At 41.5% G+C, this 288,358-nt stretch overlaps 6 protein-coding genes across 7 annotated transcripts; 4 read left to right on the top strand and 2 right to left on the bottom strand.

The window, feature by feature from the left end:
• Nucleotides 1-3,717: 3,717 nt before the first annotated feature.
• LOC134220071 (uncharacterized) lies at nt 3,718-4,604 on the bottom strand. Its single transcript, XM_062699026.1, has 2 exons — nt 4,252-4,604; nt 3,718-4,184 (listed from the first exon to the last, which is right to left on the bottom strand). The coding sequence occupies exons 1-2, from the start codon at nt 4,538-4,540 to the stop codon at nt 3,850-3,852; spliced, it is 624 nt and encodes a 207-aa protein (XP_062555010.1). The 5' UTR covers nt 4,541-4,604; the 3' UTR covers nt 3,718-3,849.
• Nucleotides 4,605-32,522: 27,918 nt separating this feature from the next.
• On the bottom strand, nt 32,523-33,679 carry LOC134222506 (uncharacterized). Its single transcript, XM_062701655.1, has 4 exons — nt 33,523-33,679; nt 33,152-33,477; nt 32,616-33,004; nt 32,523-32,553 (listed from the first exon to the last, which is right to left on the bottom strand). Exons 1-4 carry the CDS (start codon nt 33,677-33,679, stop codon nt 32,523-32,525), a joined length of 903 nt encoding a protein of 300 aa, XP_062557639.1.
• A 13,175-nt stretch (nt 33,680-46,854) lies between these two features.
• Nucleotides 46,855-283,725, top strand: LOC134224665 (somatostatin receptor type 2-like). 2 transcript variants are annotated; one of them, XM_062704152.1, is made up of 4 exons: nt 46,855-47,920; nt 151,472-151,535; nt 219,443-219,806; nt 281,717-283,725. In XM_062704152.1, exon 4 carries the CDS (start codon nt 282,059-282,061, stop codon nt 283,442-283,444), a length of 1,386 nt encoding a protein of 461 aa, XP_062560136.1. In that variant the 5' UTR covers nt 46,855-47,920; nt 151,472-151,535; nt 219,443-219,806; nt 281,717-282,058; the 3' UTR covers nt 283,445-283,725. The 2 variants fall into 2 exon arrangements, with proteins under 2 accessions (XP_062560136.1, XP_062560137.1); XM_062704153.1 differs by lacking the exon at nt 219,443-219,806.
• On the top strand, nt 248,567-249,526 carry LOC134222505 (uncharacterized). Its single transcript, XM_062701653.1, has one exon. The coding sequence runs from the start codon at nt 248,567-248,569 to the stop codon at nt 249,524-249,526; it is 960 nt and encodes a 319-aa protein (XP_062557637.1).
• On the top strand, nt 250,463-251,401 carry LOC134222504 (uncharacterized). Its single transcript, XM_062701652.1, has one exon. It carries the CDS (start codon nt 250,463-250,465, stop codon nt 251,399-251,401), a length of 939 nt encoding a protein of 312 aa, XP_062557636.1.
• LOC134222503 (uncharacterized) lies at nt 253,102-257,537 on the top strand. Its single transcript, XM_062701651.1, has 3 exons — nt 253,102-253,607; nt 257,254-257,393; nt 257,467-257,537. Exons 1-3 carry the CDS (start codon nt 253,102-253,104, stop codon nt 257,535-257,537), a joined length of 717 nt encoding a protein of 238 aa, XP_062557635.1.
• Nucleotides 283,726-288,358: the final 4,633 nt, after the last annotated feature.

Raw genomic sequence — 288,358 nt, 5'->3', positions numbered from 1 at the left:
CCTCCAGGAATTCCTCCAGGAATTCCTCCGGAAGTTCCTCCGGAAGTTCCTCCAAGAATTCCTCCGGAAGTTCCTCTGGAAGTTCCTCCAGGAATTCCTCCGGAAGTTCCTCCAGAAATTCCTCCGGAAGTTCCTCCAGGGGTTCCTCCGGAAGTTCCTCCAGGAATTCCTTCGGAAGTTCCTCCAGGAATTCCTTCGGAAGTTCCTCCAGGAATTCCTTCGGAAGTTCCTCCAGGAATTCCTCCGGAAGTTCCTCCAGGAATTCCTTCGGAAGTTCCTCCAGGAATTCCTTCGGAAGTTCCTCCAGGAATTCCTTCGGAAGTTCCTCCAGGAATTCCTTCGGAAGTTCCTCCAGGAATTCCTTCGGAAGTTTCTCCAGGAATTCCTTCGGAAGTTCCTCCAGGAATTCCTTCGGAAGTTCCTCCAGGAATTCCTTCGGAAGTTCCTCCAGGAATTCCTTCGGAAGTTCCTCCAGGAATTCCTTCGAAAGCTCCTCCAGGAATTCCTTCGGAAGTTCCTCCAGGAATTCCTTCGGAAGTTCCTCCAGGAATTCCTTCGGAAGTTCCTCCAGGAATTCCTTCGGAAGTTCCTCCAGGACTTCCTTCGAAAGTTCCTCCAGGAATTCCTTCGGAAGTTCCTCCAGGAATTCCTTCGGAAGTTCCTCCAGGAATTCCTTCGGAAGTTCCTCCAGGAATTCCTTCGGAAGTTCCTCCAGGAATTCCTTCGGAAGTTCCTCCAGGAATTCCTTCGGAAGTTCCTCCAGGAATTCCTTCGGAAGTTCCTCCAGGAATTCCTTCTGAAGTTCCTCCAGGAATTCCTTAGGAAGTTCCTCCAGGAATTCCTTCGGAAGTTCCTCTAGGAATTTCTTCGGAAGTTCCTCCAGGAATTCCTTCGGAAGTTCCTCCAGGAATTCCTTCGGAAGTTCCTCCAGGAATTCCTTCGGAAGTTCCTCCAGGTATTCCTTCGGAAGCTCCTCCAGGAGTTCCTTCGGAAGTTCCTCCAGGAATTCCTTAGGAAGTTCCTCCAGGAATTCCTTAGGAAGTTCCTCCAGGAATTCCTTCGGAAGTTCCTCCAGGAATTCCTTCGGAAGTTCCTCCAGGAATTCCTTCGGAAGTTCCTCCAGGAATTCCTTCGGAAGTTCCTCCAGGAATTCCTTCGGAAGTTCCTCCAGAAATTCCTTCGGAAGTTCCTCCAGGAATTCCTTCGGAAGTTCCTCCAGGAATTCCTTCGGAAGTTCCTTCAGGAATTCCTTCTGAAGTTCCTCCAGGAATTTCTTCGGAAGTTCCTCCAGGAATTTCTTCGGAAGTTCCTCCAGGAATTTCTTCGGAAGTTCCTCCAGGAATTCCTTCGGAAGTTCCTCTAGGAATTCCTTCGGAAGTTCCTCCAGCAATTCCTTCTGAAGTTCCTCCAGGAATTTCTTCGGAAGTTCCTCCAGGAATTTCTTAGGAAGTTCCTCCAGGAATTCCTTCGGAAGTTCCTCTAGGAATTCCTTCGGAAGTTCCTCTAGGAATTCCTTCGGAAGTTCCTCCAGGAAATCCTTCGGAAGTTCCTCCAGGAATTCCTTCGGAAGTTCCTCCAGGAATTCCTTCGGAAGTTCCTCCAGGAATTCCTTCGGAAGTTCCTCCAGGAATTCCTTCGGAAGTTCCTCCAGGAATTCCTTCGGAAGTTCCTCCAGGAATTCCTTCGGAAGTTCCTCCAGGAATTCCTTCGGAAGTTCCTCCAGGAATTCCTTCGGAAGTTCCTCCAGGAATTCCTTCGGAAGTTCCTCCAGGAATTCCTTCGGAAGTTCCTCCAGGAATTCCTTCGGAAGTTCCTCCAGGAATTCCTTCGGAAGTTCCTCCAGGAATTCCTTCGGAAGTTCCTCCAGGAATTCCTTCGGAAGTTCCTCCAGGAATTCTTTCGGAAGTTCCTCCAGGAATTCCTTCGGAAGTTCCTCCAGGAATTCCTCCGGAAGTTCCTCCAGGAATTCCTCCAGAAGTTCCTCCAGGAATTCCTCCGGAAGTTCCTCCAGGAACAGAGCCATAGCTGGTCCCGATCGATTGTATCATATGCGGCTTTGAAGTCGATAAATAGATGATGTGTGGGAACATTGTATTCGCGGCATTTATGCAGTACTTGGCAAATGGCGAACACCTGGTCCGAGGTGGAGCGTTCACCCATAAAACCCGCCTGGTACTGCCCCACGAACTTCCTTGCAATTGGTGCTAGTCGATGGCATTAAATTTGGGAGAGTACCTTGTAGCAATGTGATTGCGCGGTAGTTGCTACAATCCAGCTTATCGCCCTTTTTGTAGATGGGACACACGACACCTTATATCCACTCATGCGGCAAAACTTCCTCCTCCCAAATCTTGCCCAGTCAACATAAACTCGTATATGATGCCACATAAGATGCTAAAGTGGAGGCGATATATGTACAAGTTGTATGGGGAAGTGCGTATATCGCCTCCACTTTAGCATCTTATATGACATCATATACGATCTTGTGTTGTCTGGGTGGTAATGATCCAGTGCATCGCTCTAGCCAGTGCCTCACCACCGTGTTTAAATAGCTCTCCTGGACCCCAGGGGCTTTGTTGTTCTTCAGCCAGCCAATCTCCTCCTGGAATTCCTGGAGTTCTTGTTGCGATTGATTTGTAAGTTTTGAGTATACCATACTACCGCAACTATTGAAACACCCATAGGAACTTTTCTTCTTCTTCTTCTTATTGGCATTACATCCCCACATTGGGACAGAGCCGCCTCGCAGCTTAGTACTTAGCACTTCCACAGTTATTAACTGCAAGGTTTCTAAGCCAGGTTACCATTTTTGCATTCGTATATCATGAGGCTAGCACGATGATACTTTTATGCCCAAGGAAGTCGAGACAATTTCCAATCCGAACATTGCCTAGACCGGCACCGGGAATCGAACCCAGCCACCCTCAGCATGGTTTTGCTTTGTAGCCGCGCGTCTTACCGCACGGCTAAGGAGGGCCCATAGGAACTTTTACCTTACCCAAATGCTGATCGCTAATTGATGGACAGTACAGATCAAATGGAGGAGAATCTGAGTAACCGATGGCACTAGGTTTCATGCTTGAAGCATTTCTCCAAAGAAATGGGGAAAATTCATCTCCATCATGTACATCTCTGGGTTTTAGTATAATCAAGCACTTATTCTTAACCGATTTACTCGCAACGTCAGATCGCAACAACTCTAGTAAAGTTTTGGTTTTATAGAAGTAATGTAGAGCAAATAATGGTTTGCATGACCATTATAAAACTATAAATGTTACTTGGGAATTTGAATTCGACGGGGAGTTCTGTCCCATTGTTTCCTTTTAGAAATGGGCTAGATCGGACTACGGACTTGAAAGTTATGGCCAAAATTCTCTTTTTTTATAATGCACGAGAAATGCACAATTACTGTAAAATTCTTGACCTTGACCTTGAGCAGAATCACATGTATTGGACCGACGAAAGTACGGAAAGTTGTTCTTTTAAATCACATTCATAAGGGAAGGGTTAAATTAGAATGTTACTACTAGACAGTTTGGAAACCTGTGCCCTATATGCTTACATTTTAATTGTGAATGGTGTGCATTTTTTTGTGAGTTAAAACTAGTTCAATTATGGTTTAATTGCCTATATTACGCGACTTGGTAATTAAATAAAATGATTGAAAAAAGGAATGGTAATTAAATAAAATGTTTGAAAGATTCTATTCGAAACACATCAAGTTTCCAGAGTTTTAACTGCTATATAGTTCCCACAAACGAATAAAATATCTCAGAACCTTTGAATCCAACAACGAACATTTACTTACTTATCATTGAGTATTATGTCATGGAAGATACATAGTATTGTTTACAACATGTTAAGATTATTGAACCTAACATCGAAATTATACACTGGGCAATCGAAAAAGTAGATCATTTTGGACAGCCAGTTGGAGAACCCAATATATTTGTAGCTTATCTCAGCGTCCGGGTCGCAAAACTCCAAAAATGGTTCCGTGTCGCCGTCTCTGGTCAAGCGAACTGATCCATCTTGAACAAATTCCACCTGCAGTACGAACGGCTCCATCTCAGGAAGTATGTCAGGAGTTCTTATTTTTTTAAGCACGTGATTGGTATGTACCAACTTGTTGAATCTCGTCTGCCGTCTTATTTCGGTGAAATGGTTAGCTCCAGCTCCGACAACTGAAAATGTTAGGCACATTTAACATAGAACCATAGAACTATAGAACGAATAGATGAAAATACATACCAATCTCATGTACAATATTTTTGTTGTAGGGCATCGGAAACTTGGAGAAACGAATGATAGCATCGCTTTTACCGAAGATGCCTATCCGGAAGAAAGTTGAGTTCACCCCAGCTCCAGCATTCTCAAAGTTCTCCATTGGAATGTAGTTAACGGGGTGATTGTAATTGTTCACTGCATTAGTCTGTTTGCATCCATAGATGCAATGAAATTTGTTAGGATAATCATTTCCATACACAAATGATCCAAACAGTGAAACTGCAGCAAAAACTATAGCAAAGATTGTTCTCATGTTGAAGCTTGATGTGACCGCGGCTGTTTTCAAATCGCAACTAAATAACTTGTCTCACGACTTACTGCGCGATGCTACCGTAGAGCAAGTTCAAGGTGATGTTGAAGCAATGATAACAGTAACTCAATGAACGTTTGACAAAAACATGGGATAACGTGCGGCAGCTAAAGACCTTGCAGTGATTACATTTTTTCAATTCCATTGAATAGTAGTTCGACCTGATTTAGGTGCGGACAACATAATTTGTCTTGTAAGCTTGTAACACACGCTGCAGAAATAAGTTCTGATGCTGATTCAGTACGACGCAAGATAATTATAAGTATCAATTTTATGTCTACCAAAATGTATGCACAAATCCCAAATAAATCAATTGGTAAGCAAATTTGGCAGAGTTTTAGGGCGTTAAATTTTTGGAATGTAAATTGCGTAAGATCGTAATCGTGTATAAAACATATGCGAAGTAAAAAATCAGGAAAAGCGATAAGGAAATAACACAAATAACACATATGTTTCCTCTTGGTTTAATTATAATACATCCGTTCAACAAACATATTGTAAGAAACTTTATTTTCGGAAGTTACATGCCGGATTATACCGATGAGAGACGATAGTGATCCCACGTCTATAGTATTTTTTTAATTGTTAGTTTTTCCTATATAGTTTTGATTTTTATTGGGGAATTGGAACGTAGCATGAGGCCTGATCCCGACGCAGCGTCTTTTTAATGCCACGTGCATGTGCTAACAATTTCCTGATAACATGTCTCAGTAAATTCGCCTGGATGAGTAGTTTTATTTTTTTCGGGTTTTCTAGATCTCTTTTAATGCATGGCAATTAGGTGTATTATGATAGTTTTTTTTCCTAATAATTGATTAATCGATTTATCTTTTGTCATTATGTAAACAAATGGATTTATTATTAATGAAATATTGAACAATTACATCCAATTAATCTCATTTTCATCGCAATCGCTGGACTGGACCTCCTGGTAGGCTGTAAAAAATAAATTCGGGTCAACTAGTTTTATATGAGGTCGTTCTGGTTTCATATGCCTTTAAGACTTTTTCAATCGTATTCGATTATTATATATAATACACTTATTACGTAAGCATTTTTTTCGCGGTTTTTCGACCTATGTAGTATTTCTTTCATACAAACCATTTTTTATTTATATGGTGCGTAAGAAAACGACAGACCCCCCTTCCCCCATAAATGCTTACGTAATACGTTCACGGGTCCATAACGTGACTTATGAATTAGCCTATGCATAACTTGAAAAATAGTTGGTTAATAATTGAAATTCTCACTTACTTCTTCCATTTTCACTTTCACACTCGTTGTACGCTTGCATCAGGCATCGGTTGGAGAAGATCCTAATGTGATCGCCATCGCTGGAGCAAACGGGATCCATTATGTGGGGGCACGGCATCGGACAGTTTCCTTCGGCACTGGAAAGCTGCAGCACAATAGCAAGCATCATACAGGATGCAAGTAAAACTGAATGACCGTTCATGTTCACTGACGTTGGTTGGGAACTAAACGGTTAGAAACGTGTGGTTGTTTATATATCTTGAAAGCAATGCGTTTAGGTTAGTTGCAGCCCGAAAAGATATCAAAACCGGTTACAATTTAAATGGTTTCATTCACAAAGGTTAATTGCAAACTAGGTTGCATGTTTGAATTGCATAATGCATAATTTATTTAGATTGCGGTGACAACATGAGCTGCAATTATCGGTTGGGGTAACAAATCATTGAAGCAACGGCTCGTTGGAAATTGAGTTGCAGTCAATTATAGAATAAGTCTTAATTTTTTTGTACAGCTGAATCTGGTTTGAAATGAAGTACACCCGATTATTTATTACCTGGGCTTTTAGTTCAAAATTAAAAAAAAAAAACGTTTAAAAAGTTTTATGATATTTTGACAAATCATGCAAAACGAAGCAACTTTGCAAAAAAAATGAATGGGATTTTTTTACACAGCTGTGTAAAACACCCTGTAATCGGGCGTATACAAGTTAGATATAACAAAATCTATATGATGATTTTGTTTGTCTTAAGACAGCTACAGTTTAATAGCAAGCTACAACCACAGTTATATATGTGCATGAAAATCGAGTTAATTGCAACATTGCACATGTTTCATTTCCCATCTCACTGAACATATATTCATCTCATTGCAAAACAGAGGAATACAGCACCAATCTTGTCGCTAGTTTTTTTTGCTAACATGCGTGCTCACTGCTGAAAAAAAAACACAAAAATAAATAAATCAAATATCATTCAATTGCTACGATTTTGATGGGATGGAAATGGGAGCTATAAGATGAAATGCCGAACCGTTCCCCTATATGTTATTCATCATTTTCCACTTTTTGCACTATTAAGTTGTGTTTGGCACGGCAAATGCTGGGTAAATTGGTACTTCGTGTACCTGAAGGAATAAAATAGACCCCATCTCGCGGTCCTTAGCCTCTTACCAATAGCAACTCCTATCCCTGCCTCATCGTGGTGCTGGCCGCGATACGTGCAACCTTAGGGAAGATCGGGTAATCAACCCCGGTGGGAGCTATGGTCGTATGCTGACAGGGAAGGGGGGGTTTGCTCCTCTCCGGATGTGTAAACCTTACTGAGCGTCTGTCCTCCATGTCAGGATCGGCTCACAACAGCGTCTGTTCTCCATGTTAGGGGCGGCTGATCATCGTCCGAGTGCCAGCGAGGGACTCTAAGTGAAACTGTGCACCATGGTCCACCGGGAATAATGAGGAATGGTCCTCCGAAAATTTAGGGGTTTGGTGTCAGGCCTTGCAAGCCAGCCTTTAAAAACCCATAAGCATCGAACAATCAACAAGAGATTACGGACCGGAACCATCGGCGAAGACCACTGCGACGAAAAGGGACTAGCGATTGGAAATTTGGTTCACATACTCGCCGATGTGCTCAAGGACCGTGGATTTGTCAGGATTTTGCAGGAGGTTTGTTGGAAGGGATCAATGATGCGAACGTTTAGAGGTAATCATACCATCTATCAGAGCTGCGGCAACACACACGAGCTGGGAACAACTTTCATAGTGATGGGCAATATACAGAGGCGCGTGATTGGGTGGTGGCCGATCAATGAAAGAATGTGCAGGTTGAGGATCAAGGCACGGCAAATGCTGGGTAAAGCGTACCATTGGTACTTCGCATACCTGAAGGAATAAAATAGACCCCATCTCGCGGTCCTTAGCCTCTTACCCAGCAACTCCTATCCCTACCTCCCCGCGGTGCTCTCCGGGATACGAGCAACCTTAGGGAAGATCGGGTAACCAACCCCGGTGGGAACTATGGTCATATGCTGACAGGGAAGGGGGGGTTTGCTCCTCTCCGGAGGTGCAAATCTTATTGAGCGTCTGTTCTCCATGTCAGGATCGGCTCACAACAGCGTCTGTTCTCCATGTTAGGGGCGGCTGATCATCGTCCGATTGCCAGCGAGGGACTCTAAGTGAAACTGTGCACCATGGTCCACCGGAAATAAGGAGGAATGGTCCTCCGGAAATTTAGGGGGTTTGGTGTCAGGCCTTGCAAGCCAGCCTTTAAAAAATCATAAGCAACGATCAATCAACAAGAGAGTACGGACCGGAACCATCGGCGAAGACCACTGCGACGAAAAGAGACTAGCGATTGGAAACTCGGTTCGTGGAACTGCAAATCTATCAACTTCATCGGGAGCACACGCATACTCGCCGATGTGCTCAAGGACCGTGGATTCGGCATCGTAGCGCTGCAGGAGGTTTGTTGGAAGGGATCAATGGTGTGAACGTTTAGAGGTCTACCAGAGCTGCGGCAACACACACGAGCTGGGAACAGCTTTCATAGTGATGGGCGATATCAATCAGGCGCGTTATCGGGTGGTGGCCGATCAATGAAAGAATGTGCAGGTTGAGGATCAAAGGCCGGTTCTTCAACTTCAGCATAATCAACGTCCATAGCCCACACTCCGGAAGCACTGATAAGGACGCATTCTACGCGCAGCTGGAACGTGAGTACGACAGCTGCCCAAGCCACGACGTCAAAATCATCATAGGAGATTTGAACGCTCAGGATGGCCAAGAGGAGGAATTTAGACCGACTATTGTAAAGTTCAGCGCTCACCGGCTGACGAACGAAAACGGCCTACGACTAATTGATTTCGCAGTCTCCAAGAATATGGCCATTCGCAGCACCTACTTCCAACACAGCCTCCCGTATCGGTACACCTGGAGTTCACCACTGCAGACTGATTCACAAATCGACCACGTTCTGATTGATGGACGGCACTTCTCCGACATTATCGACGTCAGGACATATCGTGGCGCTAACATCGACTCTGACCACTATCTGATGGTGATGGTTAAACAGCGCCCAAAACTATCCGTCATCAACAATGTTCGGTACCGACGACCGCCGCGGTACGACCTAGAACGACTAAAGCAACCTGATGTCGCCACTGCATACGCGCAGCATCTCGAGGCAGCGTTGCCGGAAGAGGGTGAGCTCGATGGGGCCCCTCTTGAGGACTGCTGGAATACAGTCCAAGCAGCCATTAACGACGCAGCGGAGAACAACGTCGGGTATATGGGTCGAAGTCGACGGAACGATTGGTTCGGCGAAGAGTGCAGACAGATTCTGGAGGAGAAGGACGCAGCGCGGGCGGTCGCGCTGCAGCAAGGTACCCGGCAGAACGTGGAACGTTATAGACGGCAGCGGAGACAGCAGACCCGCCCTTTTCAGGAGAAGAAACGCCGCCTGGAAGAAGCGGAGTGCGAGGAGATGGAACAACTGTGCCGTTCTCAAGAAACACGCAAGTTCAGGAACAAGTTCAGTATCAGAAACTCAACGCATCCGCAAAGGCTACGTGCCGCGAGTCGAAATGTGCCGGGATAAGGATGGGAGCATCTTGACGGACGAACGTGTGGTGATCGAAAGGTGGAAGCAGCACTACGAGGAAAATTTGAATGGCGCTGAGAGAACAGGCAGTGAAAGTCAAGGCAGCGGAAGAGTTGACTACGTCAGTTCAGCGGACGATGGAAGCCAACCAGTTCCTTGAGGGAAGTTAAGGATGCCATCCAACAGCTAAAGACCATGAAGCCGGGTGTAACAGCCGGGGTACGGTTTTCAACAGATCCAGCCAATTTATTTGTTTCGCGGATGACATGGACATTGTCGGCCGAACATTTGCAAAGGTGGCACAACTGTACACCCGCACGAAACGTGAAGCAACAAAAGTTGGACTGGTGGTGAATGCGTCAAAGACAAAGTACATGCTTGTGGGCCGAACCGAGCGCGACAGGCCCGCCTGGGAAGCAGTGTTACGATAGACGGGGATACCTTCGAGGTGGTCGAGAAATTCGTCTACCTCGGATCCTTGCTAACGGCTGATAACAATGTTAGTCGTAAAATACGAAGGCGCATGATCTGTGGAAGTCGGGCCTGCTACGGGCTCCAGAAGAAATTGCGGTCAAAAAAGATTCGCCACCGCACCAAATGTGTCATGTACAAGACGTTAATAAGACCGGTTGTCCTCTACGGGTATGAAACATGGACAATGGTCGAGGAGGACTTGCAAGCACTCGGAGTATTCGGGTGCTTAGGACCATCTTTGGCGGTGTGCAAGAAGATGGTATGGCGGCGAAGAATGAACCACGATCTCGCCCAACTCTACGATGAACCCAGTATCCAAAAGGTAGCAAAAGCCGGAAGGGTACGATGGGCAGGACAAATTGCAAGAATGCCGGACAAAAAAGATGGTGTTCGCTTCCGATCCGGCAGGTACGAGACGGCGTGGAGCGCAGCGAGCGAGATGGGCAGACCAAGTGCAAAACGACTTGGCGAGCGTGGGGTGTATTCAAGGATGGAGAGATCCGGACTCGAACCGTGCATTGTGGCGTCAATTTGTTGACTCAGTGTTATCTGTTTTAGATGTAGACTAAATAAATGAAAATGAATGACAGCCTGACCATTAGCCCATTCGCCGTTTCAGGTCGGTGCCACCCGGCCTTACTAAGAGAATGGAATGTCCAGATTACCAACCCTCGCTTCACAATATTTCAATATTCAAAAACATGCATCCAGTATACCATAATCAGGATCCTACTTTAATCAACCCTGATGTGCCGATGGCACTCCCTGGACTTGTGCTTTGTACTTTGCACACGATCGCTTTGATAGAGTCTGCTTACGGACACTTGTGGTTTTTGGGAGGGATTTAGCAGAGCCCACTGCTAAGCCCCACCACGTCCTAGGCAATTATCTCTAACTCGCAGACGCTTGGGGAGAGGTCGTTTAGTATAAGTGTGCATTACTCCATTTGATGCTGGGTACTTTGCGTGGACGCGGCGTGCATGCTGCTAAAAAAACCGCCTCGTGTACATTGTCCCCAAGCCTTGTGCTTAAAATAGTGATTGATGAATTGTGCACTTGTAGTGCGCGTTGCTACGGTCGAAAGAAGCGCGATATTACGCAGAAGCCACCGAGCGAGCGTTGTGTAGGATTTTATTTTCTCGGAGCGAAACAATAAATTAGGATATATGCGAAGTTGGTTCGAATCGTTCGAAATGCGCAAACGAATAAATACTGCTTCGATAAGCAGCAAATTGATTATCGTATGTTGGTTCAGGATGTTTACGGAGCGTGGGCGAATCAATTCTACATCGATAAGCAGAAAGCTAATTACTTTGATAAGCAAAATACTAGAAGTGTTCGACTATTCGTGTTATCGTTTGTTTCGTCAGTTCGACCGGATGTGAGTAGAAAGTTTTTATTTCGCGCTAATATTTTCCCATCTCATAGAGAGCATTGCAGAGGAAATACGTGATCTTTCGAAACATCTACACTGAGAATGGTGGGTAACTAACCCAAGCCTTATTCACATGGACCTCTATACAATTTCGGAAGTTCTAGTCAGTCACCGAGTAGCAGCTATAAATTGAACAGTCATAATGCTCATGCTTAGGATCCGGGCCTAAAGATCTACAAGCAAGAATGCTAGAAATAAAAAAAAACAAATTCTTCCGTTCGTTAGGCCATACCAAAGCCGTGTAAAGTTTTGATTGTATTTTAAAGGTTTTGATACAAAAATGTCTTTAGTTAATTGTGGAAAAGAGGTGAATTTTACCAAAGGGTTGTTGTAGCTTATGGTGCTTTACTCAAAACATGGTTCTCAGCAGAACCCTTCCAACGCGTCCCTCTGGAGAAGCAGTTTGCACATTTGCAATCAGTTCATTCGGATCACAACAATACGTATAGCCACGCGCAAAATTGGCATACTCATCTTGCGCCCATCCCGTTTCACCGCAAATATCTACGCATATGAAATCCAACGGATGGATGGCCGTTTCGAATGGATTATTTGACGTGACGAATGCTATTCCAGCATCCAAGTTAGGTGACTTTATGATCTTCCAGATCCAACGAGGTGCCTGGATGCCGCCATCCTCCAGCGTTATTGGAATTTGTCTTCCATCTTCATGGGGTAGTGTGAGTATTCCCTCTGTTCCTTGTATTATAACCAGGTCCTCTTGTAGAGCTACAGCCGTGTCACGGGTAACTCGTTCCACGCGAACCCAGTTTCCATTATTGACAACCTGTTTGTTAACGAGCTATGAAGTTTAGTATATCAAGTAATATTGCTTGTGCCTACCTGCCATTTTGGAACAGCATTAGTGAAGAAATAGGTCGTAAATTGCCAGCTTCTGTAGATTCCATCTGCATCAGGACTCATATGCCCTCTAGCCATGAACGAATTTGTGAACACAAATCTAGATGCTTGTTCAGCCGAGCCCAACAGCTCTGTCAGTCGTTGCAATTGCGAGGCTTGTGTGTATGATGTAGAAGGCCGTACATGTGATGGCATTCCTGCAACTTTCCACGCCGGACGAGAAGATTCAACCATAGATCCAGCAACTGCTGTACCTGGAAGAATATGTCTAGTCCACAGTACCGAAGCACTTTGCATATCCATGCATGTGTGAATATACGGTATGAAGCCGTAAACTTGAGAGTTGAATCCCAAATACAGCAACGTACCGCGAACACCACAGGGTTGACCAGTATTGATAGTATCCCCTGTGATTTGATTGCGGCACTGTAGTTCTTGCGCCGTGGTAACAATCCCATCGACGTTGAAAGTTGTGCTATCCACACATGTTTTGTGACTCGTAGCCAACCCCGTTGAGACCAATACGTTATTGGTTCCGGAACATAGGAGTGCTGTTACTTCCTTGGTTGAGTTCCAAATCAAGGCTGGACCAGTCGGTGCCCAAAGCTCTGCTTGTCCATTCACAACTTTAAGGAACACTGGATCCCGGATAGGAATGTCCGTTCGAAGAGTAACAGTGCAGATGTCTGAGGTGCAAAGATCAACCACAGCCAAAAGCGCTGGGATGAGGAAGATTAGTGCTTTCATCGTAGCAGTATGTCGTTCACTAAATTTTATTTTCAATTTTCAATAGATTTTAAATTGTATGACTTATATGTCCAATCTTATCGTAACCAAGTCAGACAGTATGTGATAAGATTAACTCATTAGGAATTGGCTAGTTCGGATATATTTACCTCCATGGATTCTAAAGTCGAGTTAATTGCTACATGGTTGAAACGTGATTTGCTGGGATGCCAAATTGAAATAAAAATGCTTGATAATTAAATGCTTCTTTTATAATCAATTTCTCGGAGCTTCGATTTGCTGATTGTACATTGTTTTATTCTAAGCAAGAAATAAATCTTTACTAAAGGTAAATAACTATTTCTAAGGGTTATGAAAAGCATTAAAGTATTTTCCCACCCCGATTTGCACATGACTAGTTCAGTGAAGACGGATTCTCCATATCCCGACTGTTTCATTAGATACTAAAAGGAAATTCAAATACACATACATACGCATTCTGCATTTCTATCAAATAACAACTCTTCAGAAAGCTTACACAGTTTATCGCCTTCCAGCGCATAGCTCCATAGAATGTGTATACAGATTGTTTAACTTCCTATGAACTCCAAGATTAGAAATTCATCCATTTACAATTGGGCCACCTTCAAAGTCGAGACGTCATAATCTCTAACAACGTTCAACACTACCCACTCTGTCGTAGTTGGTCAAAGTTTGTGTGATTCGTCAGTTCTATCGTTGCTTCTATTTCCTCTGCGGCAATGTTTGCAAAATTGTGCAAAGTAAATTAAATCTACTTTTTTATCATGAGCTACCCGTGTTCATTCATGTTGCCCCTTGCTGTTTGACTGATACACACAACAACAGAAAAGTGTGCAGTGCCAAGAATGAAAGAGCATCCTTCTACTATCAGGTTAGCGAGCCATTCGAGAGAAACTTCAACTCAACGAGAATCGGGTAGGCACATCCTGTGCTGCAGGCGGCAAGCAAGCAAGCAAGACTTTTCGCACTTGAAAGTGCCAACCACTGCACTGGTTGGCTTATCGTGGAGGCGGTGGACTTAAGCTTTTTCCTTCGCTATCGTGTCAGAAATTTGTACCGGAAAGGAGGATGGTAGAACATTGCCAGCTCGGTTGGAATCAGTGGAATGAGTAACTACAGCATTAGGTCACATGGTAAATGAACATGATAGGGAACTTTCCCTGACACGATCATTTCATCACAGCGTCCCTTAAGCGACTTTTAGACAACCGTTACATTTTGTTAATACTTTAACCCTTATGTGAGTGACGATTTTTCCCACCGTAAACGGGTGACGGGGTACCCGGGTACCCAACCGCCTTACAATGGGCATTTATGTGTCTGTGGGTGTTTGTATGTGTGTATGTTGGTGTATATCGCTGTGTCTATGTATGCGCTTGTGTGTGAGCGTGGTTTCAGAGAACTGTGTGAATTCAGAGGCCACCGGGTAGTCCCCTGGAAGATCCGGAACATCCTTAAAAATGGCCAATTCGTAAATTCCATCGTACAGCGACGGGATTTTTTTTAGAATTATTTTTTGCTGAACCCTGAGTATGGAATTGATGCTTCGACCTGCATACGGACCATTGTGTCCACTGAGTGGTCCCCTGGAAGATCCGGAACATCCGTAAAAATGGTCAATTCCTAAATTCCATCGTACAGCGACGGCATTTTTTTACAACCATTTTTTGCTGAACCCTGAGTAGGGAATTGATGCTTTTACCCACTTCCGGCCTTTGTGTCCACTTGGTGGTCCCCTGGAAGATCCGGAACATCCGTAAAAATGGTCAATTCGTAAATTCCATCGTACAGAGACGGGATTATTTTTAGAATTATTTTTTGCTGAACCCTGAGTATGGAATTGATGCTTCGACCTGCATACGGACCATTGTGTCCACTGAGTGGTCCCCTGGAAGATCTGGAACATCCGTAAAAATGGTCAATTCCTAAATTCCATCGAACAGCGACGGGATTTTTTTAGAACCATTTTTTGCCGAACTCTGAGTAGGGAATTGATGCTTTGACCCACTTCCGGCCTTTGTGTCCACTGAGTGGTCCCCTGGAAGATCCGGAACATCCGTAAAAATGGTCAATTCCTAAATTCCATCGTAGAGCGACGGGATTTTTTTTAGAATAATTTTTTTCTGAACCCTGAGTATGGAATTGATACTTCGAAGTTCATACGGACCATTGTGTCCACTGGGTGGTCCCCTGGAAGATCCGGAACATCCGTAAAAATGGTCAATTCGTAAATTCCATCGCACAGCGACGGAATTTTTTTAGAACCATTTTCTGACAAACCCTGAGCATGGAATCGATGCTTTGACCCACATACGGACCATTGTGTCCACTGGGTGGTCCCCTGGAAGATCCGGAACATTCGTAAAAATGATCAATCCGTAAATTCCATCGCAAAGCGACGGGATTTTTTAGAACCATTATGTGCCAAACCCTGAGCATGGAATCGATGCTTTGATCCACATACGGACCATTCTGTCCACTGGATGGTCTTCTGGAAGATCCGGAACATCCGTAAAAATGGTCAATTCGAATATTCCATCGTAAAGCGACGAGATATTTTAAGAACCATTTTCTGACGAGCCCTGAGCATGGAAACGATGCTATAACTCACATACGGACCGTTGTGTTCACTGGTTGGTTCCCTGGAAGATCCGGAACCGTGAAAATGGTCAATTTGAATATTCCATCGTTAGGCAAGGGGATTTTGTAGAACCATTGTCGGCGAAACCTTGAGCATGGAATCGATGCTTTGACCCACATACGGACCATTGTGTCCACAGGGTGGTCCCCTGGGAGACCCGGAACATCCGTGAAAATGGTCAATTCGAATATTCCGTAATCGTAATCGACGGGATTTTTTAAGAACCATTTTCTGCCGAACCCTGAGCATGGAAACGATGCTATGACCTACATACGGACCATTGTGTCCACTGGGTGGTCCGTTGGATGATCCGGAACATTCGTAAAAATGATCATTTCAAATATTCCACTTCGGAAGCGGTAGGATTTTTTTAATAACCATTATGTGCCGAACCCGAAGTATGGAATTGATGCTTTGACCAACATGGTTCTGCAAAAATTTGTTTGATAAAAATGACCATTTTTACGGGAATTCCGGATTTTTGAGACCTCCCAAAGGGCACAACGGTCCGTTTTTGGGTCAAAGAATTAATTCCATGCTCAGGGTTTGGTAACAAATGGTTTAAAACGATGATGAAATTTACTAATTGACCATTATTACGAATTTTCCGGATCTTCCAGAGGAACACACAGTGAACACAATGGTCCGCATGTGGCTCAAAGCATCAATTCCATACTCAGGTTTCGGCAGAAAATGGTTCAAAAAAAAAAAAAAAAATCGCGTCGCTTTACGATAGAATTTACGAATTGAGCATTTTTACGAATGTTCCGGATCTTCCAGGGGACCCCTTAGTGGACACAATGGTCCGTATGTAGGTCGAAGCATCAATTCCATACTCAGGGTTCAGCTAAAAATAATTCTAAAAAAAATCCCGTCGCTGTATGATGGAATTTACGAATTGAGCATTTTTACGGATGTTCCGGATCTTCCAGGGGACCACCCAGTGGACACAATGGTCCTTATGTAGGTCGAAGCATCAATTCCATACTCAGGGTTCATCAGGGTTGGGTTGGAAAATGACCACGATAAGCCACGGGGGGGGGGGGGGGGTGTTGCTCTCGAACCACGTGGTCTTTTTTGGAAAAAAATGGGAAATATTTTTCAAAAATTCGCCGCGCCGCACCACCGCCGCAGATCGTTTTTGGCATCACGCCGCCGACACTTTTGCATTAGCGGACTGCAGCTACAATTTTGAAAAATGTTCATGTTTTTACAATAATCCAAGAAAAAAAAATTCAAAAGAATTTCTTGTGGATATTCAGGAAAAATCCAGCAAAGAAATTTCCTGTAAAAACTTTGACATTACTTCATATAATCCTGATAAAGTGCTGGCATTCCGAATGATTTTTGAACAATTCTCTCTGGAAAATTTTGTTTGGAAATTTTGCTACAAATTGTTTATGAAAAAAAACATCTCCAGCGTAAATTCCGAAAAAAAATTTCAACAATAATAAATTAGCACTTGTAAAAGCAAAAATTGCAATTGTGTAATAAGAATTTTCCATAAAGAAATCAAAATGTTCCACGCGAACGGGTTGACCGATTTGCAAGATTTTCCCCTAATCGATTCGTTTTGGGATCCGCAAGGTTTGTATATGCAAAAAGTTGGTGAATTTAACGGGAAAATGTTAAAAGTCATTAAAATACAATTTTGGGTCAGCTGTTGAAGAAAACAAAACAAACGCACTGAAATTGATCTAGAGTGCGGTGCTGCAAATAGTTCATTGTGACATTTGCAACACCTGGGCAATGCTGGGTTTCTTTCACATCAATAAAGAGCAATAAAAAATAAGAAAATAAGAAAGAAAAGCAATCGAATTGATAAAATTTTCCATGAACTTCAAACGCGAAGGGGTAATCTATGGAAAAATGCTTAATTTTATTGCTTTTTTATATTCTTTAATGGAAAATTTCCTTTTTTTCAATGCTCTTTATTGATTTTTTTGTGGAAAGGTTTCAATTTTTCGTTAAAAAAATATTTATTTTGATGAAAATTTTGTAATTATTTATTTCTAATATTGATTTATTTATGGAATGTTTGTATTTTTTCCGTGGAACATTTTGATTTCTTTATGGAAAATTCTTCTTTTATGTTTGCAATTTTTGGTTTTAAAAGTGTTAATTTATTTTTGTTTTGAGGAAAATTCCTAATTGTTTATGGAAATTTTGCATTATTTGTACAAAATTTAATATTTTTTTATTGCTAATACCATGATATCTTTATTGGAAATTTCCTAATTGTTATGGAAAATTAAAAAAAAAATTTAGGCTGATTTTTCATTTCAGTCGATATTCTATCTTAGAACATCGACTAATGGAAGGTCTATTGTAGCTTGTGAAAGTAATAAATGAAATCGCATCGGCTCAATGGACCTGCTTGGATGCTTAGCTATGCACGGATACATCGTTCAGGACTTGGTTGATCGGGTCGGTTCAAAACTCCGTAATATCATGTCTTAGGACATTTTGTTTCTTGACATGATTTTTAATACTTTCAAGCGCTTTCTAGGATATGTACTTCAGAGCAGTTTGGCCTATGACACCCGAAAAAAAGTACGACTTTTTAGTTCTTTTCATACTAGTTTTGGCAAGATCGAGTGGAAAACCCTAAATATGTACGTTAAATCCATGTAAAAAAATCGTCCTGAGAGGGTTAAATACCAAAATATAACAATAAATTCTAGAATACCAAAAGGAACCCAAAGATATTAAAGACTGTAGATTTAAAATGAAAACTTGCATTTTAAGCCAGAACTGTATAATTCAGGCAAAGGAATATTAAGGACATTGTGTTACGGTTCTGATTAGAATCATAGAATCTTGGCATAATGAAGAGAGTTTAGAGATTCTGAATGAAACTTGTATGCCCTTAGAAATACCTTCAGTTCAGTTCAGATGCTTCGCTGAGGTTAATATATCTTAATAATTTCCAGTACCTCCATAGCTACGGAATGTCCCTAGTACTCTTAGGAATCTATAGGGATATTCAGTGATGAACTTTATAATTATTTTTAAAAAATCACCAATAAAGAAATAAAAAAAAAATCTAGGGATATTTTGGAATATTTCTAAACCATTACAAATTTTTCTCGAAATTTTTATATCATATTTGCGAGTCCACATTTTTTTGTATCCTCCTGGTGTGCGAGTTATAGATATACTAATACCTGATACACATTACAACTTGATAACATAATCAAAATGTTCGAATTCATGAAAACTTATAATTTCCATACTGGGTTTAGTTTGATTTTGAATCAGTTAAAATTGTCCATCTTTAAAATTGATCGGATTAACCATATGTTTTCGTTATATAAGGGTTTTCAAAAAAAAATTGCACTTGAAAAAAACCACGTGGTCAAAGGGGGGGGAGGGGGGGTCTGCCAAATGACCACGATAAACCACATGGGGGGAGGGGGGGTTGAAAATCCTAAAAAATATGACCACGTGGTTTCTGGATGGCCCCTACGATGGAATTTACGAATTGACCATTTTTACGGATGTTCCGGATCTTCCAGGGGACCACCCAGTGAACACAATGGTCCGTATGTAGGTCGAAGCATCAATTCCATACTCAGGGTTCAGTAAAAAATAATTCTAAAAAAGTCCCGTCGCTGTACGATGGAATTTACGGATTGACAATTTTTACGGATGTTCCCGATTTTCCAAGGGACCACTCAGTGGACACAATGGTCCGTATGTAGGTCGAAGCATCAATTCCATACTCACGGTTGGGCAAAAAATAATTATAAAAAAATCCCATTGCTGTACGATGGAATTTACGAATTGACCATTTTTACGGATGTTCCGGATCTTCCAGGGGACCACCCAGTGGACACAAAGGCCGGAAGTGGGTCATAGCATCAATTCCCTACTCAGGGTTCGGCAGAAAATGGTTCTAAAAAAATCCCGTCGCTTTACGATGGAATTTACGAATTGACCATTTTTACGGATGTTCCGGATCTTCCAGGGGACCATCCAGTGGACACAATGGTCCGTATGTAGGTCGAAGCATCAATTCCATACTCAGGGTTCAGCAAAAAAATAATTCTAAAAAATCCCGTCGCTGTACGATGGAATTTACGGATTGACAATTTTCACGGATGTTCCGGATCTTCCAGGGGACCACCCAGTGGACACAATGGTCCGTATGTAGGTCGAAGCATCAATTCCATACTCAGGGTTCAGCAAAAAATAATTCTGAAAAAAATCCCGTTGCTGTACGATGGAATTTACGAATTTTACGGATGTTCCGGATCTTCCAGGAGACACACAGGCCGGAAGTGGGTCAAAGCATCAATTCCCTACTCAGGGTTTAGCAGAAAATGGTTCTAAAAAATCCCGTCGCTTTACGATGGAAATAGCGAATTGAACATTTATACGGATGTTTCGGATCTTCCAGGTGGCCACCCAGTGGCCTCTAAAACACACACACCTCCAAAAATACATACATGCACGTGACCACCCTTTGTCCCAGTGACATACGCAAAGATTCATGTAATCAAACACTCATATAAATATACAGGCCCTCTGTTATATGATTGGGTACCCGGGTACCCCGTCACCCGTTTAAGGGGTATAAATAGTTTTTGACCCCTAATAAGCGCTCTAATCGCAACCTGGACCTCAAACTTTGCCCATCGCTTCGTCTCAACATTCTACGAGATGTCAGAAAGTTTCATAGTATTTGAACTTATCTACAACAAGTTATTTAACTTTCAATATCAGAATGGGTACCCGGGTACCCCGTCACTCACATAAGGGTTAACTGTATTTTTGTTTTGAAGGACAACATATCTTACCGGAAAGGAGGATAAGGACTGTATCGAAAAAAAGTTATCCACATTATTTTCTTCGAATAAAATTGGATGAATTTTTAAAAATTATTCATGGTTGTCGAACAAAGTATGTTAATTCTGTTTGTTTAGTTTTATAGAAAAATATAATATTGAACAAATATTGCGCTATTCCAACATTTATCCAAACCTTTTTCTCCTTTTCGGCATAAAATTGTTTCGTTTTACAAAATTGATTATTTTCTGGTCCAAATTCTGGTCACTTGATTTTGATTTTCTTCATTTCTCCGACGAGCTACCGAACGTGTAGTAGGGGAACGGTTCGGCACTTCATTTCACAGCTCCCATTTCCATCCCATTAAAAACAAAGCAATGAAAGGGAATTCGTTTTTTATTTTTGTGAATATATGTTCAGTGAGATGGAAAATGGAACAGTTCCCTTATTCCCCAAGCTTGGTGACCATGAGTTTTTATATTTACAGAGTGAATATCGACACGCTTGGTCAAATTATCCATCTCGACGCCCTTCGTACGGAGCTTTTCTTTTGTAAACGAAATTGTTGATAAAATAAAAATGTACTGCGTAAAATTCAACAAATTTTCGTTGTTTTTTTTTTTAAATTTTGAAAAATGTTCAGAGGGGTAGTTTATGTACAAATTCAATGATTTGGCCGGGGAAGGGTCGTTTGGCCGAAACCCATTCGGTCGAAAGCCATTTGGCCGAATGCCACTAGGAAGAAAGTTGTTTGGCCGAATATACCATTTGACCGAATAGACCATTAGGCCGAAAGTCATTTGGCCGAAAGAGTCGTTTGGCCGAAAGGGTCATTCGGCCGAAAGGGTCATGTGATAGCAGGAAACTGACACACAAACATGCTATGGATGGGCCTGTTTGTCTGCTGAATGGAAATCAGAGGAAGCCGTGCAAGTAATTCAGCTCAACCTCAATCATTGCACTATGGTCTAGGATACAGATTTACGCGGAAAGATGGATTTTACGCCGAAACTATTGTCCGAACTGTTGTTCTACAAAATTGTTCAAAATAGTAAGGCCATCATTTTTGTTCTACCAAAAGATAGGGTGGCCCATCATATAAAAAAAAAGAAAATATTTTTTTCTTTTCTCGGAATATTGACATGTTATGTTCTACAAAGTTGTAGCGTAGCTTATTCCAATCAATTTTGCTGAAAACACTTTTTCTGTAGCTCTTAAGTTGGCTGATTTAGAGCAATTTTACTTAATTGGATTAGGGTGTACCTCAAAAAAAAAACAGTCTTTTTGATCTCCTTTTTTTGGTTTAGATTTCTCGAAAAAGTCGTCTTCAGGTGACTCTTTCTTTTAGTCGTCTTCAGGTTTACTCTTTTGCAGCTTTTGATGATTTTTGAAATATGCTCAATATCTTCTTCCGATCAAAAATTATAGTTGTTTTTCTGTCAAAATTACATTTTCTTCATAAGTTGATATCTCCGGTTAGGGCACATCAAAAAATACGTTTACACGACATTTGAAAGAGAAATTCATATTCCTTATTATGTCAAAGAATTGGAGAAATGTTATTTTTTATCTCAAGTTTTACCAATTTTACTAAAATCATGTTTTTTCCAAATAAATTGATATAACTTGACAATTGAAGAAGATATAGACAATACTCTTATAGCAAAACACGCGTTTTGAAAAGCCCCAAAAGTCTTCAGAAGGTGACATTCGTGAGAAATGAAAAATCAAAAATCTACAGCTTCAACACAACACTTGAAGTTTTATCATTATCATCGTATTGCAAGATTAATGAGAAACGATGCATTTTCGGACTAAAGCATACTTTTAAGAAACAAAATTTGTTCTACAAAATTGTTCTGGATACTTGGGCCCTTATTATAGAGTTACCGAAAAATGGGGTGGGCCATTTTATAAAAATGTGGAATTTTATTTTTTTTATTTTGCGGAATATTGAAATAAAATGTTCTACAAAGTTGTAGCGCAGCTTTTTCCAATTAACTTTGCTATATAAACTTTTTTTTAGCTCTTAAGCTCACTTGTTTAGAGTAATTTTACTTACCAGGATTAGGATGTCCCTCAAAAAACAATATTTATGGTCTGCTCATTTATTTTTTTATTTTTCGCGGATGTCACATTCTAAAGACTTTTGGAGCTTTAAAAAACGCGTGTTTTGCTATAAGAATATTGTCTGTATATTCTTTCGTTGTCGAGTTGTATCAATTTGTTTGAAAAAACATTATTTCATTAAAATTGGTGAAATTTTATTTTTTGACATAATAAAGAATATGAATTTTTCTTTCATTTGCGTTGTATATATATTATTTATATTATTTTGGTTCAGCCCTAACCGGAGATATCAACTTATGAAAAAATATAATTTTGACAGAAAAACGATTATACTTTTTGATCGGAAAAATATATTGAGCATATTTACCCATCAAAAGTTGCAATTTTTTAAGCTCTTAAAGTCACCTGAAGACAACTTTTTCGAGAAATCTAAAACAAAAAAAGTAGATCAAAAGGACTTTTTTTTTGGGTACACCCTAATCCAATTAAGTAAAGTTGCTCTAAATCAGCCAATTTAAGAGCTACAGAAAAAGTTTTTTCAGCAAAATTGATTGGAATAAGCTGCGCTACAACTTTGTAGAACATAACTTGTCAATATTCCGAGAAATATAAATAATATTTTCTATTTTTTTTATATGATGGGCCACCCAATTTTTTGTAAACCATAATGATGGTCTTACTATTTCGATTTCGTAGAACAACAGTTTTTTTTCTAAAAAATATAGTTTGGCGTAAAATTCATCTTTCCGCGTAAATCTGTATCCTGGACCATAATGCATTGTGCGGCCGCCAGGGTTTGAATCCAAAGGAGAATGAGAAAATCTCTCACTTATCATGTCTGTATACACACTCAATAGGTAGCATACCGTGAGAGACGTTTTTAGCTGTCACGATAATGAACTGATTCGGGGGGCTACAACCCATGATAAATTTCTCGCTTAACTTTTCAAAAGGACCTAAGTAACATTTTTTTCGAGAATTAATTTGAATAGCGCAATCAACAGAACAACATGAAAGGTTTCGATTGCAGTACTCATATTAATTCATGAAAAAAATGTTACTTAGGACCTTTTGAAAAGTTAAGCGAGATTTCTTTTAAAAAGCCCCAATTGCGGGGGCACCGGTTCTGATGATGCATTCAACTTGTTTTACACAACTGGGCGAAAAAAATATGGTCCCCAACATAAAATGAGCGAGAACAACGCGTTTTATCAAACCCCATCGGTGGGGGCCGCCTATCTGAATCAGTTTTTTTTCAACTTGTATACAAGTCCGATAGTTTTGTTTTCCAAGGGCCTTATACGCCTGTCACTGGCGGACAAAGCTCGTGTACTCTGCATCGAAGCTTAGAACCGGTGTTAGGGCGCAATCGTTAATGCGAACATTTTTATATTCGGTTAGTTACTGCAAATAAATTCTTTTTCGAGTCCCTGTAATCAAGCAGGTATCTCAAGCATACCACATCGTTATAATGCTGCATTTAATTTTAATTTTGCTAAAATATCGAAAACAAAAGTGTGCATAAAAATTGCCTCGCCATAACAAAAAGGTGGTAGAGAATTAACACTGTTGTTTACAGTTTAGAATCAAATCCAGATGTCGCACATGTTGGGGTAGGGATTCAGTGCTCCGCCTTCTCCCCCTGTTTTTTTCATGGCTTGTTATGATTCGAGAGGTTTTTGCCTCTCTTTTATCGTTGTTCGTTATCTATTGAGAGCGATTTCTGCAATCCCTATCGGCCGCCCTATAGTTACTGTGGCAGTCGGTAGCAGAAGCGAGCACGGACGTCACTACATCCTGTCGGAACCGCACCGCATCACCGCGGTTAACGGGAACTGGGTAGCAGGTGGATCAAAATCGGCGACGATTTGTATGACGGGATGATTCCCGATCCAGGAAGTGGTGACTGGGGAGTACAAGGGCGGAGGTGCAATTATAGCGAAGATAAATGGAGTGTACTACTGCATTTGCTATGCCCCACCAAGGTTAGGCCAATTCACTTAGACAGTCGATCGGCTGACATCAGACCTGATGAGTCGCAGTAGTCATTGCAGGAGACTTTTCAGGATGAGCAGCATGATAAAGAAATTCAAGCTAGAGAGCTACTGCTACAAGCCGAGCGTAGAAGTTCGCCCGTTTCGACACTGGGACGTTCAATAAAGCTATGGGTGTGTAGGAAAGCACGGAAGTCTAAGCGGTGACGAACTGATGCTGAGGAAGGTGCGACCGCGGGATTGCAGGAAACCGGCATACTGGCGGAGTGAGCAAATTGCAGCCCTTCGAAGCAACTAGAAGAAGATTGCAAAAGGGTCGTTCGGCGGAAGTGAGGGAGGAGCGCATTGAGTTAATCAAAGCGGCGCGGCGTGGCTGACCCAAAACAAGACCATCAAGGAGAGCAAGGCAGCCTCCCATGGGTTCTAGTTCCAGAGCGCTAACTCTAACCCATGGGGAGAAGGCTATCGGGTGGTGATGGCTAAAACAAAAGTAGCACTGGCTCCTCTCCAGCGATGTCCAACGAGGCTGAAGACGATGATTGAAGTATTATTTCCGCATCTGGGCCCAACTCATTGGCCGCCAGTAGCAAGCGTAGGAGCAACTGACGAAGAGGTGGCGAGGGTAACGGAAGAAGAACTATTGACGGTGGTAAATCCCTCTGACCCAAGCATCTGGTTCGGACGGGATCCCGAACATGACGCATGACATGTTCAGATCAGCCATTCAGAAGTACCTGGACAAGCAGACATTCCCGGATATACCGAAGAGACAGCGGTTGATTATGTTATCGAAACCTGGCCAGTCACCATGGAATCACTTAGCGTACAGACCAATCTGTTTAATATATACTGTAGGAAAGCTACTGAACAGGCTATCGCCGTACGTGAAGGAGGCGGGAGTGTGTATTATCGAGCAAGTAATTCGGGTTTCGGAAAGGATGCTCCAATTCGTGGTTGGCCCTGCAAAAGTTGTTGAATGCAAGTGGCGCGGTATCCGTTACTGTGCAGTGATAACACTCGACTTGCGGAATGCGTTCAACAGGGCTTGCTGGGCGTAGATCGCGAACTCGTTGCTTCGTCTGGAAGTACAGACCCCATTTTTACGGTATTATTTTTATGTAATATTTTTTTACTCGGGTTTTGGGATCCAGCCAGATTTTTTTTACGTGGATAACTATGAGATTTACCCGGATTAAAGTAATTTCAAAACATAAAGCCATCGTTGTGATTTATCTTTTTGCCATCACTAAGCGATTGTTTTTTGAAAATGAAAAATTTGTGTTGCCAGAATCGAATGGTTTTGTTGCCAAAATCGAATGTGCCAAAACTCAAGTCAAGCTAGTGGGATTCGTGGATGACAAAACGATCTCCGTATATGGAGAGTCCATCGAGTAGGTCAAATTGACCGCAGACCATTCGATCAGTCTCGTCGAGCAATTATTGCGCAGCAAGAAGCTACAGCTGGCGCTTCATAAACGGCAAAACATACTTTTGCATATAAACAATAAAGAATGATCCATTAAAAATGAAAAACGATCTGATTGTTTCGAAAATCGTTATCACAATTCCACAGAATAGTTCGGGAACCCTCATAAAGAATAATTCTAAGATCCATTACAAAAGATATTTTAGTTACTAGATAAAGATTGTCACTGTCGTCGCTGTCCGGAACATCTTTTGCTGGCGAGGATAGGGGAGCTAAATGTCAAAGAAGGAAAATCCATACGATTTGACAGGTATGTACCACACATGTTTCGGACAGCAGAACAAAGGGAACCGAAGCGACAATCTTTATCTAGTAACTAAAATATCTTTTTCCATTACTATGCTCCATTACCAAAATTATGGATCATATGAACAATGGGGAACTTCATTTTAGAGATAGTGGCGTTTCTAGTGGTCGGATATGCAAGTTTTTCACAGCTTTACATAAATAGTAAACCATTCTTTTCGGACTATAATTTCACAGTTTGTTACTAACGTGGTTTCAAAATATTCACCATGCAGGAAGAGAAGCGATACATAATTCTGCACAGTCCTCCAAAATCCATCTTCGTCGAAAGCCGGATTTTACCCTTCATTCAGTCTCATTATGGCCCATTTATGTTTTGGATAGATTTAACCAGCTGCCATTGTAGCACGGAACTACAATAGTGGAGTCCAGTGAATCCATAAAATTATTCTCAGTTCCATACAATAGAGTTATTTTGGGTTATTATTTTGCAGAAACTGAAGATAAAGGGAGCAATCACTACTGACATTGGACGTATGAAGAATTGGTGAAATCAACTAGCCAAAATAATGGCTCGAGAAGGTGTGCGCCGACTGACAAGCGGCATCAACAGGAAACTGCGAGAATTTCTTCGAAATAACGATGCATGATTCGTTTCAGTCATTCAGATGAAATAAAATAATATAACTCTTGTTCCATTCTTAGAAAGTTTTTTTTTATCTCTTTATTAAAGAGACTTTTAGCCCAAGGCTGGCTCGTCTCGTTTGTTCTTAGAAAGTTTTTCAATCAAACTAAAAGTTTAGACCCAGAATAATCCAACTAGCGGTAATGGTGCCTTTCACGTGTATTTTTTTTGCTAAAACGTGACCGTACAAAGCAGTATGGTTTAAGTTAAAATTTATTTCGAAATTCCGCGGAATTCCGTTAAATTTCGTTAAAAGCTAGTTTTTTCTAGCGAAATTTTTGTAATTTTACGAAGCGAAACAAAATCAAGAAACCAGATTTTGCCAGGCATTATTGATTATTGATTAGAAGGCAAAAATAGTGAAACGTTTGAATAACACTTTCAATTGAGAATCCATAAAAACTTTTTTGAAAGCCTATTCAGACTACAACCTTTATCATTTGATAAGATTATTTCGATATTAAAGCTCACACATCTTATTATGCATAGTTGATTATGCCAAGTTCTAAAGCTCGTAATCTGAACGGACTGTAAGCATCATTATTACTTCCATCACATTTTAGTAAACCAAAAATGTTTATACGCCTAGATAAGAAATTGGGGCAAACTATACCGACACTATTTAAAATTTTATTTGATTCTTCTCTATCATCATTCAATAACTTTCCCTTGAAACTACAGATGCTCATTATTGATGAAATTTATTCGTTTGACAATAGCTCGAGCTACAGACAAATTAGCTCAAAACCCTTTTCGCGGTTGCGTATGGTATGACGCTATAGTGTACAAACTACATCGCTAAAGTTGTTTAGCTATCTGTCGGCATTGATATTCTGGGTCTTAATCAGCAGAGCGAGTTCCAATGCGCACTACTGCATCGCAGGTGTCCTCCAAGACAGTAATATCGTGACCCTGCTGTTTATCCTGTTCACCTCTGACTTGCAGAACCTCCAGAAGGCTACAATGGGAGAGTGATAAGAGCATCAGATCTATATCAACACAGCTCAAAATCCCCCAAGCTTGTACCGGCTATAGCGATCAGGAATGCATAACAAAATTATAACTCAATTCTATCAATTGTTGTTATTTAAAACAACGTGTATTATAATTAGATAATTCGATAAAAATGTGTCTTCGGCCAGTTTTATATCATATCAAACTTATAACAACATTAGTTATGAATATTTTCACAAAATAATTGCCTACATTTTTTGTAGACATAGGAAAAAATCGGAGGTTATCACCTTTAGTATAACTTGAACCCGTTCGATATTAATACTGGAACAAAGTTAATTGCCTACTGTCGAGTAGCGGACTGTATCGGGGTAGGTACGAAGTGGAATACGGAGATCCTTCTTAATTAAAACACTTAGCTTAATTTTAACACTAGATTTACTGCTCCATTTTTTTAACAAAGATTTGGTAACATTAATAACGATTATAAATTGCTCCCTATCGCGACGGACGCTGTGTACAAACTGATCACACACAAAGCTTTTCAAAGCGCTAAAAATTCTCCTTCCTGCAAAGCTCCCTCATCCGTGCTGCCAAACAAATCGAAGTAAGCGGGTCATACATAGCTGAACCAACAACAGTCAAAAGTGAAAAATTCTTCGAGCTGTCAGGACGCAGCCCGAAAGTGGCCGAGAGTTTAGCAGAGCTTCAATTTTGCATAGCAATGTCGAAAATTCCATCATGATTAGGGAAGCGGTGTTACATGTTTTCTTCCATATGGTCTTCATGCTCTTCACACCAGCTTCCCACAGCCCACCCATATGAGGTGAACTGGGTGGAATCATTTTCCAATTAATTTCACGTGGTTGACAAAATTTCAAATAATTTCCTTTCCGTTGCTTGCTTCCCATTGTCCGAAAACACCTCTTCTGGAATGCCGCGACGAGACACAAATCGATGAAGTGCAGCGAGGAATGCATTCGAAGTCAATTTCTCGACAGCCTCTAGATGGATTTCCTTTGGCCGATGACATACTGACGCGTCTGCGTGCGCGAACGCGTCCAAGCACTCGTGAAGCAGAATAGCAGCAAGAGGAATTCTTTTGTCTTAGACGCGTTTGCGCACGCACACGCGTCAGTATGTCATCGGCCTTTGTCACCATACAGATAAACACGCAAACATATCCCTTAACAGGTGCAGCCTTCCTATGTGTTTGCTTGATTAGAAAGGGACCGGCAAAATCTAATCCCACCTTCTGGAATGCCGGGGCTCGATCGCAACGGCTTGATGGAAGATCTCCCATAAATTGCCCAGCCACCTTCGGATGGACCTTGAAACATCGGACACAGCCACGTGTAATTTTACGCACCGCAGAGCGACCATGCACAATCCAAAATTGTCTGCGCAAAGTAGCTAATAAGGCAGACGGGCCAATGTGCAAATTTTCACGATGGATGCACCTGATGAGGCTGTCTACTACGGAACTTCGATTTGGCAAAATCCACTGATGCTTGGTCGTATACGGTAGATTTGAGTGGCGTAGACGACCACCCACTCGTAAAACCCCATCGTCGAGATACGGATTCAATGATTTAAGTTTCTTGGGGAACTCACCTGCTTCCAGATTAGAAACTTCCGCTGGAAACTCATGGCTTTGCACCACACGTACAATTACCTTCAAGGCATTCTGCATCTCGCTTATAGTTGGGAACGATGAAATGATACGCTTCTGCTTATTCTTCTCCTTACAGTTCCGACAGAAACGCAGCACAAAAGAAACTACTCGCTGAAGCTTACGGAAACTTTCAAACTTTTCGAACACAGGTAACCATTCCAGTTCCACCATCGTGCCCAAGACGACAGCGGTCTTTAATTCAGGAATATCTTCATCCAGCAATGGTTCTGGGATATCAGCTGGATTGTCTGTAGTGTTTACATAACACCACTCAAAGTCAGAACCGTTAGAGGTAATCTCACACACTCTGTTTCTTACAAACACTTCTAATTGTTCTGGTTTCTTCTTTAGCCACGCAAGGACTATTTGGTTGTCCGACCATAGTATAACACGCCGGAAGGAGATCTTCAACGTGACCATCACCTTTTTCACCAGACGATATAGCAGTAACGCCGCTAAAAGTTCTTTACGCGGAATAGTCAACACCGATTTTGGCACTATCTTCGACTTTGCAGTCAAAAGCTTCACCTCATATGGCTCCCCAGGAACAATCGATCTTATGTAGACACAAGCTCCGTACGCCTCCAAAGACGCATCACCAAATCCATGAAGTTCGAAAGCGATTGCACCTTGTGCCACTACTTGACGAGGAATTTGGATATTCTTCACATCACTCAAGCACTTTAGGAAGTAATTCCAACACTTTTTTAATTCTTCACTTAATTCTTCATCCCAATCAATCTGCTCACTCCATATGTTCTTCATTAGCATCTTTCCAACGAGAATCACCGGAGCAGCCAGTCCCAACGGATCGAACATGCTTGCAACCAACGACAGCACTTGACGCTTCGTCGGTTTATCTATGCCAGGAGACGGCTTTGCAACGAAGATCAATTTATCATCGGCCGGGTTCCACAGCAGCCCAAGCGTTTTGATGACGTCATTCACACCCATCCCTTCAATGCTGACCAACTCTTCACGATCTGATAGTGGTATCGTGCTCAAAAGCTGTTTACAGTTTGATGCCCACTTGTGTAAATGAAAACCACCTGCCTTCAAGAGCTGGATCAATTGCAACTGAGCCTCACGAGCTTCTTCCAAGTCATCAAAGCCAAAAAGTGCGTTATCCACGTAAAAGCAACGTTTTACGATCTTTGCTGCAAGTGGATATTTGTCTTCATCATCAAGTGCCAACTGTAGCATCACTCTGGTTGCAAGGAATGGTGCCGAAGCTGTACCATACGTAACAGTTTTTAACTCCAACACTCTAAGCGGGTCCGATGGATTCAGGCGAAAGAATATTCTTTGCAGACGCCTATGTTCCTTCTCCAGAATCACCTGACGATACATTTTTGCTACGTCCGTAGTCAACACGTAGCGAGGAAATCGAAAACGAAGTGCAATCTCGTCCAAGTTACACTGGTTCAAAGACCCTATCATCATGATGTCATTTAATGATAAGCCCTTCACTTTAGCGGATGCATCGAATACCACTCGGCATTTAGTGGTGGTATTCGACGGACGTAAGATGGCATGATGTGGCAGGTACCATTTAATACCTTCGGGATCATCGCCTTCTTTGACCTCTTCACAGTGCCCGAGCCGCTCGTAGTCTTCCATAAACTCGGCATACTGTCGCTTCAACTCAGGATCTTGTTCGAGTCTTCTCTCCAGAATGAAAAATCTTTTAAGAGCCATCGAACGGGAATCACTTAACTCAGCAACATCATTTTTCAAAGGCAATTGAACGATAAATCGCCCGGTTTCATCTCGACGATGAGTTTCTTGAAAATGTCGTTCACAGTTTTCAGCTTCTGATGGCGGCGCTGCACTCAATATTTCCTCAACTTCCCAGAATTTTTGAACGCAGCGATTCAGTTCGTCAAGTGTGAGTGAATGCGAATAAACTACGGGACCATACATCGCGTCATTGCAAACACCACCGACGACCCAACCAAGCCGAGTCTCTCGAAGTCATGGAAGATTATCCGCTAGTTGAACTTCACCAGGCAATAGAAGCTTCAAGAATAATTGGTTGCCTAGTAACAAGTCTACCTTTCCAGATTGGTAGAACAATGGATCGGCAAGTTGGACTCCGGGTGGAATTTCCCAATCTATGATGTCCACCGTTGACGATGGTAAATCAGCTGTAACCTTGTCAGTCACCAAGCACTTCACGTTGGCACTAAAACCGGAATACCTCGATCGGATATGAACTATACTGCTGCTTGACATTTGACTCTTGGTGTCATTAATCCCTGCTACGACGATGTTGGACGGATACTTCTTCATTCCCAAAACTTGGACCATACGATTAGAAATAAGATTGACTTGGGAGGCGCTATCTAATAAAATTCGACACGGGTTTTTTTTTTTTTGGTTTTTATCAATAATGTCCACTACAGCTGTTAGAAGAAGCACTTGATGGCAGGGAACATTCTCGCTGCGACAGCTGGCAGATGTGGCTTTTTTGGGCGGATTCAACTGCTGATCTTCCTTCTTTGGGATCGGTTGGTTTGCTGGATTCGATTGTGGTTCTTCAATCACTATTGATTTCGACTTGTCCTCGGTGTGTAGCAGACTATGGTGGCGGCGCATGCAGCGATTGTAAGTTTTATCCGACGAGCAGTTGCTACCTCGATGTCCTCGCTTCAGACAATTGAAGCACACATTGCATTCCCTGACATTTGCAAGACGTTGTTGAACGGCTAATCCCTTAAACTCCGTACAAGTAAAGTTTAGGTGCCCTTTCCCACAGAAATCACACTTTGACTCCGATTCCTTCGTTACAGCTGCCAAAGACTTTTGGCTTGTCCTAGTTCCAGAGTTGATTGGTCTCGGTTGTGAGAACCCCTGTTTCATGGATGGACCATCACATCTTTCCATGGTGAAGCACTCCTCTTTGAGATACTTCATCATTTCTCGCTTAACTTTTCAAAAGGACCTAAGTAACATTTTTTTCATGAATTATTTTAAAAAGCGCAATAAATAGCTTTCATGTTGTTCTGTTGATTACGCTATTCAAACTAATTCATGAAAAAAATGTTACTTAGGTCCTTTTGAAAAGTTAAGCGAGATTTGATTATACCCGGGTAGGTCACCGTGTTTGACCGTGTGTTCCCAACGACGTCGGATATCCTTATCCAAGGCGGATGCCAACACATGGACCAAAATGAGCTCCGATACTCCTAGAAATTCTTGTTGTAAAAACTTCAAACTCTCGACGTGTTTCGAGCATTCGTCCAGCAACTTTCTCAGCTCATCGTAGGTTCCCCGGGACATCCTTTTGAGATTCAATAAGCCATGGATGTGTTTATCGATGGCATGACGTTTGTTCTCATACCTTTCCTCAAGTATCTCCCAAGCATGATTGTAATTTCCTTCACTGATGGTCTTTGCGTCAATTATACCAGCAGCACTGCCTGTCAAAGCCTTATCCAGGTGGTACAGCTTGACAGCAGGAGGATCAGGAGTATTCTAGACCAACATTTGAAAAGGGCGTAACAGCCAAAATTTATTCCTTCTGAAGCTTTGTCTACATATATAGCAATATATGTAGACGAGGAATCAGAAGGAATAAATTTTGGCTGTTACGCCCTTTTCAAATGTTGATCTAGACATTACTTTAAACTTTGGCCAGCTTTCGTAGCGGCCATCAAAGGTAGGAATTGGAATTTTCAGAGGCTGGTGAACCAATATGGGAGCATGAGGTTGAGATGGGGCAAAGGTAGCTCTAGACGCGAATGCAGTAGCAGAGCACTTGGCCAACTGCTCTTCCAGCTTAATGGAGATCTCATCTTGTAGTTCATCGAACTGAACATAATGCTGATCGTGCTCTTCCCTGTCGTCGACATGGACTAACGCAAGGATTTTTTCATGAAGGTCGTTGTGCGCTGCTTCTACCTTTTTTATGTAGTGTCGCACCTCAGCCTCATCTAACTGAAGTTGTTCTTCGTTTTCAAGGAATAGTTTGTTGAAAAGTCTAGTTAGCTTACCTTTTGCCAAACCGCGACGATGGACGAGAACGTTTGTCTGCTCAGCCTGCGCCATCATTTCCTGCAAGTTGGTTTGCTTCTTATTCTTCTTAACGTTGGGTGTCTGTTGGCCTTGTGCCGCTACCACTTGAGGGGTTTTTTCCTTCTTCTTAGTCATGACCAGAGATTCACCGGAACATTTCGAGCCTTTTGCCCGAACCAAACATGGAAAACAGCCAAGTCTATAATCACGATGCTTGGGCGGAAGGTGCTCTCGTGGTCTCACTTCATTTCACTATTCTTCACCAATTATCAAGATGGCGTCTTCCACGCTCATCTAGCACTTGAACGCAATGGCGTCTTGTTCCCACTTCACTTTCGCCAAGATGGCGTCATTACCACGTTTCTTCACTTTTATGAGATTTTCAACAAATTATGGCAGGATTCTCACTTTTCCGGCCGAATCTTCTTGAACTTTCACTTTTTCGACCGAATCAATTCTTCCGAAATTCAACTTCAAAGAGCAGGGATTAATGACACCAAAAGTCAAATGTCAAGCAGCAGTATAGTTCATATCCGATCGAAGTATTCCGGTTTTAGTGCCAACGTGAAGTGCTCAACATCTATCGAACATCCGGTTCGGTAGGACCATTTTATGTCGAGTAGCGGACTGTATCGGGGTAGGTACGAAGTGGAATACGGAGATCCTTCCTAATTAAAACACTTAGCTTAATTTTAACACTAGATTTACTGCTCCATTTTTTAACAAAGATTTGGTAACATTATTAACGATTATAAATTGCTCCCGATCGCGACGGACGCTAAATGCTAACTGATCGCACACAAAGCTTTTTCTCCCAGCTTCATGCGCGCTGAAAATTCTCCTTTCTGCAAAGCTCCCACATCCGTGCTGCCAAACAAATCGAAGTAAGCGGGTCATACATAGCTCAAACAACAACAGTCAAAAGTGAAAAATTCTTCGAGCTGTCAGGACGCAGCCCGAACAGCCTACATTATGGATGGAAATCCGGCGTGGTAGCGTACCAGATTTCCATCCGTGATGTAGGCAATTACCTCGAAAGTAGATTTTTGTACAGAAAAATTATATCAACGTTTGTTATAATGTTGATATGAAGGTATCAACCTCTGTTTTAATTATGTTACGGCTAGAGGTCTTTTTGATATAATTTTTGTTACTTTAACAACTAACCAGCAAAATTTATAACACATTTTGTTACAATTTTTTTCTGAAATAAATAACTCCCCTTGTTATAATTTTGTTATGCATTCTTGATCGGATATATGGATTGTAAAACCACCCTCAACGCACAACAGTGGAGTGGGCCAATGAGCCGATTATTTTGGCTTTACCCTAGACAGCCAGCTTATTCTCAGGAAACAGATTGATAAAATAGTAACTAAGGGCAATGTCCTGTTAAATCTGCTGTACTCGCTGGATACGTTGTCGTTCGTATGCCGGTAGTGCGTCAAGCGAAGATATTATCCAGTGGAGAACCCGGAAGCCGCAGGCTTCGATGTAGGTAGGTCGCGCACACGATACCTTTTTGCAGATAAAGACGACCTGAGGGCGCTGATCGTTCAGGGCGATAGCGATTGGCTCGGGATTGAGTCTAGTATAGAAGGATACTTTATTCGGCGTTGGTTCATCAAGAAAAAGCTGTAGCCCATCGAGTATCCACAATTAGGACATTCCCCCACGTAACTTTGCGAAAACCTACCACGTAAACTTCAAAAGGTACAAAATAAGTTCTTGCGGATGATCATTTATACCCTTCCTAGGACACGAACATTTGAAGCTCATCGCATAGGATAAAGGATGATAAAAACAAGTCACTTTTTCAAATTATGGAAGCTCTGCACTCCATCTCTTTGTTAAATGAAGCTTCGTAATTTATCGATCTTCCATTTAAAAAGCTCGTAACCCGGTCAGCCTATAATATATCAAATCGAAATATTTTGGATGTTTTGAATTTAATAAAGTATGTGTTGTATGTAATAGGAAATTATTATGACTCTAAATCGGTCGCAGTGTTTATCAAAGTTGTACTGAACCCGCATTCCTTTCCAAGTATTTTATTCTAACATACTCTGCTGATTGAAAACAAGACTTCTTGCTCCAAGCGAATGTTCTACGTGGTTCTACATTGTACGAGTGATATACCAGGATTCAAGAGTCTTCAACTCCAGTGTATTAAATTTTCCAACGATGCACTGCCTGACACACACAGTAAGAGAGCCAGCGACTTGGTGAGTGAATGGAAGCTGAAGCTGAAGGAACACAAAAAATGCCATTCGCAAAAAAAAGTAGTCTGCTTTTGTGTGTCAAAACAGGAAAGCCAAATGAAAATTAATGGGAAAAATATGTAATTGAATTTCTAAAGCCAAGTTTGACGGCAACAATAAGGAGTGCGGCATTCGAATGAGAGGAAGTAGTTTAGCGTTGCGGAATACGAAGTGGATGAGGAGTATTGCTTCCGTTTGAAGTTTTGTCTCTTAGATAAGCTTCAAGTCAGATAGACTTGTTATGTGAAATCATTTTGAAATTAGGCAATGGAAATGCGGAAGCAGTGGAAATAAAGCTGGATGTGACGCTCCTTCATGATGCAATTGCATCAATTGCATTCAGAATATCAAAATAGGAATTGAATGTTATTGTACTGGATGTTGTTAGGTTTAAAATTAAAAATTTGAGTGTAAATATTTGTATCTTCGTCTTTTGTTTAGAGATTTTACCAAAAGATAAACAAATTAAGTGCAGATGTATGGAAAGCATTGCTATGCAGCTACACTGAATAACGAACTGTTACAGAATTCAGATGCACATATTTGTCTATGTGTCTATGCACATAAAGCTATGATACAAAATGTTACCAGCATGCTCTCCGGTGCGTAGCAATTTATATCATTGTGATATTAATCCATATGACAAAATTGAGCTTGACAATGGAAACTAACGAACCATATGTTTCTGAACATTTCTTTCACACAGCACACATTTGTTTGGGTATGCTCTGCAGAGTGCTTTTAACGAATACCCAAAAAAACGATAAAATTTACCAAGTGACAAATATTGCTTCGTTTCCTTTGACCTTCCCTCCACACATATCTTTCTCCGTTGGCCATAGTCGATTAATACCACAGATTGCAAAGAAACATCATGAGAGATATCAAATAGTCGTAATCTTTTTCATGGTCTTTTTCCTTGCTCAACTGGTAAAGGGGGCAAGCAAATAGTGAAACATTGATAGGACTAACCGGATAGAAAACAGCAAACTCGGATTGCTGGTGGTAAAATGCTGCAAATTTATAGCTTTCATTATTTCTCCTGAGATAGAACTCAACTTAACTGGCCTGGCCTGATGGTACCATAGGGTTCCAGGCGCTTGGTGGGCCTTCATTCGGAAAGAGCTTGCGTTGGCGTTGAAGACGGATCATCAACTTTTCAGGTGTGGTGGTATTAAACGGAAAAGGATGCGGAAGTCGTAAGAAACATTGGAGTACCGTTCAACTTCGAAATGGCGGCAATGATTCACCTTGGAAAATGGGCACCTTTTGTACGTTCCAGTGAACGAGTTTGTCCGACAGGACGTAAATGAAAGGACGATTAAATCTTTCTGAAGTGGGTTGCATAATAATGGGAAATTGTCTAGAAATAATTAATCAAAGCGGGAATTGCAATGAGTGTACTCAATAAGAAGGTTTATTGTTTGGTTTTAAAGAAATCACATTGAGAGGATTATTTTCAGCATTTCGAAATCTTCAACGAATTTCGCATTTTTTCGTATCCCGTATTGTTTTAGAATTACATTTGGCCTAAACAAATTTACCATATGAAATCTTATAAACATCCTTGAATTTCAAGGGCTATCTCAATTTTGGACCAATTCAATTTTGGACCTCTCTTGTCGTGAGATGAGTCGATTTTGACAATTCTTACGTGAAATGATCGGGCAATTCAAATAGGAGCATTCAACTGTTCTTATTTCTTGGAATAATTTCCCAATATGTTGTATGAAGATGCAACGGAGTAAATCTGGTCATATTGTCAGGCTCAGCTAAACAATGAAGCTGACAATACGACTTTCCTAACCTCGAATCCCGAGTTGACCCGTGTCGATGGGATGCAAGACCTGTGGGTCAAATAATTCGGTTGCTCGTTAACGGAGCCTATGGATTATATGGACCATACTTATACATATGAAAAAAAACAGTTTTTGAAGGCTGATACCCCCTGAAACATAAGTTTCTTGCTTTAAGAAACTACTGCAAAAAATTCAGCCACATCCGTTAAACCTAAGTGAGTCCTCAATGAACAAGAAGTTGATATAAGTAAAAATGACTAAATATATGGGAAAATACCTATAAATGACGCTGCAGTGATTTAATGCAGAATGTGTTCAAAAAGCTGCCCGACAAAATCTAGAGCGTGAAATCCACTATTATGTTTTAATGCGACACCCGAGCAAAAAAAAAAATTTTTTTCTACATTTTTTTTGTTCGGGTTTTTGACAATGTTTTAGAAAATTGTGTTCTGAGAAATTTTGATAAAGATAATGTATGTTTTCTTCCTAATTTTAAAGGTTGAATCGTTGTTTTACGATACTGCTGTCCAAAACTCATATAAAAATCAATTTTCAGTATTTTTAAAATAAATATACAACATATCAATACGTTTTATATCACAAAATCAAAAATGGCACTAATATACGATCGTTTTCAGATAATATGGTCTTTCTGATTGAAATTTCAGTCAAATAGAACGGTTTTATTGAAAAAATAGGCTAATTTCTTGATTTCAGTCTGATGTAGGCTTCCTCCATTTTCTCAAAGTTACGTGCCATAATATCTATGTCGTCGGCGAAGCCAAATAGCTGTACGGACTTATTGAAAATTGTACCACTCGTGTCAATCCCTGATCTTCGTATTACCCCTTCCAAAGCGATGCTGAATAGTAGACACGAAAGACCATAACCTTGCCGTAACCCTCTGCGCGTTTCGAAGGGACTCGAGAATGCCCCTGAAACTCGAACTACGTACATCACCCGATCCATCGTCGCTTTGATCAACCGTGTCAGTTTATTCGGAAATCCGTGTTCGTGCATTAGCTGCCATAGCTGGTCCCGATCGATTGTATCATATGCGGCTTTGAAATCGATGAATAGATGATGTGTGGGCACGTTGTATTCGCGGCATTTCTGCAGTACTTGGCGAATGGCGAACACCTGGTCCGTGGTGGAGCGTTTGTCCATAAAACCCGCCTGGTGCTGCCCCACGAACTCCCTTGCAGTTGGTGCTATTATTATTATTTAATCAGACTAAGGCCGAAGTGGCCTGTGCGGTATATAAGAGTCTTCTCCATTCGGCTCGGTCCATGGCTACACGTCGCCAACCACGCAGTCTACGGAGGGTCCGCAAGTCATCTTCCACCTGATCGATCCACCTTGCCCGCTGCGCACCTCGCCTTCTTGTGCCCGTCGGATCGTTGTCGAGAACCATTTTCACCGGGTTACTGTCCGACATTCTGGCTACGTGCACGGCCCATCGCAGTCGTCCGATTTTCGCGGTGTGAACGATGGATGGTTCTCCCAACAGCTGATGCAATTCGTGGTTCATTCGCCTCCTCCACGTACCGTCCGCCATCTGCACCCCACCATAGATGGTACGCAGCACTTTCCTTTCGAAAACTCCAAGTGCGCGTTGGTCCTCCACGAGCATCGTCCAGGTCTCGTATCCGTAGAGGACTACCGGTCTAAGCGTTTTGTAGAATGTCAGTTTGGTACGGCGGCGAACTCTATTCGATCGGAGCGTCTTACGGAGTCCAAAGTACGTACGATTTCCAGCCACTATGCGTCTCCGAATTTCTCTGCTGGTGTCATTTTCGGCAGTCACCAGTGAGCCCAAGTACACAAATTCTTCTACCACCTCGATTTCGTCACCACCGATGCAAACTCGCGGTGGGTGGCTCACATTGTCTTCTCTTGAACCTCTTCCTATCATGTACTTCGTCTTCGACGTGTTGATGACTAGTCCGATCCGCTTAGCTTCCCTCTTCAGTCTGATGTAGGCTTCCTCCATCTTCTCAAAGTTACGTGCCATAATATCTATGTCGTCGGCGAAACCAAATAGCTGGACGGACTTGTTGAAAATTGTACCACTCGTGTTAATCCCTGCTCTTCGTATTACCCCTTCCAAAGCGATGTTGAATAGCAAACACGAAAGACCATCACCTTGCCGTAACCCTCTGCGGGTTTCGAAGGGACTCGAGAATGCCCCTGAAACTCGAACTACGCACATCACCCGATCCATCGTCGCTTTGATCAACCGTGTCAGTTTATCCGGAAAACCGAGTTCGTGCATTAGCTGCCATAGCTGGTCCCGATTGATTGTATCATATGCTGCTTTGAAGTCGATGCATAGATGATGTGTGGGCACGTTGTATTCGCGGCATTTCTGCAGTACTTGGCGAATGGCGAACACCTGGTCTGTGGTGCAGCGATCGCCCATAAAACCAACCAGGTACTGCCCCAGAAACTCCCTTGCAATTGGTGCTAGTCGACGGCATAAAATTTGGGAGAGTACGTTGTAGGCGGCGTTCAGCAATGTGATTGCGCGGTAGTTGCTACAATCCAGCTTATCGCCCTTTTTGTAGATGGGACACAAGACACCTTCCATTCACACCTGCGGCTAAACTTCCTCCTCCCAAATCTTGGTAATGACCCAGTGCAGCGCTCTAGCCAGTGCCTCACCACCGTGTTTAAATAGCTCTCCTGGTATTTGGTCAACCCCAGGGGATTTGTTATTTTTCAGCCGGCCAATCTTCTCCTGGATTTCCTGGAGATCCGGAGCCGGTAGAATTATGTCCTGCGCGCGTTCTCCCAGGTCCATCACCATACCGCCATCTTCGTCTGCCACATCGCCATTCAGGTGTTCTTCGTAGTGCTGCCGCCACCTTTGGATCACCTCACGCTCGTTCGTAAGAAGGTTCCCGTTTATGTCCCTACACATATCAGGCTGTGGCACGTGGCCCTTACGTGAACGGTTCAACTTCTCACAGAACTTTCGTGTGTTATTAGCGCGGTACAGTTGCTCCGTCTCTTCACGGTCTCGATCTTCCTACTGGCGCTTTTTCCTCCGGAAAATCGAGTTTTGTCTGTTCCGCGCCCGTTAATATCGTGCCTCGTTCGCCCTCGTGCGGTGTTGCATCAATCTCGCCCATGCTGCATTCTTCTCCTCAACTAGCTGCTCACATTCACCGTCATACCAGTCGTTTCTCTAATCCGAGGGCACCGTGCCTAGTGTGGTGCTTCCAATGACGGATTGAATACCTCTCCAGCCATCTTCAAGAGACGCTGCGCATAGCTGCTCTTCTGTTTGGAGTGCCACTTCCAGCTGCTGCGCGTATTCTTGGGCTAGTCTACCGTCTTGTAGCCGCTCAATGTTAAGCCGCGGCGTCCGACTCCGAAGTGTCTTGTACACCGTCGAGAGTTTTGAGCGTAGGCATACTGCAACGAGGTAGTGGTCGGATTCAATATTCGCACTGCGGTAAGTGCGGACGTTCGTGATGTCGGAGAAGAATTTAACCGTCGATTAGAACGTGGTCGATTTGGTTTTCCGTTTCTTGGTTAGGTGATCTCCATGTGCCTTGTGGATATTTTTGCGGGGAAAGAAGGTGCTTCGAATCACCATTCCGCGGGAGGCTGCGAGCTAATGCTCGAAAACGGATTTCCGGATAAACTGATACGGTTGATCAAGGCGACGATGGATCGGGTGATGTGCGTAATTCGAGTTTCAGGGGCATTCTCGAGTCCCTTCGAAACGCGTAGAGGGTTACGGCAAGGTGATGGTCTTTCGTGTCTGCTATTCAACATCGCTTTGAAGGGAGTAATACGAAGGGCAGGGATTGACACGAGTGGTACGATTTTCACGAAGTCCGTCCAGTTATTTGGTTTCGCCGACGACATTGATATCATGGCACGTAACTTTGGGAGGATGGAGGAAGCCTATATCAGACTGAAAAGCGAAGTTAAACGGATTGGATTAGTCATCGACACGTCGAAGACGAAGTACATGATAGGAAGAGGCTCAAGAGAGGTCAATGTAAGCCACCCACCACGAGTTTCTATCGGTGGTGACGAAATCGAGGTGGTTGAAGAATTCGTGTACTTGGGCTCACTGGTGACCGCCGATAACGATACCATCATGGCAGGAAATCGTACGTACTTTGGACTCCGTAAAACGCTTCGATCGAATAGAGTTCGCCGCCGTACCAAACTGACTATCTACAAAACGCTTATTAGACCGGTAGTTCTCTACGGGCACGAGACCTGGACGATGCTCGTGGAGGACCAACGCGCACTGGGAGTTTTCGAAAGGAAAGTGCTGCGTACCATCTATGGTGGGGTGCAGATGGCGGACGGTTCGTGGAGGAGGCGAATGAACCACGAGTTGCATCAACTGTTGGGAGAACCATCCATCGTTCACACCGCGAAAATCGAAAGACTGCGGTGGGCTGGACACGTAGCCAGAATGTCGGACAGTAATTCGGTGAAAATGGTTCTCGGCCTTAGTCTGAATAAATAAGTAAATAAATTCTGAATTCTCACTCCTCACTTCTCATTTCTCAAATCTCGCTTATTACTTCTTAGTTTCACTTTTCAATTCTCCTTCTCACTACTCAACTCTAACTTCTCACATCTTAGTTGTCTTTTCTCACTTCTCATTTTTCACTTTTCTATTTTTACTTCTCACTTTTCACTTCTCATTTTTCGATTCTCGCTTCTCATTTCTCACTTTAACTCTAAGTTTCCACTTCTTACTTTTAACTCCTCACTTCTCTTTTCTCACTTCGGCAAAACGGCATTCGGTCAAATGATCCGTTCAGCCAAATTTCACCGATTTTGCAATGTACTCCTGCATAATAGTGCTATGAACCGCAGAGTCCTTCTTTAACTCGTATAGCATTTCTCCGGTTTGTGTGCGCCTGGTCCGTGCCACGTTTTCATCCAAGTCCCTTACATTCGGCTCCTTTAGAGCCTTCTTGAAGACCACTCCATTCGTTGTAGCGTCGTTGGTGGCCTGAATATGGTTTCCTCCTTCGGCGTCTGCTGACGAGGAGCCTTTTCTTTCCTGTTTCCATCCATTTTGCTAGCCTCTTTTCGCTTCAGCTGTCGCTTTCTCTTCTCATTTTGACCTACCATGTACCATCGTACCATCCTTATCCCTGTAAATTGGCGTCCATCAGCTCGACGGCGACAGCGTCCTCATGCGTCTGCATCTTGAGTCCGTCTGGCTTTCTGTCGCCCAGCAGTGTTCTTGCCTTTTTATCTTTAGATGTCCGCAGAACCTCAGCGGATTTCTTTCCTCTGCTTCTTAGAGTACAACACAGATGGGTTGATACTTCCCTGTTCCTGCTGAGCTAAGACAGCAGGAGTCTCTTCTCATCGATATTGCTCTTAAAGTCCACGAAAAAGTTGAACTCCTGCACCGATCTTTAAGCTGCAACGATTTTCGACTTCTGTTGGCAGCTAGTTGAACCCGCTCTGCCCTGGGAGCTGTCGATGTATCTGCTACTGCTGCTGTTGTTCTTGCTGCGCCAGCTGTAACACACACAGCTGTATTTTTGATCTACTTTTTTTGTTTTAGATTTCTCGAAAAAGTCGTCTTCAGGTGACTTTTAGAGCTTAAAAAAATGCAACTTTTGATGGGTAAATATGCTCAATATCTTCTACCGATCAAAAGTTATAATCGTTTTTCTGTCAAAATTACATTTTTTTCATAAGTTGATATCTCCGGTTAGGGCAGACCAAAACAATATGTTTCCACGGCATTTGTCATATTCCTTATTATGTCAAAAAATTGGAGATATGTTATTTTTTTATCTCAAGTTTTACCAATTTTACTAAAATCATGTTTTTAAAATAAAAATGATATAACTCGGCAATGGAAGAAGATACAGACGATATTCTTATAGCAAAACACGCGTTTTGGAAAGCCCCAAAAGTCTTCAGAAGGTGACATTTGTGAGAAATGAAAAATAAAAAATCTACAGCTTTAACACTTTTTATAAGTTTTATCATTATCATCGTATTGCAAGATTTACGAGAAAAGATGCATTTTCGGCCTAAAGCATACTTTTAAGAAAAAAAATTTGTTCTACAAAGTTGTTCTGGATACTCGGGCCCTTATTATAGAGTTACCGAAAAATAGGGTGGGCCATTTTATAAAAATGTGAAATTTTTATTTTTTTTTATTTTGCGGAATATTGACATAAAATGTTCTACAAAGTTGTAGCGCAGCTTTTCCAATCAACTTTGCTATATAAACTTTTTATGTAGCTCTTAAGCTCACTTGTTTAGAGTAATTTTACTTACCAGAATTAGGGTGTCCCTCAAAAAACAATATTTATGATCTGCTCATTTCATTTTTTATTTTTCACGGATGTCACTTTCTGAAGACTTTTGGGGCTTTCCAAAACGCGTGTTTTGCTATAAGAATATCGTCTGCATCTTCTTCCGTAGTCGAGTTATATCAATTTATTTGAAAAAACATGATTTTAATAAAATTAGTAAAACTTGAGATAAAAATATTACATATCTCAAATTTTTTGACATAATGAAGAATATGAATTTCTCTTTCAAATACCGCGTGAATATATTTTTTTGGTCTGCCCTAACCGGAGATATTAACTTATGAAAAAAATATGATTTTGACAGAAAAACGATTATAACTTTTGATCGGTAAAAGATATTGAGCATATTCACCCATCAAAAGTTGCATTTTTTTGAGCTCTAAAAGTCACCTGAAGACGACTTTTTCGAGAAATCTAAAATAAAAAAAGTAGATTAAAAATACTGTTTTTTGAGGTACACCCTAATCCAATTAGGTAAAATTGCTCTAAATCAGCCAACTTAAGAGCTACAGAAAAAGTTTTTATAGCAAAATTGATTGGAATAAGCTACGCTAGAACTTTGTTGAACATAACATGTTAATATTCCAAAAAAAATTAAAAATATTTACTAATTTTTTTTCATATGCTGGGCCACCCTATTTTTTGGTTGCACTATAATGATGGCCTTACTATTTCCAACAATTTTGTAGAACAACAGTTTTTTTCTAGAAAATATAGTTTTGGCGTAAAATTCATCTTTCCGCGTAAATCTGTATCCTGGACCATAGTGCAGTGTCCATTGTCAAACCTCCGTCACGTCCTCTAGGTATTCCTCCATTCCGCTTAAACTGGCTGGGATCCAGTAAACTGGTACCAGGGCCCGGTCATCTCCCGAAGGAAACACCGATCTCAAAACTCAAAATCATAAAACTTATGGATGATTCAAATCAAGCGCTAGTTGAAGAAACCCCGTGCACTCATCTATCTCAGAAAACCATGCATGATTTGAATCATTACGGAATATCTTGTGTCCATCTTTTGCGATGCTTCATTTTGAAATTGCAAACGAGTTTTCTCGTGTGTAAGAGCTTGATGATTGAAATTTGAGAATGATTTTTTCAACACTGTCCCGAACATTAGGGGAAGGGGGGGGGTTGGGGGCAATATGCCCTAGCTAAGCAAACACTCCTATCACCTATATTCATGGATATTTTTACATTATGCATCAGTTAAACAAGATAGCTAGTTGATGCCATTCAAAAAATGTCAAAAATCTGAATCCTATTGATAATATTCACATTTCCAAAAAGTGGTGATATTTTGTTGCCGGAAAACTCATGAGGCAAAACGCCTTTCAGCTGGCGGCTCCTAGGGAACAAAGTACCACGCGTTGGTGAATCAGCATTCTAGTATGGATAGTCCGTGGAGACGCAAGTACTTTGTAGGTTATTGCCACTAGGGCGTTTTGCCTCGCCAAAAATGTTAGATGTTTCTTCAAAATGTGGAAATTTTCGGTTTTCCGACCTTCCATGCTCTATTTTGAAACTTTCTTCGCCTATCCTACATAATTTTAGATCTAGTTTTGTTACGGACATATTAATGACGGTAAATATGAGGGAAACCACAAAAGGCGTTTTGCATCGGGGAGGGATGGGGCGTTTTGGGGCCTCTTTCCCCACATAGCTCATACTCCAAATACTGATGTTTCGACAACCATAACTTTGGTTTTTAGTATGGAGCTGTGGCGTAGCCAGAAAATTGGGGGGGGGGGTGTATGCCCAAAACCACCCCCGTGGCTACGCCACTGGGAGGGTTAAGATTGCTAAAGCTTTTTGTGGTTTCCTTCATATTTACCGTCATTAAGGTGTCCGTTATAAAACTAGATCTAAAATTATGTAGGTTAGGTGAAAAAAGTTTCAAAATAGTGTATGGGAAGGTCGGAAAAAACGAAAATATCCACATTTTGAAGAAACATCTAACATTTTGGCGAGGCAAAACGCCCTAGAGGCACTAACCTACAATGTACATCCGGCTCCACGCACTATCCATACCAGAATGCTGATTCGCCGACGCGTGGTGCTTTGTTCCTTAGGAGCTGCCAGCTAAAAGGCGTTTTGCCTCATGAGTTTTCCGGCAACAGAATATTACCACTTTTTTGAAATGTGAATATTATCAATATGATTGAGATTTTTGACAATTTTTGAATGGCATCAAACAGCTATCTTGTTTAACTGATGCATGATGTAAAAATACTCATGAATAGCGTTACAAATAAGACAATAAAGCAGTGTTTGCTTAGCTAGGGCATATTGCCCCCCCCCCTTCCCTTACACACATGTGGTATACAATCGTAGCCCAACCGTAGCAACGGTAGCCTATACCAATGACTGCAAAAGTGTTTCACTCCCAGCAAAAAAATATACATGTTGCTAGACTAGAAATGATAAATCCTCTCATCCAAATCATATTCATATTATTTACAACAGCTCGGGTATCATAATTTACGCTCCGTCGGCGTCGCCACGGTGATAGTAAGACGCCGCGCCGGTCGTCTGTTCAATTTGTGGAGAACGGGAAACGATGGGACGACGGTACATCTACGCTACAGTAGCAGCAGTAGCGCTTGTCCGGGTCACTCATTTTCCGTAAACATTCAACCATTCGAATTGGAAACGCGCGGTAACTTACTACCGGCATCCATCGAACACATGGATAACGTGGCACTGAACTCAGTCGGATGTAGCAGCTGTTGGTGTGAGGGTAACTCAAATGTTGGCATTCCATGAATGAACACAAACGGCCGAGGACGAGCGAATCGTCTGAGTCCTACTCGTGCTCGGTTCGGTGAGTGTCAACTCCCACTATCCTCCATTGCCAGCTGCCAGCTGGTGGAGCAGCAAGGTGCTTGTTCTGTTTTCTGTGCCGTTTTGACCATTGCACGACGGGTGGCGACGAATCGACACGGCACTAGCATCGGTGCGCGCCAGCGAGCCAGCTCTAGCATTGTTGTTTACCATCCCGTAACATATTTCATGAACCGACAGTTATGATGTTGCCGTTCGCGAAGCCGGTTCATAAACTCAAGTTCAGGGCGTAAAATCTCATTAACGTTCCGTACTCGTTCGGTGATTGGTGTGCTTCCGTCGTTGCTGGCTAAATCTGGATCCGTTTCGGATTAGGGTCGGGAGACTTACTGGAACTAATTTTGTGAGGTAATCTGTTCAAGTTTCTTGTTTCTTGTAAAAAGAAAAAGATTGGGCCTTAAACGAAAACGTGAAATTTTCTGAAAGTGATTCCTGAATAATTCCTAGAATAATTTTGGAGAAGGAAGGAGAGTACAGATAATACTTATTTCACCGTAGTCATCTCATACTGCTCGGTGTCAGAGTAAAGTGACGTGTGAATATTTGCATTTTGTCTTAGAAATGATTAAAAAAGTGTGACGGTGCAGAAATTGAAAGAAAATTGCGTTCATGAGCTGTGGATGCGTTTTAGTCAGCGATGGGGCAAAAATGAAAACTTAAAGTAGACGGATCGTTCTCGGTGTCCATCCGCTTTTGGTTTCGGTTGTGTCAACGTTGGTGGAAGGGAAATATCACGAAAACGATATAACTGCAACATCGTGAGCTGAATTTCGAAACTTGAGAAGTGTTAGTTTACCGGGAAAAAATGTTATCAGATTTTCGATGTAAGCAAACAGGAAACGAAGTGGTGGAAAAATAACGAAAGCAAATTCAATCAAAGAGTCTTTCCGAGCTAGATGGATAGTGTGGTAGAAAAAAGAAAAATAAGTGATTACACATTCTGTGGGGGTGAGCATATGGAACGAAACCTGTTAGAAGATAGCAGCTCATTAGATGTCTGAGTGATCGGATTATTCTCAGTTTCCAAAGTTAATCAGGGTCTCCGCCTAGATTAGGTCGATTGAATCATTCTATCGTGCTGTTGCCAAAGAGAACAAGAAGGAGCGGAAGCGAGACAATTGTTGAACACGGAAGCTGCACAATAAAGGTAAATGTGGTTGCATAAAAAATCTTGTAAATAATCTTGGGGAAATAATATCATAGAGAAAATATTTTCGCTATTCTTTTTCGATAAAGCCTGATTGGAAATTTAATATTAATATGGGAAAACAGACATGCAGATTGTTCAAGGTAGTGTGAGATCACTCATCATCGATCGATGATTCTCTTTATTATTTTTCTACGAAATACTGTAATAAGCACCTACAAAATATTAGGCACTCCTACTACAGTTGAATCTCATACAACACGTATCGATTTTTCGGCTAACTTATTACCAACAATATTATCGAAGAGTCAAATGTATCTTATCCGTGTAATTATATTGTGAATTTTATTTTTTCTCTCTATGTTATTAGGATGTTTTTTTTTAATTTCAAGATTAAGTTCAACACTAATTGTGAAACGTATAAAAAACCGATGGTAAAGGTTTTGAGTAATGACGAAAACAGATTCATAATTTAAAGCCTATTTACCAAAATAAAATTACGGTAGTTTTGACTTGACACTGAGAGTGCTGAGCTATAGAAGGCTATAGAAAGTGGACTGCAATTCTTGTTTTTCACTTCAACAAACTCCTAATGGGATGTGACTTCTTTTGAAACAAAAAAATCCGAGGCCTAAACAGCTTAGTAATAATTGAACTCCTCATATTTCGAGTAACTAGTTTAGTCTGATATTGTATTACATAACATTTGAATAATTCATAAGAAACCATTTCACCCATAAAATTACTAGTTGTTAGAACCAGAGAGATTTACTCGACTCTTAATCGACTCAGGAATAAAGAAATACATAGATTTATTTGGATAAAAATGTCAATTTGAAGAATCAACAATAAAATTTCTTAAAAAATCACGAATTTATATTTGTAAAACAATATATTTGTTATTCTCCACTGTATTCCCCTCTCGAAGAACATTAGAAATATTTGCTTTAAATATTTGCAACGGGCTTGTTGATCGCTCTAATCCGCACATTGGTATAACAATGAAGATAGCAATTTCCTCCACACACTTTGGACGTTCGTCAGTGAGTCAATGTATTAAAATAGTGATATCATCGATGTACCTCAGAAAGCGTTCCTAATTGAAACAGTTTCTTCTGATGAAGGAAGTAAAAAGGGCAATATAATAAATATTATTCGTTAGATAAGACTTGATTGTTCTCTCAAGCTGATAATACTTAACCCAGTGTCAAAACGCATTGGGAGCTGATAGAGTGCTTTTTCAACCAAAAACAGCCTTCTGCATGTATAAACTAGCTTGTTCAGCATGAATTGTTTGGTGGGTGGCGTATATGACATATTGTGTAAGTTTTATAGAAAACAAGTTTCCTCCAAAACTTCGAACAGAAAATTAAAATTTACAATTTTCTGCAATTAAATTTTACAAATACAGTGCTACAAGTTTGTTAGGCCGCACTCAAAATTTTCTTTGTGGCTTCAACAATAAATCAATTTTTTTTGGTAACTTTTGTTGATTTAGGATACAACTTATTGATTCTCTACTATTCATTGTCCAAGATATTAAAAATCATCAAATTTAGTTTATGTAATCAAATAAAAACAAAAAATAGGCTGCACATTCGTTTAGCCGCACCATTGAAATTTCGAAATAAAATATTATTGTGAAATACATTTTGAAGTTATTCCAAAGCTAGTACTTCGTATGGCCTCCTCTATTTCGGATAATATCGAAAATCTGATTTGGTATTGAATCGGATAGCTTCCGTAGTACAGGACCCTTTAACAGCTGTGTTTAGGCTGGACACACTGTTGTATTGCCGTCCATTTGCATACGCTTGCCCAACTAAGGTGCCTCAGAGATTCTCGATATGATCGTAGTCAGGACTGCATACCGGCCATTCAAGCAGTGGAATGTTTCTTTCGCCAAACCATGCCTTAAAGTACTTGGAAACATGATGGATCGACGAGTTGTCCTGTTAGAAAATGATGTCTTCTGATGACTCGTCCTTCATGTGTCCTACCAAAACATCCTTCAGCAGATCCAAATACATTCCGGAGTTCATCCTTGTAGATTTAAAACATATTGGAAGCTTGCCGTGGTACAATCAAACTTCTACCCCCAAAAATTTGTTTAGATCTGACGAACCCCTTTTGGCTTAGATCATGCTAATAGCAGCTATAACATTTCGGTTCATCCGAATTAATTTTTGTTCACCTTTGAAAAACGAAATTTCGTTACTTAGCTTTCCATTTCATGTATTTTCTCGCAAATTGGAGACGGTTCTCCTTATGGGACTTCGTCGAATTCGGCTTCCATTTTGTGTTCGCCAATTCGTCCAAAATGCGAGTGGTATGTCTGGGCGCTACTGGAACATCCAACTTTTTCTTGATTTGTGAGTAAGACAATCATTTTTTGGTTACTTCGCGTCTTATCGGCCCTTTAAGTCGCAGAGACACATTTTTTTCAACAAGTTTCAGTTTTCAACAAGTTAGTCCTTGCACAGGGTTATGAATTGCCGTTCCTTTTACTTGAAACGGGCTCAATTGGCCATTTCTGTAAGATATTCACAGATCGTTTATCAAATCAACTATTAACAATGCGCTACCTTCCAAAAAGAAAAAACGCGAAACAAAGTTTTAAAAAATTCCAAAAAATATATCGAATATCGAAGAAAATTATTTTTTTTATACTGCGGCTCGTCTGTCTAGGGTGTAAATGACGTTTGTTTGTTTATTTCCTAAAATACCGCAAAAGTATGTGTGTGAGTGATATGAATGTCCGTTCCATAAAATCGTATTCGTTGTACTAATGATACGTCAACAAATCGCCCACTTCTAAACCACCTTCAATTAATTTGTTGTAAACTATTAAATTTTTTAGATGCGGCTGAACGAATGTCTAGCATTGCACATTGGGCCACGCCAGAAGATTAGGAGCGGGCAGCAGGGACTATGTCCAAGGGCTTGACGACCCCTCCCCAGGCCATCTGCGAGTTGTGGGGCTTGCCTAGGATGTGGTGGGGTTTGACAGTGGGCCCTGTTAAACCTCTATAAAAAGCTGCATGTATCCGCAAGTAGGCCCCACCAAAGCGACCGTGTGCCGCTCAAAGCGCACAAGCCCAAGTCCTGGTGTTAGGTGGGACGCTAAACAGCCCTGACACGACGGCCCTCCGACGAGACAGGAGGTTTGCGCTGGCCCAATAAGCCGCCTAGAAAACCAATCATTACGAACAATATAAGAGATAATGCGACTCGATATAATCGGCAAAGACCTAGGCGACGAATACAGGATCACGATTGGAAGCTTGGAACATGGAATTGCAAGTCGCTAGGTTTCGCAGGTTGCGACAGGATAATCTACGATGAATTACATCCCCGCAACTTCGACGTCGTGGCGCTGCAGGAGATTTGCTGGACAGGACAGAAAGTGTGGAAAAGCGGGCATCGAGCGGCTACCTTCTACCAAAGCTGTGGCACCACCAACGAGCTGGGAACCGGCTTCATAGTGCTGGGTAAGATGCGCCAACGCGTGATTGGGTGGCAGCCAATCAACGCAAGGATATGCAAGCTAGGGCTTCCATTTTTCCCGGGAATCAACTTCCCGGGAAACGGGAAATGAAATAATAATTTCCCGGGATTTCCCGGGATCCCGGAAAATAAAAAAACTGTCGAAACTGATTCAAAATCGTAGTTTAAATTTTGTCGTAAAATATGACTTTGAAAATATACATTCGACATCAGGGATGCTTGCTATTTTGTCCTCAAATGATGAAAGAGTTGTTGAAAGCCTAAGAAAGTTTTTGTCCAGTTCGAAAAGCGTTAACTCCTTCTACAAAACGTTCGCCAAGTATTAGCATCTGCTCTGGCTCGAGAGCAAGATCTGCAGTGTCTTGATGAGCTCCGCTATGTGCTACTTTTCCATATATTTTTTAAAAACTTTTCTAGGTTGTATACGCATTTTTTCAGTTTTTGGACAACGACGGCTTTGAGAGATTCTCTTCTATTATCGCCAAAATATTCCTAACTTATTATAATACTTAATTAGTATAATACTCGACTTGTGTATAGAATCTTCAGGTCAACTTTGAAGGATGAACCATTTTTATTCATGTACGTCCACTTGAACACATTTTGTATTTAAAGCAGATGATATAGATATATTTGAAATGAGAATTCTTCCATTCGAAATAAAAAAGAGCTTTCAGGCGAGTGCTTGATTGTCGTACTTTAATGATCCTGACTAAAACATTTTTTTCAGTCAAAGTATGCTTGAAATGCCGAACAGCACCTAAAAATGAAATGGAATGTTTCAGAAATATCTCAAAATACAAACGAGTCTTCGGAATACCAGTCTGTTCGGGAATTGAATCCAAAAGGACTGAAGGTCATAAAAAAACCTTTGACAATAATAGGATTAACCTGCCAAAGCAGTCACTGCTATTGCCTGAATATCTGCGAACATTGGAAGCTCTGCTGTTTCACCACAGACACTCAATTTTTAATTCGACTTCACAACGCTTACCGACGTTTAAACCTACTGAATAAACGAATGATAGATACAAACTGGTTCTTTGTCTCGTCTCTCATCAACACGTATTGGAATGCACCGTATGATTCTGTAGCATTTTCAGTAATAACTTAAATTCTTAAACTTCAAAAGTGAAATAAATAGTAAGATGATGCTTGTAAAAAAATGAAATTGATACCCCAAAATCCGTTATCATCAAATTTAAAAAAAAGACAATTATTACAAAATATTTTATTATGTTCATTTCCCGGGAAATTCGGGAAACTGATACATAAATCCCGGGAATCGGGAATCCCGGGAAATATGATTTCCCGGGAAATCGTTTCCGGGAATGGAAGCCCTAATGCAAGCTGAGGATTAAAGGCCGTTTCTTCAACTATAGCATCATCAACGTGCACTGCCCACACGAAGGGAGACCCGACGACGAGAAAGAAGCGTTCTACGAACAGCTGGAGCAGACATACGATGGATGCCCACTGCGGGACGTCAAAATCGTCATCGGTGACATGAACGTACAGGTAGGAAGGGAGGAAATGTATAGATCGGTCATCGGACCGGATAGTCTGCACACCGTATCGAATGACAACGGCCAACGATGCATAAACTTCGCAGCCTCCCGCGGAATGGTAGTCCGAAGCACGTTCTTTCCCCGCAAAAATATCCACAAGGCCACATGGAGATCACCTAACCAAGAAACGGAAAACCAAATCGACCACGTTCTAATCGACGGTAAATTCTTCTCCGACATCACGAACGTCCGCACTTACCGCAGTGCGAATATTGAATCCGACCACTACCTCGTTGCAGTATGCCTGCGCTCAAAACTCTCGACGGTGTACAACACGCGTCGAAGTCGGACGCCGCGGCTTAACATTGGGCGGCTACAAGATGGTAGACTAGCCCAAGAATACGCGCAGCAGCTGGAAGTGGCACTTCCAACGGAAGAGCAGCTAGGCGCAGCGTCTCTTGAAGATGGCTGGAGAGATATTCGATCCGCCATTGGTAGCACCGCAACCGCTGCACTTGGCACGGTGCCCCCGGATCAGAGAAACGACTGGTATGACGGCGAATGTGAGCAGTTTGTGGAAGAGAAGAATGCAGCATGGGCGAGATTGCTGCAACACCGCACGAGGGCGAACGAGGCACGATATAAACAGGCGCGGAACAGACAAAACTCGATTTTCCGGAGGAATAAGCGCCAGCAGGAAGATCGAGACCGTGAAGAAACGGATCAACTGTACCGCGTTAATAACACACGAAAGTTCTATGAGAAGTTAAACCGTTCACGTAAGGGCCACGTGCCACAGCCTAATATGTGTAAGGACATAAACGGGAACCTTCTTACGAACGAGCGTGAGGTGATCCAAAGGTGGCGGCAGCACTACGAAGAACACCTGAATGGCGATGTGGCAGACGAAGATGGCGGTATGGTGATGGACCTGGGAGAACGCGCGCAGGACATAACTTTACCGGCTCCGGATCTCCAGGAAATCCAGGAGGAGATTGGCCGGCTGAAGAACAACAAAGCCCTGGGGTTGACCAACTACCAGGAGAGCTATTTAAACACGGTGGTGAGGCACTGGCTAGAGCGCTGCACTGGGTCATTACCAAGATTTGGGAGGAGGAAGTTTTGCCGCAGGAGTGGATGGAAGGTGTCGTGTGTCCCATCTACAAAAAGGGCGATAAGCTGGATTGTAGCAACTACCGCGCAATCACATTGCTGAACGCCGCCTACAAGGTACTCTCCCAAATTTTATGCCGTCGACTAGCACCAACTGCAAGGGAGTTCGTGGGGCAGTACCAGGCGGGTTTTATGGGCGAACGCTCCACCACGGACCAGGTGTTCGCCATTCGCCAAGTACTGCAGAAATGCCGCGAATTCAACGTGCCCACACATCATCTATTCATCGACTTCAAAGCAGCATATGATACAATCGATCGGGACCAGCTATGGCAGCTAATGCACGAACACGGTTTTCCGGATAAACTGACACGGTTGATCAAAGCGACGATGGATCGGGTGATGTGCGTAGTTCGAGTTTCAGGGCATTCTCGAGTCCCTTCGAAACCCGCAGAGGGTTACGGCAAGGTGATGGTCTTTCGTGTTTGCTATTCAACATCGCTTTGGAAGGGTAATACGAAGAGCAGGGATTAACACGAGTGGTACAATTTTCAATAAGTCCGTCCAGCTATTTGGTTTCGCCGACGACATAGATATTATGGCACGTAACTTTGAGAAGATGGAGGAAGCCTACATCAGACTGAAGAGGGAAGCTAAGCGGATCGGACTAGTCATCAACACGTCGAAGACGAAGTACATGATAGGAAGAGGTTCAAGAGAAGACAATGTGAGCCACCCACCGCGAGTTTGCATCGGTGGTGACGAAATCGAGGTGGTAGAAGAATTTGTGTACTTGGGCTCACTGGTGACTGCCGAAATGACACCAGCAGAGAAATTCGGAGACGCATAGTGGCTGGAAATCGTACGTACTTTGGACTCCGCAAGACGCTCCGATCGAATAGAGTTCGCCGCCGTACCAAACTGACAATCTACAAAACGCTAATTAGACCGGTAGTCCTCTACGGACACGAGACCTGGACGATGCTCGTGGAGGACCAACGCGCACTTGGAGTTTTCGAAAGGAAAGTGCTGCGTACCATCTATGGTGGGGTGCAGATGGCGGACGGTACGTGGAGGAGGCGAATGAACCACGAATTGCATCAGCTGTTGGGAGAACCATCCATCGTTCACACCGCGAAAATCGGACGACTGCGATGGGCCGGGCACGTAGCCAGAATGTCGGACAGTAACCCGGTGAAAATGGTTCTCGACAACGATCCGACGGGCACAAGAAGGCGAGGTGCGCAGCGGGCAAGGTGGATCGATCAGGTGGAAGATGACTTGCGGACCCTCCGTAGACTGCGTGGTTGGCGACGTGTAGCCATGGACCGAGCCGAATGGAGAAGACTCTTATATACCGCACAGGCCACTTCGGCCTTAGTCTGATTAAATAAATAAAGAAGATTAGGAGGAAAAAAATATTTTCACCATGATGATAATATTTTAGGAACAAAGTGTCTTCAGCAATGTCAAAGCTTATTATTTAAGCTTTATTTTGAAGTTTGTTGCAATAGGGTGGCCCCACTACACTTTGAGATAAAATTTTTAACTTCTATATTTCTAATTTCAGCATTGTACGATGTTCTAGAAAGTTGTTCCTTATTCAAATTTGAGTCACTTTGCTGAAGAAACCATTATTGTACGTCGTTTGTATCATTTGTTATGATAATTTTAAATAATTATGTGATTTTAAATGCCAGTATTTTTGAATGGGGGAAAAAGGGGGATCCATTTTTTCCTGGGTCAGACAAAGGAAGGGCTAAGGATTGCTTTGAGGGAATTCGAGGTTTTTCCATCATTTAAAAAAATGGATTTTTGTACTTGGTGCAACAAACTTCAAAATAAAGCTTAAATAATAAGCTTTGACTTTGCTGAAGACACTTTGATCCTAAAATATTATCATCATGGTGAATTTTTTTTTCTCTCCTAATTTCACGACGTGGCCCACTGTGCATTGTATACTATGAGTGATGTGCCAAGTGGTAGTAGTAGAAATATGAAAAGTTTCTTTGCAAATTTTAAATTATTTGGAAAAAAGTGCACATGTACCACTATTACTGGGAGCAAAATGAAACAGAAACCCAAAACCGTTGTCAGTAAAAGGGGTACATTTGCATTTATAAAATCAATCTAAACGGAAGTGAACAATCTTGAAATTCAAAACTGTGTAAAAATCTGTGCACAAATACCCATTTTGCTGAGTTTCAATTTTATTTAGATTAACTAATTTACTGACAATGAAATGACCGTTGCGATATACACCAGAAATTGAAATGTGCTTCAGTTTTACCTTTTTCGTACACTAAGTATACGAAAAAGCCAATAGATTACTCCAAACCCAAACTTTTGATAGAAAGCTCGAAGACCTATAGTGATGTATACCGATAGACTAAGATCGACGAATGAGGTGATGTCTGTATGTGTGTATGTCAATGGCTTAGGGGGGGGGGGGCATAACACTCCCCCAGAGACAAATTTTTTAGAAGAAATTATTTTCTTCAAAAAAAAAATGTTCACAAACCCCCCCCAGACCAATTTTGGAACGGACTTATCACCGAATGAACTAATCATGTCTGCCGCTTGTACGATAGGTCCGCACTTTCGAAGTTTTGTTGGCCAGGATAGGGGCTAGATCAGCAACCCCATCGTAAGAACTTATCCTTGAATTCTTCAGAATCCATTGCACGTGCCTGACTTCTGACACAGCTGCCATTGCCTACAATCCATATGAAAACATCCATAGTATTTTTCTGATTGATTGTGTTATTTATAATTAACAATACAATAATAAGATCATTTTTTATGTATAAACAAATCGGAAAGCGTCCGAAGTAAGTAGGTACATAGAGGAATAAACTTTTCTGCGGAAAGGTTCGACTACCGATGCAGTTGCATTTGGAAAATTGTCGTTTTCCAAAGAAAGTCAATTTTGTCATTTATACTTAATTGAAAACATGAAAACAAATAGTATTTTACCGGCTTATTATAGCTAATAGGTACGTAGTTGAAGAAGGAATACATAAATGCAAATTATACGAAGTACAATCTTAATCCTGGACAGAGAACTCTAAATCCTGAAGCTAAAGCTTTTTATTTTAACCAAATTCCAGACTCCACTATCAAGGCATTCGTGGCAGAAAATCTAATGTTAGTTTTTTTTCGAAATCTCGATTGAAAATCTTTACCCTGAAAAAAGAAAATAAATCTTTCAAGCTTAGAAAGACACGTCTTGATTAGACAGGGCCTCCTCGTCTGCATGTGTTTTAGGGTGGCTCAAAAAACACTTTTTCAAATTTTTGATTGGCCTCTTATTCGGTTCTATTTGATGCCCTGATGCTCTGGACAAAATTTCAGCCAAAACGGTCAACCATCCCCATTGGAAAACAAATTTTAAAAACGATTTTTTTCAATTGTTGCTGCAATGCATTCAAATAACCATATAGAAGCGCATAGAAAATTCACCAGGTGAATGCAGCGAAATTTATCGTTTTTATATATTACAGCCATTTACATTGAACTATTCGTCTTATTCGGGTTCAGCAAGTAAAGGACAGTGCCCTCACATTCCGTATCCACTATAACGATATCGTGTCCAGAGCTAATCGTCAACTTGGCTTTATGTTCAAGATCGCTGATGAGTTCAGGGATCCGATGTGCCTCAGGTAACTCTATTGCTCCCTTGTGAGATCTTCATTATGCTGTTGTGTGGTGACCGAATAGAAACCGTTCAAAAATTTGAGCGCTATGCACTACGCTTCACTGGCTGGCGTGACCAATGGAATTTGCCACCGTACCAGGAGCGCTGTCGTCTTCTAGGAATCGAACCATTTGATGTGGGAAGAACCGAACGGAAAATTACTCACATGTGAAATCGATTGTCCCGCATTGCTGGACAGCAATTCAAATATACGCGCCAGGAAGACCGATTCGTCACCGTAACTTTCTTTTTTGGTGTCGAGGAGCAGCAATTATGCTTTGAAATAGCCCGTCCGTACTAACAATTGAATCAATATTTTTCATATTTACCGCTGGGCGTTATCAATTAAGTTTAGATAATTATCAGTTGGATGATAAATGAATAAGTAATAAAGACGAATAAAGAATAAAGAATGTATTATCAATCGCTGCATATATAAGGCATTGAATTGAGATTGTGTAAAGTATTATCTTTAATCCGGAATTCTTTGCTAAGGATTAATGAAAAGTAGAGATACCGTCAAATGGGATTACTAATGAAGCAGTAAAAAAAACTAATATCCTAATGGGGACGCGTAGTATATGTTATGCATCTAACTTCTCCGAAATAGCGATTGGATTGATTCGGAGGAACGAAGAACATGCTTGTTGCAAATTACCCCACATGTGGGGTAACTCGCAACAGATGCTCAGACTTCAAGTTTACTACTAAAAACTTCAAATATTTCCAGCAATTATTTTAGAACAAAATCGTGTGGCAAATAAGGGACCACGTCACTCATAAATAAGCAACCCATGCTCTTTTTATCGTTTTTAAATCAATTTTTCTAATAATATACTTACAGGATAATGTTTCAAAAACACTTTCTCTCCCATGGAATGGTAATACCATTGTAATTTTAATACTCTCAGTAAAGACATTTTTGATAGGGACGGATACCGGTGACATTTTTGTAGTTTCGCAGCACCCTTATTTAACATATTTGCAAAATAAGTTTAAAAAGGAGTTTCCTAACATTGTAACTAATTAACATTCCGATCGCCGGAAAGTAGACAATCTCGAGTAGTCAGGAGAGTTTATTACATTTTTTGAAGTTTTGTTGTTTAAGTCCTACAACTTCAATGCGCTGTTTTGTTCATTAATACTTATTTCTTTCCACATTTCAATGTCTGTCGTTAAACCCTTCCGCATGTCTTCGTCTCGTCTCGTGTCTCCCAAAAAATGTTTGTTTGTCCTGTTACAGATGTGAAACATCGCGAGGAATGTCAACTTTGTGAACATCAGCATCGTAGTTACTTAAGTATCCTTAAATCTTTTCCTTTCCTACTGTATTATTGTATTCCCTAACCGCGACTAAACCGCGAGTCTTTCGGTTCCTCAAAACTTACAATGTAGGGGAACTGTTCCGATCTCCATCTCACTGTACATATATCCATCTCATCGCTTAACAAAGAAATACGGCACCAAATTCGTCGCTTCTTTTTGTCAACATGCGTGCTCACTGCTGAAAAGAATTACAAAAATAATAAACAAACCAAATTCCTTTCCATTGCTTTGTTTTTGATGGGATGGAAATAGGAGCTATGAGATGAAGTGTCGAACCGTTCCCCTATAAGAATCGAGAAATGTATTGTTATACTTGATTTCGGCTCCGTAACGCTACACGGCAAATGAGCCTTTCAAATAAACGAAAGATTAAAAAAAACTTATTCTTTCGAAATTTGGAAGTCTTGAGTTCTGAGTACTACCCGTCTGAAAATGGCGAGCCACGGTCAGCCTTAGTTTTCATACTAAAATTAACTCAGAACTTTTAAAGCATGTGTCTTGAAAACGATACGTAATTATAATATATTGTGAGCGTAAAACCGTCGTAATCACATACTAAAGTTTGATAGCCGTGAAGTCCAAATTTAAGAAAATAACGGACAGCCTTGAAAAATGCATCTGAATGGGATCAGGTTAATGTGTTGCAAATTACCCCATTTGACGGTTGTAAATTAGTTCTTTTTGGTTCTTTTTTAAAGTTGAGATTATGCCTTTTCAATATATTTTCTTTATACAAATATCATTCTGGTATTCTATCTTTCGTAATTGAAAGTTTGCTTTTAGAGTAGGGGAACGGTTCGGCACTTCATCCCATAGCTCCTATTTCCATCCCATCAAAAACAAAGCAATGGAAAGGAATTTGGTTTGTTTCTTATTTTTTGATTTTTCTCACCAGTGAGCACGCGTGTTAGCAAAAAGAAGCGACGTGATTGGTACTGTATTTCTTTGTTTTGCGATAAGATGAATATATGTTCAGTGGGATGATAAACGGAACAGTTCCCCTATATTGATTTTTTTCCGGTGATCATAATCGAAACAAGTGGTCATAATCGAAGTAGGCAGTGTTGGCGAGCATTCTCATATCTCAATCTTCAAGCCATCACGCGCGAGCCAACTCGTTTGTGATTTTGAAGGAAAACATGATGCTTGAGTTTTTCGTGCTAAATCGTATCATCGTTTCACTCATTTTCCGAAACATCATTTCTTCCCAAAAAGCATTTAAATTATTTGAGGCACAATTTTACACACGCAAGAATATTCATTGCTCAACGCGATGAATTTTTGGACAATGGAGAATATAAAAATCCTACTCTTGAATCAGTTTTTAGGAGATTGGTTGGGTGCGTATCAATTCATGATTGATTTGAATCGTTAAAGAGATTTGAAGTTGCCAACACTGGAAATAGGTCATGATGCGAGGTGGAAGCTAAAGTTTGTTTCATCTGTCAATTTTCTGGTGCTTGTAGAACGATCAGTTCAACTGATTCCAACGATTTTATGATGTGCTTTGGCAGTCCCGATTTAGACGTCAAACGTCGTAGGAAACAGCAGCTGGTTCGGGAGGTTCCAGTGCAGATACTGATCCACAGAATCTTAAACTTAAGCCGCCGAATCAAATAGAAGCTCGAACTGAAAGTGCACCTCTGGAGGTACACCTCCAAAAGAACTACATACGCGAAAAAAAACGAGTAGAATTTCTAAATCACAATCGGTGCATACTTTTATAAGTTCGTGGCTTTTCCAGAGTTCCATTAACGCCGCCGATCAATCGCAAAGTCTTACGGAAATCTGCTTTTTGATGGCAGATGATGAAGCTGTGAAACGGCTGTTAGATGTTAAAGGCAAGGCTTAAATAAACCTCAGTCATGTTCCGTTCTGTAGTTCGAATTTGTTTGATTACGTCAGTCCTTACTTTGTACCATTAAATGTGCAAAAACGAAACATAAAAAAACGAACCGTAACTAACACCTGAGTAATTCTCGCTGAAACCGGGCCACTATTTGCACGAGGTTCTTAAAAATGTCTAAATTTGTATTCTTTCGAAAGCTTTCGGCGAGTATATTAAGGATCTGAGTTAAATTCATCAGAAATATGAACCCCTCTTTAGTTATACACGAAATCATTTTAATGGACCCCTCGATTTTTGTCAATTTTTGACTCACTAAAACAGTCATAACTCCAACATTTCTCAACTGATCTCAGAGATCAGCATATCGTCGGAAAGAGGAAGTGTGTATCCTCAATTTGCAATAATAATAATAAAGGGGGCATATTTAAGTTGGACGCCATCTTGGATTTCTTTTGAAAAACCATTTTTCCGCCAAGTTTGCAATCACCGATTTTGAATATTAATACATCGATGGAAAGCTTAGCTTATATTGTGCATTGTGTCCGAAAATCTCAAGTGTATGTTCTTTCTATCAAAAGTTATGTACTGTTTACCAATATAAAAATTCTTGAATTATTTAATACAATAACTTGAATACGGCTCCGTTATGCTCAAAAATTTTGAGCCTGTGATATTCTACAGATTATCTATAATTGAAGGCAACTCATTCTCGGAATCATATTCAACCACCACTTCGTTTATTTCTCTTCGTCTGCACACTAAACTAAACTCCCCCAACTTTCTAGTTATCTCAACCAGGATGCCACATCCTCCCCATGTACAAAATAGAAACGAAATCAACTAATAGTCTTCTAAATATTACACATTTCCAAAATTATTAATATTATTCAGAAAACGCTGCGGTCGCTTGATAATCCTGGTTGCTCGACGTTTGGAAATCAATTCGTCGCCCTGACTCTGGCTTCCAACCGTTTTCTCGCAGACCACTCCTCCTTCATTCATTTCACAGTCCTCGTTAGGCTGCCTTGATGAGTCGTTTGGTTGTTGTTTCTCTACCGCCTCTGTGAAGACAAAGGTTATTTGAAAATGAAATAAGTGGTTTCTAAACATTGAGATTGAGATAATAGTCATTATCTTATACTTTACCCTTAACATTAACATCAACTACTTCCATTGCTGGGGTTCTTTCGATGAACTTCTTCAAATGCTTGACGTTCCGATCGAATATTTTGAGCGTTGCCATATCCTTAAGAGTAGCCCGCCCTTCTCCAGTCAGTTTTACCACTTCATGCAGTGTATTTCTATATACTGGCTCCGCCTTATCACGCTTCTGGTGAGCTACAAGCACCGCATCTCCTACACTGATCTGTAGATCACCAGCGCCTCGCCGAATGTTTTCTCGAATATTGCGGGTAAACTTAGCTGTTTGGTCTCGTTCGCGTAGATCGTCATCAGCGATTTGCTGTTGGTCAGTTCTAATATCTGGTAGCAATGCTCTGATTGGTCTTCCAAACATTAGCTCGGCCGGCGGTATTTTAATGACGTGATGGGGCCACGAGTTATAAGCCGCCACGTAGTCCGCCAGTGCCTCCTTCCAATTACCTTTCCGCAGATTTGCAATAGCTTTATACTTTGCATGCTTCTTCCGACAAGGCCGTTCTCTGTAGGATTCAATGGTGTAGTATGTATCAGTTTCACACCCCAAACGTCTTTTAACCACTCTTTCAGGTCTGCACTGTTGAAAGGCGGTCCGTTGTCGGACTTCAAGGTTTTCGGAACGTAATAAGTATTGAAAACTCTCCTCAGAACTCTCTTAACAGCATCAGTATCGGTTTTTTCCATTGGAATAGCTACGAGAAACCGGGAATAGTTATCGGTCAGCACTATCGCTTTCCAATTGTGGGAATCTGAAGCTGATGCGAAGTCCATGGATACATACTCCCAAGGATTCATTGGAAGTTCAGTCATCTTAATTGGAAGTGGCTTACATGACTTGATAACTAGTTGGCATTCTGGGCAACTCGTAACGAACTCCTCGATCATACGATCCATACCCAACCACCACAATCCTTGCCTTAGAAAATGCTTCATCGTAGACATTCCTGGATGACTACGGTGCGCCAATGAAAGAGCGCGACTACGCAGTTCCGTTGGCAAAACTATCTTCTCTCGTTTCATGAGCAATCCATCTTGAATGTACAGATCTTGTTGGAAAGGTTGGTATTTGGAGATGCTATCGGGCCATTTCTTCGTTTCGTTCATCCATTTGGCGACTTCCTGTAACTCACCATCTTTAGCAAATTCCTCTCTCACTTGAGCATTTGTCAAAGCCAGCAACTGACCGTTTATCTCCTTCGCGTCAGCTGTTACAGCGCATAATTCATACAGCTCTTCATCCTTGCCGAATGGATGCTCCTCCCTTTTGCCACCAATCCTTGACGCTGCGTCGGCAATGTTGTCCTTACCCATCACATGTTCAAACTCGTATTGATAGTGATCCATTTTCAGCAGCCATCCTTCAACTCTTGATAGTATCCGTTTTCCAATATCCTTGTTCTGATTTCTTTTAGTCATAAATAGAAGGGCCTCGCTATCCGAGCGTAATACAAACTTTCGTCCCAGTAAATAATACGAGAACCTTTCCATGGCCCATACTATTGCCAACGCTTCTCGATGTAGTTGTGGATTTCGCTTCTCTGCACTTGTTAAGCTTTTGGATGAGCAGGCGATAATTCGTCTTTCAACGCGGCAACCTCTTTCTTGGGCTAAAATAGCCCCCAAGCCCCACGGTGACGCATCTGTATACAAAATAAGCTTGTCCCGTTCATCAAAGTATCCCCTTTTGACCAAATGATTCTCAGCCGCCAGCTTTAGTTTTTCGAAAGCATCTTGGTGGCAATTTTCCCATTTGAACCGTGACTCTGAGGTGACCAGATCACGAAGTGGTTTTGTTAGGTGCGAAAAATTTTTAATGAAGGGGCTGATAAACGTCATCATTCCAAGGAAACTGCGTAGCTCGGATGTATCTTTAGGTCGCTCGAAGAGTTGAATATCCGAAATCTTCTTTTTCATTGGAAGAATTCCAGTACCATCAATAGTAAATCCCAGAAAATCTACCTCGGTTTGGTCGTACTTTGATTTGTCCTCATTGACTGTTAAATTACTTCTTCTCAAAACTTCTTTAACTGCCGCCACACAGGCCCTCAGCTCTTCCAACGTTCTACCGTAAATCAAATTATCGTCCAGATATATAATAACGTTTTTGCAATTACCCAACAGTCTTTCCATTGTACGCTGGAAGAGCTCTGGTGCACAGGAAAGTCCGAACGGTAGTCTGGTCAAACGCATTAAACCATTAGCCGCCATGAATGTTGTATAGTGTCGAACATGCTCATGTAACTCGATATGGTATCCAACTTTGTAAAGAATAGCGTTCCGTTCCCGTTTGGAATAGCTGTCCAAATCTTTTCTAAACTCGACATAGGATAAGGCTCGCGTACAATCTCCTTGTTCACTGCCCTATAATCGACGACGATGCGAAAATCTGTTGTTCCTTTTGGAACCAACACTAGAGGAGACACAAAGGAGATCACGTCATGCTCCTTATCAGCTCTCTCAATTATTTCTTGTGCTTCCATAACCGCCAGTCGCTGGTTAGCCGCTGATTCGAACGCCTTCGGAATGTTATACCTGATAATCTGTTTCGAAGTGACCGAACCATCAACCTTGAACTTCACCGCATCAATTGGAATTTTAGGGAATCGTGCTGGATCATTGTAACTAGGAATTGCATCCAAACTTACATGATTTAATGTTTCGAATGGTCCAATGCGCAACAACTGCAACCTGCATGCTGTGTCATACCCTAGCAACGAAAGCTTTGTACCCTTTATTACGAAGAACTTTGCCATTTGCATAGGTTTGGAACTCGCCGCGACGCCAATGTACGCCTTGAATGAGCACTCTACATCCAGCGGTCTATGACTGGCGTAGCTTTGAAGAACCTCTTCAGGATAAACAATAACATCTTGGATAACAGTTCGACAGGTGCGCTTAATTGTTTGCCAATACGAACTTGTAATAGTATTGACAGTAGCGCCGGAGTCGATCAAGAATTTGAGTGTTTCGGATCCAAGAGTGCATCGAACAAATCTTGGGTCATCTTTTTTTGGAGGGATGGCACTGCCTGTAATCAACTGTAAGCAAAAACGAGAACTACACAAAAACAAATAATCTTTCAATGAAAATAAATGTATGATATTGATTCTACAGATTATTGACTAAAATGTGTATCAAATTCAGAAAAAGAAATTCAATATGTTTATTTATATGTGTATTTAATTATCTGTATATTTAGTTATCAGTGTTTTCAAAAGATACCTGGTTAATAGAATTGGCCTGCTCCTTGATGTAATCGGTACGATAACTTGGCTTCGAGTTCCCCGACCTACCGCGGCTCCTAGATGGTTCCTGGCAGAACTCCGCTAAGTGTCCCACCTTGTCGCAATTGAAACACTTGGATCTGAACGCCTTGCAATCTCTTGGCCGATGGAATGTGCCACATTTGTTGCAGCTAGAATCACTTCTACGACCAGGGCGCAGATTCGAACTTCGCGAATGAATATATGAGCGATTTTATTCACTTCGCCGGTATGGCTCAAATCGTTCTGAAAACATTTTCCGTCTTGGGGTATGCAAAACGTTGACCACCTTGTACTGGGATTCATCATCAGTAGTTTCTCTTGCCTCCGGTGGGTTCGAATTGATTTTCGATTTGTCGCTCACTTCCTTCATCTCTGCTCTCATGTAATCTAAATGCTTGCCGTAGTTCACAATCTTCTCGACGTCGTTATCCCAGATGTGCGACATTTCATACAGTTTTTCTGCAATCACCGGAACCGATCGTCGAATGAGGGCCTGCACGAACTCTTCTCTACGTTGTTCTTCTCCAAACTCTCAGAATTTCGCCTGTTTCTCCAACCTCAGCACCCAATCAACGAATGGTTCTACAGTATCCATGCGCATCTCACGAAATATCATCCGCTCCTTGCTCGTATCACACGTCTGGTTAAAGAATTTGTCGAGAGCCTTAATCGTTCCCGTGTAAACATCGATAGTTTGCTCTGCCACTAGCTTCTCCTGCATCTCGATGATATTCAGCAAGCAGTCACCAGCAAAAATCTTCATACTCGTCAGCTTGGTAGCAGAATCCACAGCGGCTTTACACGAGACAATCCTTTCAAATTGGTCTCGAAACCGTACCCATTCTGCCTTCCGTTTGTGCATAGGTAAAGAACCGTCGAATGCTGTTAACGGCCAACATCACGCGGCGTCTTGGATTTTCCTTTACCCGTTACTGCCGCTTTAGTAAACAGATGTTGTTCCACTTCAGAATCCGATGATGAAATATCGCTCTCGTGCCAGTAGCCGCTCATCTTTCCTGCCAGTTTGTTTTTCACTTTTCTTTCGTGCGCGATCGAAAACTAATGACAGTTTAAATACAACAGGGATGATTTAATACCAGACATACGTACCCACATGTAATAGGCCTTTTCATGTGACACTGCCGGGACTGCACTTGTTTACAACCGCTGAGCAAACCGTTCAAATCCGACGCTGTCACTTTCATAGAAGAACTGTCAATTGACGGTAAAAATCAGCTATTTTCAAACGTCTAGTGAAAAGGCCTATTCACAACATCCACAGTTGGGTACGCAATGAGATTTAGTACCACAGGTGTGACATTACTAATACATATACGTATTTATTATTATTTTTTTTTTCATTTAACCAATTTTGTTACAGAAAACACTCTCGTAAGTTAATTTTTTAATTGTATACGAACAAATAGATGAAAACAAATTATTTATTTAGATACTAACCTGGTGATACTAGCTGGTGATCGTCAAAAATACTGTGGAATTGCAACTCAACTAGGTAGTTTGCACATACCATACCTAATGTTAAACATCATTGCTTCAAGACGTTGGCCATGGTCTTACACCGACTCAACGTTTTTATTCTTCCCGATTGAACTGTGGAAATCGTTGGCCATGGTCTTACACCGACTCAAGATTTCCAGCATTTGTCAGGACTTTTCGAGACATAAAAGTGCAAATTGTTGGTCATGGTCTTGCACCGACTCAACGTTATATTTATTAGTTTGGCCATGGGCTTTTCCCGACTCAAACAGCTTTAACGCTGGCCATGGTCTTACACCGGCTCAACGGTATGTTTTGATTCTGCCCTGAACCGAAAAACATCAATATGACACAGCTTATCCATTTGTCGACGAAATCTCACTAAATTTTCAACCATCACATTATTCGCACGTCATGGCTAGGATCGCCAATGTGATATTCTACAGATTATTTATAATTGAAGGCAACTCATTCTCGGAATCATATTCGACAACCACTTCGTTTATTTCTCTTCGTCTGCACACTAAACTAAACTCCCCCAACTTTCTAGTTATCTCAACCAGGATGCCACAGAGCCCTCCAAATAAAATACTGTTGTAGATATGCTTTTGATTTTTGAAACATATTTGGCTTAGAATAGTGTATTTTTTTTTTTTTTTTTTTTTTTTTTTTTTATAGAGGGATGAAGGCAAATCTGCATACAGACACCTGAAATTATCACTCAGGGAGTGGGGTTGGCGCGGTTGGCAGAAGACCAGACCGCCGGACCCACTAAACCCACCCAAGCAACAGAAGGTTACTTGAGTTACCCTCTCTTCTAATGCACAATTCCCCCCGGGACTACCTTTCAGTATTACTTCTGTGGGGAAAAGCAGTACTAAAAGTACTCCTCCCAAAACAACACCTTTCACAGTGCCTCTCTTCGATGTTTTGTCATACGTCTGAGCCCTTTGGCTCCCTTATTGGTGCCAGCAAGCACACAAAAGCGTGGGCCCTTAAGCCCTTTACTTTTTTTTTTTTTTCCTTGTGCCATTCAGCAACGCATCTACTTTCCTCTTTATTTTTAGAGCCATTTAGCTCTCAACGTGCTCGCAAGCTACTCAGATAGTCCCCCGGCGGCGGATCTACCCTACTCCGACGGGGAGTCCCCGGCGGCGGAAGCTCCCCGATACCGACGACCCGCATTCGTGGATGGCTGTTACATTACCAACACTACACATTAACTTGGTATGCATGTTCATAGATCCGCTCAAGTCCTACGCACATTCTCACTTCAACGGGTGACCGGACGAGTGCCGAGGTCAGGCCAAAGATTCCGGTGGAGATAGCTTCCGGTTCAGTGGTGCCCCGACGACCCGAAGCAGGTGCATTCACGCGGCACGATCTACTCAACTGGTCCCCGGCGGTGGACCTAGCCTACTCCGATTAACCGATTTCCCATGAACTGCGCCTTTCAGCTTCTTGCTTAACCGATGAGCCATTCAGCTCTCACCTTGGTCGCGGACTACTCGGATAGTCCCCGGCGGTGGATCAATCCTACTCCGACAGGGAGTTCCCCGACGTCGGAAGCCCCCCCGTAACCGACGACCCGTCTCGACGGGTGACCGGACGAGTGCCGAGGTCAATCCAAAGATTCCGGGTGGAGAGAACTTCCGGTTCAATGATGCCCCGACGACCCGAAGCCGGTGGATTCGCACGCCACGGTCTACTCAGCTGGTCCCCGGCGGTGGACCTAGCCTACTCCGATAACCGAGTTTCATTTGCCTTGAGCCATTCAGCTCTCACCTTATTCATTGAGCCATTTAGCTCCCGCCTCGGTCGCGATCGCGAACGACTCGGATAGTCCCCGACGGCGGATCTAACCTACTCCGACGAGAAGTTCCCCGAAAGCGGGAGCTCCTCCGAACCCGGCCGTTTCGCCACGTTCTGCGGCTACGCGCTCGCCGCAAGCTGAATACAGTTGCGACGCTGTCGTTCCCATCCATTATCGACATATATATTCACGACTTCCACGACTCATGGTCCGCTATCCGTAACGGCTGCCTGCTGCTGCTCTATGCGCCAACTTCGTTGCAGGATGTCGGCTATCCTGGACGTCGCTCTTGCAACCGCTCCACTGTTCTGGGTTCTGGCACATTTTTATGACGATGTTATCGGTGTTGGTGTCCGTTCCGCATGCCCCCAACATCGCACTCCTCTCCGTTTCGAACCGAGGACATGTGAACAGGATGTGTTCAGCCGTTTCTGTCACGTCTGGGCATTGCGGACAGGTGGGAGAAGCCGCGTGACCAAACCTGTGTAGGTACCACTTGAAGCATCCATGGCCTGTTAAGAACTGGGTCAAGCCAAAGTTTAGCTCCCCATGAGGTCTGCTAATCCATGCCGACACACTTGGGACTAAGCGATGGGTCCACCTTCCCTTAGGCGAGTTGTCCCACTCTCTCTGCCATTTGGCTACCGTTGCTGCCTTTATATTCCTTCGAGCGTTATCGGTGCCCCTGAGGGCGTAGCACTCCTCGTCTTCCTCTACCACCAGTTTGATAGGCATCATGCCCGCGAGTACACATGCCGCTTCGCGAGATACGGTGCGATATGCGCTGATAACTCTCAGGCACATTAGCCTATGAGTACTCTCCAGCTTTCGCACGTTGCAGTTTACGCTCAACGCTGACACCCAAGCTGGTCCTCCGTATCGTAGTATTGAAACCGCCACGCTTGCCAGCAGCTTACGCTTGCTGGAGCACACCCTAGAGTTGTTCGCCATCATCCTCGATAGTGCCGCTATCGCCGTCGACGCGCGCTGGCAGGCGTAGTCGACATGACTTTTAAAGCTCAACTTATCGTCGAGCATCACCCCCAATTGTTTCAGAGATCTCTTGGAGGTGATGTCGCAGCCGCCGACTCTAATTGTCGCCTCCTGAACCGATTTCCGATTGTTAACGACTATCATCTCCGTTTTATGATGCGCCAACTGTAGCTTCTTGCTGCGCAACCATTCCTCCACTAGGCTGATCGAATAGGCTGCAGTCAATTCGACCTCTTCGACGGATTCTCCGTACACGGTCATGGTTACGTCATCGGCGAATCCCACTAACTTGACTCCTGGCGGGAGCTTCAACCGCAGCACGCCATCGTACATCACGTTCCACAGCAATGGACCCAAAATTGATCCCTGTGGGACACCTGCCGTGATGGGGGCGGTAGCCAAGCCTTCGTCTGTCTCGTAGATCAATAATCGATTCTGAAGGTAGCTTCCCAGAATCTTATACAGCCCTACCGGTACTCCCAGCCGAAGCAACGAGTTCGCGATCTCCATCCAGCACGCACTGTTGAATGCATTCCGCACGTCGAGTGTTATTACTGCGCAGTAACGTATACCGCGCCGCTTGCATTCGATGGCGACCTTTGCAGTGTCAACCACCGATTTAATGGCACCCAGAGTAGACCTTCCTCTCCGAAAGCCGAATTGCTCGCTCGATAATCCTCCTACCTCCTCGACGTACGGCGACAGTCTGTTCAGGATCAACTTCTCCAGTAGCTTCCCTACCGTGTCTATAAGACAGATTGGTCTGTACGCTGAGTGGTCTCCTGGTGGCTTGCCAGGTTTCGGTAACAGGACCAAACGCTGTCTCTTCCATATATCCGGGAATGTCCTCTCGTCCAGACACTTCTGCATGGCCAACCTAAACATGTTCGGGTTAGTCGTTATGGCTGCCTTCAATGCCATATTCGGGATCCCGTCCGGACCAGGTGCTTTACTCGGGTCGAGGGACTTTGCCACCGTCAATATCTCTTCTACCGTCACCCTCTCCACCGCTTCATCATTTGCTACTCTCGCTGCTGGCGGCCAGTGGGTTGGGCCGTGGTGCGGGAATAGTGCCTCGATTATAGTCTTCAGCCTCGTTGGACATCGCTCGGGAGGAGCCAGTGCTCCTCTTGTTTTGGCCATCACCACCCGATAGGCGTCTCCCCATGGGTTCGAGTTGGCGCTCTGGCACAGTCTGTCGAAGCAGGCTTTCTTGCTCTCTTTGATGGCCTTGTTTAGAGCCAGTCTCGCTGCTTTGAACCGCTCGATGCGTTCCTCCCTAACTTCCACCGAGCGTGTCATTTGCGTTATTCTTCTAGCCCGGAGACAGGCTGCTCGAAGGGCTGCAATTTCATCGCTCCACCAGTATACCTGTGGCCTGCAGTTCCGTGGTCGCACCTTCCTCGGCATGGTCGCGTCACAAGCTCGAGACAGGACCGCAACCAGTTCGTCGCCGCTTAAACTTCCCGTGTTTTCTTCCAGACCCATAGCTTCACTGAAGGTCCCACCGTCGAAGTGGGCGACCTTCCACGATCGGGTTGTGGGAGTAGCTCTCCGGCTTTCTCTTCTTGCCTCGCTGCCTATCCTGTACCGGATAGCTAGATGGTCACTGTGGGTGTAACCGTCGTCGACCATCCACTGCATATCACCGACCAAACTTGGACTGCAGAACGTTACGTCTATTATCGATTCCACTCCGTTTCGCTGGAAGGTACTTTTGGAGCCTTCGTTGCACAGCACGACATCCAGCTTGGCGAAAGCCTCTAGCAGCGTTTGCCTCTCCGGTTAGTAAAGCGACTTCCCACTCTATCGCCCATGCATTGAAATCTCCTGCAATTCCTACTGGCTTGCTACCCACTAGGTCTGATGTTAGCCGATCGACCATCTCGGTGAATTGTTCTATCGGCCACCTTGGTGGGGCGTAGCAGCTGCAGTAGTACACTCCATTTATTTTCGCTATAACAGTACCCTCCGCTCTTGTGTTCAGCACTTCCTGGATCGGGTATCTTCCGTCGTACAAATCGCCGCTGATTTGGATCTATCCGCTACCCAGTTCCCATTATCCGCGGGGATGCGGTACGGGTCCGACAAGATAGCGACGTCCGTTCTCGCTTCTACTACCGACTGCCACAGCAACTGCTGGGCGGCCGCACAATGGTTGAGGTTGAGCTGCGTTACTTGCACGGCTTCCTCGTATAACCACTCAACGGGCACGCAGGTCCACCCATAGCGTGGTTATGTTCCTGCTTCCTGCTCGCGCATAGCGTACACGATGGTGCTTTCTCGCACGTGTGCGCCTTATGGCCCTCTTCGCCGCATCGCCTACATAGGTTACTCCTATCCGGCCCTTTGCACGCCCACGATTTGTGTCCCGGTTCGAGGCAGCGGAAGCACTTGTCGACTACCGGTGGTTGGTAGAGGCTGACTGGACATACTGACCAGCCAACTTTCAGCTTACCAACTTTGATCACCTTGTTAGCGTCGATGGCCGGTAACTTCACCGTGGCAATCTGCGTCCCCTGCGGTCCTCTTCGCAGACGGATGGACGCATCACCTTGGTCCTTGATGGCCGAGGCGATCTCTTCCAATGTCGTGACCTCGTCCAGCTGCTTGCATTGGAGAGTCACTTCGTCGTGTAGAGCCCTCACTTCTACGCTCTCGCCTAGGACTTCCTGGGCTAGCGCTCCATATGAGGTACCGTTCGCCTGTGAGCCCTTCCTTAAGACAAGTATCATCTCGCCCGCTCGTCCGCCTTATGCTACAAACCTCTTTACCAAGGTCCGCCAGTTTCTCGGCGCTGCGCATCGCCTTGAGCACGTCGGCGTAGCGCTCTTTCTCTGTTTTAATGAGAAGTGCTTCACCCTTCTGTCTGGCTCTCGCCGGGCGCGTGATTGCCGCTTTCACCTTCGGTTTATTTACTACCGTTTGCCAGGGACCGTCCGACCGCAGGTTGTCTTGGTCGGGTTGGCTTCCCTCCTCCGGTGGCCGACTGGCTCGTTTCGTCCTCGCTTTCTTCTTACGCCGTTCTCCCATGTTTGCAACTTCCGTGGGCCCGCTCTTCTGATTTGCGCTCTCCCGACGCCTTTTTGCGTTCTGTTTAAAGCGCTTAATGCCAGGCGAGTCCCTGGCTCGCTTATCTGTTCTCCTCTCTACCGCTCTGTCTCTGAGGGCAAAATCTAACGCCTCCTGTGCCATGGTTGTGGTACTATGGAAGGAGAAGGGAGCAGTCTGTGCACTCTTCTCCGCTTTACCACAGCCTTCCAGCCTGGCCGCAAGCACTTCCTGTTCTTGCTTGGCAGCAAGAACCAAATTGCGAAGCTTAAGCAATTTCAGCTTCAGCTCCCTCGACATATTGCCCCGTTCATTGGTGAAGTCGATAATGTCATCGAGTTGCACCATGACGACGGTCAAGCTCGGCAGGATGCCACTCGACCCTATCTCCACTGCATTGTGCTGCTGCTTATCGACTATTGGCGTATCGTTATCGCTCTCCACGACGACTACTTCGCTACTCGTGTCCTTCGTCTCCATTTCTCTCGCACCCGATGCGTTGGGTGGAGATCTCTCCAAACCTCTCCTTGCGAAGGGGTTCACTTCCGATGCTTGTTTGTTTACTTTAGCTTTATTCATGTTTGTTGGGTCCCCCTTAGGGCTGCCCTCGAACCCAACTGGAATAGTCGCCTTCTTGATCCCATGGTTATCTTTGCAGATGCAGTGAGGCCATGCGGGGGTTGACACCTCGGTGTTCAGAGCCGGATCGGCGTAAGCCAGGAAGGAATCAACTGGTCCTACTCCCATCTGGTTGGTTAAGCCAGACGGCTGGATTGGGACGGCGTGCCCCAAGGCCTGCCACGGTTTTACGGGACGGAAGGCAGCTGTGGCATTAGCCCACCCGCCATTTCAAGACGGTGTCACCGACTTTACTCAAGGAGTGGAATGACACAACGGTCAGCCCTAGATTCGTTGTATATCTCGCTTTCCGCTCGTGTGCGTTGACGTTGCCGTTGTCGATGCCACTGGGCTGGGCTAGTGTGCTTTTTGCGGCGCACGGTCGCTTTGATACGACCTGCTTGTGGATACTTGCAGCTTTTGTAGAAGTTTAACAGAGCCCACTGTCAAACCCCACCACATCCTAGGCAGGTCCCCTAACTCGCAGTGGGGAGGGGTCGTAAAGCCCTTGGACATAGTCCCTGCTGCCCTTTAGAATAGTGTATGAAATCAAGGAACTGTCGTCGTATTACCATATTAACCATAAAAATAATGTTCGTTGGTCAGATGGCCCTTCAAAAAATAATTTGGGAAATCATACATAACTTTTGATAGAAAAAACATACACCTGAGATTTTCGGACACAATGCACAATATAAACTAAGCTTTCCATCGATGTATTAATATTCAAAATCGGTGGTTGCGAACTTGGCAAAAAAAAATGGTTTTCAAAAAAAAATCCGAGATGGCGGCCAAATTCAATATGGTTGCTTGTATTTTTATTATTTCAAATTAAGGATACACTCTTCCTCTTTCCAACGATATGCTAATCTCTATGATCGGTTGAGAAATGTTGGAGTTATGACAGTTTTGGTGAGTCAAGAATTAACAAAAATCGAGGGGTCCATAAAAATGATTTCGTGTATAACTAACGAGGGTTTCACATTTCTGATGAATTTAACTCGGATCCTTAATATACTCGCCGAAAGCTTTCGAAAGAATGTAAATTTATGCATTTTTAAGAACCTTGTGCAAATAGTGGCCCGGTTTCAGCGAGAATTACTCACCTGATTGTTTCATAAAAGGCGACTATAAATCCATAAAACAGTTCAGGAGCAGAGAAATAAAGACTAATTTTAAGAACTACTCTAAAATTTAGCAATTAATAGGACAATATGTTAGACATGTTAGACATGGCCAAGAAAAACAATAAACAGACAAAAATGATCCAAAAATGTTTGATAAATGATCCATAAAAAAACCCAGACTAATCCACCTAGCGGTGATGGTGCCTTTCTCGTGCGTTAAAAAATAGTAAAACATAGTACCGTCAACTGGGGGGAAGATGATCATTTTTAAGACAAAACATGCAATAACAATGTGTGTTTACATTTTAAATCGAAACAAATATTTTCAAAACATGTACTGCTATACGTTGCAATAATAACTTTAGTTTTCTGAAATGCGTTCGCATTTATTAAAATAAATTAAATTATCACACATTTTTTGAATTATCTGGTTTGGGGTGAAGTTGATCAAGACAGCTCTACTAAAACCATTATGACCTAGTAGTCAAAATACACTAGGTTATTTGTATGAATGTTGAATTTACTACGTAAAGAAGTCTAAGAAGTTAATATTTGAAACGAAAATAGCGTCATTTATGACTATCTCTCTCTTTCTTCCACAAAATACATTTTTATGATTATAATCGAAAAACTCGGATTTCTACCTAGCGGTAACATTACTTGAACGGAGAATATTGTTGACTACCGTTTCATAAAAAAATTTGGCACTTTTGACTGACACATCAAATGATCATCTTCACCTCAATGATCATCTTCACCTCAATGATCATCTTCCCCCCAGTTGACGGTATTTGTATACAGAGCCCATAGTCCGACCCGGCCAATTTTCAATTGACCGAATGCTTCGTCGAATGCAATCTGTTGCGAAGAAATCGGTTAAGGGTAAGTGCAAAAAAAAAGTGAGCTAGACTTTTTTACGTGCTTTTTTATGTTATCAGATATAGAAATAACAATAATAGTACAATAATTATACATTACACAGAATAAAAGTGGATTGCAAGACCCCCAATCCTATGGCCCTAAATGTGTCACTATTGGTAACGATGTCAAGAATTCAGCTTGGATTTTGTTTGACGAAAATCCCACGTTCAGTACATTGACGAATGTTGTAGCGCGGGCATCGGCGGTTCCTTACCGGGATACGACACATATATCGTGAAAAAAGGAAAAAAAGGAGCGAGCTCGTCGCCCTATTTATTGAACCAATATGAGAAACTGAGGATATTTTCAGTTCATCCCTTGGGTTTTGCGTATTTTTTGTGTTTTTGCTAATGAATCCACTCCATCTATTTTTGGTCCTTCATGCGGGAATTCAGTGATATATAAATAATAATAAGAACAGGATTAAATTGTTTATCAGATATGATTGGTGTTGTGGCATGTGGCTCGCTGCAAAAAAAAAAAATGGTTTCATCATCATCATCGTTTCTATAGATTTTTGTCCTGATCAACAGACAAAAGCTTCCAAAAACATTATTGAGTGAAAACCTTGCATGTGCTCGCGACATTTGCGACAGTACACTAACAGCAGCTATAGAAAATAGAATATGGATTGATAGATAGTTTCTGTCCATAATTTAATTCCAACAGAAGGTGCTATTCAGAAATGATTATATCGGAACCACAATGTGATTTGGGTGTACATTGTTTCTACTTTATTTAATTCAGTACATTCAAAGTTAATTGCCTATATGCCGGATATTAAGCCACCCGGAGTGGAAATTAATTACTATGTCTGAAACTTGATTATGCATATGTACAACATGCGATAGATTTAGTTCGGAAAAGGTATTGGAGGGTAACCGCCCCTTCGGTGGGCTTTGATCCCACGACCCCAGTTCGCTAGACATGTGCTTTCCCTACTAAGCTACGAAGGACCTCCGTCGTCCACCGCAGCTTAGCGCAGTAGGGAAAGCACCTGTCTAGCGAACTGGGGTCGTGGGATCAAAGCCCACCGAAGGGGCGGTTACCCTCCAATACCTTTTCCGAACTAAATCTATCGCATGTTGTACATATGCATAATCAAGTTTCAGACATAGTAATTTATTTAATTGATATTATATTCTAATTAAATAATTTCATCACTTTTGGGCGAAAGAATCTACTAAATATTTATGTTTTTTTTATCTTTTTTTCAAAAATCTAAATTACTTATTCTAGTAGTGATGCTGCCTCTCTCGCTGTTAGCCAAATTATCGATTGTTTTGATTCGAACCGTCATTTTCTCCATACCTTTTGAATGCAATGACGCAATGACGTTTTCAAAGTAATTCAATTTGCCATCTAGGCTTTGCTTTCCGTCGAATGCAACTTGTTGCGGGAATATCGATTGATAATTACTATATGGGAAGTGGGATAATGTTTTTCTTAAGTGCTTAAGTGCAGCACAGAAAATTGCTCAGTCTGCCGTGCAGAGTCTAGGTATTTGTATATAATACTACGGCTAACCGATCCTTACATAAAAAGTTCGTTTTTTGAGTGAACTGACAGCCTTTCGGTACAACTTTGTTGTACGAGAAAGACAAAACATAAAGAGGTTCCTAGAAAACAACCCAAATTGACCTACAAGCTTTTTTTTTCGCCGAAATCTCAGCATTTTTCTATTATGTTCCCGAGTTGGGTACCGTCCGCTTTTTTTTGTTAGATCTCACTAAGAAATACTGCTCAGATGCGGAAAATCAGCCAACAAACGTTATCTGCAGTGATTTGCGCTTCTTGTTTTTATCTTCTTCTTTTGGCTTGCTTGCGATGCCTACACTTACAAGATTCATTTGTGCAGCATGATAATTTAACTGTAAATTGATTTGACATTATGTGTTCCAAAAATTAAAATTTTCCGCTGCCAGGTTGTTGTTTGAATATTTTCCCTTGATTCCGAGCCACTTTTTTATTTTATGTGCTCATGGTGATGAGCTACATCAGGTGATTTTAGCAATCTGATATGTTGTTTACGGAACATCATTTCCAGGGGGCAGAGATCGCACTGATGGCAGTGGGTAGATGTTCGGCTCTATCATCATTGAGCGTACCAACAGATGGAGACGCATGGTACAGTAGGTCACAGTGTGTTTCTTATGCAAGCTTCAGAGCTAGCCCAGCGAATGAATTTTCTGAAATTCTGTAGGCAAGGAATGTAGCTAATTGTTTCCGATAAAAATACCGAAAACAAGCAACAAAGCTCGCTGGCGATTTTTCTCCTGATGAGATATTTGATGCGATTTTTTTCTCCTGTTGAGATATTTGATCCGATTTTTTTTTCTTCAAATGCCGATTAGAAAGAAGATTCGACTGTTCAAAACCCCACTCCATCGTTTCTTTCGACTGCATTCCAATTTGGTTTACGAATTGAAATGCGGCCGAAAATTGCTTTGGTAGGGACACGGCAGGTATTTCCATCCATCGTCGCAGAGGCTAGAACCAATGGAAGCAACGTCCATTTGCTAGAACTCCACTATGGCAGAACGTTTCTCCCGAGCTTACGATGTGGTACGGATGAGTTTGGCAACAAAGTGTCAGAAAAAAATATTTTAAGCTCTTTTGAGTCAATCTGCAAAGATAACAAAACTTAATGGAATTAAATGGAAAGTACTTAACTCGTCTTAGACGGTTGCACAAAGTGTCTCGTTTGTTTATTGATTTTCAAGACTATGACGAAAAGACGAAAACGCCTGCCTTAACCCTAATACAAAAAAGTATGAAATTTCGTTGGAATGCGGTTGAGGGACCACATACATATGGATCTTCCTCACATTTAATTGTGCCTGAATTGGCGATTGACTTTTTTCTTCTGTAAGAAAGATTCTCATCCATGAACGAGTAATAGTATCATGAAATTGCTAAATAGTTTGGAACCGAGTGTGCCATGCTTGGAAACAGAAGTGTCGTTTTTTCGGTCCGTCATTTTTGCTCAGCTCTTATGCTAATTGTATATAATGTTGATGTGTCTTTTCGTGTAGTGTATTAGTGTTTCAATACATAGCAAACAAAATTGTTAGAAGGCGATCATTCGCGTAGAAAATTTGTTATCCCAAAAGTACTGGTTGTCTAGAAGTCCTGAATGTCTCTTGGAGTAGTGAATCTGAAATGTCGCAGGATGTTTGCACGGTTTGATTCGTGCCTAAACTCTTAATGCGAAACTTGATACGCCCAAATTTGACAAGCCACCAAGACATTCGTTGCTCCGCATGTGACCAGATGATGGAGCATTGTACAGCTTTAAAATTCTAAGCCCACTGTCCATTGGTATCGGAGTCAGTTTATGAAAAGTTTACGTGATGCCGAAATTGCGCTTGAAATATCGTTCGCTGAATCAGGGTGCCATGACAGACCATGCACCATGCATGTACGGATTTTGAATGGTCCTACTTGTTCACCAAGCACCGGACGGACCTCAAACGGCAAGGAAATTTGGTGAGCTCATTCCATTTTCTCTCTTTTTGACTTATTATTCTTAACTATATAACCATATATTCCATTGGGATTTGTATGTATGTTGTATGCGTTTTTCATTTTTGTATATACATTTTCACATAATTTAATCTAGTCTTTACATGTTGTTTAAAATAAAGTTGTACAATTATCTCGCTAAGCCCAATCTATTATGCGCTCAACCCGGTAAATGTCAGCCTTGAATATTACTTTCTTTCACTCAGTTTGTACATTAGTACGCATGTTCGCGGTGATGTGACGTTCATGATGCACTACGTGTCTAGTTACTTGTTTGAATCTCGCTCATTACAAAAACATATACAGATATCAATATTTCCCTAACAATTTCAATTAGAAACAAAAAGGGGGAAGGGATTTAAATATTTAACTTTCTTTCTCGTTTCAGAGAGCGATCAATGGCGCTTAAACCTAGGCTTATTAGCCAGGGCAAGTTTAATAGCTTCGCCCCATCCCAGCGAAATCATCAATGGAGTGACATAAATTTCTTAGCATGGTCATTCCCAACGTGTATTCAATCTTATCATATCATTTGCTTATGATGATACTCCTAAACTATATTCCCTTCCAACCATCCAACTCCTTGACATCTATGAGGGCGTCGGTGATTCGCTGGCCTCTCTTGAAGTAGATGTCATATCATCATTTCCTTCCCTTCCTAGTAACGGAGAAGATGGGCGTGGCCAGCAATGGTAGCTTTCATGCTTTATCATTTTGGACCTCCAATTGGGTTGCTATTAATTCCCAAATAGTAATCCATAAGCAGTTGGGGTAAGAAGGATAAAGAATATACATGACAGCTATCAGTATGCAATCTACGAAATACTCCGTTACAACGCAACGCAACGCAACGCAACGCAACGCATGTAAGAAAGATTCTCATCCATGTAACACATGATATTGAATGCAACAAGTTGTATTAGACCGTGTACATATTAGACGCATAGATGCAATATATGTTTTTTTTGGGGCGTAGAACCACTGCGTTCATTGAGTTGAACTTTTGTGGTATGCCCAGGGTTTGCAGAAATCTCTCTCAATAGATATTTAACGAACAACGATAAAAGAAAGGCTAAAACTGTTCCGAATTATAACAGGCCATGATAACAAATTGATTTCTATAGGGGAAGAGAAGGGCCCTCCTTAGCCGTGCGGTAAGACGCGCGGCTACAAAGCAATACCAACACCAATTTTCGGATTGGAAATTGTCTCGACTTCCATGGGCATAAAAGTATCATCGTGCTAGCCTCATGATATACGAATGCAAAAATGGTAACCTGGCTTAGAAACCTCGCAGTTAACATCGCAGTTAACATCGGAATACGAATACCTTGAACTCACATTGGATAGAGGTGCTCTATGATATAAATAAATCTCATGTTTAACTATCTATTTTTTTTCGGTAGTTGTTATTATTTTCCTATAGAACGCTTAAATATTATTCCAAGAAAAATATATTTTACTCGAGAAATCTTTAATATGTTAATCACAATTTAGATCAAATTTATATAATGAGCTCGTTTATTTTTGGAATAAAATTTCACAGTGAAAAATATAGGATAACAATGCCTCTATCACTTACCAGAGCTTTCGTCTCAATTAATATGTTTCTAATGTGATTGAAAATAAAGAATGAATGCATAAATGAGCTTTGATTCACTTCTAACAGTGACTGCTAGACTAGAATGGTCAAGTTGAATGTACCTAAAGGATAGAGACGGAAACGATAAAGCAGGAACGGGCGGTGGCTTTATAACTGACAAGCCTGTTACTGAAAAAGCGCCACTGAGGAATTTGCTTAACAGGCTGTTTTCTTTGATTCATTTAGGATGTTTTGTAATACAATTCCATAGATTTTGATGGTGAATTTAAGTCACATGATCAGAAAACAATCGAAAAAATGTCGCGTAAAAGCATGGTTGTTCCTCGAGCATTTCTTTTCTCGATACATTTCTGCCGGGAAAGTTCCAAATTTGAACCGGGAAAACCGGGAAAAATCGGGAATTCCAAAATGGAAATTGAGTGGCCACCCTGAAGACGGTGTGTGGCGGCGAAGAATGAACCATGAGCTCGCCCAACTCTACGGCCAACCCAGTATCCAGAATGGAGCGTTATCGTAGCGTATCCGAGGATGGAGAGATGCGGCCTCAAACCGTGCATTGTGGCGTCAAATTGTTGATTCAGTGTTATCTGTTTAGATGTTAACTAAATAAATGAAATGAACATTATTCACATTATTAAATAGTGTTCTCGAAAATTAAAGAATAAGTATTGATTTTACCATAATATTTAACAGATTTGCCTGAACTGTTTTCAAACAATCTACCGTTATTCGTGGCTTTATTCGTATAATTCTCTCCATAGGATCTTGAATTCATTTGCAATCTTGATCATTAGAACTGAAAACCGATGGAATATTTAGTTTTAGGGTGTCAAAACGCCAATGTTCAGAATATGAGTCATGTTCGGGATTTGAGCCAAAACGGCACCAATGTTCCAAAAATTGGTGATATCTTATAGAAAGGCTTTATCAGTCACTTATTTAAGATCAGTCCGCTAATTCTAACAGCAAAACTAGCCCCTACTTTATTTTCCGAATTTGTGTTAGCCCGAATAAAGTCTTTGTTGCTTCGTTAATCCACTGTTCCACCAATAGTTTGTTTCAATATTAGAAATTTAAAATAAATGAGCTTTTTATCTTTGAAGCTCTAACAACTTTTGTTTTATTTATGGTCCAGTGTGAATATCATACATATTTCGTAGAATGCTTGGTAGTGTAATGTCGTTTCAGATCATATTCCTTCAATACAATGACACTTTCCGAGCAAATTAAGAAAATCGGCTTTTCATTGGTTAACGTGAAAAATAAACTTCCCTTGTCAATCATTTTTCAAAACGCAATGTTCCACGTCAACCTTTCGTTTTTAAATTATATCTTCCAAATAGATTTCTCTAGGCACCAACTTAAACAGAAGTGGTGCCAAAATGATTTTCTAGTTCAAAGATACACTGGAACAAAATAAAAGTAAAGGACTCGAATAACCGATTTCACTTCTAAATCCAGAAAACAACACATTAAATTGTAGTATAAAATCTTGGCACATGCAAGGTTTTAATACATGAAATGTGAGCTTTTATAAAGTTATTGTATTAATATACAGTCAAACCTCCATGATACAAAAATCTAAATTCAAAAATTCAAGGTGACCGCTATTATTTTTAACTACGACAATTTATGCCACACTTTTTCATTTTTTCAGCGGTATGTTCACAAATTAAAATGGTTAGAAAATGTTCGTGTTATGTCATTTTTACGGAATCAAGAATTAAAAAAACACGAGGGGTTAGGAGAAACGACTCCATAAATAATTAACGAAGGGTTCAAGTATTTGAAGATCTGAATTCGGTTTCAACATATACTCGGCGAATCCTTTCGATTGTTTTTTATGGGCGTTTGTATGAACCTCGTGTAAAAAGTAGCTTGGTCTCAGCAAGAATTAATAATGGAAAATTAGCTGGCAGGAATATAATGCAAATTCAACTGCTTGAAACTCATAAAATTGCGGATAGTTGCAGCTGTGATGCCCATGATTTCAAAGGGATCACCGAAAACAACGATTTTGTTGATGTTTCAGGGTGGAACTTGTTGGAACTTTTTTCTGAGCTCCAAATTAGTTTAAGCTTAAGAATGTTTATCGGTTAATATTTCAACGAATGTAACATTTCTGTTTCTCGCTTTTACAAGGTCTAACTTAACTGATTTTTTGTTTGCAATTCAATTAGTTTTGCTTAATATTAGATATTTAATTTACGAAATGTGGCTTCATGCAGTATAAAATCCGTAGGAACGTTTTTATGGACCTTCATATTTGGGGAAACTTCTGACTTATTTATCCCTAAACATTCATATGAGTTTTTAAGCATTTCGTGATAGATGAGACTGTTTTTTATGCTTCAAACACTCCTTCACATAACAGGCACTATATACAAATACTTTTATGTACAGAATATGCTAGAATACGATTTTTCAAAATTTAATTTTTGTCTATGAGTCAACGTACTGTGAGTGTAAAATTGCAGTTAATGCCATCAAACGAATTAACATTCGATATTCAATTAAAGTTAACTGAATTTCACAAGCAAGCACAGTTAAAATTTATTTCTATTCGAAAGCAGTGAGATCAATTGAATGTTACATTTATTTACATGCTCCAAATAAGTATGTGCATGAAAATACATTAAAATCACAACATATTTTTATCTGTGTACCTTAGAAAATTATTCCGAATTTCCGCTGCATGTTTTTTCAGTGTCCAGTAGAAAATCTTCCGAAATGACGGTTGTTTTTTTATTTCACGAGAAATTCTTACATGGCAGATTCTTCCAGTTTTTTTCTACGATAAATTTCTTAAGAGTTCCTATAGGGGCGTGCCGATCCACTGCGGCATTTTTAAACGTTAGAAAGTTTGTCGAAATTAGGGATCCTATATTAAGATATACTTTTCCAGATAATTTAGCTACGTGGTTATTTTCGTAGACTAACGCTGCCAGCACTTGTCGCAGCACAAATAGTTGGAATTTGTTCTTGACCTTGCATTATGACACTTTTTGATTATGATGTCAATCCTGCAATAGTGCATTAGCACTAAAATAAAAGTGCAATACAAATGAACAAAATACAACCATACAACAATACAACTAGACTACTCTTACTTGCAACTAGACTACTTATAAACTAGACTACTTCTACTTGCGAAAGTAAAACAAATCGTTTATTTGACATTACCATTTTATGAATTCTCTTTCTTTACAATCGCAATACCTACCTCTCAATCTGGAACAATATCCATTTGGCTCAAATTTTGACAGTTTCCAACGCTCGATTGGTTCAAGATGGCCGCTTTCACATATCTTTGAATATAGCACCCCAGGCCCTAGAAACTATACAACACTGGTTAGTCTTAAGTAGATTAATACCGATTAGGCTTTTGAATATATCGCAGATTGAAATTGTAAAAAATGTAGCTTAGATTAGATAGATTTATCGCTGAAAAAAATAATAATCTCAGGTTTGAGCTTAGGTAGATGGCCGTTTCAAATCAAGCCAGGAGAAGTAATATAATCACGGAGCAAACATTTTCACTCTGCTTTCATTTTATGAGCCATTTCTTACTACTGACCTACTTCTCGGATTTACTGTCTGTCCCCTCTGTTGATAGCAAAATGGAACACTTTCAGTCAGGATGGTTAAATATTTGAAAATGCCTGTTTATATCGTTGCGGGCAATGGCGGGGAAATCCATCCTGTTGCTCGTTCCGATGGAGCTGCAATATAGCTAAAACAGTTTTATGGGCATCTTAATGGTTTTGCGAATATCGGTCACGTGGACCGTTGTTTAGATTGTTGCTCCGTCTTAATTATAGAAGCGTTTACAATATTGGCGTTGTTGATTCTACGTAACATCTTGTGGTGGTCGATTCAAGTCAAAAGCTGGTCATGCTCATTAGCAGAATTGAGGCATTTAGGGTCAAGCGACAAATAAACTTTACGCGATGATCTGAACAGTTTTTTTTAAATGAACAATGCATTGTAAAGTGTTTTGCGTTTCTCGTACAACAAAGTTGTACCGAAAGGCTATATGATCACTCCAAAAACGAATTTTTGATAGGAGGCCCAGATACCCATAATGTTACATACTAATCGACTCAGCTCGACGGACTGAAGTGATGTGTGTGTGTACACTTTTTGGAACTTTGCATTGTCCGAATTCCTGTCTCATTGTTTGATATTGAAAATTGACCAGAACAGACTAAATATGGGATCAGAAGTTATTGCCGAAATACTATTTTACATGCCCAAAACATGTAACGCTGAAAAATATTCATTTATATTTTTGCCTTTCTCGTATACTAAGTATACGTAAAGGCTATAGGATCACTCCAAAACCGAACTTTTGATAGAAGGCCTGGGGGCCCATAGTGTTATATATAAATCGACTCAGTTCGACGAATTGAGGTGATGTCTGTATGTGTGTATGTATGTTTGTGTACAAAAATGTGAGACACACTTTTTGGTACTTAGCATTATTCGATTTACTCGCAACAAATTGCAGTCGACGCGGATTACGGTCTAGTTGTTTCCTATTGAAAATTCGATCGGTCTTTGCGTACCAAAGTTATTGAACAAACATTGTTTTTCTTGGGAACAAAATTTCAAAAACGAAAAAAAAAAAAAATTTTCACAGATTTCAGCAATGCATTCAAATGACCGTAAATGCATATGAATTCATGGAAAAAGTAAAATCTATCCCCCTAAAGTGCTTTTTCGACCTCTCTAATGTGTTTTTCTTATTTTCTTCAATGCGCGAGTAAGGCACCATCAACGCTAGGTGGATTGATCTGGTTTTTTTAAATATTTTTTGCACGAGAAAGGCACCAACACCGCTAGGTGGATTTTTCAGGGTTTTTATGAATCATTTTCTAAAGATTCATTCATGGGAAAATAGCAGGAATATTATCGTTTTTCTTGATCATGTCTAAAGAGGCATATTTTCCTATTAATTGCTAAATTTTAGGTTAGTTATGGATCTTAAAATTATTCCTTATGAATACTTCTGAACTATTTTATGGATTTATGGTAGCGTTTAATGGAACATTCAAATGTTGTTTACGTATCGTTTTTCATTTTTATGGATCTTTTTTGCACATTTAGCGGTACAAAGTAAGGGCTGCCAGAAACGGCAGAACGAGTTATGACATATTCAATAAGATCATTATTCAAATGCAACCTTGAAAATACGAAGCACGCCACCTCTTCGATTATGATGCCACCCATGAAAAAGCTTCCTTCCGTATCAACTATGCATTCACTTTAATCCAAGATTCAAGCACATGGAAACGTACAGCTCGCATGAAGGTGGAACGTGGTGATCCCCTTTCATCGATAAACCAAATCAAACTACGAACCCAAGTCACTATACGACATGCATTTCGCAATATAGGTCACAGACTTTGCTGAATAAAGATAACGGGTAATAGTAATAAGTACGCAGAGCCAGGAATCGACGTCGAACGCAATCAGAAAGTGCTATGAGAAAAATAACAGAATATATGTCGTCGTCGTCGTCGCCGACGACGATGGACGTCCATATTCAGTTCTCCATGCCCTGCACAGACGATGCAATGCAATTCGCAATCCCATCTTCCGCTCCCCGAGATGCAATAGTTATAGTGCGACCCAATGAAACGGCAAAGTGCGGAGAACCGACCTGAACGATGTAATGTGACGGTTCCATAGGGGGACCACCTCCCAGTCAGTATGCAGCGTGCACTGACTGGCGGGCATCAACGCTCATCTTTGCCGCTCCTGTGTGTACATTTTTATGAGGTGGAAAATGATGGAAAATTTATGAGTTTTAAATGAAAATATTTATTAAAGCCTGCATGCGTAGCGTAAGTGCGCTCTTCGTTCCGCTCAGTTTCTTTTTCTGCCAGGTCAGGCTGTACGATATTCGATTTTTGAATACTGTGATGCCGGTGCCTGCTAAATAAAGTCCTAACTTTTATTTTGATTAACCTTATGGTTTGGGGACTAAGGAAAATATTAGCAACAGGACAGGCTTTAACAATTATATGATGTGCTCCAGAATTAAGCTTGGATAAAAAAGCTTATACGTAGGTAATGTATTTGCCTCCCATCGAACATTAAACACAATGCCGCCAATCAAGCCAGAGGCAAATGACAAACAATTCAATTCCACATCTGTAAACGGCAGAATTAGATTCAATATAAATTGTGAATAACCGTTTTAAATGTATCATTAATTGTTGTTAATTATTGCGAACACATCAACATCAGCATCATAAATATTTATTGTTAATTAATGTGAACACAATTAATAGCCCTACAGAAGCTTTTTGCATGGTTCTACCGCTGAGTTATGAAAGGTTCTCAAGATTCTTCGAAATGATTTTTATCTCAGGTATCTGCTTTCCTGAAAACTTCGCCAGGACTCTATCGGGCTTTATTCAATTTCAAGCTTATTTCAGATTATACAATTCCTCCCAAAATATTGGATTTTGACTCAAAATTCATGAATTATCTTCGAAACTCTAAAGTTTTGATTTGAACTCTAAAGCATACCAGCCAGGGCTGAATTTAGCCGGAAGGGGGCCCCGGGGCCGACAGCTTATGGGGGCCCCAAAATGTATAAAAAAGGTTGGTTTTGGTACATAAGATTTGTGGGGGCCCGGGGTCACGCCCCCCATAAGTCCGGCCCTGATACCAGCCATACACTTACTACTCAAAGGATTATGGGGGAGTGGGGTAAGCACTGATAAATCGCTTAGATAATTAGATAAGGGGCCATCTTTAATTACAAGGCAGCTACTTGGGGGCAGCAGGGACTATGTCCAAGGGCTTGACGATCCCTCCCCAGGCCATCTGCGAGTTGTGGCGCCTGCCTAGGATGTGGTGGGGTTTGACAGTGGGCCCTGTTAAACCTCTATAAAAAGCTGCATGAATCCGCAAGTAGGTTCCGCCAAAGCGACCGTGTGCCGCTCAAAGCGCACAAGCCCAAGTCCTGGTGTTAGGTGGGACGCTAAACAGCCCTGACACGATGGCCCTCCGACGAGACAGGAGGTTTGCGCAGGCCCAATAAGCCGCCTTTAAAAACAACTATTACGAACAACATAGAAGATAATACGACTCGATACAATCGGCAACGACCTAGGCGACGAATAAAGGATCACGATTGGAAGCTTGGAACATGGAACTGCAAGTCGCTAGGCTTTGCAGGTTGCCACAGGATAATGCACAGCTGGAGCAGACATACGATGGATGCCCACTGCGGGACGTCAAAATCGTCATCGGTGACATGAACGCTCAGGTAGGAAGGGAGGAAATGTATAGACCGGTCATCGGACCGGATAGTCTGCACACCATATCGAACGACAACGGCCAACGATGCATAAACTTTGCAGCCTCCCGCGGAATGGTAGTCCGAAGCACTTTCTTCCCCCGCAAGAATATCCACAAGGCCACATGGAAATCACCTAATCAAGTAACGGAAAACCAAATTGACCACGTTCTAATCGACGGTAAATTCTTTTCCGACATCACGAACGTACGCACTTACCGCAGTGCGATTATTGAATCCGACCACTACCTCGTTGCAGTATGTCTGCGCTCAAAACTCTCGACGGTGATCAACACGCGTCGGAGGCGTCCGCCACGGCTAAACATTGGGCGGCTACAAGACGGTAAACTAGCCCAAGACTACGCGCAGCAGCTGGAAGTGGCACTCCCAACGGAAGAGCAGCTAGGCGCAGCATCTCTTGAAGATGGCTGGAGAGATATTCGATCCGCCATTGGAAGCACCGCAACCGCTGCACTAGGCACGGTGGCTCCGGATCAGAGAAACGACTGGTATGACGGCGAATGTGAGCAGTTAGTTGAGGAGAAGAATGCAGCATGGGCGAGATTGCTGCAACACCGCACGAGGGCGAACGAGGCACGATATAAACGGGCGCGGAACAGACAAAACTCGATTTTCCGGAGAAAAAAGCGCCAGCAAGAAGATCGAGACCGTGAAGAGACGGAAGAACTGTACCGCGCTAATAACGCACGAAAGTTCTATGAGAAGTTGAACCGTTCACGTAAGGGCCACGTGGACATGCGACTTCCGGCTCCGAATCTCCAGGAAATCCAGGAAGAGATCGGCCGGCTGAAAAACAACAAAGCCCCTGGAGTTGACCAACTACCAGGAGAGCTGTTTAAACACGGTGGTGAGGCACTGGCTAGAGCGCTACACTGGGTGATTACCAAGGTTTGTGAGGATGAGGTTTTGCCGCAGTAGTGGATGGAAGGTGTCGTGTGTCCCATCTACAAAAAGGGCGATAAGCTGGATTGTAGCAACTACCGCGCAATAACATTGCTGAACGCCGCCTACAAGGTACTCTCCCGAATTTTATGCCGTGGGGCAGTACCAGGCGGGATTTATGGGTGAACGCTCTACCACAGACCAGGTGTTCGCCATACGTCAGGTATTGCAGAAATGCCGCGAATACAACGTGCCCACACATCATCTATTTATCGACTTCAAAGCAGCATATGATAGAATCGATCGGGACCAGCTATGGCAGCTAATGCACGAAAACGGATTTCCGGATAAACTGATACGGTTGATCAAGGCGACGATGGATCGGGTGATGTGCGTAGTTCGAGTTTCAGGGGCATTCTCGAGTCCCTTCGAAACGCGTAGAGGGTTACGGCAAGGTGATGGTCTTTCGTGTCTGCTATTCAACATCGCTTTGGAGGGAGTAATACGAAGAGCAGGGATTGACACGAGTGGTACGATTTTTACGAAGTCCGTCCAGTTATTTGGTTTCGCCGACGACATTGATATCATGGCACGTAACTTTGAGAGGATGGAGGAAGCCTACATCACACTGAAAAGCGAAGCTAAACGGATTAGACTAGTCATCAATACGTCGAAGACGAAGTACATGATAAGAAGAGGCTCAAGAGAGGTCAATGAAGGCACCCACCACGAGTTTCTATCGGTGGTGACGAAATCCAGGTGGTTGAAGAATTCGTGTACTTGGGCTCACTGGTGACCGCCGATGACGATACCAGCAGAGAAATCGTACGTACTTTGGACTCCGTAAGACGCTCCGATCGAAATACGGAGGCGCATAGTGGCTGGAAATCGTACGTACTCTCCGTAAGACGCTCGGATCGAATAGAGTTCGCCGCCTTACCAAACTGACTATCTACAAAACGCTTATATGACCGGTAGTTCTCTACGGACACGAGACCTGGACGATGCTCGTGGAGGACCAACGCGCACTGGGAGTTTTCGAAAGGAAAGTGTTGCGTACCATCTATGGTGGGTTGCAGATGGCGGACGGTACGTGGAGGAGGCGAATGAACCACGAGTTGCATCAGCTGTTGAGAGAACCATCCATCGTTCACACCGCGAAAATCGGAAGACTGCGGTGGGCCGGGCACGTAGCCAGAATGTCGGACAGTAATCCGGTGAAAATGGTTTTCGACAACGATCCGACGGGAACAAGAAGGCGAGGTGCACAGCGGGCAAGGTGGATCGATCAGGTGGAGGACGATTTGCGGACCCTCTGCAGACTGCGTGGTTGGCGAAGTGCAGCCTTGGACCGAGCTGAATGGAGAAGACTTTTATGTGCAGCACAGGCCACTCCGGCCTTAGCCTGATAATAAATAAAAATCTTTAATTACAAATATGTTCACACTATTATATAAGATGTAGGAAGATCACCTTTACAAAATAAAAAAAATGAGTTTTTATCAATTTATTTGTTAATTAAAACGTGCTTTATATAGAGCCGATTAAATAGTTTAACCATCACTTCAGCCATACTTTTCTTTTTCAGCAAATTTTTCAGACTAGTGCCCAGAATAAAAACAATCACAACCACAGAACCGACAGACATTCTCGACAAGCTGTTGCGCCCGTCTAAAATGGCAGTTTGATCATTAAGTTCAGAAAAAGATTAAAATTGAGTATTGGCAAAGCTCTAATGTTCTCATAAGGTTTTGAGTTTTAAGGTTAAGAGTTTGTGAAACCTTGTCGTTACAATATTCTTCGAAAAACGAAAATGCTTTTAGTTTGCTAAGACAACTCTATTCTTACGATGTTTTCATTTTACATATTTAAATTTTCAGTGAATTTTTCAATCAACATGTTCCTAATATTGTATTGTTATATTCATTTGTAACAAACTGCTTCCAAATATATCATTTACAATTTGTAGCCATGAAATGACTTTCACCTTGGAGCCCTGATAAGCAATCGGGCAAGTGTATAGAAGCGAAATTCAATTCCCATCCTACCAACTTATCTTTGCAACAAAGTTCTCGGGTACTATCCGTGACAGATACATTTCGAGTTGGTCCCACTCAGTGGATAGCGACAAAGTCAAGAGTACGATGAACGACGACCACCGACGACGACGACGAGTGTCCGGTCAGTCAGTGTTTGTGGAAAAGTCCGTGAAAATCATACTAAAAAGAGGATTCACGATTTCTCCTCTAGTACCAGCAGGACGAGAACGAGCCAGTGCCGTTAGGAGTGCGAGAAAAAGGTTTCCAACCACAAGTGGCATCGTCAGACTGGGGAGGAAAATTTTTAAATTATTGTAAAAAGTTAATTAAGTGTGCAATTATGGGAGAGGGAGTGAAGTGGAAGCGATGAAATTAATTACTGTTTTGTTGCTGGTGCCGTCATCTTCATCGTCGGCGAAGAGAAGAGGACTGTTGCTCGACTCACTGTTGCGGATCGTCGTCCTCGTCTTAGTTACTACTGTCATTACTATTCTGTGGGTGGGAGGGTGCATTGGTAGGTTTATTAAGTTGAAGCAGCTGGAGATGAATAAGATTGTATAAATTCGAGGAAATTGTCAGCGTGCGAAAAGTGCGGCATTGTATAAACTGTGCGCGTTGGAAGACGAATGGATGTTGACGAGCCGGCAAGCAAAAGGATTGAATTTCGCAGCGAGATTTACATCATTCCAAAATAATTAATCGTAACCGTTAGCTAGAAGGCTTTCAGCTCATAACGATGCTCTGTACAACTGGATTAAATGAGCTTCTGTATTCAACACTAAAGCCCACAGTCCACTGTTTGTGTTAATGACAAATATTTGTCAAGTTTATCCGGATATCTATCACACTGACTAGAAATCGGCTGACTGACAGGCCATTTATGACAAACAGTGTACTGATAGCTTAATAGGCGGTGGTGATGAAGTAATACTTAAATCTCAATTATAGAGTTCTCATGTGCGAGAGTACTTGTTAGAGATTTCGCAGGAAAGCATCGCAATTCAGTTTTTTGTTGAAAATCGCATCATTTCATAAAGCAATTATTTCGCTCCAATAAGCGTCGAAACCAAACGAGGCGACAATTTTTATTTTTCATCTTTTATTTGGCGAAAAACATTCACTCAATGCATTTGCCAATGAATAGCACAGGAATATCATATGATGATACACAATGACGAGCCGGGCTTTACATTTTTTCGCATTTTTCAATCACTTCATCCTGGAAGGAAAGTTACCATGAACAAAATTGTTGAATATTTTTCGCTTTGTAGGAATTATTATAAAAGGAGACATTGAATAAAAAATAAACGTTGCGACTTAATTAATTTATCCTTTCATATATACTACTCAATGGATGAATACTACTCACTGAGTACCCGAGTAGGAGAAAATAACTCAATAACACCTAATTACAATATTGATACCTTACTCTGTTATAAAATTGTCTTGCATAAGAGGTAAAATACCTAAGGAGTAATCTAACGTGGACATGCTGAGTTGATTAATGCTTGGTACCAGGTGCAATTGACCAATTAATCAAAACTCCAGAACAATTTTGAGAAACTAGAATATTCGCTATGAGATATTTAAAAAAGTTTAGCATTCAAAAGAACTCTATGGGCTCGCATGGACATGATAAGTTACTATAGGTTTGCTATCAGAAGGAGTTGACCTGATAGACCAATTGTTCTGAACGCCCTGGACTTATTTGAATAATGATGCATTGACAAGGACTCTAGAGACTTACATGTACATGCTGCATTGCTACAGGTATGGCTAGGAATCAAGTGCAGAAGATATATGCTGCAAAAGTTCCCATAGCTATTGAGGTTGTCAATTCCAGGATGAATTGGATGCCCTTGAATGTCCATTTACAGCCTCACTATCTGTCCATCTAACTTTCGAGGATCTGTATAAATTCTGTAAATTTATTCTGGAGCACTTCATTCGCATAATCATCTTTCATGTATTTGGAGCAACTATAGCACGGACTTCCAGATGTATTGGAGGTCTTAAAATAGTTCTTAACACAATATTTTCGTAAATCTCTCGATGTTGAATAGCTCCTGGCCTGTTTGCTGATTTTAGGACTATAAAATCGTCAGTTCTATATAGTTCAGTTCGCTATATCACTACCTAAAATAACGCTAAACGTTAACGTAAACTCAAGCATTAAAAGGGAGAGGGTGCGGAGGGGAGGGTTTTCATGTACATGAAAGTATAATTATTCCCCTTGATGTTAATAAAAGTTAGAAACAAAAACCTCAGAAAAACCTCCGAGATACATGGATTTAAAAATTTAAAGTTCTATTTATGTGGAAGATTAATTGTTGCGCAGTCCCCTCCAGCTGTCCGTTTTGTCCAATTTTCCCCAGATGTGAAGAAGCCGGATAAAATGGACAACTGCGGTGGTCTGATATTTACTGCACAAGATTCCGTTACACTGCAGTTTATTTGAATCCGTTTTCATGTTTGCAAAATTTGAACAAAGGAATATATTTTAAAGAAAGCAAGGGGAAATGTGCCAAACGGATAAATGATGAAGGCTACACAAAAAAAATACATCCTCAATTAAATTTCGTACCCATTATTTTAAAATGACAATGAATTTCAATTCTCTCTCTCTTTCGAATATAGCAAATATCAAACACATCATCTATCTGATATTTGAATTTAGGTGGGGAGAGTCTTATTTTCTTCGAATTTAAACATAGGAAGATATTTCAACTGACGAGCATCGGTCAAAACGGGCAACTGACGGAGATTGTATATTACTTGACCTTCTTTATTGGATTCAAAAGCCATTATCACAATATTCAGCGCAGTTAAATTCAATCTTCTTTTATTTCGAAAACCGTATGTTTTATTTAGTTATTTCTCCATTTTGTGGGGAGAATGGACAACTAACGAAGGCTGTACAACAAATATATCCCTAAGAAGTTTGTGTAGACATTATTTGATTGTGTAGGTAGGTTTAAATTCACATAAATTCGCAGTAGGTTTAAATTCACTCTGTTTCCCCCCTTTTCCTAATATCATACGATGTATCTATTTTTTGCATAATATGGGCAAAACAGACAACACCAAACGTCCGAAAATGAGATTATATCAGAATATATCCTCCATTCGGTACTACAGACATTATAATATTAGTACTATGCAAATCTGCTCGATATGGTTAAAATAAGTGTGATTACTTTATGATTTTCTACTATTTCCCATGAAAATAGGGGAGAAAAGGGTGAAATGGACCACTTGCCGAAGTCTGAGCAACACGAAACCATCACTATTCGATTCTACGCATTTTTTACGTTCGGAAACGCTATTTTGCCGAGCATTTATGTAGCTGCCATTTGGGGTGTAGTGCCATTTGGGGTCCAATTTTTCCCACTGTGCGACCCCCGGTCATAAAACGAGCCCCCGTCTATCTCACAGATGGCGTTGTCGGCGAGTATGCCTGCATTGTCAGTCGCAGCATTACTAATTTGGACGTAGACTGCCATTTTCCAAGGATGTGTTTTTCGGCGGTTCCGAGCCATATTGTGTTTTGACTATGCCATATTGTGTTTGAATTGATTTTTTAGCTGAAGGAGATATCGGTAAAATATTTTTAGCGTGTAGTGAGATATTGAACGATAAGTTAACCTTATTGCTTATGGTCTTGGCTATGTTGCACGCTACTTAGGTTAGGACGTATGAGGTGCTATTGCTGAATGGCGCGTAATTTTCCGATGTTTAGTCAGGGTTGGTCAGGGTGGTCCGAAACCGACCGGCAAACAGTGTTCCAAAACCGACCCCCCCCCCCATTTTATTGCACTCCACCTTTTTACCGCATGATTTGAAAGGGGAAAGTGTGAACGAGTTTCTAAAAATGATTTTTTGATAGATTATTTGCCTGAATGGGACTAAAAGGGGGAAAAGATTGTTTATCTAGCTAGGGTAAGGGTATACCCCATTAGGCATAAGTACGTTAGGCATAATGGACGTTAGGCATAGGCATAATGGACGTTAGGCATAACGGACGTTATTCATAATGTACGTTAGGCATAATGGGCGTTAGGCATAAAATGACCGAAAGAACAGCCTATGATATAAAGAAGGCAGAATTATGCCTTACGTCCATTATGCCTAACGTACTTATGCCTAACGTCCTTATGCCTAACGTCGCGGACCCCTAGGGTAAGACGTAGTATACCATAGTATGGCAATACCTACCTCAATAAGTTATTACTTTTCAACACAATTCCTGTAAACTTTGTGTTAAGCCGTAAATGCATTGCCTGTGAGTTTTCATATGAAAATATTACAGAAAACACTTCATGAAGCTTTCATGATAAGTCATGAAAATATGAGTTTCTGAATCAACAAAAGCCTGGGCAAAACGCCCACCATAATGTATACTACTTAAAAGACGTTTATTAGTATTTTATCTACCTCATAATAAAAAGGTTACTAGTTCCTATGTGCTAGGCTATAAAAACCAGCACAAGGCCATTCAATCAGGTTTGAATTACATTTCAATAGTAGTAGTAGTAATATTCTTATTTATTTAATATTTTTTTGTTTTACAAATATTTTTACATATAAAGTATTCGGCCGGCTTGGCTCTTGAAACGCGATATTTTTTAAGATGGAAGCAATTTTATATCATATCTATACTGTGGAAAGTTATTTTGTTTCCCAACTAAGGGCTGCAGTGCAAGTTTTTCGAACAGTATACACGTGTCGCTTCATAATCTTGAGCAAACAAACATTGAAATTTACATCAAATCTGTAACTTTTTGAATTTTGCAATTATTTTTATTATGTAATACAAACATACTTTCACATTTACATAGTATGATGGTCTTACAAATATTCAATGATACTAACTGATTTTAGATCCTAGTTGGTTCTAGTTTTCTAGAAATCACATCGGCGTGTTGGCCAGGGAGACATATGATACCGTCTTACCTTACATCAACTCCCATACTGATTTCCCGGTTGATCTCGTAGATGGCGCTGTCTGCATTCTCGTTTGTCGTTATTCAAATTAATTGCGTGTGAAATATATATGTCAATTCTGGACTACATGGAGGACGCCGGTTTCGGATCTTGGCACAGTGGCTAAATCGTGTTTTGAGCACGTTTATTTAATAGTACCTTTATTATGCAATTTAGCGTAATGGTGTCTTCGAGACATTTAATCAGATTTTTGGAGATATTCAGCTTACTGATCAATCCCCCTAAAAGTGAAATGGAACAATTATTTTTTCCACTTCACAACATATAAGGTTTGACTCTTCATTGAAGTTGTAGCAAAATTTCTCCTGAAAAACTTTGTCGAAGATACCAAGTTCGTAATTCCGTAACTTTTGAAGATTTTTTACTTTCTATGCTGACAACCCCTTAAAATGGGTTTTTCATTTTCATTTCTACATTTTTTGCATGTTCTAGAAAGTTTCAAATAATATTAAAATACGCCGTTGGGCGGATTTTATGACTGTAACAGTTTAAATAACAGTTTTATTGGATTTTTTTAGTCATATTTGATTGACCTGTTACTAGACACCGGGCAAATTGTGGCTGTCAATCTCATACACATAACAAAGTACAAGTACTGAACTTTAAATTAATACCTGAACTGTAGAGTTGTAAGCGGATGTAAGTAATGTTTCATCAAAAACCATTTCTTACTTTGCAAGGTAAAAATCAATCACCCACCACAAGGAGTTGATGGACCAATGCACCATGCGTCTCCATATGATTGTATGCTTATACATCGAACATGTTCAAGACTTGTTGGCAATTACGAAGTTGGTGCATGAGGTTTCATACCACCATTTTTTGAGAATGTCAAAAACGTATTCTTTCACTTCTCCTAACTTTTCAGAGCCGTACATACAATAATGCTCCCGTAATATAGAATAATGTCCCCGCTACAATATAAACTACAAAACTTGGCTAAAAAAATCATTTTTCGTGACCTCATGGCATCTGCCATTTAAGGGGTCGGTTTGGGAGCATTCTCCCCTATAATACTTCAGGCATAACATACTCAGTTATTATAATACCAAACGCAGAACAAATTATTATTTGTTTGGTATTAAGATACCTAAGCAGATGAATTTTGCATATTAATTTTTGGTATTTTAGCTCTTACGCAACGCTAGTTCATATCAATTTCTGTTATCGAGGACGTCTCTCCTGCTCGGGTAGCCAATATTTACCTCCCATCTAGTCACCTCACCATCCACTTAGATGATGATTTCATTACTTTTAACTGATGGTGAGTTGGTAAATATTGGCTACTCGAGCAGGAGCGACGATCTCAGAAGTTGGTATGAACTTGCCTTGCCCGCGGGCCGAACTGTAATTTTTCTTTGATCAAGTCGTACGGAGTGATTTTAATACCGATATATATAAATTAATATATATATTAGACCTCTTCATGTTTTCAAAAAGTATCAAAAATTCAACCGGTCAGCCCAGAATCACAATTCTTATGCTAAAATAAGTATCCTGTCAAATTTTCAGCTAATTCGGATCAAATTTTGAGGTGGCCCAAGTCGATTTAGTGGTTTTTGGCTATTTTCAATTTTGGAAAAAATCTAACAAGAGATATAAACGTCGAAAACTATCGCAACAACCTCTATACGGAAGCTTTTGGTGTGTTTTACAAGTCTTGTGAACATTGTGATTCGTTCCGTTCACGTTTTGTCCATGTAAAAAAGATTTTCAAGCTTTTAAGTGCATAAAAATACTGTTTCCCCCAAAAGTCGTTATTCTAAAAAATTCTTGAATTTATGACAAATGATTGCTAATTTATTATATTATTATTCCTCTTTTTTCCCTGAAAATTTGAGTAATATAATTGTCAATGTGCGATCTACCGTTAAATTCTTAAAAATCAGAAGCTGAACATTTGTCATAAATTTGCGATAGTTTTCGACGTTTATATCTTTTGCTAGATTTTATCCAAAATTCAGTGCTGCAAAGTGTCACCGTACAAGTCACGCAAAGCGTGACAATAACAAAATCCAGGTCATGTGTCAAGCACTCAATTGTGATGCTCAATGTGGATCTCATATGCTTGGTGTAACGATCACCATGAAAGTGACATTTTAGCAACTAGCGCTTGGTCACTCACCATGTCTTCACTTCTTCTGCCTGTGATCACCAGCATGAATGATAGGAAAACTTTCCTGATGTTGTGGTTGTCATATTCTTGTTACCTTGACTATCGTGATGTTGACTTGCCCTAAGCAGTGTTTGGTTCGATCTTAACGCTCGAAAGCAATGGAATATTCCATTTAGCGGATTTCATGGATTTTTGCTGTGATAAAATGCATGAAGCCAAAATAGAATTTTTGGGAACATTTTATATTGACTTTTGTGCAATATTTTAAGAGGTGCTATTAAAAGAAAAGTACATACATAGTTTTCCAAATTTGATCCAGACTATCTTTTGAAAAAGGCCAAATTTTTTTATTGATTTTTCAAATGGATACAATTAAAAACGACGCATCCTACAAAAAATGTTGTATGGGTGACTATCGCAAAATCAGTCAAAGTTTCTAATAAAGATATCGGAAACAATTCAAATTGAGCCCTACACTGAAAAAATCAGTTTCAACAGTTTCAAAATTAAAACTCGATTTGTGAAAACGCTTTTTTGATTTGTATGAAATTGTGTCTCAAGATAGGTGATTATGTTCCCTACCAACCGTCCATACATCGCAAGCTTGACACTTTTAAGGGAAAAAGTTTTTCTAACAAAAATTTTTCTTGTCGGAATTGGTTTTTTTCTCAGTGTCAAGGAGTGCCAGTGGATTTAACATATACATACATATATTTAAATATTCCTGTACAGTCAAGCAGAGTACAATATTTAGGTCGTAACTAATCGCAACGGATAAAAATACACTGAAAATAATTTCGACAAGAAAAGTTTTTGTTAGAAAAACTTTTTTCCTTCAAAGTGCCCAGCTTGCGATGTATGGACGGTTGGTAGGGAACAAAATCACCTATCTTGAGACACAATTTCATACAAATCAAAAAAGCGTTTTTCGCAAATCGAGTTTTAATTTTTGAAACTGTTGAAACTGATTTTTTCAGTGTAGGGCTCAATTTGAATTGTTTCCGATATCTTTATTAGAAACTTTGACTGATTTTGCGATAGTCACCCATATAACATTTTTTGTAGGATGCGTCGTTTTTGATTGTATCCATTTGAAAAATCAATAAAAAAATTTGGCCTTTTCAAAAGATAGTCTGGATCAAATTGGTAAAAACTTAGTTAGAGCCATTCACAAATACGGCCCATACAAATTTCAGAACCCTCCCATACAAAATACGTTACGAGAGGGTGGGTGGGGCTTTCAGCCCCAGGTCCATTTTAGCGTTATGTAATTTGTGAATGAACCCTTAATTTAACTATTGATTTATCCAATTTATCAATTAAAACGACGTCAGTCCAATCAAACGACAACAAAATCAATCAATAACGGTGCTCACCTGCACTTTTGACAGCTGACCGACCTGATGCTCTTTATGGCTCTCAGCTTGTGGTTGTCAATCTGGGTGTCACGCTTACCGAAGGTACTCACGTGTCAGCTTCTACATGTCACGATGCGCTTGCAGTGATTGTCAGTAAAGAACATCGTTTAAAAGCGTGGTGGTTTTTGTTTTCATATCTGATCATCTGGTGATGGTCACGACATTTTGCAAGACTGTCAAAATTGAAAATAGCCCAAAAACACTAAATCGACTTGAGCCACCTCAAAATTTCATCCGAATTAGCTGAAAATTTGACAGGAGACTTATTTTAGCATAAGAATTGTGATTCTGGGCTGACCGGTTGAATTTTTGACACTTTTTGAAAACATGAAGAGGTCTAATATATATATTAATGCAATCAGCTGATAGATCCATCAATGTTGTCGCCGAAGCCAAGAAGCTGAACAAACGTAATGAAAATCGTACAAGTGCCAATCGCTGTCCTTCGAATCACCCCCCCCCCCAAAGCGAAGTTATACAGCATACAAGAACGATTATCACATTGCGAAAGGACTTTCGAAAGGACTCGAGAACGCTCCTGAAACTCGAACTACAAATGTCACTCGATCCATCGTCGCCTTGACCAGGTATGTTGGTTTATCCGAAAGTTAGTGTTCATGAATTAAATGCCATAGCTGACCTCAATCAATTGTATAATGTGTGGCTTTGTAGTCGATGGTTAGATGATGTGTGGCGACAGAAGTTGTATTCGCGGCATTACTGTAATATTTGACGTATGGCGAATAACATCTGGTCGGTGGTCGAGCGTTGGCCCATGAATCCTGCTTGGTATTGTCCCACGAACTCTGTATAAAATACAGTGGCAACTTACGAGTGAAGTGAACCTCATGAATATAATTATCAAAAAATCAACTAGTGCACCTTATTCTTAAATTGGATACGGAAATACAATAATGTTTAGTTGTAGCTAATTTAGTTTGAGTAGTTTGCATTCGTTTTTTAATGTAGTCAGTATTTGTAGTTTGGAGATTCAAAAAAATAAAAACGAAAATCTGTACGCCGCATCATTTCAAAATCTAAATCTGAACCAGTTGGATTTCTTTTATTTTTGAAATACTGATGGGTTATTTTCAGCGTCGTATCGTGTGGTTGGCTGGATTGGACCCTGCAGAAATGAAAAATTACGCAATGAGAAATAAAATAATTCTATACGAGTATAAACTCCAAAGTTAGTTTTAGCTCAAGCAAACAAATAACAACTCCTTTTTTTTACGCATCTACATGTCATTTGAATTGGTCTTAATTTAAACCGCTTTTCCAGTTTGAAGGTCAAATCTAAATCCAAAATTGGGAACCGTCACGAAATTATGTAAGATTTTAAAAGTTGATAGCGTTTATACCTTACGATGGGTTCTAGAGATTTATATATCAATTGACTGGGAAACTCTTCACCAAATCATAAATTTCATTGAAACTTTTGATTATTTAAGGTAAACTATTAAAAATTTAAATTCTTGTCAAGCCCGAAGAAATTTTTGATCCAACCAATCTCATTCAAGCATTCCCAAGACGGACATCATATTGATGTAAGGTTTTTGGACCATTTCTCTGGGCACAAAAAGACCCGCGCCCGTTATTTTCGATCGAGATTTCATGGAAAGCGAACGGGGTCGTCCGGTAGTGGTCCCAGCGGCAACGGCTGCCGCAGCGATGGTGGTAGCAGCCCGATGGCATATGTGGCGGTCGTGACAGCAGCAGTGAAGGACATTTTCACAACAGTGGCTTGTGAAGAACTATCGAGAGGCCATCATCAATGGAAGCAACCCTCAAATCTCAATATTATTGCTAGGTTCAAGCTATTGAGTGCTAACTGTAAGTGCCTGGAAAGACGCATTGAAAAATGATAGGTTATTTTCAGGGCCACCATAATTGTTTTCATAAGAAGTTTGATTTGAGAGAATTATTTCCGAAGGGGAGCGGATCATTTGGCATAAAGTCATTTGACATAACGCCATTTGGTATAACGTAGATTTGGTTTTTTTGTTGTTCACTAAATTTGTTGTTGTTTGACTAAGTGGTGCTGAAAAAAAAAACAAAATACTGAATATAACATCGGTCAATAATAATACTGAAAAGACTTAACCCTTTCGTAGAATTAACGTATAAAGCGATTATAATTGTTATCCATCGTTTGGATTCATGGCTCGTCCTATAAAAAGCAATAATTAATGTGATATGGTAATGCTAATATCATCTTCCAAACTTAGACGTTTTCATGAAGGGGAGAATATCAGTGTGGAATCTCCACTCTCAAGCTTCCACACTGATATTTTTCCCTCCCTCTTCATACGGGAGCTTGGCAGAAGGAAGGTTGTGTGGTATGTGCCATCGCAAATATTGCCTCCGCTCGCTTTCAAAAATCGACTTCTATAAAAACATTCTTCATGCCTGCCGTATCCTAACGGAACTATCAATTCTATACTTTCGTCTCAAATTCTATCATGAACATGTACGTCTAAGTTTGGAAGATGATATTAGCATTTCCATATCATTGTAAATCGTTTATTTTCACGTAGAAGTAACATACACACAAAATCATTAATTTAATAATTAATGTGTTTCCGTTTGTCCGGTAACAGTAAATGTGATTCTTTTTTGGAAGTAGCAGTTCGCCAGAAATAAGGCAGTGGTGGATATGATTCTATCGTTAAAGGTAGGCGTTTGTTCGGATTTGGACAATGGTGGATGTGATTTCTTTTTCAAAAGTAGGAATTATCCTGGACTAAGTGTAATTCCTTCTTTAAAAGGCACTTGTCCGGATCAGTACTGGTAGTTTTCGCGATCGTCATGTGAAAGCGAAAACTGTTGATTTTTCATTTTCAAGATGTTAATGCCTTTATTGGTGAATATTTATCTCGAATAGTTTTGTAACAGATGATTTGGGCACCCCTATTGATACAATTCTACTTTGAATCCAATTCTGTTTTAGTAGTGTACGAGTGATCGCTCTACACCTATACTTATCATTAGTTATCGTTTCTTTGTGAAACATATGAATAGTAGTGATCAAGACAATTGAAATTGCGTTCAACTGAAAATATATGAATACGAACCCATATTGTAATCTGCAACACTATTGAATAGAAAGCGTATAAAAGTCCAAAATGACAGTTAGAAATAGGCAGTCTGTGGGAGTAGCTGAAGGCCAGTCTTTGAGAGTAGCTAAAATTCAGCCGCCACATATCATGTGGCTATACAATAGGGTGGCTCAAATTAGTATGGAAAAAACTTTTTCCAATTTTTTTGATGGGCCGCTCTCTTATCCGGTTCTATTTGAGTATCATAGCTTTTCATCGTAAATTGTGCCGCCTAACTGCAAATCACTGTTTTTGGATGTTTCTGCATACATTTTTGCATATAAACTTCCAACGAGTTTAGCACCGGCCAAACGTTGATCGATTTGGCTGAAATTTTGTCCAGAGCATCAGGGCATCAAATAGAAACGAACAAGAGGGCGGCCCATCAAAAAAATTGAAATAGTTTTTTTTGAGCCACCCTACTATACAACAGCAACAGTTAGTCCAAGAGTTCAAGTGTACAAGTGTACAAGTAGAATATCGATAATAAACCGTGAAAAGCAAGAATGTTTTATTGTAGTGTCTCTAAGATGAAGAAAGCTTCCGTTTCAGTGTGCCTAAGCCAAACCAACATCCCCGACTTGAGCTCCTGGCATTAACACAAGAAACCAAATGAAAATGTAGTGGGTTCCCGGTCATCTGTCACATTCCAATCAGTCATGATGGAAATGTTGCTTTGTTTTGAAATTTAAATTTCTTAATGGTTTTGATAGATCTGTGCAAATAACAATGACTAGTCGATAGAATGATTATATTGTTGCTGGGTTTCGTGTTAGAAGTAATGTTTTTGAAAAAGAAACAACTTGTTTACAATAGTTTGATGCGCTTTCATGAAATAAAAATCCGTGAAAATTTAGTGAAATTCCTTTCATTGTTTATGTTTTCTATGTAAGCGGGAGAGAATGAAATGTGAATATCGCGTGACCTCTATCAATGAAAATGAAAATCTCAGTACTGGTCCGCATAAGACAATGCACAATGGGAAGAAATTGTCCATAACGTGAATAAATTCAATATCTCGGTTCGGTGTGAGTGGATTGCGCTGAAATTTTTACACAAGTCGTAAAACTTTCTGGGGAAATAATGCAAAGTTGGTTAAGTTCACTTCATGAAGCTGCAAGACCTCGTTTTACCATAATGCCCCTTATTTCTTATGCTTTCCGGAAGACCTTGGCCTTCTGGGTAATAGTTTGAAAATAATAGAATGTGGGGTAGAATGAGCAATATGATAGCTTCTTTAGTCGTGCGGTGATCAAAAAATACTCGACTCGATTGCCTGGGAAATTCTAGATCAGACTAGTAATGTGAGGTTATTAGTAGGCAATTTGAGGGGGAGGGGTTAAATCACCAAGATCTCATTTCCCAACATCGTGCAGTAGACAGAGCTCACATAACACGATTTTTGACATAATTTGAGATCAAATGTGTTATGTTTTGTAGATTATTTGTAACTCCGAACTTGATGAATTACATAACAAATAAGGGACATTGGGGTAAAACGTGCAGTGGCGCAAATAAAAAGCATTATAAAAATTTACCGCTTGTCGACGGTAAAAAGTTAGCGCACATCGGGATAAGACGCTGATTAAATTTATTCGCATGGTGACTTACGAAAATTCGATTGTGTCAGTATGGTTGCTGCAGAAATCTATTTATTAAGAAGGTGTCTCCAACGATGATTTGACAGTAAACCGAAACTTCTCGAAAGATTCTGATTTTATATTCGTTACTGTTAGTAATTGAATCGCACGGTATTGAAATCGTTAAATCGTTCGGTGACGGCAGAAAGTTACAGAAGCACAAGCGCGCTTTCCTCGCAAAATTCTGATTTTGGTTTTGTAGCCGCTAATGATTAGAAAGGCGCTGCTGGTGATTGGAAATAAATCCCTTCTTTTCATCGAGTGTCTGTATGCGGTTTCATCAGGACTCAAGAGCAAATTTATCGCTAGATTCCGATTTTGGTTTTGTCTGTCGGTTGTTCTCAAGACCACCACTTTATACAGAAGACCTTACGTTGCCTAACTTCTACCTTGCGGCGTACACGGGGAAGAGTCATTTGGCCGAAACCCATTCGGCCGAATGCCACTAAGCCGAACAAACCATTAGGCTGAAACCCATCAGGCCGAAAGTCATTCGGCCGAAAGGGTCGTTTGGCCGCATGGGTCGTTTGGCCGAAAGGGTCGTTCGGCCGAAAGGGTCGTTCGGCCGAAAGGGTAATTTGGCCGAAAGTGACATTTGGCCGAAAGGGTCGTTTGGCCGAATGAGTCAATTGGCTTAATGGGTCATTTTGCCGAAAAGGGTCATTTGGCCGAATAGGACATTTGGCCGAATAGGTTATTTAGCCGAATAGTTCATTTGAAAAGTGAGAAATTAGGAATGAGAAGAAAGACGCCTCACTTCTCACTCTCTATTTTTCTCTTCTTATTGTAAAAAGTGAGAAGTGCGAAATGAGTAGTGAGACGACTACCCACGTCACAGTACTCACTTTTCTCATTGAGAAGTGAAAAATGAGGAGTGAGAGAGGGGAAGGGCCGTTTGGCCAAAAGTTGTTTGGCCGAATATACCATTTGGCCGAACAGACCGTTAGGCCGAAAGGGTCGTTTGTCCAAAAGGGCCGTTTGGCCAAAAGGGCCGTTTGGCCGAAAGGGTCATTCGACCGGAAGAGTCATTTGGCCGAAAGGGTCGTTTGGCCAAAAGGGTCTTTTGGCTGAATAGGAAATTCGGAATAAGAATAGAGACGTCTCAATTCTCATTTCTCACTTCTCACTGTAAAAAGTGAGAAGCGCGAAGTGAGTAGTGAGACGTCTCACTACCCACATCGCACTACTCACTTTTCACAGTGAGAAGTGAGAAATTGCATATTCGGCCAATGTCCTATTCGGCCAAATGACCTATTCTGCTAAATATCCTATTCTGCCAAATTTCGGGCCAAAATTAGCCAATAAATTCGGCTAAATGACCCTTTCGGCCAAACGACCCCTTCGGCCAAATGACTTTTTCTCCCAAATGACCCTTTCGGCCAAACGGCCCTTCCCTATTCGGCCAAATGACCCTTCCGGCCAAATGTCATATTCGGCCAAATGTCCTATTCGGCTAAATGACCTTTTTGGCCAAACGACCCCTTCGGCCAAATGACCCTTTCGGCCGAATGACCCTTTCTGCAAAACGACCCTTTCGGCTAAATGACCCTTTCAAAGCTATGGTCAAGGGTTCAAAAGCTATGGCCAAAATATATTTTGGTCGTATAAATGCATATATGTATATCAATTGAATATCAAGTGTCATTAAAAAATTAGAAGGTAGATGGTTGAAGAGCAACCTTAATTTTTTTTTTTGGAGGTTCAGTCCTTTGCAATCGTATTTATCAATCCTGTTCTTGTTGAAAATATAATTCTGTGAATATGGTTAAAACCTTGAACTATTAAAACAACAGTGAGTTCTTTTCATTATGGTTATTGTGCTATCTTTTTATCTAATCATATGATTCCGTGTTTTCTCTGTCACATATATTGATATAATTTATTAATTTATTTATTTTATTGTTACCTCCATCTGATTTAATGAAGTTTGATTGGGGGAAAGCCATCTTGAGGTGGTAATCAAACGCCTTCGTCAAACTGGCATTAAAACCCCGTAATGACAATAATTCATAACAGGACCATTCCAATCATTCCAAGAAACAGTGATGACTCGATTTTTGTCATGTCTCAATATTGTTTGCCCCTGATTTCGTCAACTCCAAATTTTATGAAAGTTTTGATATGATAAAACGCCCCAATTATGCCACATTTATAACAGAATTTTATACTCAGAAATAATACTGAAAACAACTAACGATCATCAGGAGATAAGCTGTTGCTGATTCTTAATTATTTCAAGATGTGGGTCAGATCTAGGGTGGTCTAACCGGTAGTACCGAAACCAGGTACCGAAAATACCGGTATTAGAGGCGGAAAATACCGGTATTTTCGGTATTTCAAATTTTGCTGTCAGTATCAAAAATCTCGAATAAATTTAACCTACTTATATCAGCTCAACTGCCTGTAATCGCATATCAGTCCCATATAAAAAGGAAATCCAGAATAGATGGGGCAAATATACGGTTACAAGCAGTAAAGACTCATCGAGCAAAAAATACAACAATTAAATGAGCGCATGAGTAACTTTGCCCAAGTAAGCATCATTAACGACGTTTACGCTACAACAAAAATCGATCAACATCGTCATAAATCATAGGGGCCTTTCACAAATTACGTAACGCCGTAGGGGGAGGGAGGGGCTCAAGCCGAATGTTACGATCCATGCAAAATTAAACCTTTCATACAAAAAGTGTTACGAGGGGGAGGGTGCGGGTCCAAAATCACTAAATTTAGCGTTACGTAATTTTAGAAAGAACCCATACCAGTTGTTTCATTCTCTTAGCCATCTGTCAAACTGCGAATGACTTTTCTTCAATGCTGCAATGTATGAAATTGTGAAAAAGGTACGAGCCGTAGTAGTGCTTTTCCAGGGATCACCTGTGAGAAACGCTTTTCTGCAAAAATATGTCCGTTCTAAATTCGGAAAATAATTTGAATTAGTGGCTGATGCCAAGGCACGCTGAAATAATTCAAGCCCTCGAACCTGTACAAGCTGCTGTGAAACTACTGCTCTGAGAGTTCTGCACTCTATATGAAGCCGACGTGGCGTTCCAATTTACCTTGGAACTATTATCAAATCAAGCCCCAGCAGTTTCCGCCACTATTTCGATGTTTTTAAGGAATGAATCCAAGAGAGTCGATCCAAATACGCCGATCTTTTTGTTTTTTTAATAATTCTGCCGTGAAGCAATTTATCAGAAACGATTTTGGCATTTCTTCGAGGCATCCAGAGCTACTTTGATTAAGCAAGCGTGTGGGATCCTGAGATGAGATAAGACATCTCACTGTCCCTTTTTGAAACCATTTTCCTATCAGAAAAGGCCAGTTTTGATTGGGTGATTTGACAGACGCCGGCAAGCACAGCGTTGCTTTATTTTGCTAGTGGGTGCTTTGTTATTTCACGGTGTTGCTAATAGTCGGGGATTTTCCAACTTCAGTTTCTAAAGAAACAAGTAAACACGAATAAACGTTTCTTTCATTATTTCAACGTGAAATAGAATGAATAATAAAAATGTTGTAATCATAGTCAGAACTGCAATCATGACGTACGAATGAACAGCTCAGCATTCGATACCTAATTATTGATTGAAAATTATTCGCCTGGTTAATTTTCAGTTAGTTAAAAAAGTTGATCACACTGGAGCTGCCCGTGGCGTGGATTGTGGATAATTTGTGTGTGGGTATTCAGCTCCGAGATGTCTTATCTCATCTCAGGTGGGATCTACCTGACGATCGGTACGAAAAAGATGCCTCTATGGATATTTTTCTGGTTTATCGGTTAAAGAAAAACTTGTAAAGAGACTGTAGCGTTGCTGGTGGGAAATACATTGACGCCAGGATCCTTGCATACAATCCGTAAGGAATTCTCCTACTATGATTCGGGAGTGATTAAGGGCAAGTATTTAATTGACACTGATTTTCGACGGTCTTGGAACCATGCGTCCTACTTCGGTTGAATCAGAGAGGGCATTCTCAGTAGTTGGCAACATTGCCTACAAAATCCAATGCGGATTGGGAGATGAATCGCTCAGTATGTAATGTCTACTTAAGTTTCGCTTTGCCCAGCTCAACAAGCAATGATTTTAACATTTGAAGTTTGTCAACAAATATTGTTTTTCATCCAAAGTTTTTCTTTCACAACTCGAAATTTTCACAAAAAAAAACGGAATTCTACCGGTATTACCGGTATTGACTCCACCAAATACCGAATACCGGTATTTGACAAAAATGGCCAATACCGACCACCCTACAGATCTTTTGGAAGTCTATATGGCCGGGGTTCTGCCAAATCTCACCAAGCGCCTACAAAAATACCCATTTTTCTGCTCAAGCTTTCGTTTAGCTGATTTAATTGATTAAAATTCGTATTGAATTTCCCACTATCCCATAACTAAGGATGAATTGATATGAAATGATTGACGTTTTACTTTTTCGTTCAAAATATCACAAGTCAGTCAATAAGCCGCTATGTGCGTTTTGGCAGATCCCCGACATTTTTCTAAGCATTTTTTTGGTTTTTTATAAGAAGACAGTAGCATTACGCCCCCCTTCGTTTGTATGGAAAATTCTATTCTTGCTTATAAAAGACCAAAACCTTCGAACAAATCTAAATTCAATCAAAAGGTTTCGGCTGTCATTTTTTTCAAGTTCCTTAACGTAAAAAAAATAGTTAACCTGAACTTTCACAGCTTTCAAATATCACTTGATTTAAAAAAAAAATCTGTGGATTGTTTCGTGGGGTCTACTCAGTGTGTTATTGTTGAAACTAAAGGTCTTAATCGACTAATACTTCTTCTTCAATGGCTCTACATTCCAACTGGAACTTGGCCTGCTTTTCAACTTAGTATTCTATTAGATATTCCTCAGTTATTAATTGAAAGCTTTTCTATGCCCGCCATTGCATGAGTATGTATCTTGTGTGGCAAGTACAATGGATACACTATATGCCCAGGGTATCGAGAATGTTTCCAATCCGAAAACATCCTAGACCGGATCAAACTCGCTATCTCCGGATTGGCAATCCTACGCCTTTGCTCGCAAATCTATTGAAGACCCCTAATCGACTAAAACCAAACTGCCTAAAAAACTAGAGTGCAATAAACATCGCTAGCCAGAAAAAAACATAAACCGATTGAAATTTAGTTACAGATTTCGAAAAAAAAAAAACTCTGGGTACCTCTCGCATGCTACCAAATTAATAACAGCGTGCACCAGCCATTCTCGCTTGTTAACAGCAAGCATTTTTATGAAATATGGGAATGGCAGTCCCACATGATTAATGTTTCAAAAGACAAAACGGAAAATTTTCATTTGAAGAATAGCGAAGTTCCTCATTAAAGAAATTCCATTCGCACAACGTGCTACTGTTAAGGGTAATCAATCAGTACTCGATTGACATCCTTTACTTTCGTTTAACGAGTCATACCACACTAAGCTTGAAACGTTTCTGCTAAAGGAAAATCCTTCTTTTTAAACTGTAACACATTTTACCCAGGCTGGCTCGCGTGCTCGCACATGAAGAAAGCAATTTATTTCTTCTCTTCTTTGTTTGTTGTACCTTGACTGCTATGGCAAAGCTAGATACACACTTGGCCTTGCTGCAGTGTCATGTCAAAGGTTGAGGAAAGAGTTTTCACACTTCACATCACTGTTGTCGAAGATGAAACGTTAAACAAATTATGCTATTGATGCTCTTCAAGTTGGCTCACTTCAAAGAAAATTAAGGCATCTATACGAAAAACTAGCTGTATACCGGTAAATTGGTAGCCTACCTTAGCTCACCTCCAGCGTAATCATAATCTTCACCAGTTGATGCCCCCCATAATCAACATCATTTTTCTGCTCCTATATCCGTGTCCGCAAACAACTTGGAAGCGGGCCACATAGCGTACAACTTTGAAGCATCCGGAGAAGAAGTGGCGCGAGTCAAGTCGGTGCTGCTATGCTAGAGATATGTACCTTCCCTGTTGTGAGGACTGCCACACTACGCTGCGAACATGGTGACGATGATGCAATGCCGACAAGGACGACGCTCTGGTTGGCTTCTATGCTTTAGTGCTGAACCGTCCACCCAGCCGGCAGACCAACCTGATGAATGTGGCAATTATGCATAATTTAGTGCTCTTCCCTCATTATGGCGGCCACGTTTCCACGACAAGTAGGTCACTCCGATCTTTTGCCTTTGGAAGGGTTCTGGAATTGAAAGGATTAGACGGGATTGGCAAATTAGGAACGGCATCAACACTTTATCCGGTTCATGGCGGGTGGTTTAGGGCTGCTTTTATAGTGATGGGTTTGGGATTGGAGAGTGGATTTCGCTCCGTAGCGTTGTTTATGATATTTGTTTCAAAGCAGAACATTTTATAAATATTTCTAGTCCGCTTTTTTCAAATTTGGCCAGCATTGAAAAATAATAAAAGAAAAATCTGCCAGTTTTGTATTTGTGTTTCATGAAAAATATGTACTCTCCGCGGAAATTGATTTTTCTATGAAATGAAATGAAATTTTCTATTTTATTGTCAAAAATACAACCCAACAGAACAGATAGGAAGAAAATACGCAGGGTAATCTTTAATTTTTCACAGATTTGTTTTATGGCGGATTCAAAATTAGCAATAATGGCGCTGTGTCAAGAGATGATATTTCAAAACCATCTAAAATCGAGTTGAAAAAATTGGTAAAACAATTATTTATGTAGTTGCAAAAGGATAAAAAAGGCGGGTTTAACATTTATCTAACAAAATTGTCAAATTTAGCTTAGATGACTTGATAGACTACATGATCTGTGCTCCAGAGTGATTTGAAGAATTCAGAACACCCGCTTTAAACATATACAACTCTTAAATCATACGCCTGGCTCCTAAGCGCTTGTACGGATACCATGGGTTGGTATCGATTTAAAACAAAGTCCAATTAACTTGATAGACCAATTGATCTGAACTGTTTTGAAGAACTTAGAACATCTGATTTGGACAAATCTGTATTATTCAATCTCAGCTTGAGGTTGAATAAGGGTAGGATTATTGGTATGCTTCCAATTAGTTTTCCAACAAATTGTCACCTATATGGATTCGCATTATGCATTTTTCACAGTGTACTCTGTCTTTGATGTTCTTCATACGATGCCGATTTGGTTTCATCGTTGCTGTTCATAATCATATGGTATATATTATCATAATTCTTAATGGCTTAATGGCTCAAATCAAGCTTCAGCAGAAACGAACAACAACGATTAATCTGTGTAGACTTATGCAAAATGGCAAATCCGAAGTGGTTATCAATGATGGTTACAATGATCAATGGCGCTATCAATGATACACTTATCTCTGAACTCGGAACAGAGATGTATGTGATTTCACAATTGTTAGAACTGATGGAAACCCAATCAGGAAATACGTCTATTGTTCCGTTTGCATTCAAACTACAGTAATATACCGATTTTATCACCCCCTGGTGAATTTCTAATTTTTTAATTCATTCCACAAATATGAATCATTTTATGCCTTGGAAAGGCCAAATGCGTGAACGGTACCCGTTATTTCTTGTCGAAATTGCTTACAGAATATTTTCCAGGCTGGCCCTGAGCCAGCTATTCCAGTATCTAGGTGCGGTGTGAAACTTTTGATTAATCCTTGTGCTGTCCTGCAGCACAAACAGCATTGGAATAGTTTGGATTCATGTCGTCAAACTGGATAGTATATCCGGTAGTAGCAGATATCTTAGCTAAAATCTGTACAAACGAAATTGCAGTGTCGTAGACAAAGCTTTGATAATTCACTGCCAACTCAAGTATACCATGGCAAATATTTAACAAGTAGGATTATAAATTTTCAGTGTATCTTGCTGTTCATAGCTTGATGTGCAAAAGAGCTATAAGATTCTATACGCTTATATGCCCTATTCAAGGGCCCCTTTCCATAACTCCCGTTTTCCTCCCATCGACAATCCTTCCTTTTTCGTTATGTATGTGGTGCAAAAGCCTTGTGAAGGCGATAGCACAAATCTCCCAAATTGGTCTGAATTCAAGAATGATTTGAGGAACTTAAAACATCTGATTCGGACATATCTGTATTGTAAATATATCATGCGCATGGCCTCCAGGGCCTGTATGAAAACCATGGTCCAGTTGCCTCGGTGGACCAATTGTTCTGAACTCCAAAACGATTTAGAGAAATCGTAAATCATGCACATGGCCTCTGTGGGCTATTGCTTTTGTTCTTTTTCTTCTTCTTCTTCGTTGGCATTACATCCCCCACTGGGACATTGCCGCCTCGCAGCTTAGTGTTCATTAAGCACTTCCACAGTTATTAACTGCGAGGTTTATAAGCCAAGTTACCATTTCTGCATTCGTATATCATGAGGGTAACACGATGATACTTTTATGCCCAGGTAAGTCGAGACAATTTCCAATCCGAAAATTGTCTAGACCGGCACCGGGAATCGAACCCAGCCACCCTCAGCATGGTCTTGCTTTGTAGCCGCGCATCTTACCGCACGGCTAAGGAGGGCCCCTATTGCTTTTGTATTAAGCGTAATTGGCCTGGGTTCTGCCAATTCGCACCAAGCACCAACCAAAAATTTCCATTTTTTTGCCCAAGTTTTTGTGTAGCAGATTCAAATAATCACAAATCACATCGGACATCGCTCAACGCCAGAACAGTACGCATGAATAGACATGAAATAATTTCCGTTTTCCTGTTTTTTCGTTCTTGTGAACAAAATATTAGAAGTCAGTCAAAAAGCCGCATGATGCTGTTTGGGAGAACCCTAACAACTTGGTAGACCAAGTTGCTGAATTCCAGAATAGTTTGAAGAACCTAGAAATATAGGCTGTAGATATATTGACTGCATTATACACATTATTGAGGAAAAACAGTAAAAATGCAGAGATGAGTCAGCCTTGGGCTACAAGTAGAGAGATAAAAAAGTAATAAAATATGAGGTAGGAGGTAGTCTGCTTTCATACGAGATAAACGGCCTGTTCTTCTTTTTTTTATTATCAGACTAAGGCCGGAGTGGCCTGTGCTGCACATAAAAGTCTTCTCCATTCAGCTCGGTCCATGGCTGCACTTCGCCAACCACGCAGTCTGCGGAGGGTCCGCAAATCGTCCTCCACCTGATCGATCCAACTTGCTCGCTGTGCACCTCGCCTTCTTGTTCCCGTTGGATCGTTGTCGAGAACCATTTTCACCGGATTACTGTCTGACATTCTGGCTACGTGCCCGGCCCACCACAGTCTTCCGATTTTCGCGGTGTGAACGATGGATGGTTCTCCCAACAGTTGATGCAACTCGTGGTTCATTCGCCTCCGATCCATCGTCGCCTTAATCAACCGTATCAGTTTATCCGGAAATCCGTTTTCGTGCATTAGCTGCCATAGTTGGTCCCGATCGATTGTATCATATGCGGCTTTGAAGTCGATAAATAGATGATGTGTGGGCACGTTGTATTCGCGGCATTTCTGCAATACCTGACGTATGGCGAACACCTGGTCTGTGGTAGAGCGTTCACCCATAAATCCCGCCTGGTACTGCCTCAGGAACTCTCTTGCAATTGGTGTTAGTCGGCGGCATAAAATTTGGGAGAGCACCTTGTAGGCGGCGTTCAGGAATGTGATTGCGCGGTAGTTGCTACAATCCAGCTTATCGCTTTTTTTGTAGATGGGACACACGACCCCTTCCATCCACTCCTGCGGCAGAACCGCATCCTCCCAAACCTTGGTAATCACCCAGTGCAGCGCTCTAGACAGTGCCTCACCATCGTGTTTAAACAGCTCTCCTGGTAGTTGGTCAACTCCAGGGGCTTTGTTGTTCTTCAGCCGGCCGATCTCCTCCTGGATTTCCTGGAGATTCGGAGCCGGAAGTCGCATGTCCTGCGCGCGTGCTCCTAGGTTCATTACCATACCGCCACCGTTGTCTGCCATATCGCCATTCAGGTGCTCTTCGTAGTGCTGCCGCCACCTTTGGATCACCTCACGCTCGTTTGTAAGAAGGTGCCCGTTTATGTCCTTACACATATCGGGCTGTGACACGTGACCCTTACGTGAACGGTTCAACTTCTCATAGAACTTTCGTGCGTTATTAGCGCGGTATAGTTCCTCCGTCTCTTCACGGTCTCGATCTTCCTGCTGGCGCTTTTTCCTCCGGAAAATCGAGTTTTGTCTGTTCCGCGCCCGTTTGTATCGTACCTCGTTCGCCCTCGTGCGGTGTTGCAGCAATCTCGCCAATGCTGCATTCTTCTCCTCAACTAACTGCTCACATTCGCCGTCATACCAGTCGTTTCAAGAGATGCTGCGCCTAGCTGCTCTTTCGTTGGGATTGTTCACGTCAGCGGACGACTCCGACGCGTGTTGATCACCGTCGAGAGTTTTGAGCGCAGACATACTGCAACGAGGTAGTGGTCGGATTCAATATTCGCACTGCGGTAAGTGCGTATGTTCGTGATGTCGGAGAAGAATTTACCGTTGATTAGAACGTGGTCGATTTGGCTACCATCCAATCACGCGATTGCGCATATTTCCCAGCACTATGAAGCCGATTCCCAGCTAGTTGGTGGTGCCACAGCTTTGGTAGAAGGTAGCCGCTCGATGCCCGCTTTTCCACACTTTCTGTCCTGTCCAGCAGATTTCCTGCAGCGCTACGACATCGAAGTTGCGGGGATGTAATTCATCGTTGATTATCCTGTCGCAACCTGCGAAGCCTAGCGACTTGCAGTTCCATGTTCCAAGCTTCCAATCGTGATCCTTTATTCGTCGCCATTGTATCGAGCCGTATTATCTTCTATGTCGTTCGTAATAGTTGTTTTTAAAGGCGGCTTATTGGGTCTGCGCAAACCTCCTGTCTCGTCGGTGGGCCGTCGTGTCAGGGCTGTTTAGCGTCCCACTTAACACCAGGACTTGGGCTTGTGCACTCTGAGCGGCACACGGTCGCTTTGACGGAGCCTACTTGCGGATTCATGCAGCTTTTTATAGAGGTTTAACAGGGCCCACTGTCAAACCCCACCACATCCTAGGCAGGCGCCACAACTCGCAGATGGCCTGTGGAGGGATCGTCAAGCTCTTGGACATAGTCCCTGCTACCCTTGGACATAGTCCCTGCTGTTCCTCCTTACACGGGATAAAATGAAGATCTTAAATGAGACAAAACAAAATTTGCTCTTAACCGGGACAAAAACCCCCAAACTCTTCCTACTTCCGAGGGAATTCCTGGAGGAGCTTCTGGAGGAATTCCTGGAGGAACTTCCGGAGGAATTCCTGGAGGAACTTCCGGAGGAATTCCTGGAGGAACTTCCGGAGTAATTCCTGGAGGAACTTCCGGAGGATTTCCTGGAGGAACTTCCGGAGGAATTCCTGGAGGAACTTCCGGAGGAATTCCTGGAGGAACTTTCGGAGGAATTCTTGGAGGAACTTACGGAGGAATTCCTGGAGGAACTTCCGGAGGAATTCCTGGAGGAACTTCCGGAGGAATTCCTGGAGGAACTTCCGGAGGAATTCCTGGAGGAACTTCCGGAGGAATTCCTGGAGGAACTTCCGGAGGAATTCCTGGAGGAACTTCCGGAGAAATTCCTGGAGGAACTTCCGGAGGAATTCCTGGAGGAATTTCCGGAGGAATTCCTGGAGGAATTTCCGGAGGAATTCCTGGAGGAATTTCCGGAGGAATTCCTGGAGGAACTTCCGGAGGAATTCCTGGAGGAACTTCCGGAGGAATTCCTGGAGGAACTTCCGGAGGAATTCCTGGAGGAACTTCCGGAGGAATTCCTGGAGGAACTTCCGGAGGAATTCCTGGAGGAACTTCCGGAGGAATTCCTGGAGGAACTTCCGGAGGAATTCCTGGAGGAACTTCCGGAGGAATTCCTGGAGGAACTTCCGGAGGAATTCCTGGAGGAACTTCCGGAGGAATTCCTGGAGGAACTTCCGGAGGAATTCCTGGAGGAACTTCCGAGGAATTCCTGGAGGAACTTCCGGAGGAATTCCTGGAGGAACTTCCGGAGGAATTCCTGGAGGAACTTCCGGAGGAATTCCTGGAGGAACTTCCGGAGGAATTCCTGGAGGAACTTCCGGAGGAATTCCTGGAGGAACTTCTGGAGGAATTCCTGGAGGATCCTCCGGAGGAATTCCTAGGGGATCTTCCGGAGGAATTCCTAGAGGAACTTCCGGAGGAATACCGAGAGGGACTTCCGGAGGAATTTATGGAGGAGCTTCCGGAGGATTTTATGGAGGAACTTGCGGAGGAATTCCTGGAGTAACTTTTGGAGGAATTCCTGGAGGAACTTCCGGAGGAATTCCTGGAGGATCCTCCGGAGGAATTCCTGGAGGAACCTCCGGGCATAGTGTATCCATTGTACTTGCCAAAAAGAGAAAGCCTAGTCAACACATAATCGTATATGATGCAACATAAGATGCTAAAGAGGAGGCGATATACGTACATATTGTATGGGGAAGTACCTATATGGCCTTCACATTAGCATGTTATGTGACATCATTTACGATCTTGTGTTGACTGGAAGGCTTTTCAATTAATAACTGAGAAAATGATAATAGGATAATGTTGAAAAGCAGGCCAAGTTCCAGTTGAAATGTAAAGCATTGAATAAGAAGAATAAAGAATAAGAAGAACATATGGCGGAATGGGCCTTTTCACGAGACGTTTAAAAACAGCTGATTTTATCGTCAATTGACAGTTCTTCTATGAAAGTGACAGCTTCGGACTTGCAGCGGTTGTAAACAAGTGCAGTCTCGGCAATGTCACATGAAAAGGCCTATAGTTAGGTTTGAGTTGATGCGCCAATATGGCAAACTGTCACTTTTGCAAAATTTCAGACGCAAAAAACACTAACCAAAATTCGTAAAAAAACGAATGTCTCATAATAAAATCAAGGAAAATACATACCGGATTTTAACCAAAGCTAGTTTAGCTGTGTGAAACTCGAGATAACGCGGAGAGCCATCATTGATTATTCCTGGCACGACACATCCGAAACAGAGCAAACCCTCGATCGCTCGTAAAATGGGTTCTGCTGATGACTCGAATGCACATATTCAACGCACCACCACAAATGGAGTAGCACTCACCTATTCTTCCGCGCCAGCATCGCGTATAGTGCAAACCTCCGAATGCGATAATCGTAAAATTGTTTCCGTAATTCTAGCAACCCTTTTACGACGTTATGTGACCCAATTTAAAAGCGGTTTCCTCGCCACGTCTTCAAGCATCCCGTTTATTTGCTGCCTGCCTGCCGCACCATGTGGCATGGGAGGTGCACCGATGGGGTTAGATGGTCGCCATCGTCGTCGTCGTTGGCCGTTGTGTTGTGTCATGTGTGCGAATAACAACGCTCGCTTTCCGAGGAAGAGGTCTACATCTGCAACAGCCAGCCAACCCGAGCTCGCGGAAAAGTGAAGTAAAAGTTTATTTTATAGTGCGGAGAAAGCTTTTAACACCCTTTTTATACTGCTTTCCCATCATCATATATGGGCAACCTGCTTCCGCGGGCATCTCATGCACCCAGAACGTTCCCGTGCAACAAGATACGGTAACATATGGGAAAGTTGTGCGCGCTTAGCTATAAATCGTATAAAAAGGCGACTGAGCGTGATTGTGACGGAATTCACCTTTGTAGGCGTTAGTAGGGTTACTCGCTAATTCCCATTTGATTGCTTTGCAACACTTTATCAACCACTGAGGTAAGAAAAGCCTGTAAAAACCATTGTCCTGACATAACACGACAGGTCATAACAATTCTTGCAATAATTGGAGACAATCTAATTCTAAATTTTAACTCACATATCAACTGAAGCTAGAATCTGCCTTATTCATTTGTTTAATAATTGTAATTATCATGTTTCGGTTTATGATATCAATGTTTAGAGCAACATTCACTTAAAATGCGTAAGCTGGTAACCCTAGCTGTGGGTGCATTGGAGCGCGTCTTCTGTCTAAAGGCGAGCCTTCTCTGACTTTGTGTAGAAGAGGAGAAGGTTTCATATCCCTAGGGGCAGTCTGGGGCAAGGGCTACCATTGTTACTTGAACCATAAACCGCAGTCAAGTTAGCACCATCTTGTACATTTGCACTGATTGTTCGGTGGAGTTATTTCGTAGACGATGATGATTGGGGTTCGCATTATTTGGTTGGGTCTATGTCTTGTTCTGCAGCGTATGGAAATGGGGGTTGTGCGATGATTCTCGTTCAATTGTCCGTGGGGTATCAATCAAAGATAAAATAAAATTTCGAAAGAGTAAAGGTTCCCCCAAACACACGCGATGTGACAGTCGCGACGCGATTCTATCGCTTGGCGACAGCGATTCTGTCGCCGTTGGTATGGAAGCGTAAATAGAACATTGCCTGCAGCGACCCAACGATAGAATCGCGGCGACTAGTTGTCGCCGTCGCGGCGATGAAATCGCTTAGGTCTGAGGGAGCCTTAACTCTTCTTTGTAACTGTTCTTTGTTTGTTTTTCAAAGCTTAGGTTGCATTCTTTGATTGTGTATATTCGAGTACTATGTGTAGGGTAATGGCTGAGACAGGCACATTTTTACATATTTTGGTTGAGTGTACGCATCGTGAAGCTGGTCAGAACTACCCGAACCAACAATTTGGTATTTTGAGCTAAACAAATTGAAGTTGGGATAATTTATCAACAGATAAACTAGTCAGGATATAAGTTACAGAGCACATTTGTTATGTATCTGATTTACCATTGTTGAATGCACTTCTTCTTCTTCTTCTTATTGGCATTACATGCCCACACTGCACTGGGACAGAGCCGCCTCGTAGCTTAGTGTTCATTAAGCACTTCCACAGTTATTAACTGCGAGGTTTCTAAGCCAAGTTACTATTTTTGCATTTGTATATCATGAGGCTAACACGATTATACTTTTATGCCCAGGGAAGTCGACACAATTTCCAATCCGAAAATTGCCTAGACCGGCACCGGAAATCGAACCCAGCCACCCTCAGCATGGTCTTGCTTTGTAGCCGCGCGTCTTACCGCACGGCTAAGGAGGGCCCTTTAATGCACTTATTATCTTTTCTAATGGGGTCGTACACTTATTACGTAAGCATTTTTTCTGGGATTTTCGACTGCCCCTCCCGCCCATGTAAGATTTTTATCATACAAGCGATTTTTTATTTATATGGTGCGTAAGAAAACGACTAACCACCCCTCCCCCCATAAGCGCATACGTAATACGACCCCAATGTACCAGAAATATACCAGCATCGTTAGGGAAATCAATCAGATTCTCATATTATGATGTGGACTTAACTGCACTTTAACTTGAAATTCATTTTTCTTCTATCACTTCCTTAAGAGACCCCAGCTCTTTTTCGCGCACCAAATATCATTTCGACCAAATCTTTGAACTTTAAAAAAATCCAAACCGCCCTAACGTTTTGTCAGTATGGAGCCAGCCAGCAGCGAGGACTGTTGATTGTTGAACTTCTTGAAATGGCAAAGTTTTATTTCAAGCTCGTTCGTTTGGTTTTTCTCCGGCACTATCCAGACTAGACGGTAGTAAGCCATAAACAAAATTAAGTTTTACCAGCAAGCACTTTCATTTTGTCTTTTCGTTTCTTTTGTTAGTTCAACTCCATTCCATGTTCTCCTCTCCTTCAATAGTAATAAATTTAAAAAATATCAAAATTGTTTTTGACTCCGACTTCTCCAAGCATCGTTCAGTAAATTGATTTTTTAAACTTCAAAACTTTCGGTGGTCGCTTGGGTAGCCGAGTGTATCGCTGTTCCAGAAAAGTGGCTTACCGCAGTAAATGGTGCATTGTGTAATTAAATTTTGTTAAGATATTGAGTTTATTGATGCCTTGCCCTGAACGGTTTGTTCAATCAATAACGAGGAATGGCAAAATAGATATAACAAGGGGTTTGTTTTCTACCTTAGGAGGGTATTTCTCCGAAATCTCAAGATATCTGCTATTGTATTTTCTTTGAAATTAAACGATAGACATATCAATACACTAGTATCAGGAATAGCAAGAAAATTGCATCTTCAACATGATTGACTGTGAAGGATAAAAGTTCTGTTCACAAACAACCCGTTCTTCGAAATGGCCATTCCGACATGAAAATATCCCAATTATATTGAAAAGGATATAGCAACAAGTCAAGATTAGAGTATTGTCATCCAAACGCAGAAAGCTGATGGATGACATACTTATTGAGTATACGGAATGTTTGCGTTACTAATTGGCTGTTTGCCAATCCGTAGACGAATCTGAGCTCGTTTATGTAAACATACCCTCAAATGGGATAGTACCAATTATAGATTGTGGAATCCATAGATGAGCGAAAGTATGTCTGATTACGTCTCTTATATCGTCCTCCTAATATGTCAATAGCCATCATATTCCTTAATATTTTAGCTTTAATCGTGACACTTAACTTACGTTGAAACTGTGTTTCAATTTGAAATTTCCCCTTAATGATAAATACAATTTTTATATGGAATCAATAAATATTATAATAGTTGAGTTTTGTATTCCATAGAAATGTCACTTTTTATTCGATAACCAGAAATAGGATCAAATTTCATCAGAAACAAACTTGTGTAAAATCCCATTTCAAAAGTTTCCGATCACATTATCCCTCTACAGTTTCGATTATTTGATCAAATTAGATTCTTCACATGACAGCAAACGAAGTGGCACAGTTGGCACTCTGCTTGCTATCATATGTCCATTTCGTTTTTTTTGGGAAGAATTGATTGACAGGACAATAAATTGAAGTTCAGAGGCGACGCTGGCCGAGGATGGGTGTCGTGTCGTCTCCGATACATAATACCGCAGTAAATGGGCAGCCGCGTGTGACGAAACGCGGAGTCCTTCGGCGGCAAACGATGAAATCTTATCTCTGTGCCTAATAGCATATCGTAAATTTCCGTTCCGGGCCCCGCTCGGTCGAATGAGGGCTTCCGGTGACAACCGAGAGGGTTCTACGTTTCGTAACGATGGACGCTGAAATTTGATTTTTCATTTGCATTTGACGGCCCTAATGATAGCGAGCGAGATTCATGGGACGGTACAGTCCTTCTATATGCCAGGCCAGCATAACGTGGCACAGAAGGATGTCCGCAATCGTGGTTTCATAATGACAATGAGTTTTGCTGCCTTCATCGTACTGGGAGAGATAAGACCAAAATATAAAGACTTTATAATATTGTACGCACTTGATTGTCAAAAAAAACTTAATTGAATTTAGTAGTAAAAGTAATTTTCAGCCTAAACGTGTGATTCGGCAAAGTGGCATTCGGCTTAATGGTTTTGTCCAAACGACCCTTCGCCATTGCTGAACCGAAATGCTTTTGTAGAAAGTCGTTCGTTCGCTCGCTAGAAGGAGTTAAAAGTTGTATTTCTGTGCCTTCGTTGTCTTCATGTTTTGTTGTGCATATTCACGTCACGTTAATCGCGAAATCTGTTCAGTAATTTCGCGTTATCCTGTACTGTCTACGTATTTTTGCTAAGGTCGCAAAACATTGCTACGAACGAAAAATTCGCCATCTAAAAACTAGGTCAATCAAACACAAAGCACCTGAACACCGCCACTGTTTCAACAACAGGGGAACCAATTTGCCAGCTTCGCTGGAGTGATACACGAACTGTCGTCCATCTAAACGTTAAACGAGAACATCCAACCACCGTTCATCATATCTCAGCTGATCTGTCGTACTAAACGTGTGAGAGTAGCTGTGAAAGCGTTTACTACACTGCCGTAATCTGAAAAAGTGACTACGATCCACTTCCACTATTACAAGTTCTATATCTCCATGAAATCAACAACTGATCTTGTTTTGCTTTAATAGGTTGATTTTCCCAGGCCCAAGAACATCAATCCAGCACCAAAATCAGAAAATTCCTTTCAAACAATTCTCCACTTCAGGTATTACAAGTTCTATCAGACTTCGATCCACTTCCAAGTACAAGTTCTTTCTCTTCACGAAATTAATAAATGGTCTTGTTTTGCTTTCATGGGTTGAGTTTTCCAGGCTCAAGAACATCAGTCCAGCATCAAAATCAGATAGTTACAAGTTCAATCAGACTGCGATCCACTTCCACTGTTACAAGTTCTATCTCTTCATGAAATCAATAAATGACCTTGTTTTGCTTTCCTGGGCTGAATTTTCCAGGCTCAAGAACTTCAATCCAGCATCAAAATCAGAAACATGAAACAATTCTCAACTTCGAGTATTACAAGTTCTATTAGACTTCGATCTACTTCCAATATTACAAGTTCTATCTCTTCATGAAATCAATAAATAATCTTGTTTTGCTTTCATGGGTTGAGTTTTTCAGGCTCAAGAACATCAATCCAGCATCAAAATCAGAAAATGCTCTTCAAACAATTCTTCACTTCGAGTATTACAAGTTCTATCAGACTTCGATCTACTTCCACTATGAGAAGTTCTATCTCTTCACGAAATCAAAAGATGATCTTGTTTTGCTTTCATGGGTTGAGTTTTCCAGGTTCAAGAACATCAATCCAGCATCAAATAAAGAAAAAGTCGTCTAAATAAACCTTCACTTCGGATATTACCAGATCTATCAGACTTACATCTACTTTCACTATTACAAGTTCTATCTCTTCACGAAATCAATAAATGATCTTGTTTTGCTTTAATACACGAAATCAATAAATGATCTTTATCTACTTCTACTGTTACAAGTTCTATCTCTTCACGAAATCAATAAATGATCTTGTTTTGCTTTCATGGGTTGAGTTTTTCAGTCTAAGGAACATCAATCCAGCATCAAAATCAGAAAATGCTTTTTAAACAATTCTCCACCTCGAGTATTTCAAGTTCTAGCAGACTTCGATCAAGGTAATCACTTTAGATCATGTGTCATTCAAAGTCGTTGTTGGTACACAATACCGATATTCTGCACTGAGCTCAATGAACTGACCCGCCGAAGTTCGATGCCGTGAGTTCAAAATTTACGCCGAGTTTAGTACAATTCCATTTAATTCCACCACCTCGTCGACGTCTTACTTCTCACTCCTCATTACTCATTTATCGCTGTAAAAGTGTGAAGCACGAGGTGAGTAGTGAGACGTCTCACTACCCACTTCGCACTACTCAAATTTCACAAAGAGTAGTGAGACGTTTCATTTCGAGCCGGTGTTAAACTTAATCTGTGGATTAAAAAAACACAAATAAAGTTAAAAAAAATCTGCTTCGCACTCTTCATTTTTCTCTTCTCACTATAAAAAGTGAGAAGCGTGGAGTGAATAGTGAGACGCCTCACTACTCACTTCGCGCTTCTAATTTTTTACAGTGAGAAGTGAGACGTCTCACATCTTACTCCTCATTTCTCACTTCTCATTGTGAAAAGTGAGTAGTGCGAAGTGGGTAGTGAGTCTCACTGTGTGGCGGCGAAGAATGAGTCACGAGCTCGCCCAGCTCTACGGCGTACCCAGTATCCAGGAGGTAGCTAAAGCCGGAAGGGTACGATGGGCAGGACATGTTGCAAGAATCCCGGATAGCAACCCTGCAAAGATGGTGTTCGCTTCCGATCCTGTTGGTACGAGACGGCGTGAAGCACAGCGAGCAAGACCAGGTGCAAAACGACTTGGCGAGCGTGGGGCGCATTCGAGGATGGAGAGATGCGGCCTCGAACCATGTATTGTGGCGTCAAATTGTTGATTGAGTGTTATCTGTTCAGATGTAAACTAAATAAATGAATGAAATGACCTGTTCGGCAAAATGTCCTATTCGACCCTTTCGGCCTAATGACCATTTCGGCCAAATGACCCTTTCGGCTAAACGACCCTTTCGACCGGGAGCGGGCCATTTGGCATAAGTTTATTTGACATAACGGACATTTGGCATAATTGTGACCAGCGTCAAAAGTGAGGGTCTCTTGGCATAACGGACATTTGGCATAATTTTTTTTGCGTTCCCTAAATGGTGACTAAGTGGTGCGGGAAACGGTGGAATAGTAAATATAACAAGAAGACATTATCCTCTCGTGGAAAGAATGCATTTGCAATGCAATGTAAATGTAGGCGCATGCCCGGGTTAGAGCAATGATGGCTGTAATCCCTTCTTGAAAAGATGGCGTGTGGCCCGATTATGGCAACGGAGGATATGATACCTTATTTAAAAGTAGACGTGTGGCCGTATTATGGCAATGAAGGATGTGATCCCTTCTTTAAAAGTAAATGTTTGCCTGGATTATGCCAATGGAGGATATAATCTCTTCTTTAAAAGTAGGCGCTTGCCCGGATTAAGGTCATCGTATATGCGATCCCTTCTTTACAAGTAGGCACTTGCATGGATTATGGCAATGGAGGATATGATCCCTTCTTTAAAAGTAGGTGCTTGGCTGGATTATGCCAATGGAGGATATGATCTCTTCTTCAAAAGTAGGCGCTTGTCCGGATTAAGGCCATGGTATATGCGATCCCTTCTTTAAAAGTAGGCGCTTGCATGGATTATGGCAATGGAGGATGTGATCCCTTTTTTTAAAGTAGACGCTTGCCCGGATTATGACAATGGTGAATGTGATTCCTTCTTAAAAAAAAAAACGCTTCAGTACATTCAAAGTTAATTGCCTATATGCCGGGTATTAAGCCACCCGGAGTGGAAATTAATTACTATGTCTGAAACTTGATTATGCATATGTACAACATGTGATAGATTTAGTTCGGAAAAGGTATTGGAGGGTAACCGCCCCTTCGGTGGGGTTTGATCCCACGACCCCAGTTCGCATGACAGGTGCTTTCCCTACTAAGCTACGAAGGACCTCCGTCGTCCACCGCAGCTTAGCGGGTACTGATGAAACCAAATTCCCAGCACCAGGTACCAGCCGATCTCTCGCAATACATTTTCAGAACTAACTCTCTCAAATGTATTTTGTACACATCATGTCAACCAAGTAGGATGAGTATTTAGTATTGTCCGGCTCCTACACACTTGCTTCATCAGCAACGGCGCTCAATGAAGTAGGGTTGTGTGAGGTTGTGCCAGTTTGGTCGTCAGATCCCAACACGACCACACAAGCGAAGAGAGATCGCCACTCGAGATCAGTACATTCAAAGTTAATTGCCTATATGCCGGGTATTAAGCCACCCGGAGTGGAAATTAATTACTATGTCTGAAACTTGATTATGCATATGTACAACATGTGATAGATTTAGTTCGGAAAAGGTATTGGAGGGTAACCGCCCTTCGGTGGGGTTTGATCCCACGACCCCAGTTCGCATGACAGGTGCTTTCCCTACTAAGCTACGAAGGACCTCCGTCGTCCACCGCAGCTTAGCGGGTACTGATGAAACCAAATTCCCAGCACCAGGTACCAGCCGATCTCTCGCAATACATTTTCAGAACTAACTCTCTCAAATGTATTTTTGTACACATCATGTCAACCAAGTAGGATGAGTATTTAGTATTGTCCGGCTCCTACACACTTGCTTCATCAGCAACGGCGCTCAATGAAGTAGGGTTGTGTGAGGTTGTGCCAGTTTGGTCGTCAGATCCCAACACGACCACACAAGCGAAGAGAGATCGCCACTCGAGATCAGTACATTCAAAGTTAATTGCCTATATGCCGGGTATTAAGCCACCCGGAGTGGAAATTAATTACTATGTCTGAAACTTGATTATGCATATGTACAACATGTGATAGATTTAGTTCGGAAAAGGTATTGGAGGGTAACCGCCCCTTCGGTGGGGTTTGATCCCACGACCCCAGTTCGCATGACAGGTGCTTTCCTACTAAGCTACGAAGGACCTCCGTCGTCCACCGCAGCTTAGCGGGTACTGATGAAACCAAATTCCCAGCACCAGGTACCAGCCGATCTCTCGCAATACATTTTCAGAACTAACTCTCTCAAATGTATTTTTGTACACATCATGTCAACCAAGTAGGATGAGTATTTAGTATTGTCCGGCTCCTACACACTTGCTTCATCAGCAACGGCGCTCAATGAAGTAGGGTTGTGTGAGGTTGTGCCAGTTTGGTCGTCAGATCCCAACACGACCACACAAGCGAAGAGAGATCGCCACTCGAGATCAGTACATTCAAAGTTAATTGCCTATATGCCGGGTATTAAGCCACCCGGAGTGGAAATTAATTACTATGTCTGAAACTTGATTATGCATATGTACAACATGTGATAGATTTAGTTCGGAAAAGGTATTGGAGGGTAACCGCCCCTTCGGTGGGGCGGTGGGGCGCTTGCCCGGATTTAGGCAATGGAGGATGTGATCCCTTATTTAAAAGTGGGCGCATGCCCTGATTAAGACCATGGTCACATAACATAAAGGCATCTTCGCCATGGAATGTGGTCCTTCCATGATTTTGAAACGCTAGCGAACCTAGCAGTGGAAGTCAAACTTTACTGAACAACGTGCATAAGACAGAGCAGCATCGCATGCTTCGGTGTCTCTTTCTTTCACCTTGGATATACGGGAGTGCCGTTCGTCGATTGTTGATACGCAAAGCGCCTACTTTGAAAATTGCAGTTTGTTCTATCATGCCTATCTGTTTTGTGCCATGGTGGATACGATCCCTTCTTTAAAAGTAGGCGCTTGCATGGATTATGGCAATGGAGGATGTGATCTCTTCTTTAAAAGTAGACGGTTGCCCGGATTATGACAATGGTGGATGTGATTCCTTCTTGAAAAGAAGGCGCTTGGCCGGATTTAGGCAATGGTGGATGTGATCCCTTCTTTAAAAGTAGGCGCTTGCCCGGATTATGACAATGGTGGATTTGATTCTTTCTTTAAAAGAATGCGCCTGCGCGGATTAAGGCAATGGTGGATGTGATCTCTTCTTTAAAAATAGGCGATTGCACGGATTATGGCAATGGAGGATTTCATTCCTTCTTTAAAAGTAGGCGCTTGCCCGGATTGAAGCAATGGTGGATGTAATCCCTTCTTTAAAAGTAAGTGTATGGCCCGAATTGTGGCAATGGCAGATGTGATCCCTTCTTTGAAAGTAGGCCCTGCCTGGATTATGGCAATGGCGGATGTGACTCCTTTATAAGTAGGCGCTTGCCGGGAATAAATCAATGGTAGATGTGATCTCTTCCCAGAGTAGCACAATTCAGATTTATTTGGTTGCAGTAACTCATATGTGACTTGGATGGTTTAAGTAACTCGTCTACGACAAGTGTATTGCTTGAGTTTTTAAAGTTGGGCGCTTTCCTGGATTAAGGTAATGGTGGATTTGGTGGCGGATTGAAGCAATGGTGGATGTAATCCCTATTTTAAAAGTAGGCATGTGGCCGGAATAAGTCGATGATGGATGTGATCCCTCCTTCGATGCCGTTTTGAAGCAATGGTGGATGTAATACCTACTTTAAAAGTAGGCATGTGGCCAGAATAAGTAAATGATGGATCCTTCCCTTCTGCCGTTTTGTTATTTCGTTCTTCCGGAAAATGTCTACCATCAGTCTAAATTTATCAGAAAACAGTCAAGACCTACTTTATCTACGCTAAACAATACATGAAATATCCCTTTGCTTTCACAGTTCGAAATTATGCGAAATGTCCTTTATGCCAAATGACCCACTTTTTTCTTGCAGCTCAAAATTATCCCAAAGGTCCGTTATGCCAAATGACCATTATGCCAAATGGCCTTTATGCCAAATGACCTTATGTTAAAAGGCGTTATGCCAAATGACCTAGCCCCCTTTCGGCCATATGACCTTTTCGGCCAAATGACCTTTTCGACCAAACGGTACATTCGGCTAAACGGCTTATTCGGCCAAATGACCTTTTCGACCAAATTACTCTTTCGGCCAAATGACTTTCGGCCTAGTGTCATTCGGCCAAATGGCAATCGGCAAAACGGCCCTTCCACATTGATAAGGAATGGTGATTTGGTTGAGAAGGTAATGTATAGGAAGTCAAATCAGCATTCAAAATGAAAATAACGCGCGTACTCAATGTGTTTCGAGCGGTTACAAATTTTATTGCGCACTAAAAACAATGCTCGTCGGTGGCCACTGCACATTGTGGAGGATCGCGCTTCTTTCAAGGAGCGACGCGTGTTTCCATTGCACGATCTATCCAGTACTAATTATCCAACTTCACCGTCTCGAAAGTAGAATAAAGTACCATATAAGAAGCGCCGTTGGCTGCTGCATACTCACCTTAAATTGGTTAAAGAACTACCCATGAGATAAAGAAGGAAGAATCTCTGGAAAATGTGCTTCTGCATTACGATCGTCGTGGTAGTTTGCCTAATCGAAAAAAAATGGGCTCAGATAGAAATGGATTTGTTTTCCTTTGGCTTATTAGTCGTAATCTTCCATCTTCCATAGAGATTTTTCTTTTTGATTTTTTTTTCTTGAACAATTTGAATTTGACTACATGTTTTGCCGAGACTCATGCCTCCGCTCATTGACCGGGCATCCCGGTTGACGTAGGCTCTATGCAGCAAAGTAGTTTACCCAAAATGGTAATATCCACATAATCCACACAGTTTTACTATATATCAACGTGAAACAATTACTTATTTTCTACGTTGTTTGCTTTGCTACCGAGTTGTCTCACTGCACTGTCATTGTACTAAGTACAATCGGAAATACCAGCTCCAAAAGCGTTCCGAAATTAGTATCCCAACTAGGCGTACTGATTAGGTAAAATGTTTTGGTAGAGCAAATGTTCTGAGCATTGTTTTGATTGGCCGAAATAAGTAGGATCAGATAAGGACCGTATCTGGGGTTCTAATCATCGGCCAAGACAAGATGTCAAACAAGTTCTCCAAAAAGCATCAAGATTTTTTTCGGCAAATTTACCCCAAGCTGAGGTATCATTGGGTCGTCGATGGTTGGTCATTCCCCAGCTTCCGGTTCCTGTATTACCATTTGATGTTTGTCCTTCCATTTCATCAATCAGCCATTTTCGTGCTTTTCGTGCCATAAAGTGCTCAAGCTAAATTTTATCAGTGTTGATTTTTCCCTTTGGTTGAACCTTAGGGCTAACCCCTCCTCTAAGTCACATGGAGCCTTTCTGGCTCATTGACTTATTATCAAGAGGACTAAAAACCTGGAGATAATTAGGAAAAGAAGTAAACAAATCATTCGTATTGACAAATCTGAAAATCTAATATAAAATGTTGATACATTTCCTGATAATTTACTGTTTTATCATTGAGTGCATATTTTGCTACCAGGAGATAATTTGAATTTTCTGTCTGGCGAACGGAGTTGCATGGTGGATGAATTCCAAATATGGGTAAATGCATTGGTTTCGCGCGGGCTCGTTACGCTTGGAACAGATGGCCGAAACGTATTATTATTATGGAATCGAACCTATTGATGCTGGGGGAAATGAATGGCTAGCTGCCTTTCTGTTTATAACTACTGGGTTTGCGATTTGAGTTTTAATGCATGTGGTTTTAGATAAGCGTTGGCCAAAGAGCGACGATTATATGCATATTTTTTGCGTTGCCCATTATTGGGCGGATATCCAATATTATAGAAAAGCCCTCATATTTTCGGCAAATAGCAAATTATATAGTCTCACCGACCAGAAGATAGAGAAAACGGGGAATGGTATGCTTGCTTTCATACGGCAGCATACAATCTAATTTGAGCTCAATTTTATCTTGTGCCATAAAGATAGGCTCATGTGACGCAAATTGGTTTTCTATAGGGATATTTACTCAAATTGGCAGCATATGCTAAAGAACGTATAATCGCATGACAAAATATTGGTTCAAGAAATTTATAGTATGCAAGTATTACTCGTTTGAGGTCTTTCATAGATCAACAAGCAAGAAAAAAGGCTGTAACGCAGATGCTGACGTGGAAATAATTTCTATTTTATACCAGAAATAAGTATACATATATGGTATCTTTCCTTAATTTCTTTGCTCATAAAATAGCTACTAGAATTTTACTGAAAAACTATTGAAAAAAAAAGTTCCTTAATAAAACTGGCTCCAGTGAACCTATAGTGAAGCAACTGCATCAATAGTTTTTTTTTTAATCTTTATTAAGGTGTTTTTTTAATCTACAGACTAAGTTCAACACCGCGCAACAATAGTGACAAGTCCCATAAGAAATCAACGGATAGCACCATTATGGGAACCAAAATTAATTTTTACTAAAGTAACAGTGTACCACTTCAAGCCGTGTATGGTAGTTGTTGATGTTAAATATGATCAATCTCATTTTTGTTGGTGAATTTATTTATTTATCTATACCCGAGCAGAGCTCAATGATAACAAATTGTGATTTTATAGCAAAATGAGATATGGACTTGTTTGATATAATAGATAAAAGATCAGACGATACATCAATATTTTGCATTGAAAGATCATGATAATATCATGTTTTGCTATTTGTAATAAGTGATCAATATCTCGTGCTATTAGTTTGTTTTTATCCATGGCATATATTGATATTTAAATGATATTTTGGTGCAAATTTTTGATATTGTTACCGATTCTTTTATCTCTTATATCAATCAAGTCCATATCATGTTTTGTTATTATGTTCTTAGCTGCTTCCCGGGTTGGCTAAGATATTAAAGCTGTTAATAATTATATATATATCTATATCTTTATTCTACATAGGGTACATAAAAATGAATATCTGATGTCTGTCGGACTCAGAAAGTACTGAACCGATAGGCGTGAAAATTTGCAAAGGTTTTTGGGCCCGGGGAAGGTTCTTAAGATGGTTCAAGACCTCCCCCCCCCTTTTTAAAAAGGGGAGCACCCATTCAAATAAAACATAAATTTCTTCATAACTCGAGAACTAATCAAACATTTGCACATGGAGGTTTTTGAAGACAAGAAATGTTTCTAAGGTGACCGAGGTCCGTCCCCTGGAGAATCGATTTATTAACCATCTTCTAACCGTCTGCTTACGGTTGACCACTAAATAGCGGAAATGGATAGAATGATTCGATAAGAAAACTGCAAAGAATGTACAGTTCAGTCTGATATCTTCTTCTATATAATAAAAATTAAATGGTTTGTGTTCGTAACCGCATAGGTAACTCGAAAACGGCTGTATCGATTTTCTCCATTCTCTTAGCAAATATGGTCGTAATCGTTTCCGACGGGTTTATATGATATTTCCTTACGTGAAAATTACGAAAAAATTAAGATTCATATGGAAACTACGCATAGGCAGTTCAGAACACGCATTTTCGTCTTTTATGTAGGACAACGCACACTGGGGATTTTCAGAAGCAAAAGGCTCGAAATTCAATTACTTCAGCTGACGCTGCAAAATTTCCAGAAAGTACATGTTTCCTGAAGGGAAAAAGTGCGATGAATCGATTGCGCGGGGTTTCGTGCTGGGCAGACTACTTTAAAGTGCCCATTTTGCCCCAATTCCCCTAAAAATCACAATATTTCTACTATGCCTCAGACTGACGCTGATATTTCTTCAATAAATATATGTTTCCTGAAGGAAAAAGTGCGATGAATCGTTTGCGTAGGGTTTCGTGATGGGCAGACCCTTTTAAAGTGACCATTTTGCCCCAATTCCCCTGAAATCACAAAATTTTTGCTATGCCTCGAGCTGACGCTGATATTTCTTCAATAATTATAGGTTACATGAAGATAAAAGTGCGATGAATCGATTGCGTTGCATTTCGTGATGAGCAGACCCTTTTAAAGTGACCATTTTGCCCCAATTCCCCTAAAAATCACAATATTTCTACTATGCCTCAGACTGACGCTGATATTTCTTCAATAAATATATGTTTCCTGAAGGGAAAAAGTGCGATGAATCGTTTGCGTGGGGTTTCGTGATAAGCAGACCCTTTTAAAGTGACCATTTTGCCCCAATTCTCCTAAAATCACAATATTTCTGTAATGCCTCGAGCTGACGCTGATATTTCTTCAATAAATATATGTTTCCTGAAGGGAAAAAGTGCGATGAATCGATTGCGCGGGGTTTCGTGCTGGGAAGTCTACTTTAAAGTGCCCATTTTGCCCCAATTCCCCTAAAATCACCATATTTCTGTAATGCCTCGAGCTTACGCTGATATATCTTCAACTAAAATATGTTTCCAGAAGGGAAAAAGTGCGATGAATCGTTTGCGTGGGGTTTCGTGACGAGCAGACCCTTTTAAAATGACCATTTTGCCCCAATTCCCTTGAAATCACAAATGTTTTGCTATGCCTCGAGCTGACGCTGATATTTCTTCAATAATTATAAGCTTCCTAAAAGTAAAAAGTGCGACGAATCGATCCCGTGGGGTTTCGTGCTGGACAGACTATTTTAAAGTTACCATTTTGACTCAATTCCCCTTAAATTACAATATTTCTGTAATGCCTCGAGCTGACGCAAATATTTCTTCAATAATTTGAAGTTTGCTGAATAGAAAAAGTACGATTAATCGATTGCACGGGGTTTCATGCTGGGCAGACCACTTCAAAGTGACCATTTTGCCCCAATTCACCTGAAATCACAATATTTCTGTAATGCCTCGAGCTGACGCTGATATTTCTTCAATTAAAATATGTTTCCTGGAGGGAAAAAGAGCGATGAATCAATTTCGCGGGGTTTCGTGCTGGACAGATCACTTTAAAGTGACCATTTTGACACAATTCCCCTAAAATCACAATATATCTGGCATCAATTGTATATATTGTGAATTTGGGGGAATTGGGGCGAAATGGTCACTTTACAGTGGTCTGCCCAACATGAAACCCCACGCAATCGATTAATCGTACTTTTTTCTTTCAGCAAACTTAAAATTATTGAAGAAATATCAGCGTCAGCTCGAGGCATAGCAGACATATTGTGATTTTAGAGGAATTGGGGCGAAATGGTCACTTTAAAGTGGTCCGTCCAGCATGAAACTCCGCAAAATTGATTCATCGCACTTTTTCCCTTCAGGAAACATATATTTATTGAAGAAATCACCAGCGTCAGCTCGAGGCATTACAGAAATATTGTGAATTTGGGGGAATTGGGGCAAAATGGTCACTTTAAAGTGGTCTGCCCAACTTGTAAACCCCGCGCAATCGATTAATCGTACTTTTTTCTTACAACAAACTTAAAATTATTGAAGAAATATCAGCGGCTGCTCGAGGCATAGCAGAAATATTGTGATTTTAGGGAAATTGGGGCAAAATGGTCACTTCAAAGTGGTCTGTCCAGCACGATACCCCGCGCAATTGATTCATCGCATTTTCCCCCTTCAGGAAACATATATTTATTGAAAAAATATCAGCGTCAGCTAGAGGCATAGCAGAAGTATTGTGATTTTAGGAGAATTGGGGCAAAATGGTCACTTTGAAGTGGTCTGTCCATCACGAAACTCCGCGAAATTCATTCATCGCATTTTTTCCCTTCAGGAAACATATATTTATTGAAGTAATCTCAGCGTCAGCTCGAGGCATAGCAGAAATATTGTGATTTTAGGAGAATTGGGGCAAAATGGGCACTTTAAAGTGGTCTGTCCAGCACGAAACCCCGCGCAATTGATTCGTCGCACTTTTTCCTTTCAGGAAACATATAATTATTGAAGAAATATCAGCGTCAGCTCGAGGCATAGCAAAAAAATTTGTGGTTTCAGGGGAATTGGGGCAAAATGGTCACTTTAAAGTGGTCTGCCCAGCATGAAACCCCGCGCAATCGATTTGTCGCACTTTTTCTCCTCAGGAAACTTATAGTTATTGAAGAAATATCAGCGTCAGCTCAAGGCATAACAGAAATATTGTGATTTCAGGGGAATTGGGGCAAAATGAGCACTTCAAAGTGGTCTGACCAGCACGAAACCACGCGCAATCGGTTCCCGAACATTTATCTTCATGAAACCTATAATTATTGAAGAAATATCAGCGTCAGCTCGAGGCATAGCAAAAAACTTGTGATTTCAGGGGAATTGGGGCAAAATGGTCACTTTAAAAGGGTCTGCCCATCACGAAACCCTACGCAAACGATTCATCGCACTTTTTCCCTTCAGGAAACATATATTTATTGAAGAAATATCAGCGTCAGCCTGAGGCATAGTAAAAATATTGTGATTTTTAGGGGAATTGGGGCAAAATGGGCACTTTAAAGTAGTCTGCCCAGCACGAAACCCCGCGCAATCGATTCATCGCACTTTTTTCCTTCAGGAAACATGTACTTTCTGGAAATTTTGCAGCGTCAGCTGGAGTAATTGAATTTCGAGCCTTTTGCTTTTGAAAATCCCCAGTGTGCAACGTCTGTCGGGCCAACTAGTATGTTATATAACGAGTTGACCTTAGTCTTCAAACTTAGATTATGAATAATAACATAGTCCATGGTCCATTGGTCCATGGGCCGCCGTGTGGCGTAGCTTAATTGTGTTGGTATCACATGACCGCTGCCATTTCCGGATGCTGCTTCTGTTCCTGATCCTATTGATGAGTTGTTCCGTGGCCTTTCAATCACCTTAGTATACAATGGAGTTCAGTAGACCTAAAATCCTTTAACAGTTTTCGAAACATTTCCACGCTTTAAATTGTCCACGATCTTTCCCAAGTAACATTTTAAGTTTTATTCCTCTCTTGGAATGATTTTCAAGATCAAGTTATAAGAACAATAAAACCCACTATCACACGACAACCTTTTGATGACCACAATAGGAGTAGGATATGACTCTTGACTTCTGATATCCACTATAAATCTCTCATAAGAATATTTGGAAACCCATTTAACCTTCCGGGACTCGCACCGTTGTAAAAAGTACAACACATTGAGTAAAAATGAGATATCTTTTTAGTTAGTTGACCAATTTGCACCAAACCACCATGTATTTCTCAAAAAAATAGTTCTTCATCAATTGAAAAGATAATAAAAGTGATTCGATAGAAGGCTCGGGTAAATATAGCTAAATAAAAGGCTCAGGTGCACTGGGAAAAGTGACCAGTAATGCATTATTTATTTATTTCATTAACAATTTATCCTAAAGTAACGCGATTTTTTCTATATCATTTCTGATAATAACCTTGGAGTTGATTCGCAGTTCTCACTCACCTATGACCGTAGGTGGCCACCAGGCGGCCTTCCGGAAAACCCGGAACGTTCGAAAAAATGGTCATTTAGGAAAGTTTGTCCTAGAGCAGCGCAATTTTTTCTAAACCATTTCTGATGGGGATGTTTGAGCTAAAACACATTTCTGATACTGCTTTGACCGCAGGTGGCCACCAGGCGGCCTTCCGGAAAATCCGGAACGTCCGTAAAAATGGTCATATTGTGAAGCTCGTTCTAGAGCAGCGCCATTTTTTGCTAAATCATTTCTGATGGTGATTTTGGGGATATTCCACAGTTCTTACTCTGCTATAACCGTAGGTGGCCACCAGACCCTTCCTTATAATCCGGAACGTCCGTAAAAATGGTCATTCTGGAAAGTTCGTCCGCGAGCAGCGCATTTTTTTCTACACCATTTCTTATGGGGATGTTTGAGCTAAAACACATTTCTCACACTGCTATGTCCGCAGGTGGCCACCGGAATCGTCCGTAAAATTGTCATTCTGGAAAGTTCGTCCGAGAGCAGTGCAATTTTTTCTAAACCATTTCTTATTGGGATGTTTCTCACACTGCTATGACCGCAGGCCACTGGGTGACCTTCCGGAAAATCCGGAACGTCTGTATAAATGGTCATATTGTGAACTTCGTCCTAGAGCAGCGCAATTTTTTCTAAACCATTTCTGATGGTGATTTTGGGGATATTCCACAGTTCTTACTCTGCAATAACCGTAGGTGGCCACCATACGTGGCCACCAGACGGCCTTCTTTATAATCCGGAACGTCCATAAAAATGGTCATTCTGGAAAGTTCGTCCTAGAGCAGCGCATTTTTTTTCTAAACCATTTCTGACAATAGCCTTGGAGTAAATTCGCAGTTCTCACTCACCTATGGCCGTAGATGGCCACCAGACGGCCTTCCGGATAATCAGGAACGTCCGTAAATGGTAATTTTGAGAAGTTTATCCTAGAGCAGCGCAATTTTTTGTAAACCATTTCTGACGGCGAAATTCGAGTAAAAATGGTCATTCTGGAAAGTTTGTCCGAGAGCAGCGCAGTTTCTTCTAAACCATTTCCAATGGAGTGTTTGAGCTAAAACATATTTCTCATACTGCTATGACCGTAGGTGGGCACCAGGCGGCCTTCCGGAAAATCCGGAACGTCCGTAAAAATGATCATATTGTGAAGTTCGTCCTATAGCAGCGCAATTTTTCTATACCATTTCTGATGGTGATTTTGGAGATATTCCACAGTTCTTACTCTGCTATAACCGTAGCGTAGGTGGCAACCTTCCGGAACGTCCGTAAAAATGGTCATATTGCGAAGTTCGTCCTAGAGCAGCGCAATTTTTTCTAAACCATTTCTTATGTTGATTTTGGAGATATTCTACGGTTCTTGCTCTGCTATAACCGTAGGTGGCCACCAGACGGCCTTCCTTATAATCCGGAACGTCCGTAAAAATTGTCATTCTTTAAAGTTCGTCCAAGAGCAGCGCATTTTTTTCTAAACCATTTCTGATGGGGATGTTTGAGCTAAAACACATTTCTCACACTGCTATGACCGCAGGTGGCCACCAGGCGGCCTTCCGGAAAATCCGGAACGTCCGTAAAAATGGTCATTTTGTGAAGTTCGTCCTAGAGCAGCGCAGTTTTTTAAACCATTTCTGATGGTGATTTCGGATATATTCCACAGTTCTTACTCTGCTAGAACCGTAGGTGGCTACCAGACGGCCTTCTTTATAATCCGGAACGTCCGTAAAAAAGGTCAATCTGGAAAGTTCGTCCGTGAGAAGCTGTTTATGCCGCCTGTCGGCGGCATTTTCTTAGTTTACACTAGTTCAAGTATAATATTTTGATAAACTTCTTCTTAGTATCGTAAATTTGACACAATTGAACGCACTTGTTTTGTGTAGATTTTTGCTGAATGTATACGGTTACGGTTTGTGTCACTGCACTTGAAATACGAAACCGATTGCAATAATTGAACAGCGATTCGCGAAAACGTCTTACCTCGGCAGGTGATCGAACGGTTCTGTAACAATGGTCATTTTGTGAAGTTTGTCCTAGAGCAGCGCAATTTTTCTAAACCATTTCTGACGGTAATTTTGGATGAAATTCTAAGTCATTACTCTGCTATGACCGCAGGTGACCACCAGATGGCCTTCGGGATAATCCGGAACGACCGTAGAAATGATGATTTTGGAAAGTTTTTCGTAGAGCAGCGCAATTTTTTCTAAAACTTTTCTGGCGGTGATCTTGGAGATATTTCAAAGTCTTAATGACTGCACGTGGCCACCAGGCGGCCTTCCGAATGATTTGGAACACCCGTAAAACGGTAAATTTGGATGGTTCGTCCTAGAGAAGAGCAATTTTTTCTACGACATTTTTGATGGTGGTCTTAGTGTTAATTCACAGTTCTTACTCTGCAACGGTCGCAGGTGGCTACCAGACGGCCTTTCCGCAAATCTGGAACGTCCGTGAATGGTCGTTTTGTACAGTTCGTCCTAGACCAACGATTTTCTTCTAAACCATTTCTAATAATACCAGGAAGTTAGTCAATGCTCTTCACCATTAAATATTGTATAGAGTTTTCCACCTTCGCCAAAGGTATAATAATAGCCCAAAATATATGTACCACGCAAACAAATGAATATTGAATTCTATCATAATAATACCTAAATAGTAGTCATTGATGATAATAAACACATCAGGTATTCGAGAGATATTGGTCTTATTTGGCAAAAAAAAACTATTTCAGTTAAAAAACTTTGTTGGGATGTGATAGGAACGCAAAATACGGAATTCTAATTGGATGTAAGAAACAAGTTTTTCCTGTATTTCAAATTTGAACAGTTATTGTTAGACTAGTCAAGCTGAAGTTGAAGGTACAAGATTGAAATGGAAACGCTACGGAAATTCATTTCCTGTTCTAGCTTTTGCTGTAACATGAGAAATATACAAAATGATACAAAGTAGGCGAATGAAATGAGCCTGAGATCGAACCAAAGGCCTCCTGTGTATGAGGAAAAAACGGTAGTTAACAGTTTTTCAGAATAATGGTTTTCATCCTCATCATCATCAGGAGCTGTGGAGAAGACAGCAACTCTCCAATACCACAGATCCGGGGTTTTAAAATACAACTGGTGGCCTCACATGTACTATCACTACTCTACGGATGAATTTTAAACTTCACAATATTTCAACATATTGGTTTCCAATCCCCGAACAACTTTGTAGAAGACGGCAATTTTCTAAATCCCCCAGATCCCAAGATATCGAAGAACTGATATCTCATATGCAGTAGCACCTCCTTGCGGATGAATTTTAAATTATTCAGTTTTTCAACATATTGGTTTTCAGTCCTCGAACAATTTTGTTGAAGATGGCAATTTTCTAAATTTCACAGATCCCGAAATATCGAACTAAACTGATCTCTCATATACACTAGCGTCGCCTTATGGCTTAATTCTGAACTAAACATTTTCTCAACATATTGGTCTCCAATGCTCGAACAAATTTATAGAAGATAGCAACTTTCCAAAATCAATAGATACCGAAATATCGAGCCAAACTGATTTCTCATATACAGTAGTGCCACCTTGCGGATGAATTCTAAACTAATTAGATTCTCAGCATATTGATTTCCAATCCTTGAACAACTTTGTAGAAGACGGCAACTTTCTTAATCCCACAGATCCCGAGATATCAAAGAACTGATCTCTCATACACAGTAACGCCTCCTTGTGGATGAATTATAAATTATTCAGTTTCTCAACATATTGGTTTTCAGTACTCGAACAACGTTGTAGAAAACGGCAATTTACTAAATCCCACAGATCCCGAGATATCGAACTAAACTGATCTCTCATATACACTAGCGCCGCCTTACGGCTCAATTCTGAACTAAACAGTTTCTCAACATATTGGTTTCCAATCCTTGAACAACTTTGTAGAAGACGGAAATTTCCTAAATCCCATAGATCCCGAGATATCGAACCAAACTGGTATTTTCATGTACAATAGCGCCGCTCAGTGGGAGAATTCTAAAATAGTAGTTTGTGCAACAAGTTGCAAAAAGATGATTTTTTCAGCACGAGTTGTACGTTTATCCAACGAGGCTTGCCGAGTTGGATAAATACTATGAGTGCTGAAAAAATCGAGTTTTGCAACGAGTTGCACACGCTATTTTTTGCAATGATAAAAAATTGACTTAAATTTGATAAATCTGTACCCAAATTGTACAGTCTAATTTACTTCACATGATCATTCTTGCCAATAAATTATGTTGCTGCGGAGAACAATCAGATTCCATGTTACCGTGCCACATTGCATAGTTCAATAAGCCGTGAAGCGATAGATGTACTTGACTTTGGAAATTTTTGATGACATGTCCACCAAACGTGTGAAATGTGCCATCACAAATATTGCCCTCCGCTCGCTTTCAAATCGACTTCTATAAAAACATTCTTCATGCCTGCCGTATCCTAACGGAACTATCAATTCTGTACTTTCGCCTCTAATGCTATCATGAACATGTACGTCCAAGTTTGGAAGATGATATTAGCATTTCCATATCATTATTAAACTATTTAATTTATTACGGGGCGCATAGAATACACTATTTGAGCACTTACCGAAGCTAATTCAGCAAAATGTAGTCATGTAACTACTGTTCTGAGGTTGGTTTTTCATTATAGCATCCAAATGAGTGCTTTAATGAATATTATGCAACCCATTTGAGTTGCATAATGTTCATTAAAGCACCCATTTCGTTGGTATGGAAAAGTAGGCCGTTTTATCACTCAAAGACAAACTGTAAACCAGATATTATGATCAGGAATTGCAAAAAAAAAATTTCTTGGCTCATAGGCATGGGATTATAGATGGATTTATATTTTTTTCAGAGTTTTTAGAGTTTTTAGAATTCTTATAAGAAACATTGCACTATTTATTGTGAAGATGTACTATTTTCACCGGTGTTCCGTTGGTTCCGGATCTTCCGGAGGATCAGCAGAAGATCCATTGGACTTAAAAAATGTCCTCAATGAGAGTATATATCCCCTTTATTATTTTCCCGAAAAAATCACGTTGATATCATTTGAATTGGCCTCATTATAACGGAAGTCTCGTGTTATGAAAGTTGAAGCGAGTTGCGGAAGGTTAAAGACACCCGCAAAAAAGGGGATTTGGCTTGGCTTAAAAGGTTTTCCTTCAATATATTTATAGAAATGAGTTGCGCGTTCAGTTTAATTGTGAAAGCTAGTAAGAAATGAGATTAAACACTTTGCGCCGACAAAATTATGTAGTTAGGACATAATTATAACATCGAGATTCCAAATATCCACTTAATCTATTGAATCTTCACACCAATATATTTGTAATTCTAACCAATTGCCAAAAAAGTGCTTCATAAAGTGCCGAAGTCGTTCCCCTACGTCGTAAACTCGTAAAAGCAGCCCTAGTTTTCATGATCCATGCTCCTAAGTCGATTTTGGTTCCACCGTCTGACGCTAACTGGTTGCCAAGATATTGAAAGTTTTCGACCTTCTCCATTGCTTTCCTGGCTACCGTGAAGTTGGAAGGATTATTCGTTTTGACATCCAACGATTTGATCTTGTTCACGTTGATGATGAGACCCGTTCGGCCTGGTCGTTCAGCTTACTCTGCAAATCAGTGCGTTGTTGTGCTAGTAGAGCAATATCATCAGCCAAATCGAAGTCATTCGGAGATACTACCAGAGTAGAACACGGTTTGGTACATGGTCAATCGCGCCCACCATGATCTCATTGATTACGATGAGGAACAGCATCGGAGATAGAATACATCCTTCCATCACTCCAGCGACTACCCGGATTTGGTCAGACAAAGTTCCGCTATGCAGGACTCTGCACGTAAAAGGTTCGTACTGCGTTTCAATGAAGCCGACAATTTTGTCCGGAACTCCCTTGCGTCTGAGGGCGCCCCACAGATTATCGTGGTTCAGATGAATGAAAGCTTTTTCAAAATCAAGGAATACCAGATAGAGGGACTCTTGGAGTTCGTTGACTAGCGTCAGAATGATACAAAGCATGACAATATGGTCCAAACATGATCTTCCGGGCAGAATTCTGCCTGCTGCCGTCGGAGAGTCGTGTCTATTTTCTTCTGTATCTGATTCAGGATAACTATGCAACTGGGTTAAAAGTTTAAAGAAACAGGATGATCTCTTACTTATCAGCAAGGTATGTAAAACCATCGATTTCCAGCGGATAAAATGCTATCCTAATTTACCATCTAGTTAAGAATTATGATCTACTTCCGCTCCTTGTTCGCCAGCCGTTCGTAATCCATCCAGGAAACCATTCATTCATCAAGTTAAGCCATCTTTTCAAATCCCGTTTATGCCTCAGTGCTCTAATCGACGTTTCATAAAATACCGGAAAAGTAATTTATTTTCGTTTCCAGTCGGTGTGGCATGACACAATGCGTGTCACCAGCATCAACCGAGGTGTGTTGTTTATGCCGGAAAATCGTCCTTTGTTATACCTCTACGCTTCAAACAGTAATACGTATATTGTACTCGCACCCATCATAATATCATAATGGGGCGGTATCATAATTTGCTTTTATAGTACACCTTCTGAAGCAATATGCTCTGGAACTGGTTCCACGTGAAACAACGCGATGGATCTTTATAACTTGAACTCGTCTCGGTCGTCATCCTCCGTTCTCAATCGGAGGGCGGGAACAACTGTGGGTCAATATGCATCAAATCATATGCAGCTAGTTTTGGAAGAATACGTAAATGAAATTGTCGGAAATATTCGAGTTATCAATTTTCTCGACTTCCCTGGACGATTGATTATAGTGAACAGTAGAACTCATGAGGAATGTATTTTAGTACGTTCTTAAGAAACTCAGTTTGACTTTTGTTAATCTGTTGTATGAAGTCAGCTCTGATGGCTCGTTATTCATAACTAACGGTTTCCACTAATAGTTTTCAACACGACTCAAATTAGGCCAAATTGAATCATGTTTGCTTCTTAAACGCATAAAGCTGTAATGAAGCATATTAAGCATGTAAGCAGCACACCTGGGTTTCGTATTGGTAGCCCACAGTGCACGGGGCTAGCTGTTTATTATGAAATACATCAAATCACAACTTTTCCATTTCAACTCTATCCATCTTTTCACGTTTCGCTGCGAAGAAAAACAGCGCTCCTAGTCAGAGCCGTTGTACGTGGTGCACTTTAGCATAGTGTTCATATTCTCCGGGAAACTTCCAAAGACCATAACTTCGCCTCCTTTACGATAATGGTGATGGTGGAGCAAAGTGAAATATATTCTCCACCTGTTTGCGCTGTGCTGTGCGGTGCGCTCTCAATATTGAAGGAACTCGGATAATGCACTGTTTCTACGTGACCAGAAAAGATTTCCCACATCAAGAGCACCAACAAATACCTACGATTGCGACGACGGCGAAGACGACAGAAATGACGATAACGTTAACGCGCAGCCCATCAGTCTCCATTCCGTTTGTGAGTTGAGACGTTTTCAAGTAAGCTAGATGATCTCTGATGAGGTTGCATTTATCTGGTTTTTTCATTCGAATAAGTTTCGCTACTGTATTGATAAAATTCTGCATAGGGTGAGGACAGATGTCCTTGGCAGAGGTCCCATTACTGGCACATGCTCAAAAACTAAAGATAGCGATACTATTTTTCCATTACTGCTCAAATAGTTCGTTATGCTCCATAAAAAAATAGGTGCTGGATGTTTGGACAGAATATTACAGTAAGGTTGACGTTAAAAGGGGTGGGCCTGAGCGCAATAGCATTCTGAGAAAATATATGCCTCTAAGTAGAGAAATTACTTATATCATTGCATGTTTTATTATATGCATATTATGACAATAAGATGATTTAGAAATCGTTTTTTAGCTCAAGGTCTGCCAAAATCCTTGATTAATCTCTGCAGAAGCGTATACCTATCGAAATAAACAAAATAAAAATTTTCCACCACTAGCCACAAAAAGTTCAACAATCTGCTGGATGATGGTAATTTAAAAACGTGTCGTGGCTGGAATCATATCAAATTTCCTGCTTACCGCGAGCAGCAAACCCCGTCGAATAAATCCAATTACAAAATGTGGGACGATACGCTTTTGATGTTTGTACTGGTTATTATAATATTATTATTTTTCACCCTGATTCAATCAAAGGCGTGACCGTCACCAATATTGGAAAGCTCATGTTGTCCAGGTACAGTTGATAGATAGGTAATATGTATACTAAACCGCCTATCGTTTTAAATCTTAAGTTTTGCCCACGCATACTCACAAATAGTTGCTGTTTTTTAATCTGAAAAAAAAATTATTAAATTATTAAACAAAAAACAAACGATATATATTCTAGAATTTTTTGGTACAAAAATTACACGCCAGAATACATAATCCAAGTTGAAATGGTACTGCAAATAAAAAACTTCTGGTGATGCGAAGTCAAGGTTTCGACAGTTTGTAAATAAATAAATCCCCTTTTCAGTGTCCGGAAATGACCCACAGATTGTACAGCACAGTCGAACTAGTGCTTTGCTGTTTCACATTATGGTTTGCTTTACCGCCAGATGACCGGACAGAGGAAAGATAAATTTTCCGTTAAATTGTTTGAATATTGAATCGGGAAAAGGCGTTCCCTTGAACGTGGTGATCGGCAAAGGAGAACACGTCCCAGTGAGTCCACTTTCCCACCGTATTGGAATTCCATTTGGGATTTCTCATTTTATTCAGTTCAACTCCCACCAAGAAGGATTGAAGAAGTCAAACCTGAAAAAAAAAATCGTATGAATATGGATTTAAATCTGGCTAGCCGGATGGGGGCATCATCATGATAAAAATATACCATAAGGGCATATCAGCGGTGGATTTTTTTTATTTTTCACAAATCCATTAACTTATTTTCACTATCTTGGTAGTTTACTGTAAATAATATTAACAAAAAAATCAATTTGAGCTGAACAAGCTAGATTTTTTTTTGCCGAAGAAGCAATAATTTTCGAAATTGAAATTGAAATAATATTCAAAAATATAAACATTTTTCAGGTTCCAATGTTTGTTGGGTAACTACTACATTGGTATTGTGAAAAGCATCGTTGAACAAAATGAAAGGCGCGAGAGTTAAAAAAAATGCGCCTAATGTAAAAAAGCCCCACTGCATATCCGGTCTTAATACAGTTCGTTCGTTTCGTTCCTATTTCGGAGAAACTAATCATGGAAAATCAAAGGGAGCGTCAATAAATCACTTCACGATTTAAAGAGAAGGGACGGGGGTCAAGTTCAATGAAACCTCACAATAATCCGTACAAACGTCTCATAGGCCTATTACTTTTTTACGTGACGTCATTGATGAAACGTTTCCAAACTAAATAACAAGTGGACCCGAGCAACGTCCGGAAGCCTCGAGGTGAAAAGGAGGCGATTTTGAAGAGGGTCGACACGGATGTGAGTGATTTACTTCCGTCTTTGAACTATGGGAGGGCTGTCCTTTTGCTGGTGTGCTTCTACCGAGTTGTACGTTCAATGCTGCACTACACATACGAGTAGTGGAAATGGTAGTGACAGTGCATCCGAGTGGAATTTGACCGTGCACAGAAGAGCAAGAGGAACTTTCCTAATTGAATAGTGGCAAAGTGGAATGAAACGTTCTGAGTAATATGAGCAGGAAGCTTACATGTGTCACATGCATGTAATGAAAAAAGTATGTGCTTGCAATTATGGCAGCAATCCAATGATTAAGTACGATATTAGTTTCCAGAACGCTTTGCATATTGAAAAAGTTATTTATGATATCAACCTTAAGCTAGTTGTCATATTAATTTGGGGCGTTTGTACTTTACAAAACGGAATATAAGTTTGCTCTCCTCCTTTTTAATTTGATCTACTACAATTTTCCTGCTGTCAAGAGGCCAAATCCGGCCACTTAGGCTATCATCTTCCTCTGTATGCAGATCATCCTCAACATCTGCAGAATTTCGATCTGCAATTCATTTCAAGTCAAACAAAAAAAAATACTGCAGCATAGGAAACCGCAACGCTGTCGATGAGGAAGGTCAACCGCCACTAGCTGGATAAATTTGTGTTTCACTTAAGGGTACATCACAATCCGAATGGTACCTACAACGGATCACGTTAAAAATCGCCAGCTATCGCTTCAACCTAATGCTAGAATACATTTCGGCCGATTTTTCATAATGCTTTATTGATCCATAAACCGTGATGTTATATTTTTGCAGATTTCACCTCTCTCCTGCATGATGTTTATCGTGATCTTTCACTGAACACCTCTTACCTATAGGTCATATATGAATACATGTTTTCTTTCTGTGGTGCCAAATATATACGTTTAAGCCAAGAACATCGTTATCATGAAAACTTATAGTGACCAACTGCCATTGCATGTGTGAACACACCTCAGACCACATGTAGAAACGCAATTCAACCGCTTTTCTTGCAAAGCTGTTTGTATTTATTGACAGTAAATAGTATCTTCAAATATCAAAATAAAACACGTACCTAATGCTTCATTTATTTGAAGAAGGTTTCAAGTCATATCTTCCCTGCTGCGTAAATTGCTTCCTATTTCATTAGTATGTAAACGTATTCATTACATGCCAACGTCAACATTCACTACTAATTGGCTTCGGCTTTGTAAACAACCAGAAGGAGCATCGTTGTTGCGGATAGTGAGAATCTGTAGCGAAAGCGTTAGAAATTGCTTTCATGTGTAGTTGATCGGATATCCTATGTTGCGCTTACGCCGCATTCCAACGCACACCCAAATTCGCATACCATCTGCCGGTTCCGCAAACAGCTCGGTATTGATGCACCCGGAAATATTCCTAGCAGCTAATGAAGTAGCTGTGCACTGTTCGTTACTGACCGTTACCACCTTTAGATACCATTCTTGATTGGTTAATTGGTCAAACCATAGTATGGTCTCCAAAAACATGGATGCCATGCAAACCATGCAATACACTGTACGGAATGCTATGGCGTGCCTTCCCATTAGGTGTGTCATAGGACTCCCGATTGTAGTCTTATGAATAAAGCGGTACGGTAGCAGAGAAGAATAAAGAAAAATGCGTTGTAAAAAGCGAGAGAATTAGGGAAATGGTAGATGCGGTGGGCTGCTATTAAGCCGAAAAATTCTATTCTACCGGAGGAATGGAACCTGCCTTCTGAAATGAACGTCACATTGAAACATAATTTTCCCTATATGGTCAAAATAGAAATATGGACTTAAAAACCCGTCTCCATTATTGCGTATTTTTTATTTACGAAAATTATGTTAAATTACAAAAAAAATATAATTTAATGGGATTGATAATTTCCGATAGAACAGGTACAAAATGCACTGCAATATTATTTCTTTATAGAAATTTAAATACATTTTATTTTTGAATTATTTTTTTTTCAGTCGTTTTAGATGTCACGCGGTCAGATTTAGGTGGAACTGCGAAAAGCATTCTGCATCGCTTGAACGGATGGCGGTTCTGCATAATTCGATTACTTAGAGGAAAAGGGGCAGTATACCCTATTAAGTAAATCCATTGGCGTAAATAAGGGGGGATGAGCCCTCCTTAGAAAAAAATAGTTCTCCTCCTAGGATTTGGAACTAGCTATTTTTACTTATGGATCCTGTACACCTCCGGTGGTGCAAAGGGCCGACTTGAAAGATCTCCATCCTGAGCGATGCCCGGCTATCGCTTTAACCTGTTGCCAGGTAAGATTTCGGTCGACTTCTTTTATTTCTTTATTGAGGCTTCTCCGCCATGAGCCTCTGGGTCTGCCTCTGCTGCGATGTCCCGCTGGGTTCCAGTCTAATGCTTGCTTACAGATTTCGTTTCCGCCCCTACGTAGAGTGTGGCCGACCCAGCCCCACTTCCGATCCCGAATTTCTGTTGTTATCGGCCTCTGGTGACAACGACGATGGAGCTCGTTGTTTGAGATCCAGTTGTGAGGCCACCAGGCCCGAATTATATACCGCAGGCATCTGTTAATGAACACCTGCAGCCGTTGAGTGTTCTCCACTGATACACACTATGTTTCGCTAGCGTATAACAGCACAGATTTCACGTTAGAGTTGAAAATTAGTATTTTGGTGCGTTCACTTATCTGCCTGTTTTTCCAGATATTTCTTAAACTCGCAAAGGCAGCCCTTGCTTTCTTGATCCGTGCGCCTATGTCGATCTTGGTACGGCCATCTGACGTCATTTGGCTACCAAGATATTGGAAGCTTTCAACATTCTCCACTGGTTGCCCGGCTACTGTGAAACTGGAAGGAGTCACCGTGTTTACATCCAACGATTTGGTTTTGTTGACGTTGATGACTAAACCTGCCGAGGAGGAGCGATCGGCAAGGTCGTTGAGCTTACTCTGCATATCAGAGCGCCGTTGCGCGAGTAGTGCAACGTCATCCGCCAATTCGAAGTCGTTTAGGTGCTCCATGGAACTAGCTATTGCTTCGTAATAATTCGACGATTTGCTTCGGAATCCCTCGAAGATTTGCTTCGGAATCCCTCAATGATTTGCTTCAACATCCCTGAAGGATCCCCGTTGGAATCGCTGGAGAATTCTTTTTGAAATCTCTGGACTCTGGAAGATTGATTCGGAGTCCTTCGACGATTGCTTCATATTCTTCGACGATTTGCTTCTACATCCCAGGAATATTGCAAACGAAATCCCTGGAACATTCACGTTGGAATTCCCGGACGATTTCTGACGGAATCTCTGGAACAATCCAGTCGGAAGTCCTGGACCCCGTCGTAATTCCTGAAGCATGGAGGACTTCTAGAAGATTCTCATCGGAGCCCCTGGAGCATTCCCGTCGGAATCCCGGGAATATTCCTGTTGAAATTCCTGAAACATCCCAACAAACAATTTATGTTGAGTAAGCTAGTTTTTAGCTAAAGAAGACTATTTTTTTCCATTATAAGCGCTTCACGCAGCTTTGTTGGGATTCCCGTCGACATCCTGGGAGGATTTGGAATCCCTGGAATATTCCCATCGGATTCCCTGAAGATTCCCTTCGGTATGCTTGGAGGATTCCCGTCGAAATCACTAAAGGATTCTCATCTGAAGCCTTGGAGGATTCCCGTCGGAATCCCTGGAGGATTCATTGGAGATGGATATTTTTTTTTCATTGGAGATAGATAAAATATTTCGATGGGAACTCAACATCGATCCGTCCCGAACCCGAACCCGAGTGCTATTACACTAAGACGCAATAGTCGTACTCTATCAATTTGAGACGTTTTAAGTAATCATCGGCTGGTAAACAATCGCAACAACAGCTACAACAGAAAGCACGTGCTTGAGAAAAGAGAATATGGATGAGTGTGATTGATCCGCAATTGCCTTAATGGTTGAACCGTTATTACTACATTAGATAACTTAATTAGGTGGTAAAATGTTCGAAATTTCTTGAAAAGAAATAGAGTAAATAGATGAAGGGGCTATAGGCACCACCCTCTAGGCATCGGGGCTTCTTGCGTCAGTGAGTAAATCTTCATGTAAACATGCAAGTGATACGATTTCCATGGGTATTCTTACCTCATACGACAGTTAAGAATCATAACTTAGTAATCCCAACCTAAATATGCGGAAAATTTCTATAGTTTTAAAGATATTCACATTTCAAAAAATCAGAAGGGTTGTGTACAAGACACGAACTTCGTAAAATAATATAGCGCACTGATGGCCAGATACAGAAAACTGTTTGGAATTTTACCGGGGAGAGACACAAAGGATTGAATACGCAATACAACGGTAGACCGGACAAAACTCTGTATCTGAACGTTGAGAAACCTTAGAAAAAAAATTTGCTTCTGCTACCGATACTGACGCCTTCGAGTTTTCTTCAGTCTCCATGCAATTGAATCATTTGTTTGAGAAACTGCATTTATCCTTTTTACACAATTTCTAGAAAACAACAAAAACAGTTTTGAACAAATAGGCACCGAATCTTTCGATTTCTTCGATACAGATCAATAGTTTTTGGCAAAACTCAACACCCTGGGGTACTTTCAGTACGAAAACTGTAAGAAATACTTCATAATTGCTCTTCAAAGTGCGTGCACATACGTAGTTTCTCAAACAAACAAAAATTTCTTTACACATTCCTGAACAAACTTTTTTTTCGTATTTTTTGCCAGAATACGTATTTTTGGACGAGGATTCAGAACATATTAAAATCTTACTTTGGCCAAAAATGTTACATATGCAGTTTCTCAATAATATGCCTTTCCAATCCCTAGTAGCAACAAAACCAAGAGCAGAATCTTTTGAGCAGAAAATCGACATCTATGGGAATATGCGTTTCCCGCCGAAGCGCGGTTGTGGTGTAGTATCCCACAATTAGCAATTATCCTTTATACGAAAATATCCATATAACACACCCGTCATTAAACAATAAATCAGCATCTAGCAGAAAAACCCAAAAACAGCATTTAGTAGGAAAACCCACTTAACCTTTCTATAGCACAATAAACAAATAAAGATCTGCCATGTCAGGCAGAAATCTCACCTTTCTTCATGACCGTCCTAAACGGTAAAACCCAAGCTCAGCGGCATCCAATGCCAAGAACAGTAAAACACCAACATCACGCGAACAGGCACAAATTATTATACATCAGAAGTAAACAAAACATCTACCTAGCGTAAGAGAAGACTGTAAACTTACTATATAAGAAAGAAAGGTAAATAAAGACAGAGCAGTATTTTATCAACCTCACGACACGGTCAATGTCTCTTTAACCGAAAGTTACCCCCTGCATACCTCAGTGGTTTCGCTACCGACGGCATCGTTCACGATTGAACTATTTGCCGTCGCTAACCGGGCTTGGTATTGTGAAGAATATTTGTCTCCTGAAAAGGACCACCGACCGTCGCCACTCGGACCTATTACTGACGCCATTGTTCCGCTACCGACGTCAAGCGATTGTGTTTTGAACTTTGGAGAAAGTTCGTCTCGTATCAACTTTTTCTTAGTATTCTTCCTAATAAAACTTCTCTCAAACACCCGTGACGCAACAACTGTTGCCGTCTTTTGGCGACTCTGATTATGTCGCCGTTTCACAGTGGCGGGCCCTCATACAAATCCCGGTCAAAACCTGAGATTGCGTTCAAAACCTCACCACAGAGTAATTTTTAAACGTTGAATTCATTTTGAGGTTAAAATGATTATCCGACATACTTTATGTTATCCAAGGGCTTTCGCAAGCCTAAACCCTAAGATCTAGAACACAGACAGCGTCCTCATTCTAACATTGCACCAGTCAATTTCCCGCTTTGGCGCAGCTATGCGCAATTTACCACACTAACCACCGGAAAGTAGACAAAACAATAGATTTTAATACATAATACCAGATCTTTTCTAATCTTTCCCAAAAAAGTTTAGCCAAATTTCATTTTCCCATACATATTTGTTGTACTTTATGGAATGAACTTCAACAAGACACCAACAATTAAATTTACAAGCTACAATAAAAACATTTTGTAACTAGCTCATTCACTATATATGTACATATGTTAAATTAAAAAATATGGGCTTCCCGAAAATCACGAAAAAAAGAGGTTTTGTCCGGCTTTCCGCCACTGTGCGTTGGTATGGACGAGTAAACGGAACATCGCACTCAAAGACTTATGCATGCTAAATCACTGATAGCATATAAAAAACACAGAGTCTTGCGAGAACATTTCACTGGACGCCATGAATTGGCTAGTCAACAGCAGAGGATCTATTTTCAATAATTCTTCCAATAACTATCAGCAACCACTCAATAGTTTTAGCCTTGCGAGATAAATCTGACTTAAGAGATGTTTTGCCGCTCCACCATTAGATATTGCCACTGATACCACTGCTACTTCCCGAATAGCACCGCTACCGGACGCCATCAACCAACCATCGTGAATTCTCGAACGAACGCACGGCCACGCCACGTGTCTCTTTATGTGCAGAGAAAATGAACCGGTGAGCCAAGAGCCCTGTAACTTACATCAACCTGATATCCGTGTTTGGGATGCATGAACGAGATTGGTTGGTACTGATTTTTTTAATGGGCTTGAAAAGAATTGACATTTTCAAAAGTTTCACGTTGATAATTATCAATTATAATTCGAAGTTCCAATGAAAATGGCAAATTGGTGGAGAGTTACCGAGTCGATTGATATGTATATAAATCTCAAAAATACATCGAAAGATAAAGGCGCCATTAACGTTCAAAATCTTACAAAATTTGGAAACGGCCCCCAATTTTGAAATTTTCATTTCGTTTGAAAATAGATGACTATGATTAGATTTTTAAATTCGCTCAAAACTAAAAAAAAGATAATTGCACATGTAAATAACTTCCGTAGAACAATCTAATAATCTAAAGCAAAAAAAAGGTGGATCGATATAAGTATTTTTTTTTGTAGAATTGTCATATATTGACTTTTTGTGACATATGTTAGTGATTTTAACGAATATTCAATTTTTTTCTCTGCAGAACGCTTTGCGAAATGTGACAACCCAAAAAAACATCGAAGTAACACGACGAAGTGCAAAAACAGGTGAGTTTAAAATGATCAACAAGATTCTTTTTTTTTTTTTTTTTTTTTTTTTACAAGGGAGAATGCATTTACACACTAACCCAGTACACGTGCATTGTAGTTGCCAAACTACCACACGGAAGTGACTCGACCATACCGGTAATACCGACTAAACTCCCTTGGGCTCCACCATCGTTTCCCCCAGGAACTACCTCTCAGTACTACTTCTGGGGGATGGCAGTACTAAACGTACTCGCTCGTTCTCGCTCACACAGGCACCCGTCCCGTGCGAGACTGACTTGGGTGCTCGCTCTATCGCACCCTCAAACACACCCTACATACTCTGTTGCACCTCTGTCATGCCGTGCGGGTCTAACTTGTGTGCCCACCCTTCTCATGCCATGTGGGTCTAACTTGTATGCCCACCCAAACCCTTGATTCATGCTCATACACTCCATGCTTGCACACACGCTAACGCTCCTATGGGTCTGACTTGTGTGCCCACCCTTCTCATGCCGTGCGGGTCTAACTTGTGTGCCCACCCTTCTCATGCCGTGTGGGACTAATTCTATGCCCACCTTTATCGTACCATGTGAGACTGCTCACCTCTTTCATTCGGTTCGCGCTGACACATACTACTCGAGTCATTCGACCTAACACTCCCTCTGGCATCCCTTGTGGGACTCTTCGCTTAGGTTCCCACTTCTGACATACCATGTGAGTCTGACTCACCTCATTCATGCCATATGAGACTAGCTCAACACGACTCAACTCATTCCTTTCGTACCATGTGAGACTGACTTGGATGCTCCCCACACTCCTCTGCCGCGCCGCGGGGTATCAGTAGTCGTAGGAACCAACATTCCTGCGCTACTCCCAGCGCGGCGTGTGCAGTCCATACATACACCTATTCATTCACCCTTCTGCCATCCCGACCAGTAGATAGTAACAGATTTATATCAGACCTTGTTATTCTGTTACAGCAGTTTTTTATAACAGCGGTTGTTATAAAACATGTACCATTAGTAGTTAAAATAACAAAAATTGTAACAAAATCTCTTCTATTTTTAACAAAAGTATTACTAAATATGTTATTAATTGAACAAAATTATAACTCGTTGTGTTACATAAAAAGCGGTGAAAATAGCTTATACTATAACAAATTATGTTCTTGCAAAGATTATGATTATCCATAATGTAGGCAATTATCTTGTCCAGCTGGTTCAACTTTGAATGTAGATTCAAGTTATACTATAGGTGGTACCTTACTTTTTTTTCCAATTCCTATCTACCAAAAATGTAGGCAATTTTTTTTTCTGGGGAAATAAACATAACACATTGTGTTATAATCATGTTATGACGATCATGAAATTTTATTTCCTTCATCTTTGGCAGAGAATTTATAACAAAATTATTGCAGGTTTTGTTATTTGTAACACATATTGATATAATTGTGATAAAATTTTGTTATGACTAACTAGTCGGGATGCTTCGAGGTGACGATCTCGGTTGCCACCCGCTGCGCCATTACCTCTGCATGGGCAGACCATTCACACACTTCTTCGCGTTCGGCACTTTCGCTCTAACTTACCAATCACAAGTTAGTCATGCTTGTCGATTGTTGCTCGGCGCGCCAGATTCTCTGCAAGCTGCAGGCAATCTGAGTGGTTGCAGTCGAGACTGCGTTCCACTTCTCCACCGCTTGACACATCCTTTGGATAAGATTATCCGGAGTTGTGTCCCGACCGCAAACGTCTAGCATTGCTCTTCTTTCGACGTCGAAACGAGGACATACGAACAGTATGTGCTCTGCAGTTTCGTCAACACCTGGGCAGTCAGGGCAGACGGAGACCTCCGCGTGCCCAAACCTGTGGTGGTACTGTCGGAAACAGCCATGGCCTGACAGGAATTGTGTCAGATGGAAGTGAACCTCCCCATGGGGTCTCCCCACCCAGCTTGATATGTTAGGAATCAGCCGGTGGGTCCACCTACCTTTCGAGGAGTTATCCCACTCGCGCTGCCATCTGGTAACCGAAGTCACCCTGGTACGCTCGCGGGCTCCTCTGGTGCCACGTAGGTCAAAACACTCCTCGTCCTCCCGGATGACCAGCCCGACTGGCATCATACTCGCTATCACGCAGGATGCGTCGCGCGATACCGTGCGGTAGGCCGATATCACCCTGAGACACATCAAGCGGTAGGTGCTCTCCAGTTTCTGCAGGTAACTGGTTACCCCAGTGCTTTTGCCCAGGACGGGCCGCCGTACCTAAGAATAGATGCGGCAACGCCTGCCAGTAGCCTACGTCTACTGGCGCACACCTTGGAGCTGTTGGACATCATCCTCGATAATGCCGCCACAGCAGTCGAAGCCTTCTTGCACGCATATTCGACATGGCTACCGAAGGTAAGCTTGTCGTCTATGATGACCCCAAGAATCTTCAGACTCCGCTTTGAAGTGATCGCGACGTCTCCCACGTGTACAACTGCATGTTGTGCCGACTTACGGTTGCTGACGATAACCACCTCCGTCTTATGTTGAGCGAGCTCAAGGCCTCTCGCACTCATCCAGTCCGCCACAGTGCTGATCGCGTGTTCTGCGGTTAGCTCTACTTCGGGGATTGACTCCCCGTAGACCTCTAGGGTTACATCGTCAGCAAAGCCGACGATCTTCACACCAGGAGGGAACTTTAGCTTCAGAACCCCGTCATACATCAGGTTCCATAGTACCGGGCCCAAAATTGACCCTTGCGGGACTCCTGCGGTAATAGGAACACTTTTCTGACCGGCATCGGTCTCGTATAGCAGCACACGGTTCTGGAAGTAGCATTCCAAGATCCGGTACAGTCCCACCGGCAGGCTAAGCCGGTGTAACGAGAGCGCGATGGCATCCCAGCTTGCGCTGTTGAATGCGTTCTTCACGTCCAGTGTCACCAACGCACAGTATCGAATTCCTCGCCTTTTCCGTTGGATCGCTACCTCTGCAGTCTTGAGGACTGAATTGATAGCGTCCACCGTGGACTTACCCTTCCGAAAACCAAACTGGTTACTCGACAGGCCATCCGTACCCTCTGCGTACGGGGTGAGCCTGTTGAGGATGATCCTCTCGAGCAGTTTACCCGTCGTGTCGATCAAGAAAATTGGTCTGTACGCCGATGGGTCACCCGGAGGCTTCCCGGCCTTCGGCAGCAGTACCAACTTCTGCCTTTTCCATCTCTCAGGGAAACAACACTCATTCAGGCATCTCTGCATAGCTAGCCTGAACATGTTCGGGTTCGCTATGATCGCTGCTTTAAGTGCACTGTTTGGAACTCCATCGGGGCCTGGAGCTTTGTTCATCGCAAGGGTGTTAGCCACTGCGAGTAACTCTTCGTTCGTCACCGGAGCCACCATTTCGGCCACACTCCCAGCGCCTTGCAGCGCAGGAGGAGGCCAGGGACTTGTGGCTCGGGACGGGAAGAGTACTTCGATAATCCTCGCCAACCGGTCCGGTGACCGTTCGGGGGGTGAAGAGCCCCTTTGGTCTTGGCCATCACGATCCTATAGGCGTCACCCCACGGATTCGCATTGGCACCCTCGCACAGGTTGTCGAAGCACGCTCTCTTGCTGCTCTTGATGGCCTTGTTAAGGGCCAGTCTCGCAGCTTGAAACACTTCCCGGCGGACCGCTCTTTCCTCCTCGGTGCGGGCTCGTTGCGTCCTACGTCTAGCCTTGAGGTAGGCTGATCGTAGGGCTGCAATTTCGGCACTCCACCAGTATACCGGGCGTCTGCCATTTCTTGGCAGGGCTTTCCTCGGCATAGTAGCGTCGCACGCGCGTGATAGGACAGCTATCAGCGCATCCCCGCTTAGACTGTCGGTGTTGGCCTCCAGTCCCAGGGCCGCGGTGAAAACTTCGCTGTCGAAGTGAGTGGTCTTCCACCCACGGACCTGACAGGGATCACCCGCCCTCGGACGCTGCACACCATAATTGATCTTGAAGCGAATTGCTAGGTGATCACTATGGGTGTAGCCCTCGTCTACCCTCCAGTCCAGGTCCGAGACCAGACTAGGGCTGACAAACGTTACATCTATCCATGACTCGACCCCATTCCTACGGAATGTGCTACTGGCTCCGTCATTGACAAGCACTGCGTCGAGTTTTGCAAGTGCCTCGAGTAACGCTTGTCCCCTCTGATTGGTGCAGCGGCTGCCCCATTCCACTGCCCAAGCATTAAAGTCTCCCGCTATAACGAACGGGCTCCGACCTACTAGGTCGGCCGATAGCCTGTCGATCATCTGGTTGAACTGTTCCATTGGCCACCTTGGTGGGGCGTAGCAGCTACAATAGAACACCCCGTTGATCTTGGCTATCGCGACACCCTCCGCGGAGGAGTGTACAACCTCTTGAACGGGGTACCTTCCGTTGTGCAAATTGCCGCCGACCTAGACCCGTCCGCCACCCAGTTGCCGTTGCCGGCAGGGACGTTGTACGGGTCGGACAGGAGGGCGACATCGATCCTCGACTCTGAGACCGCCTGCCACAGCAGCTGCTGGGCAGGTGCACAGTGATTCAGATTCAGCTGTGTTACTTGCACGGCGTTTTCCGATTGGCTTCTCCGAAGGGACACGCAGGCCCGCCCATAGCATGGTTCCGGGCCTGCTTCTTACTGGCGCAGATAAGGCACCTAGGTGCCTTGTCGCATTCCTGTGCTTTGTGTCCCTCCTCGCCGCAGCGACGACACATCTTGCTTCGGTCTGGGCCCTTGCAGTCATAAGACTTGTGCCCGGACTCAAGGCACCGGTAGCACCTGTCCACTGAAGGTGGCTGGAGCACGCTTACTGGGCATACTGACCAGCCGATCTTCAGCTTCCCTTTCTCGATGACCTTTTTGGTGTCAGCCACCGGTAGTCTGAGATAGGCTACCTGCGTACCAAAGAATCCCCCTCTTAGACGTACAGAGGACCGCTCAACCTCTGTGCTGCACTGCTCTTTGACGGCAGAGACGACGTCTTCCGCGGTCGTGACCTCATCCAGCTGCTTACACTGGAGGGTCACTTCCGCACCCAACGACCTAACCTGAGCGCCGTCACCCAAGACCTGCTGGGCAAGCTTTTTGTAAGCCACCCCGCTGGATTGCGCGCCACGCTTCAGTACCAAGATCATTTCACCGTTCTTGGTACGTCTAACGCTGCGCACGTCCTGGCCCAGGGCCGATAGGCTATCGGCCGCTCGCAGCGATTTAAGGACATCGGCGTATTTGTCCTTGTCGGTTTTCACCAACAAGGCCTCGCCTCTGTCTCTCACTTTCTTCATTGGTCGAGGGGTGTTCGACTTCCGCCCCCTACTGACCAGTTGCCAAGGGTTCGCATCCCCTTCGGCGGGTACCGATGGCTGGCTGGGCCAGCTTGTGGCTCAGCAACTTGTGCCTGTCTAGTGCCTTTCGCCTTCTTGGGCATACGCCCTTCAGGCTCCGGTGCACCATCCAGGCGACGCTTCCCCTTAATGGTAGCGCGTTTGGGTCGCTTCTTACTTGGCGTTTTCTTGCCCTCACTGGCCGTAAGGGCGGTCGCCTCTTTCGCCGCAGTAACACCGCTAGGGGAGGAGAGGGCCTTGGTCTGCGTACCTTTGGCTACCCTCTCTGCTTCCGCTACACGCCTGATATAAGCGACCTGTTCTTGTCTTGCGACACGAACAACTCGCCGGAGCACCAACAGGCTCTGCTTAAGCTCCTTGTTGGTGTTCTGCCTGCCGCTTACGAACTCGATGATCTCATCGAGTTGCTCGGCCACCACCCGTATCCCGGGTAGTGGCTCGTCAGGCGTGCAGGCAGGGCTACTTCCCACCACCGCTGGAGACTCTTCGGTGCTGCCAAAAGCAGCAGCCTTCACTCCACTTGCCCCCTCTTTAATAGGGGACCTCGCTAGGCCCCTTTTGGCAAAGGGGTCCGTCACCTCCAACTCCAAAGATAGGTTTCGTTCAGTACTCATTTCTTATGGGTCCCCCTTGCGGCTGCCGCCGAATCCTACTGGAGTAGTCGCCTTTAGTGATCCCATGGTTATCTATGCCTGCCTTGCGGCAAGCAGGAGGCCATGCGAGGTTGACACTTGCGTGTTCAGAGCCAGATCAGCGCAAGTCAGGAAAGGGCATCTGAGCCTACTCCCACCCAGTAGGCAAAACTGGATGGCAGGATTGGGCAGCGTGCTACAAGGCCCGCCACGGTTTTATGGGACGGAAGACAGCCTAGCCATTAGCCCACTCGCCGTTTCGAGTCAGTGTCACCCGACCCTACTAAGAGAGTAGAATGTCAGACTGCCAGCCCTCACTTCACAATATAACAATATCCAAATACGAAACCAGTACACGCAACCAGTATGCCATAATCAGGGTCTTACTGATATCAACCCTGATGTGCCAGTGGCACTCTCTGGGCTTGTGCTTTTGAAGTGGCACACAGTCGCTTTGATAGAGTCTGCTTGCGGGCACTTGTGGTTTTTTGGGAGGGATTTTAGCAGAGCCCACTGCTAAATCCCACCACGCCCTAGGCAGTTCTCCCTGACTCACAGACAGCTGGGGAGGGGTCGTCAAGCCCTTGGACATGGTCCCTGCTGCCCCCAACAAGGTTTTGGGCTGCTAATCTGTAGACGGTTTGTTCGATACTCGGTTCGATGCTGCCTTTCCGGGCGGGAAATATTTTCACCACCTTGTGGATAGTGTATGTTTAGAGTACTTTTAAAGTGGGTCTTGTACCCAAAAAAGACTCTTTTTCTTAAATAGTTAGCCTAATGTTGTATTGTTTACTACATTTTCACTTCAGCACGCTAGGCACTCGTGGTGGGTGGCTCACGTTCTCTCGTTGAACCTCTTCCTATTATGTAATTCGCCTTCGACGTGTTGATGACTAGTCCAAACCGGTTAGCTTCTCTTTTCAGTCTGATGTAGGCTTCCTTCATCTTCTCAAAGTTACGTGCCATAATATCTGAGTCGTCGGCAAAACCAATTGAACGGGCTTAGTGAAAATCGTACCACTCGTGTCAATCCCTGACCTTCGTATTACCCCTTCTAAAACGATAATAAATAGCAGGCATGAAAGACCGTCACCTTGCCGTAACCCTCTGCGCGTTTTGAAGGGACTCGAGAATGCCCCTGAAGCTCGAACTACAAACATCACCCGGAAAATCGAGTAGAAGTTGCGGTTATTTAATTCATCGTAGATTATCCTGTAGCAACCTGCGAAGCCTAGCGATTTGCAGTTCCATGTTCCAAGCTTCCAATCGTGATTTATTCGTCGCCTAGGTCTTTGGCGATTGTATCGAGTCGTATTATCTTCGATGTCGTTCGTAATGATTGCTTTTAAAGGTGACTTATTGGGCCTGCGCAAACCTCGTGTCTCGTCGGAGGACCGTTGTGTCAGGTCTGTTTAGCATTCCGCCCAACACCAGGCTTGTGCGCTTTGAGTGACACATGAGTGACACATGGTCGTTTCGGCGGAATATGCTTGCGGATACATGCAGCTTTTTATAGAAGTTTAAATAGGCCCTTCTGTCAAACCCCACCACATCCTAGACAGGCACTACAACTCGCAGTTGTCCTAGGGAGGGATCGCCAAGCCCTTAGATATAGTCCCTGATGCCTCCAAAAAGAGCTTCTTATTTAGCGACATCTGGATTTATCAAAAATACTCATTTTTTATAAATCGAGTTAGTATTATAAATTTAAGACGCCAATTTTCTTTCCTACATGACAATGATAAATTCATGTTTATTGATAAGTTCTGTTTGTTATGAAATTTTTCTTACATTTTAAATGGATGGCCCTGTAGATTTTCAAATAAATAACTTCCAATTACCGTATCCCTCATACCTTGAGTAGAACTGACCGATAAAGCCGATAAATTAATCAAGAAATCCTAAGTGTTGGTGTGATCACAGTAATTATAATGATTCCAAGACCACCCAATGATCTAAAATTAGTGTTTGGATCCGAATTTTCCATTTTGGCCAAAATATCTCAAATATACGTTAAAGGTGCTTCCATTTGCGTGTTCTTGCCTACTATTTGCTGCTGACTCTTTGGTCCCGTTCCGGTTGTCGTGTGTCGTAATGAATGTGCCATCCGTGCCGCAGGGCTTTACTCAGTGGGTGTGAAAGCTTGTTCGGGGGCATAGTGCTCACTGATGGCGACTGACCAACGCTGAGAGCATAAATTAAGGTAAAGGGTTTCGGTTTAGTTTGTTCTGATGTAAGAGTTAATGATTCTGTTTTCAAGCAAAATGAAGCAGAGTTTTGAGTTGATTTTAAAGCACAGGAATTGGGAAAGAATGAAATTTAAAACAAACGTAACGAGTTTATTTAGATATTTCATTAGATATGCTTTTGACTTTAAATACTTCTAGTTTTCACAATGATTGTTCCAAATTGTAATACTGATGCTATGGACATTGATCAACATGTGTTTTTTTTACTGTTTCCATAGTTTAAAACATAGGTAATATCACTTTATTTACCTGCTCATTCTAGCTTACATATTCGTACATAGAAACTTCAAATGACTTCAAGTGATAAATCAACTCATTTCTCATACTGCACAGTTTGTGTTGTAACGGGCGATTGCATACCGGCGTTAACATTAGTAGTGAAGTCTTCTATGCTAGTGCTGCCCGTGCCGCCATCGACCGGCTCGGTCTCATGACAACTTGGGTGGTTAATTAATTAATATCAGCATGCATGCAAACAACAAGTGGTTACGTCGTTAGCAAGACTGTTGGTTTTTCGCATTTCCGTATGTATCACTACCTTTTCTTCTGACGTGGTTGTTTACTAGAAGGTGGAACTATTACACTAGTGCTAAACGTGCATACAGCGTACAGTTTCCATTAACGTTCAGATATTAAGTTGTGTACATGAGGAAACAAATTGGAAAACACAGCTGTTACTGAAAACTGTTCTTCATTGATATGTACCGGTAGCTGTCTCGCACGACTTGTTCAGTGAATATAATCGTAGTCAATGTTGCTTCTAACCTGATCGAACACAAACGCAGCCAGTACAAATAAAGCATCCTGAGAAATAATTGGGGTTGATGACGCCAAATTATTTTTTCTTGTGAATATTTAGGCTTACAGCATAGGGAAAGAGGGGTCTATATGGCCTAGCTAAGCAAAGACTGTATTATTGTTATAACTGTAATGATTTTCATGGGTACTTTTACCTCATGCAATTGTAAAATTGTATATTGGTAAAATCTTTATATTTCAATATACCCGATTCTGTTTTTACACGGATTTTTTTTACACAGCCGTGTAAAAAAAATCCCATACAAAATTTTTGCAAAGTAGCTCCATTTTGCATGATTCGTCGAGAAATCATAAAACTTTTTTTACACGGATTTTCAAATTTTGAACTGAAAACTTTTTTTACACGGAACGCATCCCCCATGTAAAAAAAGAATCGGGTGTAAAGTGGTGATATTTCGTTGCCGAAAAACTCAAGGGAAAAAATGTCTTTTAGCTGGCAGCTCTTAAGGAACAACTCACCATGCGTAGGCGAATCAGCATTCTGGTATGAACAGTGCGTGGAGACGCATAGTACATTGTAGGTTAGTCACACTAGGGCTTATTGCCTCGCCAGAATGTTAGATGTTTCAACAAAATGTGGGAAATTTCGTTTTTTTCCATCCTTGCCATCTGTTATTTTCACACTTTTTCGGCCTAACCTACATAATATCAAGTCTAGTTTCATCACGGCCATCCAAAAACACGGTGTAATAAAAACGGCAAGTGGGCACTTCATTATGGCGGCCACTGTATATGGAAATATGAAATGTTGAAAATATGGAAATATAAATGCGTAAAAATATGAAATTATAAAAATAACAAAAACGAAAATATGGAACCATTATGATATAATGCTCGGAAATACAATCGACATTTCCAGGATGCTTTTCAATACTGGCTGTGCATGTGCTAAAACAATACAAGACAAGACATAACATGACATCTTTATAACAGCACTGGTTGGGTTTCGAGCACATTCCTGATTGGTGACCAAATTATATAGTTGAATTTAGGCTGATACAAATATTTAAAAAAATATCTCTCTCCTCATGATATTCTTTGTTATAGAAGAAGTGACTTCTGTTAATTGCTTTTTCATATTTTTCCATGTAAGTTATTACATTTTATTTTTTGTTCTTTATTAATTATTGCGGGCTTGAGAGTCTTATGGCTACTGCTTTTGTCCCATATGCAGGAGGTCGCGGGTTCAATCCCAGGTCCCTTCCATTTTCCCACTTTGTATCTTTCTCTATATTTCTCATGTTGTAGCAATCGCTAGAACTGGAAATGGACTTCCATACCGTTTTAATTTCTATTCCTATAGCTTCAACTTGAGTATTCTAGCAGTAATCTGCTAGAATTGGAAATGAACTATAAAAAAGCTCGTTTCCTACATCCAATTAGAAATTCCATCAGTTGCTTTCTCCTATCTATCACATTGGCAGCTCGTTGACCAAGACGGACCGCTGCCTCTCGAATCTAACCCAAAAATTCCAACAAATTCCACATGAACTCGTGGCATGTGCATAGGCATAGGCTAGCAGTGGGCGAGTGATTGCATCATCATTTCTCGCTTAACTTTTCAAAAGGACCCAAGTAACCTTTTTTTCATGAATTAATTTAAATAGCGCAATTAACAGAACAACATGAAAGCTTTTGATTGCAATACTCAAATTAATTCATGAAAAAAATGTTACTTAGGTCCTTTTGAAAAGTTAAGCGAGATTTCATCCCCATTCCCTACATTGACTTGTAATCGGACGTGGCAGGCGCCAGTATGACCTAACAAATGAGATCACCAGTACTTGCGCATTGAAGATGCGTGATGTGTTGGTTCTATGTGCAAGAATCGCTGATCTGGTCATAATAGAGTAGCAACTACGGGCAGTCAATCAAGCTCAAGCTCAAGCTACAGCTTTATTTATTATTCTTTATATTTTTTTTGTATTCTAAGAAAAAAAATCATATTCATGGAATCTTTGCATTTATTCAGTTTAATTTCAAATTTATAAATTGCTTCTACCGTGTTTTCTTCACAGTCAATTAGGTACTCATTTTATGGAAAAAGGTTCACATTTTCAGGGGGAGTTTTTATTTAAGTCAATTTAATTTGGATTTAATTATTGATCTACTTTTAGATCAAACTAGAATTATTTTGATAAAGTTGAAAATGGATTGGATAAAGATTTGCTCAATATCGGATTTTATTTATAAATTCCAACTGATTAGATTTAGAAAGTAATTAGATCAACTTTAGATTTGATTTAAATAAAAATTACATAGGTTGAATTTAATTGCTTTGATATGCAATGTACTTTTATTGGATTCGTGTCACAGAGTTTTTCTTTTAGTTGAGAATACAATGGTGACCAAATGTCGTTAATACTTCAAATATGTTTGAAAAACGCATCTTTCGGGCTGCACAATCCTTTTTTTATTTTTCTTTTCTTTCTGATTTATTTCTTCTATCTTCTTCTCTCCTCGTTCTGGATAAAAGCATCTTCAATTCTTCACCTTCCATATTCCTTTTTCTTTCTTCTTACTTTTTTCTTATAATTGCATCCGCTATTTCTTCTTATTTTTTCATTTTTGTCTTTTTCGTACACTAAGTGTAACGAAAGGCTATATGATCGCTCCAAAAACAAGCTTTTTATTGAAGGCCCGTAGACCAATAGTGTTGTATAACACTCGATTCAGCTCGACGAACCGAGGTGAAGTCTGTCTATGTTTTGTTTTTCTTTTTTTTTCTTTCTAAGCAATGGAGGGGGTCTGCTCAACAGACATCCTGGGTTGTCCAGGAAGTGCGGGGTTAGGGACCACCTCTAACATCAAACGAGGGACTACATCCCCGACCCGCTAAACCGTTTCCTTTGCCGCCAAGCCCATAGTCTCTTCCGTACAACCAGAAAGTAATGCTTCAAAGGGGGGCCAGTGCACAACGGACCCTCGAGGTTAGCTGCGTGTCCTTGCAGCACCGAACATCGTGACTCGCTTTTTTAAAAGAACACCATGGTATCGTGCCAGCGCATTGCAGGCTTTCCAGGTGGCCTTACCACGCCCTATGTCCTCGGTCGACTTCGCGCCTGCTTTCCTCTGCACGGTTGGTATCAAGAATGATGATGCCGCGTGCACCCCAAATTGACCTAAGGGCCTATTCGCCAACACACAGAGGGACTTGCCGATGCGGTGCCTACGCCTGCCCCAGCCTTGACGAGGACCCCTTGACCGACGCCGCGAAAGCGACGATACCATGTTGTTCTTCGCGCGGCCACTTGTTCGATAAAAGGATCGAGTTCGATCACAGGGACTGGTATGACCCATGAAGCCGACTTCTAACCCTTGTACCACCTCTTATTTGCGCCTGAACTAGTCATTCCTGGAGTCCACGCGCCACCTTCTGTGTAGCTCCGAGACGATTTGGACGATAGTCGATAAAACGGCATTCCAGCCAACTTCATCTTTACACATCCTCCGAACTAGGTTGTCCGGGATAGTGTCCAGACCACATATGGCAAGCATGTGGTTACGCATTGAGCGAAAATGTGGGCACACGATCAACACGTGTTTTGCCGTTTCCTCTAAACCTGCGCACACCGGACAGTCGGGCGAGGCCGAGTGTCCGAACCGGTGTAGATACTGTCTGAAGCAACCATGGCCTGTAGGGACCAGGGTCAGATGGAAAGTGATTTCCTCGTGGAATCTCTTGACCCACGTGCCTATCTTCGGTATCAACCTATGTGTCCATCTTACCTGCACTGACTGTGATTTTGCAGCTTAACGCTTAAACGCCGGCAGTTCGAACCCCCATGGGGTGCTTGCTGTTCGCAGCTTTGCTGTAACAAATCATACAATTGGGGGGGTTCGTGCAGCATTGTGCCTTATGCCCCTCCAATCCGCAGCGTCGCCCGTCTGGGTACGTCTTATTCGACGTACGTCGGCGCCGAGTTCACCGAGCTTGACGTCACTCCTTATCGCCGTCAAGACGTCCGTGTGCTTAGCCTCGTCCGTCTTGATGACTAGGGCTTCGTTCCTGGAGCGATTGGCGCCTACCCCAGACTCCTTGCTACCCTCTGGGCTTTCTTTTCGGAATAGTTGCGAAATGCTGGAGTCAGGGATGCCAGACATACAGACATGTCTGTATTTATACAGACATTTGGTCTTGCATACAGACACCATACAGATTACAGACTTTAAACAGACTTTTGATTGAAGTTAAAGACTTTTACAGACATTTGTTGTTTTCGAAAAATGTTGGGCTTCCAAACAGAATCCTGTTGTGCTTTCAAATTGAACCATTTTGGGTTTTCTAACTAAATCGTAATAGTTTCCGAAAAGTATCATTTAGGAATTCCGAGGGGAACATTTGTGGTAAGCTCGAAGGACTAGTTTGAGCATCACCACATGTCTGTCTGCCTAAATAGATTATTTCCATGTTTCTTAGAAGAACTATTGGCGAGTTCAGATTAATTTATATCACAGCCACCGCGGACTGGCATCACTGGCGGAGCCAGCTATTGTTATTTGGTGGGGCACCGCTTGGTGCAAGAATAATAGCCGTTGAGAACAATGGTGTGATTGCATCGTGTGGTGCCCCACCTCTGTCTCCGCCAGTGACTGGCATCCTTTTTGGGTGTTAAGCTATGTCCATTTAGAATCCGGAATAATAAAATCATCTGTATCTCGGTAACGGATTGACGTACAAATAAGGTTAATACATCAAAACAAGGGTAATTCATTGTACTTTAAAGAAAAAATATTGATACAAATAATTTCTTCTTGTTTCTAGTGAAAATTCGCACCTTCTTCTTTATTCCTCTTATCAAAAGTTGCACACCTCCGGAGTCAACTTCCTTGGCACATTTGTTCCACATTTTGGTCATCTGAGTCGCGTCCCGAGCTGTTTTTCCACTTTTCTTAAGCTTCCGCTTCATTACTGCCCAAAATGTCTCGATGGGCCGGAGCTGTGGGCAGTTGCGTGGATTTATGTTTTTATCGATGAAATCTTCGTTATTATCGCGGTACCACTGGATGACCTCCCGGCTGTAGTGGCAACTCGCCAAATCTGGCCAAAACTTCACGGGACCTTTATGGGCTTTATGGAAGGTCGGCCGCGGTTTTTGAGACATTCGTTCTTGTATAGCTTCGAGTCAATCGTATTATTCGTCACAAACACTTAGGTCTTTGTCCCACAGTTGCATATCCCTTGCCACAATCATCCGAGTTTTTTTTGCAAGTTTGTCCAAAAAGCAAACTTAAACTTCGCAGGAACTACTTCTCGTGCCGTCACCATGTAGAATTTTTGGCTAGGAAGCTGTCCGAGATCCATTTTGACGTAGGTTCCATCGTCGATGACAGGATTAACAACGTGGATGTGCAGACTTTTTTATCTCCTTTCGACTTCCATCTGGAATAATTTTTTACACGCTGCACGAAACTTAGTGAAATTTATACCACAGCAAGTGGGCGCCTAGGTAGACAAACCGCTGTAAAAGAATTCTTGCAGCGGTCACTTTCCGTGCCGCTGCAATACAATAAATGATTCCGGATTCTAAATGGACATAGCTTTAGTCCGGCCGCGTTTACCACACATTTTAGGCTTCCGAACGGGATTACTTTTTGAATTCCAAACAGAACTATTTTAGAATTGCAGACGGAAAGATCCTTTGATTCCCTTTTGAAGCCTAAAAAGATTCCATTCAGAAGCCCAAAAGAATTCCATTAGGGTGCCCAAAAGACATCCGTTCGTACGGATCCACACAGAATTATGTGAGCTGCCGAACGTAGTCCTTAAGGGTTTACTAACGGAATCCCTTCGAGCTTCTGAACGAAATTCTTTTGGGCTTTCGAACGAAATTATTCTGGGCTTCCCAAAGAAATCCTTTTGGACTTCCAAACGGAATTCTGATGGGATTCTGAACAAAATCATTCTAGAGTTCCGAACGGAATACTTTTGGTCTTCCGAAAAAAAAATCCTTTTGGACTTTCGAAAGGAATTCTTTTGGACTTTCCAATGGGTGCGTTCTGGGTTTCTAATCGGAATTCCGATTAGAATACCGAAGCCCTAAATGATTTTGTTCGGTAGCGCAAAAGAAATCGATTCAAAAACCCAGAAGCCAAAGCCGAAAGCCAAAAAGAGCTCCGTTCAGAAAACCAAAAAATCTCGATTTGTAAACCCAAAACAAGTCCTTACTCTTGGTTTCCGAACGAAATTCATTTGGGCTTCTGAACGAAACGATTTGGACTTTTCATTCAAATGGAGATCTTTTAGACTCTCGGAAGAAAAGTATTGTAAAGTAGAATTCAGAGTGGATCCATCTGGGCTTCTGAATGGATTTTTTCCTGTATAGGAATACCAAATCTTTATCCTTTTGGGATCGGTTCCTTTCGGAAGCCAATAGGATTTTGTTTGGAAGCCCAAAAAAGTACGAAGTTCTTCGTTTGTAAACCCAAAAGACGTCCTTTTTGTCCTTTCCTTCTATGTCTCTTCTCCAAACCGAACTCTTTTATACTTTTCAACGGATTGTCAGTTAGAACATTGCGTAATTTTATCAAATTATGTCAATGAAACAACATACATATTAATAAGAACATCATTTAAAGCATTTCAGTGGAATATCTTGTCATATCCCATTTAATTCCACCACTTGATTGAAACTTAACAGTAACTTCAAGAATACGTATTTCGACCTCAACAGTGGCCTTATTTGTCTTCATTAATACGTACATTTTGGTTAGATCAATACAGAGTTATAAAAATTATATCTGGCATGGCTGGAGTGCGTGATTGATTTTTCGAGTTCTGGGTGTTAAGTTCTATGTTGTGCGGTCGAAAAGTGAATCAACCATAGCACAATTTATTTTTGTTTCGAGTGCGAGATTCAACCTGTCTTGTATCGGACGCGGATCCGGGTTTTCAATTCTGTTTTGTGCGGTCGGAAAGTAAAGAGTGCGTGTTTGCTCGTGTTTCCTGTCGGACGCAGAACGATCGCTCGATCATAGACATTCTTGCTTCTGCTTTGTATGGGTGCGTAAATTACTTTGACATAACTTCGTACAATATAATTATTTAGTCGCTTACCAAGGCGTCTTCTTATAGCTTACCTTCTAACCAACTGTCCCTATCCCGTGGCGCTAACGGAGATGCAGAGGATTCCTTGGTCTCTTGTAGCAATGAATGCCGACCTAATTTTCCTCTCCTAATCCTATATTGACTGTGAGGACGGGGCCGGCTTCATTATTGGAATTAATGAAACTTTAAAGCATGTAAATTTTTCTAATCCCAAGAAGGCTATTCAATTTGTGAGCTGTGCATATTTGTTGTTTCTCAGTCAATAACGACTAGCAAAAACGAAGTGTACAGTGAATCAAGCTAAGCTTGCTTCTTTTTCTTCCTTCTTCCCTTTTTTAATTCTTCCTTCTTCCATATTCTTTATTCCTTCTCTTTACAATTATTTCATTCTTCATCTTCCATCATTTGCTCTCAACCACCTTTCTTTATTCTTTAATTTTATTGTCTTTTTCTTCCAATCCTGAAATATCCTAAAATGTAGACATAGCTACAGGTATGATTTACACCATACTGACGCAATAAAAAAGAGTCAGACATTGTCCGAATTAGGACAAATATACCACTATTTCCGTTGAGAGGCTATCCTAAAGAAGTTTTTCAAAGTTCTGAGAGATCCTATCTGGCTTCTGCTACGGAAGGTTGAGTAAGTACATCGAAGCTTTGTGGGCTTTCTTCTTCTGATGACAATAAATTCCAATCAACATTAATAAAGCGACTCCCATTTGCCAGTGCTGGACACAAAACGGAAATTGTCATCCCATTTAATTACGCACCATTTGGCGCGTTTATAACGCTGTTGGGTTCGCTGGGCGAAATTTGTTTTGAAAGTGGGACAACCGCAGCGAAAATATTGCTTATAGATCCAATTTGCTCAGCAAACCCGGGCAGCATATCAAGCGACAAATTTTCTTCAAATTGAGTGCGTGCTGGGTGAGCATTGAAGCGTTTCTCAGTGAGTGTGCCATGCGCTACATAGCTACTAGGAGTTAAAGTGGCCATCTACACTGTATGGAAAGTTGAAGATTTTGGATGACAAAGAATGAAAGGTTTTAGAATCAAAAGTTTGCCAGTAAGCTTTATTAGTTTTGTAGTCTAAGCCTTTAGTTCAAATAATTAAACAAATGTGTCTTAGAGTTTTAAAAAGCAGAAAGTATAAAAAAAATAATGTTAAGTGAATTGTAATTTTGAAAAATCATCGGATTTGGTAACGAATATCTGTGAATTTAATGATTTATTGCCATGCTTTTTAGCTTTTTTGGCTAAAAAATACATTCATAAGTTAAAAAAAACATGTGCATCGATCATCGATCTAGGAATGGCGGAGTCTTTCTCGTGCATTTTAAAGCATTAAAGCCGTAAAAAAAACAAAAACTATATGAACTCTTGTGAATGATCGACTCGCGTTTCGTGGATTTTTTTTTCAAAGAAATCGATGGGGTAATATTCCCCATCAGATGTAAATTATCGCGAGCAAATCGGTTGAGGATGTTTTGTGAGTTTTTTTGCACCCCCTAGTTTCGTAGCTGACCCGATTGGCATTATAGAGCACGATAAGTCTCCGAGCCTCCTATGAAAAGTTCGTTTGGGAATCGAATATATTGCCATTACGTGTACTTAGTAACTGGAAAATGAAAAAAAAAAACAATAAAACCATTTAAACGGAACATGTTTCTGCTACACAGTGTTGGATGGCAAATCATGCAACATCCAGGGTGCTGCCGAGAGGAAGATACTACTGAAGAACGTGCACGGTACGATTGTCGGTCGGCTTCTTATAAATGATAGTCGCCGTCGTGCTCACTGCGGGAAACAAATGACAGAATCATGAAGTTTTACGATTATGGATGGCTCTTCCGGAAGCAGTGCAAGAGATTGCGAGAAAGATTGCCCCGGTATGGATGCTACGTTTGGCATATGAGAAGCAGAAAAATGTATTGTGAATTATTATCAGCAAACTTGGTTGATGACTCGGACGGTTTTTATCGGAGGTTTATTTGCTAGATCGTTTAACTTCCATGCCCCCGGACTGTTGTAGAATTTTCCTAATTGGCTGTAGCTGTGTATGCTATGAATCAGCATTAACATCAAGCAATTCGCGCAATTTCACAGATGTACAGTTGTGTAGTAATACTTTCATGCTTACCCTAAGCAACCAGAAGTACAGATTTTACTTAAATTTACTCTTAACCGAACTAATTGTTTTACTATGGTTCACATCAAGTACCAAGCATCCTTAACGGAACTTTAAAGTTCACTTTTACGCTCCCACCATACAAAAAATTACTTAAAATGAGAGCTAATTAAGCCAAAATAGCCCTTCTTATCCGAACTTCTGGTTACTTGGGACTAGAACTAGTGATATGCGGTGTAATGTGGAAGAGGGATTAATAGCATAATTAGTCATGGTTGTTTCATAAGGACGAAAGTCGCAAATGTAAACAATGACTTTTTCCAGTGATTGCACAAATATTGCGACCCACCCACGGTATTTTACAATTATATTTCATAGAAGGCGCTGAGCTCTATCTGTTACGGCTGATATTTTTTTTTAAATTTCTTTATTATAGTGATTTTTTCGGAAATATAAGAAGTTCATCACTTATGTTACGGCTGATAGTTGGATGGGAGCAGTCCTTATTTTCGAGCAATTTGCGAAAAAAGTCAATGTTTACGTTTGCGACTTTCGCCCTTATTAAACAACAATGTCGATATTGTCCATCAATTATATAGTTGATTGACAATTGACAATTGAAGGTGATGAAGGAAGTAGTTTCAACTCTTCAATGCATGGATCATAATGAGTAACAAGATAATACTTTTCGCCAATAATGCGGATGGTTGTGCTAATAAATAATTATTCTATGGTACGGTGTCATTGTTCTAATTATTACTTATTAGATTAGCTACTAAAGACTATCATTTTTTTCGTGACACGTTCAGTTTTCAAAATTGTAAAGTGTGCCATATAGAAAACAAAGAAATATTCTATGTAGGGGAAGGACGGTCAATATGAGCCCCCTAAGCAAACCTCATCCAGTATCAAGTATCAAGTGAGTAAACAAACCTCAGACTTTAAGGATGAATACATTCAAAAACACGTGTTTTAGAAGTGTATACCAATAGTCTTACATATCAGTTATTGTTGGTCCAAAAATGTTTATGAGAAGCGATCAATATTGCATGAAAACGATTTTATTCCAAAATTGTGTTTCTGCATTCAAAATGGACGGTGCAGGGTAATATGCACCCAAAACATATACATTATACAAAGTATGACAAAATATTTCACTAAAATCGTTACAATCTTTTGCACAAAGTGTTGTGTAAGATCTATTATTTTCGTTAGTTAATTTCCTAGACTGATGTTAATAAGAGATATTTTTTTGTCTAATGAAAAAGCAGCGAGGAACCCCAAAACTGCACCAATAATTGCCGAAAATTAGGGGGGGGGGTGATCCCGTAGCGTAGTTGGCTTCACGTTCGTCTACAAGCGGATGGTCATGGGTTCGATTCCCAGCCCCTCCAACAAACCCTCGTCAGTCACCGGATCCGCAGCCCATACGATGGCGTTTGGGGTACGCGCCTTACCATAACGGCTGCCTGATGAGGACTGATAACTTGTTCTTCTCGGAGACATTCCTCCAACGTTACTCGGATAAATGGCAACCGAACAATAATGCAACGATCATTGGATGCACGGCATGGACAAACTGACACAATGGACTCACGATGAGATGGACTGGCAACGACAACAATAAATGAGTAATGGAAATCTAAAAATAGATTCTGTACAGCAGAATACCACAGTAGATCTCGGCACAGTAGCGGTTAAGTAACATCTATTAAAAAAGAAAGGAATAAAAAAAGTGCCGAAAATTTATTTTATTTTTAAGATTTTGATTAAAGGTATTTTAACCAATTTCTTTCGTGTGTGTGCTAACGAATGATTACTGCTTTTGATTTTGAGACAAAATTCGGGTTCATAACTGAGAAAATGGGGCGGCACATTTTAGCCAACCGGCGCACATACATACTTCCCTTACTTAAAAGCCCAAACCACAAGTTACAACTATGATTGGCAGTTTCGAAGTGGTTTCCGGGGCTTGAATCAAGAGACAAAAAACAACAGTGATAATTGACAACATTATTTCAGTCGAATAAACGGTTCAACATAGGAGACTTTGTTAATCGTCAACCGTGTCGTGTCTAAGAACACGTTCTTATTGCTTCGGTTATACAACCCAAAAGTTGATTGTTCTTTTTACTTTAGGAAGCCTATTGGAAACCCTTTAGTTCCTATTAGTGTTTAATTATCCTCACATTTCGAAGGCCCCATAAGTTTCTTCAATTCCTGAGCGACGCGATTATCGTCGTCGGTGGGAGACCATCGTCGTGACTCCAGCCAGGAAGTCACAACAATAGAAGATTATAGCCCTGGTATATTGCCTTATCCTCATCAAAAAGGTGCGAGACAATGCATGGTCCGTCGTTCCCTAATAAATGCCAGCTACATCTTTCAGCTGAATGGCAAAGGGGTATTTTCCTCATGTTAACAAGCATAGCTAGCTGATGCCATCTCAAGATCCCAGAAAATCTCAATTCCGCATTTCATATTCCAAAAAAATGGTGATGTTCTGTTCCCGGAGAACTCATGGTAGAAAACTTCCATACACACTTATTGGGCTGTGCAATTTTGCTACCATGAGGTTTCCAGGAAAAGAAAATCGCCTGCTTTCTTTGGTATGTGAATGTTGAATTGAGATTTTCTGTGATTTCGAGATGGCATCAGCAAGCTATGCTTGTTAATTATTAAAAGAGGGAAAATACCCATGAGAATCATCATAATTGAGATGTTACAGGCGCATTTCCTTTGTAAGAGCATATTGCTTTCTTTTATCCTACCATCTAGGGTGGAGGGTAGATGAAAGCCAGTAGATGGTGAATGGGATTAAAACATGATTCGAATCAGATAATGAACCGATCTGGACTAAGTATTTTGCCCTGATAATAAAAAATGCCATGGAATGTTTTTCTCAGTGGAAGTCGCGTACCACGAGTATCATCCAGAGAAACATTGATTCCGATAATTCTGCTCTGATATGTTTTTTTTGCGTAATTGCGTTTCCAAATATGTGTCACACACTTATTAAGTGGAATTTACTTCAGAAACCTAAACCTTCCGAGTATTCTGCTGTTTATAACCCGATGTGGTAAGGAGCTATAAGCTCTTATACGCTTGTGCATTGTGCGCCCTCTTCAAGGGTCCCCTTCCAAAACTTGCTTTTTCCTCACATCAACATTCCTTTCCTTTTTTACACCTCATTTTCCGTCAGGTTTGTGATGAAAAAATATTGTAATTTTTTTTTTTCGCTGTAAATATGGCTGATATATGGCTCTCCAAAAGGTTGTATGAAATGTTCATTATTCCGTGAAACTTTCCAATTCAAATTACGTTTACACATCAAGCTTATTACAAGACGTTGAGGACTTTTTGAGCCTTAAAAGAGGGCTTTCGAGCATGTCGAAAAGACGCTGCTTGGCCCCTTGAAAGAAGGGTTTCAAGTCTCTTGAAAGAATTATTACGAAACTCTTGAAAGAAGGCTTCCAAGAAAGTAGGCTTTCTAGCTTCTTGAAATAAGACTTTTGAGCCTTTTGAAACAAGGCTCCCGAGTCTCTTGAAAGGAGACTTCTGAGCCTCTTGAGAGAAGGCTTCCGAGCCTTTTGAAAGGAGACTTCCGAGCTTCTTGAAAGGAGACTTCTGAGCCTCTTGAAAGGAGGCTTTTGAGCTTCTTGAAAGAAGGCTTCCGAGCCTCTTGAAAAAAGGCTTCCGAGCCTCTTGAAAGGAGGCTTCCGAGCATCTTGAAAGAAGGCTTCCGAGCCTTTTGAAAAAAGGCTTCTTAGCCTCTTGAAAGGAGGCTTCCGAGCCTCTTGAAAGGAGGCTTCCGAGCCTCTTGAAAGGAGGCTTCCGAGCCTCTTGAAAGGAGGCTTCCGAGCCTCTTGAAAGGAGGCTTCCAAGCCTCTTGAAAGGAGGCTTCCGAGCCTCTTGAAAGAAGGCTCTGAGCCTCTCGAAAAGAAGGCTTCTGAGCCTCTTGAAAGGAGGCTCTGAGCCTCTTGAAAGGAGGCTTCCTGAGCCTCTTGAAAGGAGGCCTGAGCCTCTTGAAAGGGGGGGCCTGAGCCTCTTGAAAGGGGCTTCTGAGCCTCTTGAAAGGAGGCTTCTGAGCCTCTTGAAAGGAGGCTTCTGAGCCTCTTGAAAGGAGGCCTGAGGCCTCTTGAAAGGAGGCTCTGAGCCTCTTGAAAGGAGGCTTCTGAGCCTCTTGAAAGGAGGCTCTGAGCCTCTTGAAAGGAGGCTTCTGAGCCTCTTGAAAGGAGGCTTCAGAGCCTCTTGAAAGGAGGCTCTGAGCCTCTTGAAAGGAGGCTCTGAGCCTCTTGAAAGGAGGCTCTGAGCCTCTTGAAAGGAGGGCTGAGCTCTCTTGGAAAGGAGGCCTGAGCCTCTTGAAAGGAGGCTCTGAGCCTCTTGAAAGGAGGCTTCTGAGCCTCTTGAAAGGAGGCCTGAGCCTCTTGAAAGGAGGCCTGAGCCTCTTGAAAGGAGGCTTCTGAGCCTCTTGAAAGGAGGCTCTGAGCCTCTTGAAAGGAGGCCTGAGCCTCTTGAAAGGAGGCTCTGAGCTCTCTTGAAAGGAGGCTTCTGAGCCTCTTGAAAGGAGGCCTGAGCCTCTTGAAAGGAGGCTTCTGAGCCCTCTTGAAAGGAGGCCTGAGCCTCTTGAAAGGAGGCTGAGCCTCTTGAAAGGAGGCTGAGCCTCTTGAAAGGAGGCTTCTGAGCCTCTTGAAAGGAGGCTTCTGAGCCTCTTGAAAGGAGGCTTCTGAGCCTCTTGAAAGGAGGCTTCTGAGCCTCTTGAAAGGAGGCATCTGAGCCTTTGAAAGGAGGCTTCTGAGCCTCTTGAAAGGAGGCCTGAGCCTCTTGAAAGGAGGCTTCTGAGCCTTGAAAGGGGAGGCTTGAGCCTCTTGAAAGGAGGCTTGAGCCTCTTGAAAGGAGGCTCTGAGCCTCTTGAAAGGAGGCTTGAGGCCTCTTGAAAGGAGGCTTGAGCTCTTGAAAGGAGGCTGGAGCCTCTTGAAAGGGAGGCCTGAGCCTCTTGAAAGGAGGCTTCTGAGCCTCTTGAAAGGAGGCCTGAGCCTCTTGAAAGGAGGCTTCCGAGCCTCTTGGAAGGAGGCTTCCGAGCCTCTTGAAAGGAGGCTTCCGAGCCTCTTGAAAGAAGGCTTCCGAGCCTCTTGAAAGAAGGCTTCCGAGCCTCTTGAAAGGAGGCTTCCGAGCCGCTTGAAAGGAGGCTTCCGAGCCGCTTGAAAGGAGGCTTCCGGGCCTTTTGAAAGAAGACTTCCGAGCCTCTTTAAAGGAGGCTTCCGAGCCTCTTGAAAGAAGGCTTCCGAGTTTCTTAAAAGGAGGCTTCCAAGCCTCTTAAAAGGAGGCTTCCGAGCCTCTTAAAAGGAGGCTTCCAAGCCTCTTAAAAGGAGGCTTCCGAGCCTCTTGAAATGGGGCTTCCAAGCCTCTTGAAAGAAGGCTTCCGAGCCTCTTGAAAAGAAGCTTCCAAGCCTCTTGAAAGGAGGCTTCCAAGCCTCTTTAAAGGCGGCTTCCGAGCTTCTTGAATTGAGGCTTCCGCTGCGGTAGTGGCATAACGAAGGTCTGTCCCTTACCAATTTGGGGCTACGAAAATTTGTAGCCTTCAATTATTACATACTCATGTTTTTCTTTTGAAATCCTTATTCAGATTTCTATCAGAAATCAAAGTGGTGTGGTCCTTGATTTCAATCTAGGATAAAAATCACAAAAGCATGAGGATTCCTGGCCACGCCCATCTTCACCGTAACTTGTGAGGGGAAGGAAGTGTTGATGTAACACTTACTTAATGAGAAAACCCAAGGCACCCTAATTGTCTCTGTGAGGTAAGTTCCCGAGTAGCACACATGTTACACATAGATCACAGTAACTTATATGCGACCAGATTCAGTCACAATTAGGTTGCTGCTGGTTTTCCGGCGAAACTGATTAGACTGATACGTGCAACGAAGGATGGCTTGTAATCAAGTATTCGGATTGCAGACGAAGTGTCAACCTCGTTTGTGACCTTAGACGGATTGAAGTAGGGTGATGCACTTTCGAATTTATTGTTCAACATTGCACTTGCTATTGGGAAATCTGGGGTGTAGAGGAACGGCAATATCATCACACTGTCACATATGCTCCTGGGCTTTGCGGACGACATCGACCTTATTGGAATCGATCACAGAGCAGTAGTGGAGGCTTTTGTTCCACTGAAGAGGGAAACGGCGAGGATAGGCTTAACCATTGACTCTACCAATACAAGTACATGGTGGCAGGTAGATATAGAGGAAGACCTAGTGGTGTTGGTGCTGAGGTAGTGCATGAAGGGGGATGTGTTTGAAGTTGTTGAAGAATGTGTTTACCTTGGAACGTGTGTGACATGTGACAATGACGTTTCCCGTGAAGTGAAAAGACATATTGCTGCTGCGAATAGGGCCTTCTATGGATTACGTTACTAGCTTAGGTCCCGCAACATGCAAACGGAAACGAAATATGCTCTATATGAAACTCTGATTCTACCAGTTGTCCTTTATGGACATGAAGCATGAACGTTGAAAGAGGCGGGCAGAGAGCTTTCTGGGTTTTTGAGCGAAAAATGCTGTGTAGAATACTCGGAAGGAAACTAGAAAATGGTGTGTGGCGCAGACACATCAATCATTAGCTGTATCAAGTATACAAAGAAGAAAATATCGTGAATCGTATAAAATACGGCAGACTCCATTGGGCTGTGATGTGAATATCGGAAGAAAGAATAGGAGAAACATATGTATATCGACGTCGTAGCAAACCAGGTAACTAGGTAGGAACAACCATGTGAAGCAACAGCATCGATTTCGTCAATTATGAATTCTGTGATTCAATTCTATGCGTTTAGAAATAAATTCTGATTGAAACCATTGGTTTCGATGACCTCGAAGTTCTAGACCTTGGAAACTTAAGTGTACAGTCTAGAGTTTCCATCCCGGGACATCCCGGGACAAAAAATCCCGGGATTTAGGAAAATTCGGGATTTCCCGATTCCCGGGATATTATTTTTGAAATCCCGAAAATCCCGGGATACCCGGGACAAAAAATACTGTTTCATTTCCAGTTCGCAAACAGTGTAATTTTTCTTCTTACAAAAGTTATTTGTTTTGAACGCGAAACCCAACTTAGGTGATAAACTCATATCATATTTTTATACCTCAAATGTATCATTGTTCGGAAAACCGGAAAAAAGCATTCACAAAGATTTTTTTTATACATGAAATGACGCTCAGTGTTCTCAGAATATACATCTGTTACAACCTGCTGAGTTGTTATGCCCATATAGCTACCGATTCAGTCCATTATTGTCTGTTTTTGATTTGTAGAAGCAAACTATCAAAATCTGTACGGATAATTTGCAGACACCCTGTACAGCGAGGTTGTGTACACTAGCTGATATTCGCCTTGCTAATCTCCTCGCGCCGTGTCAGTCTTCCTGAGCTTCTTGCATCCAAAACAATTCTTGATCCAATGTCCTTCCAATCGACGTTCGTACAACAAACTTTCCAGCACATGCGCAAGTACAAGTGGTCCGGGGTCTGCCTATTTTTTTAAACTTCTTACAGAGTCTTAGTTTTCCATAGTAAATAATCTGAGAATATTTCAATGTCTTAACTATTTAATTTGATATAATTAACCAAATTTCTATTTTGAAGATGCAAAACACCCAGTTAAACGATTATTTTATGACTCAGCCCAACCGAATCATACTGAATAGGGGACGAGGTTAGTTCAATTCATTGAGAATATTTTTACTCGGTGCAGGTACTCTATGTCTAGAATGCAGTAATGCAGGTCACTGCATCATATATTGTTTTAGAGCTTGGATCCCAACGATAAGAAGGATTGACAAAGAAAAAGTCATCATGCGTCGGCGGTAGATGCGTACATATATTGATGTACGTCTGGCTGGGTAGTTATTATCAGAACATCTATGCATATTCAAAACAATGCAAACAGTCAAGCCGACTTCAACCGCATGCGAACCCTTCTTCTCGGAGTCGGCGAACCCTTCTTCTCATATATTCCAAAAGGGTACTCTACCTTCCGAGAAAAACGTGAATATTATTTGCTTCTTGAAGTAGTTTTTTTTTTCGAAAGAATCGATTCAAATTAGAATTGAAATGAGTTCCAATTTGAACTCTGTATTATCTGGCCTTTCTAAAATATGAACTTTACCCCTGAATATTAAATAAAATCGTTTTTAAAGCAAAAACCCAGATTAATCCAACTAGCGGTGATGATGCCTTTCTCGTGCGGTAAAAAAATATTATTTTGAGCATTACTTTTGAGCCCATCGTCCGATCGGGCCAATTTTCAATAAGAAATAATGAGACAAGATTCTGCGTCGAATGCAACCGAGGAAATCGGTTCAGGGTAAGTGCATTAAAAGTGAGCTAGATTTTTTACGCGCTTTTTTCTGAGAAAAAGTATTTTGGCCATAACTACCAAGCCCATTGTCCGATCCGTCCAATTGTCAATAAGAAATAATGGGACAGAATACTGCGTCGAATGCAGCCTGTTGTGAGGGAATCCGTTTAGGGTAAGTGCATTAAAAATGAGCTAGACTTTTTTACGCGCTTTTTTATGAGAAAAAGTATTTTGGCCATAACTACCAAGCCCATTGTCCGATCCGTCCAATTTTAAATAGGAAACAATGGGGCAGGATACTGCGTCGAATGCAGCCTAATGTGAGGGAATCCGTTTAGGGTAAGTGCATTAAAAGTGAGCTAGACTTTTTTACGCGCTTTTTTATGAGAAAAAGTATTTTGGCCATAACTTCCACGCCCATAGTCCGATCTGGCCAATTTAAATAGGAAACAATGGGGCAGTATACTGCGTCGAATGCAACCTGTTGCAAGTAAATTGGTTGAGAGTAAGTGCAAAAAAAGTGAGCTAAACTTTTTGCTCTTTTGGTGCGCACACACACACACACACACACACACACACACACACACACACACAGACATCACCTCAATTCGTCGAGCTGAGTTGATTGGTATATAACACTATGGGTCTCCGGGCCTCCTATAAAAAGTTCATTTTTGGAGCGAACATATAGCCTTTACGTATACCGCCATCGGGGGTGACAATGGGTCTGGGGGGTGAGAATGGGTCATCGCTCTTTCCGGCAGCCTGGAGATCGTAGAGCAAAATCGTTCAAAAAGGTATCTTATATTTTAGTCTTCTTTCCCTCAGATACATTCAATCCATTCTACAAGCATTCTAAGTAGTTGAAACAGTGACCCATTCTCACCTCCATTTGGCCCATTGTCACCCCCGACGACGGTACTTAGTATACGAGAAAGGCAAAAAGTTCGTTTTTGGAGCGAACATATAGCCTTTACGTATACTTTGTATACGAGAAAGGCAAAAAAAAAACTTATGAGCGTAGACATATCAATCAATCCTACAAAAATCCAAATGTCTTCTAAATCTTTCGCATCTACATCCAGTTACCATTTTCTCGGGGAACCCCCATGATATTACCGCGGATACTATAGGACCTCTTTATGAAACTTAGTACGTATGTGCGCTATGAACGGGTAGCGTGACCAATCAACTATACCTCATGGTTACACTAGCGGGTACGGACTTGGCCACTGTATTGACAGCACGGTTCTATTCTCGGCTACAGGTTACTCCAGCTCAGTGTATGAGATAGCTATATATGGTCTGGGTTATGCTAAATCGCACCAATCGCCATTGAAAAGTTATTATTTATTTCCGTTTGCTTTTACGGACCCTCTCTATCTTATTGGCATTACATCCCCACACTAGGACAGAGCCGCCTCGCGGCTTAGTGTTCATTAAGCACTTCCACAGTTGTTAACTGCGAGGTTTCTAAGCCAGGCTAGCACCATGATACTTTTATGCCCAGGGAAGTCGAGACAATTTCCAATCCGAAAATTGCCTAGATCGGCACCGGAAATCGAACCCAGCCACCCTCAGCATGGTCTGGCTTTGTAGCAGCGCATCTTACCGCACGGCTAAGGAGGGCTTTTACGGACTAAGTATCGCAAATTCATCAAAAAGGTGTTTCACCGAACCATGACCATCGGCCATTTGAAGCAGCGAGAGATCTCGGATTGCCTGGTTTAACGTTGTGCCATTTCTACGAGCGACAGCGCTTACAAAGAGTGATTACTCTGCAGAAAAGGACTGGGAAATTGGGGGTTACTTGAATGGATTTATTGACTCGGTAATACTGATGATGGACGCATAGTTGTCCTTAAATTGAAACGATATCAACATGTTATTAGTCTGTTTCGGAAGCTTGGAGTGATGGGTCAGTAAGGGTACAATGGAGTAACTTTGTTGCATTATTGTACTTCTGGCTAGATTCTTCTTCTTCTGACTGGCATAACATCCCCACACTGGGACAGAGCCGCCTCTGGCTAGATTAATTGCCATAAATACCTGCTCTTGGATTACGTTGATAATTATTATTATTAATATCTTTATTAATGAGGTTTTCGGCCCTGGACCGGTTCGCCTCGTAAACGTTGATAATCTTCTATATAGACTAACGCAAAATGAACTCCCCCAAGAAATTATGACGTTTGAGCGGGTCGCATAATGAACTTTTGTTCGAGAAGACGAGCCGCTCAAATGTGTTGTGCGTGTCTTTCTAAATCATGGAGTTTGATATGTCGCAAGATGAGTTTCGGTGCTAATCAAAATTTGTCCACTTCCCTGAGGGAATCAGGCTCCCGGGAACACTTCCGAACGTGGCCATTTGTCCGAAACCTATCAAAAACTCATCTATTGAGCTTGTATTTCAAAATCATGGAGTTTGATATGTCGCAAGATGGGTTTCGGTGCTAATCGAAATTTGTTCACTTCCTTGAGGGAACCAGGATCCCGGGAACACTTCCGGATGTGGCCAATGTGTCCAAAAACTCATCTATTAGGACCCAGTAAACACTACATCGTATATCATAGCGAATAAGTGTACAAAGTGGAGGCCATATACGTATACTTTGCATGCAGTCAAATGGAGGCATGCGCCTATATCGCCTCCACCTTGTACACTTTTTCGCTATCATATGCGATTTTGTGTTGGCTGGGGATTCTCTTCCAAGACCATGAAGTTTGATATGTCGCAAGAGTGGGTTGTGTCCACTTGAAAAGTGTCCATCGCCCCAGGGATACCCCAGGGAACCAGTTTCCTGGAACATCCGGAACCATGTCCTGGTCATTCAAATGTATCAAAACTAACTTCTGATGCTGATCAATGATGATTGACGACGTTTGCATCAACATTCTGGTCACTTTCGTTCATTTATCAATGGTTTAAAAAAAATCACCCGATTTTGACTGCACCTGACCCAGGACCCCCCCTTAATAAATCCGGCCGGATTGGCACCATGCTCAAATCAAGTCATGTAAAAAATAGACATGTTGACGCTTCTTCCCTGAAAATTTCATGGCAATCGGACGAAAAATGAGCCTACACGGGTTATTTCAATTTTGATTTCTAGGTCAGACCGAAACGGGTTAACACATGAAACTAAATCGAAACAATAATGATTAAAACAATAATGGATTTAAGAATGCGTGATTTATTGCTCATCAGATATTTTTAAATAAAGTGAGAAAAATATTAACGAACTTAGTATTCAGAAAGAATATAAAATCGGCTATAACAATTATTATAAAAATCCTGCATTCTTCCATAAGTTTAAGAAAACTAGAAAATCCGCAAATTCCACCATTGTTTACTCCAAGAAAATCTTCACGAACTTCTTTATAAGTTCTGCAGAATTCCCTGCAGTAATTCTAATAATTTCGTGCTGTTTCCCATAATTTTTAAGATTAAGAATATTCCGTGGAAATTCCGCAGAATTGCCAGTAAACATTCCTGAGAATTTCACGAAAAATCTTCGAATTTCTTGTGTAAATTCCATAAAATTTTCCGTGAATTGTTTCGAATAATTTCCTGTGAAAATTTCAAAAAATTTCTCCAGGAATTCCACCGGAAATTTATACAGAAATTATACCGAATTCCGAAAATTATTCCGGTAGTTCTATCGGCAGTTCCTCTGAAAATTCTTCCGGGAATTTCGGCAGAATTGGAATTTATTTAGGCTTCTTCAGGAATTTATATAGATTTTCCACCAGAAGCTCCTTCGAGAATTTCTCTGCGAGCTCCTCAGGGAATTCTCCGGGAGGTCCTTTGATGATGATGGTCCAGCTACAAACCCCAACAAAGGTTTCAGCCAAAGGTTTCAGGAGATTTGTCTATAAGATGAATTTTCTTGTTTCCGAGAATGCTTCTGGTAGTTTCCCCGGGGTTCCTTTGGAAATTCTCCCGAGAGTTTCTTCAGAAATTCTTCCAGAAAATTCCTTCGAGAGTTCCACCAGAAGCTATTCCAGGAAATTATCCAGGATTTTTTTTCAGGAAATCATTTAGGCTTTCTTCAGAAATTAAGCTTGAAATTCCTCCCGAAGTTCTTCCGATAGTTTCTCTGGGAGCTCATCCGGGAGGTCGTCTAGGAATTCTTCTAGGAGTTCCTCCTAAAATTCCTCCGGGAGTTCTTACGGGAGATCTTACGGGAGCTCCTCCGGCAGTTCCTTCGGGAATTCCTCCGGGAGATCCACCAGCAGTTTCTACGAGAATCCCTCCGGAAGTTTTACCGGCAGTTTCTCCGGGTGTTTCTCTGAAAAGGAACTCCCGGAGGAACTCCCAGAGTAATTTCCAGAGGAACTCCCGGGGGATTTTCTATAGGAATTTCCGGAGAAATTATCAACGGAATTCTCGGAGGAACTGCCGGTGGAACTTCTGGAGGAATTTATTGAAGAACTACAGGAAGAATTTCCGGAGGAAATCCTGGAGGAACTCTCGTAAGAATTCTAGGATGAATTCCCAAAGGAACTTCCGTAAGAATTCCAGGAGGAACTCCTGGAAGAATTCTTAAAATAACCTCCCGGAGGAATTCCCGTAAGAACTCCCAGAGAAATTCTCCGAGGAACTTCTGGAGGAATTAGTAGATAAATGCCTAAAAAAATGCTAAATGAATTCCTGGAAGAAAGCCTGGTTGAATTCCCGAAGGAACTACTGGTGGAACTTCAGAGGAACATCCGGTGGAATACCCCAGAGAAAGAGAAAAAATATTTCTGTAGGAACTTCCGAAATCCCATTTCCCGTGAAATTCCTGCCAAATATCGTTCAGGAATTCCCTGTAAAGTTCCTGGAGGTATTACCGGAGAATTTCTTGGAAAAACTCCTGGAAGAACTCCCACAAGCACTTCCGGAGGAATTCCCACACGGAAGTCCTGAAATAATTCTTAGAGAAGTTCCTAAAGGAATTTCCGAAAAAATATCTGAAGGAATTCCCAGAAAAATACCAGGAGGAATTAATGCAGAAATTCCCAGATGAAATCCTGAAAGTACTCCCAGATGAATTGCTGAAGAAAATCTCTGCGGATTGTTGCGAAGAAATTTTTGGAAGAACTCTTGGCAGATATCCGAGTAAATCCCGAGTGGAGTCCGGAAGGAACTCTAGTACACTTCCGCGGAAAATCTCCCGGAGAAATTCCTGGAGAAGTACCTGAAGAAACTCCCGAAAAAATACCTGTAAGAATTTCTGGGGAAATACTTGGACGAATTCCTGGAGAAATTCATGAAGATATTTCTAGAGGATTTCTTGAAGGATATTTTAAAGTAATTGCAAAAAGAATTCCATATTGGAATGCTAGGAAGAGTTCCGAGAGGAATGCCCGGAGAAGTTCCTAGATGAATTTCCGAAGGAATTTCTTATAGATTTTCAAGTGAAATTATGGAGCTAAATCGGAGGATTTACGTCATAAATTTTTGAAGAAACTTCTGATAGAATTTTGAGAAGAAATGCCGTATGTATTCTTGACGGAACTCTCGAATGCATGCCTGAAGGAAATGCCGGATTCTTCCTGAAGAGAGAATAGCCAAAGAAATATCTAGAAGTAAATCTTGGAGAGAAGAAAAGAAATCTTCAAGGAATTTCCTCATGAATTTCCTAAAAAAAATTTAGTGGGGGGTTTCTAGATAAGGAGGAATTACAATTACATGAGAAGGATTTTCGAACGATTTTCAGAGGAATTTGTGGATAACTTTCCGGAGGAATTCAGAAGTTCCCAGGGGAGCTTCTAGAAGAATTTCAAGGAGAATTTTTGAGCCCAAAATATTTCGAGTTGTTTTGAACTTTCATATATTATGGATCCTGGATGCCCAAGTATTGGGAATCTTTTAAATTTCAACCACCAATTTCTGTACATGATTGGATCGTAAAGTACACATGTTTGAGGGAATTCATTTCAGTACCCGTTCAATCTTTCCACAATTTAGGGGGCGACGGGCCACCTGCCCCCCCCTCCCTTGGCTACGCCCTTGAAGGTGGCAGCCCCATCGGCTCGATGTAGCTCTCTAAAGCCTTCACAAATACCACGAAAAAAGGAGAAACAAGAAAAAGAGAACTTTTTTTTTTGGAAATCCATCCGGCAACGAAATATGGACTATGATTGGAAACTCGATACCTGGAATGTCAGGACGCTAATCTAAAGAAAACTAATTCAGTACAACTTCTGAACCCCTTGATCGAGCTCCACCAAATTGGGGCACATATCCTCTATCCTAAGCAATAAGCTTTGACAATCATGCAAGGGAGAAGTATGTTGGATGTGTAGAGCGCGAGGCTATATATTAGTTGTACGTTAGACGTGACGGACGTTAGGCATAATGCAAATGGTCCATTTTTTAGTTCATACAAGGTTTTTTGGAGATTGTACAATTTTCCGAAAACTATCTCCACAAATTGGATTTTTTTAAGAATAGCGCATCGAAAATAACATTTCCCCGATATTAAAAATGGCACCACTTCAAAAATGACATTTCCCCGAAAAGGACATTTGCCTTAATATGACAATTCCCCGAAAATTACATTTTCCAAAAAAAATGTTTTTGGGAAAACAACTTCTCCACCGGAAATATCATTTTCTGGAATATGACAAGAACTTATTTGGCGGATTGTTTTCAAATGTGAAACTTGCTTTTTTTCAATCATTGGATGTTATTTAAACTATTTTTTCCCTTCTCATCAAATGATAAATCACAATGACCCCTTTGATGAGCTGGTTTTCTCATTTTCCGATTTTAACAGCTAGTTGTTGCGATAGGATAGGATAGGATCCCGCATGGAAACATTACGGATTGAACTTTTGCGACCCAAAAGATAAAATAGAGCAACAGTATGCACGCACATTATTGAAGACAACATGAAATAAAATATGACTAGGTGAAGGCAACTTTTCCATGAGAAAGAAAAGAAGTACTGTCACGATGGTCTTATTTTTGGGGCGAACGCAACGAGCTCTTTATAATATGCAAAGAAAATGAAGTGTTAGTGCTTTGAAATTGCGTGTTAAACAAGTGCATTTTCTACAAGAAATAGGGACACGGCAGGTATTTCCGTCCATCGTCATAGGGGCTAAAACCAACGAAAGCAACGTACATTTGCTAGAACTCCACTATAGCAGAACGTTTTTCCTGAGCTTACGATTTGATACGTATGAGTTTTACAAAAAATCGACTCTTTTATTGGTTTTCGAGACTATGACGAACAGACGAAAATACCTGCCGTGTCCCTACTGCCATATTGAATTCTATCTATAAGACAAAGCATAATAATCGCGATTTGAATGTTAACCAGTTTTTGTTTTGGGAAATAAGAATCCCGCAACGGCGTGCGACGTCCCACATGGAGCACGGATGGTGGTGATATCGCACCAAAACGATAGTGAACGCTTCGTTAAAGAGGACACATTATGCGGGTGGAGGGCTCGTCATATGGCACTCACTGGTAGCTTACAGACATTCAACAGAGCGGGGTTATAGCAATCCCATATGTGTCGAGAACTGAGTGGGTTTTCTTTATTCTTCACTATTTGGCTTTGGTTTGTGATACTACTGTTGGAAGAAGATAAGGAAATGTTGTGATAGGGGGTTCACCTAGCGCAAACAGTTTTTGCTGACTTCGTGTTTTCGGCTTTTGGGCTTAGTGGCGAAACAATTGTACGGAAGAGTATTATTAAAAAAGGAGGCACTGTCACCGAAACCTTATTTGGGTGAAAGCTTATTTTTTTTTTTTTTTTATCTTTCGTTTATTTGGAAGGCTCATTTGCCGTGAAGCGTTACGGAGCCGAAATCAAGTTTAACAATACATTTCTTGATTCTTATACATAGTGTTAGTTTTGGGGAACCGAAAGACTCGCGGTTTAGTCGAGGTTAGGGAATACAATAATACAGTAGGAAAGTAAAGGATTTTAGGGTGCTTAAGTAATTACTATGCTGATTTTCACAAAGTTGACATTCCTCGCATTTTTACATCTGTAACGGGACAAACATGGTGAAAGCTTATGTATTTCATGCTATGGTTGAACGAGTGTTATCTGTGGTGTGTAATACATTTTTTGCCTTGCTCATTCACTTTCATGTATAGAAAAGCTATGTTACGGTGCGCATATTTCTAGGAAAAGAAACCTTGAAAAAAAAAAATCATTGTTGAAATTGAAAACCAATTTTCATTTCATTTCAAGGTCTCTATTAGAGTGGATTTCATTTTCTACGTGCTCACTACCTTGGTATGTTTTCATGAAATCAAACACGATAAAAATTTTAAAAGATTTCTTTACTAGACTGCTGTTTACAGACATTTTCCAAAAATATTAAGAAACATACAGATTTTCATGGTATGTAATTAGGTACTTTTAATTTGATTCTAATTCCAAACTGTTTCTTCTTTGCTGGCAATGCCTGGCATTGCAGAAGCACTGGGACTTAGTCCCCTTTCATCTTATGTATTCACCAAGCACATAACTACTATTTCCTAACTAGGAATTGTATTGCTGAAAACATAAAACTTGAATCGCTTCACTTCAATTAGAAATTCATTCGAAGCAAAGGGCAGCAAAATTATCTGTCCATGAAGAAATAAATATTTTTCATGGGAAATTTAAAATTATCAATAAGGGAAATAGAGCGGCTTCAATTATGAACTATTAAAATTTCATAAATAATTGTATTTTTCCATTTTCTATAATTTCTAAAAAAACATTAATCCTCCAAAAACAATAAGCCTATTTTAAATTGGGACAAAATAGTCAGTTGTAATGCTTTTTCGTATGATTTCAGGTAATTTTTTTTCATGATGATTTTTTATCTTTATTTATGGATGGATTGTGTGGAAAGTTCTGCAATAATTGCTGATCTTAAATACTTTAACACTGTTTTTTAATTATTGAAATAAGATTTTTTAATTGCAATTTTATTTTAAAAATTGCCAAAATTCTAGGAAGATTCTTCTATGCCTCATCATGATTTAATTTTTAACAATACCAAAATTGTTCATGGAAAATTTCTCATTTTCCAAAGGGGCGATTAAATTTAAGTCGAAGCACAACTATGAAGTCACACCACCATCGAACGTATCAGGCGTATACTTCAAAGTCGGTAGCAAACCGTGTGGAAATTGAATTTAGTTTTTTAGCTTGCTCGCACCATTTAGTTATGTACAGCGAAGCGCAAAGCACTTTTGATTACAGAAACGATTCAATGGGCTGTGCGAGAGCACATTTCCACTGAATGGAATCCACTTGAATGGGGGTGCATAGACGAGATCTTTTTGATGATTTTGCACGTGAACCTTCTGATTACAGTGTGCTGATGGAGACATTCTGAAATGGACTTTTCATTCAAAACCATCAACCTGCCGATGCCGCGCTGTATTGGTTCTGGGTGGTTTGATGAGGATTAAAAGAAAATCAAGAGGAGGTTCGATTTTGTGGATAATAGTTATGTCAATAGCGAATTGGATGGGTATTTAAACACCGTGCACATCAAATTGAAGTAATACTCTAAATATGTGCATAAATTTGCTTATGATTTTTAAATTTGTTTATTTAGTATGAGATGTTTTATTTATTTCGTATTCCATATTATATCGTCAAGCATAGAAGCGAGTGAAAAGCATTGATTTAATTACTATTATTATCTCACTTAGCATAATTGATTGAGTCACTGACTGTCAATGGATAGAATAGGCAACACCCACATCTGCAATCAATGTAGGATTATTTGTACTGTAACATTTATATCGAATTCATCCTAGACAAAATAAACTGATGAGCTAAAACGTGCCATGACTGGAGCTATGAACATTCAATACTAATTACATTTATGTAATAGCCTCATTCGTATTTCACCACTTCATTTTCCATTCAGAAAGTAACCACTTTGTTTATATATGTTCTCATTGGCGTAGTCTGGGATTTTCATACGTGACTACAAACATTCAAAGGGGTGGTTTCTGCATTATTTTGAATAGTTTTCATTTTTATTGCCTCGATTCCTAACCACTTTAATATAATTAAAATTCACCATAATTTGAGGAGCAAAATTATTCATGCTGTTAATATTTAAAATTGTCTTCTATTACTGTACCTGTACTCGACAGTTTTTCATACTGACTTATTTATCATTAATGCCAATAACTTCTTCGGGTTGAGAAATTCGATACATGCTATATTTTCATTTTACATTTCATTTCTACATTTTGACTGACTGGAAGTTTGATTTCTGATTAATATACCTAGACAAAAAAAAAATACAAAAAAAAATCATGAATAAACTGACTTTGAGTGAATTATGAATATTCTTTTTTAGAATACCCCTTGTAGTTTACCAGACTTCTGAATATAATTCAATAGTTAGACTGAACAATGAACATGTTGTCGTATTCCAGCCGAAAACGGCTGAATGGAATCCGCCGTTGAAGAGCGGTGCGACTGTTCGTTTTAAAATTCGACAACAAACTGCCGGTGCAATCTTCGTCGTTGCTACTCAACCCGATGGCGCTACCAACACCATCTCATACTGCGGTGGCAACAATGCGCTAGCATTGCCATACCCCGCCGCGCAACCTCTCCCAGCCCCTCACAAGCTACCGATTCATTGGCACACGCTTAAATGAAGCAAAGTTCGTCAGAAAATTCAATATGTTGCTCTCCATACTCTCAAATACTCAATCATGCACAGATTCTTTCACGATAGAGATCAGTATTAGCGCATATGCAAAATTGAGAATTCGAATCAAGTCTAATGTAAAACTTGCCACATTGTACGGTAAATTGGGGCACGCGAAATATGTGATTTCACGATTGGTATATTTGATTGCTTATGTTTAATGTACAATCCGCAATAGCAGAATCAATTCATAGTCTAGAATCACTTATACAAACTAAAATCATTAGCCACTTGCTCTGAATACTACACATGTGACCACCCATAAAGATAACGCTGTTCCCCTTTGGAACCCTAACTGTGCCTATAATTGATATAGTGCAGCCAACACCTGTTTTCGAGCAGCTGAGTTTCGAAAATCCTCTCTAATTCCCACCGAACCAACAAGCATCGGGCAAATATGTACCCCTCAACTCACATACCTAATCCAAACAGCTCGATTATCAAGAAGCAAATTTAATTAAGCTGGCTGTCGAAACACCTGTTTTGTTTGCCAAATAATACGCAAACATCTACCGGATTCCATTAAAATTCCATAGTAGTGCACTGGTAAAAATTTCCTTCAATTTTAATGCACATATTTGGGTCTCCCAAACTGAAAAAAATTGCAGATGTCATCATTGGTATCTTCTTAATTGTATATTAACAGATGCGTCAACAATTAGGCATTCTTTTCGAAACACCGAAATGGACCGTTATTGATGAGTTCTAAATACATATTTGTTAGGTTATTTTATATCAGTATGATAGTTTGCGTTTGTAGACGCGCGGCTACAAAGCAAGACCATGTTAAGGGTGGTTGGGTTCGATTCTCGGTGCCGGACTAGGCAATTTTCGGATTGGAAATTGTCTCGACTTCCCTGGGCATAAAAGTATCATCGTGTTAGCCTCATGATATACGAATGCAAAAATGGTAACTTGGCTTAGAAACCTCGCAGTTAATAGCTGTGGAAGTGCTTAAACACTAAGCTGCGAGGCGGTTCTGTCCCAGTGTGGGGATGTAATGCCGAGAAGAAGAAGAAGAAGAAGATAATAGTTTAAATTCGCCTAATAAACATTGGAAGACACTGAAGAGATTGAAGAATAGTTGCATTCTTGTTATTGTTTTTATAAAGCTTCCTTGTTAATCACTTTACCATTCAATTTAATTTGGAATGTTTATTTTTTAGCTCTACCGTTTTTCCCGCATATCGACAATTTTCCAATATTTTTTTTTGCTGTGCACGTTACGAGCATTCGCCGTCATCGCCAATCAGCTTGGAGTGGGGTGAACTTCCTGCATCGAGTGTTTAACGAGCAGAATATTTTACGGTATTTCCATCGTACTAGGGCAAAGGTACTGGCACTGCGGCAACGGCACCCACATTGCTCTAGTTTCTAGATCAATGCTGTTAAATGGGAATCTGTTATGTGATGCAGTGCACACGTGCTTGAGAGATTGGGTATCAATATTCGGGAAAGCTACCCCAGTACTTTCGAGTGGGGCTCATCCGATCATTCGCACATACGTGAATTTATACAAGGTCAATTATTTTAGATTGGATCTGACGTGTTTTATTTATTTTCGAGTTTGATAGGATTTTTGAAAATGTGCATTTGCATGTCGATTCGATTTAAAGTATGGATGTATTGTATAGTGCACAGTCCTTATTTGGTGAAATTTCCTGCTCCTGCGGTTTAAATGTTTCTAAATCTTTTATTGGAATAGGTTTGTTGTGGAGGTTTTTTTAAAGTGTTTACCAATAATCTAACATATCAGTCATTTTATAGTCGAACAATTGAAATGAAAAATCATTAATGATGGCTCGACAAGCACATATCGAAGGGATGGCAGAGAGCCCATCATCGATGTTACCTGCTGCAGTCCTGCCTTAGCAAGGAACACGAACTGGATAATCTGCGAGAACTATACGCATAGCAATCATCAAGCGATCCTTTATTGCAGCGGAAGCCTCCTTTCAAGAGGCCTGGAAGCCTCCTTTCAAGAGGCCTGGAAGCCTCCTTTCAAGAGGCCTGGAAGCCTCCTTTCAAGAGGCCTGGAAGCCTCCTTTCAAGAGGCCTGGAAGCCTCCTTTCAAGAGGCCTGGATGCCTCCTTTCAAGAGGCCCGGAAGCCTCCTTTCAAGAGGCCCGGAAGCCTCCTTTCAAGAGGCCTGGAAGCCTCCTTTCAAGAGGCCTGGAAGCCTCCTTTCAAGAGGCCTGGAAGCCTCCTTTCAAGAGGCCTGGAAGCCTCCTTTCAAGAGGCCTGGAAGCCTCCTTTCAAGAGGCCTGGAAGCCTCCTTTCAAGAGGCCTGGAAGCTTCCTTTCAAGAGGCCTGGAAGCCTCCTTTCAAGAGGCCTGGAAGCCTCCTTTCAAGAGGCCTGGAAGCCTCCTTTCAAGAGGCCTGGAAGCCTCCTTTCAAGAGGCCTGGAAGCCTCCTTTCAAGAGGCCTGGATGCCTCCTTTCAAGAGACCAGGAAGCCTCCTTTCAAGAGGCCTGGAAGCCTTCTTTCAAGAGGCCTGGAAGCCTCCTTTCAAGAGGCCTGGAAGCCTCCTTTCAAGAGGCCCGGAAGCCTCCTTTCAAGAGGCCCGGAAGCCTCCTTTCAAGAGGCCCGGAAGCCTCCTTTCAAGAGGCCCGGAAGCCTCCTTTCAAGAGGCCAGAGCCTCCTTCCAAGAGGCCAGGAAGCCTCCTTTCAAGAGGCCAGGAAGCCTTCTTTCAAGAGGCCCGGAAGCCTCCTTTCAAGAGGCCCGGAAGCCTCCTTTCAAGAGGCCCGGAAGCCTCCTTTCAAGCGGCCCCCACGCCTCCCTTCACGCGGCCCGGAAGCCTCCTTTCAAGAGGCCCGGAAGCCTCCTTTCAAGAGGCCCGGAAGCCTCCTTTCAAGAGGCCCGGAAGCCTCCTTTCAAGAGGCCCGGAAGCCACCTTTCAAGAGGCCCGGAAGGCCTCCTTTCAAGAGGCCAGAAACCTCCTTTCAAGAGGCCCGGAAGCCTCATTTTAAGAGGCCCGGAAGCCTCCTTTCAAGAGGCATGGAATCCTCCTTTCAAGAGGTCTGGAAGCCTCCTTTCAAGAGGCCAGGAAGCCTCCTTTCAAGAGGCCAGGAAGCCTCCTTTCAAGAGGCCAGGAAGCCTCCTTTCAAGAGGCCAGGAAGCCTCCTTTCAAGAGGCCCGGAAGCCTCCTTTCAAGAGGCCCGGAAGCCTCCTTTCAAGAGGCCTGGAAGCCTCCTTTCAAGAGGCCCGGAAGCCTCCTTTCAAGAGGCCCGGAAGCCTCCTTTCAAGAGGCCAGGAAGCCTCCTTTCAAGAGGCCAGGCCTCCTTTCAAGAGGCCCGGAAGCCTCCTTCAAGAGGCCAGGAAGCCTCCTTTCAAGAGGCCCGGAAGCCTCCTTTCAAGAGGCCCGAAGCCTCCTTTCAAGAGGCCAGAAGCCTCCTTTCAAGAGGCCCGAAGCCTCCTTTCAAGAGGCCAGGAAGCCTCCTTTCAAGAGGCCAGAAGCCTCCTTTCAAGAGGCCAGGAAGCCTCCTTTCAAGAGGCCCGGAAGCCTCCTTTCAAGAGGCCAGAAGCCTCCTTTCAAGAGGCCAGGAAGCCTCCTTTCAAGAGGCCCAGGAAGCCTCCTTTCAAGAGGCCAGGAAGCCTCCTTTCAAGAGGCCAGAAGCCTCCTTTCAAGAGGCCAGGAAGCCTCCTTTCAAGAGGCCCGAAGCCTCCTTTCAAGAGGCCCGGAAGCCTCCTTTCAAGAGGCTCAGGAAGCCTCCTTTCAAAAGGCCCGAAGCCTCCTTTCAAAAGGCCCGGAAGGCCCCTTTCAAGAGGCCCGGAAGCCTCCTTTCAAGAGGCCCGGGAGCCACCCTTTAAGAGGCCCGGAAGCCTCCTTTCAAGAGGCCCAGAAGCCTCCTTTCAAGAGGCCAGGAAGCCTCCTTTCAAGAGGCCAGAAGCCTCCTTTCAAGAGGCCAGGAAGCCTCCTTTCAAGAGGCCGGAAGCCTCCTTTCAAGAGGCCCGGAAGCCTCCTTTCAAGAGGCCAGAGCCTCCTTTCAAGAGGCCCGGAAGCCTCCTTTCAAGAGGCCCGGAAGCCTCCTTTCAAGAGGCCGGAAGCCTCCTTTCAAGAGGCCAGAGCCTCCTTTCAAGAGGCCAGGAAGCCTCCTTTCAAGAGGCTCAGGAAGCCTCCTTTCAAGAGGCCAGGAAGCCTCCTTTCAAGAGGCCCGGAAGCCTCCTTTCAAGAGGCTCGGAAGCCTCCTTTCAAAGGCCAGAAGCCTCCTTTCAAAGGCCAGGAAGCCTCCTTTCAAGAGGCCAGAAGCCTCCTTTCAAGAGGCCAGAAGCCTTCTTTCAAGAGGCCGGAAGCCTCCTTTCAAGAGGCCCGGAAGCCTCCTTTCAAGAGGCCCGGAAGCCTCCATTCAAGAGGACCGGAAGCCTCCTTTCCAGAGGCCCGAAAGTCTCTATTCAAGAGGCCCGGAAGCCTCCTTTCAAGAGGCACGAAAGCTTCCTTTTAAGAGGCCCGGAAGCTTCCTTTTAAGAGGCCCGGAAACTTTCTTTTGAGATGCTCGAAAACCTACTTTCAAAAGGCTCTGAAGTCTCTCTTCAAGGGGCTCGGAAGTCTCTCTTCAAGGGGCTCGGAAGTCTCTCTTCTCTGCCTTGAAAGCCGCTTTTCGAGAGGCTCGAAAGCTTTTCTTCAAGAGCTCGATATAATGAAAATTTCAGCCAACTTTATGAATAGCCATATTTCCCGTTAATTGTCAGTTCCATTTTTCATATATCTTATGAGTTACACTTATTTTCATTCACAGCAAAAAAATAGGGGGTACCTCTCAAGAAAAAGGTTGAGAACCGCTGCTTTATTATGTCGGAGAAGGTGCATTCGGAATCACGCGAGAGCAGTATTAAGGAGCGAAAGTGGAATACAGAAGCCTTTGACAAAGATGTGTTTGCGGAAGCAATGGGATTCTTGCACAAACTCCAAAATCTAAGCCCAGACGAACTGGTTGCAGCAATGACCCGAGCCTGCCATGCAACTATGCCGAGAAAGGTGCAGCTACGGTACGTACGTAGGCCAATCTATTGGTGGAATGAAATGATCGCCGAACTCCGTCGCAGCTGTTTTCGAGCAAGGATTAGGATGCAGAGAGCGCACAACGACGTAGACAAAGAAAAGCGTAGGGCGGCGAAAGCTGCTCTAAAAAAAGAAATCAGGCTCAGCAAGGCAGCTTGCATGAAAGACCTCTGCCACAACGCGGATGCAAAACAATGGGGGGATGCAGCTTTCTTGTATTTAATAAATTAAACCCGTAAGCCCCGCCTCTTTGTGATCTGATATGGGTGTCAATGTAATGTGCACTCATAACGATTAATGAAGGGGCGGGGCTAACGGAATTACTTCATTAGATATAAGAAAGCTGCTTTTCGGCGCGCGCGAGCCATTTCGATCGGGATTCCGCAGACAACGGACCGTTCGGAGAATAACAAATTCTAAGAATCCTATTAAATTTTCTCGCAAGATTCTGAATTTGGTTATGAGATGTTGTTTATTCAAGATGCGTATTGTTGCGAGGAGTGACAACAGAAATTTGACTCAAGACGAGGTTTCTTCATATTACCAAACATTATCTCTTGACATCTGTCTGTCCAAGCGACGTTCACTAATGGGTAGTTGCTGTAGGTAGATAGTTTTCGAAAAGGTGGCGTCTTCATGGATTTTATACAATAGAAAGTTGATCGGAAATAAACTTTCTTTAAAGTTCAAAACTCAATCGTAAATAGCGAATTTGATAGCACGTCGGAGGGAGATGATGTAGTGAATTTTAATGGATGGGATCACTAACAGCGATTAAGCTACCACGCCCCGATGCCACCGAAACAGTCCATTTTCGCAATTAACTCTATCTTTTCGTAAAATGTTGGCCTCGAGAAGAACCAATTTTCTTTTCCCAATTCCCATTCCAATAACTAACTGCATCCAATCGTGTAAATTTGCAGCATTGCCACACTGCCACCCACTTCGTGCTGCTGGGTCCGCTTCGCTGCATCGAATGTCGAACCGCCTTCTGTGGAATTCCGATCAAAATGGCTTGCGCGCGCCGAACATCAGCTTTCTTGTATTTAATAAATTAAACCCGTAAGCCCCGCCCCTTTGTGAGCTGATATGGTGTAAATATAATGTGCACTCATAACGATTAATAAAGGGGCGGGACTAATGAAATGACTTCATTAGATATAAGAAAGCTGCTTTTCGGCGCGCGCGAGCCATTTCGATCGGGATTCCGCAGACAACGGACCGTTCGGCGAATGACAAATTCTAAGAATCCTATTAAATTTTCTCGCAAGATTCTGAATTTGGTTATGAGATCAATCGTAAATAGCGAATTTGATAGCGCGTCGGAGGGAGATGATGTAGTGAATTTTAATGAATGGGATCACTAACAGCAACCAAGCTACCACGCCAAACTCAGTGCCACCGAAACAGTCCATTTTCGCAATTAACTCTTCCTTTTCGTAAAATGTTGGTCCTAAGAAGAACCAATTTTCTTTTCCCAATTCCCATTCCAATCACTAGCGGCATCCAATCCAATCGTGTAAATTTGCAGCATTGCCACACTGCCACCCACTTTGTGCTGCTGTGTCCGCTTCGCTGCATCGAATGTCGGACCGCCTTCTGTGCAATTCCGATCAAAATGGCTCGCGCGCGCCGAACAGCAGCTTTCTTGTATTTAATAAATTAAACCCGTAAGCCCCGCCCCTTTGTGAGCTGATATGGTGTAAATATAATGTGCACTCATAACGATTAATGAAGGGGTAACGAACAGGAGCACAGCACGCCGCAGAGCAGCAGACACGCAACGAACGACGCACCATTCCAGTTCGAGACAGCAACACGTACGGACGTGTTTTTTGCTCGCGCATTTTTTCGAAGTGTTTTTTTTTTCTCGTTCTTTCGCTGTTTACGTTTTCGCTTGTCGCGTTGGCGTTATTTTCTCCCGGACCCGTCATGGGAGACTCGGTGGCCGATTCGGTCGCTGGAAAAGTGCCTAAGCGCACTGCTCTTGGAGGCGCAGGTAACCTCCAAGCAGCTTTTGCAGAGCAACGTGTTCTCGCCGTTGCCGCTTGATGACGCCGGCAATCCGCTGAAAAAGAGGAAGAAGCAGCAATCGCAGCTGCCGCAGGTGCAACCGGAGCGGAAGGAGAAGTGCCCGCCCGTGTTTGTGAAGGGCGATCCGCCGGATTTACGCCCAAAAATTCGCCAGCTGATCGCTAAGGGGCTGAAATGTACTTTTCGGCTCTGCAGCGAGGGCGTGAAAGTATTGCCGGCCAACAGGGACCATCATCAATCCGTCGTGGAGTTCCTCGAGGTCCACAAGTATGAGTACTACACTCATGACCACCCCGGCACGAAGCCGCTCAAGGCTTTGCTGCGAGGACTTCACGACATGAAGGAGGAAGAGCTCCAAGCAGAGCTTGAAAGTTGCGGACTGAAGCCAGTAGCCGAACACAAGATCGCTCGTCACGACAAGGCGAGGAAATATCGCGACCAGCTTTACCTGATCCATCTGGAGCACGGCTCCACTACCTGGAAGGACCTGAAGCTGGTTGGCGTTATAAATTACACCGTCGTTGACTGGGAGCGATATCGGCCAGTGCACCGCGATGTCACGCAATGCACCAACTGCTTCAATTTCGGGCACGGCACCAGGAACTGCCGCATGAAGCCGCGCTGCAACAAGTGTGGCGAACCCCATCCGACGGACGAGTGCGACAAAATGGAGGTGGCCGATCCCAAGTGCGCCAACTGTGGCGACAAACATCGGGCCACCACAAAGGGCTGCCAAAGCGAGCCGAGTTCCTGGAAATCAGGAAGAAGGCTTCCACCAGGACCATTCCGAAGAAGAACCGTGTTCCTGTAATCAACGAGGTGAACTTTCCAGCCATCCCGGCTCCCCGTCTTGTGATTCCAGTATGTACTCCCACCACTACAGCCGCACAAGCGACTGGCAGCGGCAGCTGCATCGGTACAAGCTCCAGCATCGTTGGCACCATCCACCAGTGAATGGCCCCGCTCCCTCCTCCTGGGTTCCGTCGGCGGTCGGAGAACGAAGCCGTCCCACCAGAAGAATCTGCCCGCTGTACACTCCGGAGCAACTGATGCCGATCTTCGCGCAGCTCGCCACTCGACTGCGCGGCTGCAAAACCCGATTCGACCAGGTCTTCACACTTGGCATGTTCATCATTGAAAATGGCTGCTAGGGTGGGCCTGGTCAACTGGAACGCTTGCTCGCTAAAGAGCAAAACAATCGAGCTGAAGGATTTCCTTGAGGAGAAGGAAATAGACGTGGCGTTCATCACCGAAACGCACCTAAAACCGGAGGTTAACATCAACATCCCGGACTTCCGCATCGTGCGACTCGACCGGCCGACCAGGGGAGGTGGTGTGGCCATCGCTCTTCGCTACAACATCAACTGTCGTCTGCTTCCAAGCTTCCTGCTCAGTGTCATCGAGGCCATCGGTGTCGAAATCACCACTTCGGTCGGCACAATCGCGCTCATCGCGGCGTACTGTCCAACGCAAGCCAAAGCCGGCGATGGATCATCGGCTGCCCTTCGGAGGGACATCGTCAAGCTGACGCGGAGGCAAGGCCAGTATATCATTGCCGGCGACTTGAATGCCAAACATCAAGCCTGGGGCAACAGTCGCGGCAATCGAAACGGCACCATCTGGAGCAACGACATGGAGGAAGGCCACTACACGATCCTGAGCCCGGATTCCCCACTCGGCTGAGTCGGTCCGGTGCCCACGCAACGCTCGACCTCTACGTAACAAACCTGAGTGACCACGTCTCGCAGCCGGTTGTATACCAGGAGCTCAGTTCGGATCACTATCCGGTGGTGGCGGAACTGGGCTCCTCGGTCAATCGGCACCAGCAGTTACGGCGGAACTACCACCGAGTGAACTGGCAGCGTTTCCAGCAGTGCGTCGATAACACCGTCGACTACGAGGTGCGTCCGGAGACGCCGGAAAGTATCGACCGCCAGCTGTGCGCTATCGAGGAGGCGATCACGGCGGCCCGAGAGCAACACGTACCGACGGCTCGGCAGGTAAGCAACTCCTTAAACATTGATACACTCACCAAAGATTTGATTCGATTGCGGAATGTCACTCGCAGGCAGTTTCAGCGTACTGGACTGCCTGAGCTTAAGGCACGCTGCAATCGAATCACAAAATTATCAAGGCCAGAATGGTGGACCTCAAAACAACGACTTCTCGAATAAGATCCGCACTCTCCCAGATTATGCTAAGCCGTTCTGGAAAATGACCAAAATTCTAAAATCCAAGCCTCGGCCCATTCCACCTTTGATCCCACTAGACAATAATGGCTCTAAGGATCGCTTGATAACTCCTGCAGAGAAGGTCGCTGAAATAGGTCGTCACTTCGTCAGCTCACACAATCTTGGACAGAACATCGTCAGTCCACACGAAGCAGCCGTCAACGAGCATGCTAACAACATCCATTTTATTCCCAACGATTTCCCGGAGGAGTTGGAGATCTTAGCTGACGAATTGACGGCCTATATCAAATCGTCGAAGAACATGAAGGCCCCAGGCTTCGACAGCATCCTTAATCTCGAGCTCAAACACATGAGTGCTCCGTTCTTTGAGCACCTCTCGCTGATCTTTAATCAGTGTCTCAGCTACTTCCCATCGTCCTGGAAGTCAGCGAAAGTCATCCCCATCCGAAAGCCTGGGAAGGATCCTTCCTCCCCAAAAGTTATCGACCCATCAGCCTTCTCTCAGGGTTATCCAAGCTATTCGAAAAAGCTATTCATCATCGGTTACTTGAGTCTGCCGAAAATCTCAACATCTTGCTCGAGGAACAGTTTGGTTTCCGACGCGGTCGGTCAACTGTACACCAACTGACCCGAGTTACCAACGTCCTCAGACGGAACAAGTTTGTCTCGAAAACATCCGCCATGGCCTTACTCGATGTCGAGAAGGCATTTGACAATGTATGGCATGATGGCCTGGTGTACAAACTACAACGCTACAATCTTCCCAGCTACCTGGTGAAAATCATCAAAAATTACCTGTCGGCAAGGACATTCCGGGTCTCAATCAGCGGAGCGAGTTCCAATGCGCACAACATCGTCGCAGGCGTTCCCCAGGGCAGTATCCTCGAGCCCCTGCTTTGCAATCTGTTCACCTCCGACATGCGAGAACCTCCAGAAGGCGGCATTCTGTCTTTGTTCGCAGATGACAGATCCATCGTCTACAACGGTAGAGTGATCAGAGCGCTAGTGGCAAAACTCCAACGAGGCCTGGATGCCCTGACAGAGTACCTCACCAGCTGGAAGATCTGTATCAACGCGGCGAAGACCCAGGTCATCATTTTCCCCACTCCAAATCCCCTAAACTTGTTCCGCCTGGGGACTGTAAAATCATCCTCAATGGCACGACTGTGGAATGGGCCAATGAGGCCGGCTACCTTGGCTTGACCCTCGACAGCAAGCTTATTTTCAGGCAACAGGTTGACAAAACGGTGACAAAGTGTAACGTCTTGTTGAAACTACTGTACCCTTTGATCAACCGCCGGTCGTCATTGTCCCTGAAAAATAAGCTTGCTGTCTACAAGCAAATCATCCTCCCTGTGATCGAATATGGCATGCCGGTCTGGGAGAGCTGCGCTAAAACCCACCACCTCAAACTTCAACGGGTTCAAAACAAATTCCTGAGGATGATCCTCAACACCTCCCAGGACAAGAACATCCGAGGTCCACCGTCTGGCTGGAATAAAAACCTTACATGAACGCTTTGGTGAGTGTAAAGAAAAGTTTAGGGTCCGTTGCTTGCACTCGGACCAACAAGCGCTTAGGGCGCTAGTTCCAATCTAGGTTATCAAATTTTTATTGTAAATATTAGTGTACATAGTAGTTAGGTTATCAAATTTTAAAAAACAATAGCGCCTCCTGAAGGCCGTCATGATACATTATATTTTAAAAATTAAGTCAAACATTATAATCATAATAATAACAATAATTGGAATTGAAGTTGGAGGGCCAACCGGCCGATCACTGTACATGTTAAAATTAATTGTAGAACAAAAAATGTTTTAAATAAAGAAGAATTTTACTACTACTATGAAGGGGTAGGGCTAATGGGATTACTTCATTAGATATAAGAAAGCCACTTTTCCGCGCGCGCGAGCCATTTCGATCGGGTTTCCACAGACACCGGACCGTTCGGAGAATTATGAATTCTAAGAATCCAATGAAACTTTCTCGAAAGATTCTGAATTTGGTTATGAGATGTTGTTTATCTAAGATGCGTATTGTTGCGAGGAATGACAACAGAAATTTGACTCAAGACGAAGTTTCTTCATATTACCAAACATTATCTCTTGACATCTGTCTGTCCAAGCGACGTTCACTAATGGGAAGTTGCTGAAGGTAGATAGTTTTCACAAAAGTGGCGTCTTCATGGATTTTATACAAAAGAAAGTTGATCCGAAATAAACTTTCTTCAAAGTGCAAAACTCAATCGTAAATAGCGCATTTGATAGCACGTCGGAGGGAGATGATGTAGAAAATTTTAATGGATGGGATCACTAACAGCAACCAAGCTACCACGCCAAACCCGAAGCCACCGAAACAGTCCATTTTCGCAATTAACTCTTTCTTTTTATAAAATGTTGGTCCTGAGAAGAACCAATTTTCTTTTCCCAATGTTCCTTTCCAACTAACTGACACCACAATTTGTAATCAATTTTCAGCATCGGCACTGGCGGTGCGGGATCGCCACTGATGCTATTTTATGGTCAACCTTTTCTTCATATGAAATTCTGGTTCGTTGAGGTTGAATGATCTGCAGCAACTCATCGAGCACCACCACAAATGCGATGGATTTTCTTTGAAAATGTTATTAGCGTCTCCGTGATGCTGTGTTCTCTCCGCTAAGATCGCTTTGATGCGTCTGCTATGCGTAAAATCTTGTTCAAACTGAGGATTAGATCCAAACCCGCAAGTGATTGATTTTTGATGTCTGTGCTAGTGATGCATGTACGTGGTTGGTTAGTTTACCTATTTCTAAACTTTTTATCAATTATCGACAATAAATAGTTAAAAATCAGTATTTTCAAATAAATACAATAAAGCGTTGACTCATCCTTGATCGAATGGTCCAAAAAAATTAAAAATCCATCGATAAACGGCTTAGATATTAAAGTTTAAAGTCTATCATATTTTCGTGACGGTCCCAGATTTTCGCAATCGTAAAGTGTACCCCAATATAGAAAACACAGACGTAGTCCTACGTCAAAATAAACACACATACACACAATTCGTAGAGCTGAGTAGATTGGTATATAACACTGTGGGTCTCCGGATCTTTTATAAATAATTTTGTTGAGCGAATACAAAATTTATTGTACAAGTCAAAAAATATTTTTTCGCTATTTTTTTAAGGGTTAAAGATACATAGTCCTTAACAGGGTTCAAAAACAGTTCTTGAATGTTCATTCACAAAATACATGTTACATAGAAATTCAATATCGGTATTTTATGAAATGGCGAAACAAAGATATGATTATAAAAATTGAATTGTAAATATCCAGTCTGTCTTGATTATTTATAGTATAGATCTATGGCCACCGCACCACCCATTATGGCCAAAACAAACCACTGGATATAAGTTGCAGATTATTCAATTAAGTGTATTGTTTTTTCGAATTCAGTATTAGCAAATTAGTTTTTGAAAATAGGATTAAGACAAACAATCAGTCTGAGTAATTTACAAAATGGAGAGGGTGTTCGATATATCTTCTTCTTCTTCTTCTTCTTCTTCTATATACATAAAAATGAATTTCTGTCTGTCTGACCCTTATAGACTCGGAAACTACTGAACCGATTGGCGTGAAAATTTGCATGTAGAGGTTTTTGGGGCCGGGGAAGGTTCTTAAGATGGTTCGAGACCCCTCCCTACTTTGGAAAGGGGGGCTCCCATACAAATGAATCATGAATTCCTGCATAACTCGAGACCTAAACAGAGAATAAATCAATTTTAAGCGAAACGAAGTTCGTTGGGTCTGCTAGTAAATAATATAAATCAAGCATAATTTTTCATAACGACGTATGTAACAATTATGAGGATTCAAGAAATCCTTTGCAGAAAGTTGACAAAACTTTTTCTAAAACTGTTTTAAAACTAAATCTCTTTTCAGTATTTTTTGCGTGAGTTGCCAATCCATACGCAGGTGTTTTTTTTATGTCTAACCAGCTCGCAGTCACACTGCACTTGTCGGCATAATTACTTGTGTGAACCTCTTAAGTAAATGAAATAGTAACAGGTATGCCGCCAGGCAGAGTTTCCTCTGTCGTCACAGGCCACTAAAAGTACTTTGTTTGGCTTAGCTTCCACTATAAGGTTCACGTGTGTGCTTGCTTATCTGCGAATTCAGCTTGCAGCTAATTAAAACTGTATTTCAAAAGGTTGTTTTAGTTAGAGGGATGTGCCGAAGCGCACTAGCTTTTTGTTGAAATAGTATCTATCTCTATACCAACAGAAAAAAAACTTATTTTAATTTGATCCCTATTGTAAATAACATGCAACCCAACGGCTCCGTCACGCACGACCAAAAGTTATGTCCAATTTGTTCAGTAGACTGTAAATTCGCCTCGAGTTTTCCAACGCCCATAGCATAACATTCCCGTTTTGAGAATGTCAGCGGGAATTCCATCCACCACGTGTAGGTGAAACTTTCGAGTGCCATATAGCGTTCTATTTTGTGCCAACCAAATGGCAAAGTTCCATTCCCACACATCCTCTCAAACAAAATTAATACGCACATTTCCGAAACAGACTTTTGGATGATGGGAATAAATTTTTATTCGCCCATTACCATAACAAAAGGGCCGTGTTACCGTAGACGACCTCGTCCCACTATCGCGCTCGTTAGTAAATCAATGAACGACCGAGATTCGATGGACGCCACAATGACTGCCTGTCAGTGTGTTCCGGTTGTTTAAAGACCATCACGTCCTTACACGACGTCGAGACGGTCCTCCTGCGCGATGACGGAGGGCAAAAGGGAAAGACCTGTCGTGATAGAAGCCATCTCATTAGCATACTTAAAATGCCACCGGAATACAATAACAGTGTCGCCGCCACAAAAAGTGTCGAAAGGCATGTCCGTTTTGCTTCTAATTTTTCTTGTGTTTTGTGGTCCGGGGATTGTTTTCTGGTTGAGAAAAGTTGGTGGTTACCGCGCTTGGAGTTTTTTTTTTGTCGGGACGAGAGAAAACTTTTCAACAGGACGTCGTCAACTTGAATTATTGCCGGGTCTGGTTTGGCGAAGGTAGATGGGATAGACTTTCGTTAAATGAAATTTTGCTGGCGGACAAAAGGAATGTCCCTGCGTAGGATTACTGTTCCGGTGCTTCATCTCATAGCTCCCTTATTCATCTTTACTAAAAGCATAAAATGAAAGACAAACGTACTTTTATATCATTATTATTTTTTTTCAGTCAGTTAGCAGTGATTTGTTTTGAATAGTTTTTTTAATCGTTTGAAACCCACAATTTTACTGTACTGTGCACCAAGGTAGCTGACCGCTTACAGTTCCGTAGTGTCCACACCAACTATGAAGGTGTTGCTGAATCGGGGACATCTCGTTAAGTCAGTCAGTTCTTCCTAGTCACGGTAAGGACGGGTGTGACCAGGAGTAGTAAACCTCATGCAGCGTCGTAGCGAGTGGTTGGCCGGGTTGGCCCCCGCCAAGGGCGCCTGGCCTTAGGGGGCGCCAAAATCCAGAATTCCGCTATAGGAAGTGATGACAAATTATTCGAAAATTCACTGGTTCAAAGTGATACAAATTTAACCTTTTATTACGATTCTCTCGGGGACTACATACATAATCAATACATTTGACGTATTTCCGGAAGGCCCTGTTCCGTCAATAACTGATACAGGTTGTTACCGAATGGTATCACTTTGTGTATGGTGTTGGAATGCAGGGAAATAATTTGTCAAGTTAGTGTCTAATCGTAATTTAAGAACGGGCAAAGTGGGTGGCAAATGAATACGGTTATCAAAAACATGTGCACTCAGGAGCCCGTTCTTCGATGAAGAAAGGAATAAAGCGATCAGTCGAGGTACGAGATGCTAAGAACCTACAGCCAACACGCATCTTTGAAGTTTGTAACTTTCCTCGTGAAACTCGGAATTTGATGATAAGTGGTAAATCAGCCCAAATAGTCAGTCCGATAGTTTGACGTTCGGGAACGAATTAAGTGGGAATCCAGCTATGTGCGTGTGTGGTTATTGCGTCTTTTCGACGCTTCTCACCAACTGTAGGTGTTATTACCACGAGAACGCCATCTTGCAAATCGGCGTCCTGTTGCTGGTAGTTTTCCGCGTGCCTAAGTGCACCTCCGGAGCGAGGAATTACCATTTGGCTGGCCAACGTTTGCTTTCGTTGCCCCGGTCGTTTCCGGGGTTGACAACTGTTGGCCCCAGTTCTGCGAGACGACTTCCGTGGACCAAAGCTATCCGGTCGGCAGACGACTTCCAGTGAGCAGTGCGTGAAGAAGCCGATCGTCCCCGAGCTTGGCAAGACCTGCCAAGTGAGAATCACCAAGGTTGCTAACATTTTGCCCAGAGGTGCCGGGACTTCTCGTATTCCTGAGAGTACTTTCTCGCCCGGACCGACTGGTGGTACCACGCCACGAACGCCATTTTGTCATACGGAGTCCTGATAACGGCAGCTATTATTCGTCCCAGCTTTTCTCACGTATCGTGCCAACTAACGCCGTGTTATCGGCTTCCGTCAATTCCGGAATTTACCTCGGCCATAAGATCGTCGAGAAGCAACACCTCGTGGACGCCGCCGAGTCATTCGACAACCATCTGACCAACGCCCATCAAGCTACACGTCGCGCCAGTACCTAACGCCATCTGCGATAGTGCCACTGCTAACTGACCAAGCCACTGTATCTTATCGTCGCCCATACCGCTGAATAAACCATAAAGGTAAAGTGTTAAGAATAAAGTCGTTGGGACCTGGGAGAAAGGAGGCATGTTGCGCCCACCCCGGAAGCTGCCGTTGGTCAGACCTGCAGCTTGGGGTCTTGGTTAGTCCCTTTCTGGGAACTCCCAGGGTCATAACATTTCAAAGTATCAGAACGTCGGCATGCTCCCCTAATTTGGAAATGTCTTTTTCATTATTTATTTGATGGAAAAGAAAGTGGAAGGAAAAGGAAGGAACAGGAAATGCAAATGGAAAGGAGCATGAAACAAGCTTCTGTGGAAGGAGCCCCAGATAAGGACTTCAATAAGCCAAAGCCGAAGCGTAAATCAAATACATATAGTTTTTGTTCGCTATTTAAAAATGCAAACCGTTATCTAATAATAGATGTACGGAAGTACTGATAAGAAGTTTGTGTGAATTTGAGATAAATTCGCTCATTTTATGCCGATAAACTATGCGATCGCATTTGATCCAGTATAATCTTTATAAACTGGTAAATCTTTTAGCGGGAAAGAGTATTTGAAATGATGGTATGCTGAATATGAGAATATGCATCAAGGGATTTCAGTAACGATGGCTAAATCAGATTAGGGAGAGGGAGGGAGATCAGTATCTGACTTTCTTTAAAGTAGAAATTTATTGGTTCATCCAAAACAAACAGTGCCACCAAACTACCGTCAGACCCACTCCAAAAACTCATATACCTTGATCTGAATAGGGCCCGTTGGTTATTCTGGCCATCAATTAACCCACTCCGGAATTGTTTTGTTCTTGATACGACTTGGACCTATCGCTATTCTCACAATCAACCAATTCACTCCAAAGTAGAAGTTCTTTGAAATATCAGTAGTTTTTGCAAACCAAGCCACTCCGAAATTGAATTTTGCGTCATCGAAAGGGCTAATGGCGATTCCGATGGTCATCCACTTCATATAAGGGTTCTTCTTGATGTGACTAGGTTCGATAGCAATCAAAAAAAAAAAAATAGCAAGAAAAAATTGAGAGCTATTTTATTTTCCTAATTAAATCCTTTTTTTGTCGTGAATCCACACACTTCCGGATCTATTTTTTTTACTTGCATTAGGTAATTAAATCTCTCAGAAAATCGTTAAACTTCAGCGGATTTCTAAAAATGTTCTGGTCTTTTAATAATCCTTACTTTCTACCTATTGGAATTGGAACACATGCAAGTTATAGAGGCTTTAGGAGTTCATAAATCAAAAATTCATTAGACCATTAATTAGATTTTTTTAACATTTGAGTAAGGGGCGCCTAATAAAGGTTTCGCCAAGGGCGCTGGGAGTCCACGCTACGGCTCTGACCTCATGTTTTTGTAACCTTTTGCCATTTCTGCATTTTGTGTATTGTCAATTTATGGAAATGGAAAAGCAATATTAGAATAGTAGTTACAGGATCACAATTCGTTGCAACACACATTTTTTTAGAACTCGTAGCACCTCGTAGAGTTCTAAAAAAAAAAATGTGTGTTGCAACGAATTGTGACCCTGTAACTACTATTCTAATATTGCTTTTCCATTTCCATAAATTGACAATACACAAAAGGCAGAAATGGCAAAAGGTTTTTTTTTTTTTTTAGAACTCGTAGCACCTCGTAGTGGGCCCTCCTTAGCCGTGCGGTAAGACGCGCAGCTACAAAGCAAGACCATGCTGAGGGTGGCTGGGTTCGATTCCCGGTGCCGGTCTAGGCAATTTTCGGATTGGAAATTTTCTCGACTTCCCTGGGCATAAAAGTATCATCGTGTTAGCCTCATGATATACGAATGCAAAAATGGTTACCTGGCTTAGAAACCTTGCAGTTAATAACTGTGGAAGTGCTTAACGAACACTAAGCTGCGAGGCAGCTCTGTCCCAGTGTGGGGATGTAATGCCAATAAGAAGAAGCACCTCGTAGTATTTATCCAACTCAGCCAGCCTTGTTAGATAAACGTACAACTCGTGCTGAATGCTCATTAAATGAGCATTCGATTAAATGTCCTTTCGACTAAATGTCCATTCAACCAAACGTCCATTCGACTAACCATCCATTCGACCAATCGTCCATTCGACTAACCGTCCATTCGACTAAATTTTAGTCAAATGGACGTTTGGTCGAATGGATGGTTAGTCGAATGGACGTTTGGTCGAATGGATGGTTAGTCGAATGGACGTTTGGTTGAATGGACATTTAGTCGAAAGGACATTTAATCGAATGTTGAAAGTGAATTTCAGCATAATAAGTCGGTAACAGGTTATTTAGTAAAATGGATAATTTGTCAATGGATTTTCGTTTAAATCTGATCAAATAATCCACAAGACACATGGATGAACTGATTGGAGGCATTTAGTGGACGTGGGGAAGTTCAATCAGCAGCGGAAGAAACAAATATGGAATGAGTATTTTTCACCTGAGCAAACGGAAACTTCTGGAGACCCTGGTGGAGTATAGAAAAGTAGACAACCTACAAAAATAGCAAAATATTAAGTACTGAACATGAGCTTTAAGACCGTACAATTCGTAGTTGCTACTTTGCGATTGACTAGAACTTGCGAAATTATGCATAGAACCAAATGAATGGGGCATAGGATTAGCTACTCATTATCAATGTACATACACGTTTCAGGACCTCGAATATTTCCAGTCAATAACGGCGCCGATCACGTCCTTACGGTCATATAGGAAGGGAATGATGATTAATCCAACCCTCGTTGCTACTAGATATCGAGTATACCTCTGCATCTTTACGATTGTCTTGGGATAGGACATTGTGTTAGTTACGAAGGATAATTTATCTAGATTCAGTTCGGTGAGCGATGCAATCTAAAGGATGGAATATAATTAGGCGCATTTCAAATATTTTACTCACTTTTCTTTGCTTTCTGAATTGGCAAGCCAACGTCAAATACTACCAAACGCGCACAACCTAATTGATTTACCGGCCGCATTCTCCAGAACAATTGTGATTCCAATATTTGTTCAGAAACACTGTGCCAGCCGTTATTTCATGGGGTACCACTTGGTGCAGGAACCCTGTCTACGACAACAATAATGTGCGTGCTACAATAACATGGATTTCACGGAAGCGGCCATATCTCAGGTGTTTGTTGTCCGATCTGTGACATCAACATATCAATCAACTCAGGAAAAGCTCTAGATTCTGTAAAAAGTATAAAAAGGGTCAACATTTTATCCAAGTGAAAAATACAAGCGCTCAAAAAATAGCATAGCTCTCAAATAATCGGATTATCTCCAGTATCCAGCGGTCTGACCTAGTTTTCCAAAATTTGATTTATTTCCCCATCGAACGCTGTCAGAACCAAAGAAATCGGTTGATATTTCACGGAGTTATGGTCATTTGAATTTTGATAAAATTTTGCCTGTCCCTATCATTCTGTCCAACCCCTGTTCATGTTTTCCATTTTTTGTTCTGTTAAAGAGCTCGATGAGTACTAGGGTATAATATCCAATAGTGGACCCCTAACAAATAGTGGACCCTCCAGCCAAATTTGTACTATTACAGCATAATATAAACATTTTTCGATGAAATTACATCGAGAAAACCACCTTTCATTCTAATGGTTCAATTACATGCATTGGAAAAACTGTAGAAAGTGAATATAGATGTTTTTTTTCACAATTGTAAACTGCAGAAATTGATATTAGATATCACGCGAAATTAATATGTTGAAAATGTCCACTCCTAATGCCGTTACTAGGGTGTCCACTATTTTACCTATTCGTATTTTACCCTACTCGTTAACACCATTTTTGGAAAATAGCGTATACGTCACTTTTTCAGATTACGACAGCGCACAAAGGTCCTTCAAGGTCCAAAGGTCCTTCAAGTATCCATTCAACGGAACGTCATTCGACTAAATGTACCAAGATTATTCATTCGAAAATCCGCTTTTGACCAAATGTCCATTCGACCAAATGTTCTTTCTAAAGCTTGCTTTTGACTAAATATCCATTCGACGTAGTGCCCTTTGCCCGGCTTTGGGACAGTTCGTCGAATGACATTTCGTCGAATGACATTTAGTCAAAAAGACATTTGGTCAGACTTCTATCCCTATCTCCCCGTGGTGCTGGCCGGGATACGAGCAACCTTAGGGAAGATCGGGTAACCAACCCCGGTGGGAACTATGGTCGTATGCTGACAGGGAAGGGGGGTTTGCTCATCTCCGGAGGTGCAAATCTTATTGAACGTCTGTTCTTCGTGTCAGGATCGGCTCACAACAGCGTCTGTTCTCCATATTAGGGGCCAGCGTCTGTTCTCCATGATCAGTCATCGTCTGAGTGCCAGCGAGGGACTCTAAGTGAAACTGTGCATCATGGTCCACCGGAAATAAGGAGGAATGGTCCTCCGGAAATTAAGGAGGTTTGGTGTCAGGCCCTGCAAGCCAGCCAAAAAAAAGCTCACTCAACGAACCATCAACAAGAGAATACGGACCGGAACCAGCGGCGAAGACCACTGCAACGAAAAGGGACTAGCGATTGGAAACTCGGTTCGTGGAACTGCAAATCTCTCAACTTCATCGAGAACACGCTCATACTCGCCGATGTGCTCAAGGACCGTGGATTCGGCATCGTAACGCTGCAGGAGGTTTGTTGGAAGGGATCAATGGTGAGAACGTGTAGCGGTAATCATACCATCTACCAGAACTGCGGCAACACACACGAGCTGGAAACAGCTTTCATAGTTGTGCAATTTATCATCGCACATATGAATCACCCATCATGTTTACATTGCTTGCACTCGCGACTCACCTCGTGATGAAGGAGGAATTGACTGACTACGAATGTGTCTCTTGCATGCGATGGCTGTTACGATCTGTCATGTGACTTGTTCATGTTCATAGGCCTGTCCAATGCCACACATCTCACCCTCTTTTCTAAAAAAAAATAACTGCTGGCATCTATGTTTAAAGAATAAAAAATATCTTTACCGATATATTATTAATGATGGGGTTACTCTCTCACAATGATAAAAGGCATCTTGAACCAAACGATCACTTCCGGCGCATTATTGTACAGCGAGCATCTAATTTCGTAATCGAAAAACACTATGGATAAACCATCATTATGGTTGCCCAACCTATATGGAAAATCATTCTCAAGACATTCCCGTGAAGTGGTAACTCGCAATGGAAACACTATTTTTAATAACTCTCTTTTGCTTCTAGTAAAAATCATCAGTACTAATACTACCTTTACTTTCTTTGAGCACACGTCTATTTCAAAATGTGTAACTATAAATGTCAAACAACCAACAACAAAATCTAGAAACCGAACCGGAACTGTACGATAAACTGTTCTTAACTATAGGCAGATATCTTTTCTCAATGCAATCAATCTCCATGAGCACCTTGCAAATCCACGATAATATCTTAATTCTTGTCGGCGTTCTACCAATGTGGAGAAATAAAAATCTTGCCTGCAGACGTTCTACTACAGAGTTCTCACCATTCCGGTCTGTATTAATACTATTCTTCTTGCGGGCGTCCCACCAACGCAGAGGAACAATCTTCTGAATGCGGGCGTCCCTCCACGCAGAATTGTGATCATTCCGATCCACAATAACATCATTCTTCTTGCGGGCGTCCCACCAACGCAGAGGAAGAATCTACTGAATACGGGCGTCCCACCACGCTGAATTGTGATCATTCTGATCCACAATAACACCATTCTTCTTGCGGGCGTTCCACCAACGCAGAGGAAGAATCTACTGAATGCGGGCGTCCCACCACGCAGAATTTTGATCATTCTGATCCACAATAACACCATTCTTCTTGCGGGCGTCCTTCCAACGCAGAGGAAGAATCTACTGAATGCGGGCGTACCACCACGCTTAATTGTGATTATTCCGATCAACAATAACACCATTCTTCTTGCGGGCGTTCCACCAACGCAGAAGAAGAACCTACTGTATGCGGGCGTCCCACCACGCAGAATTGTGATCATTCTGATCCACAATAACACCATTCTTCTTGCGGGCGTTCCACCAACGCAGAAGAAGAACCTACTGAATGCGGGCAAAAAGAGGAAAAAACACTTGAACGAGGGTGTCTTTTCACGCTTAATTAAAACAATAAAACTCTCTTTATTGAACTCCTCGCTGAGCTAGCATCCTTAATTTTTTCAACAGAAAGATCAACAACATTCAAAAAGTACTTTTTACGAATTTTAACAACACAGGCCACCAACAAAATTCCCCTAATCGAAATATTGCTTTTCAAGTACGATAAATCTAATCCACGTGGTATTGCAGATATTTTATGTCACAGTATCATCCGATTTCACTACACTCAGATACAAGGAGCATTGCGATTGTAACTTGTAAATAGTTATTTATGGAACAACTCGTTCTCTTAAGTAAATTTCAAATTTGCATACGTCATACTGAAAATCACTCCTACACTTTTTCAATGGTACTTTCAATATTATCAATAGTTTTATTGTGTGTATTGATAATCATACTTTAATTTAAAAAGCCTTACTGAAACCGGTGCATATCGCCTTGCTCCGAAGTTAATCATCTTTCACTCATCGCACACTTGGAATAATCCATCAACAAACAAGTCCTATCGGCGGGATAAGATTCAATAAACTACTCTATTCAACTAATCTAAAGAAAGCCTTACGAAAGTTACTCTGTTTTACATACCAATCAAAGAGTATGAACCATAAAATGCCAGCACATAAATGTCCCAAACATCCGATGTTTATCAAATGTCCAAGAACTGCACCCAAAAGCTGGGTCGGTGGATAAAATCAAAACGATTGTCAGAAAATCTCCATTAGGGTGTCCCAAAAAAAAAATCGATGTTCGAAAAGTCATGGTGCTCAACCCTGAAATGAAAGATATACCTGCCTGGATAATTTTTGTAGAACAAACCGAATTTCTAAAAAATCGTTTAGAGGTCGCGCCAGATCGATTTTTGAAAAATGAGCCTTTTTTAGGTAAAAAAATTAAATATTGGGTCCTTTCCCTTTTATTTTTCAGGGTCACCCATTCGTTTTATATTTTTTTATTTTTCTGTGGATCTTTGACCATATTCTCCATGAATTAGTTTTTGGTATTATGCGTTTTTACAGTCTGCAGAAGTTTCTAAATATCGAAAAATACACATTTTTTTGACAAATTTTCGAATTTACTACATTCTAACACAAAAAATATGTTTTTCTCATTCGGAAAAACTTACATACCACAAAGAGCTATTTATAACGAGTATTTTCATAAAAAAATATCCAAGAAATGTTGTTCTGGGCCTGAGATATTGCAGTTTTAGTAAATAGTCAAAAAATGTACAAATTCGATACTTTTTCTTTACACGTTATAATTTCATCAAGATTGCACTAATATTTTAATTTAAAATAAAAACAATTTAAAACCAAATAAATGGGAATATTTTCTAGGTAACATAGCTTTTCTTTCCGATGGAGTTGGTTACCTGATTTACAGGATTTGGTCGGAGTATATGGATGGAACCAGTTATAAAATGATAACACACCCAACAGTTAATATGTAGCAATATACAAGTAATCAGGTTTGCTATGATCTCTTTATTAGTTTTAATTCAATCATAGGATGCTTTTCACGGCATTCAAAAAACAAAGGCTCAGCACGTACACACCCGTTTCAAATCACTCAGAGACTGAGTGAAATTATATTGCCGTATCTTTTTTTCTCACGGAAATTTTCGTAAAAAGTGGAACTACTCAATATTTGTAAACATGTGTCGTCACTACTATCTTCGCACAAGCTGAACTGAGACGATGCTCTACGGTCTCAGCATGCTTGCTTTTGTACTCTAACATGTGGCTATAAAATATGTGTCACTCTTGATGTGTCATTTTTTCGTTTTTACTTTACGTTTATTCTGTTTTTTTTTTTCAAAATCTCAAGTGAATTCATGGAAAAGCTGTCGATGATACGACGAAACAAATTGTTTGACTGTCATATGACATATCAAAAGCATCACGGTATACCGACAACAAGGTAACTCGTAAGAAAAGTGACACGTCAAGAGTGACGCATATTTTAACGACACATGTTAGAGTACAAAACCAAGCATGCTGAGACCGTAGAGCATCGTCTCAGTTCAGCTTGTGCGAAGATAGTAGTGACGACACATGTTTTAATACTGAATGTTTACATACGTGCTGAGCCTGCCTTGTTTTTTGAATGCCGTGAAAAGCATCCTATGATTGAATTAAAACTAATAAAGAGATCATAGCAAACCTGATTACTTGTATATTGCTACATATTAACTGTTGGGTGTGATATCATTTTATAACTGGTTCCATCCATATACTCCGACCAAATCCTGTAATTCAGGTAACCAACTCCATCGGAAAGAAAATCTATGTTACCTAGAAAATATTCCCATTTATTTGCTTTTGAATTGTTTTTATTTTAAATTAAAATATTAGTGCAATCTTGATGAAATTATAACGTGTAAAGAAAAAGTATCGAATTTGTACACTTTTTGACTATTTACTAAAACTGCAATATCTCAGCCCCAGAACAACATTTCTTGGATATTTTTTTATGAAAATACTCGTTATAAATAGCTCTTTGTGGTATCTAAGTTTTTCCGAACGAGAAAAAAATATTTTTTGTGTTAGGATGAAGTAACTTCAAAAATTCGTCTAAAAAATGTGTATTTTTCGATATTTAAAAAGTTCTGCAGACTGTAAAAACGCATAATACCAAAAACTAATTCATGGAGAATATGGTCAAAGATCCACAGAAAAATAAAAAAAATATAAAACGAATGGGTGATCCTGCAAAAAATTGTGAAAGGACCCAATATTTGATTTTTACCTAAAAAAAGCTCATTTTTCAAAAATCGATCTGGCGCGACCTCTAAACGATTTTTTAGAAATTCGGTTTGTTCTACAAAAATTATCCAGACAGGTATATCTTTCATTTCAGGGTTGAGCACCATGACTTTTCGAACATCGATTTTTTTGGGACACCCTAATCTCCATAGTAAGCTGTAAAAAAGTATTCTTCACCTAGATGTGAGCATTCTGAGCGCAGTTGAGAGAGTACACGTGAAAATAAACTCATACTATTGAGGTTTTTATCATTATCATTGCTAACAAAGCATTTCTTTGTTTTCTGTTAGAAATGTCAGTCTTGCCTGTTTGCTGCTAGATTATTCATGTCATTATATTCTAGGCATAAAATGCTGAAAAAGTAAAACGTTACAAACATCATTTTGTGTTTGGATCTACCGGAATGTTCAAGCAGAATCTTATCAAAACAAAACCTTAAATGTAAATAATCGGGCTACCGCTATACGTCTCATAAAACATCTTATAGCTAACTACATACCAACAAAACTCAATAAGTTAACGGCATGAACTAATTTTACATTCTGCGCAATCACTTATGCAATGCAGCAAATCGAAGAAATAGTTGTAACTAATTTAAAAAAGGCAACACAATGACCATTCCACGTGAAAAAAAAAATCGCAATGTGTACACTGTGAGGAGAGTTGCGGGTCTGAAGCAAAATTAGTATCTCTCGAGTCCGCGGCTCCCAGCCCGAGAGTGTCATCCACACAAATATTATGAAACCATTACTCCTTGCTTACTTACTTACTTACTTATGGATCCTGTACACTTCCGATGGTGCAAAGGGGCGACTTGAAAGATCTCCATCCTGAGCGTTGCCCGGCTATCGCTTTAACCTGTTGCCAGGTTAGATTTCGGTCGACTTCTTTTATTTTTTTTTGTCTTTATTATCGAGACTTTCAGCCCGAGGCTGGCTCGTCTCGACCTTCTTTTATTTCTTTATTGAAGCTTCGCCGCCATGAGCCTCTGGGTCTGCCTCTGCTGCGATGTCCCGCTGGGTTCCAGTCTAATGCTTGTTTACAGATTACTCCTAACCTATGCAAAAAAAACCCTCATTAATCCACCTAGCGGTGATGGCGCCTTTCTCGCGCAAATAGGTAATAAATGTAGCCTTTACGCTTACACCTCGATGATGTACAAGAAAGGCAAAACAGTTACACCGTCTAATGTTATGATAGAAAATTTACACTAGTAGACGACAGATGGCGCTGCCAAAAGTTTCTCGAATTTCCTATGTTCGAATTTTGACTTTCGGACAATTTCATAGTACTATGAAACTGAACGAAGAGCATACTTACGCCTAAATGCGTGCAACACGAGCATCTTTATAGTACGATGAAACTCTTAATGGGAGCAAGCCACGGATAAACTTCAAAAATATTCATAGATGCAAGGCTATGTCTCATCACTATTTTAATATTATCTTTTTTATGCGATTCGCAATTATTATGAAATTCAATAGTGATCAACAGCGTTTTAGTCTCTGTCGGATGCAACTTGTTGCAAGAAAATCGGTTAAGAGTTACTATGTGAAAAATTGGCTAATGTTTTTTATAGCATTTTGTGCACACACATACACACACACATACACACACACATACACACACACACACGGACAGACAGACATTTGTTCAGCTCGTCGAGCTGAATCGATTGGTATATAATACTATAGGTCTCCGGAACTCTTATCAAAAGTTCGTTTTCGGAGTGAAATGATAGCCTTTCGGTACAACTTTGTTGTACGAGAAAGGCAAAAAGCTTTGCCGCTCCAACCTTTTTTCGGCTTCCCGTGGAGTTCGTTCAAAGCACACATCTGTACATAACATGATGGGTGATTCCAAAAGCAACGCCAGCACACACTGCTGGCAGGATCGCCAAATGTGCAATTCAACATCGCACATATGAATCACCCATCATGTTTACATTGCTTGCACTCGCGACTCACCTCGTGATGACGGAGGAATTGACTGACTGCGAATGTGTCTCTTGCATGCGACGGCTGCTTCGATCTGTCATGTGACTAAAGAACAGTATATTAGACTTGTTCATGTTTATAGGCCTGTCCAATGCCACACAATAGTGATGGGCAATATGCAAAGGCGCGTGATCGGGTGGGGGCCGATCAACGAGATAATGTGCAGGTTGAGGATCAAAGGCCGGTTCTTCAACTTCAGCATAATCAACGTCCATAGCCCACACTCTGGAAGCACTGATGATGATAAGGACGCATTCTACGCGCAGCTGGAACGTGAGTACGACAGCTGCCCAAGCCACGACGTCAAAATCATCATAGGAGATTTGAACGCTTAGGTTGTCCAAGAGGAGGAGTTTAGACCGATTATTGGAAAGTTCAGCGCTCACCGGCTGACGAACGAAAACGGCCTACGACTAATTGATTTCGCCGCCTCCAAGAATATGGCCATTCGCAGCACCTACTTCCAACACAGCCTCCCGTATTGGTACACCGGTACACCTGATTGATGGACGGCACTTCTCCGACATTATCGACGTCAGGACATATCGTGGCGCTAACATCGACTCTGACCACTATCTGGCGATTGTTAAACTGCGCCCAAAACTATCCGTCATCAACAATGTTCGGTACCGACGACCGCCGCGGTACGACTTAGAGCGACTTAAGCAATCTGATGTCGCCACTGCATACGCGCAGCATCTCGAGGCAGCGTTGCCAGAAGAGGGGGAGCTCGATGGGGCCCCTCTTGAGGACTGCTGGAATACAGTTAAAGCAGCCATTAATGACGCAGCGGAGAACAACGTCGGGTATGTGGGACGAAGTCGACGGAACGATTGGTTCGACGAAGAGTGCAGACAGATTCTGGAGGAGAAGGACGCAGCGTGGGCGGTCGCGCTGCAGCAAGGTACCCGGCAGAACGTGGAACGTTATAGACGGAAGCGGAGACAGCAGACCGCCTTTTTCAGGAGCAGAAACGCCGCCTGGAAGAAGCGGAGTGCGAGGAGATGGAACAGCTGTGCCGTTCTCAAGAAACACGCAAGTTCTACCAGAAGCTCAACGCATCCCGCAAAGGCTTCGTGCCGCGAGCCGATATGTGCCGGGATAAGGATGCGAGTATCTTGACGGACGAACGTGTGGTGATCGAAAGGTGGAAGCAGCACTACGAGGAACATTTGAATGGTGCTGAGAGTACAGGCAGTGAATGTCAAGGCAGCGGAGAAGATGACTACGTCAACTCAGCGGACGATGGAAGCCAACCAGCCCTTACCTTGAGGGAAGTTAAGGATGCTATCCAGCAGCTAAAGACCAATAAAGCAGCTGGTAAGGATTGTATCAGAATTGAGCTCATCAAGATGGGCCCGGAAAAGCTAGCCACTTGACTGCACAAACTGATAGTCAGAAACTGGGAAACTGAACAGCTACCGGAGGAGTGGAAGGAAGGGGTTATATGCCCCATCTACAAAAAGGGGACAAACTGGAGTGTGAGAACTTTCAAGCGATCACCATCCTTAATGCCGCCTACAAAGTGATATCCCAGATCATCTTCCGACGTCTGGCACCATTAGTGAATGAGTTCGTGGGTTATCAAGCCGGCTTCGTTGACGGCCGCTCGACAACGGACCAGATCTTTACTGTACGGTAAAATTTTCAAAAATGTCGTGAATACCAGGTCCCAACGCACCATCTGTTCGTTGATTTCAATGCGGCACACGACAGTATGAACCGCGTAGCGCTATGGAAAATTATGGACGAGAATAGCTTTCCTAAGAAGCTTACCAGACTGATCAAAGCAAAGGTAGATGGTGTGCAAAACTGTGTGAAGATTTCGGACGAACACTCCAGTTCGTTCGAATCGCGCCGGGACTAAGACAAGGTGATGGACTTTCGTGCCTGTTGTTCAACATTGTGCTAGAAGGTGTCATGCGGGGAGCCGGGTGTAAAAGCCGGGGTACGATTTTCAACAGATCCAGTCAACTTATTTGTGTCGCGGATGACATGGACATGGACCGCCTGAAACGTGAAGCAACAAAAGTTGGACTGGTGGTGAATGCGTCAAAGACAAAGTACATGCTTGTGGGCGGAACCGAGCGCGACCGGTTGTCTTCTACGGACATGAAACATGGACAATGCTCGAGGAGGACTTGCAAGCACTCGCAGTATTCGAGAGACGGGTGCTTAGGACCATCTTTGGCGGTGTGCAAGAAGACGGTGTGTGGCGGCGAAGAATGAACCATGAGCTCGCCCAACTCTACACAGAAAAAAATAATGAAAAATAAACAGCGCGTAAAACTTTACTTGCAGGAATTTACGCTTTTCTACGCTGAAATGGTCCTCTTCCTAACAAGATTGCTTACAACTTGTATGCAATATTGACGATTCACGTCAAATATTGTATACATTTAGGCTATATCCCATGTGGAATTACGCTAATAATGGCGTTCCATTTATGTGCATGATTTTTAGCGTAAATTTCAGTGGATTTTTCTATCTGTGTACGGCGAACCCAGTATTCAGAAGGTAGCTAAAGCCGGAAGGGTACGATGGGCAGAACATGTTGCAAGAATGCCGGACAGCTACCCTGTAAAGATGGTGTTCGCTTCCGACCCGCCAGGTACGAGACGGCGTGGAGCGCAGCGAGCGAGATGGGCAGACCAGGTGCAAAACGACTTGGCGAGCGTTGGGCGTATCCGAGGATAGAGAGATGCGGCCTTGAACCGTTTATTATGGCGTCAAATTGTTGATTCAGTGTTATCTGTTTTGATGTAGAGTAAATAAAAGTAAAATGAAAATGAATGTTACTTTAAAACATTCTATTCCCTCTATATGGCCACATTTCGTATTTTCCGACCGCTGCTGTGCACTGCGTTATCTCGTTGCATGGTAAACTGGTGCAATCTGAAAGTGCTATGCTTTGACATGGCATAACATATGGAACACTTATCTATCAGTTCAATCGTCATGACGAATCTATTTGTATCTGTTATTTACTATGTATTGGCAAAATTACACAAGTCGTGAAGTGGTAGCTTTGGGAATTATAAATACTTGAAGTCACCCACGTAATCCACCGGAAAAATGCGGGGCAACAAAACAGACCATGCGGAAAGGGGCTGAGTTCGATTCTAGAGCATATTTTAATATCATAAGTGAATTTGATTCAGATTCCTTAATGATAATAATAAGCTTCGTGGTAGAAATGTCTCAGTTGTTTGATATGATTCCATCAGTTAGGAAAAAACACCATTTTTTCTCCCGAGCATGCTTGTTTTCCTGGGATATAAGAAATTATATATCTTTCTGTTTTGGCTGGATTCACCTGAAGATATGTATTATGGACGGTTACTCAATTGAGCAATGAAAAAGCTATACCCGTCTATTGTTTTACCATATTAGTTGTACAAGCGAAGCGTATGTCTAAATAGTTAACATCATTTGGGATATTTTGACTCATCTGACGCATCACTTTCCGAAATCCCACGCTGAAGCTAATATCATTTATTCCCTACCAGCATACGATTGAACATCCTACAAAAATCTGTTATCTGATTTTCCCAAACATCGCTTAAACCCAAATGACTGCCGGTTGGAGATATGTTAGTATAATACGGGTTTTATTTTCAGTCCATTTCATTCCTACTAGATACGGTCATATATCTAAATATACCCGCTAATTTACGTAGGTGTGCGAACATTTTCCATTCCGGCACGGTAAGGTGAACCATGACCCACGCATCTATTATAACCACACTTTCCTAGATAATAACTCATAGCCCACCTTGAAAATTACTTACACCAGTTTAGGAAACGAATTGTTAGCCATTCAAGCAATCTTTTTTTCCCCACTCTTCGTTTCGTTTCAGGATGACCCAAAAATGGATAAATTATGTTACATTTCCTCGCACCGAACCAAGCACGGAAAGATAAACACGCACAGCCTAAAAGCTCTTGCCTGAAGGAGGAGAAAAAGGTTCATTCGGCAAACCTTTTACCAACTGCTCCATTCTCGCTTTTCCATCATCGGGGTGGAACACCTGGGTCAACACTTCGAGAAGACCGATATACTTCGTTTACATCAACCGGACGCGACGACGAGCAGCCGGAAGGGTGGTCGGCGCTTACGACGGGAGCCAGTTGATATCATATTGCTACAAGCTATCTTACCTGGCTCTTCAGATTCAGATGCTAGAACAACCGGTAGCTCTCCGATGGGGTTTTAGTGGCAAGGTAGGAAAGCAATTATTTCGCCGCTTGTTTCTGTTACGATTCCCGATACGCGTCGACTGTTTGGCCCAGTGTATTCCCAAGCTTTTTTGGCTTATTTAGGGGTACCAACATTTTCATTGTTTATTGTTAATTTGTAGAAATAACACAACTGAAATGATTTTTTTCCAAAATATTTTTTTATGATATTTCAAATTTGCATTTAGAAGCTATGAACCAATTTTTTTAAAATGATTTGACAATAAAAAAACAATAGACAACTAAAAATGTTTCAACGAGTTATATTTACCTACATGTTAAACAACACGTTCGCAAATGCTCAAATCTAAATGCGCTACGTTACTATGGCATCGATCACGTCCTTGTTGTCAGATAGAAAGATAGAAGAAAGGCTTTTTCGTTTTAAAAATGTTCGAAATGTTTGTAGCATTAGCATTAGCATTGAGCAATTCGCACAAATTTGTAGGTGGTATAAGCCTGGACTTTTGTATGAGAGTAGCATCACTTTCATCAGTTACCACAGATATTGATATGGGATTAATCACTATCTCTTAGATGGAAGTAATACACCCTCTAATAGTCCAGATCTGTCCTGGCCACGTCCTTGCGAATGCTGAGGAAGAGGAAGGATGGTTAGTCGGACACCTACTTAAGAAAGATGCAGAGAACTCTACGACCTCTCATAGGTGCCACGGGAGGTTGTTTTTGGAATTGTTGGTGTAGAAGGTTATAACAGCAGGAATCGTTTTGGTATAACGTGAAACATATGAAGAACTATGATAGAAATACAAAGTAGGAAAGGGACGAGCCTGGAAATGAACCCACGACCTCTTGCTTATAAGGCAGAAGCGGTAGTCACTAGACCACTGAGCTCGTCAAAAATATTCGAAATGTTTGTACTCAGAAAATAAAAATTTGGTTGCTTACTTGTTGCTCCGGTGGTCGGTATTGCCCGCGTTGAGAATCACTAATGGTGCAGCCTCTCTTTACGAGCAAAGGCTGACGGTGGTGCTATGACCCAATACGATCCTACCCATGCTTTGCCATTTTCCTCTTATCTTGGGATCAGGGATCCTGACCGCGTAACAAATATAAACAAATGCTAACACCCAATGAAATATGAAACCGAGAAAAGCCAGTCAGCGGCTCTTCTACAAGGGGCTGCTTTTAAGTAATGTAAATTGTTACGCTCACATTTGTGGAATTATCTTGCAGTCGAGCTGTGGCAAATGAAATTAGGTTCTCAGCATTGCGACAAATTGAAAGAGATAATCAGAGGAGTATTTTAAATTCATGAAGTGTGTCGAACAATAAATCCTTCATCTAAGAAACCGTGGAGATGTTCATTTTGATAAAAACATTTGATCCTTAAACCGTCTAAGACGAATTAAGTACTGTCCATTTAATTCCACCAGTTAATTTTCGTTATCTTTGCAGATACGTATTTCGACCACAACTGTGTGGTCGTCTTCAGTGTCTTGTACTTGACTCGAAAGTCGAGTTGTGGTCGAAATACGTATCTGCAAAGATAACGAAAATTAACTGGTGGAATTAAATGGACAGTACTTAATTCGTCTTAGACGGTTTAATACATTCCACTAAACGAGCTTAATATATTTTTCTGATTTGATCCTGGCTTATTTGAATGCTTGTTTTAATCAAAAAGTCATTAGTTACCGCATTATGTCTAAAATATGAGTGTTACCGAATTATATAAAAAACTGCCGATTTCATGGATGCGTTCGTGTATTTATTTCACCACCTTTGACTTTACGTCAAACAAGCTAAAAGACTTCATTTTGAATTTCAAATAAAGGTTTGCTTACAATAAATTCGAGCATACCAAATGCACCATTAAACAATCTACTCTCTACAGCATCCATCAAGTGGAATGTAGCAATAGCAACCGTAAGCGTACCGGAGTTTACGCAACCGATAATTGGGATTTCCCGGAATACGCTACTGCAGTCAATGTTGTCACGAATCAGGCCAAAAACTAAACAGTCGTTGTTCGAGGGTATCCGTAAGTCAATATAAGGGCACATTTGAGTTTGCTAGCGGCGTCAGCTATTATTGTATTCGATGGGCACCACCCCCCCGTTGCAAGTACAACAGGGTTGGAAAACAATGGTGTGGTTGCTTTTCCTTCAGGTGTACCTCATCTTTGTCATAGCTTTTGGTCAGGATGAATGTAGGTTAAATGATAAGATAAGCTCGACATCCTTGAAGTGAAATTCAATTAATTCCTGTTGATGATTTACGGTAGTATTCTGACCAAAACGGCTCTGGCAGCACATAATAAATTTTTATTTAATAAACCCTGATACACAAGGTACAAATAATTAAATTTTCTTTTTTAATAAAATTTTTTCATAATATTTCAATTTTCTTTTACAATACAAATAAACTATAATTAAAATAATTTTTTCTTTAAAAAATACTTAAACTTTTTTTATGTATTAACATAATTTTTATTAAATTAACACGGCTCAAGCACGTTGGAAAAGTACAGAGTATGTACAGAGTATGCGTTCGATCGCATTTCGTTGCACGCAGAACGATGGAGAATTTATAAATATTTTGTTCTACTAAAACCATAAAAAAGTAATAAATTCACTCATACAACACTCCAGTAGAATGCTAATAACTCGCGGTTTTCAACATAACATTCTGTATTTAATTCTATAGCTCTTCATCGTAAATTTTGTCATCTTACTGCAAATCATTGTTTATCGATGTTTCTGCATACATTTTTCCATATCAACTTCCAACGAGTTTAGCACCGCCTAAACATTGACCGATTTGGTTGAAATTTTGTCCAGTGCATCAGGGCAGTAAATAGAACCGAATAAGAGGTCGGCCTATTAAAAAAATTGAAAAAGTATATTTTGAGCCACCTTAATGCGAGATTTAGAGAGGTTTTCTTATTTTATCGTTCTCAATCCTTTTTTGTTCAAAGGAGAAAAGTTTAATAATTTTGAATATATCCTACCAAAACGTGTCAAATTTTCACTGGACATAGTTTAATTTAGTATGAAATGATTATAAAGCCACTCCACTTGTATGAAGCCCCATATAAAAGTGGTGCTTTTTCAGTAAACATGCATACAAACAACAATCATTAATTAAAAATTCATGTCATTTAAGACAAGGAAGTAAAATACACTGAGTGAAATAAAAATAGCACCACCATGTTTCTATTTTCTAAATCTATGGAACATTCTGTGGACCAGTGCAGAACTTTTTGATTACGAAAAGTTTCCTCCCTATCGCGGCGGGAATTGAACCCACACTCAAAAGCACATGCGTCTAAATGATTGACGTCACTAATCGCATGACCACGAATCCCACCAAAAGTATTCGATTATTTAAAGCTGTGGCTCTGAGTTCCCATATATTAAATGTATGTTATGTTATGTATGTTATTAAAATATGTAACAGCAAGTTTAATGAAATGGACGCAGTGGTTCATTCCGAACAACAAACAGCGAGACTTCAAAAATTGATTCATAAAAAATTGAATTAAAGTTTTTTTAAGCTTAGCTTAGCTTGATTGACTGTACCCATCGCAGTTGGTAGTCGTGATCGGCCCATAATCCACAAATAATGCACCGCTCACCAATTGAATAGTTTTCTCGGGACTAGAAAGCTATTCTCACTTTGGAGTTTCTTTAATTCAAGACCAATTACGATGCCGGCCACGTCCTCACAGTCAATTAGGCTAAAGGGAGGAAAACTAGTTCGTCACTCATTGCTACAAGAGACCGAGCAATCCTCTGCATCTCCATGAGCGCACTGGAAAGGCATAGTATGTTAGTTGGGAAGGAAATATATTGGAAGCGACTAATTATTTCGTTTGAATGACGCCATATTCATGATGATACAAAAACAGAAAAGCAACGCGTGTCTTACGTATTTTCCCGAAGACAGATTCGATATCTTAATCTTTTAGTCTTCGCGACGACTAAAACACGCACTGCACAACGCTTGCTCGATGGCTACTGCAAACCATTGAAGATCGCGCTTGTTTCGACCGGAGCAAAGCGCAATACATGCACATGTGCCACCGAAGACTTGCTCGATGGCTATTGCAAACTATTCAGATTGAATTAAAAAAAAAAGTTCAAAAATCATTAAAATCGATGCGTATTATATACTAGCTGTATGTACCCGGCCTTGTCCGGGATTGCCAGTTTGATTCCGCAGCTGTTGGAATTGCCAATTTGATTTGATTTGAAAGATTGGTTAGAGAACATTCAATGATTAAAAGAAAGTAGATATCGCTTTGAACAACATTAATTCCGACAAATGATTTTGTTATATTGTAGGTTATATCGGGGTCCTCCTTAGCCGTGCGGTAAGACTCGGCTACAAAGCAAGACCATGCGGAGGGTGGCTGGGTTCGATTCCCGGTGCCGGTCTAGGCAATTTTCAGATTGGAAATTGTCTCGACTTCCCTGGGCATAAAAGTATCATCGTGCTAGCCTCATGATATATGAATGCAAAAATGGTAACCTGGCTTAGAAACCTCGCAGTTAATAACTGTGGAAGTGCTTAATGAACAATAAGCTGCGAGGCGGCTCTGTCCCAGTGTGGGAATGTAATGCCAATAAGAAGAAGAAGATATTGTAGGAAATTATATTATAGAGAAAAAATATTTCCCGAAATTGTTGTATTCGGAGAAGTGTCATTTTCGAAGAATTGATATTTTCGGGGAAATGTCATATTCGGGGAATTGGCACATTCGTTGAAATATCATTTTTATTAAGTTGTAATTTTTGGGAAAACGTACGTTATATTCGGGGAAATGTCACGTTCAATAAAATGACATTTTCGGGGAAATGTCATATTTGCGGTTTTTTAAGGGATTGTCAATTTCAGGCAAAACGTCATTTCCCAAGAAAAGGATATGATACTTGCGGAAAATGTTATATTCGGGGATATATTATGTCCGGGAAAATGTTTATTTTTTTGGGATTTTTTTTAATTGAAAGGATTGGTTTCCGGGGAATTTTACAATCTCAAATTACCTAACTAAATAATGGGAATTTGAATTATGCCCAAAGTTCGATATGTCTATCGTACATTATGCCTTACGTTTTTCACGCCTGACGTGCTGATGTTTGGCCTCGCGCACCTTACTCCTCCTTTGCGCATCTTGTTTTCCGTTCAACTCCATCTATAATCGCCTATATCGCCTAAGGATATATGTACCAATTTTTAAGGATATCGATAAGGGGTTCAGAAGTTTTACCGCTTTTTCCAATGAACCTCCAACTCCTCTATAATCGTCCCCTTTGGATAGAGAGTGTCCCAAATTTTGGTTCAAATGGACCCATGCATTTAAAAGGTACGTCAAACGTTCGTTTCATTCACATGTTCTTCCCTCCTTTTCTCTCTTTGACCCTCCCATCTATTATATAACCGTCTTATGTTAGAGAATATGTGTTCCACATTTGGTGGAAATCGGTTGAGGGGCTCAAAAGTTACAAAAGATCGTTAACTAAACAATACCCCCTTAATCCTCCCACTTTTCCTAATGACTCACTCAACCCTTTTGATATAGATAGAGAATATGTGTTCCAAATCATGGTTGAAATCTGACCTGGGGGTTAACAGTTATCCTGATTTTTTTGTTTTCTAAAGAAGTCCTCTCTCCCATTTTTCAATGACCTTCCCTCCCCCTTTGTTATCTTTACCTGGGAATAGAGAATGTGTGTTTCAAATTTTGTTGAAATCGGACCTGGGGGTTAAAAGTTACAATTAATTGATCGATTTCTGAAGAAAATCCCTCCCCCTTACCCTCCCCTTTCCTTGACCATCCAACCCCCTTTGTTATCTTCTCCTCAGGATAGACAATGTGTGTTCCAAATTGAAATCGGTTCAGGGGTTCAGAAGTTACACTGAATTGCCCGTTTTCTACATAATACCCCTCCCTCCAGATCTCTCTACCCTTTTCCAAATTAACCACCCATGTGATCGTCTTCTCATAGTGAATATGTTTACAAATTTAGGTTGAAATCGGTACTGGGGGTTGGGAGTTACACTGAAATGCTCATTTTCCAAGACAACTCCTCCCGCCTTTCACAATGACCATCCCAGCTCCTTTGTTATCTTCTCCTTAGGATAGAGGATGTATGTACCAAATTTGGATAAAATCGGTTCTGGGAGTTGAAAGTTACACAGAATTGTTCGTTTCCTAAACAAAACCTCTCCCTCCACCCCTCTCCCTTTTCCAAATGATCATCTCACTCCCTTTGTTAACTTCCTCTGAGGATAGAGAATGTGTGTACCAAATTTGGTTGAAATCGGCCAAGTGGTTCAGAAGTAGTTAGCGAACATACATACATACATACTTACATACACAGATTGGTTTTTATATTTTTATATATAAATATATAGATAATAGATAATAGATATATATAGATAGACAAGTCATGTTGTATTAAAAACTTCGTTTTGTTTACTTTTGTTACAAAGATCGTTATGAAAAATTATGCTTGAACTTCGAACAGGGAATCTGTCAATGCGACATTTGCCTTAGCGCTTAGAAAAATTACCAGCACTGTATACCTTTTCTCGTTGTTTGGGAGCTGGTTCTGCAACTCCGATGTGGACTGTATTTTTTGGTCTGCGTTCCAAAAGCGATCCTTGGGGCTGAGGTGGACACAAATCGGGTGGACTTGGCTTTTATTCCAGGTGGGTTTCGGGTATTTCGCCATGCGGATTTTGCTTCACAACTCAGCACAGCTTTACACTTTAATACATTTATTTTGTCCATCACACATTACACATCAGCATTGGCTTTATAAACAACACTTTATTTACACGTAACTACATTTATTGGACTTAACATAGCATAGCATAGCATATGTGATTGTACAAATCGTGGGTGGCTATACAATGCTCAATTGAGCAATCTACTGTATATTGTCGCAAATGGGTACTTGGGATTAGTACCTTTTCTTATACAGTAGCAGTTGTATACCTGGCCACGTTCTTACAATCACGAAAGGAAGGGAAGGAATGTTAGTTCAACATCTACTAGTGAAGATGCAGGGAACCCATACTACCTTCATAGATGTCTCGGGAAGGAAAATTTGTGTTAGTGGGAAAGGTGAATAATAGGGACCTCTATTCGACAATATAGAGCGTTTGTCAATAACAGTATATGCTGTAAAAATAATAAAATATATTCATCAATTTACTTACGAACAAAACAAAACACAAAATTTCGGCAAATCGCGCGATTGTTCTGCCGTCCGAAACAAGAGCCAACACGCACTAAACTAATTAATTTTATTACCGTCCGCGCAATGCAAAACACAAAATTTCGGCAAATCGCGCGATCGTTCTGCCTTCCTAAACAAGAGCCAACACGCACTGAACACTACATTTATTGGACTTAACACTACATATATTTTGGTTGGCACACCATTGGTATTCGGACCCTTGTCCAATCCTTTCTGATGCGAATAGGAGACCTTTTTCAATTCTAGAATGGCGCCGTCGGTGCGCCAAAATTTCTCTTTGGAGATGGGTGGTCACGCACACCACCCAGTCACATGTTTCACCGAGGGGTCCATCAATAATGTTGGCTAGTTTATACCCCACCACTCGTGATATAATATTTTCGCAATGACCTGAAGCGGCTCGACTAGACTGCTGAACAATTACATCGTAAAATAAAACATTGAACTCATTCGACACCAAATTTACATGAGCTCCAATTTCGCTCCCTTTCCGCTTGATTATTAATAATTGGAAACTACTTCTAGAATAAGCAAATTTCCTTCCACTCACTCCGATGAATTCCATAATGTACGTTAGGCATAAGTACGATGGGCATAATGGACGTTAGACATAACGGACGTTAGGCATACAATTATCCAAAGAAAAGCCTATGACATAAAGAAGGCAGAATTGTGCCAAAGGTCCATTATACCTAACACATTATGCCTAACGTCCTTATGCCTAACGTCGTGGACCAGATCAGGAAATTCAGGATCTAATTTGTATGAAAGTTCAAACGAACTAGGATCATTTTGGACTCTCAATTTTCTTCATTAAATGTCCGTAGTCTGTTTAGAATCTCTTTATTTAATTGTGGAACTCAAAAATAACATCAGTATATTTTAATATTCCAAGATGCCTTGAACAGTTCTGAAATTTTCCAGCATTTTAGGAATATATTATTTCCAAAATCAAAAATTACTTTCGAAGCTGTATCAATCATTTTGGCCAAAATTCACTCCAGTCTGCAAGATTTCATTTCTATAACGAATGATAAGTGTTTTAAATTATGGAACTACACATCTTCATATTCTAATGCTTTTATAAAATCACTTGAAATTTTAATTTCTACTGAAGAACTCAATCTCAAAATTGATCATACAGCTTCGATTACATAGATGAATGTTTTAAGAATTTCATAGAGAACCAATTTTTGTTTCATGTTTTTTTTAAGAACGCGCACTTAACACTAATAACACCACATCCAAAAGAATTGTCGATACATTATTAGAGACACTGTGCCATTAATTACAGCCAATCATCCAGTTAAAACGTGGTCGTTAGGTAGAACGGTTGCACTTTATCCTGGAAAAGACGAAGTGCTTAGGGACGCCGACGTTAAGACAGGCGAAGGTATTTTTCGACGGTCCCCTATTAGCATTCTCAAATATTAGCACTTTATGTTCTTTTTTTAATGGATCTTCTATGAATTCTAGCTCACTATGAGGAAAGCTTGGCTGTGATTACCGGAATCAACCATGCTCTTTTCCCAACAGATCCTCTTTTCATTTTTCAACCGAAATGAGCAAGGCTTCTCATGCTAAAATTAAAGATTGAAAGGCATTTTTCATTTTCCTCGACAGCTTGTCGCTCGTTAATTTTCCATTCACACCAGAGCCACAAAATGTGCCCTATACCTAATGGTGTTTCGTTTCGTGTCGCCCACTCAGGAAATTGAGCAAAGGTTTCCGATGCCACCCATGAAATCATTTTATTGGTCACGTAAACACGCACCCCCCTAACGCTTCACCATGCGGTCAAATAACGTCCACTGCGCCGCCGGTTGGTCCGGTTCCGTAAAGGTGCTTGTGGCCATCAGGATTCATCTGACAATGTCGTTGATTGCTATAGATGGATTCCTGAAAACCCAAAGAAATGAAAGCGTGCGTCAGCTTACACAAAAACCCAAGTGGCAAATTCGTTCGGCAATTCTTCGGTGAAAGATGGGTGCTGCTATTCTTGTTTATTTTGTTTTGTTCGTGCGTCTCCTGTGTAAAACCGCCCTACCAGGTTTGTTTAGTCTGACATGGATATTTTTGTCCTGTCAGTCAGATTTGAACGAAAACGGTACGAAATTGAGGTTTGCCTTTCATCAGGGAATGCAACCCATCCCACATCGTGTGGATCGATTGGGGTGTTGACGAAGGTTTGGCGACACAATAGTAATCGCATTATTGTGGGAAGGAAGCATGTGACGTCACTCACTATTCCTTCATATTTTTGTAAGTTAGGTTTATAGAAAACATAAATCCTAATAATCTGCCGCTTCTTTTCTGTTATCAGTGTCGAACGATGTGTAACATTGCTGAAGCAGTCACACGATAAATCTTATCAAGCAATAATCTAATCTAATCTAACTTTTATTTTTTTTTCCAAAATTTCATAGAAACTTACAAAGCTGTAATAACATCAGTAGGTGTACCGTACCGTACGTGGTATTGATTCGAAACAAAATTATATTTTGAAATGATAATTGTAGCATTCAAATGTGTTGAATAATGTACATAAATAATGTAACGCCCATCAGGCAGTTATAATGGATCCCTAAAAATGAAAAACCGATCAATTAGTCGTGTTGAATGGTCAAAAAGTGTGGATCTACCTTGCATAATTGCATGAAATATTGTAAGTGCTTATGTGTTTCATCATTGCTTTTTGGTTCGGTTAGTCGCACATCTTTGAAACTGCTGGCAATCATTTTTTTCACTACACCTGTCTGATCTTATACAGAGCGTTCGAAGTGAGGTTCTTTCCCACTCACTGTTTCTTATTGAAAGTCGGTCCAAAATGATGAATTTGAAATATAGCCTCAAACATTTGTTTCATTATTTGCCACTCGTACCCATCCGATTTTATCAAAAGAAAGTTGCGTTCGATTGTATTTCTTGCAATAAGTAGGAATGAATGTGATTCTTCTTCTTCTATGGCTCTGCACTCCAACTAAAGCTTGCCCTGTTTTTCTACTTAGTATTCTATTGGCATTTCCTTAGTTAATTATGCCATCTATTGCGAGTGAGTATGTAACTTGTGCGGCAAGTACAATGGATACACTATGCCCAGTGAGTCGAGAATGTTTCCACCCGAAAACATCCTAGACCGAACCGATAATCGAACTCACTATCTCCGGATTGGCAATCCAACGCCTTTTCTCGCTAGGCTAACTAGAGATCCAAATGTGATTAATTGGCCCTATTTATCTATCACTGCCTCTTTATATGTCTTTTTAACATACCATGCTTTTTTTCCTTTTCTAACGCACGATGAAGGTATAAACACGGCTGGGTGGATAACTCAGGGTTGATTTTTGGCGATTTTGTTTTGCTGCTGGTATGTAAATAACTGTAAAATGGTTATTGCGAAAAAAAAAGTCATCTTCGATCTGTGGAAGGAAACCAGGCAGTGCACAATAGGAAAAAAGGAGGTATTTTTGGCCAAAATTATGAATCCTGCAATAAACAGCGGTATTCATCATAAAAACATAGATAGAAAAGAAAAACATTTTTTCTGAGCCTTCAATGGGGTATGGGGCCAAAAAATATTTTTTCTGAGCCTTCAATGGGGTATGGGGCCAATTTTCGGCATAGTATCGATTTTTGTCATATTCTACAAAACCAACGGAATTTGATCACTTTTAAGCTTGCAATAAACCTGTTTGATGCTGGCTAAAATACTGATGGTCATATAGACTGTATATTCGTGTCACAGACAAATGGACGCAACAAAGATTTCCTAAAATGATCAAAAAGCACTATCAGCTTCTGGTGTTGAAAATTCACTGAGTAGAATTAATTAAACCAACAAAGGAAAGTAGAACAGATTCAATTAGCATCATATTGTGACATCAACGAAATGGAATTTTATTTATTTGATATTTCATTAAGATTTCTTTCATGATTATAAAAAGGTATTGTGGCAAGGAGTTATTCAACACACTTCTCATCCAACACGTTCTGAGACGTTATGGTTAAATCTATAATTCGCTCCTATAATGTAGTAATGTCAAAATTATAAATTTTGAACAACTTTTCTTCTCACTGCGTAACGCTTTTTATATGATAGATGATTTTTTCTTGAATTATGCGTAATGTTAAGGCATAACCCTCCCCCTCAAAATGCTATGTAAATTGTGTTCGTCATCAAATTCAATTAAAGTGGCATTATTGAGTAACTCAGACTAAAATTGAAAAGTAAGAAGTTCACCAAAACACCTGATTAATCCTCTTAGCGGTAATGTTGTCTTTCTCGTACATTATAAGATTAAAGGAAAATGTATTTTAGTCATAACTTTTGAGCCCATAGTCCGAGATCGCAGCAAGATCCATAGTCCGAGATCGCAGCAAGCCATGCGCGCGGATGATTGCTTTTAAATTTGCTGTCACGTCTTTTATCGTTTCCGCAAGGCTGATGTATATATTTTGCATATGTACTAGAAGAAAAAAAATTTAGTTATCTGAAGTTTGAGATTTGGTGACATTTACCCAAGTGCGGAATCGTTGGTGTAGTTTGTATACGAGGATGTATTTGGTGAAAATATGTTTGAATGTGTGATAATAACAGGAAAATATGGATCAACAACGAATTGCTCGGAATAGCGTTGGAAGAGTAGTGATTTTTTAGTGGACACTAGTTGTGGTCTTTTCTTTCTCAGTACATTTATCGGGAATTTGATCAATTTGGTGAGATTGTTTCAATATGTTTTTATATGATTCCAAAACCAAAAATCCGGAAATTTGTTACTGGATCCATTATCCAATTGATGATGGTAGCATAAACAGGCGGGGCTTATTGCAAGTGAAAGTGACCTGGGACTGGACGTAAGTTACCAGGCAGTCTGAAATGGGTCACTAGAGCTGCAGTGGAGCTAACACCTTCTAAATCCCGGGCTGAAGCTGACTTTATTAAAGACAGCTTTCTTCCATAATACCACTGTCGGACAGTGGGGGTTAGATTGAAGATACACACACACAACTTAGTGCGATTCAGCCTATTTTTTAATAGGGAACAATGGACCAACGTTCTCTGACGAATGAAACTTGTTGCGAGTAAATCGGTAATTAGAGTAAGTGCTTAAAAAAGAGTTAAGACCATTTTTGCTCACACACATACAGACATTCACACACACACATACACACAGACATCACCTCAATTCTTCGAACTGAGTCGATCGGTATACAACACTATGAGTGTTTGGGCTTTTTTTAAATGCTTTTAGAGCGATCATATAGCTTCTACGTATACTTAGTACACGAGAAAGGCAAAAATGGGCAATTTTTAAAATTCATGTGTCTTACAAAATGGTGAATTTGGGCAGAATTTTATTCATGGTCCTCAAAGCTTAAGAGTTCAATAGTGTAGTGCATGATGTTTTACTGCGGGGTATTGCGGGGTACCAAACTGTTTTGTTCGTTAAATATGGCGTAAAATATGCTTTTACAAAACTACTAAAAACTAAATTTTGGACGGAGCTATTATTACGTCCCAAGTCTTCAAGCGTCGATGGGCGTGTGGTCTACATACCGGCCTCCCGATCCCGACGTCCATGGTTCGAACCAAGTCTGCCGCATTTTACTTTTTTTTTTAATGTAAATCATCATTCATAAGGCAACATATTGAAATTCATACCGATTCCTTGTGGAAAATTTTCATAAGGCGTTTTATTGGAAATCATACGTCCAGTTTCCTCAGTACAAAAAACGTAAAAATATCATTTCTAGGAGGGGCTAGTTTGAACGCCCCCCACCCCTCCCTAAAAAATCTAAAAAATAAAAACCGTCCTGATAATAGAAATATAGGTTATAAGCTGTGTATTCATCACATTTTACTCTCCCAAATCGAAAATTGCCCTTTTGGTAGTTTTGGCCACACCTTAGTTTTGGCCACACTCCTACTGTGCAGTGGCGGAAATAAATATTTTGTTGTATGCGCTTTCAAGGCGAGCGTGGAAAGCTAAATTCTCTTAAAAATTCAAATCTTGGAATGTAGAAGAGTAAACTGCACTAGTTTAGCCCTGAATATGTGCCATCTGGTTTGGTTGTTGGTGTAAACAACCATCTTTTTGTTATGGGAAAACCAGACATTTGATTGTTAAATACTGCAACGTTTAATTATAGTTATAAGCAACCGTGTTTACTCCTGAGAATTATCGAATGCAAATTCATTCGCATTTATGATTACGTTTCAATATTGGTTCTACGTTTAGGTGCTGCGTGTGCGAAGTATGTTTTGCGATAATCGGAGTACGATGCTTCTGGTAGAGACTTCATTTAATTTATTACATTCGACTTTTTTACGATGGCTTAGTTAATTCTAAACTCCGAGATCGATTTCGCCCATTCGTGGTTTTGTATTAAAACAGCATTTTGCAATGCATCCTGGATTACTACAAGTAACATGAAAAAATAAAAATAAAATAAAATAGGTTTTATTATTTCCATTATAATGAGAATTCGAAATGCAGTGCTTCGGCTACACGCATTGCCGCAAGTCCACGGCCTATATTTCTAGACCTCCTCGGGTAGAAACCCCATTTGGCCAAAACTAATTTCAACGCTTTTTTACTATATTATCTTATCTGGATATCACATAGAGGGAATACAATGTTTAAACTAATGTTCGGGTTATTTTAGGGGAGGTTGGGGCTCTGCATACCAGAAAATGAAATGCGAGGGAATTTTTTTTTTCGTTCTCTCTTGAATCTTATAACAATGAAAAACGTTATAAAATTAGTTTTGAATCAGCATGCATGAAAATATAGTTTCTTTACTTTAAAATTAGACCTACAAAAGTTTATAATCGCGAAATCATGTCTTGGTAGTTTTGGCCATCTCTTTGTATGGATCCCAACCAATGCATTGTGTAATGGTGCAATCAGGCTTGTAAAATGTCATCTGCATGTCATTTGACTAATTTGTACATAAATTTCTTTAGAAACCAAATTTATTCCATAGTTTTAGATGTACTCATAACGATTGAGTAGGGCTATATTTTTGTCCAAGGGTACATTGCTCTAAATATAACATCTGAGGCTAGAGAGTGAAAACTCTCCAAAATGTCACGTGTCATTTGACATAATGTCATTTGAATGACATTTTGCCTTCCACGCCCCAGATTACATATTCACAGCAATGTCTTGTTAGACAAAGTTGTAGGTACATTTAAGCGCTATAAGTTCGTCATATATCATGAATTGATAGTTACCTTCTGGAAAAAGTTCTGGAAAAATTATACAAACGAATGCAAATGACATTTTACAACACTGGGTGCAATACAGGAACTGTGACCAATCAAGTTTCTATAATAAGTCCAACGTGAACCAGCATTCCAGTATACATAGGCTGACCAGATCATTTAGGTGAAAAAACGGGACAAACGCACTCGCAAAACGGGACATCTCAATAAACCTTGTGATTAAATTTAAAAGTTTTGTAAATTTCAAAATTTATGAGCTTCATTTTCATTTTCCGTTTAAGAAATCAGAAATATTTTAGAGTCATACACCACCATAACATTCTACTGAATTAAGTAAGTTGTGGAAAAATACGCAACTACAAATATTTCACTCTTCAAAGAAACGCGGACAAAAACACAAAGGAAAAGAAAATTACGCAATTTTCAATATTTAAAATAAAGTAGAATTTTGAAATTTTATTTTGATGTACTCTTAGACATGCATTAAGGATTTAATTTTTAACCGATATCAAAAACTTTTCCAATTCTGAACAATTGAAAATAACAAACAGTTAAAGTACTCTGCCTAAGGTTTTGCGAAAATCTCTTTATCATGAATATAAGTGGGAAAAAATCTGCAGATAAGAATAACAAGAATCCGAACTAGAAAATGTAATTTTAATTATTTCCATGAATATTGTTGGCGCATGAGAACAAATGCAGGGTTGTTCCAACTACGCGGATTTCGCGATTTTCGCGGATTTGGCGCGGATTTAGTTCAAGGTGAAAATTTTATAAATAAAATGCTAGATCTCAGGATTCTCTGGACGTTTATTTGAAAATTAGTTTTATGGTCTATTTAGATGGGCTTCATTTTCATTAGCGTTTTGACTCAAATCCCGAACATGACTCATATTCCGAACACTGGCGTTTTAGCGCCCTAACACTATAATTTTCATCGGTTTTCCGAACTGAGTATGAGGATTACAAACGAATTCAAGCTCCTATGGATAAAAATACACGAAAAAAGCCAAAATGGCCTTTTTAAAACGAGTGTTTGGAATATGAGTCACGTTCGGAATTTGAGTCAAAACGGTAAGTGCTTCCGCAGAAATTTGTTCAAATATTAAAAGGAGATCTTCAAAAGATATTCCTGTAAAAATGCGGTAATTTCATGAGTATTTTTGCAATATTTTCGGATAACTCCGATGATTCACAGGAATACACACAGAAAAATTACGAAACCTCCTAAGAAATTTTGACAAGCATTCTTTGAAGAATTTAATAAATATATGTCTACAGCCTAAAGAGGATCCCTGCAGCATTTAGAATCCGTTAAATTATAAAAAAAAAATGTGGGAATTTCTGCGCAAATTCTTAAAGCGCTGACCGCAGCAATTACTGTAAAAAAGGTTGCAGTAATGTTGCCTAGAATTTACGAAAGAATTCTTGGAATGTTGTTCATCGGCATTCACCAAAGGAAGTCTTCAGAAATTTCCAAACTGATTTCCACAGGAATTCATGAAGGAAAACCGCGAATGTATTTCCGAAAGATTTTTTTCCCAGATTCCCAGAGAAATTTCCGCAAGAATTCACGTTGCGATTTTCTCAAACATTTTGTTAGCGGTAATCCCAGGAATATCTGTAAAAAAAACCTTACAAATTGCGTCTCGAATTTGACGAACGGCTTTTCGGAAGTTTTTACGCAGCAAGTCACCTGCAGTCAATTTCTGCATGAATTTCCAAACCGTTTTCCACAGGAATTAATGAAGGGATGTCCGCAATTGTTGTTAAATTAACTGCGATTTTCTTAGTCCTATTTTCAAATTGGTACAAACATGTGAAAAATTGAAGCTTTTAAGGTCACTCCTGACGGAATCCAAGTTTCAAAGTGCTCGCGATTTCGGGGGCACACCACTCGATACGGAAGCAACACACAACTGTCATTTTTGTTGATTTAGTTTTGCTGCATCGCAGCATGCGTGAAAAAATAAAAATGACAGTTGTGCGTTGCTTCCGTATCGAGTGGTGTGCCCCCGAAATCGCGAGCACTTTGAAACTTGGATTCCGTCAGGAGAGACCTTAATCATATTTAACATCAGGAATATTAAAAAACGACCTCGAAGAGAAGATGTTTAGTATATTGTGGAAAACAAAATTGATATGTCACGTGTATTTGCTAAAAATTTAGTTTTGGGTCGCGCGGATTTGGCGCGAAATGGATTTTACGCGCGGATTTGATTTTAGTCAGCGCGGATTTGGCGCGGAAAATATTTCAGGATCTCCGTAATAACCCTGCAAATGTCAAATCTTATCTATTCACGTTCTTTTTTGATCGAAATTGATTTAAATGATGCTTAAAGTAGCCTCACACCTTGGGAATCTTGTCTGTGATTTTGTTCCCATGAACAAAAAAAATACGAATTTCCTACTTCGGTAGATTCAAAAACAATAATCGAAAATGAACATTAATTGCCTAAAATAATGAATTTATTTGAATAATATTTTTGAGCTCTTTAAAAGAATCAATAAAAATACGGGACAAATTGAGGATTTTTTAGATTACGACGGGACAGCACAATAAGGTCTAAAAAACGGGACTGTCCCGTTGAATACGGTACGTATGGTCAGCCTAAGTATACAGATTTATGCGGAAAAAAATAGATTTTTTTTATTTCACGGAATACTGACATATTATATTCTACAAAGTTGTAGTGCAGCTTATTCTAATAAATTTTGCTAAAAAACTTTTTCTGTCTTAAGTTTGCTGATTTTTCCTACTTGGAATAGGGTGTCCCTAAAAAAAACAGTATTTTTGATCTCCTTTTTTTGTTTTTCGGTTTTTCGGAAACGTTGTTTTCAGGTGACTTTTAGAGCTCAAAAAATTCATTTTTTTATATATGTATAAATATGCTCAATATCTTTTGCCGATCAAAAATTATAATCGTTTTTCTGTCAAAATTACATTTTTTTCAAAAGTTCTTCTTCTTCAATGGATCTACATTACAACTGGAACTCGGCCGGCTTTTCAACAAGTATTCTATTAGCATTTCCTCAGTTATTAATCGAAAGCTTTTCTATGTCCGCTATTGCATGAGTATGTATCTTGTGTGGAAAATACAATGTTTATATACACTATGCACAGGGTGTCGAGAAAGTTTCCAACCTGTAAACATCCTAGACCGGATCGAGAATCGAACTCGCCATATCCGGAATGGCAATCTTACGCATTTGCTCGCAAGGCTACTGGAGACCCCGATGTTGATATCTCCGATTGGGGCGGACAAAAAAAAAATTTACACGAAATTTAAGCAACTCATATTCTTCATTATGTCGAAAAATTGTATGTTATTTTTTTATCTCAAGTTTTACAAATTTTACTATTAATGTCATATTTTATCAAATAAATTAATAGAACTCGACAACGGAAAATAAAACAAACGATGTTCTTATAGCAAAACACGCGTTTCAACTATTCGGCAAAATAAAAATATTTTTTTTTACATTTTTATAAAATAAGCCACCCTGTTTTTCGATAACTCTATAACAAGGGCCCAATTATCCAGAACAACTTTGTGGAACTGGACCATAGTGCACTGGTAGAATCAGAGTTTTGTATGGGCTTTTGTGGGACCACCCGAATAGAAAATACAATAGAATTACATTAAAATATCATTAAATTACAATACATTTTATTGAGGAACAATCAATTATATTGTTCTTCTATTGTACCAATTAGATTGCCTTATTGTTGTTCCAATAAACGTACAATAAAATCTATTGACGGAAAAAAATTGACAATAGAATAACAAAAAAATCTATAGTTATTGCAAAAATTTATTCGAGAAATTTGCGATTTTTTTATTGTTACGGTAACTAACAACCCCTAATTTCTATTGTAAAACTGCCATTTACAATAGGATTTATGGTGGCAAACAATATTCTTAATTGTTATTCTATTGTGAGCAACAATAGAGTTTATTGTAATAACAATTAAAATTATCGTATTGTTACATTAATTTCTATTGTAATTCTATTGGACTTTTTTATTAGGGCGAAGCTGGTTACGTAATCCGTAATAGGCCCTATTCGTAGCAGCATGGATGTAACTGGTGTCAGGCCATTAGGCCGAAGGCCATTTGGCCGAAGGTCATTAGGCCGAATGGTCATAAGGCCGAACGGTCATTAGGCCGAATTAGCAAAAAGAAGCAAAAAGTGAAAATGAGAAGTTCTTTCTTTAGCTTACCCCTTCTTCATTCTCCCTTCTTGCATCTTCCTTCTGCTACCTGTCTTCTTCCTTCTTCCTTCTTCATTCTTCCTTCTTCCATCTTCCTTCTTACTTCTTCACTTCCTTCTTCCTTCTTACTTCTTCCTTATTTCTTCTTCCTTCTTTTTTCTTCCTTCTTCCTTCTTTTTTCTTCCTTCTTCCTTCTTCTTTCTTCCTTCTTCCTTCTTACTTCTTTACTCCCTTCTTCATTCTTTCTTCTTCCTTCTTCCTTCTTCATTTTTCCTATTTCCTTCTTCCTTCTTACTTCGTTCTTCCTTCTTCCTTTTTCATTCTTCATTATTTCTATTTCTATCTTCCTTCTTACTTTGTTCTTCCTTCTTCCTTCTTACTTTGTTCTTCCTTCTTCCTTCTTACTTTGTTCTTCCTTCTTCCTTATTTCTTCATTCTTCTTTCTTCTTCCTTCTTCCTTCTTACTTCTTACTTCTTTACTTCATTCTTCCTTCTTTCTCCTTTCTTCTCCCTTTTTCCTTCTTCCTTCTTTTTTCTTCCTTCCTTCTTCCTTTTTCCTTCTTCCTTCTTCCTTGTTCCTTCTTCTTTCTTCCTTCTTACTTCTTTCTTCTTCTTTCTTCCTTCTGTCTTCTTCCTTCTTCCTTCTTCTTTCTTACTTCTTCCTTCTTCCTTTTTCTTTCTTACTTCTTCCTTCTTCCTTCTTTCTTTTTCCTACTTTCTTCTTCCATCTTTCTTAATTTTTCTTCTTCTTTCTTCCTTCTTCCTTCTTCCTTTTTCCTTCTTCCTTTTTCCTTCTTCCTTGTTCCTTGTTCCTTCTTCTTTCTTTTTTCTTCCTTCTTCCTTTTCCTTCTTCCTTCTTCCTTGTTTCTTCTTCCTTCTTCCTTCTTCCTTCTTCCTTCTTCCTTTTTCCTTCTTCCTTCTTCGTTCTTCCTTCTTCTTTCTTCTTTCTTCTTTCTTCCTTCTTCCTTCTTTCTTCTTCCTTCTTGCTTCTTTTTTCTTCCTTCTTCCTTCTTCTTCCTTCCTTCTTCCTTCTTCATTATTCCTTCTTCCTTGTTCCTCTTCTTTCTCCCTTCTTCCTTCTTTTTTCTTCTCTCTTCCTTCTTCCTTCTTACTTTTTCCATCTTCCTTCTTCCTTCCTTCTTCCTTCTTCCTTCTTCCTTCTTCCTTCTTCCTTCTACCTTCTTTCTTCTTCCTTCTTTTATCTTCATTCTTCTTTCTCCCGCCTTCCTTCGTTCTCCTTCTTTCTATCTTTCCTTCTTCTTCCTTCTTCCTTCTTACTTCTTTACTTCCTTCTTCCTTCTTCATTCTTAATTCTTCCTACTTCCTTCTTCCTTCTCCCTTCTTCCCTCTTCCTTCTTCCTCCTTTTGCTTTTTTCTTCTCCCGTTATACTTCATCCTAACATCGCTCTACTCACTTCTCACTCCCCAGTTCCCATTCGTCCTACCCAAGCAGCACACTTGTCATAAAGGAGTTACTGTCACTCATGTAAGACCAAATCTGGTCATATATGAGTTGTTGCAACCAAATCAGTCTAAATTGTGCTACTAGGGTAATGACCGTTCGGCCTAATGACCATTCGGCCTAATGGCCTTCGGCCTAATGACCTTCGGCCTAACGGCCTTCGGCCTAATGACCCAGCATCGATGTAACTATATATTGCGCTAATTTGCGGGATGTCTAGTAACGTACGGATATTTCATTCAGGACTTGGATGATCTGGTAGTTTGTATGTTCTGAGCTCCAGGATGCTTTGCATTCGACCATCATGAAGCACCCGACCATCATGTCACAAAGTGGAATGACTCGCATACGGCAAGCACTTTTATACATAAAGAAAATCTTGCGATGGACCCGAAGACTCGAGAATTACATCAATCGGATGTCCGTGTTTCGAATGCACGAACATCTAAAATGTTTATTGGCTTTGCCAAGAATTGGAATTTTCAAAAGCTTGTCGTTAATAATCTTAAGTTTCAATGATTGGCAAATTGCTGGAGAGCGCCCGAGTCGTTTGAAATATAAATCTTTAATGCCCATCGAAAGATACAGGCGCCAGTAATGTTCGAAATCTTCCTTTTCAGAGTGATGTTCTCGATTTCAACGCCCGAAATGCTGAGCATCACTGCCGGAAATTGGTGTTTGGCGCCATTTTGAAATTCAAGATGGCCGAATTCCGATTTGCTAAAATGACTGAAAACCCATGGGCATTGCCGGAATGGGCTCCTTTGAGGGAGTTCTGGAAGAATTTCTTTGAGGAACTTTCTGAGGATCTTCGCGAGGAATTTCTTTGTAGACCTTACGGAGGAATTTCTTTGAGGTACTTCCAGATGAATTCCTTTGAGAAACATCTGTTGGAATTTCTTTGAAGAACTCCCGCAAAAATTTCTGTGGATATTCTCGCGGGATTTTTGTGGAGAAACTTCCGGAGAAATTTCTGGAGGAACTTATGGAGGAATTCCTGGAGGAACTTCCAGAGGATTTCCTAAACGAACTTCCTAAGGATTTCTTGAAGGAACTTTCGGAGGAACTTATGGAGGATTTTCTGGAGGAAGTTACGGAGGAATTCCTGGAGGAACTTTCTAAGAAATTTCTGGAGGAACTTCCGGAGGAATTCCTGGAGAAAATTCCGAAGGAATTCCTGAAGAAAATTTCGGAGGAATTTTTGGAGAAAATTCCAGAGGAATTCCTGGAGAAAATTCTGAAAGAATTCCTGGAGGAACTTCCGGAGGAGTTCCTGAAGAACATAGAGCAGAAAATTCCGGAGAAATTCCTGAAGAAAATTTCGGAGGAATTTCTGGAGAAAATTCCGGAGGAATTCCTGGAGAAAATTCCGGAGGAAAGGCTGGAGAAAATTCCGGAGGAATTCCAGGACAAAATTCTGGAGGAACTTCCGGAGGAATTCCTGGAGGAACTTCAGGAGGAATTGCTGGAGGAACTTCCGGAGGAATTCCTGGAGAAACTTCCGGAGGAATTCCTGGAGGAACTTCCGGAGGAATTCCTGGAGGATCTTCCGGAGGAATTCCTGGAGGAACTTCCGGAGGAATTCCTGGAGGAACTTCCGGAGGAATTCCTGGAGGAACTTCCGGAGGAATTGCTGGAGGAACTTCCGGAGGAAATCCGAGAGGAACTTCCGGAGGAATTCCTGGAGGAACTTCCGGAGGAATTCCTGGAGGAACTTCCGGAGGAATTCCTGGAGGAACTTCCGGAGGAATTCCTGGAGGAACTTCCGTAGAAATTCCTGGAGGAACTTCCGGAGGAATTCCTGGAGCAACTTCCAGAGGAATTCCTGGAGGAACTTCCGGAGGAATTCCTGGAGGAACTTCCGAAGGAATTCCTGGAGAAACCTCCTGGAGGAACTCCTGGAGGAACTTCCGGAGGAATTCCTGGAGGAACTTCCGGAGGAATTCCTGGATGAACTTCCGGAGGAATTCCTGGATGAACTTCCGGAGGAATTCCTGGAGGAACTTCCGGAGGAATTCCTGGAGGAACTTCCGGAGGAATTCCTGGAGGAACTTCCGGAGGAATTCCTGGAGGAACTTCCGGAGAAATTTCTGGAGGAACTTCCACAGGAATTCCTTGAGGAACTTCCACAGGAATTCCTGGAATATCTTCTTGAGATATTTCTGGAACAGAGAAATTCCTGGAGAAACTTCCGAAGTTATTCCTTTGAGGAATTTCCGGAGAATCTTCTATGACGTACTTCCGGAGGATTTTCTGTGAGGAACTTCCGGAAAAAATCCTTTGAGGAACTTCCGGAGGAATTGCTTTGAGGAGCTTCCGAAGGAATTCCTTTAAAGAACTTTCGGAGGAATTCCTTTGAGGATTTTCCGGAGGCATTCCCAACAAGCAATTTAAGCGGAATAAGTTAGTTTTTTAACAGAAGAAGACTATTTTTGATTTAATAAGCATATTACCTTCCAGTGTTTGTTGGGTTCCTTCGGTAAATCTTTCGGTGAAATTCTTTTGTAAAACTTTCGGAGGAATACCTTTCAGGAACTTCCGAAAGAATTCCTTTAAGGAACTCATAAAGGAATTTCTTTGAAGAATTTTTGGAGGGATTTATTTGAGGAAAACTTGGAGGAACTCCCGTAGGAATTGTTGGAATGGTTTCCGGCCGATGGTATTGAATGGGTTTCCGGTAGTTTTATCAAACCGGAAGTCGGGCATCATGAATTCCAAAATGGCGTCAAACATCGATTTCCGGTTTCTTCTCATCGAGCCCATTCCGGCAATATCCATATTGCATGGGTTTCCGGTCGTTTTAACAAACCGGAGGTCAGCCATCTTGAATTCCTAAATGGTTATGACAATCAGTTTATAGCCAACTAGGTTTCGAGAACCGAGATGACTGACCTTTCTCAATTATTAACTAAGAGTTTTCAGTGCCAAGCAATGAATAAATTTTTATTTCGGTGGTTATCACAATGATACTCTATACTCAGAGAAAATCTCCGACCTAAAAGATCTGCTGGATCCGAATGGGAATGGAACCCGCCATCTCCGATACCGTGTTTTCGCCAAGTAGGCGATTTGAGGTTTTATAATTTTGATTTAAATGTTAGTTTAAGTTAGTTAGGCCGTTACAAATATTTAATTAACCTCATGTTCTATTGGTCTCCGGAAGGTCAAGGGGGGGGATAATAAAAAATAAATATTAAAATGAAGAACTCTTCGGATTTGTTAAAGAATATTCTGAAAATTCTCAAAATTATCTGAATTTTATTTTGTTGCCCCCTCATAATATTATTTTTGAGCAAAAAATCCAAGGGGGGGAGACAGAATAGTTTTTAAATATTTGTATCGCCCTTATAAGAATAGTTATAAATAAAAAAATATAATCGAATGGGAAAGAAGATAAATATTAGAACAAATATCAAATGCATCAAAACCAAGACAAAATTTCTTCCGAATAACGTTTTGAGAAGCTATTCGTGAACTCCGTGTTTATATAGGTATTTGTTCAGGATTGAAATTGGGATTGCGGTTTCATAAATGTCTTTCAAAAGTGGTTACTTTTACCACGAAGGTATCGCAGTTTTTGCTACATTGATCATAATAGGGATTGCTTTCAGCCTAAGTTGAACCGTGAACCAAGCGTTTTACCATCAAGAACAGCCAACACAATAGAAAGGACGACGGAAAACTCACACAAAGAAAGCTTACATAAATAAATAGTGAAATTTTCAATGGATTCAGCAATTCATTCCAAAAATGCTACTAATGTAGAGAATGAAAAGCAAATAAAATTTTATTACTCGTCGTTCCTTCGGAAACTGTTGCTGGTGATATGTTCGTTCCTCAGGTTCTGTTAGGCATCGTACATGAACTACGTACTGCCAAACTAGAACCTCGAGATATTTTTTATCAAACAATTGTATGGATATTATCAGTGGGACAGACCGGACCGAATTTTGAAAACGTTGCGTAATTCTTATCCGATGCCTTACCCATTCGTTGGGTGATGATGTAACCCGTCTTTCGTTGCGAACGCCTCGGGGAACTGTGCGAGAAGCTGCATGAAAACTGGAACGTTTCACTTGAATGATACAACGATAAAATGTGTTGGACGGTTTTGTTTGCTGCCTGTTCTGGACAGTCAGTGGTAACAACATAGTTCCAGACGGCGGCAGTTAGTACGGCGGGGGAGAGACAACAAGGATTAGCGAGACTATCATAGTTATGTTATGTGCGATATGACTGAGGCAACGAGTTGGTTGGTCTATGCTCTATCCTCTCGTAGTCGTAACGAAGCGCAGCTACTTGTAACTCGCTGGGTGAAAAGGCGAAGATGCCGGCCGTGGAATGACTTGTTGAATGTGTTTTATGCAACGAGAGGTGACGCACAGTGGAGAGCGATTGAATGACAGACGAATATTACTGTTAATGCCTGTAGTCCAAAAAACGGATATCGAAATCATATTTTTCAAACATTGTGTAAAATAAGTAATATATCAATTAAAAATATAAAAACTTAAGACAGTTGCAGTAGAATTTCAAAAAAATATAAGTGATTTTTCCTTGTACCAGGTAAAATATTTTTTGCGAATAAAAGATTGAAATGCTTCAAAATTTTGAGGGTTTGTGTACTTTTTCTAAGGCTTATATTAAATCCAGTTTCCGGCCACTGTCGCTGGGTGCTTGTGAAATGGAACTTCAGAGTAAAATGGTTGTCAGTGGCAGTTAAATTGGTTAGTTGTGGAAGATAAAATGCTAATACTTTTTCAAGTCAGCAGTATAAGCCAGTGAACGAAGGGAACGCCTCCAATGCACAAACTGGGAAGCTACTTGCATTCGCGGATCCCAACGGAAATTCATGGAGCGCTGCAAGTGCGAACCAATGCTTGAAAGCGCCATACTTCGGATAGGAAGATAATCAAATAACTGAAACTGACAAGTTAGCATTGTAACTAAAGACAATTCAGCGCGTCATCTTCTGTTAGTTGCCTTGATTAGCGGTGAAGAGTAATCAGGGTGCAGCGTGCTGTATTTCTGTTGAATTATGTTGAAGATCCAATGTGGTCTTTTGAATTTCCGTTTAAGATCCAATCTGCCTTTTAAAAATCATTAAATACGTGCCATTTCTACCTTAATGGTTGGTCCGGAGACAACAGCTACTTTATAATTTTATCTTCTTCGAGTTCAATGGCTATAGACTCTAATTGAAACTTGATCTGTTTATTAACTCAGTGTTATAAGCATTTCCACAGTAACTTCTTCTCCATGTCTGCCAATGCATGGATATCTTATGCGGTAAGTACAATGGATACACTATATGTTCAGGGAGTCGTGAACGGAATCATTCTAGACCTTAACATGAATCGAACTCGCCATCTCGGGATTGGCAATCCCACACCTTTGTCCTATTAAAAAAAAAACAATCGTTTCGTTCAAACCTTGTTGTATAACTAATTAAAACTTTTTTCTGACAATCGTCAAGTCCTAAAATGTCGAAACAAGCAGTATTCACTGACAAGCCATTTGAAATGGAATGTAGGTTTAGTAAATTTTCAACCCTTCAGAAAACACATTCTGACTGTGTTATGCAACGCACAAACAACAACGGTCAGCGAAGAAAACCTACCCCACTCAGAGCCAACTTGCCGCCAACTTGGGTGCTTTCCGTCTGAGGCAGAGATTGATCGTCTTTTCCTTTATACAAATCGAATCCTATCTATTCAAATTGTAACCTGATTTAGTTTTCGAGGGTGTTCTGGTTTCGACCAATGATGCTCATTTTGAGTCCATTCTTTTGTTTAGTTCATTGTGCGTTAGAATGAAAAAGCCTCCCACGCTTCCGAGTGAATGAAAGTGAAGCCATTTATAAAGCAAACCTTCGATATTGAGCCATTTGCCATTCTATTTATTTTCGGGCCTCAAAAGGGTAAAGCATTCATTGAAGGATTTTTGTTTTGATACTGATAATATAATGGTACGAAACCAATTAGGAGGGTGGGTTACATAACGTTTTATTCAGGAACATTTATGAATTTGCGTATATGCTCGACCCTGATGGTGCTCTCATTGTGGAAACCCCATTAATTCAATACAGTTAGACTAGAATTTCTGTTACTGTTTTTCCAGAGTGCCCTGTGCAGTGCATAAAAGTCTTCTCCATTCAGCTCGGTCCATGGCTGCACGTTGCCAATCACGTAGTCTGCGGAGGGTCCGCAAATCGTCCTCCACTCGATCGATCCACCTTGCTCGCTGTGCACCTCGCCTTCTTGTTGTAAAAGTTGAGATAATGATTTTTTGGAAAACCCTTCGAGTCCCAACCTTTTTCGCGAGAGCACATTTTTAATAATGGTTTTGCCCCAACTCATTAAATTTTTGACCGATTTGTTTGAACTTTTTAGACATAAACCAGAAACTATTATAGATTTAGAGGGTCGGTGACATGATGGTTAGTTTTGAGCACACTGACTCTGGTTGCGGGGCTCTTGCTGGATACATATTTCCGAAGTCGTTTAAATGTATAATGACTTAATGAGCCATATCATCCTTCGGCATTTTTTTGCGAAAGACATATTGAAAAAAATTTTAGAGTTCTACTGTCAATCTTGACCTCATTGGATTGATAGGAAATATCCCAGGACGCTCGGAGACTGTTGGATCGAAATACCCACCCAACTACAACCCTGAATTGTTACCGGCGAACGGTCAGCGCAGCGATGTCCAGCCTGCAGTTTGTTTACGTCTGGTTCATTGTTCTCAAACACCTAAATCCTCTACGATCGTCATCAGCTACGCTGGCACTGGTTTGGGCTTATATAATAATGAAGGGAATAGCATTAGGTATATGTAAAAAGAGATTGTAGTGAGAGATGATGAGAAGAGATCCTTGATTAGGTCAACCCAACTGACCAGATAGATAGGTACCAAGATAATAGAGGAGAATTGTCTGGAGAGTTTAGTTTCCTATCGGTCGTCGGGTATAGCACATTGCCGCAGCCAGGCCGCAGCGCGTTGAATTTGTATTAATTCTAAGTATATGTAGTGCAGTAAAATTCTTAAGTCCGGAATAAATATTGTGTTTACTAGTGATGTAGTGTCTCACTCAATCATATGTGTTATTCAATTCGTGGAAGAACCTGAATCATACGCCGAGGCTAGGATACGCCAGAATAGGCGAATAGTGCAATTTAGTGCCGATCGTTGCTCGCAGTCTTCGCCATAGTCTCTGCTCAATGTTGGCTCTGAGGAATCAAATCCATTAACATCGAAGGTGAATCGGTTCAGAGCCCAACATATGGTCCTTTCGAACCGGATAGGATTCCGGTAGTCATTTGAAGACTTAGAACGAAGAATCGAAGCTAGCATCGAAGCCAAGCTTCTGGAAACCGCCAAAGATTGCATTGTGCACTATTGTCTGCAAATACAATTACCCTGCTGCCATCGCGGAACACTGGAAATACGGAACGGTTATATACGCCATACGCCTATACGCTATTGAGACTACACTAGACGGCTTGGACTATGTCGACGATTGTTAGCTAAAAAGGCTTGGGATCGACATCGGACGTACGGAAGATCGTAGCGAATTATATTGAGTCTGCACGACTTCCTGTTTTCACAGGTAAGCTATCTTGAACTCAGTATATGTCACGGCCGAAGCCAATTTCGTATCGGTACTAATATCACCATTTCAACAATTCGACCGTTCTGGAAACTCATCGAACGACGACGGAGAGTCGCCATCTACTTAACCAGGCTTGGGATCGACATCGGACGCACGGAATATTGTAGCGAATTATACTGAGTCTGCACGACTTCCTGTTTTCACAGGTAAGCTATCTTGAACTCAGTATATGTCACGGCCGAAGCCAATTTCGTATCGATACTAATATCATCATTCAACCCTTCGACCGTTTTGGAAACTCATCGAACGACGACGGAGAGTCGCCATCTACTTAACCACTCGAGATTGCTGTGGACATAACGCCTAGTGGATCATTTGGAGCATTACAACTAACATTACGCGGATCACACACATCGAGGAGGCAGCGCAACAAGTTTCTAGCCAGGTAAACTATAATTAGCAGTATGTGTCACGAAGCAAGGGCTCAGATATACACTTGTTAAATTAAATCATTCCTCTTCGATTGGTTGTGTGCACCCTAAACTGGACTGAGTTGGAGCGTGTTTGTATTTGCTGCGGAACTTGATCGTTAACAAGTTTTATGGTAGCCGAGGATTTATTTTATTTTCAATATTGGACTTGATGGAAATGTTGGCTTGCGCATCTCTTAGTTTCTCCAGGTGAGGCTACAGTATATGTCCAGTCGAAGCTAGGTCTGTTTGATGCTACATAATCCTTACCCTTCCCCTTTGGTGTGACGTGTGCTAATTTCGAAGCGTGTGACCGAGTTGCTTGTGAACGTGGATCGATTGAGTGCTGCGAGGATAGGATACTTCTTGCACGGGGCAAGTGCAAGTGGTTTTCCTGCCAGGTAAATTACACACGACAGTATATGCCCTGTCGAAGCAAGGATCTACCGCGGAGGTCTACATTGCATTTTTTGTGTATTTTCAAACAATCGCTCTGAGACGACTTCGCTGAAGGTGCTGATGACCAAGTTGGGAGAGTACCAAAGTTCTTTCAACGACATTTGGGAATTCATGGAAGACGTTCCAGCCGACGCCGTAGCTTTCGACATGTCCATCCGGATAGATCGATTAGACGTACTGAGGGAGAAGATAGAGAACACTATTATCGAAGTGAAGTCACACTCCAGCTACAGCGAAGAAAAATACCCCATTGATAGCAGAAGGAAGGATTTCAGCGTGCGCTTCTACAAGATGAAGGCCTTCCTCATGGATCAGTTGAAGCAACTACAGGAGCCTACACCTATATTAGATCGGTCATTTCATGCTGGAGAATCGTCGATAGGGGGTAGTTTAGATCACGCTCGCTTACCGCAGATTAGGTTACAGGTTTTCAATGGAGACATTAATGAATGGCTCAGTTTTCGCGATCTGTTCACCTCACTAATTCACTGGAGAACAGATTTGCCTGAAATAGAAAAATTTCATTATTTGAAGGGTTGTCTCCAGGGTGAACCAAAGGGCTTAATAGATCCGATCCAAATTACTAAGACCAATTACCAGGTTGCCTGGAACCTGTTAGTTGAGCGGTACAGCAATAGCAAACAGCTGAAAAAACGGCAGGTGCAGATTCTTTTCGATCTACCTGTTCTTGCTAGGGAGTCAGTTGCTGATTTACACAGACTCGTCGACAGTTTCCAGAGGGCTGTGCAAACACTCGATCAGATAATTCAACCAGGAGATTATAAGGATCTTCTTCTGATCAACCTGCTAATTTCGCGTCTGGATCCTACAACAAGGCGAGGTTGGGAGGAATTTTCATCGAGCAAGGACCAAGAGACACTTAAGGATCTGACTGGGTTTCTTCAGCGACGCATCGGAGTACTGGAAGCATTACCACCACGACAAGTGGATACAGGGGATGCAAAGGCATGCAGTTTCAACGTCAACGCAGAAACCAAAAGCAACCGCAGTGAAAACTAGTTTTAACACTGTTCAGGAGTCCAGTAAAGGTTGCGTAAGCTGCTCGGCGGACCATTTTCTCTTTCAGTGCCCAGTATTCCAAAAAATGACGTCATCTGATAAGGAGGCATTGTTACGTGCTCATGGCCTCTGCCGTAATTGCCTCAAACAAGGTCATCAAGCAAAGGATTGTCGTTCAAAATTCTCGTGCCGGAAATGCAGAGGGCGCCATCACACACTAGTTTGCTTTAAACCCGAAAGAGACGGCAATGGGACGGCGAACACTTCTACAAATACCAGTAATCTTCCTGCCAATCTACCACAAGGCACATCATCAAATCATTCTCAGATGGTCAACATGGCGATCTCCGAAGCCACTGTGTCCAACACGGCTCGTTGTTACTCTTCTCAGGCACTGTTAGCTACTGCTGTGGTGATAATCGAAGATGACTGCGGTAATCAGTTCCCTGCGAGAGCTCTTTTAGACTCAGGATCGGAGTGTAACTTTCTCACCGAACAAATCAGTCAACGCCTGAAGGTAAATAGGGAGACGGTCAACGTTTCTGTTCTGGGAATCGGACAGTCAGCAGCTAAGGCTAAACAGCGAATCCGAACGGTGGTCCGATCCAGAGTTTCCAACTACTCTCGTCAACTTAGCTTCTTGATTCTTCGGAAGGTGACCGCAAATCTACCCACTTCATCGATTGATCCTACAGGATGGAACATTCCAGACGGAATTGAACTTGCCGACCCTACATTCTTCATATCACGGACTGTAGACTTGGTACTCGGTGTCGAAGCATTTTTTGAATTTTTCGAGACGGGCCGGCAGTTATCGTTAGGAAATCAGTTACCAATTTTGACCGAATCAGTATTCGGATAATTTGCGGAGGAAATTCATCATCAAATAGAGCGCCAATCACATGCCACGCATCGGCGTCCAAGGAATTGCAAGAGATGGTGGCTCGATTTTGGTCCTGCGAGGAAATCGAGTCACCAAAAGCATATTCTCCAGATCAAGCCCGTTGTGAACATCTTTATATGAACACAGTTCAACGTGACACAAACGGTCGATATACTGTATCCCTTTTGAAGGATGGAGACGAAATCAAAAAATTAGGCGAGTCTCGTGACATCGCACTTCGACGTCTCCAAGGTACAGAGCGACGACTGGCAAAGGATGCCAGATTACGGGAGCAGTATACAGCATTCATGGATGAATATCTGGCATTAGGGCACATGCACCGAGTAGACGATTCTCACGATGCGGTAAAACGATGCTATTTACCGCACCATCCGGTGGTAAAGGAGGAAAGTACCACCACAAAACTTCGAGTCGTATTCGACGCATCTTGTAAGACGTCTACAGGGATATCACTGAACGATACCTTGCATGTTGGGCCCGTTATACAAGAAGACCTACGATCTATCATTGTACGCTGCAGAACAAGGCAAGTTATGCTGGTGTCTGACATCGAAAAAATGTTTAGGCAAATCAACGTTTTACCAGAAGACAGGCACCTGCAGTGTATACTATGGCGACAGCATTCTTCCCAGAATGTTGTGACGTACGAACTTGACACAGTGACGTACGGAACAAAATCAGCACCGTTTTTGGCCACAAGAACGTTGCATCAGCTGGTGGCGGATGAGGGACAACGTTTTCCATTCGCAGCGAAGGCTATTCTCGAAGATACATATATGGATGACGTAATTACAGGCGCTGATACTATTGAAGAGGCGACAGATCTGCGAACACAGCTCGTGGAGATGCTACAACGCGGAGGATTCCACCTACGAAAGTGGGCTTCAAACGAAGAAGCGACATTGCAAGGCATTTCTCAACAAGAACTTCAATTCCAGCTGCAATTCCTAGCTCAACTGGGATTGAATTAGATCCAGATCCCTCAGTCAAAACGCTGGGAATCACATGGGTGCCATCAACAGATGAGTTTCGGTACCAGTTCAACATTCCACTATTGGACGTCAACGAATTAATCACCAAGAGGAAAATTCTAGCATCAGTAGCAAGTCTATTCGACCCTTCAGGTTTGCTAGGACCTGCGATCACGAAGGCAAAGATATTTCTCCAAGAACTATGGGCATGGAGGAGCAAGGATGGGCGTATTCTTGATTGGGATGATCCAGTACCAACAACGGTGGGTGAGCGTTGGCGTAGATTTCACGAGCTACTACCAGTATTGAACCAAATTCGCATCAGCCGTTGTGCTATGATTTCAAAGCCAGTTTCTCTACAACTGCACTGTTTTTCGGACGCTTCTCAACGTGCTTATGGGGGATGCATCTATTTACGTAGTCAGGATACTGGAGGAACAACCATTATTCATCTTCTAGCATCTAAATCAAAGGTGGCGCCATTAAGATGTCATACTATACCCCGGTTGGAACTCTGTGGAGCTCTACTCACTGCACAGTTATTTGAAAAGGTCCAACAGTCGATCAAGTTTGAAGTTACAGCTTACTTCTGGACGGACTCAACCTGTGTGCTGCGTTGGCTTCAAGCTCCTCCTCTCACTTGGACATTGTTTATCGCAAATAGGGTTGCCAGGATCCAAACAATCACAGAAGGTTTTCAGTGGCGCCATGTTGCGGGTTTACAGAATCCTGCGGATTTAATATCAAGAGGGTTGTCTCCAGACGAACTGATTTGAAACGACTTTTGGTGGAATGGTCCAAGCTGGTTAGTGGAGAACGAGAGCAGATGGCCTGTGGTGTTACTGTCAACAGATGAAGACGATCAGCAAATCGAAAGACGTACAACAACAATGGCAGCAACAACATCTACAATATTAAGCTTCAGCGAAACGTATGTAAGCAGGTTCTCCGATTATACAAGCCTCATTAGATGTACAGCAGTCTGGAAGCGGTTGATTAAGCAACTGCAAGACCGTTCCATTGAACAACCCGATGGACTCATTACCTGTTCAGAGCTGCGCGAAGCAGAAAAGATGGTCATCCGGTTGATTCAGCACGAATCCTTTCCTGACGAGTGCATTTCATTAGCACATCAACAACTGGTCTCTAGAAAATCACCCCTAAGGTGGTTTAACCCATATATATCCAACGATCAGCTCATATATGTCGGAGGCAGACTCGAACATTCCAACGAAACAGAGAGAACTAAGCATCCATTAGTCTTACAAGCACATCATCATTTTACAAAACTGGTTATGGAACATTACCATCGGATTTTGTTGCACGCAGGGCCTCAGTTACTACTTAGCACTGTTCGGTTAAGGTTCTGTCCTTTAGGAGGAAAAAGTATAGCTCGCCATGTCGTTCACCACTGCTTGAAGTGCTTTAGAGCGAAACCGACTCCGGTGAAACAGTTTACGGGCGATTTGCCTCCATCTAGAGTCACCGTATCTAGACCATTTGCTAAGACGGGTGTAGATTATTTTGGCCCAGTCTATGTGCGGCCCGGTCCTCGACGTGTTTCACTAAAAAACTACGTTGCTGTATTTATATGTATGGCGACAAAGGCAGTACATCTAGAGCTTGTCTCGGACTTATCTACCGATCGATTTATTCTAGCTCTGCGGCGGTTCATTAGTAGAAGAGGCAGATGTACAGATATGTTTAGTGACAATGGCACTAACTTTGTCGGGACAAAGAACAAACTGAAGGATTTATTGAATCTAATCAACGATACCCAACACCAAGCTGCAGTGGCTAACTATTGCACGAATGAAGGCATCCGATGGCATTTTAGTCCGCCAAGGGCTCCCCATTTTGGCGGACTATGGGAAGCAGCTGTTAAGTCTGCAAAATATCACCTTTTGAGAGTCGTCGGAGAAGATGCAATGTCCCCAGAAGATTTCCAAACTTTGTTGGCTCAAGTTGAGGCATGTCTTAATTCTCGGCCGATCACACCTCTATCCGATGACCCCAACGACCTGGAACCTTTAACACCTGGCCATTTCCTGATAGGGTCGTCACTGCAAGATCTGCCTGAGCCTGACTGGAAGGCTATACCAACAAACAGACTGGATCTTTTCCAAAGGTTACAGCAGAAGCTTCACCAGTTTTGGGAACGATGGCGCAGAGAGTACCTGTGCCAGCTGCAAGGGCGAACGAAAAGGTTAGGTCCGGTAGCAGCAGTCGAGATTGGTAAGCTGGTGGTAATATGTGACAAAAACTTGCCGCCAATGAGATGGAAGATGGGGCGAATCGTGGAGATTCATCCAGGCCTCGATGATGTCGTTCGTGTTGTAACTTTGAGGACGAAGGAGGGTTTGTTAAAACGGCCGGTGGAAGGAGTTTGTCTTCTTCCAAATCTGCAGAACACGGATGTCACTAATCAAGTTGAGGAACAACCAACGTCGGCTAACAATCTTTGATGTCGCCACGATCATTCGAAGAGGAAGTATTTTGTTCTCATTTCAGAAATTGGAAATTTCAGGGTGGGTGAGAATGTTGGATCGAAATACCCACCCAACTACAACCCTGAATTGTTACCGGCGAACGGTCAGCGCAGCGATGTCCAGCCTGCAGTTTGTTTACGTCTGGTTCATTGTTCTCAAACACCTAAATCCTCTACGATCATCATCAGCTACGCTGACACTGGTTTGGGCTTATATAATAATGAAGGGAATAGCATTAGGTATATGTGAAAAGAGATTGTAGTGAGAGATGATGTGAGAAGAGATCCTTGATTAGGTCAACCCAACTGACCAGATAGATAGGTACCAAGATAATAGAGGAGAGAATTGTCTGGAGAGTTTAGTTTCCTATCGGTCGTCGGGTATAGCACATTGCCGCGGCCAGGCCGCAACGCGCGTTGAATTTGTATTAATTCTAAGTATATGTAGTGCAGTAAAATTCTTAAGTCCGGAATAAATATTGTGTTTACTAGTGATGTAGTGTCTCACTCAATCATATGTGTTATTCAATTCGTGGAAGAACCTGAATCATACGCCGAGGCTAGGATACGCCAGAATAGGCGAATAGTGCAATTTAGTGCCGGTCGTTGCTCGCAGTCTTCGCCATAGTCTCTGCTCAATGTTGGCTCTGAGGAATCAAATCCATTAACATCGAAGGTGAATCGGTTCAGAGCCCAACAGAGACGATTCCTGAAACCCTGTAGAAGACTTGAATCCGATTCTTGAACAAAAAAAAACATTGACTGGGTCAAAACTGTAATTATATTTTTGTATAGGTAATAACACTTCCATTTTTTAGTTAACGAGTATTGCCCGAAACATGCGCCTTAGGAATCGATCTTCCGACCTGACGTACTACCGTATTATCCTTATTATTTAAGTTAAATATAAACTTACATTATGAGTCAAGGATAAGTTTTAGTTTTTAGAATGCACATACTCACATGTGGAATCTATCAACTGTACTATTGCAATTTGGCCAATTCAGCCCTACTATTTTTATTTATAATATACAGAATATGTGGCTTTATCTAGTTAATAAAACTTTTGTAATGCTAATTTTTAATCGAATTATACTAAATTCCAATTCATAATATGAAACGTAATTTATATTCAACTATTATAGCCGATAATATAATAACTAACTTTTCTCGATCTTCAAGTGCTATCAGCACTTTCATGTTTTTGGTTTCGATCGTTATTATTGACCGCCACATCATTGTTTCGGTCTCTTCGTCGTTCCACTGACTTTTGTTGTTGAAACTAAGCCCATTATTTCGTTTGGTAGCAGCATCTGCAATGTTTAGGAGCCAGTTCACGAGAAGCGCTACCCTTTTTCCGAAGGACGTTGAAACAATGTTCCCAGATTTGTTTGAAATTTTCAGGATTTGTTCATTTATGTAGAAGAAGACATTTTTCAAATTTTCAGATTTTTTTCATGGTGGGGAAGTGGGATGAAACGGTCCTTCAAGAAAAAGTGCAATAATGTTGGTGGTTGCCGATCGATTCTGTTTAAATTTTGCATGCTTTGTCTACCTAATTAGCACTATATTTCAAGGCTTACATGGTTATAAACTCATTTACATTAGGAGAAAATGATTTTTTTTGAGGAAAAACTGAAAAGTGCAGCCCTATCAGGTTGTACGCAAAGGAAACGTTGAACTACGTGGGGAAAGATCATTTGACCAAAACCCATTCGGCCGAAAGCCATTTGGCTGAATGCCACTAGGCCGAACAAGCCATTAGGCCGAAACCCATCTGGCCGGAAGTCATTTGGTCGAAAGGGTCATTTGGCAGAAAGGTTCGTTTGGCCGAAAGGGTCGTTTGGCCGAATGGGTCATTTGGCCGAAAAGGGCCATAAGCCCGAAAGAGTCATTTGGCCGAAAGGGTAATTTGGTCGAATGGGTCATTTGGCCGAATGGGTCATTTGGCCGAAAGGGTCATTTAGCCGAAAGGATCATTTGGGCGAAAAGCTCGTTTGGCCGAAAAGGTCGTTTGGCCAAAAGGGTCGTTTGGTCGAAAGGGTCGTTTGGCCGAAAGGATCATTTGGCCGAAAGAGTCGTTTGGCCGAAAGGATCATTTGACCGAAAGGGTCATTTGGCCGAAAGGGTCGCTTGGCCGAAAGGGTCATTCGGCCGAATAAGACATTTGGCTGAATAGGTCATTTAGCCGAATAGATTATTGAAAAGTGAGAAATTTAGAATGAGAAGAGAGACGTCTCACTATTCACTTTGCGCTTTTCTTTTTTAACAGTGAGAAATGAGGAGTGAGAAGTGAGACTTTTAAAAGTGAGAAGCGCGAAGTGAGTAATAAGACGTCTCACTATTCACTCCGCATTATTACCTTTTCACAATAAGAAGTGAGAAATGAGGAGTGAGAAGTGAGACGTCTTACTTCTCACTCCTCATTTATCACTTTTCGCTATAAAAAGTGAGAAGTGATAAATGAGGAGTGCGAACTGAGACGTCTCACTTCTCTTTCCTCATTTCTCACTTCTATCTGTGAAAAGCGAGTAGTGCGAAGTGAGTAGTGAGACATCTCACTTCTCTTTCCTCATTTCTCACTTCTCGCTGTCAAAAGTGAGAAACACGAAGTGAGTAGTGAGACGTCACCACTTTTCTCACTTTTCAATAAATTAATCGGCTAAATGACCTATTCGGCCATATGTCCTATTCGGCTGAATGACATATTCGGCCAAATGACCCATTCGTCCGAACGACCCTTTCGGACAAACGATCCTTTCGGCCGAACGACCCTTTCGGTCAAACGACCCTTTCGGCCAAATGACCCAATGACCCTAGTGGCATTCGGCCAAATGGCTTTCGGACTAAATTATTAATTGATAAATATTTGCTAGAGAGTAAGAATCGTTCAATAATTGTATCTCTTCGAATCGATGGTAGAATTGGTAAATGCTACTTTTGAACTTATTTTCCTACATAACACCAAACACAATGCCAAACATCCGATTGAACTACATTGTAGACATTAAATTGGTATGTAAACCTAACACATTAAAATGATAATTTTGTGTTTATTATCAATCGATTCCAAAATTTGAAAAGTTATCGTCTGAGAAGTTGTCAAATGATGATTCCAATAATTACAAGAATGATTCAGCATAACCCTGGCTGAAAGTGTAGTGCTGCAACCATCACCGACGCAAACTGAACAGAGACTAAGCATCCGCCACTAAGTCAGTATAAATCCCCGGTGGTTCATTACAGAAAATCCCATCGTGAAAACTGGGCTGTCAACGGCGTTTGGTGGTCATCCTATGGAGGAAGTCAGAGTAGACGCGGCAAAAAGTTTGACAGTTTACACCGATAAACACCAAAAAATCAGGAAAAACGAGCCGAAGCAAGTTTCTCAGAACACTTCCACTGCAGCAGCGAAGAAGATTACGAGCCCCTCTACTGGCATCAATGATCGTAAGCGAGAACCTGTCGTCAAACGCCACCAAGTTTTCGAGAGAAAACGCGCGTGTAAGTTATCAGAAACGAACTGCAGCTAAAAGCTCTGTAAGTTGCATTAATTTGACGTTTCTGCTGGCTTTAGGTCTCCAGTTAGCCTTGCGAACAATGGCGCAGAATCGGGAGATGGCTAGATCGATTCTCGATCCGATCTAGGATGTTTTCGGGTGGGAAACATTCTCGACACCCTGGGCATAGTGTATCCAGTGTACAATTTGCCACACAAAATACATACTAAAGCAGTGGCAGGCATAAAAATCATTCAATAGCTAAAGAAATGCTAATAGATTACTAAGTTGAAAAGCAGGCCAAGTTCCAATTGAAATGTAGTGCTAAGGAAGCAGAAGCTTGCGATGCACTTACGAGATTTACTGATTCATCGAAACTGATTGCTAAACGGTTAGCAAGTTTTCAATAGTAAATATTATCGTACATAAATATCGTAACACACTGCAGTTGGTTTTTATGCGGAGGATATGAACCGCGTAAATTAAAACAACGTAAAAAAACCGCGTAGAAAAAAATATGTCTGAATAAATCGAGGAGTTCCCAAAATTCGAGTGAAAAAGAAAATCGCATGAAAAGTGATTCTCTCTTTCAATATGATCATTTTTTTTATCAGTTCAGTTTTGCATCAGTAAGTATGTGAAAATATAGAAATTGTTGTGTAGTTGTCCTTGTATATGTGTCGAGGCATGCAAACAGCCTACGACTCCGCAATGTTCCTTACATATTGTGCAAACAGTAAAAATGATTTATTGTACACATTACATTTGCTAATCATGATTGGCCGGGAAACAGCGAATATGCAGAGCTTACCAATTGAATAATCTTCTTGGGATAAAACAATCTTATTATTCTTGTTTTGAAGTTTCCAATTCATTACCAATAACAATGCTGGTCACGCCCTTACAGTCATCACATTTTTGAATTTGATAACATTTGAGTAGCTGCTTTACCAAATCGGTTACCAAAGAAATCGTTGGTTAGTTGAAAAGGTAATTCATGTGAAGTCCCCTTGGTAAGCGACTAAACGAAGTTATTTTGGAAACCCGAAGACGAAAACCGTGATTCAAATCAATCCGACGCTTAAGCATTGTGCTTCGTTTAATAAACTTCTACAGCACGATCGATTCTGCACTACATAATTTTGTGCTCCTCGATGCAGACATTATTTTCTTTCATCTCTCATCTCGAGCATGACCAGCATCAACACGATCAATATCACACTGATTAAAAAAAAATCTGCTCGCAAGGAAGATTTTTTTCAGTTTGCGTTTTCTAGACTAGCTCCCGTCCCGTAAAACGTAAAACGTTGCATTATGTTTTCCTTAGGGCCTTCCTAACTCTTAAGCGGTGCTTACTCTTGCGCTTAAACCTGATTTGAGGCCTAAGCGGAGGTGAACAAATTGGCCTTTAATAAGAAAGAGGCGCTAAACACTTAAAACCCTAGCCCTAGGAATCCACGCCACGACTTTGCCGCCTTAACAAAGTTATACTTATCTGATTTATATCCAATTAAATTTACACTCTAAGCCTGATGTCTTAAATATTGAGTCGGATCACTTTTGTAAAACATAATATAGAATAGTTAAAGATACTTTTCGTTTTCTTTTAGATAATTCTAACAAAACACCAAAGACGTTTCATAGAAGAAAACTAAACACGTGTGTATCGACTCATAATGGGATTATGTAGTAAGCGTTAATAGAAAAAGCTGTATAACATAAAAATGTAAAATCATAAAGCTGTTTTTTTATGATTTTGTTCAGCGGCGCAGCCAAATTTTTTTGATAATATAAAGTATGGTTCAAGTTTAAATTTGTTTCGAAATTCCGCGAAATTCCGTTAAATTTCGTTAGAAGCTTGTTTTTTCTAGCGAAATTTTTTGTAAATTTACGAAACGAAACGAAATCAAGAAATCAGATTTCGCCATGCTCAAATTCTGCGGAATTTCGTTTCGAACCACCTGAAACGAAATTTTTCGAAATACCGCATATGCATAGATATTAATATACAATGTTCTGAAAAACTCAGATGTGAATATGTACTTTATGTGGAAAATTATGATTTGAAAAATGTATTGGAGGTAACCACTTTCCTTCAATGGGACTCGAACCCATGTGAGTGATTCGACTATGCGCCTAATTTGGAAATCTTAGGGCCGATGCCCACGTAGCGTTTTTTCAAGCTGCGTGCACGACGCGTCCACGCAAGGTACCCACCATCAAATGTAGTCGCGCACACGCTTACGTGTGCATTACTCCATTTGATGCTGGATACTTTGCGTGAACGTGGCGTGCACGCAGCGTAAAAAACCGCTACGTGGACATCGGCCCGTAGGCTCATTTAGTAGCCTTAGAGGTCCTTCGTACCTTAGTTGGTTAAAGCACCAGTTTAGCGTACTGAGGGCGTTCCATCGAAGGAAAGTAGTTAACTCCAATACATTTTTCAAATCATAATCTTCCACATAATGTACATATTCATATCTCAGTTTTCAGAACATTGTAAATTGGAAGCTGATTGAGTGCTTATTCAACTAAAATTGTTTTCGTCAATTGAAAAAAAGGTTTATCCAGCTTAAATCGTTTGTTGGGTTATTTGTTTAAGTTTGAACTTGATGGCCCTCCTTGGCCGTGCTGTAAGATGCACGGCTACAAAGCAAGACCATGCTAAGGGTGGCTGGGTTCGATTCCCGGTGCCGGTCTAGACAATTTTCGGATTGGAAATTGTCTCTACTTCCCTGGGCATAACAGTATCATCGTGTAAGCCTCTTGATATACGAATGCAGAAATAGTAAATTGGAATGAACACTAAGCTGCGAGGCGGCAATGTCCCAGTGGGGGATGTAATGCCGATAAAGACGAAGAAGACCTTGATGAGAGCTGTATGTTTGTCTGTTCTACTAAAATATGCATTATTGGTTTTAAAATATTCCTAAAATATATAGTTTTTTACACTATTACTTTTGGAATTAATATTCCTTACAAACTTTTAACCATACGCCATAAAGGCCATAGTTTGAAGAGCATTGACTGTATTTCAAAAAAAATAAATGGCTTTACTGAACAATCTGTAGAGTTGTTTGATGTACCAAATTGATAAAATTAAACAACATACATAATGACCAAATGTATCTTTAACAAATAAATCAGCCGTTTCCTACATCTCAGCGTCAATGTTCAAGGCAAGCTTCCGCTTTGTGGGCTGACCCCATTCACAAGTTTATTTCCTTCAAAACATTTTTACATCCCATTCGGTCGACGCCAATGAGGCAGCACGAATTACACAAGCTGTGAAGCGAATCATTTACACTCAATTAAACCATCAATTTCAATTTGCCCCCACTTTTCATCGATACATTCACTCCTTAAAAATAAACGAAACTCCGTTTCGTTGCGAGTGTGGAAGAAGCTCATATGGCTTCGATACACGAGTAGACGCTTCCTGTAATTCTTTCTCCGTTTCCTTGGCTCGCATTATCGACCCTCATCCCACTAGCTCGTTTTGTGTATTTATTTATGAGTACCTAACACATTAGTCTACCCGTCTATATTATGTTTGGTTCCACGCAGCACGAGTTTGCCCTGCCTGCCAAGCGAAAATACCAAAAAATCTGTTTTCCATTTTCCGATCCTACCCCAATCTGCGGGACGCTTCCAAACAATAATGTCCATGGTGCTAATTGATCCGCTTTCTTTGAGATTTTCACACAAATGAATGGCGAGTTTCTCCCGGTTGCTGCCATTCTTAGTCATTCATTTTATGTTTTGATTTGTGGAATTGAAAACGAGCCGCTTGACTCCTACGCATTACTGGGCCACATGTGTTTGTTTTCTCAGCGATTTGTGGTATTGGTAATTTTTTTTTTCAATTGACCGGCTCTATAGGCGACTTTTAATAAGTTTAAAAACCTTGAAGCGATAATGCCATTTAACATAACTAGCAATATTTGAAAGAAAAATTATACACCTGTTATGATTATTTACATTCATGGATAAATTTTATGTGTACTTATAACCGCTTTTTCAAAATTAGCGCTTGAGTATTTTATCAACCCTTCTGTGGGAAAAATAGTTCGGGCCTTACACTTACAGCTATATTTTCAACAAAACTTCTTTATTGTAATTTTTGAATATCTTCTATCGTTGTTAATTTTCCTGAATAATTATTGAATCATAATCGGTTGCCTAGGGAAATAAAAAAATACCACGCGAAAATTTTCTAAACTACGGAAGCTACTAGCGAGCTACGGAAGACCGAATATTCTATTGGCAAATTTCACTTCATTATGGTGTGAATACATTTCAGCTTCCGAAAAGTGTTCACACCTATCATATTTTCGCCGTCGGCTCTTTGTTCCGAATGAGTCGTTAATTCGCCAGTTTGTATAAAAAATCCACTGCTAGACCACTTGATTGTATTATGGGTTGATTTGTGTGTTGTTTATTGATGCAAATGGTGAAATGGCCTTGATTCATGTCGCTGTTCGATATTAATGGAAGTAGGTACCCCGTTGGTATGTCTAATGCCTACATCTTTTTGGATATTATTGTTTTGACTGATGGTGGTCTCGCTGATTGTTTTAAGGAAAATGAGAAATGTTTATCGATTGTGTGAAAATGTAGCTTGAAGTGGTTTTTGGGTGCAAACATCGGCTGTTTGATGCGGTATTTTGGTTTTGATGCAAGAATGTTTGGAACATTGTGTACGGTGGGAAAGCGTAACGCCTTTAGTACGTACCTATTTACCATATAAAGGGGAGGGGAGGAAGGTATTGAAAAATGACCATGGAAAATCACATTAGGGCGAAGGGTTGGTTATTGTTCTCTGAACCACGTTCATGTGGATTGTTTTAACACGCGAGGGTTATTCTCTATATGTGCTTGAAAATGGTCAATGCCCTTTTTAATCCGTAAAATCAAATTGGTTGTGTCTAGAATAGCTAAACCGTCTTAGATCATTCAAAAACTGCCAGGATTATTGGCCTTAAAGCGAAACCAAATGGCTGTTATCTCTTTTTGAAAAAGTTTAATCACCTAGTTGATCTATTTACCCAAATTTTATGCACCTCAAGTAACTGTTCCGATTCAGGTCATCAGAAATTCCATAAAGTATAAGCCTTAAGCTCTACACCCACCTGAGGGTTGTTAGGGGGAGATCCCCCAGCGCCGGACACCTTCCAATACCGGACACTTCTAAAAAGAACACTTGCAGAGATCCATCCATCATCTCATGTAGTACAAAAGAAAGCTATTGAAAAATCCTTTACATGCATGGAATATCAGATCCTCATGTTGTAAACTTTATACAAAATTTGAAATTAAACAAAAATGTCAAAAAATTTCATGTTTTGCCTTATTTTAGAAGGTTTGAATCAACAATATTAAAATCAATCGAATGCATTCAGATTATGTCGAGATGGTCAATAGTAGTTATATATCAAATAGCGATCATGATTTGTTAAATATGTAAAGTATCTATGGTTCAAAATCAATTTCTGTATTTCGGTAGCTGTCCCCCGGGTCCGGACAGTGAGTTTTTTCATGTGATCAAATAGCCATTATTTGCACCTGTTTTATTAAACTTACTTCAATTCAATTGTTTTTTCTTGCTGAAGTATCAGAAAATCACAGAAACAAGCAGAAACAAAAATTGAAGATGTCATTGAAAATGGAGAGAATTTTGAGCAGGATGTAAGAAATTGAGCTGGAGAATTAAATAAGATCTACTGACACGTGTTAATATCTACAACTTGAAGCAATTGAAAATATTTCTATTCTAAATTATGTCTTGTCCCATGTAATAGAAACTTGGTCATATTTGAACATGATGCAATAGTGTCCGGTACTCGAGGACACTTTTCTGCAACGTGAAAATTTTCACCAAAATTCATCAACAAAATACATCGTCGAAAAACGAGTTCAAATGATCAAATATTGTTTGTATGATCATATTGATCATTTTTTGTGTGTATGGTGTACAAGTAAACATAATCCAGACAATTGGAGAGTTTTTCGTTAAATGGCTTATGTGTCCGGCACCGTTAAATGGCTTATTTCCCCCCTAAACCCAACCAGTGGAAAGATTTTAATACAATTGTTGTATTGAAATAATACAGATTTATACTATTTTAATACAATATCTGTACATAAAACCTACAGAATTGTATATGCCCAGATTTTATACAATAATTGTCAGATTTGTTTTTTGGATGTACCCCTTTTTGAAAATGGCCCATGCTCTTATTAATCCATAGAATCAAATTGGATATGCCTTCAATAATTGTTTCGTATAGGTTTCGTCTTCCGCTTTGAGGTCTACAGACGTAACCAAAGGGCTGTTGCTCTTTCTGAACATGGTTCATTCCCTATTTGATCTATTTTACCAAATTGGAAATCTGCTGGACAGGACAGAAAGTGTGGAGAAGAGAGCATCGAGCGGCTACCTTCTACCAAAGCTGTGGCACCACCAACGAGCTGGGAACCGGCTTAATAGTGCTGGGTAAGATGCGCCAACGTGTGATTGGGTGGCAGCCAATCAACGCAAGAATGTGCAAGCTGAGGATTAAAGGCCGTTTCTTCAACTATAGCATCATTTACGTGCAATGCCCACACGAAGGGAGACCCGACGACGAGAAAGAAGCGTTCTACGCACAACTGGAGCAGACATACGATGGATGCCCACTGCGGAACGTCAAAATCGTCATCGGCGACATGAATGCATCGGACCTGATAGTCTGCTCACCGTATCGAATTACATCGGCAAACGATGCATAAACTTCGCAGCATCCCGCGGAATGGTAGTCCGAAGCACCTTCTTTCCCCGCAAAAATATCCACAAGGCCACATGGAGATCACCTAACCAAGAAACGTAAAACCAAATCGACTACGTTCTAATCGACGGAAAATTGTTCTCCGACATCACGAACGTCCGCACAACTACCTCGTTGTAGTATGCCTGCGCTTAAAACTCTCGACGGTGTACAACACGCGTCGAAGGGCTTAACATTGGGCGGCTACAAGACGGTAGACTAGCCCAAGACTACGCGCAGCAGCTGGAAGTCACACTCCACTCAGAGAAACGACTGGTATGACGGCGAATGTGAGCAGTTAGTGGAAGAGAAGACTGCAGCATGGGCGAGATTGCTGCAACACAGCACGAGGGCGAACGAGGCACGATATAAACGGGCGCGGAACAGAAAAGACTCGATTTTCCGGAGGAAAACGCGCCAGCAGGAAGATCGAGACCATGAAGAGACGGAGCAACTGTACCGAGCTTATAACGCACGAAAGTTCTATGAGAAGTTGAACCGTTCACGTAAGGGCCATGTGCCATAGCCTGATATGTGTAAGGGCATAAACGGGAACCTTCTTACGAACGAGCGTGAGGTGATCGAAAGGTGGCGGCAGCACTACGAAGAACACCTGAATGGCGATGTGACAGACGAAGATGGCGGTATGGTGATGGACCTGGGAGAACGCGCGCAGGACATAATTTCACCGGCTCCGAATCTCCAGGAAATCCAGGAGGAGATTGGCCGGCTGAAGAACAACAAAGCCCCTGGGTCATTACCAAGATTTGGGAGGTGGAAGTTTTGCCGCAGGAGTGGATGGAAGGTGTCGTGTGTCCCATCTACAAAAAGGGCGATAAGCTGGATTGTAGCAACTACCGCGCAATCACATTGCTGAACGCCGCCTACAAGACACTCTTCCAAATTTTATGCCGTCGACTAGCACCAATTGCAAGGGAGTTCGTGGGGCAGTACCAGGCGGGTTGTATGAGCGAACGCTCCACCACGGACCAAGTGTTCGCCATTCGCTAAGTACTGCAGAAATGCCGCGAATACAACGTGCCCACACATCATCTATTCATCGACTTCAAAGCCGCATATAATACAATCGATGGGGACCAGCAATAGCTGCTAATGCACGAACACGGATTTCCGTGTCAAGGCGACGATGGATATGTGATATGATATGATATGATATGATATGCGTAGTTCGAGTTTCAGGGGCATTCTCGAGTCCCTTCGAAACGCGCAGAGGGTTACGGTAAGGTGATGGTCTTTCGTGTCTGCTATTCACCATCGCTTTGGGAGAGGTAATACGAAGGGATTGACACGAGTGGTAAAATTTTCAATAAGTCCGTCCAGCTATTTGGCTTCGCCGACGACATATAGATATTATGGCACGTAACTTTGAGAAGATGGAAGAAGCCTACATCAGACTGAAGAGGGAAGCTAACCGGATCGGACTAGACATCAACACGTTGAAGACGAAGTACATGCAAGAAAGGGGTTCAAGAGAAGACAATGTGAGCCACCCACCGCAAGTTTGCATCGGTGGTGACGAAATCGAGGTGGTAGAAGAATTTGTGTACTTGGGCTCACTGGTGACTGCCGAAAATGATACCAGCAGAGAAATTCGGAGACGCATAGTGGCTGGAAATCGTACGTACTTTGGACTCCGCAAGACACTCCGATCGAATAGAGTTCGCCGCCGTACCACACTGATAATCTACAAAACGCTCATTAGACCGGTAGTCCTCTACGGACACGAGACCTGGACGATGAGGGGGGGCAACAAAATAAAATTCGGATAATTTTGAGGATTTTCAAAACATTCTTTAATAAATTCGAGGAGTTTTTAGATTTTTTTATTTTTATATTTATTTTTTATATTCCCCCTCTTGACCCTTCGGCGACCAGTAAGACAAAAAGTTAATTAAATATTTGTAACGGCCTTATGCTATTCGTAATAATTGGTCAATATCTTCTTCTTCTTCTTCTTCTTATTGGCATTACATCCCCACACTGGGACAGAGCCGCCTCACAGCTTAGTGTTCATTAAGCACTTCCACAGTTATTAACTGCGAGGTTTCTAAGCCAAGTTACCATTTTTGCATTCGTATATCATGAGGCTAACACGATGATACTTTTATGCCCAGGGAAGTCGAGACAATTTCCAATCCAAAAATGGTCTAGACCGGCACCGGGAATCGAACCCAGCCACCCTCAGCATGGTCTTGCTTTGTAGCCGCGTTTTACCGCACGGCTAAGGAGGGCCCCTAATTGGTCAATATCATGTTCCATTATTTTGTTCTTATCCATAGCATATCTTGATATTTAAATGATATTTGGGTTGAAATGTTTATATTGTTGCCTGTTTTATTTATCTTTTATATCAATCAAGGCCATATCATGTTTTGCTATTCTGTTCGTGGCTTCTTCCCGGGATGCGTGCTCACTGCTGAAAGAAATCACAAAAATAAGAAACAAATCAAATTGCTTTCCATTGCTTTGTTTTCGATGCGATAAATGTCGGAGCCATGAGATGAATTCCAGGAGCAGTTCCCCTATGAATTGTAATCCAAAGATGCAAAACTATTTTTTATTTATTTTTACTGGACGACGGAAAGCGTCAGTTAAAAATAGGCTAATCACACAAAACCCCACTCCATCTCCGTCAAAAGGTTATTTTTATATAACAATCCGTTCTGAAACACTTTTTGAATAGGACCTCTACGATGAATAAAAATATTTATTGAAAAGTGAACCTGCAAAACAACTGGAAACATCGTTATTCTCACTCATTCTTACGAGAAGAGAATGCTCTCTCACGCTGATTTTCGCTGAGAACTCATGTTGCGAGAGAAGAAAAAAGGACTGATAAGAGAAAACCATTTCTACCTCACTACCAGTGCCGCGAAAAGTTCATTTGCTCGGTTCTCACCCTTTTCTTCCTTTTCGTGCTATCACCAATTGCAAAAAAGTAGCTTTTATGGAACAAACAACCTAATACCTACATGCAGTCGATGTGGTAGTATGGCTAAAGTGACCTCATCCCACCGCCATTTTTGTTGATGTTCTAGGTTCGAATCCCGTTGCGGTCATAAAAAAATCTAATTGCTTACCGAAAATTTTCGCGAAAAGTGAGTGAAGCGGTAAAAGTGGTGAAACGAAAAAAGAAATCAATAATTTTCGCTTATTTTCTAGTTTCGCTTTAGAGACAAGAGGGGTTGGAGAAAGATGTTTTCCACTACTAACTCCGAAAAAAGATTCTCCTTCGATCTAAATTAACTTAAGGTGAAGGTGGGTTGAGTACCAAAACAAAGCTTTGATAGTATTAGTACAATAAAAACTTTCATATACTGTAGTAGTATTGGTGTCGTATTTATAAAAAACAAAGAATATTAGTAGGGTGGTTCAAAAAGGCCCAGCACCACCACGCTCACTCGATTCCGTCCCATGCTCCGAGTGTCCTCAAAAACCGATTTGAAAAAAACTGGTTTAGCGCAAGCCGGTTCAAGTTTGTATGAAAACTAGAATGGGAAACTAAACCTTTTATTACACTGGCTACGGCGCTTTCCCTCCAAACGCTGGCGAAAAGAGAACCCACATAGCTGAAAGCAACATTCCAGAGACTTCAGTGAACGAAAACCGCACCGCAGGAAATATCCATTGATAACGTAACGCAAATATAGCATTTTATACTCCACTCACCCTTATGTCACACTTTTTGTATGAAGTATCTGCCCCTGGTACGGTAGTGTAGACTAGACTAGACTAGAAGTATCTGCCCCTGGTGCGAAGATATCACAGACAAATTCTGGGTCTTTGTTGAATTGCACGTTTCACTGATGCCTTCTGAGAAGCCTAATTATCATATGCGAAAGAATCGCAACCTCGATTAAAATCGACTCCCAACTATTAGAACGACCATTCAATATGGGTTGTCTATGGATTTGAAGCTCTTAAATATTTCATCCAGTCATATGGTCTCCCCCCTCGCCATCGCCCAATGACGGAGTGCCAGAATCAGAATAATGTTAAATTCAACCTCGCCATATCAACTGTCATACAAACCTGAAACGAATTGCGCACGGTAAGCCTCTATTCAAACCAGCCCAAACCATTGGATGACATCCAAATTATAAATCATAATCAACTGAGCGGGGCGAAGCAAAATTATTTTTTGAGCCACCCTACTTATTAGTTTGCTGCTGCCGGTGCCGGTGCACCGCGGTGTTTACATTCGCTCCGCGATCAGTTTTTAATCGTTTTTTTCGGGCAAAAATAGGAGTTTTTACTAAGTTTTCGGTTCAAATAAGTGACTGATTTCAAAAAGTGGTGTTTAATTTGCATTCTATCAACATTTCGGGCTGCTCATGTGCGGAGCAGTGAGTAAAAACTTGATTTTTCCAATGCCCTTTGAGAAGAAGTGAAGTGCAGTGATGAACCCACCAAATCGCGAACGGCTATTAAACTGGCACGAAACTGCTGATTTATACTAGAATTCGTGCTGGAATACATAGGATTCATTGAAGAAACATGTTCATTATCACGGGAAGTAAGGAAATATGCTGTGAACAGGTTAGTAATTTGAATATTAAACTTTTGTTCGATGCTGTTCGATGCATTCGAATGTTGATGGGAGAGGAGTGCAGGAGGTGTGGGGTTGGCCCGTGGAAGGTCCGGTGCCATATTGGCTGCCATCGTGGTACTCTTCCAACTATGTCCTTAATTTCGCCTTATCGAAACGAAAAGTATGAACTCTGGTAATTAGCAATCAATAGAAAATAATGTGTCAGTGTTAGTGTTAGCAATGGGAAGCTTACAATTCTATCAGATTTTCTCGCTTTTACTTTGCCATGAAAACGGATTAGAAACAAAAATACGTTCGACTCAATGAATAAACTTTATCGTACAGTTTAAACAAATGCTTCTAGGTGTTCATGCGTGATTTTATTTCATTTGAAATAGCATATGAAAGCAGAATAGCACGTAGTGTAACAAAAAAATATCATATTTGTAGAAAGTATGACAAACATAATCAACACTCGAATAGAACGAGTCCGCCCAACAGTTGCTCAAACAGTATCCGATGCTGACGGTGCAGAAGTGATTCATTGGAAACAGAGACTTGTGCTGCGTTGCAGTTGGGATGATCCGAGAGTTGTTCATCCATGTGAAAAATATGAGCAAACATTGAGTCTGATTTTAATAACAGTCATTTGTTGAGACTGTATGCAACTATTAGCTTGGATGGATACGAAGAATCGGCGGGGGATTTTTTTTTATGGGATTGGTTTATTGCACTATTTTCACGATTTGGTTGTGACAATAAAAGCACAGAAGAATACATGTTTATAGATGTTTTGCATCTATAAATGTACAGGACAGCTTTGACAGAGCAGACACAAGTGAATCAATTTGTTTACGTGGACAAAGATACGAGATGCATTCGTTGCAATTTTTGCACCACAGAGTCACTCAATTGTTTGAAAAATTGCATAATTACCATTTCCACTATTTCCAAACGGTACAGAATCTTTTTTCTCGATGCTGAAAAGGAGGCAAAACTTAATACATGGGGGTTAGTTGCGCAACTGCAACTAATGTTCTATAACTGTATTTTCAATTGCGTCCGTATTTTTAGAGAATCAAACGAGACAGTAGATTTTTCAACAAAAAAAAAGATTTTACAATACGTAAATTTGAATCTAAAATAATTCAAATATTACTATTTTTGTTCTATTCACTTAGAAAGCTGAAGCTAAAGCTTTCATAAGTCACTAGCTTACTTAAAACATTATAGCCAGAAGCGCAATGGAAACCATGGTCTTTAACATGTAGGTAGATAGCAGAACCATCAACAAGCATAGCCATTTGCATACAGTAGTTTCCATTCTCCTAGCATCGAATCCGCTTGGAAAGACATATTGCAAAACTTTCCTAATTTAATATATTATTGAACCATAAATAATGCATCAACACATTATATTGGCTGCATAAATTCGACGATGAAAGAAGAAGTGGATTTACTTGACTTCCGGGCTCGGCTACTCGAAAAGTGCATTCGATGCCCCGCAACTATGACTTCAAAACGCACCTAATCATCGGAACCACATTATGCAGCCGGAAGTGGTTTATTAAACTTTGTCGTCTTCTTGCTTGAGCTGACTGCCAGCCCGTTTGATGCCACCAACAGGCGAACTAAGGAGTTAGCCCCTCTGGGGAAGATGGAGAACCGCGTTCACTGCTGGAAAGAACTTTCGTCCGTAATCGTATAGAGGAGATTTACAGTAATGAGACATTTTAGATATTTGCAAGCTTATTGTTTATTGTATTCGAGCCTCCGGCTCTGTGATGCTAACTATTAGCACAGACAAACAAACGTAGTAATCAATAAAATTTCATTTTACACTGATTTTCCGACCAACTCAAATGCGTACATGCACGGCATGCGAATAGCTTTCACCCTTGGATTTAATAAAACATCAACGAAATAATCCACAGAAAATCAAAGAAAAATCAATTGGTATTCAAACAGTTTTCCCATAATTTGATGAATTCCATCCGCGCACAAAGTGACCCCAGTGCACAATTCTGTAACTTAAAATTCAAACTATTCATTTATTGACTGCCATCCTCTAGGGGCTGCACCGTCCTACGGCAGGAAACTTTTTGACACTGAAAGTCAATCAAGCTCCACCGACCACACGCTCAAGAAGCCCAACAACCGATCACTCCGAAGCACTCTTCTAGCTTTTTGGAGAAAGCACAATTTATGGATGGAAATGTAAAGATAAACATCAAGAAGTCAGCAAAAGTTGTTTTGATGACTTCGGGCCATTTCATACCAACGTGAATGTTTTGTCAAGTTTGGATTCATTGGATCCAAAATGCAATTCTGAAGAACTTATAAGCAATGCACATTCGACATATATGCTATATGGAAATGGAAGTGCATTATTTCATTTTGAAATAAACTGTACATTAGGTTCGATTTCTATCTGAGAGTAAATCACAACAATAGGAATGCCACCAGTTTAATACTATTCAGATACGTACAGAAACGTATTTCAACCTAAACTGTAAGGTCGTCTTCAGTGTTTCGTACTTGACTGGTACTTGAAGTCGAGTCAAGTAAGAGTCGTTGAACACGGCCTTAAAGGTGAGGTCGAAATACGTTTACAACGTGGAGGAATATAAACTTAACTAAAAGAGTCTTATAAATTTCTTATATCTACCAAACAAATTTTGATCTTTATGGATGACAGGATTAGGTATATCATGGTAACTTATTGGATGGCAATATGTCCTAGCTTTATCCCTTTCTGGCCCAAAATTTTCCAAGCGGTATTACACAGTAAATTTGAAATATTCAACCTTTTCGGCCTTTGAATAAGCCATGACCTGTGGTAGTGCCGGTTACCTCTTCCTGTCAAGTGAAGAGAAGATGATTTGTTGTTGCTGGTAGCTTTCTTACGGAAGCAAGTGGAACTTTAAACTGTCGACCTCCCCTCCTCAGGTTTCACAAAATTTAATTGTGATTCTCCACACCACCCTACCTTTTGTACCCCTTCTTCCCACGGGTAACTACAAACCCTAACCCCTCCCTTTGAATCGGATCTCCTAAGGGGAGCCTCTCTCTGGTCAAAGTCCGAAGGTTGCAACTACAGTAGTTGACTAAATACGACACTTTGAAGTTAGGACGTTTTCCGGATTTTGCCGATTCTGGTCTGATACGAGTGATTCCTTTGATGCATCCACGAAAACCAAGGTAAGAGGCTTGATTGGTTACTTCATCCAGCTGTTGAGGTATTTTCTAGGGGTCTGAGATGTCTGCGAAGTCTGGCATTTCGATTCGATCACAAAGCTGAAAACGATGTCCAGAGAATCAAAGTCGACTGTGGTTGTACTTACCCGGAGGCCAGAAGGATCCTGCAACAGGAGAAGAGAAACCAAGGGTCTGCAGAAGCCTCCTAAAAAAATGTCATCCCCACAAATCTGCTAGCTAAGCCAACATCAGTGACTGATAACGTCTCTGTCCTTTTAATTGAGATGCGAGCCATGCGAAATGAGCTAGAATCTCTCTGCCTCGAAGTACAGACACTCAGGATTGAGAACGAACAACTAAAAAGGCAACGAGACAGCAGAGCTGCTTCCCCCCTGAGCAACGTTTTTCCCTACTCCCACTCATACGTCTAAGGAATCAACCAGCTTTCTTTCAACTGATGCGGCTTTCAACAGCCAATATGTCCAAAATCTCTACAAGTCAGGACGTCTTTTATTCACCACAACCGAAAGCTTCGAACAAAGACCTAGTAACTACAGCTAAAACCACTCCCTCCAACAACGGAGTTGGTCTCAGGGTTGCCAATACCCTTACACGAAGTCTTACTAATACATCCCCTAATTCCGAAGACCCCAGAAAGCTCCAAAAAACCCAGCGTGTAACCAACGAACCTAACGACTTTTTCAACAAGTGTTCCCAAACAACCCACACTACTGCAACGTCTGAGCCGCTGCCTGTCCCGGATAGTCATGGCACCTTAGGACCGGAAGCTATAGCCCGCCCGGAAGCTTTAGATCGACCACGCCGTCTGAGGATGGTATCGGATGAAGAAAACAACCACGGTGCCCTGGGTAGTCGCCCGGCACCGGTAGACCGGACGTTATGACCCCACCGGAACGACCGGGTCGACCCCGGCACTCAGTGGACGAAGATACACCAAACCAGAAGAGCCTGTCCAGAACCTTCGGTAACCGGGACCCCTATTGCGGACGTCTTTCCCACACCGGAACTGGGGAACACCCCGCGGCGCCCGGGGATAGACGGAAGAGGGACGCGTTTCCCCCTGCAAGCAAATTATCAAGCGCAAGGTACCAAGCCGCCGAGGGAGTCAAAAATTTCCCGTTAGTCGTACTCGAGACGCGTAGTTTTTCCCGAACGACGACGTGGGAGTCAAGACTTCGAGGAGCAACGTGTCAACCATACAGTTCAACTGTCCGTCCTTTAGAACGTCTGACGTTTAAAGTACTGCTAGCTTTACTGGCACCCTGAAAGATTCTTTTCTCGGCAGGTAAGTCCCACCACTTCAGGCTGCTTTCCGGGAACGCAGCCCGGGCAATAAGTCCCAACAGACAGTGCGTCCTAGGCCTCCCAGGTACTACAACCTGGGTTGTAAGTTTTACATCTTCCAGCATTTTCATTCAGTTCCTTTTTCTGACCCTGTCTCCGGAGCCAAGAAACACCTACATTTGACCGTACAAGAATCTCCCGTTGATCGCAGCACCCCTCCGGATACATCCGGGGGAAACCATCTCAACACACAACCTGGTTTTCTTCTCCATGGCCAGCACAACTCGACCGGTACGTCGAACACATAGGGTAAATGACCCAATAGTGGAGGAACTAAGCACGTTCCACCACTGTTTGTTCGCATGCACAGAAGCTATAATTTATTTCGCTTACCTAAATTGTGCATTCGAAAGCTCCTCTTTTATATTTTTAGTAGAAAGTATTCCGATGGCAGCAGCTCCTGTCATTATTACCTAAAATGAATCCTCCAATTATTGGTGCAATGTTCCAATAGTTGCGATATTTTCTAATTCGTGTTCCTATAGTTGCGAATCCCATTGTTTTCATACGGGACTCGCAACTATGGGAACACTACCGCAACTATTGGTACAAGGCAGAGAATAAAATACAGTATTTCAGTGATATTTTACCGATTTTTTAGTAAATCCAAAACAGTTTTCAACTCTTTCACCTGTCATTAAGGTCAACTAATTGATAAACAATGTGGGTTGCTGCGTTATTTGCGTATATTTGATAAAAACTACACTACCGCAACTATAGGAACACCCACGACTATCGGATCAATTACCCTAGCGCCTACCTTCCACCGGATTGAATCAAGGTATCCAAATTGTTCCTTTTCCGAGCCCTTACACTTTCGCTGGAGGTGAATTTCTGTTTCCAGTGAAACATCATCGCCTACTGTAATAACCTTCCTAATCTGGAGCTGTTAACGCACGACTCAACGGATCGCTCCCTCGGATGAAAGTTCAAGTTTGATATTAAGGTAGGTGCTTATATCCGTCATTCCATGATAGTGGTTCTTCGGGATGGCCATTTCGATGTACTCGAGTTAAACGAAGATCTCCCAGTTGTCGGAGTCCGTCTCCGAGGTAGTTTCCCAGTAAGCGTGGTAAACGTTTACTTACCCTGTTGCAATCTACCGGGCATCAGAAGAAAGGTAAGAAAAATAATCGACGATTCTCCGTCCCCTGTCCTCCTCTTGGGGGACATGAACGCGTATCACCCGGCCTGGTGTGATTCTAGGACTGATCCCAGAGGTAACGCCCTGCTTTAATTGTTCGAAACTGCGGACCAACAATGGTTCGCCCACCTTCTTTAATGTTCTACTCCGTCACTGCCATCGACGTGACTGCCGCCAGTCGGTCTATGCTTTCCGCTCTCAAGTGAGAAGTTTCTACAGACTTATTCGGCAGCAACCAAGATGCCAAGCCAAGATGGCGCTACGAGGCTGACGACTGGCAGACATATGGCCTCCACTCCACCTCCGACGCAAATTTGCACGAGACACACTCACAACCCTTCCCGGCCTTGGGTAGTCCGCTAGATAGAGTGAGCTGATCCCAAGAACGTTTTGGAGTACCTTGACCATCTCGTATTCAAGAAAATTGGGTTTGCATCATGCGTATATGCTTTTTTTCCTGTTCGGGTGTGCTACTGCGACCAGTTATTAGATCTATTGTAGCATTCCCCGTATCCTTAGTGTTTAAGTGCATGTCGAATTACTCCATTACTATTGAGAAGCAATGAAGTATCGGTTTCGATACAGTTCTTGTTTTGTTTTCCTAAGAGTACATGACACGGTCCCGCTATTTAGACCCTTCAAAGAGAGCAATCTCATTGAAGGCGCGCCCCTTATAAATCATTCCTTGAGAAAACATAACAGTAATACTGTTAATTGGCCATGCATCGGAGCCCTGGCCATATCCTTGTCACGAGATTTGATTCTATCTACAAGACCATTTCAATCTAGGGAAGTTGTTCAGTAGCAAGAATTTCCGTGGGCGGAGGTGAACTAGCCTTGGGCTAAAAACCTCTTTAATAAAGATTTTATTAATAATAAATTTCCGTGTGTTCCTCGAACTACCATTGTTTACTAATTTATGAAGAGTTAGTACATCCATAGAACCCTAATTCAAACTTTTTCCAGCAGTTAGTTCAGCCTAGGTCGAATGGCCCTGGTTTTATAACTGTAATTGCTAGAAAATCTGTTTCCGCTGCCTACAATCTAGCCTCAAACGAGAGGAATTTGAGTATTTCAACCATGTGCAGGGTAAAGTTAATTTTGTTATAATTCAAAAAATGCAATTGCCCTAGCTTGAAAAATGGATTAAGCTTGACTTGACTTGACTTGAAGACTTGAAACGACTTGTGCTAAATCAGTTTTAATCCAAATAAGCTCAAATTTTCGCAAGTCTCAACATGATACAGAATCAGATGAGCGTTGTGGAGCAAAATCGATTTTTTGAACCACTCTAGTACCTATACTGACGATGAAAACATTGCAAAAGCCTTTGGTTGATCCAAAACGTTTTGGAGTACCATGAGCATAGGAAATAGAAAATAGGCTTTGCATGATGCATATATGCCTATTGAACCAGGGTGTATACCGACGATGAGAACATTGCAAAAGCCTTGATTTTATAAATGCCAGTGACGTCCACACGTCAATGCAGTGGACGTCTCTTCTTCTTCTTCTTATTATTGGCATTACATCCCCACACTGGGACAGAGCCGCCTCGCAGCTTAGTGTTCATTAAGCACTTCCACAGTTATTAACTGCGAGGTTTCTAAGCCAGGTTACCATTTTTGCATTCGTATATCATAAGGCTAACACGATGATACTTTTATGCCCAGGGAAGTCGAGACAATTTCCAATCCGAAAATTGCCTAGACCGGCACCGGGAATCGAACCCAGCCACCCTCAGCATGGTCTTGCTTTGTAGCCGCGCGTCTTACCGCACGGCTAAGGAGGGCCCCTGGACGTCCTCACGTCCTAAACTAGCTCACATTTTGGGGAATTGGTACTCAGGGTCGGCTTACTACATGCTCAAGGGACACACATACCAAGATGTAGTTGAAGTGGATGGTACAGGGAAAACCAACGAACTTGTATGGACCGAGAACCTTTCAATGATCAGGGAAAAGGGTACGTTTTATTTTTTTATCATTTTAGTTTGTTAAGGTTAGTGTTTTAGGGTTAGTATAGCGTTGCGGATGATAGATGGTGTTGTTTTGGGCTGACATGGACAAGCGACATAGCTTTGAATGTTGGGATTAAACTTTGGTCGGAGTAGGATTTGTAGCATTGCCCTCGGCATTGCCGATCTTCATTGCTGTCGCTGAACTGTCGATGAATAGTGCGGATAGTATCCGGAGGGAGCGTGCCGTAGATCGATAGTCCATTTTGGCTCTCCTCCGCGATGTTGAACTGGACTGTCTTGGATTGGACGAAGATTCCCTTAAGGTGAGTTCCATCCGGCGGAAGCGGGCATAGGGCTGGTAACGTTCTTAGCGTCCACTTCCACAGCGATGAAAATGTGGATACAACGACGAATGCTTGGCAACCTCGTGGAGTTGGGTAGGAATGGCTTCATTTGGGCTTGACTTGATGTGTGGAACTCGTTTTGCCTCCTTGCACTGCGGTTCTTTCGGCCAAACGAACTTGCGCCTCGTGGATTCCGGGGAGTCGAAACAATGGCGGCCGTCCCCGTGCAGAAACCGGTTTAACTGTTTGAAGGCTACTTTTCTCCGATCAAATGGCTCCGATTCCCAATACGAACTATGTAATCTGTGACCCAGCGGACCGTGCCCCGTGTCGGGAGTTCAAGAAAACGGCCACTCACAGCTCATAGCTTTCCCAGGGTTCGAATCTACCAATTCGTCGATACACGTGGCACCAGGGATTTCGGGTGGGATAGGTTGGATAGTGCACACCTAGATTTCACGGCAAAACTACCGGCAGCTTCCGTGCGTATCACATGCGGGTTCAAAGCCACCACTTCCTCGGCCAAATTTTAGAAAACGTGCGGACTTCGGGAAAAAACTTTCTAGGGAACTTGCTCTCTATGGAAAATAGGACGACTTCAGGTCCTTCTTCAGTCAAGTCCAAATTTTCCCACTCTTCTCGTGCTTACCTTTCGCGGGCAAGATGCGAGCCATACGATGATTTTTAGTATTTACAGGCATTATAAGTATTTCACTTGACCCCTATTTTACCTTTGATGCACTTCATGCATAGTTTCACAATGCTTTTTTTACCAATGTGTTTATTTATTGGGCTCAGTTGTTTCATTAAAAACTCTACGGAGCCGAGAGCAAACAATATATAAATATAAAAATAACATTAATAAAGCCTGTCCACGTTAAATTTCGGACACCCATCATCCAACGCGATTTTTAAACATTTTTACCAACCACTGAGACGAACTAGTTACATGACAGCTCAACCTTTTCGCTTAACCGCTGCTTTCAGTATGTTTCAGCTCTCGTCCAAATTGATGAAATGGCGACAAATGGATTAAACATTATCTAACTGTCCGAAATTTAACGTGGACAAGCTTTAATAAGATTTTCGGTTGTGTTGTTGAACCGGCACTTGAACCGGAGCCCGAAGCAGATAATTGAGCCCGTCGCTAAGTCACTGGTGGATGAGACAAAGCTTCCTTGATTGCGATTGCCACTTTCTCTAGTGTAACATGATCTTTCTTCCGACGTGGGCGTGAGTTTTCACGTACCTTCGACTGTCCTTGGTTTTCTGGTTTCGGATTTTCATCCGGAACTTCGATGAAGTCTTCATCCGAGGTTTCCGACGACATCACATCTTTTTCGTTTCCAGAAACTACTCCAGCATATGTAGAACACTGACCTTGTTTTCCTGCTTTCTTCCGTGACAAGAATCAAAGACACACCATCGCACTATGGGGAATTCTCATACAAATGGGCGGCCAAAAATATTTTTTCAATGAAAACTGTTTCTATGCAACATATATTATGCGAAGGAATATTTAAGAACTCTTTTTTAACCCTTTAAAGGCCATCGTTAACCCTTCAAAAAATGTCACCGGCGAAAAAAAAAATCCATTTTTTTTATTTTTTGTTTGTTTCCAATACAGCATGCATAAAATAGCAAACAATCATATTTCTAGTAATAATGTTGTTCATTTTCTAATCATTACGAGGTATAGAGAATAAAAACCACAATTTTCAAGAAAACTTTGATTGCAGCGTTCTCGTAAAAGCGCAAATATGCGCAAGCAAATCACTCACTAAAAGGTGGTACTAGGGTTATATTTCAATCCCCAATTTACAGATGAGGGGACATTTGAGGACATTAGGTTTGCGGGACCATTTTATAGCGAAGAATTATGATAGTTAAAGTTTTTCTTCTACAACTTTTTGATATTTACCTTTGCGTGCAAAATAAGCTAAACCATCAAAAAGCTAAAGTTTTCAGCTTTGAAATGGTACACCTAAAAAACAGATCTTACAATTATTGTATAAAAACGTGGCATATACAAATCTGTAAGATTTTTATACAGATATTGTATTAAAATAATACAAATCTGTATAATTTCAATACAACGATTGTATTAAAATCATACAAAAATTGTATATGCCCAATTATTATACAGTTTCTGTAAGTTATGCAGAACTGTATTAAAATCTGCCATCCGCTGGTTGGGTGGGTTGGTTGGGTTATATATATAAAACATTATATTTGGAGAAAAATTGACTTCATAACATACAAATCAAAGTAAGGAACGATTTTTTTTATTTTTTTTTTTATTATTTTTTTTTTTTTTTATCAGCTTTTATCACTTCGCCAGCCCATAACTTTTGACATAATAAACATAGCGCTTCAATATTTTCGATTTCTCTTATCTAGGGTATATACTTTTATATGATATATAAATTAGACAAATAGGAGATATTAAATTTTTCGATTAATGGCCACCCCTTTCCCCATAGTGCATCCAAATATACTCTATTACCAATATAGTCCACTTCGTAAATCCCCATATATTAGGCAAGAGACAGCACATTAACACCATCTTGCGTCACAAAAGGCAACTAACGTCTAAAAACGATAGCCAAGGGGTGCATTAATTGCGAAAATTACACTAATTTTACAATTTTTGAAAATTTGAATTACATTTTTTTTAATTTTATTTTTAAACTCAGATATCAAAATGGGGTCATGTGATGATTTTTAGCATATCATTTTGAAATGTTAAGTTGCATATTGAATTATACGTTTAAGCACCCCCCGGAATGTCTCTTCACTACATTGCTTGCCTTTTGTGACACCGCGGCGCTACTGCATTGTCTCTTCAAATCAGCCAGAGTGGACTATATTGTTAATATACTATATTTGGTGTATCGTAGAACGAAAGAATGTAAACTACTGATGAGAAGCAAACACGCGCGATTGCTTACTATTGTTAGATAAAAACAAATACTGTACAGAGCAATACTATTCCGTCTGCACCCAACGACGACAGCAACTGAACTGATCACAATGCTTTTTGTGTTGTTAATTTGAATAGCATATTTTTGTCCAAGCAAGTGTGTCGACAGCATCTCGCATTCAAGAAAATAGGTTTTGCATGATGCGTATATGCTTATTGGACAGGATTGAGTGTATACTGGCGATGAGGACATTACTAAAGCCTTGATCGGTTGGTACTGTGGGCTGAACTTCAGAACGTTTTGGAATACATTGAGCAATTCGTATTCAAGAAAATTGGGTTTTCATCATGCGTACATGCGTGACAGGGCGCACCTGGGAAGCAGTGTTACGATAGACGGGGATACCTTCGAGGTGGTTGAGGAATTCGTCTACCTTGGATCCTTGCTAACGGCGGATGACAATGATAGTCGTGAAATACGAAGGCGCATCATATGTGGAAGTGGGCCTACTAGGGGCTGCAGAAGAAACTGTGGTCAACAAAGATTCGCTACTGCACGAAATGTGTCATGTACAAGACGCTGATAAGACCGGTAGTCCTCTACGGACACGAAACATGGACAATGGTCGAGGAGGACTTGCAAACACTCGGGGTATTCGAGAGATGGGTGCTTAGGACCATCTTCGGCGGCGTGCAAGAAGACGGTATGTGGCGGCGAAGAATCAACCACGAGCTCGCCCAGCTCTACGGCAATCATAGTATCCAGAAGGTAGCTAAAGCCGGAAGGGTACGATGGGCAGGACATGTTGCAAGAATGCCAGACAGCAACCCTGCAAAGATGGTGTTCGCTTCCGATCCGGCAGGTACGAGAAGACGTGGAGCACAGCGAGCAATGTAGGCAGACGAGGTGCAAAACGACTTGGCGAGCGTGATGCGCATTCGAGGATGGCGAGATGCGGCCTCGAACCGTGTATTTTGGTGTCATATTGTTGATTTAGTGTTATCTGTTTAGATGTAAACTAAATAAAAAAAGCTTATTGAACCAGATTGGGTGTACACCGACGACGAGGACATTGTTAAAGCCTTGATTGATCCGGTAGGTACTGTGGACTGAACTCGAGAACGTTTTGGCGTACCATGAGCATCTCGTCCTCCTGAAAATTTATCACATGTATAACGTTCAGGATGGCTCAACTTGCCTGAGTATTCAGAACTATCAAACAATGTGATTTAGGAATCAAACTTGTCCGATTCATTTGCATGCTCTCAGAAGCGAAATCTTCCCAAGGTTTCTGATATCTGGGTCTTCAAGGTCCTACAAAGCCAACACTCTGGTAAACAGTTTTGCAGAAGAAAGTGGAAAGTGGGGTCCTATCTCTCTTCTGTGATTTTACACAGCCAATCTAAAACGTTGGGCATTTATGACCCATCCGTCCTGAAAGGGTTAAAATTTAATCATCCATCTTGTTTATATATGTTTGTTATGTAGCACGTACAAAAATACATTCATTATGAAAGCTGATTGGATGATTGAATAGCTCAAGTTTCTTGACTTGAATGCTTTTTGAACGTCTAAGCACCTTCATTCAACTCACTTCAACCCTTCAACGATAAGAGCGTTGCATAAGATCAGCGGAAGAGTAAGAGGCAACTAGTGGCACGCAGCGCTGATCTGCGCCATCTTATTTAAATCTATCTCATTGATCGATATTTATAAATATATCGATTAGCACTACAAGATGCAATCGACTTGGAATCTTCTCCCATGGCAAGCTAATATTTTTGTTGTTAGGATCAGTTACTGATTTGAATGTTTATAACGATTCTTTCCCACAAATATTGGCGCAAAATAGAAGAAAGGCAGTATCACCGCCTAGTGAATAAATCACGTTTTTTTTTTAAATTTTATGTAGCTATGATACGAGATTCTCATATTCGAATAATTCTCTATAACCATTCACAAGCGTATATTTTTTCCAACCTCGAAAACAAACACAATTGACCCGATTTTCACGTTTTCTCTCTCTATTTGCAGGGCACACCCCCTCTCGTTAGCCGGCCAGTCAGTAGCATCCAGTACCACCGTTGACGACCATCTAGAGGACATCTGGGAAATGTTGCCTTGTCACCTGTCATGCTGCTACCATTGACCACTCCTTCCAATCGAATGAAATTGCTGAAAACACTCACTTAGTCATTCATTTACGCTTGAATAGTTAGGTTACCGTGCGTGGAAGGAAGGAAGTTTGTTTTGGATTTTCAGCGTGAAATGCATTTTTAGATCGGATACTTGTTGTGGGATCGAGAAACCGTTTCGAAGTGTGATAATTGAGTATTTTTTTTTTATTACGAGTGGGAACGAAACATATGCAACAGCATGGATAGTAATGGGTCGTACTTTCTGACTGCGGGAGGTTTGTTTGGAGAGAATTTTTCTACGAATGATTTTGGGCTGGAAGCGATGAATGACACGGGTGGAGAATACGAAATGCCTCATGCCAACTTCAGTTGCCCACCGACGGACATGCCAACCACGTACACGGTATTCATGATACTGTATGCCGTCGTGTGTCTGGTCGGTGTCATGGGAAATACGCTGGTCATCTATGTGGTGCTCCGATTTTCCAACATGCAGACGGTGACCAACATGTACATTTTGAATCTGGCGATTGCGGACGAGTGCTTCCTGATCGGTATTCCGTTCCTGATAGCAACGATGCACATGAAGCGTTGGGTTTTCGGTGGAGCCATGTGCAAAGCCTACATGGTCAGCACGTCGATTACGCAATTCACCTCTTCAATATTTCTGTTCATCATGTCTGCAGACCGATATATAGCTATTTGTCACCATATTTCATCGCCCAAGTACCGGACGCCGCTGGTATCGCGCATAGTCTCCGCACTTGCTTGGCTAGCCTCGGCCCTAATCATGCTGCCAATCATGATATATGGTGACATCATCGAGCTGCAGCCCAACAGCTACTCGTGTCAAATTGTGTGGCCAGAATCGCACGAACACATACCCGGATATACGTTTACCCTGTACTCGCTCATCCTGGGATTTGTTGTGCCACTTTGCTTCATAATGACATTTTACTGTCTCGTAATTCGCAAACTTCGAAATGTAGGCCCGAAAACGACCAACAAATCACGAGGAAAACGACGTTCTCACCGAAAAGTAACGAAACTAGTACTCACCGTGATAACCGTCTACATACTTTGTTGGCTACCGTACTGGATCTCGCAAGTAGCACTCATCACTTCCCCCGATGGATCATGCAGCACGCGCCTCGATATCATTCTATTTCTTCTGGTCGGTTGCTTAGGATATATCAATTCGGCCATCAACCCCATTCTTTACGCGTACCTTAGTGAAAATTTCAAAAAGAGCTTTCTCAAGGCCTGTACTTGTGCCGCACGTGCTGAGGTAAACGCCCAATTAAAATTAGAAAATAGCGTCATGCCGAAGAGGTCCCGCACTCGAACCAACTCGGACACAACCCAATTGACCACATCAAAAGTGCAGCATCGGCTGTTGATTGATCCGACCACTACGGCCACCACGACAACGACCGCTGCATCAACCGTATCCTCGCGGAATCCCAGCCCACCGGTTGTTCAAAGAAGCTTAGCAAACAATAACAATAACAACCATAACAGTAACACTAGTGGGAACAATACGAAAAACTGTAACAACGAGCGAACGGCAGCAAACGCTCCCAACGGCCACAATAGCGTAGGTGAATTAGTGCAATTGTCTTAAATATTAAAATTAAATTTAGTACGACTATGAAAATTTATCGTTACCAGCACCATACAACCACCCTCTTTGAGAGTAAAACCATACCACGATGAGATGTGACTAAATAGGAGGGAAATCAATTGTACATTACACTACTGTCATAAATCAACAAGCGGCAAACAAAGTGAGAGATAAACACTGTACATAAATTAGACTACGAAAATTTCAATTTTATTGAAAAGCCATTTATAGGATAGGAATTCCGGGGCCTAGCCGCAAACACATTTATGTGCGAAAGTAAATTCTATGGAATAAAATGCTGACTGCCGTCGTTATTGAAATAGGCGTTTGAGAAATATCCCACTCAGTGCACGTGGCATGATTTATGCGTCTGGTTGTTCGTTGCACTTTATGTTTGCGGGTTCAATCTATGGTAAGTATGATTTTGTTCAATGTTTAAATATGAACTCGAATGAGCAAAATGACTTCCTACATAATATTTATTGATTATATTCATTTCTTATTATACAAATTTTTTGTTTGCTTTACACGTTTTCATACTTTGGAGCGATAATTATAATTATAATAAATAACTATAATTATAATTATATCAAAGGTGCCTAATTTACCAAAATTGGAAAATAACTAGATTGAGAAGAAAACAAGGAATTCCGATGTCGAATGATGAAGATTGAAGAGAAGACAGATCCACGGTGCTTCATGTACCGTTTTTATGAAAAGTTGTACAACGTCAAAATCTGGTTGAAAAGTTATATTGTAATAAACTGTTTTTAAGAGGGTCATCATCAAATAATACTCATATTTCGATACCTGTTTGTTAATAGATAGTGTTTTGGAGTGTTCTACAAAGTTTATTTAATACGGAATGTTCTGCAAAGTTATTTTAAATATCAATCTCTACACTTTTACCGAAGAAACATCGACAGGTTGATGTTTTCTCAAAATTTTGATTTTGTTTTTGATGCTCTTAGTATTTGGGAAGGTGCATTATTGAAAATTATTCGGTTTTTTTCAGGCCCGCCATTTTATAGGAGAGTAGGTTGGACCGAGACAAATTAACTTGAAAGTGCAGATCATGATCAAAAGTAGTATCACAAGCGCGCGCTGGAAGGAAACACTGCAAACAAATATTCGAATGGATGGCGTTAGTAGCGATATTTTCTCTCAAGATTCTTAAATTGGTTTTGTTACTGTTAGGGGTTGGGAAGGCGCATTAATAAATCGCTCAGGCCCACCATTTTTTAGAAGAGAATGTTGAGCCGGGACAAATATTCTTTAAAATGCAAATCCTAATCGGCAGAAAGTTGCCGTCGGTAGCAGAATGACAAGCGCGCGCGGGAGGCAGTTCACACTATAGCGTTTCAGCGGTAAATCATCGAGTAAATTTCGTTGGCGTCAGTAGCAGTCGAGAGATACTTAAATTATAATTCATGATTTCAGGAATAGTACTCATGGTACTGTTATTTATTTATTTATTCAGACTAAGGCCGAAGTGGCCTGTGCGGTATATAAGAGTCTTCTCCATTCGGCTCGGTCCATGGCTACACGTCACCAACCACGCCGTCTACGGAGGGTCCGCAAGTCATCTTCCACCTGATCGATCCACCTTGCCCTCTGCGCACCTCACCTTCTTGTGCCCGTCGGATCGTTGTCGAGAACCATTTTCACCGGGTTATTTTCCGACATTCTGGCTACGTGCCCGGCTCACCGCAGTCTTCCGACTTTCGCGGCGTGAACGATGGATGGTTCTCTCCCAACAGCTGATGCAACTCGTGGTTCATTCGCCTCCTCCATGTACCGTCCGCCATCTGCACCCCACCATAGATGGTACGCAGCACTTTCCTTTCGAAAACTCCAAGTGCGCGTTGGTCCTCCACGAGCATCGTCCAGGTCTCGTGTCCGTAGAGGACTACCGGTCTGGTCTAATGAGCGTTTTGTAGATTGTCAGTTTGGTACGGCGGCGTACACAAATTCTTCTACCACCTCGATTTCGTCATCACCGATGCAATCTCGCGGTTGATGACTAGTCCGATCCGCTTGGCTTCCTCTTCAGTCTGATGCAGGCTTCCTCAATCTTCTCAAAGTTACGTGCCATAATATCTATGTCGTCGGCGAAGCCAAATAGCTGGACGGACTTATTGAAAATTGTACCACTTGTGTTAATCCCTGCTCATCGTATTACCTCTTCCAAAGCGATGATGAATAGCAGACACGAAAAATCGTCACCTTGCCGTAACCCTCTGCGCGTTTCGAAGGGACTCGAGAATGCTCCTGAAACTCGATCTACGCACATAACTCGATCCATCGTCGCTTTGATCAACCGTGTCAGTTTATCCGGAAATCCGTGTTCGTGCATTAGCTGCCATAGCTGGTCCCGATCGATTGTATCATATGCGGCTTTGAAGTCGATGAATAGATGATGTGTGGGCACGTTGTATTCGCGGCATTTCTGCAGTACTTGGCGAATGACGAACACCTGGTCCGTGGTGGAGCGTTCGCCCATAAAACCCGCCTGGTGCTGCCCCACGAACTTTCTTGCAATTGGTGCTAGTCGACGGCATAAAATTTGGGAGAGTACCTTGTAGGCGGCGTTCAGCAATGTGATTGCGCGGTAGTTGCTACAATCCAGCTTATCGCCCTTTTTGTAGATGACACGACACCTTCGATCCACTCCTGCGGCAAAACTTCCTCCTCCCAAATCTTGGTAATGACCCAGTGCAGCGCTCTAGCCAGTGCCTCACCACCGTGTTTAAATAACTCTCCTGGTATTTGGTTCTTCAGCCGGCCAATTTCCTCCTGGATTTCCTAGAGATGCATAGCCGGTAAAATTATGTCCTGCGCGCGTTCTCCCAGGTCCATCATTATACCGCCATCTTCGTCTGCCACATCGCCATTCAGGTGTTCTACGTAGTGCTGTCGCCACCTTTTGATCACCTCACGCTCGTTCGTAAGAAGGCTCCCGTTTATGTCCTTACTCATATCAGGCTGTGGAACGTGGCCCTTACGTGAACGGTTCAACTTCTCATAGAACTTTCGTGTCTTATTAGCGCGGTACAGTTGCTTCGTCTCTTCACGGTCTCGATCTTCCTGCTGACGCTTTTTCCTCCGGAAAATTGAGTTTTGTCTGTTCCGCGCCTGTTTATATCGGGCCTTTTACGCCCTCGTGCGGTGTAGCAGCAGTCTCGCCCATGCTGCATTCTTCTCTTCTACTAACTGCTCACATTCGCCGTCATACCAGTCGTTTCTCTGATTCGGGGGCACCGTGCCAAGTGCAACGGTAGCGGTGCTACCAATGGCGGATCGAACATCTCTCCATTCATCTTCAAGAGACGCTGCGCCTAGCTGCTCTTCCGTTGGGAGTTCCACTTCCAGCTGCTGCGCGTATTCTTGGGCTAGTCTGCCGTCTTGTAGCCGCTCAATGTTAAGCCGCGGCGTCCGACTCCGACGCGTGTTGTACACCGTCGAGAGTTTTGAGCGCAGGCATACTGCAACGAGGTAGTGGTCGCATTCAATATTCGCACTGCGGTAAGTGCGGACGTTCGTGATGTCGGAGAAGAATTTACCGTCGATTAGAACGTGGTCGATTTGGTTTTCCGTTTCTTGGTTAGGTGATCTCCATGTGGCCTTGTGGATATTTTTGCGGGGAAAGAAGGTGCTTCGGACTACCATTCCGCGGGAGGCTGCGAAGTTTATGCATCGTTGGCCGTTGTCATTCGATACGATGTGCAGACTATCCGGTCCGATGACCGGTCTATACATTTCCTCCCTTCCTACCTGTGCGTTCATGTCACCGATGACGATTTTGACGTCCCGCAGTGGGCATCCATCGTATGCCTGCTCCAGCTGTGCATAGAACGCTTCTTTCTCTTCGTCGGGTCTCCCTTCGTGTGGGCAGTGCACGTTGATGATGTTATAGTTGAAGAAACGGCCTTTAATCCTCAGCTTGCACATCCTTGCGTTGATTGCCAACCACCCAACCACGCGTTGGCGCATCTTACCCATCACTATGAAGCCGGTTCCCAGCTCGTTGGTTGTGCCACAGCTTTGGTAGAAGGTAGCCGCTCGATGTCCGCTTTTCCACACTTTCTGTCCTGTCCAGCAAATCTCCTGCAGCGCCACGACGTCGAAGTTTCGGGGATGTAATTCATCGTAGATCATCCTGTCGCAACCTGCAAAACCTAGCGACTTGCAGTTCCATGTTCCAAGCTTCCAATCATGATCCTTTATTCGTCGCCTAGATCTTTGCCGATTATATCGAGTCGCATTATCTCTTATATTGTGCGTAATGATTGGTTTTCCAGGCGGCTTATTGGGCCTGCGCAAACCTCCTGTCTCGTCGGAGGGCCGTCGTGTCAGGGCTGTTTAGCGTTTCACCTAACACCAGTACTTGGGCTTGTGCGCTTTGAGGGGCACACGGTCGCTTTGGTGAGGCTTACTTGCGGATACATGCAGCTTTTTATAGGAATTCAACAGGGCCCACTGTCAAACCCCACCACATCCTAGGCAAGCCTCACAACTCGCAGATGGCCTGGGGAAAGATCGTCAAGCCCTTGGACATAGTCCCTGCTGCCTTTAATGCTCATGACACTGTACAATCCATATCAGTCGACAAAATGCATAACCGGTTATACTTCGAACACTTCGTTCCCAAGAAAAAAGCAAGAGCGACTGAGAAGTAGCACGCCGGACTCTCACACCGTGGACTCAAGGTCAAGCCTTGTGCAAAACTTTTTTTTTTATTTTGAAAACTCATCATCTCAGCATATACTATTCTGCAAGATTGAAATATAAGAAATGTAAATCATCGCAACCATGAATTCAATAGCGGCCACAGCAGCCCAAGATCAGCGGTAGTGAAGATATTAGGCACTTCAAAATTTAATATCTTGCACTTTACGTGATCCTACGTCCAAT

Source organism: Armigeres subalbatus, chromosome 3, assembly GCF_024139115.2.
Source record: "Armigeres subalbatus isolate Guangzhou_Male chromosome 3, GZ_Asu_2, whole genome shotgun sequence".
NCBI classification, from domain to species: domain Eukaryota; kingdom Metazoa; phylum Arthropoda; class Insecta; order Diptera; family Culicidae; genus Armigeres; species Armigeres subalbatus.
This window is presented reverse-complemented; position numbering and strand designations above follow the sequence as displayed.

Coding starts and splice junctions, on each gene's coding strand:
- LOC134222504 (XM_062701652.1), top strand. CDS start 250,463: ATGGTGGCTCGATTTTGGTCCTGCGAGGAAATCGAGTCACCAAAAGCA.
- LOC134224665 (XM_062704153.1), top strand. CDS start 282,059: ATGGATAGTAATGGGTCGTACTTTCTGACTGCGGGAGGTTTGTTTGGA.
- LOC134222505 (XM_062701653.1), top strand. CDS start 248,567: ATGACCAAGTTGGGAGAGTACCAAAGTTCTTTCAACGACATTTGGGAA.
- LOC134222506 (XM_062701655.1), bottom strand. CDS start 33,679: ATGACTAAGAAGAAGGAAAAAACCCCTCAAGTGGTAGCGGCACAAGGC. Junction 33,005..33,151: donor AAAGCTGGCCAAAGTTTAAA/GTAATGTCTAGA, acceptor ATGTTGGTCTAG/AATACTCCTGATCCTCCTGC. Junction 32,554..32,615: donor AAACACGGTGACCTACCCGG/GTATAATCAAAT, acceptor TTCATGAATTAG/TTTGAATAGCGTAATCAACA.
- LOC134222503 (XM_062701651.1), top strand. CDS start 253,102: ATGTTTAGTGACAATGGCACTAACTTTGTCGGGACAAAGAACAAACTG. Junction 253,608..257,253: donor CTGCAAGGGCGAACGAAAAG/GTTAGGTCCGGT, acceptor CCAAAAAATCAG/GAAAAACGAGCCGAAGCAAG. Junction 257,394..257,466: donor TTTCGAGAGAAAACGCGCGT/GTAAGTTATCAG, acceptor TGCTGGCTTTAG/GTCTCCAGTTAGCCTTGCGA.
- LOC134220071 (XM_062699026.1), bottom strand. CDS start 4,540: ATGAGAACAATCTTTGCTATAGTTTTTGCTGCAGTTTCACTGTTTGGA. Junction 4,185..4,251: donor AAATATTGTACATGAGATTG/GTATGTATTTTC, acceptor TAACATTTTCAG/TTGTCGGAGCTGGAGCTAAC.